Genomic DNA, 288,358 nt, shown 5'->3' on the forward strand with positions numbered 1-288,358 from the left:
GCGTTAATGCATCACCTCTGAGTAATTTGTTTCACTTTCTGTCGTAGCTTCTGAGGGATTTGGTACGCTTTCTATCTTGGGCTGTTTAATATTGCAAAAATATTGCAGAAAGTATCTCTATGAGTAGGTATAAATGGGGCCATTAGCTTGCTCCTCTAGGAAGTGTGTTACAAAGCAATAGTAATGGGCATCTACTGGCGTGTTAAACCAAAAATTGACGGAGGGGTAGGGTAAGATAGTAAGTCCTTACACATTTTTTTGCCTGACAGAGAGAAGTGAAACTATTAATGATCCCAGTAAGCAAAAGACTGTGTCATGAGCTTTATCCTCTATAAAACAATTGTCATAGGAAACATTTTTCTCATGTGTGGGTTTCTCTGGGCCTTGATGTATTGTAAGTGGCAGCAATCTCTACCTCTGTTTGTTTGTGTTTGCTCTTGCATAGCCTGTTGTGCTGCGCCAACACCAGCATTTGTGTGGGCATTCAGTGAACAGGATCAGAGAACTGATTGAGTTAAAAAATAACTCACCCAAGAAAACCCATCAGCTAGACCAGTTTCCCATTTTGATTTACTCTCTCCACAAAAACAGTGGAGCCGACACAGCTTAGAGCATAGTCACTATTCAAGAGGGCATGATTGCTGAAACATTTATATTTTGACTACATCCTTATGTCTTGTAAGACTTAGTTCCTTCACTAGATTAATATATCTCACTTTCTATATGGTGACCACTGTCTAACTGGAGTAGATCTCTGCCTAGCTTTATTAATGTGAACATTAGTGAAAAAGGTATCAACAATCTAATTACTCCTACCAAGCTGCCAGGGCAGCATAACCTTAGACCAGTTAAACCATTTAAGTCTTGGGTTTACCAGTGTTGCACTGCACCTCCTACAGCTCCAGCACTTCAGCCATCCCAGTTTGGCCCAGTGAGCATCCAGACTGCAGGATGTATGTACTGCCTTTTGGCTGCTCAGTGTGTAATTTGCTTTGCAGGGTGCCAGTTGTGCAGGACTGGTTTACCTATCAAGGGGAGAGGTTTTTTCAGGATGGTCTCAATTAGATTGCTAAGTAATTCAGCATGGGTTTTGTCTGCAGGTTCCCAAAATACTTGGGCATGTACTTAATATATCCTTTTGCTAAGGGAGCATTTCTGATCTGATTTTCTTCATCTAGGGCAATTCTCTTCCAGCAAAGGCAAAATTCACCTCAAAACTTCCCTCGCAGATCTCTTTGATAGTAATGTCCTTCTCATTTGAGGGAGGGTAGATCCCTTTCCATCTCTCTGTATTAGCTTTTAGGAAGTCATGGGTAATCACATTGTCTTCTAACGAAGTTTAGCTGTTGGCATTCTTTCAAGCTGTAACTTTGCAGTCTAGCAAAATGTATCTGTGTTGCTTTGACTTTTAGTGTATGCCACTATCCCCTTTTCTCCCTCCAAATCTGATGGACAGTTACTCGTCTAGATCTGTTAAAACGCTTTCCTGTGGCTTCTCACCTTTCATGACATAAGGCTTGGATAATACATTCAGACAGTTAATTTTCAGTGAAAAAAAAAAAAAGAAAAAATTTAAATAAACTATAAAATAATGTCACTTCAGTAAACAGGTTCCATAGTGTGCTCTGATGATTATTTGTTGATGCCTACATTGCACCTCCACAGTCCTTAATCTCTCTCTGCTTTTGTCTAGACTAGGATATCACCAGGGTATTCACCTTCCTTGATAGCATCCCTCCTGCTTACTTGTAGAAACACTTTTGGTTAAATTAGGTAGCCAAAGTAATCAGAAACAACGTCTGTGAAAAATAATAATTATTAGTGTGAGCTATTTTGGATTTTTTCAGAAAGAATGTTTGTCAGAATGGTTTGGGCTTATTTGCTGCAGTGCAGCTTGCTGGAATCCAGCCAGTTCGATATTTATTGCTTTGCAACTGTCTTGAATGGCAGTGAATTCCTGGTTAAGGATATTTAATATTTTTTTTTTTCAAATGAGGACTGGCATTCCAGCTGGGATTTTCAGATGACAGTGCTCATACTTTTTTTACTTCCTTAGGTTTTAGGTGATTTTTAATTACTCCTTGATTTATTCAGGTGCATGCTTAAATTGTTCCTTATATGCATGGTTTAGTTTGCGTTTAGCATAGAACAGCACTGAATTTCTCCAGGGGGCTATGTGGACCGTTCATCTCTTCTGGAGGGTTGTTAAGTCCAAGTTTTGTTTGGATTTTAGCGCTTGTCTTGCAGTAGCACGAGTCATAGGCCTTCTCCCCCTAGTGGATAGGTTTTGCACAGACACAAGGCAAGGCGACTTTCCACATCTAAAGGATTAAGGTTTACAGCGTCCTGTAAAGCAAGACACCACACAGACATGAATGAGTGAGACAAGACATAGCAGTGAAACCGCTGGTCAAAGGAGCAGGCAATGGTCTCGGCATTTCAGGTACTTCATATTTGCCAGGTACACAACAGAGTATGAAAGTACTTCTATTTTATAATTTCTTTAGCCCAGATTTATTTTACGTTGAGAACTGGATCCATTCTGAGGTGTACTGGTGATGATACTAGGAAAGGTTAGTAAAACAATGGTTCTGAGAAAGTGGTGGCAGATATACCTGAACTGTCACAAATTTTCAAACAGATGGAAACCCCACCACCACCACCACACCCAACAAAACAGATTCTAGGCCCTCATCTTCTAAAACATTCTCAGTATAAAAGCATCTATAACCACAGTCGCAATGGCATACAAGTCTCTGTACCTGCTGATAGGTTCAGCATCCAAACGTGGCATGTAACTTGCTTTCATTTTAAGCGATCTATACCTCAAAAGGATTGAAGTGCCTCCTACTGTTGCTCAGCTTTGATTTCCTATGCACTTACACAAGAGAAAAAGACCTCAGAAGGATGACATTAAAATTTATCTGCCATTTAGGGAGCTGCCTGAAGCTCACCAGCGTGAATTGCTAAGTTTAGGGGAACACTTTCAGTCTCATTTCTGAGAGCCGATGCAGAGCTGCAGACAGGATGACCCTCCAAGGACAGATGGTATCCATAGGATTCCCCCAAGGGTATGCGCCTACCTTCATTTCTTGAGACAATTTTGAAGAGCTTGTCCTATTTTAACATAGGAATTAAGGAAATGGCAGGGAAGGGGATGGAGCAGTAAAAAGAGAATTTGTCAGTCTTTTACATATAACCTACAGGTGAAAGCACCCAGCCCGGCCTTGAGAGGCTTAGGTTCAAGCCTGTATCTCTTCCAAAAGAGCCTTAAATTTATTTAAATGTTACTTTAATAGCATTCTGCAGTTTCCACTTGCACTTATGTCATGTACAGGCAGTCTGCTTACATTTATTTTAATGGCAATAAAATTAGCGTAAGGCAGATGAAGAAGAGAACTGGGCAACTTTGTATCTTGAGGTAGCTGCAAATGAATTTTGGGCTGTCCTCTCAGCCTTGACTTCCTCAAGGTCCCTGCCTGCAGTGAGTGGCTGGTTTCTGCAGGATGCCTGTGGCTACTGCCCTGGCTCCTGCTGGCTGATTACTGCTGCACCTGTGACAAATTAAATTAGCCACAGCTGGGCTGGCTGGAGGCCATGGCAACAAGTTGTCAGGCAGTTATAGCTGGTTCAGATTTGGCCTGGATTGCAAGCTCGAGAGAAGACAATTGTTATTTGTTTTCCTTCCAGGTAAGGATTTCTACATTAATTTAAAAAAATCAAAATTGTTACTAGATCTTGGTTAAGCCTTTTTCACTGAAAGATGACAGTCTTTCCTTTTGATTGTAATTGTGCTGTGTAGCTCATAATTTCCAAATGATTAGTTTTCCAAAGTCATCAATTCTGCAAGGTATGGTACTATAACATGCTTTCTATTTTTGCTGATCTCAGTGGGACTGTTCAGCTGAACAAAATAAAATACATGTGTGCTGGCAGCGCGGCAGCCTTACTATGTTTATTTAAGTGCTGGTTTGCAATCATGTTCTCTCTTATTGTTTATATTAATGTCAATATTTTCTATATATTTATCCAAAAGTGTAAGAATCGCTTTTTAGTATAGAGATAGTTGATCTTCCCGTGATTATGGCCATGTATCAAAATCTTCGTATGGCTAAGAGCTAAGACAGGTATCAGCAAGCTAGGGGAAAAAAGGAATTTTAGCAGTAGATCACACCTGGGTTGGAGGTAAGTGCAGCAGGGCATTCAGCTAGGACCCAGTGTAATTTGGGGACTGGCTCCTGCTAATTCACTCCCTCCCACAGTCCAAGGCTTAGATGAACTAGCAGACTGCAGGCCTCTACAAGCCTGTTGACAAGGGTATGGAGTAGGTCCATTTCAGGAGCTGTGCTTCAACTGCTTGAAAAGTTCAAGCATTAGAAGCTAGTCACCCCTCTTTAAATGTGACCTAGTGATTTTTTTTGGGTGTTAATGGTGTTCTTGGGAGCTACCCTAATATGTAACATTTTTGCTTTGTAATTCTTCTTTGCATTGTCTCTTTGCTTTAAAGCAAGTTTAGTTTTGAAGTGCAATTGAAGTCAGTATATATTAAAAAGACTTCTTAGTTATGGGAGATTGATAGAGATTATTAAAAAAGATTAGAACTTGTAATGACATAGATAAGTATGATACATTCTTTTAGCATGTTTTTTCTAAAGAGTCATAGAATTGTTAAGTTTGGAAGGGACCTCTGGAGATCATCTAGCCCAAGTGACCTGCTCAAAGCCGGGTAAATTTAGAGTAGGTTGCTCAGGACCATGTCCAATTGGGTTTTAAATATCTCCAAGGATGGAGACTCCATAACATCTTTGGCCAACTTGTGCCAGTGTTTGACCACTGTCAAAATAAAAGTTTTTGCTTATGTTTAAATTGAATTTCCTGTGTTTCAACTTGTCTCCCTTGCCAATTGTCCCGTCGCTGGACAGCACTGAGAAGGCTCTGGCTCCATCATCTTTACATCCCCCATCAGGTATTTATACAACTTGGTAAGATCCCTCTGAGGCTTCTCTTCTCCATAATTTCTCAGTCTTTCCTTGTATGTCTGATATCCCAGTCCCCTAATCATCTTGGATGGTGGACCCTCTCCAGCATGCCCATGTTTTTCTTGTACTGGGGAGTCCAGAGGTTGGCACAAAACTCCAGATGAGTCTTATCTGTGCTGAGTGGAGGGGAAGAATCATCTCCGTCAACCTGTTGGCAATACTTTTTGTGATGCAGCCCAGGATGCTGTTAGCCACCTTTGCCACAAGGGCACATCCACGGCTGATGGAGAACTTGTCCACCAGGACCCCCAGGTCCTCTTCTGCAAAGCTGTTTTCCAGCTCGTTAGCCTCCAGCCTATTTTGGCATGCAGTGCCAGGTGCAGAACCTTGTTGGATTTCCTAAGATTCCTGTCTGCCTGGTGCCCCAGGCTGTCCAGGTCCTTCTGACTGGAAGCACAACTGTCTGGTGTATCAGCCGTTCCTCACAGTTTTGTATGACCTGCAAACTTGCTGAGGGTCTGCTCAGTCCTGCCATCCCGGTTAGATGGTACAGGTCTCAGTACACATCTTAGAGACGCACCACTAGTGACTAGAGCCTCCAGGTGGGCTTCATGCAGCTGATCACAACCATTTGAGCCCAGCAGTTCAGGCAGTTTTCAGTCCACTTTACTGTTTGCTTCTATAGTCTGTATTTTATCAGTTTGTGTATGAGGATGTTAGAAGAGACAGTGTCAAAAGCCTTCCTGTAGCCAAGATCAATAACATGCACTGCTCTTTCTTCATCCAGTGACCTGATAACTCCTGATGGAGTTATTCACAGTAGGAATAATGTGTGCCAGTGGCGAAGATGTGCAGAAGGACATCGTGATATTGAGTGACTGGTTGATAAAAAGGCAAATTAATTCAGTCCAGATAAATGTTAAATGATGTATAGATGAGGAAGAAAATAGTTATTTTGAATAGAGATACTAAAGTGTTTATTTCTACTCAGGGTCAAAATTTGGGTTATAATAGATAGTTCTGTGGTCACCTCAGTTTTGTGCTGAATAGCAATTAAAACAGACAGCTGACTCTAAGCATCTTTGTTCCACATCTGTGTGAAATGAACTGAAATGCCTCTACATCATATGCATCTTATGAGGTTAAGGAAGTATGCCTGCTACCTAGATGCTTTGATGCTAGGGGTATATTACTCTGATGTGTAACTAAACTGACCGATTTCTTTAATTTGTTTTAAAACTACTGTGTTTTTTTTAAATTGGGTTGATAAGCAGCTCATATAAAGGAATATATTAATCATTACAATAATAGCAGTACTTTCATAGAGGAATTCCCTTCCCCCAACCTTTAAAAGAATTCTGAAACTTGAGAGTCAATTCAAGCAAAAACTTACCATATTTAGTCAAAATTGTCAAATCTCAATACTTAAAATCTAGTCTCACTTCACTGTCTCTACAATAATATTCTCTCTTTTCTTCCTGTAGGTTTTTTATCCCTTTATTTTATTTCCTTTTCTCAAATTACCCTTTCAGTCTTTATCCTCTTGTGATCCTCCTGACCTCAGACTTGCCCTTGTGTTACTAGTTGTTTTAAATCAATTAGTCAATAATAATCTAAGATAACATGGTGAAGAAAGATGCTTTCTTAGCGGGGGGTGTTTATGAAAATGGCTTTTCCCAATTATGTTTTAGAATATTTTGGTTTTGGTGCAAATCTCTGACTGCTGAGGCGGTGGAGAAAGCCTTTAAATCATGTCATTGCCAAATGGATAAATGCAGGTAAATGCCTTGGTCTCCACTACAATGATCTGACCCTCCATTGCTACTTTCTGTTGCATGGAAGCATCACTAATGAAATCAGGGATCTCATGACTATGAATGAAGTGAGAACTTGGGCTCGAGCTTGATTACAGAATGAACTGGGGCAATTCTGGGGCACTGTACTTCCCATTGAGAGAACCTGAGCGTTGCCAGTCAATGCCCTTGAGTTGTAAATGAAAAGAAAAGACTGCTTCTGCTTAAAAGGGAAGCCCAAGCTGCATGAATTGGATTTGGCATAGCTGAGAGTAGAAGTTAGCATTTTTCCGTCTAACATCACCTGTTTTGTTCCAGTAAATAATACTGTTTCTCAAAGAACTAAGTAGAGTTTGCTGAAAACCACGCTACCTCCTTCCTGCACATATGCACTCAATCTGTGCATCCCAGCAGTGCTATAAACGCTGCAGGCCAAAAGCATTGCATCATTCTTAGAGGGGTAAACTATGCCTGACAAAGAAGTTAGTGTCGTTGCAATAAGTCAGTAGAACTTTACTGTCTCTGTTATGGTGGAAATGTCCGGTTGAAGAAAGGGTAATAGCGTTCTTCCTCCAACGTACAGTGGATACCCTTTCCTTGTCCAGCTCTAAAATGTGCTTTCAGTCATGTGTGGAGAATGTTTTCCAGCTATTTGCCTTAACATTGAACTATTATTTATTTGGAAGATGCAGAGCCATAATACGCCTCTTGGAAGCTTTCAACTGATTTATCTTTGGAAACCCTAAATATATCTGTTGTGGATTTTGGGTTTGTTTTGGCAATACACAAAGAAAATTGAGTGTTAGTTTATTGAAAGAGGACATGGTATATGCAGTTCTATTCCTGACAGCAGCTTTTTTATGTATAGCTCCAATTCATATGAGGGCCTAGAGACCCTCAGCATAAGTGCTGAAAGCTATTAGTAAAACATCTTAGTGCTCCAAATTACCCTGTTTATTATATCACTCAAAGCAAAATTTTAAAGTTCCTGCAATTAAAATGAAACTTCATTATTGACTGAATGTCTTGGAATGATGCATTAGAACAACATGTCAAATTTGGAAATAGGGATTTCTTTTGCAAAGTAAAATTCTGTCCTAAAGAGTCATACGATAGAATTAGATCAAGCTTGCTTCTAGTTCCTAGCAAATACGTGTCCAGATCATACCTGTCACTAGCACCAGTTGTCATGCTGGTAGACAGCAGCATGCAGTAGAGAAGCAAAACAATGAACAGACCTGAAGAGTTAACTGATTTCTCCCATACATTGGGAGAAAAAGAATGAGAAGGAAAGGTAGGGACAGAAGAAATTTCAGCTGACTTAATGTATCTGATTCAGTATAGAGAAGGCTAGATGCTGAAACACAGAAAAGAGGATGAAAAGGAGAAGGATATAGCGGTATTATTTCATTTATATACTTATTTCCTGTTAACCGGTAATTTTCTGTTAATTTCCTGCTAATTTGTGGTAATTTTATCATCCTGTTCTGCTTCATGAAGTAATGTGTCATTAATCTGAGTTTGGAAAAAAGTTAAAACATTTCAAAGTATGGTTGGCTTGTAAAATATTTATTATGACTATTGCTTTGAATAGCATGTTCACAGTATGCTATCGGTGTTTTACATCTCTATAACTAAATAGTCAAGCTGCTGTAAAATTGAGCAGGAAATAACATAAAATTCCATAGGCTTCAAACAAAATTCTTGTCTAATTTCTTCTCTGGGATTTAAAAATAATGTGTACACTAAAATTTTAGAAGACATTAGAATGTAATATATGCTAATCCATTTCCCCTTCTCTGGAGACAACTCAGCCAGTTCAGCATAGGCTTCAGCTTGTGGTAGACTTGCCTGCTTGAAAAAACAACCACCTCCCATACAGAAGAGACCTTTGCAGGCACACACACGTAACTACACGTGAATCCCAGTGCTAACGGTTGGTTCCGCTCATCCTGCATTTGGGAGAAGAAATGGAAGCTAGGAATAATAGCTAATTCTTTTTATTAGCAAACTGAAAGTGTTTTTTAAAAGAATAGAAATGGCATTGGATGGTTTTAGGAGACAAGAATGTAGCCTTTGATTTTTCAGCCGTGCTAATATTCTGATTATAAATGTTGCAAGTAGTTGGCTGAAGTACTTGTTCCATTAATGGCTGAGTCTGGAGCAAATGCTTGCTATGAGTGTGTTCAAAGATAAATTTTCCAGTTTTCCACCTTGTTACAGGTCACCTTACAGCTCCTCCTGGCGGTAAAGCATTGCAAAATGAGGACAAGGAAGATGTTAAGATGGTATCTTCGTACTGAAGCAGCAGAGATAATCAAATACAGTACACAAAAAAACCCCTACCCAACTAATCAAATGATTCATACTCTGTCAGATCCTTAAAGTAACTGAGTGAGGATAAATAAGTGTTGTATATATTTGCTTTCCTGTTGAATAGCTTTCAGATTGCAAGCTGTGAAGGGTAGAAAATGCAGAGCTGAATGCAGCCCCAATAAGTAAATGAAGTAAGATTAGAAACATTAGCAATTGGTAACATCTGAAGCATAAATTCTAGTGATGTTTTCTGAAAATACGTCTCTATATCCAAGGTTTAGTAGCCTTCAGTAACCTGGAACATAGCAGCATTGATGTGTATTTTTAATGACATTACCCTCCCTGCTGCTGGCAAACACAAGCTGTAATGCTTAAGCAATGCTTCTTTAGTAATTAAAGATTCTTAACACAACCTAGGAAATATAGGCACATGTCCATTGTTTTATAAATAAGCACAGTATCTTTCTTCTTGGAGAAAGGCCACTAGATGTACTGTAAGTTAATTATAAGGAATTAAATGTAAACTTGAGACAGCTTACTAATTCTTCTCCCACCAATTTACCTCTAAATGATCTCTAGCACCCTTCACTGATCTTTTGAACAGTGCAAGTTTGTAGCTAATAGAGCTCTACGTTCTCGGTCATTTGCTGCAAGCCAGCCAGTTAGTTGTCTGGAACAGATACCATGGGCCAATAATGCAGAAATCTCCCAAATTCGGCTTCACTTTTGCATAGAGTACAAGCTGGTATAAGTAGCTTTTGCACAGCAGGAGCTGTCTGGAGTGAAATAGCAACTTTCTGGAGCAGAAGAATTGCTCATTTATTTCACCAGTATCAGTTGCTGCACATTTAGGGACATATAGATGCCATGTGAATTCCTGCAAATTCTGAGACAGAGCTGGGAAAACTCCAGACTTGCTCAAGCCCAGAAGAGGTCTGCTGATAAATTCACCCATCTGCAAAAACTACAGCGTTTTCATTTTTGCCTTGCACTGCTGATGCAAGTTGTAAATGGGAATCCTGCAAGAGCTGGTCACTTTGCAGGTATCAGTTCCAAGGGAGCGTACTCTCTAGTTGTTGGTTTGGTTTTTCCCTTGCTCCCTCCTTTTCTGGTACGTTGTGCAGGATTTCAGTGTTGTATTCCCCCATTGCAATACAGGTACATTTGCGTCTTCAGAAATGACTGATTTATTTATACCTACTGAGAGCAACATGACAGGAATATATCTCTCCTCCACGGATAATTGGAGTAGTTAGGCTTTCTCACACTGACTTTGGCTAGCTTAAAGGAGATGAACAGCTTTAAGTGTTATAGAAGTATTATAGATACCTTTGTCATGCTTATGCTTGTAATATCTTTTTAACTGTCCTTTTGTTCAAGCATTTGATAAAATGCAGTTTATTGATGAAGCTATGCAAAAAAGTATTCATCTGTCATATTGTGATTTGCGGCTGTGTTCTTAAAATACTTTCCTAAATCTCTGTTGTACCTGTCAGCACATTTTATTGCTATGCCCCAGCATGTATGGATTACCACATCAGTTCTAGGTATTTGCACCGATTTGCTTTGCCAGTGACCATGCACTTTCCACAAACTCTGCAAATTGCTATTAGCAGTGTTTGTTCTTTGGCTCAGACTTATGCCAGCAATAATACCAGCCTGGCCTGGGGCTGGCTTTAGCATGACTTGCATTCTTTGCTGCTCCTTTTCCTGAAGTTGTTTCATTCTGTTTTTTTTAGAGGTAGAAGGGCAGTTCTTGGAGAAAAAATAGGACATTAGAGCAATGCTTAACATGGTTCAAATGAACTTGTCTTTTTTTCACTATAACATTATTTCCTGAGAGCTCTGCCCTCTTTTCTTTCAGATGAGATCCAAAACCATGTAAGATTCTAGTAGAGAGATTACTATGACGTTCTCTGTTTTCAAGGCCGATCTGGAAGCTGTCTTCTCTTTGCTCTGAAGAAATACATGGCAGGACTAGTTGGTCACTGACTGATGCCCAGCTAGTCCCTGAGCAGCCATCCACAAGCCCTGGCCAACTCTCCCCAGTTTATGTACTGAGCATGACTTTCTATAGTATGGAATATAACTTTGGCCAGTTCGGGTCAGCTGTCCTGGCTGTGGCCGCTCTAACCTCCTTACTGGCAGGGCCTAAACAACTGAAAAGTCCTTGACTTAGTATAAACATTACTTGGCGACAACTAAAAACATCAGTGTGCTATCAACATTGTTCTCACACCAAATCCAAAATACAGCACTGCACCAGCTACTAAGAAGAAAATTAACTCTGTCCCAGCTGAAATCAGGACATGTTACTACAATCTCATGGGCAAGCAAAGAATACTTCAGCAAATATATGATTTGTGAAAATGAGTAAGTCTGAAAGATGGTATTGAATTTTTCTTGGTAGATGTCATCGTAAGTACTGCTGATCGGTTGAAGTTCCCAGTTCAAGTAGACAGTATCAGTGAAATAATTAATCCTTTGTGATTCTTTTGTGCTTTGAAGCATTTGTTTCTTGTCTGACAAAAGAAACATTCTGCCTCTGTATTGTTGTTTTGCATGAAATTTGTTTGTCACTTCTTAGAAATTTATTCCTAGCTGGAATTACAGCTGCCTTGCTCTTTGGACACAATAATATTTGAAAACTTCTTCACTGAGAGCAGGGGTGCAGCACTTTATTGAATCTGTTTTATTTAAGTTTAGTTCAGGCAGTGTGGATTTATAATACAGTTGAAGTTCTGGGAAGCTCTTAGGAGAGTATCCCATGAATTAATGCTTTGGAGTAACACTAGGTGGACACCTGGATCTTCTGAAGCTGTGTGAATTTTGTGTTACATGTTCTCATTTAGAATGGTTTACGCTAGATCCTCCTTCATTGCTACTTCCATACCTTCGGCACTTATCCTTCAAACATGCATTCAGTGTTATTGTGAACAGCATCAATTACTTGCTGATATTACTGAAATAATTGCAGTACCAGTAGGTGCAGGAGCAACACTGAGTTTGGTGCCCTCAGTCTTGATTTCAGTAACCTGCTTGGAAAAGCTGCTTATATGGAAAAGCCACCCCGTATACCCTAATACTCTGATAACCCCTATAAATAGACTTGGCACCACTGGTGATGCATTGGATTTTTATCACTCAAAGGGACTTGATGTTGACTGGGAAAAGGCAGCACTGTCTTCTGTCTTGCGTGGTGTCCTGGTATGGCCAGTACTGATGGAGTGAAAATACAGAAAAAATAGAAAACTATTGCTTCATTAGACTCTTTCCCCTTGTGAGCGCTCAGCTGAAATGGCTGGAGTGTTGCAAAGTAGTAGAGATGAGAGGGACCCTATTCTCAGTGTAAAACAAACAAAGAAATTTCAGTCTTGTAAGGTGATGCACAAAAATGCTTTGCTGTTTGGAAGATTACTTAAAAATGAGCTGAAATCATAGCTGTTTCTTTTTCACATGCAGTAAAAGAAATCATGTCTTAAAGTAAAGTGGTTATTATGAGCACCTCAGAAGAGCTAGAAGATTTAGGAACAAAATATTAAATGATAAAAGAAACAAATTCTGAGAGGTGCACCTTGAATGTTTTGCACATGCAGGCTGCAAGAGCCTTACAGATGCACTGCTGTAGAAATAGTGCTTGTTTATTAGTTATTCAGTCTTTGTTAGAATTGTATGGTGTAAGGTAAATTGGTGAATTTGCTTCAGGGTGTTATTACAGACATTTAATATGGTTTACAGGCCTAAATATTTGAATTTTTTAAAGATTCATATGGCATAAACCCGGATTTCAGAGCATGAGAGTGTCTCTCAAGAAAAATGCACACAAAGTACAAAGTATTATGCAAATCAGGCTTCAAGAAAGGTCAAATTTTTTTTGTTTTGTTTTACAGTTGCTTAGAAGTGTAGGGAAACTTATTCATGTAGGTGAAAGGAGAGACTAATTTATTCAAATCTTGAATAATAGGTTATTAAAATAGATAGTCACTGCTGGAACAAAAGGGCGTTCCACCCAAAGTACCATCACAATGAAACCGTTCTGACATATAGACGCAAATGAGAATATAGAGTCATTCATCAGTGTTCCTGAAATCCTGTGCTATTTTGATTATGCTTGAATAGACTACATAGCTGTAGACTGTGTTCTTAAATACTGCAACTGTTGGGATGAGAGTGACTGTCAGTACTGAATTGTCTGAAAAACACGGGTCAGATGTCAGGTAGTTGGATCACCTTTCTGCTGACCCGAGTAGTGTCGTCTCCAGAGGCAGATATTTTTTTGCCTCTCCCCAGCAGGTAGTGGCATTTTAGGTAGCACTTACTAAGATTTGGAAGGAACTCAACTTACCAACTAATTGTAGAAGAAACAGTGTATGTACCTGTGAAAAGAGGAAATGAAGCCTTTAGAGACAAATTGTTTTTACTTTCTTCACCATTCATGACATATGCACCTATGCTTGTGGGGAGTGTGTAATTTTTTTTAAAGGTGAAGTTTATTCTACATGACTGTGTGTCACTGAAGGCATGATGAAACACTGGTATTCTGGTGCTCCAAAGCTTTCAAAAATAAAAAGTAACCTTTCTCTGGGCCTAAGTGTATACTGTAAAAACTTCAGTGCAAATATGCCGGTTCTTCAGTGGCAGTTAATAAGAAGTCTCTTCCTCTCTCATGAAGAACAGTATTATGTTCTTTTCAACTTGTCTTTTTGTTATTTTTGAACAAAACCATTTACTGTAACAAAGATCATCTTGCTCTCTCTGGCAATAGCAGCTCATAACTTTGTCATCTTTCTGTGCCTCTGTCTCTCTTCAGAAATCTGATTATATCTGTAGATGATGTATTGGGCAATATTTATGTTACACATTTGAAGAGGAGTATTTGGAACAATCTTCTACTTACTGTAGCCGAAACCACTATCTTAGGGAAGATGTGTGTGGAGCAGTTTCTGTAGTGTGGCTGAGCTGGGTACAAAGGGTCTAAAATGTCACCTATATAAATATAAAAATAGAAAAAAATGGATGAACATATGTTGCTTAATATTATGGTAAAGCTTAGGAACCTCATTCCTCATTGTGCTGGGTGCTGTCCAAAAAAATCCACCACAAAACAATGAACAAAAGGCTTTTCTGCCACAAAGGGCTTACAGTTTAAGAGGCAACTGGGTAGAGAAAGACAGTGAGGCATAAAGAAATAAACAGCTGCCTCTGAATTCATAGGAGGCTGGTACAGTTGTCATTGCTGGACATTTGAAAGAAAGCGGATAAGAACACAGCTTTGGAATCCCCCAGTGCCATATTTTATAAAGAATAAATGTATTTACGTGACACGTCAGGATTGATAACTATATCTTTTAAAAGTTGATATAAATTCCCCTGAATAATGAAATCCATACGTACACACAGGACAACCTTTGCCATTTATTAAATTTTTTAGGAAGGAAAACAAAATAAACACATTTTCTGCTGCACAGTGAACTTTCCTCTGCAAGCATTCAGAGTCCTGGGTCTTCAGCTTTACAGGAGTGATTTCCACTACGTGTGTTGTAGGACCGAGTACCTCAGGCCTTTGCATGCTATGATCTGAGATGATGTAGTTTGTTGGTGGGATCTATTGCAGCCTTGTCTCTCGTTCCTGATGGGGGGTGAGGTAAGAAAAGAACAGGGGAGAGACCCTGGGCTTCAGAAGAGCAGACTTTGGCTTATTCAGGGAGCTGGTAGGTGGCATCCTGTAGAAGGCAGCACTGAAGGGCAAAGGAGCTCCAGAGAGCTGACTGACTCAGAAAATGTTGTTCTTAAGGAGTAAAGAGTTGTCCATGCCAGGACTCAGGAAAGTGAGTATACGTATCAGAAGACTGGCTTGACCAAATCAGGAACAGATGACTGAGCTGCAATGCAAAAAGAACATATGTAAGAGGCAGGAACAGGAGCATATTACAAAGAAAGAATATAGAAGTTGCCCAGGATGGCACAGGTGGTAGTAGGAAAGCAAAGTTCACCTAGAGCTGAGACTGACAATAAGCAGCAAGGGCATGCTTACCACTACATTAGCAGCAAATAACAAATGAGGAAAATGTAGGCCCATGGCTAATGTGCTGGGTAAATTAGTGGCAGCAGATACAAAAAGAATGAGGTACTCAACACTTTATTCACCTCTGTCTTTACCAGCATCTCCCAGGCCTTTGTGCCTGGAGACAGGCTCAAACACAAGAGGAACTACTGGTAGTGCAGGAGGGTCCAGTCAGGGTTCACTTGAGAAATCTTAACCTGTACAAATTCATGGGACCAGATGGGTCAGCCTTGCTTAGGTCCCCAGGAAATTATGGTGCAAGTCCTCTTGGAATTCAGTTCTTAGCACATGAAAGAGAAGGTCACTGGGAACTGACGGTGTGGATTTGCCAAGAGTAATATGCTTGACCAACCTGATTCATGTTATAATGCAATGACTAGATTTATGGATGAGGAAGGAGCAGCAGATGTTGTCTTCTTTGACTTTAGCAGGATGACAAGATCTCACACAGCATCATTCTACCCAGGCTGGGGTGTTACAGTCTAGGTGGTAGAAAAACTGCCAACTCTAATAGTTTCAGTTTATACTTCAGTTGACTTTTGGGTGTTTCCAGTAGTACAGCTTCTACAAATGGCCTTTATACTGTCCCACATTCTAGTTATCCCTACCACTACCATTAACTTCAGTAAATATTTTTTCCTATAAATCTTCCTTTTCAGATATAATAATAGGAAATAACTTACTCTGTCCTGGCAAACAAGTCTTCCCCCCTCACTCCCTGTCACCCTTAAGATAAATAGTTGTGGTCTGGTTTTGGGTTTTTTTTTGTTCCTGTTACCTTTTTTTCTGAGTTAAATGTCATTATTACATACTCTGGTTCTTCTCAGTGTTGATTCATGCAACACTTTAATCACATTGGTAGCATGTTCTTCTTGTGAATTGCCTTCTAGTTTCAATATCACTTTTGTTGTTGAGCTACCTATTGCAGCGTTGATTTATTGAACCTGGATAAATAAATAATCTAAATTTCCAGGCCCTTAGAGTTATAAAGAATAACTGTGTTGCTTGAAGAACAATTGGACTCTTACCTTCTCAGGTTATTCCTTTTCCACTGATGCAATACTGCTGACTTAGACGCCTTGATCTTGATGTATGCAAGTTTGTACCATCTGTATAGGCAGAAACATCTATTTAAAAAAATCTGCGGTTTCTGAAAGTTCTCTCTGCAAAGAAGTATCAGCCAAATGTCTTAGAGTACATAACATTCATATCACAAATAGATGATTCCATGGCCAAGTCAACTTGGAGGGGAGCTTCATGAGCATGGGTCTTAAATAGGCTGGCCACTGGTGTTCTCATTGATTTTTAACACAATATTGCAAATACCTAGGAGTGCTTAAACTTAGATTGGTATTCACTTGCGTGATTCATTGCATATTCAAGGTTTGGTGCAATGGTGAATTTTTTGCCTTTTATCTACATAAGAAATGCATCTGAAAATTCATTCCAATTTGCAGTTTTCCTTGATCTTAGTTCACATGGTATAAAGGAACAAAATATTAATTAATATCTTATTAAGTCTGGTTATAAATTAAGGTTGACAGATGTAGATTTTAGTTTACTGTAGACACAATCATTTATGCATTATAGAACAGGATTGGTTTCTGAAGAGGAGAGTTCTCTTGTGATGGTCCTTCACTGTAAAGAAAACAGTATTCATATAATTCACAAATGCCTCTTTAGGTGGCTTCAGCTTTAAAGGATTTTCAATTTCATTTTCAGTCTGATATGTAGCAGCATCTACATTCACAAATGTCAGCATGAATTTGTCTCCTAAATTAATTTAATTATCTAAATATCAAAAGTAATTTCACACCTGCAACTCTTATTTAATTCACAAAAGGCAACATAATTATCCTGGCTGCAGTCTTCCAAACAAACTGTAGCTCTTGGGTCCAGCTAAAAGTATTACGTATCCCAGAGTTTTTCTTAGTCTTCTTTTTCTTGACTTAGCAGGTTTGGTGGCTATACAATAATGTTATTTTAACACCTCAAAAATGTGTTTTAAAAATACCCATATCACAGCATCTAAAGGAAAGAATGCTTTACCATCTCAAAGTACATGAACAGCAGCCCATTTGAAAAAATGGTTGGCAGACAGAACAAAAATTGGAATAGTTTTTTTGCTGCATCCTGAAAGACCAAATGCAGAGATGTATCACATCACTGTCATAATGTATCATTTTAATTGTGGTGCTCAACAATGATGTGATACTGTTATGACTGCACTACAAAAGACTTTTCTGGTACCTTCCTATTTTTAACTTTCAGTGACATTTGAAGAAAAAAAAATTTTTTTTTTAAACAACCTTTTTAATAAAGTGAAAGTGAAAAGAATGTCTTGACTATTTTGGTTTTGTTTTGAGATTTTTTGGGGAGAGAGGAAGGGAAGCATAAGAATTGGATTTAATTAGATAAAAGGATTACTTAAATAAGAATGAAACAGACATCTTGTTTTTTCTGCCATTATCATCAACAAGCAAGTATTGAGTTTTAAATAAGGGAAAGGCATATGCTTCTTCCCAGTCTTGTCCCAAGAACAAATGAATGTAAATTGGCCGTCAACAGAATAATCTTGAGGTTAGCAGGAATGCCTTAGCAGGGCACATGAACACATTAACATACCATGTTCCATCTAGAGCTGTGTTTCTCTGCTAAAGGAGATGGGAGGTTATTGTCCTCTTCCTGTCTTGAAAAATGGTGCTCCCCCCTCTTAATTTCCTTCCTCCTTTCCGTGCCCTGGAGCCTCTGTGCTGCTTTAGCTCGTGCAGTAAGAACTTGCCCTTCCTGTCTCAATCTCTCTCAACCATTGTGCAAAGGATTAAGTCACAACAGAAACTGGTTGCTTCTGAGCTCATTGTGGGTGGCTGAGCATTTCGCTTAAATAAAATATGCAGGACTTTTAGTACTTGAAAAATCTTATTCCATATAGTGAAAACCTTGTAAGCAGGTCAAAAACTTATTTTTCCTGAAAACTGTTATTGGAGTTATGAGAGTTAAGAAGAATGCAAAAGCCTTTATAAAGTCTGAGATGCAGTAAAATGAGGCTAGATACATGAATTAATTAATGAAGATCTGTAGTGTGAGGAGATGCTAAAAAAGCTGTGGGACCTGTGTTGCAAATAGATCGATGTAGGCACAGTCCTATTGTTCTCCTAAATTCTCATAAAGTTTCCTGGAAAAAACCCCTACTGTTATCAACTGACTGCCACTGTGGTTGACAAATCAAATGCCGTTTCAAAATCCATCTGTATCAGTCTCAGAACAGTGCCCATATCTTGCCTATATCACAGATCACGACACGGCAATCTCCAAACCAGTCCCCTGAGTCACCCTGTCTGTAGGCTGTAGCTCAGTCTAGAGTACAGAGTACAGATATTAGCTGAGAGCTGGGAACGGTGTAGCTGCACCAGCAGAGGTTTTGCACCAGGTTTTTCTACTGTGTTCGGCTCATGTTCTTATGGACCAAAGTTTAAAAACGTCTTTTCTGAATTTATTTACTCACCTTCCAGCTTTTCTGCCAAACTGTTGAGGTTGTTCCCACAACAGTAATAATTGCTGCTTCCTGAAACAGTGAGGAAGTCTCCTAAACACACAGATGCGAGCTGATGCTGTTCTTAAATGTGGCATTCAGACACTTTTACAACCTGATGATGGAGCTGTCTGACAGGCACAAAGGAAGTGACGGGGTAGGGGATCCAGATCAGCCTTCTGAGAGGTGATGGGGCGTATGACTGGGCTCAGCTGGTTAGTGTTGTATTTAATCAGGATTCTTCCAGATGCTCACCTTTGGCTGTCAGTAACACAGCATTGCAGAGGCTGTAGGTGCTCTTGAGTTGTAACAGAGGTCACAGACATTTCCCTGTTTCCCTTTTGTTACTAGTCATGGCTCTCTGCTGTCCCTGCCCAGATTCCCAGCAGCCTGGCCTTTGGTAGATTTGTCTTCTTTGCAGGCCTACTTGTTCGGGGAGCCCCTTGATTTACTCCACAGCCTGTACATGAGAAGCTGGGGGGCAGAAATGAGGAGTTGGTCTGATGTGTAGTAACCCAGTCAGTGCAAGTTTGGCAGTAAATGCCCACAGAGAGATTCAGGAAGTGCAAAAGGTGTAAGTATTCAGCTCCCTGCCTAGTTTTCTAAGCTTTGAAATTATTCCTGAGGGGCTTTCCATGAATTCAAGGCTGGAATATTTCCAGGGAAGTAACCTCCATGCATTCACACCAGCTTCCTTCTGCTGTAGCTTTGGGATGGTAGATTGGTCTGTCCTCCCGCATGCCAAATATCATCTGATCTTTCCTGCATGACATCAAGGCTGGCAAAGAAACACATGAAATGTGATGCTTGTTATGACACTTACAGCTGAACTGTCCTTGGCAGCTTTGCTAAGTGCTGTGTAATTTCTATGTACCTCTGAGGAAAAAAAAAAGTAAGAGAGAGAAAGAATAAGAAAGATGTTTGGGGTTTTTTTTGCCAGGATTTCTAGGAAGAAAACTGTAATACAAATCAAGGGGGAAAAGCTTTTGTTTTAAATAAAAGCTGTAAAGATATTGATGCCACACTCAAAAGGCATGATTGTGGTCTCATGTACTCGTTTTACACTGCCCCCAGTTGAATTACATGTCGCTGCTGCTGGTAGAAGTGTAATCAGGGTGAAAATCTTGAGAGCCAGCAGACTTTATTATAAATGATCCCATCGTTTCAATCAGATTACTTTGTCATTTAGCTTTTCAAGAGTATTAATATTTTGGATAAATTTAAGGCCCAATTCTTTGACTTCCCCAGTTCTTTGACTTGCCTTTAACTCCTGAAAGATTACATAAATGTGACTGAATAGAACTTGGCTTGTGCTCAGCTCAGGTATTGAGCAAAATTGTATTTTGTATGAATAGTTTTATGAACAACTCATCAACCGATTTGTGCCCTTCCATCCTTTTTGAGCAAGTGAGAAACAGAATATTGCAAACGTTAAGGTATTTGTGCCTTCCATTAAATCAATTTCAGATATATTTAAAGTATGGTAAACTTGATTACTCTCTCTAATGCGTGTTATTTTGTCTCCCTAACCATTACTTGGCAGGGAATGCCTTTTAAAAAAATGTCATGAACTTGAGTTACTAGAAGCCAAGTGTACTAATGTTTTATAAACTGCAGGACTAATTTGAGAGGACGTTGTTCTGAAAACAAACTTCACAGGCTGGAACAAATCTCCTACCTATAATTACAAAACCTAATGTTCAATAATAAGGAGGTGACTTCAGTCATTTCTCTTGAGCATTTTTAAAGATAAACCTGTAGCCTCATATAGGGTCCAAAATTCAACACTCCTCAGTTTTACTGGAAATTTTACTCTGCTAGCTGAAGTTTAGTTGTTCTTTTAGATGGAACCCCACTTAAATTAGTAAGTTTGATCATAAAATATTGTTTGCATGGATTAAAATGTATAGTAACATTTTAAGGGGAACTCATGGAAACTTGTGTTTAGTACATGTGATGTTTGACTGTATTTCTACTTAATATTTACTTTAAAAGAGCAAAACAGTTTTACACTTCTTTCCGTTAGCAAAAAAGTTCAGTGCATTGTTTCCAGTCTTGATCTAGTCATGCTCCTGACAGACAACATACACTTGCTTACATGGGTTTCATTTCGTCCTGATTACACTTTTGTTGAAATCAATGGATGTTAGTGGGATCAGCAACTGCTTTTGATAGTCCTTTGAATAGGTCTTAAAATTCATTGCACAAGCCTGGTAATCTGTAGTTTACAATACATGTATTACTCAGTGCACCACAAGATTGGTATCATTGCTTTTTCTGGGCAGTTTACTGTTGCTTTGGTTTTGCTGTTAGTGGTAAGTTGCAGGAATCTTTTATTTGCATTTACTAATATCAGTCAATGTCTTCCTAAATTAATTAATTCAAATTATAAACAAGGTAAGAAAATTAGGAGGAATGTTACTTTATAGGTTAAGGAGACTCAATTCCAGTAGAATCCAGCAGCAAACAGATGCTTTTAGTCAGGCAGTGTTTTGTGTCCAAGGTTTTTCACATTGGTAAGAGCATTAGTGCATACCTGAGATACTAAGTCAGCAAGCAGACCTAACATTGGATATGAATGCAATGCTTTTCATCCACAGTGCCCTCCACAGTAGTCTTCCATCAGCTTCAAATCATCAACAGGTATTTGTTGTAAGTGTTATTGTAGGTGACTGTATTTGGCTTGAAGGAGGTCTTTAGGATGAGTTGCATACACTTCAAGGCTTTCGGAATGCATATAGGATAGAGAAGTTGCTCATGCAATGCATGCAATGTGTTTTTTCATGAGGGCTTGAGGCAGAAACAAAGCGAACAAGCAAAACTTGCAGTGCTCCAGCACCATCGGACAGACATACACAAATTAATAGACTACAAGCCTTTTTATGGCCAGGTCTCTTACAGTGGCCAGAAGCTGAAGAGATATGTGCCAAGAGGTATGCCCAACAGCATCTGTTAAGCAGGAATCTCTTGTACAACTTCTAGTCATTCATGTAAGAGACTAGCAGGAGGCATGAAGTATCTTTTGGGGTTGTTTGGTGGTTTGGTTTTTTTTTTTTTATATATAAATGCTTTCTACTTCCCTAGGAATAATAAAGAATATTTAGTCAAAGTTTCTTCTAATTTTTAAAAAAGAACTTTGATAAAATATTTCCTTCCCAATATTTATATTAACATTTGGTAGGATCTCTCAGAACACTATTCACATAGTTAAAGAAACTGAAAAAAGGCAATACATACTTCATATTTGTATACATAGTATATGTTCTTAGACAAATATGCTTAGTCACTTGAGCTGGGAATAGAGAAGTTAAAAAAAAACAAACATGATGCCTTGACTTGCACACACAGTGCCAACTCTTATTTAGAAATGTTTCAGGACACCTGTAGTTACCTAAAAGACCAGAGGAGAGAATATTTAGACAAGCAAGAAAGACACAGGGAAGTGACAATTTTCATCTAGCTTTTTCAGGAGTTACTTCTGGAACAGAGACACATCAAAACAGTGCATGAAATCGATGTGAATTAGGCACCTATATTGCATATTAAAAATTTGAGAGGTCTGAGACATTTTTGATGAGTCCACCTACCAATCAAAAATCCCATCCTGGATTTATAAGGTATCCAAGGATACCATTTTCTGGAAGTCAAAAAGGATTCCTAATTTGTGGATGTACTTTAACTTACTCTGCCTAGTCGTTCCCTGAAATCCCAGTCACAACTAACTCTTGGTACTGGTTCTCAAAAATACTAAAAAATAGATTTGTTCCCTGCTCTGAAGTGTCTAGGCAAATGAACAGCAAATAAAGTGAGGTCAGTATCAAGTAAGTTCATTTTTTTTTACATTTTGGATGTATGTTGTTATGCTTGTTTATGCAAGTACTATATATGCTTTCTAGTGGCTGCAGTCAATAGCATTATACTAGAATTTTGTCTCTGTCTAGTCTGGAGAGTCTATGGCCAAGACCACGTCCTGTTGCTAGTAGTGTGTTGGTAACAGGCGATGACTGGTTGTGTCATCTTTGTTAATGCAGATGTTAAGCAATACCAGTACCAAGAGCAACACTTTAGAAACATTGCTAGTAACTGACTGCCCTTTGGATATTGAACTCTTTGAAGCTGGCAATCTAGCTAGTTTTCCACGCACACGAGCCAGATAGGCTGAAAAGATGCTTTGGGAGACTGTGACAAAAGCATTACTAAAGTCAAGGTAAACGACATCCACTTCCATCCTCTTGTTTACTGAGCCAGTCATCTCATCACCCCTCTCTCCTTCATGTGTTGAGAAGTGATGTTCAGGAAGATTTGCTACATTTTCTTCTCAGGCATCGAGATAAGACTGACCAGTCTGTAGCTTTCCAGATCTTTTTTCACCAAAAAAGTGTTTGATGTTTGCCAAAACAGTGTTCTGCCATGCCTGCTTGACACACCGCACATCAGAAAGGGCTGTTGTCTGTATTTTGAGTTTGCCCTAGGAGGTCAGCCATCCTTCTGTTCTCTGTCTTGTTAGAAGACATATGAGATACTATTTTAATTCTAGTCCTATCAAAATCAATGAGACTGTTCACTGCTTAAAACTGGACAGGGTATCATATATATGTTCAGGTGAGGTGCTGAAGTGTTGGAAGAAGGGTTCACCAGAGTCAAGAAGACGCTCTATATGAGTTATGCATCTTGCTCAACTTTATTAGTTTCTAACACTACTTATATAGAACCGATACACATGCATATTCGTAAAGCAGAAATATAGTTAGTAGTCTCTAAACGCGCGCGGTTCTCACACCCCTAATTATCATGACTAAAATAAGCATTCTATCCATGTAGCTAATTGTGTTGCTGTGCTTCAGCTTTGTAGTTTGTTACTCCCTATTTTCTCATAACCAGTCCCTATCTTTCTTGGCCCTGCACCTGCTTTCCCAGCAGCTGTATCTTGTTACAGCCACGGCCTGTTGGCACAACATAATTACTTGGTCTCAGGATTCAAGAATAGCTCAAGGCTACCTTTCTTGTTAACTTCAGCACAGCAGCTTCAGTACAATTCTGATTACAGGCCTATTCTAATACCAGGCCTGGATTGTGCAGATCTTCAGAGATTCTAAGGCCATGCTTCTGCAGCCATTCTTCTACACTGAAGGACTCTCTAACTGGCAGCAAAACAGGCATTAGCTAAAAGGTATCATATTCAAACATCTAATTTTGTATCTCATTTTCAGGAGTCAGAAAAAATATCGGAAAACCAAACCAAAAGGCTTGCCAGGTTTTGAGGAAAATTGATCTTTGGAGCCAGGCTTTGTCCCTTAGGTCTGTCACTAGTCAAGAGACTGATCAGCAATACTTCATTTCTGAAAGATATAGCAGTGGGAAAATTAGTTTTAAACTGTTTCAGACAATCCATTAGGCTTTCCATAACTGGATTATTTGTATCAGTGGGAGCCAGGCCTTCTTGAAATCACACAGCTAATAGTTCACCCTGAGAAATTTCAGTGGGAATAGTGCAGTTTTTTCCCCATCTAATTCCAGATGTAATGCATTCTTCTTCTAATTGTTGATGATATGTCCTGAAGTTGCTAAATGCTCCAAAGGCAAATATTTATAGCTACATGAAGCTCCTAAATGCTCATAAAAAGATCAGCAATACTCCTTAGCAAATAAAGGCAGACTTATTTAATTTTATAAAATCTCATTCTTTCAAGACTTCAGAGAGTGAAAAGAAAACGCAAGTGAGGGAGTCTCTAACTGATATGGGAAATATGTATACTATCAAGGATGAACACTTTGTAGATTTTACATGCAGTTTATTTAAAGTACATACAGTCATTGGTCTTCTCCCTGGGTGCTGTCTAATGCATGTGGAATTAAAATGCCATCAGGAATTTTTGTTTGCGGCTGGTTTGCTTTTTCATTCTGCTTCCTATATTGATCACAGATTTCACACTTGGGTACCTTTTATCTTCAAAGCAAACATTCCCTGAACCTTATGTAAGACATCACTGTTTTGGAGCTCTGCCATTTGCAAAATTGTTTCCATCTTTCCTGGATTTGGTCAAACTTGTTTGGCAATGAGCATTTGGTTTATATATTTATCCCATTCATTTCAGCTTAGTAGGTCTTTCTCCTCTTTTTCTCACTTTTTCTTTGGTGTATTGCAGAAATTTCTGTTGCAGAGCCCTCTGTTGTGATAGTGCTCTGTGCACTCAGTGTCTCTGTTCTAGACAAGGTCTTTCACAATCTTAATGCCTCTTGATCCTGTTGTGTGAGAAGTGATGTTTTGGGACTTAGCTGCAAAATGAGATCGCTTATAAATGTATATTTTTCAATACGTGGGCTGAAGATGCAAAATTTTATACATTCTATATGAGGTCAAACCTGCCAGAAATGTTGGGTTTCCTCCAAATGTGAAACTATTCGAAGTTCGTCTGATTTTCTGGAATGCTGTCATGGGGAACAACAGATTGCTTCAGCCATACTGAAAACATTGTGCCATATTGTGAGTATCTCCAAATTTAAAGTAGGAAAACAATTTTATACCTAGTCATGGTATATGTCTTTATTATCGTTGTTATCGTTTAGAAAGCACAGTTCTTAATAAGTCTTGCAAAAGCTGCTTCTGAGAACTTTTACCTAGTTCTCTCAATAATGTTACTTTGACCAGTTAGACTACAAAAACTTTGCTACCAAATCTGTACTCTCAACTTTTATAGCTTTATTTTATTTTATTTCACTTTAGATATCTGTAACAGATCAGGAATAGTCTTGCCAGGTAACTGTTTCCTTGTAAAGAAAAACACTTTTCCTAGAAGCAAATTTTAACAAAACAAAATTATACTTTAAAAATCTGGCTGGGTTTGTCTTGCAGTATTTTTCATGCTCCTGATGGAATATGTTGTGGGTCTGTAATGTCTAGTTACAAGTTTAGCTTTTTGCCTGACTGCCTCCTTCTTTCAAAGGAATTTGGAAGAGGGGGAACCATTTTCCTACATTACATTACGGAAGATTCAGGTGACTTATGTCACCAAAACCTCCTGAATTTTTGGTAAAAAATAATCAGAAATTTTCCAGTGGTGCAATTGTTTCCCCCCAGAAAATGATGATTCTGTGACTCCAAGCATTTCATTTGGTAGAGGCTGAGTTTATCAACCTTATTTCTGATGTACCCAAGACAGTGTTTATCATATAGATGTTCAGAGCTCACGGACTCTGTCCAAAGCCCCTGCCACAGCCCCTGGAGCTCTGCACAGTCTTTCCTGTGGTGGGCAGGGCTGGGAGTGCTCCTGTTAGGATGCTGCCATGCTAAAGACCTGACCAGGCTTGGAGGCCTCCAGCTGTGGTAATGAGCCACAGAGCAGCATGAAGTCTGTTCCAGTCTTCTTGAGAACTAGATTCTTGTTATTATGCCAAGCTCTGAATAAATGATACATTCTCATTTGAGGGAAATGTATCATGTACCTTCTCATTCTTTTCTCTGTTCCTCACTCCCTTTTCTTGAGAAAAAAAGGACTTAAATACAAACTTTGTAGTTTACCAAATGAGAAGCTCAGATTTCATTTCCCCCTCCCCTACAAATGCTTATAAACAGTTTTCCAAAGTGTGAAGTTGACTTTCACACTCATTTCTTTGCTAGTCTTTCCAGATCTACTAAGCAGCTGCAAAAATATATTCCAGTTTAGAAAGTGTGCTTTAGTGTCTTTGAAAAAGGTATTTCCTCTATACTTCTGGTTTGCAAGTGAAGGCATTTGCAAGAAGCTTTCAACATCTATAAAGCATAGGCAGGGCAGTTTCGGGGGCCTGATGTTTGCTGATAGTCTTAAGTACAGTGCCGAGGGCCAGCCCTGTAACTGAGCACGGCAGTGAAGCAGGCAGAGTCATCTGGAAGCCTACGTGAACGACAGACTACATCAAAGTCCCCAAGACCATTCAGTGGCACAAACTTCATATCCTGCCTAAATGCGTTTGCAGGAAACTGCGTGGTGATGACCCAAGCAGGAGGCCCCTCCAGCAGCAGATGGAGCTGCATGTTATGCTCCATGTGTGTGGCCCAAAGTGGGCGTATGTTGACATCACCAAGTCATTGCAGGCAATTGCTGAAGTGATTCGGAGCTTGGGTTTTGACCCACAAACATGTATGTAAATACAGATGAGACTTTCGCAAAGCAGGAAGATGTTTGTGGGGCCCTGCTGAAGAAATGGTCTCTAGAAGAATGCTTAAAGGAAACGATGTTAGAAATATGGTCAAAAGAAGAAACAGAAAGGAGTAGTGAAATTAGTGAGATGTAACAAACAGAACTGAGAGAAATAAAAAATGTTTAACACACACACCCTATATAAATACATATATAAAAATATATATCTCCCTCAATACAGTTGCCAGTACAATAGCCTGGTAAACAGGGAGTTGCATGCTTCTGTGGCAGTAGGGGAAACTTGTCCTATTTCTCCTTCTGCGCTTGTTTATATTCCTCTTCTTCAGAGGATCTGTAAATTTTCCTTCCCATAAAATAGTGCCACTTTGAGTGAGACAGTTATGCCTGTCATCCAAACCCACTAGCAGATCAACTAGTTGTCTCTTATTCCTTTATTACTCAACAGAGTAGCTGCTGTTAACCACATGCAAGCCATCCCAACCATTTGCTTCTCAGAAAGCTTCCAGAGGTACATCCCAGTCCTCTTTTCTTTTCTAATTCATCTGGAAACTTCATTATCAGTAGCTAAAATACCCTTCAATGCAGAAGTTGTTTTGTTTTGATTTAATTTCAGTTCTCATTCTCACTCCAAACTTATTTTTTGCCCTTGTCTTCTTTCCCCTCACACTAACATGCATTTTTACAGCAAAGAAGAGCCCATTATAACACAACTTCATTACAGATCATGCTCTATGACAATATCATTTTCTTCATGGATGTGCATAAAGAAACAGAACACATGAAGGAGAAAGTTTTAATGTTAATACGGCAGATCCCATCCTTAGAGGGGTGAATCAGTGCAGCTCTACAGGAGTTAGCGGAGATTTACTGCCCGTGTACTTCCGAATGAAGCCTGTTCCCTCTAGCAGTGGGTGTTACAGACAGATCTTTTTTATTGCCTTCACCGTGTTATCAAGTTGTCTCCTCGATAAATTAATAATGTGGTTTTTAAAGAGCTAATTGATATTACTATACAAGAGCCACAATTTAATTAAGGATACTGTAATTGCTTCAAGAAAGATTCTAGTTCATATATTTAAAACATGAACTTAGAAGCTATAGTACTTATAGGATAAAAATTTCAAGGCTATCTATTCCATTTGAACTGTGGGGTTTTTTGAGTACACTACTTTTTATATTGAATCCATAAATTTATGTTTCTTTCTTCTTGTTCCTCTTCCCTTTTCCTTGAAGTATTTTTGGTTTTATACTGAGGCCTCCTCAACTAGACAATGAGATGAAGGCTAATATTGTTGCCCTTCCATTCCTCGTTGTCTTTAAAATACAGAATGGTTTTGACATAAAAACAAATCAGGAGCTCTACATTTGATTTTAAAGGCCTGATTGGAAAAATGTGTTCACTAACATAACATAAAGTTTTGTATAGGTAGAGAACTCATGCTTAACACACATTTAAGTGCCCAAAGTGAGCTGTCAGGATCCATCTTTCACCCGTGTTTTGTGAGTCCTCCGGATTAAGACCTCTGTTTCTGCTTCCTAATTGCAACTTCCCCTGCTAACATGCAAGGTATTCCCTGATCTAACTTCAGAGCGGATCGCTCTTAAAATAGTTTATACTATTGTGCAGAGGGAGTAATTTACTACAGTCACTGTAGTACGTAGGTGTCAAGGGAGAGTGGAAACATCTTTTGTTTAATTTTGCATCGACATCCATGGTGGCCACACTAAGGAAACATAGCCCACTGTAGACTCCCCGGCCATATCGAGCTGCAGTTCTGTTGGGCATAACAATGCTCTATAATGGAGCTTCCCAGCAGGCTCCACCATCTGATTAAAATGTTACTGCTGCTCTCTGTGTTATAACATAAATTGGGGAATTCCCTCTTGGTCAGAGTGCCAGGAAGGAGCCTTTGCAAATTGTGCTTGACAACTGGCCCGTAGGAATTATTCAGCCCAAATAATCGGAAATGCCAACTTCTGTGCATTTTGGAGTGCTTCCGAACTGAACTATTTTAGTTGGAGAAAATACAGAATCGGTAGCTGTGCTCTGTATGTGCTGCAATATAGTTTATTTGCAATAAAGAGGTGCAGAGACTTTTTTTTTTTTTTTTTTTTTTGCAAATTGAGAGGGACAGGAGGAGCTTTGGTTTTCGCTCGTAACGAACAATGCTAACTAGACACACAGTCAGAATTTCAATGTGCTGGAACAATGCAACTTATACCCAGATCTTTTAGGGGCTTCAGCAATTGTGATGAGACCTGGGGACTGAAACTGACTGCCTTAATATCACCACATGTAAAATGAACTTGTGTGAAATTGGGCTTTCAATAACATAGTAGAATTAAAGTAATTAAATATTCATTTCCTTATTGTTGGAATGCTTCATGGATGAGTGCATTTGGGAGTTTGGGGAAAAGGACTTCTTTTTCAAAGAAAAATGTAAGAAAAATAAGAAGGATAAAAAAGGGTTGGATGTCAGCTGCTCTGTGACTAATTTCTAGTGTAACATTGCCCAACCAGTGTTATCCAACATCACTTATGTCACCCTTACTGGTAGTTTGAGAAGAGAGGCAAAAAAAAAAGAAAAAAAGAGTTGGCATGGGTAATGAACTGTATTCTTGTCTCTGTAAAAAGGGAAGAGGAGACAATTTCTCAAAGAAGGGAAAGGAGGCGTAAGATGTTGAATGACAGAGACTTTAAAGGACCTGTTGATACATAGATCTATAAGGTGTTAGAGGAAAAAAAAGAGTATGAAGAGCAAAATAAGCAATAATAAAGGTATGGGTTAAACCATATGTTCTAGAAAATGTCATTTTCTGAAACCAAACTGGTTTTAGGACTCACAGTAGAATAGTCTTATCTTTTGATGTTTGTTATCTGTAAACCCTTTACAGATTATCACAGAAAACAGACTATTTTTCCCCGATCGTGAATAGCAGATTGTTATAGGTACAGTCTGTAACAAAAGTCCATGATTTTTCTGTTGTGCTACATATCATAAGGGATACAATGATTAACATATAGTAAAAGAAAAACAACTTATACTGCCAAGGTCAAAAGCAGGTCACAGTTGGTGTGGGCAAAAGGCCATCTTCCTGGTCCTTCCTCGGGAACGAGAAGAAGAGATCTTCAGAGGGAAGAGTGGTAACCCTGCAAAATGTAGACATAGTACTGCCTGTCTGTGTGTGCTCTGGAGCACAGAAGTATTGCAGAGGTGTGATTGCCACTAACTAGGAGGTATCATAACAATACCCATTAGTATACCCCTAGCTTGGGAGGGCACCCGGGAATCATGGCATCGTTTGGACACCCAAAATAAGTATTCATGGTCCTGAGCAGCATGGGCTGAGGTGACAAAACTTTGCTGCTGTTGATATGTAAAGTAGAATGAAATTAACATTGGTGGGCCCCTGGAGCAGGAGTGCCAACTGACTGTCCCAAAGATGTATTTTGAGATTGTACTTGACCTCTGGGGTTTTCAGTTCAGCAGTTCTCTTGGGCACTACACATTTTTTTATTATTTTTTAACATGGCAATCAATAGTTTGTGAAGATACCTTCTCAGCGATCAAGCACACTACGCCTGAATATTTTGCACCTGCTGACTAAGTGACGTTGCCCAGAATATGGCCCTGTTACTTTCCTCTGTGGATGCAGAAATGATTTAAGCTAACTCTCCTCCTGAAGCAATAACCCTTGAAGTTACTGTGACTATCTCCACTCAGTGTCTTGGCATGACCCGATTTTGGTTTTTTTACTTTCCATTTGCAACATTTTGGAAAACAATTTTCTTTTTTGTTACTGTTTTAATGCAGGTAGAGTTGACTAGCAACAGCTACAGGTGTGTTGTTATTTGACGTTCTGTCTCTGGAGAGACAGACACTGCCTCTGGGTGCTGGGTGGTGTCATTATTTTTCACCTAACAGCTGCTTACATCGTTTGGCAGGTTGTGAGCTCAGAAGGGTTAACAGAAAGTCAGCGGTGATGCTGTAATCCTCCAGGACCGCCAGCACGCTGCACTGTTGTTGTGTCAGATCAGGGGGGTTGAAGGAAGCTGTGCTAGCTCCAGCAGCTGCCTCAGTCACGTCTGTCATTTTGGGTGTCTGCTCCTCACAACATGGCTGATGTAACAGGTAAAACGAGTGATTCCCATTCTGGGTACGAAACTATATTCTTTCACTGCATCCAGAAAATGCATGGCCTCGAGAAAGAGCCATCATCTCCTCAGAAAACTAACAGCACGTCAGGAACGTGTGCCCTTCTTGGGGGGGGGGGGGGGGGGGGGGAGCAGAAACTCACATTTGACAACAACCTGACTGTAATGGTGAAAACAATGCAGGTAAACCCAACTGCCCTCTGCCCTACTTCTCTTCTGCTGTAAGCAATTAGTTCTCCAGCAAAATAACCAGAGGGAGCACTTTTTCCACAACATCGCTATTTTCTAAAATCTGCATTGGCTTTGTCCTTACATTGACATTGCAACCATCTGGTACGAATGGTTTGATATGAAGTGGGGCAAATCCACCCTCTAGCTTCTAAAGAAGTACTCTTAGTGACCCATGCTAGTTTTCCCTTTTATTTTTACAAAGACTGTATGCTTTGAATTGGGGAGAGCAAAAGCGATTTAGCATTGACTTCAGCTCCATTTGCAGTCATGTAGTGTAAGTTCAGGTATTTTTACGGTTCCCATCTCACTTGTTATTAAAACATCTGACATATTTAGCCACATAAAACCTTTGCAAAATTAAAAAGCAAAACAAAACAAAAAATCACTCCACAATTGTTGTTATCTTTTAGGTTGAGAATCAAGGCACAGAAATGGGTGAATCCAAAGTCACAAAACCATCTGTGTCTAGGTGATTGCCCTAAGCTCTGGATTACTCTTCTATGCCTGTCTCTCCCAAGGTACTGACACCCATGATAGGAAAAACTGTGTTTTCTTGGTAACATGGGTGGGGTTTTCCCTTTGTGAATCTCTGTTGCACAGAATATGCTAGGCTTTGGGATAGTCACTGTGCGAGGCATGCAGCAGGCCAAGGGCAAAGCTGAGGCAGCAACCTATATATTCTGGGATTCATCATTCGCATGTAATGAGCCAGAGCATTTGTTAGCACCCCGAAGCAAGGGGTCTGCTGCATGCATGTCCCACTGGCATTCCTTTCTCTGGGAGGCTCAGTAAAGGAGGTGGGAAACTTCTGCCACATCTTCCAGTCTTACTACGAGAAAGAAACAGAAAATTACAAGAATGGCTCTACTAGGTGAGACTGGAAGGCTAGCTTTCAGCTTATTAGAGGGGCTGGTAACGGATGTTTAGGGAAACTTAATAAACAAGGTAAACATGCTCTTCCTGTGGTATACCTTTCCATCTTCTAACAGTAGGTGATAAGGAATTTTTAGATTTGTGGCTTACATCCAGACCATCACGTTAACAGGGCTCATTAGACCTTTCTATGAATTGGTCTAGTCCTTTTTAATCAGTTTTTCCTTTTGACCTCCACAACATCCTGTGTCAGAGTCCCACTGCTTCATTTGTAATCCTGAGGCTTGGTAATTTCCACTGGGAGCCTCTTGCTTCCTTCTTTTTCTGCAAAACAACGCATAGCTGTTCTGCTTGCCACTCTAGATATTTTAGTTATCAGATAATCTCCCTGGGTTGTTTTTTCTCTGGACTGAAGGGTCTCAGTCTTTGTCTGAGTGAAACCTGTCAATATTTTCATGATGCTTTCTGGCCTCCACCGTTCCTTTTCTAGTTCTGCTATAATATTTATGAGTTAGAGTGATCAGAAGTAACATTGACTATTCAGGCTATGAGTGTATCATGGATTCATATAGTGGCATAAAACTGCTTTCTGTATTTTTTTATTCCCTTCCTGGTTATTGTCAACTTCCTGTTTATCCTTCTGACTAGGGATCATATGACATTTTCTGAGAAATATTCACAGAGGAAGGAGGAAGAAGGCTTTCCATGATCCTTAACACCTAATGACAAACCAAACTCATTTTAGCATGGGAAGAAGACATCAGTACGTTTTTCATGGCTTTAGCCCTTTCACTACTGGCTGAAGCAAGCTAACCCTCCCCTCATGCCAAGATTTGGAGAGGCATCATGGAGTGAGGGGTATTGTAGATTCAGAAAGTCACACATGGGAAAAGCAGATGGTATTAATGGCATTGCAGCCCAAGAATTTCACTTGGAGGTCAGAAATAGGAAGAAAATGTAGACTGGGTGTGGAGTAGGGAGACAGGAGCAGAAGAGCTGTGGGTTCTTTGTCTCACTTGGAAGGAAAAGCAACTGGCTTAGGTCACAGCTTTTTACGTGGCAGAGATTGGGCAGAGATCAAATAGATTAAAGGGCTGTGGTATTGCAAAAGCAAGGGCAGGTATATTGATGCTTTATCTGACAACCAATTGTGAACAAGAATTAGGAAATTTACCAGTGGCAAACAAAAAGCTTGCGTACTTCACAGCTGACTGGAAGCTTTACTTATTGACCATACTATTAAAATCTGATGTAGATACTGGATAGCATTCTGGTGATTTGAATTTATCAATACTGATGGGATTTGTGAGTTAACCTGGTGTCCTTGACCAACTGTAATTTAAAAGTGGGGCTTTCTTCTAGCTGTTTCCCAGGCTAACAGCAACATGAGACTTATTCATTGTGATTCATGGCTGCACAGATGACTGACCTTGCTATCAGAAGGTGATCATGAATCAGGACTTCCTTGGCTGGTGTGTAGGTCACATCATTACCTCTCTTCCAGCCTCCTTAGAAGTTCCCCAGTAGAAGGGGACCACACTTGGAAGTACGTGACAAACTGTGCTGCAGTGTGCCCAGAACACCCTGCTGTGAGCCAGAGGTGGCAGATACAGGGCAGGCCATGCTTTATCTTTGCCTCAGAATAAAGCAGCACATCAGTCAGCCCAGGGTGATGGAAGCAGAAAGGCAATCTAAAGCCATCTTCATTTTCCTGTTCTGCCCTACTGATTTCTGTTTTGGGGGTGGAGGGGGCTGTGCCAGAGGAAGAACAAAGGTTTCCTCCTGAAGGTTTGTCAGGGCCCTTTTGTTTTCTTTAGCAAGGACCATAGAGATGAGCATTTCCTGCACTCAGCAGCTTTCCTTGTCTGCCTTACGAATGAGTCATGTAATGCTGCTGCCTGAGCTTTCTTGCAAGGTGTGGCAGCATTGCTGTCAGGACATCCAGACTCTCTCCGCAGGTCTCCTGTAATTTATGCATCAAATTTGAAGTAAATCTAAAATTCTTTTCTCCATTAATAACTGTCTTGGGTGAAAAAAGGACATTAAATGAGAAGTCATTATTGATCATCTGTATGTGCTTGGAGCTGTTCAACTGGGATGCGTGCTCAGACAAGGAACGTTTGAAATGCAATGGGCAAGCACTCCCAGCCAGACAGCATTTTTTGCCCAAGTTCTAAATTCCACTCTTAGTTATAAAGCTGCCACACCATTTCCATCTCATGAATTCGGATGAGAGCAGAATCCAGCCCTTAAAAGTTTCTACAAAGGTGATTAGTGCAGGAGATATAGCAGCAACCACTGCTAAGGAAATACTGATGTGCAGTTTGTGAAATGCCACAGCTCCTGATAGCTTGAAATGCTACCAACAAAAGGGTTTCATTGGCAGTGCCTGGAGCACAAGGGACCTAAAAAGAGAGTGGCCGATAGGAGAGGGTTTGTTAGATTTGTAAAGAAATGTATCTTTGTAAAGAAATGAACAGTTTTTCACCATTGTAAACGTACAGAAAGGACTGTTGGCCCAGCAGCAGGACACTCTCACACCCTTCTTTACTGCAACCAGGTCACCTAGCTCCTTGGCCCCTCGAGCCCGACCTGTGGTTGTAGCTGCAGCAAAGCTAAAGAACTGAGATGAATTAACACTGATCTCCACTTCAGGAAGAGCATTAAGCTCCCCAGACACTCTGGGCCAGATCCATCAATGGTGGGACATCATATGAGTTACAGCAGGCTTAATTTTGGCCTAGATATCTGCACTGGCTTTCACAGCAACAAAATGTTCCCCTTACTTCCGAAGTAAGGGTGGTGAAATGAATCAGGTCAAAGGGGACTAAACACTGGATAAAAACCTTGATCCCAGTTAGGAGTTTTGCCTGCTTGGGGACAGGGTTTGGCTGGCTATGGTAATCATGGGGTGGTTACGATGTACTCCAGACATTGCATAACTGCGTTTAATTTACTGCAAATGTTATTCAAAGCTGAGCATTTAATTCTCTGAACATTAAAGCTTAGAGCTGGGTTAACCTCCCCTTCGTAAGTCACTGTATATTATTTTCACGGAAATAAGGGATATAACTATTTTTTTGCTGTTCACAAGTTTGGTAGCTCTTTTTCTCTCTTAACTGCTTTCAGATTTTTCTTTTCAAGGTGCATGTTATGTGCATGTACATCCTTAATCACCACAAAATTTTCCAAGTACACCATCAACTCCTCTGAAATCTCTGGGTGTCAGGTTAAATTTCTGTATATGTTCTTACATGGAGTACCAGCTTTTCATTCCATGTCAAAAGTCATCGTATAATCATCCCATTACAGCAGGAATAGTTTTTTTTTAAAATTCTGACTCTCTTAAAACTTCTTATACTACCTGTCTTTCGCAACATTCCAAATTTAAGTTCTTGACAATTCTGTCTTGTAGTAAAATTGGTCATCACAAATTTTACTTCAGATTAATTTATTACTTGATTATCATAGTTACAAACAGTTTTTGAAATTATTTTTTTTAAAAGTTCTCTTTACAAGGTGTTTGGAGATTTTCATAGAACCATACAATGGTTTGGGTTGGGACCTTAAAGATCACCTAGTTCCAACCCGCCTGCCATGGGCAGGGACACCTTCCACTGGACCAGGTTGCTCAAAGCCCCATCCAGCCTGGCCTTGAGCACTTCCAGGGATGGGGCAGCCGCAGCTTCTCTGGGCAACCTGTTCCACTGCCTCACCACCTTTCTTAACTCTCTTAATATTCTTCCTAATATCTAATCTAAATCTACCCTCTTTCAGTTTATTTTCTCCATATATATATTTTTTTTTTTACCAGCTTTTCAACTTTTTATTTTCTTGCATGCTCTGCAGGGTCTTATTCTTTGCTTTTGCAGTTTGCTCAAGTGAATTCTGCCCACTGAACCAAGAAGTGTAAAGATGCATGGCTGCAGCACAGATAATTTATTTTTCCCACTAGGTTTGTTTACTTTACCGTTGCCTCTTTGCTCTTGACTCACAGAGGTACAGATTCTACCTCAAAGAACAGTACCAAGAGGTAAACTGTATTTAGTTTAAAAGTAGACAGATGGCTTTTAGTGCTGTCCCTGTTGGCATGTGAAGGTCAAATGGGATTGCTTCTTACTTTTGCTGACCTATTCCATCTCTTAAACTTTGTAAAAAATTGTTATTCAAAGAAGGAATTAAATTCAACTGAGCTTTGTTATCTGTATCAGATATGGAAGTTTAACAATTATTAACAGTGAAAACTTTATGTCATTGAAGTCATTAAATGGATTCTGAATACACAGAAGTGGCAAATCTGTTGAGAAATACATAGAGTTTACTAAGAAAGATAATCCACCATCATTTTGAAGGAAAAGAATCAACAAGTCAAGTTCAGAAACAGTAATGTAACTTACTTCCGTTATATTGAAATAGTCTAGTTTGGATTTGTCATGATTTTATAATAGCAGGTAACATGACTATAATTGTCTCAGTTCGAGCATCCTGTTAAGATTTTCAGGATTTGTTAAGATACTTTTTTTATTTCACAGGTATTTATGTTTCTTAAACAATTCATAATGAAAGAAGAAGGGCCCATTTTCACAAATGCACATAGTTTCGGGAATATTATTGTGTTTACATTTGTCTCCCTCTGGGAGAAAAATTATACGACTGTAAACTACACTAAAGCATCTTCACTAGAACTTAGTGAATTACTGTAACTAAGATCCCTTTCAGAGAAGACAGAAGGAGTAACACCAACATGGTTCACAAATTTGCCAAACTGTTTATTGAAAGTGAGGCAATGTTTTATTTCAACATCCTTAAAACACAATGTTATAATTCTCTTGGAATTTCAGGAAATTATTTGAAACATCCTTCTTTAAAAAAAACTGCTTAATGCTGAAACAAAACCTTATTTGTCTGAAAGGAATCTTTGGTTTTGACTGAATGAAATACTGTTTTAAAAGTCCTTTTGGGTTAATTTATCATTAAATTTCTTAGATTGTTTGTTTGTTTTTCCTTTCCAAAAGTACCAGTAACATGAGGAAATAAACTCTTGCTGAAATTCTACTCTTAGGATGCCAATGTAATCTAAAATGGACTCCTTAAAAATGAAAGTGACTGTCTTGTATAGATGGGTGATCATTTTTTTTTTTTTCTCTCCTAGTTATCAGCAGTATTCAGTGCTTGGCATTTACCCATCGTTCCTCTTCTAATGCATAGCCTAAACATACAAATGGACCTGATTTAAATCCTTTACACAACCACAGCTGTAGCATGTTAAGACTGTGCTAATGGCAAGGAGGAAGGAATGGGCCTACAGCCCTGTTACCTCTCCCAGTAAACCCAAACCTGCAAGTTTTGTGTGAAGGTCTAAAATCTGTTAATGAAGGTACTGACTCATCTGTTCTTGGATGAAGCCTTCAAATGAGTTTTAGTGCTCTGTAAGTGCCAAGAGAAGAACTTTGCTTATTCCAAAGCAATGCCAAAGGTCTGTTTCTTCCAGAGCCCAAACAAACTGAAAAGTATTTCTGTGAAACAGCAGCCAGAGAGTTCTGGGTAATGATGGGTGAATAAATATGCTCAACATCCTGCTTTCCTTCAGAATTCCTATGTACAGTACACTGTAGTGAATATTTACATTTCAATACGCAGATTGCTTCCTCTGCTCTTTCAAAGCTGTGTTGTTTGAGCTCTGGAGCTGCCTGAAAAGGGTTTGGGCTTTACTGGGAATGCAAGTGTGATTTCAAAGAGAGAGGTTTGTTTTATTCCCCTTGTCCCAAAACTGTCAGGAATGTAACAGTATAACTCCTTTGCTAAGTGAATACTCAGAGATGCCTCTATCTTGACAAATCTTCTGAAAGCCATGGCACAGTAACACTACTTGAAGCTATTTAATTTATTAAAAAGAAATGTGTCTTCATGTGGCAGATATGAGTTGATGCTTTAATAATATATGCTACTGGATGCAAAACAGTGAAATATCTCTACTTCCACCTTTTTCATTCTATTGGAAAAATATAACCTTGTATTAGGGTGATATCTCTGTTTAGCATGGTTAGTCAATTAACTGAATAGAAAGAGAAGAGCCAGCAAAGACTAGGTAATATCTTGGATTGGTTTTGTTTGCAGAGGTTTACAAACTCACATGAAGAATGGCATGGTTACTTAAAAATGTATGCAAATGGTGATGAACAAATCTATTGTAAAACCCTCTCAAACAACGTGACCAACTTGTGTGAGTTGAAGTAGTCAGTAACACAAGGTGTGTGGATGTGCATTTGTCACTGATTTGACTGATTAGATCTTGGTAACGCTTCTGCATTATAGAAGCACTAATATTACATGCTGGGCTAGAGGGTGCGTGTATATACAGGAGTGCATTTCTCTGGGAAAAAAGCACATGTCCTGAAGAATTTATGATCTGGGAAGGCAAATTTAATATTGGGGGAGGGGGAGCGGGAAAGGCATGAAGATGTTGTTAGACCAAGACAATAGGCAGAAAAACACATAAACCCATCAACCCTATGCCATCAGGAATTCACCAAGTTAAAATGATGCAATATTTTAAACATGTTTTAATTACGTTAAAAAAAAAAAAAAAGGCAAAAGCTTCAGCTCCTCATCCACAGCAACTCATGAGACATTGCTCCCTGAAACAGTACAAACATGTCAGAACTGGTGCAGAACTCCAAGGGGGAGCACAGTTTGCATGAAGGAATAACCTGGGAGAAGCACCATTAAGTTAGTTTTATGCACGTGGATGAAATGTACATAAAATAAATGCAGCTGTGATGTCTGTATTTATACTTCTTTTAATAAAGAAGTGGTTTAGTCTGATAAGTATGGAACCCTTTGAAGTTATTATTTAGTGTAGGCAATATTAAAGAGGATGGACCTCTCCTACATCCAGTAGTCATCGTGTCCTATGTGGAAGGCAGGTAACTATGAAAACTAACCTGAGACTAAAGTCTTCTGAAGACACTCTGCTTTAATTTGGAAATAAAAAGGGAAACCAACCTAACCATTATATAAAATATAAAATTCCCAGATAAATTTTAGCTATTTATCTGGCATGCTAGATGTAGAGGCTGAAGCCAAAGCATTTTCAAGTACATGGAAAGATTCTCTTTGACTTCACTGGTGACTGGGCTAGGATTTTAAGAGAATTTAAGGACTAGGAGAAAGATAAGCTTTTCATTATATTAATCAGATTTCCATTATCAGTTATTAAAATCACTTAAATCTCTGTGCATCAGCTACACTTTTTTTGAAAAGGCTATAAGAACCTAGTATTTCCCTTTGCCTTCTCTACACCTGTTTCATCTATTAACATTTCAGGGAATGTTATTATTTTACATAGATCCAATGTAAAACTCAGGAGGACGTTTATGTTGCCCATGACATTGCAACATAGCTGACATGCTGCTATTCTACTCCGTACAGAGGTATAACACTCAATAACAAATAAGGGGGACAGCATGTATGGGGTCCCATGCAAAGGAGTGAGAAGTAGGTACATGCTATATTCCTCACATTAGAAGTGATTAATTTTTAACGTTGGAGCGAACAATTAATTTCACTGAAATACTTTGTGTGTTAAAATAAAAATTCTTCAGAAATGTTTGAATGATAAGCAATCCTCTTGTCTCTGAATATGTATTTTCAATTTTTAATTGCATGGTTTACAGTTACTTACTTGTATAATTCTGACAGTAGTCCAGTGTTGTGCAGAACCGAAAGAAATCCCAGATCTTCATATTAAATCATTATTTCTAGTATCTTTAAGAACTTTGTTTATCCATTTTTAACACTTGCAGAGAAAATCCATTTGATAAATTAGAAATACCACATTTAATTTGAAATTGTAAGGAAACAAATTTCTGGAAAAGAAAGGTAAAATTATCTTTATGGTGTTTAGACTTTTAGGAGTAAAAATAGATGATTGTCAAATGTTCATCAGTGTTCACTGGTTTCCATGGAACCTTTTTCTGCAAGAAGCGGAATTTTTGATGTTTTGAACATAGTAGCACCACATCACTTATCAACAAAAGGCATTGCATTTCTGCTGTGCAGTAAAATTGAAGAAAGTGTAGTATGTTGCATGAAGAATGGATTTTTTTTAAAACTGTTGCTAAATCTGGCTCTGATACTCAGAATTGAAGAAGTGTTGTGTTCTTCTAAATTTAATGATCAATTAAGTGGAGCTTCCTTTACTGCTGATATTCTTTTTAAGAGGGAGTGAAAATTTGTTTAGCTTTGTTTCACGTATGAACTTCTTGGTAACAACATGAAAGAGCTCAGTGCCTATAAAACCAAGTTGGCCCCTTCATTATGAGAATTGTTTATAGATGTTGTAGCAGAAATTCCAAACTTCTCCTTGCAGCTGAAGCCTTCCCTATTGCAATCTCTTCTCTTCCTTTTGAGTTTCAGAAAAGCAATCCTGTTTCTCAAACTGCATATTTACATTTTAATTGAAAAGTAAATAAAACATATAACTGATGAAATTGGAGGATTTTTTTCTGAAAAAATATGAAAGTCAGTCCTTTAACTTCAGGAAAGGTACTCCTGCTTTGTATTAGTGTACAAAAGGGCATGGTTTAGCTTTGGTTAGAAATGCCCTGTATGTGCTGGTTGGTTCTGTTCTGCTGAAGAAAGACATTTTATTTTGTTTCTTTTTATCCTAAATAAAAACTTAAAAGACAACAAATATAAAGGAACAGAATCTTTCTTTATAACAACAGGAACTGCTTTCCAGAGCTGGTAACTATGTTTATTTCTAGTTGAAACCATTCAGCTCTTCTGAAAATCGGTCATTATCTTTAGCATCTCAACACACAGGACTGATTTACAGACCTATGATACTAAGTATCTGGAGTTTCTATTGATTTAATGTCTGAAAATCTGGCCTTTTTTACTTAGCTGCTAATTGAAGCTAAGCCGCTAACTTAAAGATCTCTATTTTGAAAATTTGCCTTGGGCTTTTGAATACAAATGCTTTTTGTAAAACTGAAGTAAAAAAGGAGAAGCTGGGATACCCTGGGTCATTTCAGTATATGTCTCAAATATTTCTTTTTGCTTGCTTTCAGTCACAGTCCTGCCATGTTTTAAACAGGTGCCTGTGTTGACTTACCAAAATAAGACGAAAAATATCAGGGGTACTTTTCAAGGCCCAAAACATTTCATGAAAGTTTGAAAGTATCAACATATTTGAAAATACATTGAAAGATAACAGAAAGTATCAACATATTTGAAAATACATTGAAAGATAACAAGTTTATATAATACTGCTCTGGAGGCTTTTTAATACAGCATTAATGTCCCAAGATGTTGTTCTTCACCATAATTTACATGCAAACCTTTCAAAGTATCTATACTTGCTTCCTAAATATTGGAGACATGAGGCAAACATTTTCAGGAACAAAAACATTGAACAAAGTACGTTGTCCTGAATATCTGCCTCTAGAAATAATCAAAGTATTTACATTAAAAGGCTAGTCTCCAAGTGTTTCAGAAGGTTTATTTGCCAGGTACTGAATAAGAATTTTAAGACTTCTTTAATTTGAACTATATGTTTTAGGTATTAAATGGAAAGACCTACATTTATACAATGTTCAGGCTGAAATAACTTAGTTGGTACATGCAAAAACTAGTGTTTCCCATAATATCAGCATATACAAATTTCATTATACAGTACCCACGTGTCTTATGGAATAGATTAACAGCAGCAGTGAGCAAGACATTTAACCCAAAACATCGAGAGAGAAAATAGCTGGTGACATGACCTAATCCTACAGCCAGATATTTGTGCATGCCTGCATAAGCAGTTACTCCTGCTTGCTTAAATGGACCTATATAATGATATATGCAAAGGCCTTTATCAGGATACAGATATCTGTATAAATACAGATTTATACAGATACAGATACTCAGATATCAGGATATCTGGAGTTTGCCTGTCTTCTCTAGGTAATTACCTATGTCTTATTTCCTTCTTTATGTGTATTAATCTTTAAATCAGTCCTATGTAGTAGGGAGATGCTGTTATCCCTGTAGTCAGGGATAATCTTACAGTTGAAAAAATAAGAAACAGGGAGTCTTTCGGAGAGGAAGAAGGAGAATACATCTTGCATCTGAAAATTGGCTGGTCATCTAGGCTTGTACCACGCTTCAATAGGTTAGGCATTCATCCTGTGACAGGCAGGAATAAACTTTGTGGAGGTGCTGGTCTCTGTTCACTGACTTTAAAGAAGCACCTAAGAGACTTTTGTATATTAGATACTGGAATTTTCAAAGTGTTTAAATCAGTTGAGAAGAATCCTTCTGAAATGGCTGATCTAAGGTTACAGACAAAATTCTGTGCTGCTGGATCTTGTCTCCTAGGACCTCATGTTCTCCCCCTTGGATGCTATGATCTGTCTTAAGGATGGCCTCCTTAAGTGATGTTCCTGTCACTGACGTTTAGCATTTCCTGAGACTGTCTGTGGTTGTAACTATGCAAATTTCATTGAGGTTTTAATAATAGACTAGCCACATGTGTGTGTGGGAGAAGTGCACATAGGTTTGTTTTTCTCCTTAATGTTAGATATTTGGATGTTTGGATAATGACTTATCCAAAAGTTCTTCAGCTTGAAGAATTCACTCGTCTGGTGCTTTCTTTTTTCTGGAGAATCTGAAAGCTTAATAGCTATTCAGCTAATAAGTGTTATATTTCTGGTTCAAATATGGGCTAAGGAAAAGGCTTTTTTCAAAAGCACTAGTTATTAGTTGTGCCCTACTCCTACGGAAGAAGAGTGCCCAGTAACTTCAATGACAGAAACATTCATTCATTGTCAATAAGGATTTTCATCTGTTCCGTGCTTCTGAGCTGAGCATGTAATTTTTGTACCAATGTGACCATTAGTTTAAAATGGCATGGATTTGGGAAAGACATTTTGTACAGTTGCTTTTTCTGATATAAATACGCTGATTAGACATTTACTGATGTAAACGAAAATATTCTGTGTCTAGACAAGTCTTTTGCAAACCACATATCCAGGTTTAGCAAACAGTAAGTCCACCGTAGATTTTTACGCTAGCATGTCTCCGATTCAAAACCAAGTATCACTGTTAAAACAAGCAAGGATAACTCTCTCTGTTAAATACAGTGCACCTGATCTAAAGCTGATCGAATTATTGTGGGTATTTCCATTAATTCCCCTGGGCTTTGGATTAGGTGGTAGGTTCTGTGAGTTTCAAGAAATGCTCTGTTCAGAAATGGATGAGTAAAATAACTCACAATTACTAATGTGTTTACCGTAGCTTTCTTTTTCCACGCATTTGAACACTCCCTCATAGCTCTTCTTTACAAAAATAGACCACCATCAGGCAGAAATTAAGAATAAGAAGTTTCATTTCAAGAAGTGAGTGTTTTCAGAAAGCCGTGAGCACGTTAAGGTAGTGTCATAACATGGAAACTATCTTGCAATCTGAACCACTGTGGTCACTGATGTTACCTGCTATAATTAATTTAGCAAAGTGAGTTGAAATGCTTATTGGACACTTCACATAACCTGACTTAAACATCAAATTAAGCAGGCAAAACAACTTTGCATTTTGTTCTCATGGTGATCCCAATATTACAGAACTGATGCACTGCAGCATGTTTTAAATTCCCTTTTGCATCTGCAAAGTCATATCCTTTATTAAAGACTAATCAGTTGCCAATTTGATTTGAAGAACATAAAAGACCAAATGAGCATCTGGAAAGAAAATACATAAATGTGACTTCGAAACAGATTAACCAAATAAAGCCAAAATGATAGAGGCGTTCTTTGTCTATGAAAAATATTCACGCTCTGAGATCATGCATGTCATAACTGATTGTGAAAAAAAAAATCCTAAAAAACCCATCAAGGTAGCATTTCTAGATATAACATGCTTTCACGTCTTAATTCCAATGTGTGTATTTTGATGTATGTCTATGAAGCTGGTAATAGTGATAGGGAAGCCTTACCAACTGGGCCATTTTTGGGACCATTCACCATTCAGATTCAGCGGAAATTCATAAGACTGTAATGTGGTCATTGCTAGTTTAAGTAGATTTCTTTAAGACATAGTCCCAAGGGGTTAGCTGAAGCACTAGTATTTTTCCATAAGGTAGAGAAAAGATTACTTAAAGTGGTATGAACTAAACACAAGGAAATCATGATGGCAAAGCAAAAGGCAGCAGCAGAGGAAGCAGCCGCTAATATTTGGCTAACCGAGTTGCTCAGCGTAGTGAAGTCTGAACGGCAGAGATCACCTGTAATAGCACCCATGTGTGATGTACATTAGTATTGTTGAGCAGTTTGGCTAACGGGTGATTTCAAAGAAAGCTAGCAAAGATCTCGCTTAGCAACCAAGGGTGCAGTTTCACATTACACCTAATACACTGTGACTGCAGGCTGCTAAGAATGTGAGCAGTCCCCATCCATTACCCACAGCTGTAACTTTCCACACTCTTCTTTCCTCCCAGTCTAAGCGATTTTGTGGCCGTAGGGTGAAATTGTTCAGCTTTCTGATCTGAGGGAAAACAAATCTTTATCTTTCTTCCTCTTTTTTTCTGATTTTTTTTTTCTTCCTTTCCTGTGGAGGATGGATATTTGTCTGAGCAGCAAACCCAGCCAACTCCACTTGCAGCTGTGTGACTACAGGAGCCGGTGTTAAGTGTAGGGGTGGGAACCCACAGCTGGGCCAGGAGGGCTGTTTGAAGTGGTCCCAGATAACATACTGGTTAGGGAGGAATCAAGTTCAGACCTAGCTTGCAGCTAGCTACACCACAATCAGTAGCTAGCATTAGATGACATTAGATAAAGCTGTATTATACTCAAGTTTAAGGTCAATTTTATACTCTTTCCAGTTCATTTCCACATCACGCTACTACATGCTGCTTCAATTCCAGAGAACATTCTCACATGAGAGGGCTTGTTATCATATTCTTTATCCCAATAAGGGGACTGAAACACAGGCTTAAGTGTTTCCTTGAATCGGGGCTTAGAATCAAATCCTGCTGTAGCAGGGTTACTTACTGTTCCAGAAATACGGTTTGCCTGGCTTCTCTGATTCATCTGTGATTAGTGAGTCAGAATGGCTTTGAGAAGTGGATATTTTTCAAATGATCCAATTTTCCTAGTTTTTAAAATTCAAAATAATGGAGGTTCATTGAAAGGATCCAGATCCTTGCAAATTTGGCTAGCTCAGCAGATCTGCTCGATTTACGATCTCGTACAATGCTTCTGTTCCAATATGAAGTTTGAAATACGGCCTGAGCATGACAGGTTTCTTCTTAAGACTATCTAAAATTCCCTAAGGTCATAACATACTTCTAAGGAAGGATAAAGGATCTGTCCAAATTCAGAAACCTTTAAGGAAAACACCATAACCAAAACACAGAAAGAAGGCAAAGAGGTGAATTAGATGTCTGATAGAATAAAGGAAATATTCCTGGTTTTGTAACTGCAAGAATGCGGGAGAATAGGAATGTACATAGGAAGCCTGCAGGAGAAGCAGGAATTAAATTCAGGTATTCTGAATGCCAGCCCAGAGGTTTATCTTTCCTTCTTATTAGAGGGGGAAAAAAATGATCAGGAAATAATATCCAGTTTTGTTTATTTTTCTGAGATTTTATAATGTTTCCCATTCCATACAAGCCAAAAGCTTTTGAATTTTTTTAATGAAAAAAGCCAGTAAAAGGCTAAAGACTTTGTTCTGGCATACTGGATTTTTAATGACTTGTATGAAGTGTAGAAGTTTCACCAAGGAAGCCTGACCTCTGATTTCCTCTTTCTGCTGCTTTTCCGTAACCTTCAGGGCCTTTTGAGGTCTGTCCCTACTCAGCATCTCTCGGGCACTGTTTGGCAGCATGGCTGAGGTGCCATGGTTGTATGGCACAGACGGTTTGGCAGTGTACTCTTCACAGGTGTTGTCCTGATGTAAGTGAGCTGTAGCAGCAAATCACAACTTTTATATCTCACATCCTACGTTGGTAGTCCAACAACTGGGCCATATGCTACCCTAGGGTGAAGAAATCAGTGTTTCTCCTTTCAGCCTGAGATGTCATCCTTGTCAAAACTAGGAGCTTAGTCTCAGTTGTCAGAGTGGGGACAGTGAAAGTGGTCTCAGAGGAATGTTTCAGATACACTGTTTTAATGTGAAAAATTTAAGTCAGAAGATGCCCATCGAGCTATGTTAATAAGCATTTCTGTGCATTTAATAAAAAGACACTGTTACCGATACTGGGTGTAGGGCATAAGAGACGGATTTCTGCCTAATTCTCCAGAATAAATTTGAGCTGTGCAGAGTCCACATCCAGCCTGGGATATGCAGAAAGAAAAAAACTACACCCTGTCCCTGTTGTGTGTCCTTCAGAAGGGGAGTGGCCACTTAAGTGCTCCTTCACTTCAGAGGAATTATAGCTGTTTAGGGGCGTGAAATAGCTGTGAACAAGACAGGAATGTGATACAAATTGTTCTATGCAGAACTCAAACTTAGCTTGTCACTGCCTCTGCCTGTGCTTCTGCAACTGCCATTCGCATAGTTCCACGACAAACGCCTGTATTATGCATTTTTACATTCCCTGGATAGCTAAACCATGCCACTGACTTCAGCTGAAGTAATTTTGACCTCATGAATGCATTAGAAATGGGTTGTTAGGGGACCACCAGGGGTTGCAGGAGCAGATGGCTGCTCAAACTGCAGCTTTAAGAAGATGATGTGATTTGCAAATATCATTGCTCCCTGTCTTCTTCTCTTTAGGGGACAACTATGAAAAACTATACTATCTCTCCTTCTACTCCCTCACCCCCTGGCCAAAAAAAAATAATCCTGGGTGATCTTAGCACAGAACAGCACACAGTGCCTGTACTACCAGAGATGATTGCTGCAGGGGGAAAGAAAACATAGAGACCAGAAAAGGAAAATTACAAAACCAAGCCCAGTTCCCAGAGAGACTTCGAGGAGTTAAAATGAGCCAGATATCAAAAAAGCAGATCTCTAAAAATCCTCCATAGAGGTGAGGATTTGTGTGGTTAAATCTGATGGAAGGATTTAGTGGGCAGGGTCATTGGCCTAAAAAAGTAAGAGGGGTGGAAAATCTTGCAGCGAGGAACAAAGCTGCAAAATAAATCAAGATTTGATCAAGAATAAAACCAGAAGGAGTCTGTAGAGAAAAATCATAGAAGTAATGTAAGAGCGAGGAGAGGAAGTTCACAGGAGGTGTAAAGGAAAGAGTTCTTTTTAAATACTTCAGGCAAGATCTTCACGTCTTTGTGCAACTGGAAACAAATCTAGCAATCACCTTAGACTGAGCCCAGAAAGCTCTCTGTAGTCCTGCCAACAAATTCATAATATGAAGATTGCATTCTTCTAAACAGAAGAATAAGACTCTGAAGAAGGCTGTAGCCTTTTTTGCAGGAAGGACATAAACCAGAAATGTTTCAGGGTCCATCGCTGGCTGCTTTAAGGGAGAAGGAAGAAGTGAGAAATATTATGGCCTGCTTTAGAACAGCAAACACAAAATACGAAGTTTTCCTTTCAAATACATTATTATATATCAAGGGCACATCATAAAAAAAAAAAAATAAAAAATGAAGAGATGGAAGAGTCTAGAAATACAATCTGAATCTGATGTAGACATGAAGAGGCAGCACCATGATACTGCAGAGCAAACTTACAGCCGAAATAAAGATGAAATTAAAGTACAGGGATAAGAAGACCATAACTTAAAAAATTGTGTGAGTATTCAAGAGATCTTGATTAAGACTGAACAATACGATTGAGAAAATTAGAAGTGGAGGGTGGAACATCACAGGAAATAATTGAGGTGTAACTGAACTCCTGGAAATGGATGTGGGAAAAGGGGTTTTCTGAGGCTGAAAGGAAAGCAATGGGAAGGAGAAGGTGCAATCATAGCAGAGGAGGTGAGCCGTGACAGCAGTCTAACAAATACATCCCAGGGCCACAACTTCACCCAGGTTCCCAGTCAAGCACTTTCCACTGTTCCACTGAGGAAGAGCTAACCACCCCTTTCTAGAAGAGGACTAGGGATATTGAGTTTTTGTACTTTTTCTGCAGTAAGGAGTATTTGAGTTTCTTGGAAGGTGACAAGGCAAAGGGATTAAACAGTCAGGGAATGCTGATGAGGAAGTAAATTCTGGCTAATTGTGACTTCTTTCAGCAATTGTAGGGCTTTAATATATACTAGGAAATGCTTTGGGATAAGAAAAAGAAGAAATAATACATTGACAAGACCTAGAAGAAAGCCAGATCTTCAGTGACTCTTTTAAAGAATGAAATATTAAAATGAAGTCCTTATTGTTGTGCATTCAGTGATTGGTGAATATTTGTAACACTTGAGAAGAAGAGATATGTTTTGAAAATAATAAAGCATAGTGGTAGAATGATAGAACCAATGAAAATTTCTTTTATAAATTTTTAGATCCCTGGTTAAAAGAGGACTTTACAAAGACTACAGTGGTGTACTTGCCATTGTGCCATTACAAGAAAAAAGTATTTTAAAGCATGGAAACTGAGCCATCACTCTTTCCTGAGTGGGAGAGAGGCGTAGCAATTTTACTGGCTCAATATACTGTTTGTCTTAAAAATCAAGTCGCTAGGTGAAGGAGGCAGATGCTTCTGATCAAAATATATCTACAGGGAAAATTATCAAAAATTCCTATCTTAAATGCTTCCCTTTTTCATTTTCTTTCTATAGCTTTTTAGATTTCTTGTAGTATTCAGGGAAGAGGAAGTTATCTTCCTGGAGACAGTTTTAATGAAGTCCTAGGTTCAGCTGATGAGGGATCAGGACAGATGAGTACTGTCCAGAGCGAGATATTTAGAAAGGTTACAAATTTGTTAAAAGCACTGGATCTGAGTAATCTTTAGAGGGTGACGAATCATGATTTTAGAAACTCCGTTTACTATTTCATACTACGTGACACATATCCTATAATGTCTTGGACGATAATACATATCCTTCAGTGTCTTGCTATATCAACTTACCACTAAATCTATAGTGGTGATCAGATGGTCTGAATGATAGATGTGATCTGGGAAGCAGTTTGGTTTCAACCTTTTAATATTTACAGAGACTGAAGAGAGTTCCTTTATGTGACCAATTGAAAGTATAAGAAGTAGGGAGCGATTCTCAGAAATATTTAGGAGACAATGGTAGAAGCCATATATAAAATGAAATATGTGCTGTCAAGACCAAAAGAAGAGTCAAAAGGCATTGTTCTCCATAAAGCTTCCTCTCTTTAGAAGTCCAGGATCCAAGATGAACAACATTTAATAAAGACCTGTTTTGGAGAGCTAAATTTTAAAGAAAGGAGTAAATATGCCTATAAAAATCTAAGACAAGTTAGGAAGCAGGCCATGGGGGTTTAAAGGCTGAGTTTTACAAAGGCTTTAAAAAGAGTTTTTTGCTCCTATATTAATAGGCATTTAATGTGATCAAGCCAGGAGGAGATAATGCTTCCCCCAGATAGGAAGCAGGGAGAAATGTAGCATGTAAAGGGAAGTGTATGGCAACTACTTGTTATATAAATCTGTATCTTTAATAAATAATAAAATGAAAATTTGTGCTAAGACTTTGGCAGATTGACAAATGAGTATACCTCAAGTGAGTACACAGTACCAAGTATTTGTAATCTTATTTGTTAAGACTGTTTTAGATAGATGAATTGTGTACAGCAAAAGGAATGTCTCAACTGTATCACATTGCATAAAAACAACTTATCCCTGCACACCCCAAAAATCGTTTGATCAAATAGAAGAGAATATATGGAAGATACATTAAAAAAATTGGCTTGGGAAATAAGTTTAAGTTTTCTGCTTTATGCAAGAACTCTGTAACTTCAGAAAAGTGAATGGGTCTTACCACAGATTGATTTAGTTTAACAAGAGGAATCATGTAAGACAACGCATACCAAGGTATGCATCGTTGCTATTGTACTCTCTGTACAGGATCAGATGTTGCCCTCAAAGGCAGTAGATATAATTGTGGTGAGGCACAAACATGGGTTATAGACATCCAGGAAGATGAATTTGGAGTGTTCAGTTTTATTAAGTTGGAAGTGTTCAAACTGATGACAAGAACAAACAATCATTAAATATATACTACCACTTCAGTACTGTAGTATCTGTGATTCTAATTTTGTGCCCTGTTGTTAACAGCCTTGCACAGCCCTGGATTTGTTATGACCATCCACCACCCGTTGTTCTCCTGAGCACTGAGATATTGCTTCGCATGACCTATCTGCTCCAGCAGTGAAGTAGACCGACTGGGCCAGGCTGCTCTTCCCCTCTGCTCTCCTGAATTGTGACTCTGCCGATTCTCATAGGAAATCATCATCACAGAGCAGAGCTTTCATGTGTGTAGCCACTGGATACCCAGAAGGGGGAAAGGCAGAGGGAAAAGGCTGTTCCAGGGAAAGGACTGTTCTGTGCCCCAGCTGGAGGAAAAGAGAGGGGAAAGTTGCTGCATGTTCCTGTAGCTTGAGAAGATGCTTGTTCAACCCCCAATGAGCTTGGAGGGCATGAGGGTTACTGAGAGGAGAGGAGAAGACCCCTTCCCACCACCTCTGGGACTCCACTGACCTCTTATTTGAAAAGCTTGACAGTACTATGATATTGTTTATGGGGAGAAGTATTACGAAGGATTCAAAAAAGCTTGCAGCCCAAAACTGAATGTTGCCATGAGGGAAGTCCACTACTGGATGGGGCAAAAGACGTTGGGTTGAATTACTAGGGGAGAAGCAAAGAAGAAGAGGAATGGATACCGAGAAGTAACAGATCGCACTCCTGACATCTGAGGCAAGTAAAAGTTCATTGTGCAGTTTGCCCAACCTAGCCATTTTCTTTGATTATTTTTTTTTTAAATATGTTTTTTCCTACGCAAGATGCTTACATCATAAGTATTACTGCTTACTATTCCCCTTTTAAGCCTCTAATACCTTCAACTCTATGTAATTCCTGTGCACTCACTTCTGTTTGGCCACCATTGTGGTTTGCTTGTATTTTAGTCTCCCAACAATTTTTTTAAAAATCACCCTTAAAGAGACTTTCCTCCTGCAGTCTATCAGACCCTGCTTAGGAGGGCGTAAATCACTAGCAATGGCAAGTGATAGCAAGATGCAGTTAGCCGTAATTATCCTGGAGAGTGGTAACGCCTTGGGCCTGTTCCAAACTTGCAGACAGGCAGCTGAAGTCCCAGCTAGTCATACCCTTCACAAAAAGATTGTATATTGCTGAGCAAAAACTCTGTATGAGCACTGCAGTGTGGGACAGGTTCTTGGAATAGTTTCCTGCGGAAAATTTGATTGCTAGTGCACACTGTCTTCTGTCCAAAGTATCCATGGCAATATAAAATATGTTATAAGTTTAGTATGGAGAGAGAAGTTGAGGCTGGAGTGAAGACAGTTTAAACAGGAAACCCGCATTTCAAAATGCTGTAGATGTAAACCAACTCCTTTTCCACTGGTTTCTGTCGCAGAACCTGCTGTTGTTTAGCTTGCCTTCTTATTATTTGCTTTTATAATAGCCTCTATATTTACAAAGGATCAGTCTACATACAAGCCTCATTTAATGTCCATTTGCTACCATTTGCACCACATTACAAACTCATTTACAAAATGAATGTGAAAACAAATGTGAGCCCTATGGAAAGCCTCGCTGAGCCTGTGTGTGATTGCAGCCGTATGTAACAGCTCATAAATGGTGTCGGCTAGAGACTGTGCTTAAGTGCTACAGCACAGGAGCCTGTCATTTCCTTAACCAGTTTGCAGCATCTGTGTTTCTCTTGCCCTTTGCTTGGTTCTGTTAAGCCAGAGAATTCTTTCTAGAGCAGTCATTCTAAAAGCCAAATAGCTCCTCCGGAGCAGCTCACAATGCTGTCATCTTGAAAATATGCCATTGTGCTGTAAAGCGCTCTTAAGAGCTGCAGCATGCCGGCTTGCGTACTACACTGAGATGCAGAGGAAAATCAAACCCAGAGCTTCCAAAACAGTCGCACTGGCAGGTGAGCTGTAGTAGCAATGGGAGAAGTTTAGCAAATAAGAAATTCTTATGTTCTCAACCACCACGCTGGAACCTGCCACATTACAGTCTGTCCACATCTCCAGATACGCTCATTAGTTATGTCAGCCCCTCAGGCTCCATTTCACCACAGTCAGGTATGCGCCTCTTGAAGACTGAAGGCAATACTAGCCCTTTTGCATGTATGAGTGAATATGAAGTGCAGCAAAGAGCCTGATTTCAGAGATTCAGCCGCACTGCCAAGGGTTAAGGCCTTCAAGGTTCTTTGCAGATACAGGAGCTTTGCAAATGAAGCATCAACCACCTTGCAAACAAGCAGCCTCAGAACACAAGCTCAAGAACAGCCTTCTGTGTAAACAGCATTGGTAGCTTTCGGGGTAATAGTTCCTTTCTTGTTTAAATCTTGGACTTTGTTCATGAATGTGAGTTCTGGGAGGCACCCATGGGTCTGAGCAACACTGACTCACCTCAAGCATCAAAAATGATGACAAAAGTGAAGGATTCAGAAAAAGCTGGTCCAGCACTTAAGAGTAGGAGACCTACCTACTGTCAGGTCTGTCTTGCTCACTAGAAACAATCATCTGGAAGAGAAGAAACAAAACCGAGAGAACAATCAGTGCAACTAAATTAATTTAAACGGTCATTCTCCAGTATGCAGCTGAAACACAGAGCTTGTGTGAATCTCCATGTTTTCTTTCTCTACTGCTTATACAATAGATGCAAAACCTATTCAAAGTGCTTAAAGTGTACAGAACTCCTACTAACTCCATTGGGTTAAGGCTTGAGGTGCTGGGTGAAAAACAGATTTACACAGTCAAATTAGGGATAATAAGCATTACAGTGTCTTTACTCTTAACAAACTCCCTGTGAGTTTCAGTAGCCATCATACCCAGGATTGCCAAAAGGGATTTGACCCCTAGTTTAATGGCAAATGCTTGCAGTTATCAGGAATCCTCCCATCAAGCAACCTGCTAAGATTTCATCTGATGCTTTTCTCATATTCATAGACAAAATGCAAAGTCAGTTTTGTGGTTTTATGGTTGAATATGAGTTCTCTGTTTTGAAGCTTTTTGTATTGGCCTTTTTATTTTCCAGTCAGAAATTTCAGTAGGCCCAGTCCTGACAGAGAATGCAGGCAAGACTCCCACTGTCTTCAATGCTAAAATACGATTTAATGCTTATAAAATCTGAAGAAAAGCAAATGTATTTCCAGTTATAAAAAGAATCATGCAGGGAAACTCCCTTTATTTTCCATTTCTGCTCATAGATGAGCACGTAAAATAATCTGTAGTTGACTGCTACACACAGAAAGGCAAAAAGGAGTTCTGCCAGAGAATAATATTATACTTAAATTTCTACTAAGTATTTGCATAAGGTCTTTCACATAATAGTTTCTAATATGGCTAGGAAAAGTCATAAATCTTTCATTTTTGGTCTGCTGGCTGAATTGTTTTCCCTTTTGTTCTTGTTCTGAAATTATTTTAAAAGGTAATTTCTTCTCATCTACCACACAGTGATGGTGAACCTAGTGAAGTTTGAATTTTGCTGTTTGTTTTTTTTTGAAATTTATCTATAGTTTTTGACATTTCATAGAAGTTGTATCTTCACCTCTTTCAGCAATTGGGATGAAAAATATGGTAACTGGTCTGCCTTATGGGAATTACTGTGCTGTTGAATTCAGTCGAAAGAAAATAGCAATGATTTCTTACATTTCTCCCCAGTTCTATCTGAAATGAAGATGTATTGAGGTAGGTGAAAATATTTGTGGGTGAGGGGAGCATGCAAGGGCTGGCTGAACTTGTTTGAACTTCAGTCTGGTGGTATTCTGAGGTTAATGTTAAGGGTTAGGCCAGTTCTTGTGTTATTCAAATAAGTTTGCCTGTCCTTAATAGAGCTCTTGAAGCGGACAATTTAGTGTGATACGATGACTGTCTAAAATTACTTCAGGATAACAGAGATTTAATTCTTTGTGAAAGCAGACAAAAGGATACGTGTTTGATGTTTGGAAGTGTGATTTTTTCTACAACAATTTCATTTGAAAGTAGGACACTACTTTTTCAAAAGATGAATTAGTTTATAATCGGAAAGATAATATCCCACGAGCCAAACTGATGTCAAGTGTTGCGTTACAGATCCAAGAGTCACAACTCTGAGACAGAACAGATAATCCTGGGATATGAGAAAATAGAGCTGGAACAGATGTATGGCACCCTATGGGAGTGCTCACAGCTATTTGTGAGCCAAAGAAGTACATGTATTTAAACCCTTTCTTGCTTTTTTCTGCATTTTGTTTGCTACTCTTGCTGAATCAACTCCATTTCAAAACAGCCCTAACCTCCTGCTTGATTAAACAAAGACTGAAGGTCTGATACCAGTTTTTCAAAGGCAGAGTTGTAGCCACAGAGAACAGATGTGGGAAATTGGTTTTAGAAATGATAGTTTAGAAGATGCAAGCATCTCCAAAGTTGAAAAGCAAACTGGAAAAGAATTACTGAGGGAAATTAGAACTGTGGTTGCATTATGAGTTCTTATCATTGAGATCAGTGGGACCTTTTAACGATCTTATTTTAGACCACAATGTTCAGAGGTTTAAATGGCACCTGCTTTGCACAGTACAGTTGCAGATTGAAGTGTTCTTTTGTAGTAAAGTGAAAGGTTTGCAGTTTTTATGATAAGTTCTAGTGTTCTTTATTAATTTAATCATATTAAACTTAGCAAATACAGGACCTGATCCAGCAAATATTTGATCTTACAAGCAGCTTGACATAAGTAACTGTGTCCAGTTCTCCCATACATTTAGCAGGGGTGGTACTCAAACTCCTCTGAATAAATTATTTTCAAAGATGAGCCTGGAAAATGTCTTCAAACTAAATACATTTTGGGTGGGAAAATGCAAAACTGAGAAGTTGTATTTTCAACTCGCAGAAAACCAAGAAAATACAGCATAGTTACTCTTCAGAAGGCATATTCATAGCTGTATTAACAGCATTTGAGACAACTACCACATGTTTAATATCTTGAGAAATCTGAGCACAGTCTTCCTGCTTTTTCTGCCAGAGGGAGTGACATAACAGGAACCATCTACATAGCTTTCCATTTTAAACCTAATTTCCATTCTCTTTGTTTATGGTTAAGGTCACACACTCTGGCAGTCACAAAAATAGTAAAATTACATTAATCTGTAAATCAAAATACTTCTATCTCAGAATGAATTGTTTGTAGCTCTCTTTAAATTGCTAACCTCCCTAATATTTGCAGGGGACACTCATTTTCTCTTCCCAGTCCCCTCTACCTCTCCCTCACATCACATAATTTAAGCTGTGAACCTCAGCAAGCAAGGACAAGGAGAGAGCACCATCCAGATGTCCCATCATCAGTAGCAGTCATCTTAATGAAATAATGTGCTGTTGGATTGAATGTGTACAGCCTATCTAAGAATGGCTGGCTGCTCCCCAGAACACTTGTGCTTAAAAAAAATGAAAAGCCTTTAACCAGCCTTGGGGTGGGGGTGGGGGGCTGGGAAGAGAGAGGAAAGGAGAGAATATTAGGATAGAGCTAGCAAAAGAAAGAAGTTGTTTGCAGAACTGAATAGATACAGAGACAAATAAGCCACCAAATGTGGATGAAAGGGACCTCAGGGTGTGAGAGAAAGAAAAAGCGTGACGGGGAGTGGGGCTGTGGAATCACTGGCACCAAAAGAAAAGAAAAGATAGTGATAATAGGAAAAAAACCCTATGTACCATTTTCCAGCAAAGTACACTAGGAGTGAAAGTCAAAGCTATACATAAATTTTCTAAAATCATGGAAAAGAAATATTAAACTCCTGCTTTGCATGGTGATAGTGGAAAGTGCTAGAGTTTTTGGATTTACATTTTCACACCTTACTGGATCAAGCTAGCAAACTTTATACTATGAACATCACCATAGCACATGATTGAAAAGCAGGAGGAAAGAGGAAAGGTTAAAAGGCAGCTATTAGCATTGGGGAATTAAAAGGATTGTATTATGAGGAAAGTTGGAAACGTGTTTGTGCACATGAGCGTCTGCATGTGTATGCACCTGCAGGGCTGTTCTAAAACATCCATCCAGGCTTCTGAACTGAGGATTAGAATGTGTACTTGTCACTGCTGTCACAGTGACTATTAAATTAAGCAGTTATTTTTTGCCAGACTTTGCCCTCTCATGGCACTGTTTACCTATGTAATCATGATAATTAATATTGTCGAAATCCTAGACTGAGCTCCTTAGGGGAAGACTACCTCTGTAAAGCTTAAGATGAGCCTCATGCAGTGGTTTCTCAAGCCCCTAGGCATCTTTGGGCTACTGGAGAGATAAAAATAATAATCTGAAAGGAAATCTGCAGTAATATTTAACTCCCCTAAAGCTCCCCCTGAATCTTACCAATATGAAGACCTGTCATCTGCCTTTATTTCTGATTTCTTACACTCTTAAAGTGCTTGCAGAACAAAATCAAACCACAGTATGACTTGAAATGTCATCTCTGTGTAGATAATACATTTTCAAATGCATCATAAAAAGGAATTAAAGGCAGAGCATCAATATCTACATGTATTTTGGGGATACAAAAGGAAAGAAATTCCACAGGGTTGCAGAGCAGATGATTGTATAACCAGGAATGACTGACTCATGCTGAAAAAAAAAAAAAAATAGCCTGCCTGTTAGGAAGGCTTTTTGTCAGTGATGATTTTGGAGCTTTAAAATAGTCCATGGTGAGAATAAACTCTGGCCTTGGGTGTCCGATTTCCCAAAACAAAGAAAGGGTGAGCTCTTCACTTGGCCTTTGTCCTCTTTGTTCTTTGAAAAGGTCCTTCCTTCCTGGTGAGGGAGAAGTCCTGGAAGGGCCAAAGGTGGGCAATGGCCAGGTAGGGATGGGTGGGGAAAAAAGAGATACCGCCCCTCAGCTGCAGTACTGCAGGGATTCCTGGCAGGTCTGTAGTTTGTGTTGCTGAAAAAATTTCCTCTGCAAAAAAAGCTTTCCACTGAAAAAATGTGTCTTCATCAAACTCACAATAATTTCTGATATGACACATTCTCAATCTGCCTGTCGGTGCCAAAGTGTTCTCATTGTTGATACTATTGCCTGACTTGTCCCAAAGTACTTAAGATGATTTAAAGTTATTTAGACATTATAGTTGCTGGCTTCTCAATAGTTCTTTTGCATAAACCTACCTTCACTGAGAGGGAAAGACTCCCATTGTGATTCAAGGACCTGTACGTCTGACCTCCATACCATGCAAATTTGTGGAATTTATGCTAGAGGATACATAGATAAATACTAGGGCTTTTGTAGCAGGGTGTCACATCTCATAAATCTGTTTAAACACTCTGAAGGAGTGTTTTAAAACACCTCTGAAGGTCATGTTTTAAGATTCTCTGGTTATCAGCAAAGTATATTGCATTTTCAAAAGTCATTCAACAGAGACTCACAAAAGACTCCTATGGAAGCTGCTGCTGGATAAAAGGGAAGGCTTTTTTGTATATTAGGAGCTGACTACCAGGAAATCAAAGCAGATGTTTGGAATGGGCTGACATTTCCAGTGGAGTTTCTTGGGCATCTCTATTGGGACAACTCAGGTTCTGCAATGAGCTGGGAAAAGAGGTAAACAGTGAGAAAAGACACTGGTAGAAGAACCTTGCAATATCACATTACAAGTTTAGAGTAGCTGAGGGAAAATATCAGCAGCAAGATCATTTCTTTGCTCTGTTTTTTTTTTTTATTCTTTCTGAAATATCTGCTGCTGTCTACTGTCACAGCTATTGAACTAAGTGGCCTTTTGACCCAACAGGCGTGTTCATCTGAGTCAGACAATTTGGAAGTGTGTGGCCTTTGTTCTTTGTATTGTGTGGTCAGTATTTTTGATTCACTATGATCTTGAAGTACAAACCCTTTCACTTGAAAGTTCCTCATGAAGATTTTGCAGTACTGCCTTACTGTCCTTAACCTTGTTCCTATTGCCAGTTTCTCATACTCTTTGTTTCTGGGTCAGTATTTTCCTTCTTCTAGCTGTTTTTATCCATTCCAAAATGCAAAATAAATATTTAAACGGAAAAGGAAAAAAAAAAAGCATCTTCTATGACAGGGGAAAGGAAATTTTTACTTGCTGAGAGTTGAATAGATCCTTTCAAACACATTTAACAAGCTTCCCGCTAACAGAGACTTCAGTGTTACACAAGAATAATGCAAATGTGTGTGTGTGTACATACAGATGTTAAAAATGGTGGTGGGCTGTGTAAAATGATATCATGGTTCACATCTGCTCTACCAGTTACATGTAAGCCACTTTTGCTCCAGGATATGAGACAATGAACATTAGATAGGAGTTCCTTCACTGACCCAAGGCTGTTGTTTTCTTCTGCCTCCTTGGGACACGGACATTTCACAAAGCTCTCAGGTCTCTCAGAAGTTAGCTAAATCTAGACTGATCCAGGCTGTTCACTAATGCAAGCAGTGGTGAATTATTAATAGGGATGCTTGTCCACTACTCATGTTGATTCATCAGTGGTGACAAAGTTGAGGAGCAGAAGCTGTTGCCACCTCACTTTGTACCAGCCTTTCTTCAGAGAGTCCTGTTGAGGTAGATACAGCAGAAAGCGGTGGAGAGGATAGGCAGCAAAAGGAACTCTGAGGGTAACAGTCTTCTCCGTTGCAGCAAAGCAGCTCTGATTTCAATTTACCCTAACCTTCACCTGTAAACCATTACAAATATGAGCGTGCAGGAGATGTTACACACCCTTTGCAGCTCTCCTTGCAATTGAAGCAGCAGCCTCCAGCAAAGAGCAAGCAGGCAGCCAGAAGCTGTAAGTACTTCAGCCATCCTCAATTAATCTGCTATTGCATGTGAACTGACATCCCAAGCTCACTGAAGTCATTCCACGTATAATGCATTCCTAAGCTTGCCAAAGAGCAGCAGTCTCTTCACTGCTACCACATTTTCTGTTTCTTGCTGTCTTTAGGAAAGGGAAAGAATGAAATAAAACTATCTCTGCCTACAGGCTAGAAGCCTGCTGACTTTCAATCATTTTAATAGTCAATTACAGTCAAGAATACTTGTTTTACCCCTCCTCCATATCCTCACATATAGATCTGCCCTGTCACAAATCATTCATTGTGGACTTAAAGAAATCGCACACATGACTCCCAGCTTAGCCATTAATGTTGCATAATAAGCCACCTATAGCATTTTCTTAAATGAATTTTCAGATAACTAACAAAAAGTGAGCACTGTTAGTATGTTCTCAGGTCTGTTTCGGGGCTTGTGAGATAGATTACGTGTAGAAAGGCTTGTGACTTGAATACAAGCCAGCTGTCACATGAATAACGATATAAGACTTCAGCCTTTGTAAACAAACCATATCAGTGGATTCTGCTTTGATTTTGTTGTAATTGGCTTTAAACAAATCTTCTGTAACTGTTTAGCATCTGGTGGCAGAACTGGAAGATATTGATGTTAATAACCAAGCAAACCACTCACTATCAGATTCTGATAAACTATACTGTATCTCACTCCAGTGGAGTCACTCAAGGAACAAGGAGCTATTCAAACATAATAAGAGTTTAAGCATCTAGTCCAAGGTATTCAAAATTTATATTTACAGTTGCCAATCCCTAGAAAATCTCAGATATGAAAGATTTGCATAGTAAAAGCCAAGTTTATGCACAAATGTTCTGGCAGATGTGAAGAGAAAAATGTCCCTCTATGAAACCCAATTATTTTTTTCAGACCAAATTACACATCTTACATTAAAACAACTCTTGAAACCCCCTCTGAAAGAAACTAGTTAATGAAGTTGATCAGCACTTACTGATTGTTGTTCTGGTAAGTGGTGCTGGGATTTGTTTGCACTTTATGTTGGATAGTGTCTTTTTTAATAATGTGAAGAACTAATCAAATCCCCTTACTTCGAAATATTCGAAACCTCTATTCCTCAGAGTTCTGCTTCCTTTGGAATAGTTATCTGCTTCAACGATTACCAATGAGTACCAATTACCAGCAGAAAAAAATAACAGAACAAGCTACATTCTGATGAGTGAAAGGGTCATTCCTACTCTCTGTTCGTCTTGATAATTTCCAGTGCTATGCAAATAGCAACGGACATTATCATGAGTCATGTGGAAGAAGTTATCAGCTGAACACTGACTCCAGAGAAATTCTTCCTAAATACAAGTGACATATTTGGAGGTAATGAACAGCAGAAATATGAAGACATTTAGCTTCTGATTTGATAGTGAACACTCCCTCTACAGTATTGCAAATGCACATGTGCATTGATACAAATACCTGATGTGGTCGGACAAGTCTAGCAATATAAATATAAGCCTTTATTCATTGTCTTATTTCCGCATGGCACTGCTGGCCTCAGTCCAGAAGAGGTTAAAGATGTGTGTAATTTTCAGCACATCTGTAGCTCCATTGTAGTCCTTTGAGGGTAAATTACAACTTGTAGTTATTTTTCCACATGTACTGCAAATTGTATTGCAGCAACATGAGAACAAATGTTTCATACAAAAGCTTTGTGTGTTTCTTGTTTTAGCTCACCATACTATTAAATATCAGTACAGAGGCCTCTTTCTTCCACTTTCCACCCCTGCAATTGATGCCTGTGTGTTTTTAAATGAGCATTGAGGGGGACACGGTATGAAGTAGTTAGAACACTGCGAATTGAAATGCCAGCTTTATTTTACAGCAACATCCCTCTATAGAAAAGACTCCTGTGGCTCCTTGAAGAGGTAGGTAGATACACTCAATACCTGTGGACCTGAAACTCTACTAAAATTGTGGAGTGAGACAATGTGACCATCCAACAGAATACCCTGCCAGTTTGTCAGAGGTCAGGGGGCATGATTTGAATGCTACTGAGAAATGAGACTGAGATGTTGACCAACTGGACAGTAATTTTTATCTTTAAACCATAACAATTTCTGAATACTAATATTTATGCTTGGTCTCTTTGACAGCATCTCTTTGCCCTGACTTCTTGTTTAACACAGTGATAGAGCAGTCATGTCAATAATATTACTAGTGATACTAGTATCCACAAATCTGGTCATGCAAAACCTCAGCATTTTCAGAGACAGAATCTGGTGCACTTAGACAGACCTCATCTAGTTAGGAAATTCATGTTGTGTGTTTGAATCATAGCCTGCACCTGCAGTTCAGATTCTTCTTACACTGTAACAGAATCTGGTTGCAGCATTCTAGCTTCAAGCAATCCGGAGGTATTTTAGGAAGATCACAGTATAAAACATGGCTGTCAAATGGTAGGATTTTCAGCAGTTTGCTGCCAACTGGATCTGTGGTTTTTTACTGTCAAAATGCCCCAGTGTAACAGGGCTGACCATACAAGGTGTCAGAATATTAGGCAAGCTTAACGAAAGTCAGGCAAGGTTTTGATATTCATAACCCTTTTGGCTCCAGTGTCTTCAGAATAGAAATGTGGTAGGACATTGTTAGTCAGCATGGATAACGCAAAATATTGGATTTAATTCCATAGATGTGCATGTTGGCTAATGTAGCATGAGATGAGGAGATCCAAATTGGAAGACCACACTCCTTCCTGAGTAGCAAAGGGATATCAGATGTTTGAAGGCAGGTAGGTCCAACAAGTTTGTCAATAGGTTGTGGCAGGTGCCATTTGACAGGCAGCGTTACTAGATGGACAGGGTAAGTCAGAGTTCTATCAAAAGAAAATATGAGATAGAGCAGATACGGACTGTATTCCATTGAGAAACTAAACTTGAATTACAGGAGAAATTACAATAGCAAAGCATTCAACTGCAAATGCCAGTTATGGTAATACTACTGCTGAATCAGGTTTCAAGTTATTTTCAAGGTCAGAAAAGTCCTAAGAATAATGCCCAAACAGATGTCATCAAGTCAGACTATTTACAAGCTCAAGTTTCAGGCAGATCATTGACGTACATACTCAAAAGAGTTGGCAATATTTCAGAGCCTAGAGGAAGTCCTTTGAGTTAAGGTTTTCTAAGTGCCATTCATGAAGACTTCTGAGCAGTGGTTGAAAAACTAAGCCCCAGATTTAAATAAACTATTTTAGGCAGTTTCACTAGAGAATCAGTGGGCTGTGCCATGTGTGTAGGGAAGTCAGATACAGGACAGTATTGCATTTTACCTTTTTCGTTAGTTTCCAGTGTGGGCTGTCAGTGGAAGAACTTGACCATGCATACTGCAATCATAGTGAAAATCATCTAGCTCTGCAATGAGAAAGATGCACATCACTGACAAGATCCATTCAAGGATGGGATATCCTCATGCTTTGTAGCTAACAACAAGCAATGTTACAGCACGGTAATTACCTGTGTGGCATAGATGCTACCTGGTTTTTACAGGCTGGTCATCCTGTATTTAGCAATCCAGGTCTGAGTTGCAGGACCGAGATATTTCAGGAATTGCCTTGCAGAGGTAGCAGTTTTTGCGTCCTTGCATGTTTTCTCTAATCTACTCATCAAGATACATTCTTGAGTATTAATGTGTGCAATATCAATGTATGGACTAATTAGATGGGATCTTGAGCTGTGACTTAGAGGATGCAGAAGTAATCCCAGCTTTATGGGATTTAATGGCCTCTTGGTAACCACCCACTCAGAGGTTAATGCCCTCTCTAAGGCTTGTAGAGGATTTCTGGTCTGGTTACCAGTGTCCCACAAGGAGAATCTCCACATGTTAGTTTTGTTAAAATAAATGTCAAGAATATGGATAGGGAGAGACTTGAAAGTAAACAAAATACCAAGGCCAGCATTCATTTTAATTATGTTTACTTTTCCCCATATGGAAAGAGGTAGCAGTCACCATCTATTTAAGCCACTAACTGCATAATTAATAGGGTTAGGTTAACCTTGACTGTGAATTTCCTTTGGAAACTGGATGCCAATGCGTTTGAAGTTCCTTTGTTCCCATCTGAATGGCCCTGTAGAGGGAGTGCTTCCAACTTACTTAATGAGATGATCAGTCCGTTCAGTTTATTCTGATTTATTTTATAAACAGAAAATACAGTGCAAACTAGACTGATCTGGGATCGTACAAAGTAAGAGGATACAATTTGCATGTAAAAGGATTTTTATCTTCTAAGCTGCTGTCTTGAGTCCACTTATTCCTTTAAGAATACAGTCCTGCCAGACTGAGGTGAAAAGAGACACTCCTGAATAGTTCCTTGAAAGAGTCTGAAAAATGGTAGGAGGGAAAATAAATCTTTGTCAGGGTATTATACTTGGAACTATTTCACACATAGCCATATATGACCATATATACCTCAGGGATTTTCACCCCACGGTCAGGTAATTCAGAGTGATCCAAGAAGGCAACTACAAATCGCAAAGCTTTTGTTGATCAGTTTGAATTCACTCTTCAGGTATCTGTACTTCCATGGGAAAACATTGATGAGTTCAAAACTGGACAAACTTGCCAACTACTGGTCTGTGTAATGTTCAGTGTGTGGCTAGGTCAGTCAATCAAAACCTTCTTCCGGTTAGAGAAAAATGGCTGCATAGGGACTCTATCATGTGGATGGGATGCTAATATTAATCAATTGATGGTTGTCTGAACTTTTTAGAAAGTAAATCTAACCTGATTAGCCTGAGCACTATGATTCATGACCTCATCAAACCTCTTATCAAATATAGTTTTATTTGATTTGAAATAGTTTTATATGAGGAAGACGGGCAAATACCTGTTGTGGTTCTGCACAGCTTTTTCCACTTTAAGGACAGATTTAAAGACTTTTCTTCCAGTTGGTTGTAATCTTTCTGTGTGTTTTCAAAATAACTGCTTACCAGCTCAAAGCTGAGAGTCTTCTTGAAGATTTGGTGAACTTCTCCAGGTACAGCCACAGAGCTAAGGGCTTTGGCTCTGCTCTTTTTCCTCAAGGCCTTGTTTATCTCTGCTGGTTGAGAAGGGTAGATGAGCCACACCTACAGCTCTGCTGTGGGAGTCTGCAGTTGTTACAAAGCCACCCATTTCCTCTGCTATGTGGTGAATCATTTTTGTGAAGCGCTAGTCAGAATTTCAGAAACTGGTTAGTGATTGCTTTTTGGTTATTAATTACTCACCTTTGATCTAATGTAAATGACACTGTTTTCAGACCTACTGGATTCTTACCTTTACTTTGTATGGAATAAATCTGTCTTGCTCAAAGCCCCACATGACTGAGCCCCACATTCAAGGGAGACAACGTCAGGTTGGACTGAGAGAAGCCTATTTATTTCATGATAGTGCTAAACTGCTAGTGTAAGATTTTATTGGGAATGTCTGTCTAAGAAGTCTGGTATCAAGCATTTTCCTAGATCTCTGACCTGATCCCGGTGGTCCTCCTCCTTATTGATGATAGAACAGTACCTGATCCTTGTAAACCATTTTTTACATGTTCCATACATAGGCATTTCTTATACAGAAAATAAGCCCATATTGACAAAAGGTTTATTTTTCAAAACAAAAGAGTGCTAATCTGTGTCTTCCTACATGCTGAGTTTTTCTGAAAAAGCAAAAATTGCAGGATCTTTGATGCCTAATAAGAGATTATAATTGGCTTAATTTCATTATTAGGTACTGAGTCCTTTCCATGTTCAGGAATGGTGCCGAAGAAAATATCTGCGAATAGGTAGAAATGGGAGATGGGGAGAAAACACGGTGTTTTTAAGAGAACACTAATATTCTCAGAGAAAACATTTAATGGCTTGTAAATATTAGTTTGAACAAGACTTTAGCTTACCAAATCCCCTTGTGAGAGGTGGGTGAACTGAAAAGCTTCTCCAATAGATCAAAACTAGCACTGCATTATTCAGACATGAATTTCCTTATGAGTTTCCATTTTACACCAATAGGCTGCATTTTGCAGATTTACAGCAAAGCCCAGTGCTAGAAAAATGGTTGAGACACAGTGAAATTGCATAAGGCTGGCTACAGGAAGGGTTGAAAGTAGTGTGTAGCTGAATTTAAAATGTCATCAGCTAGAGAATTCTGCCTCTATTTTCTGCTAAATATTGCCAGTGCACAGGGATGAAAATCAGGCAGGACTGGTGGAACAGTCAGGCTTTCTAACACCGCTTTGCTGCCGGGAGCTGTAAGAGGAAGAAAGGAGAACTCAGGCAAAGCAAGTGTATCCGTGCTGTGGATACTCTGACCCACCAGCAGCTGCTGCTGAAACTGGTCCTTGTTTTCTCTGTCTGGAACAAAGAGCAAAGATCAAAGTTTAATCGGAGTCAGCTCCTTTTCCCTACTCATTTGCTCTTCCACCTGCTCCCTCTGCTGGTAAAGTCAAGGAGACCTAAAGAAAGGAAAACGGGAGTGAAAAAGGAAGACAAAATGGTGGTCTTACCCTTCACAGTTTGCCGACGAACTGAAAACCGAATTTTACTGCACTAGACCTGTCTTTTATAATACTTCATGTCATCTTGTCTTCATTATCCTTGGGGGGAGGGGTCATCTGTTGTGGTAATACTGGAACCTTTTTATGAAATAAAGCATCCTGTTCTCCTTTTTGAGTTTAAAAGTTTCAGGAAAGAAAATAGTGTAAACCAGTTCCTCAGAGATGGCTTTTCGTCTGTTGAATTAGTCCTCTTTTCCATCACGTTCTTAAAGCACATCATGGAAAATCACTACCACTTGTCTTTTCTATGTTGTAATTGAGTCTTCCAGGTTTTTAAAGGATGACATTCTCTTACTGCTTTTTCAAATCTTAAAACCAAATCAAGGTATTTGGTGCAAAGGAGCAGTGGCTGTCCTCTTTTCTAAAGGTGAATTTTCACAGTACAGCTGTCACAAAACAGATCGGTCCCACTTGCACCTTCCTCTCTAACACACTCTCCATTGCATGTGCCATCCCCTCCTTTGTGCTGGCTCTGGCGTTGCTCCAGCTGCAGCATGAACCAATTCATCTTCCTAAACAAGCAAAAACGTTGTTTTGGATTTTGCTAGCTTCATTTCATCCCATCTTAACGGGGTGAAATTAACTGAACACAAGGTCAGAAGACAGCCAGAGAGAGCTTCAGAGATGGGGCAGTGGCATGCAATGAACCATTAGACCTGCTCAAGGAATATGGTACAACTTTCACACCAAGTTCTGGTGGAAAGAGACAGTAAACATTTCTGATAGATAAAACTAATTCAAGCCTCTCTTTGTGTATGGAATTGGTCCTTTAGTAGGCTTGGGATGAAATGTAAGGCTCTTGAACATTTTGACTGAAGCTAGTTGCCAGTAACATCAGCTGATGAGAAGCCGGACTCAAAAAGGCATGAAGAACTCTTGCCCTCCCTGACTAGCTCCTTCTACTAGAGTATGTGAGGCTGTATGTAACGTTAAAAATTCACTATCATTGTTACCACCCTAATCACCAGCTAACGTTACGGTATTTTTTTTTACGCATCCTTCAGAAAGATCACAATTCTCAAGCTGTTTCTCCCTGATCTTCCCCCAGTCTCATTTTGTCTCAATAGTACTCTTCCTGGCGCTGTTTCTGAAGTCTGTGATGCTTCTTTTCACAAGGAGGTTCTATTTTCAGCTTCTCTTGTTCTCAATGACCAACCATGCATGCTCACTTTATCTAACACTTTTTTACCTCAGCAACATCCTCAGATATTTTCTCAAAGTAATTTTTGTCATGAAGTAACATGAGAGGGTCGGATGCTCCTTGTTCAGCTATCTCGATTACAATGGACTGAATAACAGCCTCTTTTTGGTGGTGAATTTGGCAAGTAAGGAAGTCCCTTAACACTCTTAACAGAAAAGGAAAGGGCTGCAGAGAGGTATCTAATTGATAAAAGATGAAGAATATATGATTCAGCTGTATGGATTTGTATGGATTTTAGGAGGCAGAGAAAGGAGCTCTGGAGCTCTGCGATTACTGTCTGCTTTCTATCAGATCGCTGTGTGATTGCTGAGCATCACGTTAATCTTTGACACAATAACTAGGTGAGCATGGAGAATACCGGAAAGTTTAATGTACAACATAGAACAGAGCATGAAGAGTCTGCCTTTAAAACTCACTTTCTGCAGACATCTTATCACCTAAATGTTCTTAGACAGCAAACATAAAAGGACACAAGAACAATCAAAGTTAATTCTCTTTTACATTTAAGCAAAATGACTCATGGAAAATATTTTCTACGTGGAATAGAAAACTGTCTGGAAAAATGATTTTGTGCTTTGAGGAGCCCTTTGCAGGGTGTGCCTTATTATGGGTAAAACTGTCATCCTACATGTTGCCACCTGTGTTAGACACAGCCATGATTTAGTGATAATTGACATCAATCATTTTAAACAAGCATATAAATTTACATTTCTTTTCTATCTCTTTTGTTTAGAAATAAATGGCTATATCCGTATATGGAACCAGAACTTCTGCTGAATTATAGGGACTAGTAGTGCAAAGTGATACTCTATCACCTAATCGCATATTTTCAACACTTTTTTTCCTTTTTTTCATTTTCCCAATTGGCTACATATCTTCATTGCATCAGCAACAGCAGATGATGGTTGTATTGAGTTTCTTTACCCTAAATCTTCTGCCTTTAGATTTCCTGCATGAACTTCTTATAGTGTGTATGCTACCTGTCCCCATTAGTTCAATAAAGGTGGGATTTTTTTGTTTGTTTTTACCTGAGCAGTTTCCCCACCTTCTCTCAGTATGTGTGTATCATTTCCATCTTCTTGTTGATCCAGCTAAGCTATTTACTGTACACACCATACAGCAACTCCTCATTAGTGTATGTTTTCTAATGCTGAATTCATGGTGATCATGAAGATGAAAGGATGAACCTAACAAAGTTATGACCATCTGAGAAGTGATTAAACAGGAAACTCCCCTGAATTGTGATTGAAAGGAAATGAGTGGGTGTCAGCCTAGTGAGTTGTTCCATATGAATCAAGCCATAATGGGTCTGTTTTTCACGTGTCTTAAAGGAGGACTCAGATTCATCCTTTAAATCTCTTGTCTGTTGACAATTTATAGCAAAGTAAGCTCACACCTCTGCACTCCCAGCCCTCAAGTAAAAGTTGACATAAGTGTGGAGCCAACTGATAAAAAAAAGGCAAAGGATTTTTCATGGTCCTTAATATTTCTGCTGAGAACTACAGTCTCCACTTATCAACTGCCCTTTCCTTCCTCTAATTGTCTGATGTAATAGCCTCTTGTCCTAAATTTCTTCTGTAGCTCATCTGTTTCAAACCTACAGTCTATAGCTGACCTATTTCTCACTTTTCAATCTCAGGTGGCGAATATTTTCCTTCACTAAATTCTTTCTTTGTCTTTTTTCTTTTTTCTTTTTGTTTAGGTCCTAAATATTACTGCCAAGTTTTCCTGCAATCTGTGCTTTAGCCTTTTTTTTAGTCATTTTTTCTTCTTATAATACAGGATCAAATTGATTAATTTGATTGCTTTGTGAGTCACCTTAACACCCAGTATTTAGGGATTCCTCTGACAAACTGTCCCCACCATTTAAAACAAAGTGTCCCTTTTTAATGATCATAGCAATCTAAAGAAGCCCCTGGAGGACATTTCTGGAGGATAGATTCGTTCAGCTGGAAAACCATACTCTTTCAAATTGAAATGATTCTTGAATGAATGTCATCACTGTGGATGAATGCATTATATACACATAAAAACTTAGGTGTGAAGAGAGAATCCATGAACAACCCAAAGACTGCTGGAAATGAATACATTATTAATAAGTGGTTAGCTGCTCAGGTCAGTCTATCTTGACCGGCATATCATATATAATGACTTACCAACTCTTCCCTTCGTTTTATACATCATCACTGGTTTTAATCGCAATGGTCCGTTTCTTTGCCTTTCAACAACCTTCTTTAAACATAGCAATTATTATTATGAGTTACACAGGGCAAATATAGTAATCCCAGTGAAACATGAAATACATTGTGCATTGACTCTGTTATCAATATCAAAATGATCTACACATGTAGATTTACACAAAGAAAATACTTGTCACTAAAATTCAAATTGCAAAGCTGGACACAATTTCTTTTCTTATTTCATTCATCAGAAACAAATACAGGAACCTAATTGGTTTCTGTAGTCCAATCAAATGAGAAGAACACATATTTGGATTTATTTAGCATTTACGTGTTTGAACGCTATAGATTTAAAATGAGGTTCTGCTTGCTATTGCTTTTAAGCATCGTTTAACTAGATTTAGTTTTTCAAAAAGAACATTTCTTCCATTGTCTATAAAAAGCATACACATTGTGAAATCACTCTCCCTCTGAAGGACAGATGGAGAGAACTTAAACAGTGGGATAAATGCCAGAGGTTCCAACATCTGCAGTTAGTGGAAGAGCTGGACAGTACATTTCAAGCAGTGCATTTTAAATGGGGTTGTGATTGGAATGAGATACATGTTGGCAGGAGTCAATTCCCAGGAATAAAGAATCCTACAGTTTTAAGAAAAAAAAGTTTGCCATGTCTCTCTTTGGCTTCACACTTGGAGAAATATCCAAAACATGCCAGTCAAATTCTGTTGTCATATGGTAGGAAAATGTGTGCTCTTATGAAAATGGCCTACATCCAGGTAGGCCCCAGTAGGCAGTGATTTATAGTCTGAATTTTACCTGAATGTGAGCTGGATATTTTAGTAAAAGCAGTCAAGTCATGTCTTTGAAGGCAGGATTTCCCAGGCTGCATAGAGAACTGGTTCTGCTGGTTCCTGCGGCTGGTGCTCTCAGCTCATATGCCTCCACCACACCCATGCCAGGCTCCCTGCACCTCTGAAACACAAACAGAGCAGGTGAGATTTTATCTGCTGAAATATTTTTAAAAACACTGAATTTTGGTCTTTCAAGTCACTGGTCTGTTACTGGGGAAGTAAAGATGATTTGGACAACTATTGCTATCTGCAGAAATGTTCCCGTTGTCAAAATGACCTAATCTTTTTTTTGCACAGTGATTGTTTTCTCTGAAAATACGGATACTTTTTAAAGCATAATATTCATCTTCAATTTAAAAACTCAGCCTTGAATCACAGAGCAGAAGCAGCGCATTGAAGGATTTGGTCACAGCCTGCCAAATTTTGTTACACAAAGTACAAGTTCCCTCAAAATACATTTTCATACAGGCTGCTCTCCCGATAAGTCCTGTTGATTCATTGTATGGACTGTCATTGCTCATCAGCTGCAAAAGTAACCCAAGTAAGATTCAATATGATAGGTTATAAACCGATTTAAAAATATTTACTATAAAAGGCAAATCATCATCAAGCAGTTACTGATAAAATCTGCACATTTCACAAACTGTGGGGGAGTGCTGAATTATAATAAAGACAGAACATGAAGACAGTGAAATGAATTATTCGGTAAGTCAGCTGCAAGCAAACAAAATGTATTTCAGCACAGATATCTTAAAGGGTATAGGCCTTTCCAGAAGGTGGGACAATCGTATGGAAAGTAATGACTGGAAAAATTGTGTTGTGAGTAATAATAAACTGAACAAGTCTCCATAGTATGAAGTGGTTGCTAATGGAGTTAGCGCTGATGTAACCATTGGTAGACTGTCTACCAAAATATGCTTGTGAAAAAGATGTTAGATCACTGCTTTGGAAGAGATGCAGACGATTAAAGAAAGAGAAGCATGACTTATAGTGAAAGACGCAAAAAGCTCACTGATGCAGAGGTTCAGGGGTGATTTGATTGTTGTCTTGTGAAGAACATACACTAGAAGGCATTTTTTACACCTTACAAGCAAAATGTAAGATGATCTGACGTTGAACGTCACAGCTAGAAATAAAATTAAAATGTCTTGGGATAAGAAAAACCAGTACCGGAACATCTAAGCAAGAATTGTAAGAGATGTATCACTGGAAATTTTCAAAACAAGGATGCTCTTGGATTTGAAGTAGGAATTAATAGTAAGACTTGTAGCCTTTTGTGTTACAGAGAATCATTAGTGCAATATTGTGTCTTACACTACTCCCTTCTGTATTTAAAATCTACGAAGCTATGTTGTTTGTAGATGGATCTACTCACAATGTCATAAACATTTTGAATAGCCTGATAAATACATCACCAAGTATTCATTGAAATAAAAAAGTAAAGGATCTCTAAAAACTTTTCTGTATTAATCATTAATTCTCCTAAGCTTGAGAATACTGAAAACTGTTTTGAAACCATATTTTAAAAATTATGACAATACATCTTAAATTACTTATCAATCGGTGTGAATATTATTGAAATGAAGATAGCATATGCAAGGAAAGATTCTTAAATATTTGTCTTCTAGTGAAATACTACTCCATAAAAGCACTTAGATAATACACCAGTGACATTAACCTATGTTTACCCAAAACTTAAATGATTAAGCAATAGCTTAGACAGCAAGGTTATGGTCACAGTATGAGAACCCAAACAACATAAATTCAGCCAGTTAAGCTTGTCATAAAGACTACAGAGGTGATGGAAAAGACTATATAGTAAAAGAAATCTATGGCTAGGTCTGATTAATATTTTTGACACAGTGTTCTGTTGAAAAATGAGGCTTTGCTGAAATGAGGTTCTTTGTAAAATCTTTTATATTTGTTATGAACCTGGCATGTAGGCAGGCTGCTTGCGCAAAGCTGAAGATTTGGCAACCTTGGCAACCTTGATCAGAGTGTATTATACCCATAAAAGAAGCAAAACATTTGATAAAAGGTGGCTCTTCTCAACTGAATACAAATTCAGGCCTTACCAATGGAATGAATGTACTCCTGTCAATATACTCTCTATTTCCCTTCATTTTTACATTCTAAAAAATGGGAAAAGAGAAATCAACCAGACAACTCTGAGTCTTTTACCTGGAATGTAACACTGTGTAACATGTTGGAAAATATTTGAAGGAGAGAATAATTAAAGTGCTGAAGTCAAATGCAAAATGGGATAATCCTGGGTTTATTGACTGTAGATAGTGTCAGACTAAAATCTTTTTGGATAAGATAATTGACCTTTTACACAGGGACAATGTGATAGCCTGAATTTTCACACGTTAGAACAGCACTTCTTGTACTGTGAAGGCAAATTATTACTGAAGTGGAAACAATGAGGATTACCGCAAGAACTGATTAGGTCAATAAGGTGCTGACTAGCGTGGGACTGCAATGTATGAAAGGAGAATCTCTCAAGATGAAGGTGATCTGTTGACACCTTCTCACAGAACAGTCTTGAGACATCCTACCCTGTTTAATAATTTTCAGCTTAAGGACAAGTGGCAGAAATGGTAGTGGGTTCAGTAGCACAGCCATGCACGAATGGGGTATTAAGTCAGCCAGAACTTTGCAGTGGATCTGCCTAGGCATCCTTTTTATAGTGAGTTCTCCAAAGTAGAGAAAAAAACCTTTTAGTCTCAAAAGACCAGGTTTTACTTGCATATACACTGAAACAGTTTGTGTTTTAAACAAAGGTAGCTCAGTGGCTAAGTGAGATGCAACAAAAATAAAAATGAATTTATAAGCAATTCCCTTCACATCCACAGTAACTTTGTTGGCTGGATCCTTCCTTCAAGTTGTGACTTCAGTCCTCTGAGTGGCTTTCTGGGTTGCAGAAATTCTGTGTAGTCCTCTCTTGGACCATAAGAAGAAGGTATAGAGCTCTAGCCTTGGCTCTGCTCCCTGCTCCTTAGAGAGCACTCTCTCAGTCCCTCTGCTGCTCTGCAGGATTTTTTTACCTCTTCCTCTGCCAGCCCTACCCTACTGTCACAGAAGTGTCTCTCCTCCAGGCTGTGGCTCCAGGGTAAGAGCAGTCTCCCCTTCTCCACAAGGCCAGTGTGACTCACTCCTTTCTTAAAGCAATATGACATACCAGCACAAAGTGCTAAAAAATACCATCCGTCACAGGGAACCAAGTGGAAGAAAAAGATCTCAGTGTGTTGGTTATTGGAGGGTGACTGTTGATGATCATTTGGAAGCAGCTGTGAAATGCGGTATTAGGATGCATTGGCTGAAGTATTTGTAGTAGAGATAGGGATGCAGGGGTTGCATTGTACAAAGCACCAGTAAGATCCATTTTGCAGTATTGCATGCAAGTTTACACCTGTGTTCAAGAAGATGAGATTAAAATGGAATAGCTGCAAAGGAAGAAAGACTAAAAGAGAATTAAAAGATACTGTGAGTAGATACTAAGAATGGAGAAAGACTGGAGAATAACATTGTCACAAAATCAAAGAACTTCAGATCAAAAATGAGGAAAAAAGTCCTAATGGATTTCTAGGGAATGACTTGAAGTGATCTTGCAAACAACAGTAGTGAGGGTGAGAAGCCAATGATGTCTCAAAAATTGAACTTTATAAACTTGAGTGAAAGACTATATGATGGAATGAGAAAAATTCTGGGGACAGTGAATTAAGATCCCTTGAGTACCCAAGATATTGGTATCTCCAAAAATCACTGATTTGAGAGAGGCTGACTCACTATTTGTCTGCACTATCCTTACACACAAAAAATCTCACCTTTTGGGCTTTCCCTGGTTGCCTGTAGAGGTCAAAGTTGTGTGTTCTGCTTGTGCTCAGAGATAAATGTGCCAGATTTAGAGTGAAAGCAGAACATTTCACTTAGGGCAGATTTGCAGGGACCATTAGCTTTGGGTTTCTAGGCATTCTTTTTTGTGAGGGCCATCCTCTGCTTTCCAAGATACTCGAGGAGTTTTGTTTAGGAACTACTCTGCTATTGCAAGGTCATAGCACAGTAATGATAGTGTTGACCTTTTTGTCTGCAGTACACTGTAGCTGTGAATTACCCCAAGTTTTACATTTATCGCAAAGTTTTGGGAAGTGTTTGTGCTATTGTAGTTACAGAGTTCTACTTCTGTGGAACTTTCTGAAATAGGCATGTACTGTACGGTTACTACAGTTATAGGTGAATGTATGACCCTTAAATTCTTGTTCCTTGGTGATACTCTGATTTGGGAACAAGAACGTTTACATAGAATGTAAAACTAGAGGAACTGATATACTGGCAAGAAGTGATAGACTGGTAAGTCTTACTGTGTGGGTAAGACATCAGTGGAACTTGAATCAGCGCAATTTCCAAACTATAGGGTATATATGGATTCAAATGAACTCAGTAGTCTTTTGTCTGCATGTTTAAAATGAAACAGAAATTACATATCTGTGATTCTGTCTGGAGTGACAATTGGTTTCAGCTTGTCTCTCAGCTAAAACAGAGGAATAGAAATAAATCAGAGAATGCAAGTCAGAAAGAAGGAAGCGCTGCAGCCAGAAGCAGTAACATTTGGTGCCATATTGGAAGACTAAAAAAATACATATTTTTAACTACAGTAATTTAAAAAGAATTGAGGCCATCTGCTATTCTCAGGACATTAATTATTAAAACTTATGAGAAACTGAAAGCATAATGGCTGATACATTCGAAATTGTTATAAATCTTATTCATGCTCCTTCCTCTATTCTGTCTGATGCAAACAGCTGATCAGCATACACCAAAAAAGATTTAATCAGAATTACAGTGAGTTTTAGGATAAAATTGCAGTTCTTGAAAAATGGCTGAAAGACTTGAAAAATTACTTCAGTATAATTTTGAAATATTAGGCCCACTTATACAAAAAGTTGCATCTTGATATATGTTTTTAAATTTAGTTAATTTCTTACAAAATCCCATGAGAATATTCTTGATTAGGTTTTAATCTATCTTAAATTCATTAGAATTAAGTCAGCTCCTTGCAGGGTTTGAGGTTTTCAGCCATGTGTACAAAGGAATTTGCACCACAGTCACTAAATTAAACCATTGATTGTGGTTCAGTTGGTGCAACATTTATGTAGGGAAAAGCTCTCATTTATTGATTAGCCTGACCTGCCAATTGTAGATCCAAGTCCTAGCCTTAGTAAAATTCAGGGATGCTGAAATACTGGTCCAGGCCTATGTATTTCTGTAAGAAAGCATGAAGTCATTCCTGCTGCTAAGCTCTGTATATTTTTACAAACTCCTTCAGTGCAAAATGTGATTCAGTTCGGATCAGATCTATGGGTAACAGTAATTTTAAACAAATGCTATAAAATTGTGCAATGAGTCTGAAAGAACATATATATGGTGCATGTATAGCCATGCCATTAAATTTAATGGAATGTTGTACATTGCAAGGAGACCAGGCTAAAAAATCTGGCCATAGGATTTCACAAATTGTAGTGATAATAAGTTTATATTAACTGGGGTTCATCTAGACAAAAAACAATTTACAGGTAAAACTATACAATCACAAAATTATTGTCTTTGTATTATGATACACATTTGCTTCTGCAATGAGAGAAAACTACTCAGGATTTATGAACTACTGATGTTCATCCATGGATAATGCTAGAAATAGACTGTTGCCATATTAAAGGGATTTATGTATACTATTACTCAGTATACTTTGAGACTCTACCACTCATGACAACGAAAAGTCAAAATGCAATCAGTCACATAAAATGTATCACATTGTTGTTTGTAACAGATGAAGAGATAAAACATGGGCAAAAAGACATAAATTGCAGGTAAAGAATGACAAGTATAGTTTTAAATCAAACAGTTCACCAAAATGACTGTTAAACTCCTGGAGAAAACAGGAAGGGATTATCAGATATTACAGTATTATGAAGCATAAGCTTAGACATTAGACAGAATAGAATATTCTGCTGTTCTAGGACATATTCTCACAACTGCATATGACTGAGCAGTAACTGGTGACAGACAGATGGTACATTCCAGAAAGCCCTTCTTAAACTAACAGCCAAGTTTATAAATGGGACTGCACTAGAAGCCAAAAGTTAAAAAAAAAAAAAAAAAGAAAAGAAAAAAAGAAGGTAAAAAAAAGTTACTTATGAACCACCATAATTTCTAAGTTAGACATTCAGTGTATACTGCAGATGTGAACATGTATATAGGAGTAAGACTTCCTCCTGGGTTACCTGTGGTCACCTAAAGTTTTACTTCCTCTTTGTAATACGTTCAGTATTGTGGCCAGATATTTGTTATGCCTGAGCAACTAACTTCATGGTATTCACTGTACAGGCTTTCTGTTTGCCATTAGAATGATGCTATCCTTTTGGACCAGACTTGCAAAGGCATTTTTCCTCCCAGAAATGCTTAAAGTCAATGGGCTTTAAGTGCTTAAGCTTTTCTGCAGCATATGCTAGATGCTTATTTGTATTAATAAACAGATAAATACTTTTCTAAATCTGTCCCTAAGAGTAGCCTGGTATGTAGGTGTACTCCTTTGATTAACCAGATTAGGGCCTGATTTCCTTTAAACAAAATCTCAGCTTAAAATATGTTGCGCACTCTGCTAGCAGGAGGCAGCCTTCTCCATCATTTGTTCCTTGCAAAAAATTCTGAAGCAATTTTCTGCTGTATGGCATCCCATCTTTGGCAGTCCTTCACTGAACTGACTGGAGCTTTCCATTGCAAATATGAACATACGGTGGTGTGTGGATGCAGCCTACCATGGATTGTGTAGAACCATTGTTGTCCTACTCTGAAAAGTATGTTCTGCTCAAATAATCCAATACATGTAATGATTTTTTTGTACAGGGTTTTATCCTCATTTGATGTTGTTTCTGAAAAAAAGAAAAAACAAGCCCAAATGCAACAACAAAACAACTTCTTGAGAAAAACTCAAGGTTAATTTTGATTGCAAGCTTTTATTCAACTTGATGAGGGAATTGCTGTCTGTCATCATCTCCAACCATAGACTCACATCGCCATCCTGTAGTTTGAGTATCTTGAGCTGTAGCTGTAGTTCCTGATGTTTTCTCATTGCTTGTGATTACATTACATGTCAACCTCATATGCAAAGGTAAACTGATGCAATCACCTCACTCCAAAGAGTACAACCAGTGCAAATGTGGAACTGGATTAAAAAAGGATCAGACAAATTCATAGGGCAAGGAACATGTGAAGCGCTGTGCTCTGAATGCAGCCTTTGGCTCTGAAGGCTCCTAAATGGCTGACAGTCAGAAGGCAGAGGATTGTCATAAGGAGAAGATCACTCTTTACATCCTTATAAACTTTTTATTTCTCTTCCACAAGTAGCTGATGGCGGCTGCTACCAGACACTTCTCCTTCCAACGGCAGAGCCGTGTTAAACTAGCAATTGATTTGGGCACCATCTTTGTATAATGTCACCCAGGTCTCCTTTGACACTAAAGCTTTGGGGGGCTATCAGTCTTTGGAAACATTTACTTTCAATAGCTTGGTTGTTGCTACATTTTGCTATTCCTCAGCATTACTTTATAAATGTTACAAAGTTTCATTGCTTTCTGGTAGGTTCTTGTTTACTTTTGGGAACACAGTTAGTGGAGACCAGCAAGGAGATTTAAGGGTGGGTATTGACACCAGCGCTGTTAATATCTGTTAGCAACATGGACAGCGGGATCAAGCGCACCCTCAGCAAATTTGCCAATGACATCAACCTGTGTGGTGTGGCTCTGGAGAAAAGGCATACCATCCAGAGGGACTGTGACAGTCTTGAGAGGTGGGCCCATGAAACTCCGTGAAACTTCAACAAAGCCAAGTGCAAGGTCCTGCAATGGGTTGAGGCAATTCCAAGCACAAATACAGGCTGGGCAGAGAATGGATTGAGAGCAGCCCTGAGGAGAAAGACTTGGAGGTGTTGGTTGACAAGAAGCTCAATGTGACCCAGCAATGTGCACCTGCAGCCCAGAAAGTCAATCATATCCTGGGCTACATAAAAAAAAAAAAAAAAAAAAAAGTGATTCTACTGCTCTACTTTGCTCTCACGAGACCCCCACCTACAGTACTGCATTCGGCTAGGGGGCTCCCAACATAAAAAGGACACAGACCTGTTGGAGCCGATCCAGAGGAGGGCCATGAAATGATCAGAGGGCTGGAGCACCTCTCCTCTGAAGACAGGCTGAGTTAGGGTTGTTCAACCTGGAAAAGAATAGGCTCCAGGAAGCCTTCCAGTACCTAAAGGGGGCCTACAAGAAAGCTGGAGAGGGATTTTTTGCAAGGGCATGTAGTGATAGGACAAGGGGAAATGACTTTAAAATGAAAGAGGGTAGATTTAGATTAGATATTAGTGAGAAATTCTTTACTATGAGGGTGGTGAGGCGCTGGAACAGCTTGCCCAGAGAAGCTGTGGATGCCCCATCCCTGGAAGTGCTCAAGGCCAGGCTGGATGGGGCTTTGGGCAACCTGGTCTAGTGGCAGATGTCCCTGCTCACAGCAGGTATGGTTGAACTAGATGATCTCTAAGGTCCCTTCCAACCCAAACCATTCTGTGATTCATCTGGGTAAAAGTCATTTTTTATCTTATTCTAAGTATTTCTGCAAAATCTCCCTTTCCCTTTTGTCCTTATCACCTCGCGCACAGCTGGTAATGTTGCTACCGGTTGAGAGGACAGCTTATCCATGTTACTACAGCCTTGTTAGAGCTGCCTCTGCAATTCTGCTACAATCAAACAGGTCACTAATCTCACCTCACAGTTCCAAATGAAGCAGCTGAGTGCATGCCATTTGCAGTACAAAAATATTGGTGCCTTAAACTTGTTCTACAGATAATCTCTTTTTCATAGCAAGATAGCAAGTCTGTACATTCCTACTTGGTGTGTGAACTGCTGCTTTTTTTTTTTTTTTTTTTTTTTTTTTTTGTCAGCTACAACACTGGGATATGAAATTAATCTCATTTTCAACATCCATAACATCCTTACCCCCGGGCATGTTTCAGTCTTCTTTGTGTACCGCTTTCCATAAGAAGTCCACCGGATTGTTGTCTCTCTTCCTGGCTAGTTTGTTTCTGCTCCCTCGGTTCCTTTGGCTTGAGCTGGCAGCTATTGTTGATTCTCCCCTGCAGCAATTTTTCGGATTAACTGGACTTGTGTCCCATATAGTTTTCCTTTAATAATGGATTCCTGTAATGCTTTGGAAGGAAAATGTGAATAAGCCTCTTAACACTGAAATTCAATGCTTTTTTGGGGGTAAAAAGTATGTATCCTTCTACAACAGTCAGCAAACACCTTTTTCTAGCACCTCCATCATACCAGTCAGCTGTCTAACCAGCCAGGCTTCATACTTTTCCCATTACTTTTTCCCAAGGAGAGAAAAGAAACATGTACATTGCTTTTTGCTACTATTCGCCATGTCTGCAGGCTCTGTTTTTGAACCTGCTGGAAGCCCTTCCCTCCTGCAGCCAGAGCATTTCTGCCCCAAATGCCAGGCAAGTAGCTACCTGGTGAACACGAGACAGAGCAGTAAGGGAAGCAGCCAGTAAAATGCACAGGTTGGGCAATCGCAATCGCACGCTGCTCTACTGCAATGACCTCAGCCAGCAGTGCTGTGCGAGAGGGGGCACCTGTAGCAAACACTGTGCATCAGAAGGGCAGAAACAGGAGGAAACCAAACATTCCCCCTGCTCCCTAGAGAGGCCCAGGTGCCCTTCCCAGCAGGGCCGAGGCAGACCGCTGTAACTACCTATACGGTCCCCTTTCCTCTCTTTCTCACACAAGAGTGTCTGCTAAGCTCCCTTTCCTTCCTGCTTCATGATGGTTTTATTTCTGGTGTGTAAGTGTGTCCCGGCCAGGGTGGGCCTACAGTTGCAATGATCCTAGTCCAAGAAAACCATTTCCTTCACCAGAATTTTTAAAAGGTGTGGGGTAGAATTAAAGCATAACTTAACATTAGTAGTACTGCAGTGTAAAAGCTTGAACAAAAACTATAATTGGGCCTAAAGCCACGTAAGTATCACTGTAAATTCTTACTTCATGTCTTTGGAATCCACTTGCAGTGCCTCTTAACTGCTGCTCCAAACAGGACAGATTAAAGATAATTAGGATAAGGCGGGATAATTAGATATAATACACTCACCAACAAAAATTCTGTAAGAATTTACAGCTGTATAATCCCAGCTGATTTCAGTGAGGTGGAACAGGATTTTATATCAGCACAGAACTGATATATACATCTTCAGTGCATATATCACAAATATGCTTAAAAATTCCATTTTTTTCCAGTGTTTTATAAAAGCATTAGTAAATGATGTGCATAACCCTGATTCAAAAGCCTAGCAGAGCATATAGACTGTAAAAAAGAGGCTATTTTAACCAAGGGCCAAGTCCAAGTTCCCAAATTCCAGCTGAGTATTTTACGCTTAGCTGTGGCAAAGTCCAGTATCACCTCCCACAGAGCTGGTGACAAAATCCCCCTGAGAATATAGGTAATTAATATATATGTCAAGGCGTCGTTAAAGGTTAACTTTGCAAATACCTGGAAAATAAATATTGGTACTGCTACTAAATCATAAGTCACTCAGTTCTAAAATGTTCCCATTACTTAATTTTTGGAATTTGGAAATATAAATGTGAGATTGAGTCAGTTGGTCTTACTGATCCATTAAGAAGAATTACGCATCTTTTCTGAATTTATTAATTAGTTATTGTATCCCAGTAGGAATATTCATTTTTCCTGTTATAGAAACTAGACTAGTTAGGTAAGCCAGTCAAAATCAGAATTAGTTTTTGGTTAATAGTTAATTCATAAACTCTCATTGTGAGGCAAATACATCTTAGCACTCAAAACAAAAAAAGGGAAAGCTTGAATCTAGATTCAGCTGGGAGCCTTCTCACAGTTGTTAAGAGGATTTCCTTGCCTTGAAACAGCAGTTATCTTTAGGTACAAGGGTCACTGATCTTGTTGTAAGGATAGCAGAGATCTTAATTACAAATTAGAGGAAAAACCAAAATTAGAGAAAACAAAGATCTTCTCCCTTTTCCTGCCCCAGATCAAGTTTTTTCATTGTTGGCCAATACAAAAATAAACTAAACTCCTTGTTCTGACTTTTGTCAAATATTTTGGATTTTCAGCTGGTGTGATCCATTGCTTTTCCTGTGATTAACTACAGAAATATGCCTTTTGGATCCTAAAATATAAAATGTGGAGGAATTCTCCCTGTCATTGTGTTCATCTCCAAGTCATGGAAGGCAGGAAAAGTTCTGGACAATTATTTATGGTGAAACATAATCTCTGGGGATCAGTCTTTCAACAGTTATAGATAGTTCTGAAATTAAATTAAGATGATCTTGTGAAAATTATCAGGCAAATTTTTTTTCCAAAATTCACTTTGCACAAATGTATCATCCTGGTAATGGAAGTCTCCATTGTGGGCATATTATTTGAGACTACCGTGAGCAATGCTTCTGAATAAAACAAAACATCTCCCAGTGCTCTCAGATGCTGTTATTACATAGTTTTTCAGACAGCAGGGCCACAAAAAATATTATTCTTTTCCAGTCCCTTAGCTGTCATGATAAATTGATTAAGTTGTACTAATTTCACCTACATGTGGTACTTAGAGAGAACAGCCAGAAATCAGAGCCTGCTTTCAATCTGTGGTTCGTACAGACATCACAGGAGGGATGCCTGAAAAAAGGACGGAAGCTATTTTTTCCTTGTGTAGCTATATTATATAATACCTCCATCCTGGATTTGAAGACAAACTGTTGTTTATCACTGTAGAAAAGTACATCGAAGGAGACTTCAAGTGGCAGTTGTAAAATATGGGATGGAAGGTCTGTTCCCAACATGAACTGAAACAGAAGTGTAAAATTAATAAATAATGAAGTGACCCGGTTCAAGTTACAGATGCAGTTCAAAAGAAAGCAAGAAAATGAATGACACATGACTTTCTTTTCAGAAATGGCAGTTACTGGGATTCCTCTTTAAGGATGGTACAGGGCAAGTCTTGTGCCTTCTACCCCAGCACTGCTTCTTGCTTTCCAGCCTATTCTCAGTGAGGAAGAATCTCGTTACCCTGATGGGGTGGTCTTGCATCACTCTTCTAGTTTGCTCGCCACTGTGGTCATCCCAAGTGTAGCTTAAGAACAAAACAAAGTTGTAGCTTGATCTTGCTCTTCCTAAGTGGAAATGCTCACGATGGGAGATACAGCAGTTAAGCACAGAAGCACAGCTGGTGTTACTCTCAAGCACCATGGTTCTTATCTGGCCTGCTTCGTCCCTATCATAGAGATGCCACTGCCCTAAGGCTGCGTGATATTATTACTTGGCAAGCCCTGCTGTAATGGCGCCGTTCATATGCTTGTTTATAAGATGTGTTTCCCCTGAAAGTAGTGAGTAGACTAAACCTGTATTTTGGATTGTCAGTTGTCACTGTACAACAGTGTATGTCAGTACCTGGAGCTGCTGTTCCCTTTTTCAGCAAGAACAGCTCCAGCACATGTGCTGTTTCTGTACATGGTGAATGGCATCTGGCATGTGAGAATGACTCATTATCTCTTAGTTCTGTGACTTATGGCCAAGTTCTGCTCTGAAATCCATGCGGTTCTGCTTGATTTTGACTACTGTCAGTGAGAACACTGTTTGGACCTGAATGTTTTTAGGGTCACTGTCTGCTTGTTACTAGGTCTGGCTCCCTGCTGTTTTGTTCATGCTGATCAGTTGAATTGAGTGGAGCTGCCATGCTGTAATACTGGGGATTTGATTATCAGGGCTCACAAACTAAAGAACACCTCCTGATCTGTTTGTCATCTTACACTGTTTATAAACCATTGGTTTCTTACTGGTTTCTTTACACTTTCACTGATGTGAGAGGAGAATCAAATTCTTAGACTGAATGCAAACTTCTGCTGGTTCATACATAACTCTTTACTCTCTGATATTTAAGTGACAACTCTTCAAATACTCCTTGCTGTAAGGTTGATTCTGCTTTCGGACTCCTCAATACCTTATTCCCCAAAGAGCCCCACTTGGTTCATGGTGTCTTGCACAAACAGCTCAGTCTTTCCACTGCCCTCCAGGGAGTAGTGAGAGATGCAGACTGAATCAATATAAACAAGAGTCTTTCCACATTTTGAGCATGACAGAATTGCTCTAGCCACTTTCTTTTTTGGGAAAAGTCTGAGCTAGAGCACATCACAAATCTCAAGTCCAGGTACGTGCATTGGCTGCATCCCAGCCTCACTTCAGTGTGTAACCTTTCAATGTAAACACCACCTCTACCAGCCATTGATCTCCCAATGGCAGTGGGAAGGGAATGTGACTGTAACAGGCCAGAATGGAGCCTTGCTATCCAGCAAAGTCTCCGGAGTGGAAAACGGGGGGATCAGGGCTCCAGCACATGCTCTGACACACTTGCACTGCTTAGTCTAGGTACCGGCAAATGTCTGCTTATTTCCCTAGTGCAAAAAGTCAGTGCTTCTGCTGAAAAACTCATTTGTGAAGATGAGCTTGCACTTCATTGGGTGGAACTGTATGATATCCCCCTTGTCTCTTCTAAAAGAGGAAGGAAAAACTAGAGTAAGTAGAATTACCTTGTCAGGGAGACCTCGTGGTGGGTCCTCAAAAGGCAACAATCCTTTATGTCTTCATTCTCCCTCAGACGCTCACTTGAGAGTGAGCCCATGTAAATCCGTGGGACTTTTTGTGTAGTAAATCTGGCAGTACTGAGCCTGCTGTGACCAGGCTGGCATTGCAGGAAGTGACATAGATCAACAGTTTCTTGAGCATAAAAATTAGAGTCACAGTGAGTCAGTAGCACTATCCCAGTTACTATCCCATCAAGGTATAGCTTGCATATAAATTTATGAGCTGCAAGGATATACTTTGGTCTGTGTCAATGACTTACTAGATCTGGTCAAAGCCCTGCATTTCTTTTCTCTCAGGAAATTCTGACATTTGGTGTGATTCAGAGTGGAAAGAGAGCAGTCTTTGCAAAATGGAATTTAGAACAAAATCAAAATATTTGACTTAAAGAAAGATGGAAACATTTGCATCCAGTTATGTCACATTGCTTTATATTACAATAGCATATCAATATGTAACAGAATTTAGAGAATTCAGAGGTTCTCAAAACAGAACATAGGGAGAGGTGACAATAAGAAATTACACTTTTCCAACTTCAGATGTACAAGTAGGCAAGCAAAGCATGCCAATAGCATTGCTACAGCAGTTGGCAGTGCTACAATTTCCTCAGTGAGCCACCAGAAACTGTTACTTAGGCAAATTGGTACTGCATGTTTACAACTGGTACACTGAACTGTGCATAGATATGATATGCTGGTACAGACCCCAACAAAGCAGCAGAAGATGCAGAGAAGGAGGATGGATGAAACCATATTCCAGACAAGCTTCCAGAATCTGGTAATTGATGATATGAATGTGAGGGCTGAATTAAAAAATAAAAAGTCAGTGAATGGCTAGGTCATGAAAGTCAGGCATAATGTCTCTTTGGCACTCTCACACACATATATCTGTATAAAGATATATGATGTTCTACAAATGGTCAGATCAAAACTCACATTAAACACAATGTTTTCAGTCAAAGATATGGACAGTCATGGTGGGATGCTACTGTCTATAGAAGTACAGAATGTGTTTGTGAGTATGAACTGTTCTGTTCTGTTCTGGGAAAGAGTAAGATATAGCCCAGGAAGATGATTGGGTTTTGCTGTCTCTGTGATCCTTTGTAAGTGCAAAGATAGCTTGGCAAAGGAGACATGCAAGGTGAAGTTGAGGGTGCATTTCAGGCCATTACTTTGGGATGATGAAGAAATCTCACTATAGCTTGTATGGGAAATACTTAAGAAAGTGATACCAAATACTTCAGAGGAAGTTATTGGAAGTCATAAACAAACAAAGACAAGCTGGACAAGCAACAAAATAGAATGTTACAAGAAAAGCATAAACAGGCCAAGTCTGCTGGCAAAGCAAGAGCATGATCAAAGCAGTGAAAAGATCACAAAGACAGCACAAACAAAGATTTGGGAGAAGCTCAGCAACTAGAGGATACCTCAGACTAGCTAGAAAAACAATTTACATGGTAGTTAAGTAGCATGGGAAAAGAAACTGAGCCAATACTAGTTGCGCTAGGATAGCTAACAGTAACTTGACAAGTCATAAAGAGGTGCTGCAGGTAAAGAAGGATGTTTTGAAAACATGTATTCCCTGTAGCTGATGACACATGCATTCTGGGCATGTAGTGCGGAGAGGACAGCTTGCAAGGCAAGATGGTACAGCTCTCAGAACAACAAAGGATCTCAGCACTGAATCTTCACCCATGGAAGAAACAGACAACACGGAGGCAAATAAAAGTGCAGACGCTGCTGGAATACATGACATTACCACTAAGGTGGCAGATGCATCTGGGCGGTACTGTTTTTCGAAAGCATTCATGAAGAAAGAATGTCTTGCCAATCCTAGCAATTATATAGGTAACGTTTATAATCAATACTAGGAAAAGTAACTTTAAAAGTACTTGTGAAGAGATTTAGGCCACTTTTAAAAGAAAGAAAAGATGAAAAATGGTGCAGCTGGTATGGCCAAAACTGAATTGATTGAATATTTGTGTTTTAATAGGGGACTGGAAAAACAGTAAGAATAGGGTTTAAAGCCTTATTAAAAAAAAAAAATAATCAAATTTTTGTTTTATAATTAATGTCAATTTTGTCATGCTATTAGATTCAGCTCAATAGGGAGCACTGTGAAAAGTGACTAAATCAGACTAATCAGGTCTCTAGACAAGGTGAAAGCAATGCTGAAAGGTATGTATAATGGTCCTTGCAGTCACACAAGAACTGATGGGCATCTGAGCAATGGATTCATTCCAAAGGCTGATAGAACAGAAAGGGCCATAGAGCTGCTGTTCCTCTTCATCACTTTCTTTAACTAGCCATGATGAAGTCCGTTGTGTTTCATTGGATGAGCAGTGTTCTTCAAACACTCTGTTGGAAAAGGCTTCATTCCATCTTAAAAGGCCTGCATACCTGCATACCTCAATGCCTCCTCTGTCCTGTATCTGCAAGCACATCTATGATGTGACCAAAATGGAAATGTCCCTGTGGGTCTGGTGTGCAGGGTTCTCTAGTTACATGGCTGGTCATACAAGTAGTCTCCCTCATTTTCCCCAACATTCAGCTGTGCTTTTGTCATAGGCCATGCAAATTATGTAGTGCAAAAAAGTTTATACTGTTACTCTGTGGCAAGTACAGCTCAGTCGCTTCAGTGTCTCAAAAAAAAATTTGAAAGAAGAGGTTAGAGAGTAACAAACTCAAGACATCTAGCTTCTATCCTTCTCCCAAATTGTGTCTGAAAGGCCTATGTTAAGTGGGTAGCAGGCAGCGAACTGCTAGATTAAAGTTGTTCTGACAGCCTGGATCCGATCCACAAAACTTTCTGTTGTTTGAGGCTCTCTGATAGTTAAGCTTCCTAGCTTGTCTATATGATGTCATATAATTGGCAGACACACTTGAATTGATGAGAGGTTCTTGGCTATCTTAGAAAATTCGTGTAGTTGCCTTGGATTCACAATAAATGCCTGGAAGATGAAATGTTTGTATCTAGAAAAGGGGAGAATACATTAAGTGTTGAAGTGGAGAAGGGCTAATCTTATAAAAGAGTATCTTCTATACACACCTAAAGACCTTGGCAAGTGTTGATTATCAAGGATGAGGTTAACAGATCACATGCTTCAGCCACAAGAGCTGCACAGAGACGGACAGAATTCTACATGGGATAAAAGCAGGATATTTGGAGGGAACTGCACTACCTAGAGCTGAAGTCAGAATTTGGGAGACCATGGACATCTGTCATCTCATAAAGCAGCCATTTGGCAACTGATCATGAATGTCCTGGTTTCATCTGGGACAGAGTTAGTTTTCTTCTTAGCAGCTGGTGCAGGGCTGCGTTTTGGATTTGGTGTTAGAACATTGTTGGTAGCACACCGATGTTTTTGGTGGTTGCTAGGTAATGTTTATACAAAGTCAAGGACTCTTCAGTTTCTTGGGCTCTGCCAGTGAGAGGGCTGGAGGGGCGCAGGAAACTGGGAGGGGACACAGCCAGGAAAGCTGACCCAAACTAGCCAGAGGGATATTCCATACTGTATGACGTCATGCTGAGTACATGCGACAAGGGAAAGAAGAAGGAAGGGGGGGACATTTGGCATTGCAGTGTTTGTCTTCCCAAGTAACCATCACACGTGTTGGAGCCCTGCTTTCCTGGAGATGGCTGAACCCTGCCTGCCGATGGGCAGTGGTGAATTAATTCCTTGTTTTGCTTTGCTTGCATGCACAGCTTTTTCTTTACCTATTAAACTGTCTTTATCTCAACCCACGAGTTTTCTCACATTTACCTTCCAATCCTCTCCCCTATCCCACTGTGGGGGGAGTGAGCAAGCGGCTGCATGGTGCTTGGTTGTTGGCCAGGGTTAAACCACAACAACCTTATTCCCCAAAGACTCATTGTCCAGGGACCACCCAATGGCTGTTCTTTTAGAATAAGACTGCTCTATTCCACATCCCCACACAGGATCCACTGCACAGGTTTTCTGAGGTCCAGGAAACCAATTCCAGCTCTGGGTAGTCAGGAAGTCTGCAGAAGCGCTGTGCACCTGCTTCCCAAGCAATCAGAGGTAGACTGAGAAATACAGGAATCCTGGAGACATCAAATCACTGAGATCTAGATTTAGGCAAAATTTACTGAATCAGTACCTTTTCCTGGTACTCACAGTAAGTTTTATATGCATAATTGTTCGGATTGGATAGATAGTCTTAACTCATGAGTATTTTTTAAATACCGTGCATTCCAGATGCTTGTTCATAGTGTCCCTGTCATTTGGGTAGTCCTGTTGTAGAATCTTTTAACAGGTTGTTCAATAAAACTTTAAGTACACCAGCTGGGTCCATAATCTCGTATGCAGTTGTCTGGGTGATCTGATCAGGAAGCTAATTCGTAACCTGAGGATAGATAGAGGGAGGTCTTCACTCCTTTGCAGGACTGTATTCCCAGTGGTTGTGGATTAATGTCCAATACTGAAGTTGTATGACAGTTCTGCTGTTTGCTGAAGTGAGAAGTCCAACAGGAGTTCAATAATATAGGCCTCATTTACTCTATGTTCAAAGGGAAACACTGATATTCGTTGCACTAAAACCAAATGGGTCTCTGTGGGAGATCCAGTATTTTGCTTTGAAATGACATGCAGTTCACTTGAAACACCACTTGGCAAATGTGGGAGCTTTACCATCTTTCCATGATGTAAAGGACCATTGAAATAAGAGTCCTATGAAGACAGCTGTAAAGCTGCACTGAAAGTCAGGCACTTCAAATGCTAAATATTACACCAATGACACTGGTGAGAACTGAGGACATTTGCAAAATTGTACTTTTTGCACTACAGAAAATATTTTTGATGTCTTATTAAAATAACAACCATGATTAAAACAAACCATTTGTGGAAATCAGATATACAAAGATCTTCAAAGCACCAGCAGCTCTTCCAGAGTACTGAAGCAGAAGAAAATACTCTGGAAAAAACCCAACAAATGTAAATGATTTTGTTAAACGGTCTTGTGACTTACATCGATCTAATGTAAAAAAATAAAAATATTAAAGAGTTTTAAAAATATTGAGTGGCCAAGGTGAGGCATTGCCTTTTAAGAACTTGTAGCTTGGTTTGGGCTGTTGTATATTTATATTTGCTCTCACTAAGCTAGTTTGTTTAAAAATAGATGAATGAGATGGGAAAGACCTCAAAGACAATGATAATATCACACATCACATCTTTAAATCACCATGAACAGATCATCAGAGCAACATTTCTTCGTTGAGTGTAAGGGTTGTCTCAAAGCTCAGACATTCTCTGAGTGGCTGAGTGGGAGAGGATTTTTACCAGCAGAACTGCTGAAGCATTCTTAACATAAGGCCTGTTTTCTCCAGTTTTAGGAGTTAAAAAGCTAGACATCTAGTCTGACCTACCCATTTAAGCTCCCTTCATAGACAGATATCTGCAAAGTTCAGCCTGACCCACCCTAGTGTGTGGGTTTGAGGGTCTCCTACTACCAACCATAGGTGGGGCATGAAAAATCGGCATTGACTGAACTGACAGTGTCATCTTTGGTCACTCAGAACTGATCTGGAATTTCTTTATGCACTTTCTGATAAGTCTATCCTAAGCATCACTGAAAATAAAAATCAGAAATTTTGAAGATTTCAATTTTCCTTTTTGAAATCAGTTTTCCCTGCAAAAATTTACATCTTCAGCAGAAATTTCAAAGATGATGAAGTCAATTTCTATTATAAATACTTTCAAGAGAAAGATTTTTGTTGCTTCATTCTGAGGTGCTCCCTTCTCCATTTTTCTTGATGTTAACTTTGCCATTTTAATATATGAAAGCCTCAGTTGTCGCTAACTAATTTTAAAGTCTCTGTTTATCATATCAAGTCACATGAAAACTGCTATGTGAGAAGTCACAGAATGAAGTCAGTTACAAATATTAGATACCAGAGTACTCTCAGTTCATGAGTTCGTAGAGTAAAAACCACTGGATTGTTGCAACTTGCGTATATCTGCAGCTGTTATGCAAGTTCTGAAAAACTGAATATGCTGACTAGATAATATTTACAGAATTATCCACTTTTGTCTATTTTTGTAATTTTTCTGCTTCACTTACAGACTCAATTCTGCAGGAGTTCCTGCCTTACTTTCTATACAGGATTGCTGCCTGACATAGCACAGTGATAGACACCATGAGTAAAGCCTACAAAAGCTACCTATATATTCATATGATGTTCACCACTTTCATAAAGGATGATACTCTGTATATGTTAAAGACAGAAAAAACTGGAGTATATAAATCTAGATGTAATTTCAGATTTTAAATACCTTATAGATATGGAATCTTTACTGTTAGAAGCTTGCTTTTAGTCAATACCTGTTAATAAAGAATGCAATATTGGAAGTTTCTTTCACAGTTTTGGTACTTGTTTTGAGAAAGTTGCCAAGCGTTTCCACATCAGGCTAAGAAGTTCACTTGTTCAGCTCCCTTTGTTCAGCAAGAGATTGAAGGCAAGAGTTTAATTCCCTGACCAAAGAAGTATCTTCTCTGAAAGAAAAGTATACCTTTTTAGGGCTAAACACACAGCAGGATAAGTTCATTTACGTTCCAAAAGAGAGCATGGAGACTGATAATAGGACAGAGAAAATACAGGACTCCATGAATCAAATATATTTGTTCCTTACTTTTTACTGCAGGTCACAGCTGAATAGCTTGTACTAGCTGTTCAATTGTTTTCTTTTCAGTAAGACTTTGTGGACAATGTGTGAACGCAAGCGGGAATGGGTTGTTAGATGTTTCTTTAAGCCTTGGGTTCTCAAAAGATTTCCTTCATTTAAGTTCAGGATGTTAGACAATGCATCACTACTGTTGGTAATCTCATCAATATTTCTCTTCAAGAAAAAGAAGGTACAGTTTGATACCATGTTGACAGTTTTCTCCTGCTATTTCTTTTAGAATCTTTCAGTGCAGTTACATGGGTCACTTATTAACCTAAGGCAAACACTGGAGATAATGCTGGGAGTGAAAAAATAAATCAGTGTCATAAGCATAACCTTATGTCATAAGCAGTCATAAGCAGTGAAAAGGTTGTGTTTGGCACTGTAGTCATACTGCTGAGGGAAACTCTACAGTAATTTCTGGAGATAAGGAATGAAAATTCAGGCCTGTAGGCTGCATATGTATGCGAGTTTGGAAGGAAATCATCCATAATTACTAAGTATTAATGCAACAACAGTGGGCCTCTAGCATAATTTGACTATGTGCTTGTCTCATGCATCCTCTGAACCCTACCTTAGTGATAGCAGCAGGGAATTAGAGTAGCTGTTTAAAATTCTCCTAAATAAAATGTAAATGCTTATTCATCATTTTTTGCTTCCAGTTTTACACTGCTGTAGGTCTACTGAAATCACAGGGGTGTAGCATGTTTGATTGTTCCAATGACACTAATTTCCAGTGTTTGCTGAGCCACTGGAATATACATGCTGTTCAAGATACCAGCGGAAGGAAGTCAGAGAGAGAGTTTAATAGTAAAGACCACAGATTCCTTAAGACTGGATGAGGATTTTCAACATGCCCTTACATTTCCTCAGTATTTTTATAACCCTCACATTGATAATACAATCGACCATAGACAACTAATAGAAAGGGCCACTGCATAAACAAAAATTTATTTCTGGCTGAATTGCCTTCCTGCTTTATCCAATGAAAATTTAATGCTTTTATCATGTAATGACAATGTTTCAATTTCAAAATACAAGTTATGGACGAAAAACAAAAGAAATGAAGAAATTCAGAACTCTTCCTTTGAAATAAATGACCTTTTACATTATGAGTATCTTACATTTAATCTGGACATAAATGAGTTATAACTGCTGTCCTTAACAGCAGTTTATTATTCTACTCTTGGCTGATGAGTAAAGGTCATGCTACGCTTACTCTCAGTCATTACTATAAATGTCATACCAACATGTTGCAAGCTATGGTGCTGAAGTTGGGGCTGTGACAACTGCCTTTACTTCTTCAACCCTTAACTATGTATTTTTGTCTTTAATGTTCGTGATCAATTGCATCATGGGACATTTCTCCCTGCTATCCAAATGTGTTTTGCTGGCACTCACCAACAATGACAAGAAATTCAGCCTTTCTTTCTGCTTGATGGCTGTCAGTGAATAGACTGTGATTTCACTGCTTGTTCCCATTATTCTAGAGTATTTGATGAATATTAGTGCAGATGTCTGACTCTGAGGCTGAAGTGCAAACAGTCCTCCAGGGATTTTTTTTTCATATCTGAGTATAAACCAATTAAAAAAATCCCACACCATTGTTTCCATCCTCCAATTTCATAAATATGGAAGTATTTCAGCAATAATGCTTGTGCCTGAGTTTAAAATTCCACTCCCAAGATTACATTGGATTTAACATTTTGAAACTGGTTTCTTGTGCAACTTTATGCCAGTGAAAGATCATGAGACCAGCTTAAATACCGTGGCTTTAAATTTAAAAATGCTTTGCTTTTTGTGACAATGATCTGTCGTTGTTTGATATTCCTTGAAGTATTACAAGTAAAAATTAATATTAGTCTTAAGTCTTTGACTATACTATACCTAATCAACATGTAGGCTGTGACAGCTGCACCCAAAGTTGATTTTTGGCTTGAATTATGTGCCATCTTCTATCTTTTATCATAGTAAGTGTGTTCTGTGATACACCTAAACTTTGCTTGTATTTGCTTTCTGCAACATCATTTGGCAGGCTGGCTCTTCAACTAAGATCAAATCACCTGATACTGTGAAGTCCAATGCTGCATGCGTGTCCTGGTGTCAGCTGGGATAGTTATTTTTTCTTCTCAGTAGCTAGTACAATAACGTGTTTTGGATTTAGTATGATAATAATGTTGATAACCCACTGATGGTTTTGGTGGTTGCTAGGTAATGTTTATACTAAGTCAAGGACTTTTCATTTTCTCAGGCCCGGTCAGCAAGGAGGCTGGAGGGGCACAAGAAATGGGGAGGGAACACAGTCAGGACAGCTGACTTGAACTAGTCAAAGGGATATTCCATACCATAGAACGTCATGCTCAGTATATAAACTGGGGGGAATTAGCTGGGGCCTGCTGGTTGCTGTTTGGGGACTGTCTGGATACTGGTCAGTGGGTGCTGAGCAATTGTATTGTGCATTGCTTGGTTTTTCCCTTCTCTTCGGATTTTATTCCTCTCCTCTTCTCTCCCATTTTCATTATTATGATGATGAATAATTTTTTTTTTCAATTATCAAATTGTTCTTATCTCCGCCCTCGAGTTTTACCTTTTTCCCAATTCTCTCCCCGTTCCACTGGATGTGGGGGAAAATGAGTGAGCAGCTGCACACTTAGTTACCGGCTGGGGTTAAAACATGACAGTGTGCTGTAGGGAGTATTCTGTAGGACAATTGCAAATGTTGTTCTGCCATGTCGTAGGCTGACTTTTGGCATTCAATACAAGAAGGTTTTCTGGAAAATATTCAGGAAAATATTCACTAATCTCAGTGGCTAACTCCTAGAAGTAGTGGTTTTTAGTACAAGGCCAGATTCCACCAACTTTATGACCAGTAGGCAGTGGGAATACTCAGCATAAGTAAAGCTGGCAGAAATTAACCCTTGGAAATGCTCAGTGGATGCTGTATTAATGGATTTATACTGTACAGGATAATGACAAGACTGGTGTGAAGACAGAAAAGCTCCTCATATGACATATGCAGAAAGAAGGTCTTCTTTCCATTGCTTAGCGCTGTGTTTAATGTACTTGCACTGTTTCCCACATGTCTCTCTTTATCTATGTTGTATTTGCAGGGCTATAAAGTTCTTATTCATTATGGTGGGTTGACATGAGCCAGCTGCCAGATGCCCACACAGTTGCTCACTCTGTCCTTTCCTTTAATGAGACAGGGGGAGAAAATAAGGTGGAAAAGCTTGTGAATCAAGATGAAGGCAGGGAGATCCCTTACCATCAGACAAAACAGACTTGGGGGAATTGATTTAAAATACTGCCAATTACAAATAGAGTAGGATGGTGAGAAACAAAGACAAAAACTAAACCAGTTTACACTCACCCCTCTTCTTCCCAGGCCAGACTTCACCCCCTCAGTCCTGACTCCCTCTGCCTGCCACCTCCCAGGCTGTGAGGGGAATGAGGAATGGGGGGCTGTGGTCAGTCCTTAACAGCTCCTCTCTGCTGCTCCTTCCTCCTCACACTTGTCCTCTGCTCCACTGTGGGCTTTTCATACGCTGCAGTCCTTCAGGACAGACCTGCTCCTGACTGAGCTCCTTTTCACAGGCTGCAGGTCATGCCTGGAGCCTGCTCCAATATGGGCTCTTCATGGATGGCAGCTTCCTTCAGGACATATCCACCTGCTCTCGTGTGGGGTCCTCCATGGGCTGTGGTATGGATATCTGCTCTGGCCTGGAAACACCACAGTGGTGTCCCTCGCGCCTGCAAGTGAATCTCCGCTCTGGTGCCCAGAGCACCTCCTCCCGCTCCCCCCTCGGGGCTGGCCGGGCTGTTTCTCACCCCGTTGCCCTCAGCCCTGGCTGCCGGGCACCGTTTTGTGCTTTCTCAGCCTGGCTTTCCCCGAGGTGCCCACCCGTGGCTGCGGGGCTCAGCTGTGCCCTGCACTGGGGCCGGTGAAGCCGGCTGGAACCGGCTGGAACCGGCTGTGCCCAGTATGGGGCAGCCCCAGCACCACCTCACGGGCTGCCGCCACAGGCCTCACCACCAGCTTCCCACAGACACCTCGTGAGTTTATATACTCCATTGCCTGCTAAAGTGTTTTTTTTTTTTTCTTTTAGATCTCAGTTATCACATTGTCCTTGATACCTTCCTCTAGCTCTGGATCCCTTCTTTCCGAATTACGCATTCCCTCTCCCTTTTGAAGTGGAGAGGAAATTGTCACCCAGCAATCAACAGGTGGCTGCTGGCCTGAGGTGAATTCGTATCCAGCCTGTGTAAGAGTCCCATCGTAGATGAGACTCAAGCACTGAACACCTTGTGCCACCTCATCCAGTGTCTAGTGGGAATGCCTGTAATAGTTATTAATAGCAGAAGAAAACTTATTTTTTCTTTGTACAAAGAAACTAACCATTAAGCATATTCCTGTCTGAAGGGACTCAGGTTGCCTGGCACAAAGCGTTTTAAAGTGTGTAAAAATGTCTGTCCTAAATGAAAAGGGGATCCTGGTATACTGTGAAGATGGCATGTTTTCTCTTCTTAGTTGTGGCTTTCTTAGTTGTGATTTTCACACATATTTTATGTTATTTAGCAGCTGGCAAAATATTGTATTTCATGTCTGTTTTCTTTATTCATACATGCTGCTTTGTCTTGTTATAGACAAACATGACAGCAAATTAAACATTAAAATGGACATACTTGGCCAAGTTAGCTCACCATTAAGATGAATAGGGCAGTTCTGATTCCCTTTGGTACCATGGAAATGTCTCTGCTGTGAACTGGCTAGGAGGTTGGAAGCCTGATTTATGCAACTTGCTGTAGAGGGAAAACTGTATAAGGTAAGACTATCTTAATAGAAAAAAAAAAAAGGGAACTTATAAAATGGTAGAGTGTGGCATAGTCTACTTTATGGTACACAGGTGTCATAAATTTGTGGAAGCAGAACATTTTCCACAGTTGCAAATTTCTGTTGCAAGCAATAACATACATTAGGCTGTATTTATTGTATAATATTATTCTCTAAGTACAGTGCCAGTAAGTTATATTTTATCTGCAGTATCTCTCTGTCCCAGTATTCATGTTTGCAACTCTTGCCCACATAGAGTACAAAAGGATGGGAGAATACTTCAGCAGATGACTAAATGATTAATGTAATGCAGAGTGCACCCACTAATAACATACTATTTATTTTGCTCTCCTGTTGTTAGACATCTTTCACTAAAACGGTGCTTTAAAATGCAGGTGACCTCTAATTCTACTGTGAAAAATTAATGATCCACTTGATCTCTGTACTCTGTGGAATTGACTAATCAGGAAAACGCGTGCGTGAGTGCTAATCATGCAGTATGTCCACTCTAACTGTTTCACTTCACTGCTGTTCTCAGCTTGCCCTTCTGCTACACAGAACTGCAGAATTTTGCTCCCTGGACACTTATATCTGAAGCTATAGCAAATTCTGAAGGGCCCTTCAGAGCCTTGTGGAATTGTGAGAGGAAAGACTGTATCCTGCTGAGTTGCTAGGAAATTTTTCGTCAACCATTGCTAACTTCTTTTCTTATAACGGAGGCCAGGGAAAATGCTCGGCTTTTACTCTGTGCTTGGTGAGGAACAAAAGGTATCTGCTGGAGTTTCTGTACTGTCAGCTGGAACATCAAACCAATGTAGGGCATTCTGGAAGCATTCACTTAGACCCATGTGAGCTCAGCTGAGAAACAGCCCGATCTGTATGGTTCTGTAGGATGGTGACATCTGTGGCTTTTTGGCCTGGTTAAAAGCACTGACTGGTCAGACAGGCATGTTTTCAAGTCATGAGTTACACAAGGAATGTTTTCTCTGGAAAAAGGAAGGAGACACTTTTGTTATCAGACTAGACCTCCAATGAAAGCACTAATTACTGGTGGATTCCCAGTAGACTTTGGCCAAACCCACCAATGGTGCTCAGCTGGGCACTACTTCAGCATTAGGCAGTTACTGACCTGCTGATACACAAGTGTGCATGGAAATTATAGTGTGCTGAAGAAACATTTGAAATATTTTCACAGGTTTCTCAAGAGCTGTTGATGGAATTTGTGTGCCGGTTCTCTTATCCCTTGTTTTTTTCCATGTAAACACAGAAATGCTCCATAGGAAAGGCATATCAACTAAGAATTAAGGCAATTTCATGTTCTGAGGTGGCAGCCATGGCAGATGCTGCACATATACACAGCAAGAGATAATTCTTTCTCTGAAGAGCTCTCAGTATAAATAACAACAGTGATGATGATGTAAGTCTTAGTGAATCATCATAGGAAGTTGACTTATACATAGGGAGGCCAGACAAAGTGCATGTTTTCAGTGTTTGCTTCCTTTGGGAAAAGTGGTCTTGGCTTCATGTCTGCCAAAACACTGTCATTCATAATGTCTTCAACAGCACTGCAGCTCCAAGTGGCCCTGCATACTTATCTTTTTTTTTTCTTTTCCTGAAGGCATTCTTAAGTGACATTGAAAGACAGTTTCAACCACATATGAAATAAATACCTGGTAGAATTAATTTTGGGATGACTGTAAACTAGAAGGATTATCTGGCTGCAATTCAAATTGAACGATGAATTTGCAGCCCCAATATAATGCATTCTTTTAACCCTACACTTGAAAGCAATGATGAAATCTGCAGGTGCAGCAATAAGGAAGCAGCAACAATCTGCTGCACAGCCATACAGACACCATACTGATAACACAGCATGCAGGCAGTTTCTTCCTTGGTTGATAGCTACAACATGCACCAGCAGTGAGAATATTGTATATGTTTTCAGAGCTTCTTTCTTAGGGACCGAAGGAAATGTTCAGCCTATAGGAGTTATGTTGCATTGCTATTGACATTCTCATGCAAGAATTGGTGTAAACAAAAGTGTATGACCTTCAAGTCAATTTGCTTTCTCCTTCAAGTTGTGAGCAATAAGCAAGGTGTTGTCTCTCTTAAAGTGGAGTTGCTGTCTGTGAAATAAGTATTGGTGTGATACTGGTGAGAAAAGAGATGAGAAATGTGTGGTTTGTAGCCACTTCATTTTCAGAACTCAAGTTCATGTATAAATAATACAAACTGAATTTATCTGTGGTTGCACGTGCATTTTCCCAGCAGCAGTGCTTGTATAAACAGCTCCTGTATCTCTGTCACTGGCCTCTTTTCCATCCCCTTGCTAATCCCTCATTTATGCTGAAACAACTGCATGTGGGGTCTGTGCTAGGAACCAGATGAGGAAACTCACGCAAATGGAAAACCCATTGCACTTTTTCTGAGTTTTTTTGGGGGGGGCGGTTTAGCCGATATTGTCACATGTGGCACTTCACTCTTAGCAGCAAGGAGTCTGAGTATTCTCTACTTCTCCTGAAGTAGGAGGTAGGTCTGTGAAGTCCTCACTGTTGCTATTGTGCAGATAGAGAGTGCGAGTGTGAACATGTTAAAAGATGATATTAAAAATCCTGTGCTCATGGACTCTCAAAATGATAATAGACTATTACGGAGGGTTCATAGTAATCACTTAAGTTAATCTCTTTCATTTAAAAGTATTTTTTCTATACTACTAGTAGGTTATTCTCTATTAATTTTTACCTAATTTATAAGGTAAATGTTGTTATTGAAGGTAGGACTGTGGTTTGTCGATGAAGTAGTGATTATTACCAGTGCCGTGGTGGTATAAAATGTTCTCATATGTTTTGCTTCTCCACCACACTTTGATGACAAATTTATTTTTATATACCTTAAACCTGCTGGAAATAGGAAAACTTCTCACAGAAGTTCTTGGGAAATTTGTTCCCCTTTCAATAGGCAATAAGATGCTTACCCAGCTGTTTCCAAATTACAGTGCAGTTTAGGGAATTAATTGTTGCATTGGCAGCACACAGATTCTCTTTAGAACTTCCTGCCATGAACCTGCTGTGTTGTGCAAGTGCAGTCAGCAACACATTTCTGCTGGTTCTTCAAGCCCTTAGTCATAGCCCAAAGTGTCTTGATTTGACCTCGCTCAGCTGAATCTGGCTTTATTTGTCTTCCCAGTGGATCACCACTTTTCATGTTCCAGATAGTGAAGGAAAAGGAAGTTAATTAATGCTCCTCCAATTGAGTGCTATGAAAATAGAGCACGCCATACTGCTTGCATAGGCTGTGAATAATACTTTCCTTGATGGTCAATGGGGGAAGGGATTTTGAGCATTGATAATGAGCTGGCAGCACTGCCCCTCCTACTAAGAACACAACATGGTTCATCTAGAGACAAACAAAGATGACAGCTCTGTACAGTGGGGAGTGTTTGTACATGTTATTGTGTGCAATGGTACATACACTGATAGGCAGGATGGCAGTGAAGCTTTGTATGAGATATTCCTCTGAGTAGATAAAGCCAGTGAGCTGTGAAGACACATAACCTTTTGGTAGCTGTGTCAATGAATAACTAACACTAGTACTTCCAGAGCTGATGTTCTGTACCATTTGGAGAGATGATTTGTGAGTATATTTTTGAAAGCAGGGTAACGCATCTTGCAGCCTAAGGTATGCTCTCATTCTGATGGATATAAGCCATACAGCATTCTTGTCAGTTATATACCAGGTTCAGAATTTTGTGGGAAGAAGATCCAGCATGCCTGTGTAGGGAACAAAGGTCAGACAGATGGGAAGTGAATGCTGCAGAACCATGATGAGTCATTTTAAGTCCCATATTTAATTGATTCACGTAAGAATATCATAAACACTCCTATAACTTCCATCACAATGATTATGCATACTGCAAGAGTTGCTTAATGATGCTTACCTAAGTCCCTGCCAGCCCTACCATTCTGCAACAAAAGAAATAATGGAGCGTTGTAATAACTGAGCCTAAAGATGTCTGTTCTGTAAACACAGAAAATTTCTATGAACAGAGATGATTTCTTTCCACTGGAAGGGCAGTGCAGGCCTGCATGTGTGCCTGCTTGCACGTATGTGTGCAAGGCTTTAAGGGAGTGGTGGTGTATGTGTTTACCAGAGAACAAAAAGTGTTTGTGCTTGTAATGTGCAAGTAATTAAAGTTGCTGAAGCATTATTGGTGTTATACACTGAAGAGAGGCTTATTTGGCAAAAGAAAAAACGTGAAGGTTCTGGTGGAAACAAGGATACTTTGATACATACATCACATCTCACAACAATAATAAAAACAGGACCAGAAGAAGAGATCTAGGTCAGGAAGCTGCACAAAACTCTTTCAACTGGTGTATGTCAGAACAAAATAATGAGAACAGAGGCCAGTTCTGACTACACTTATCTCTTAATAACTCCATCATACCTAAAAGGATGTCACAGATGTGACCATGCAAAAAATTTGGACATAATGGAACAGAAAAAAAAATTTGCTGTGTGAACTTGGAAGCAATGAAACTGATGGTTATAAAGATTTTTCAAAAAGGCTTAGAAGAATTCTGTGTTATCTTCCAAACTGCTGGGTTATCAGAGAAGGCACTGTTTGTTGTGGAGGAGTTCACTGTTGTAGCTGGTGCCAACTGTTTTTAGTTGGCAGAACACTGAAAGCACAGCTGGGCCAGGAGGAGGATATTCACCCACAGCCCAGCTAGCTGACCAGCTGTGTGTTTAGTGAGTGCGGTGCAAAGCCATCCCATCAGGCTGTTGGCTTCCTTGAACCCAGGCTACAGCGGCAGAAGGCAGTGGCAAGATAAGGAGGGATGCTCACAACCACAGCAATAATCAGCCTTCATCAAGAGGTGGTCAGTGTGCCTCCTGCCATCACTGCTGGGGCTTGTTTAGAAAAGGCAGCAGCTACGTAACTGTAGGGAAGTGCAGAATATATTCTCGCTGGAGCCAGTCCCAGATTCTGTAATTCCCAGCCCCACTGTTATTCTCAGGGGAGCGCAAAGAGGGTTTCTGGCTAATCTGTATTTAAGAGTTTAAAAGGGAAAGACTCCTGATCCCCCTCCTCATTTACGCAGCAGAGCAACAGAAGCCATCATTTCTTGACTTTTAGTGAGTTAACCATGCTAATTTTCAGTCTGTTCCTGCTGCAGTCAGGAATCAGCAGATAACCTGCACCTAATTTAATGCCTCCTGGGTTCCCTGAGGTTTCCCTTTCAGCAGCCATGCAGGCAAATGGAAGGGGGAGGCGTGGCCAACTTACCATTAGAGACGCTGTCAGCTGCCAACTGGCAGAGTCGGAAAGTGATCCATTTTTGCTGATTATTCAGAAAGCTCTGATGGGCTCCATGAGTCTGGCACTGTCATGCATGGTAGGAGTCACTATACACAAAAACATCGACCAGACTGACTGCTCCGTAGGGATTTACAGTGTGAGTAATAGTGGGTTAATTTCTCTGGAAATTTCTGAAAGGGATGACTGTGTATCAATAAATTGTTCCAGATGACTAAAACGAAGTGTTGGAAAAACCTCGAGGGACTCATACAGTATTGTCAAGGAGACTCTTTCCCTCTGTTCTTAAAGGTGGCTTGCAATATTTAAAAAAAAAAAAAAAAAAAAGCTTTTGGCATTTAGTGCTAGTTTTATGAAGGAGGAAGAAGATCTGAAAGTTACTTGATATGGTTTAGCCTACCTTTATCAGGCATGAGTTTCTTTAATTTAGGAACATCTACTACTTTCTCTGTTTCTCCTTGCTTTACAGTGAGGTATATGGGCATGAAGTACATGCTTTCTTAGCATTTAATTGAAACTGAGATTGGTGGACTGGATCACGAGTCTTTTTTATGCCTTTGAGCTCTTTATGTCGCTATTGCTCAGGTGTTTGAGGAGGTGTTAACCAAAGCTAAGGATTAGATTACACAGCTTTTGCAGTGATTTAATTAAATTGATACAACCCCAGTTCAGTTTTGTTAGATCAGCACAAAAAACCATGCATAGACAAGCCCAAAGAGTTTTAGAGAACTCAGTGAAAACTTTCTTACTTTCACAATTTGCTCCAGGTTTATTTCATTGGTTCTTCTAGTGAGATGAGGCTACTGGTTAACAACTAGTCACAGAGGCTTCTAGGAACTAGAGTGTAAACAAGACCTGAGTAAAGAAAACAAGCTGGAATCCACTCATCAGCTTTATCACTGCCCTTTTCACTTTTCAGACAAACAGAGTACGGACCCTGTGGGAGAAAGCTGTAGGAGTGGTCTGGGTGCTTTGTAAGCATAAGACATTGGGTCTGCTCTGGGACCTGGAAATCAATCTGCTCTACAGTGATCCTTCCCACCAACTCTGAAGAACAGCTACCCTCATGCAGAAGAAGATGCCTGGCAGCAGGCAGCAAGGCTAGTCCAGGAAATAGTACTGAGACTGTGTTTCAAATTGACACATCCCACCAACGTGGGATTTGTTTCTCCTCATTGTCATTCCATCCCAGGACTGAAAATAACAAAATAAAAGCTTTAGTTCTTGTGACTGACTTTTATCCTTGGACAAGAAAAGGGTGACACTTCAGCGTGGGAAGCGAAAGAGGTGTGTCTTAAAATTTTGAGTTCTATCAGGGAAAGAGATGACTATGCACATTTGTTCTAGGGATACCCTACGTCTGCATTGCCCCATTCTTTTTTGTCAATTATTCTACTTTATTGTCCATGTGGAAAAAGATAAATACGGTCATTTGGCCAAGATTTCCAGGCCTCTGGCCTGGATAGTAAAGCATGGATAAATAGCCATAATCAGGCCATCCCTTTTATTGCACAGATGGTATGTGCTTGCACAATAACTCAGTTGCAGCTCAGATACCTCTCCAGTATGTCAGACTCACTGTGGTGTGTCACATAGTGCACGCTCACACACTTCTGACTGTGAAATATTAGACAGAAATACAGCGACTTTAATTACTTCAGACTTGTGAGGATTTTGCATAAGCAAAGCACATGTTTTTGCAGTGAGGCAGAGGCCAGAATGTCTCCCCATAAACATAAGCGATTTTGTGCACACTGCAGTGCATCCAAAAGCCATCATAGGCAGTATGGCAGTCCACACTCCTTCTGCTTCACTCGTTGCATTAGTGGTGATTGGTGATAATAAAGGGATTAAAAATAGGAACAATGCAAAGGCTGTTATATAAGGGAAATAACTGCTCTGCACAGAATGTATAATATGCCTGCTGTACAATTTTAGTATTCATTTACACTCCTTCCTGAAGTTTGCAGCTTGAAAATATTATTTGGTGCTTCCCAAACAAAATCTTTTGCTGAAAACTCTCTTTTATAAGACTGTAGGACAATTCAAGTTGGAAGGAACCTCAGGACGTCTCTAGTCCTGCCTCCTTCTCTGGCAGGTTACCTATGAGATCGGACCAAGGTTACTTTGGAATTTATCCAGTCAGGTCTTGAAAAGCTCAAAGGACAGGGACTGCACTGCCTCTCTGCTAACCTGTGTTTCTGTTTGATAGAGGGAAACATTTTTTCTTTATATCCAACCTGAAGCTCTCTTGCTTCAGTTTATACCCATTGTCTGTCATCCTTTCACCATGAGCTGCCAATGAAGAGCCTGGTGCCACCTCTTCATACATACCGGCAGGCTGCTAGTCAGATCCCTCTAAAGCTGTCTCTTCTCCAGGCTGAATTAGCATCATTTCCTCAGCCTCTCCCTCCAGAACAAGTGCTCCAGACCCTTGAGCATCTTGGTAGCCCTCTGCTGAACATGCTCCAACGTATCAGTGGATTTCTTCTACTGCAGAATCCAAAACTATACAGAGTATTTTAAATGTGGTCTAACAAGCACTGAGTAAAGGGAGATTATAATTTTCCTGGTTGTGCTTCTGCTGAAACAGCCTAGGATGCTGTTGGCTTTCCTTGCTGGTAGGCAGGTTGCTGGTTTATGCTGATAGCCCACTGTGATTCCCACATCTTTCTCAATAGAGCTGCTCCCCAGTTAGTCAGTCCCTGGCCTATATCATTGCTGGGGTTGTTCCTTCCCAGGTGCAGGACTTTCCATTTCCCCTTGCTGGATTTCATAAGGTTGTGACTGACCCATTCCTCCAGTCTATCTAGGTCACTGTGGATGGCAACCCTGCCCTGAAGTGCATCAGCTGGTTCCTCCTGTTTGATGTCACCTGCAAGCTTGATGAGACTTTACTCCATCACTCCTCCAGGTTACAATAAAGGTGTTAAAAGATACTAAGAAAGGTGTTCGATTATGGAGATGTCATACATGTTTCCATACATAAGAAAGCCTCTTGAAGGAGTTGGCTGCCAGTTATACTCACCCACTTGCCTATAGCCCAAGGAGATGTTGTTTGGTGATATGCATCAGTTGTGTGGCAGGCACAGTCCAAGTCCTAGTAGGCAGTTGTGCCATATGCACAAAAAGTGCACAGCTGCAACTTTGTGCTCAGCCTCAGATCATCTAAATGACTGAAGCAGTTCCTCCCCCTGCAAACCAGTCCATATCCTCAGAGATATGGAATCTAGTCAATGAACATAACCATAAATTGATATGTATATGCATAGTGTAGGGCTGAGGGTATGTAGTTCTCTGTCTAAGAGAATGGGGCATGGCCTCAGGAAAGACTCTTCTTGTGTCCATGCAGTCATGAATAAATCAATTATTTTCTTTTGTGATTCAATTTCTTACCTCTAAAGTAAGAACAATAACATTGCTATACTTCTTAGATATTTTTTTGAGGGTAACTGATGTTTCATAAATATTGGCAATCGGGTTTGTACTGCAGTAGCTTCTTCAGTATGTGAGATCAGAAGCCTGTGCATCATATCCCATACATACATACATATACTGTGGGTCATGCATGGTCCTCAGAGGGACGTTTCACATAGGGAGAGGGAAAAGAGGAAAGGGGAACATGAGTGCTAGAAGCCTTATCAATATTTATGTAAAAGATTGTCAAACTAGGGAAGAACTGCTACACAAATGAATCATCAGCAATACACATATTCTGTGGGAAGTTCCTCTTTAAAAGCATAACAAGAACTTTATAACAAAATTGTTGTGTGTCTAGATTTTATAATGCAGAGGCCCATAATCTCCTATATAAACCTTAAACTAGGACACATGATAAAAACTGTGATTTACAATTAGTGCAAAAACATTTTAATTAGGAAATTGATGGTTGGATTGTTGTTTCTTTAAAAATCATGTTCTGCTTTTGCCATATAGATCAACTGCTCATAATCACAACTACACCTGCCTTTAACTTTTATTTCTCGTTAAGTGTATAAACAAAGCAAAATAAACTCCTAGTGTTGAGCCTGACCCCATGCCCTTTGGAAACAAAGGAAGAACAAGACTCCTGGTAACTTCAGAGGGCATTGCATCCAGCCCATTGTTTTTAAAAGTCAAAAGCTAACACAGATTGTTCATTTCCTGGCATTGGCATCGGCAGTAAATGGGATTGCCTCACAAAACGTTTGCTCAGTCCTCTGGGGACAAAGGATAAGAGCATGTTACATTGCTCAACAATGATCTCCTCAACCAGCTACACAGCAGCACTGTTTCATTTCAATAGCTCATTACCTCCTTGGCCAGTAAAATGAGACCAAGGAGTTGAAACTATGGGCAGAAGAGTGAAAGCCAGCAAGAAGGGTGGGTCTGAAATACCATTCTCAAACATACCCTGCTTCCAAATGAAACAAGTAGATGATTGAGGCTGACATTATTGCAAGGCAGCAAAGTGGTAGATTGTTCACCTGAGGAAACACAGGGGCTGCTTGATGGCCACAGCTTTCTTGGCATTACTTTAGAGCAGGAAGCATCTCTCTGTGTTATAGACTTTACAGTGCAGACATCTGTACCATTACTAGTTGTCAATAACCCCTCCATAATGAATGGACAGACACAGGCCTTCCTACTCTGTCTTCTAAATGAAGGTGATTCGTTTAATCTATTTTAGATGTCGGAAATGGGATGAGAGGAGCTCTGCCCTCAGAAGGCCTGTTCCCTTGACTATAAAGGGAGCCTAGACAGTTAACTCAGACACAGACACCTACAATGCAGAATCTATATTTGGACAGATGAATCCCACTGCTGGTGTTTACTATAAATAAGGAAGTGCACAGTATATTTAAAGCAGAAAATCCATTGGGTACTGCTGAGATTATTGTTAATGCTGCTTAAACTAGTTAATTAAATAACTAGTCAATCACCCCCTAGTGTAGAGAAGACCAGCCATACAGTTACTCAAGTTAATAATAAAATTCATGCAGGCAACAGTAGGCACTGATCTGTGTCTATGTATAACCATGCATTGAAGCAAGAGGAAGACCCAACCTTAGTTCTAGATGCAGTCCTTTTCAATTTTTTATGTTATGGTGATCCAAGTATTTAATTCTGCTGGTTCTAGCAGAAGGAAGCAGCTGCAAAGCTCAGCTGAGTAGCTACTGCTCTTTGGGTGAGTGTTCCTAAGTCTGCCTAATTGCAAGGCACAAGACGTTAATGTAAGCCTGTTTCAAGGATGTTCACTGCCCCCAAAATATAAGACTCTTCAGGACTGAATTGTCATTTAAGGTCCATCACTAATAAATTTGGGGTAATGGCTTTGCAAAATTAGATAGCTGGCATTGACAAGTTGCCATATCATAAGAATGACAGCACTGAATGTCACCAGTGTAAATCAGATTAAATGAATGATTCCAGTACCTAAACTGCAAAAATGCAGCACTTGATACTGCTCAATCAACTATAGCTATAATGGCCATAGTAGAAATGTGTTCATTTACTCCTTCATAAATCACTTTGAACTGTATTGTGAAAACAGCATGATAGGCAAGGGAGGAATTTGTGTGGATATTTTTATAATTAAAAGGAAGAAAACCTTTCATAAGACTGGCTGCCAGGTGGCTAACTGCCATCTCTGAGAGAATGTGTTGTGAAACATTGGGCACGTTTACCATGGAGAAGGACTCACCAGCCTAAAGGGTTGGATAGATTGTTTTGAACTTTATAGTGGTTGGTGGAAATCCTGAAGCCTGTTCTTGGAATCTGAAACAGATTTAGCCATGACAGCTAGATCAGGATCTTGGTTTCCTCCCTACCTTATTAGGGGATTTAACTGCTCTAGTGGAACCTCACATCATCCCTGGCTGAAATGAAACAGAATTTGTTACTTGTTGACTTCTCCCTACCTTTGTAATAACTGGGGACTGTGCCTATTGCAACTGTGAAATCATCTCTGGGAAATAGCTAAGAGTTCATAAAGTGCTGCTAATAGCTGCAAGGGTTAAAGATGGCAGGAGGGTTAAGAAATTGAGACAACCGTCACTCATCCAGAGAGGTCTTCCTGATCCAGCCAAGGGTAGTATGAAGATGGTATGTGACAAATAAAGAAAAGGGTGAAGTGAGAAATTAGTGGACCCAAATAGGTGAATGAAATAAAGGGATATCCTGTTGGATCTCACATCACCTTTTGAACCTTTGAAAGGCAAAATAGTGGGAACTATTATGGTAGAATAGGTATCTGAAGGACTTCCTGAGGAAAGATCACTGGTTGATTTCCTCCACTGGGCAGCTTCCACCAGACCCGGGCCCCTAAACATGAGAGGGTACCTGGCTGTTCCCAGCAAACTGGCAACCTGACAAAAGTGAGGTCCTGCCTTGCCTTTCCGTGTTCTCTGAGTCTCTCCCTTTCCCCTCGTTACCTCTTTCTTGGTGTCTCTTTCTGGCACTCAGCTTTTAACCCTACTTTGAGCTGGCCTGTGCTGCTCTACTGACTGCAGGATGATGAGTGAAAGGAAGGAGCCCTGACTTGGCCAGGCAGGGGATACCCCATGCAGGCAAGGGAATCAGGCTCCAAGCCAGCAGTTACTAGGGGTGACTGGCTACTTCAAACTGTTTTTCCATGACTACTCAGTTGTCTTGTAACCCAACAAGCTCAGCAATAGCTACACCTCCCCTGCTTTCCACTCTCTTATCCTTTTTCTTTCCCATGTCTATATTTATTAACAAAAGGAGCAAATCAATCTTTACTCCTACAGTCATGAACCGAGAGATGAATAAGAGAATTAAATATTTCTTCTTGTGCTAAGAAAGACTTTTGGATAGCATAATGGATTCTAACCTGTGTCTAGCAAAGGGACTCTGACAGATTTTGATTGTTAGTTGTTTAATGACTGGATTTCAGTTTCCAAATGCCTTGTTTTGTTCTTGTACATGCTAAACAATATACTTCCCAGCTTTGGCATGAATTTCTAGTGTAGCTGCCATGTGACTGAGCAGGCTAACCTCTCCGTACTTAAAACCTCAAACCATGTTAAATGGTTTAACACTACATTGGCAAGATCAGATTAACACCTATGACTGAAGTCTCACTTATTCCATTGAAACTAACACAACATGACTTTTTACATCTGACTGCTGTTGCTACTGATGCCATGCTTTATTAAAGATATATTTGTTCAAATGTTTTGAATCCGCTTCACACCACTGCATAATTTCCATCTAGATTATCAAGTAGAAAGAAAAACTTAGCTTCTTTTATTTTTAGCTTATTTGACCACATGAGTATCAAAGCAAAATGTCATGAAGGCAGAACCAAGTATCGATGTTCTGGCAAGTCACAAGGAAAAATGAAGGCACTGGAGGTTTTTACTGGTTACTGCATTTAACATTAATACAATGTTGGAAAAATGTAAGTTAAAGCATGATATATTATAGAGATAGTGGAGTGTGCGTAACCTGCAATATTTTACCCAGGATAAATGATCGTGTCCTGTTCTCAATGAAAAGGAGCTTGGGAGCCCATGGAATGGCAGAAGATGAATCTCTGTTTCCTTTTACATGTCCTTTCAAGGTGAAGGAGGTCAAATAAAGCAGTCTCTAAGCTTATAAATCACTCTGCTAGACTAGTTTAAAATATCATTCTACAGAAACATAGATGACAGGTTTTTAAAATGAAGATAAAAGAAGTTGCTGTCAAGTATTTGATTTGTTGAAGGCTTTCAACAAGGACTTTGGAGAGGAAGGAAAAGGAGAAATTCTGAAGAAAATTGGAAAATCTCTGGTGGGTAGAATTGTTAAGGCTGGAAAACTGAAGAAACCCTGAAATCCAGCAGCACAGGATCTCTGATGAAATGTGGGAATGGATGAAGTCTGTTTAGACCCAGTTACAAATACAATGCAAAACATTGCTGAAGAATTTATTTTTTTTTCGTAAATTTTGAATTTCTTATAGTCTTCATATATCTTAACAATTCCTGAGGCAAATGCTGCAAGGACTCTGAAAAAACATCCTTCGAGTTTCCCGTGGCTCCAAGATTATTTATATAAACATTATTTGACATGAAGTTAATATGACATGAAAGACAGTAAACTGGGCTTTTTTAGTAACAACCTTATTAGAGTCAAGCAACTAATAAGTATGGAACAGATGAGACTGTTCTCTAAACATTTTACACATGAGCATTTTAGGCTCTTCCCCACTATAAGAAAGAGCATACATTTTTTTAACCATGCTACCATGATGTTTCAAGTAGGAACAGAAAAGGGAATGGTACTTTTATTCATGTTTCTCTTCAACCAGTTTGCAGGCTAATTCTGACCATCAGAGTTTCAAACATTATTGTTCTTTCCTGCAGTATGAGCAAACCAGTATCTAACACTGTGTTAGCTGCCACATTTCCTATCGTAATGCAGTTTCCCAAACCAAAGAGGGCAAGAGAGCTTTCACTGGCAAGTCTCCGCTGGTCCCACTGAAGTGAAGGCCAGGCTGGTATGAGCTAGCTTTTTGTTGGTGATCTTTACCAATGCGTCCTATAATATTTTTCTTCTAAAGCCTGATGACAAAACAAGGGAGTTCTATGACAGTGATGGCAGCCCACCTAGCCCTTCTTAACTGCATGAGGGAAGATGCTAGGAAAGGTTTAGTTTCCACAGTGTGGTCCACAGAGAGGTCCTCTCTGCAAGAATGACCAGTTGAGGGATAGAGTCATTGGACAGGTGCTCTGAAGTGAAATGGAGGTAGTTCTGAAGAAATAACCGGGGCTGTGGACTTTCTGTCTTTGTTGCTAATAGAGGATCATGTGTTTTTTGATGTGCTCATGAAGTAAGTTTGGCACACACATTTTCTTCTGATATATTGCTTTTGATCTTTATACCTGTTGCAATTCACTGAATAAGTAAAACACTCCAATATATTACTGTATGGAGACATATATATAATTATTCACAGGTATAAAGGTTGAAAAACCTTGGTCTGCCCTCCTTGTTTGGTGTATAATCTACCTAAACTGCAGTCATGGTATATGTGAATCTGTTGGCATGGGAGATTACAGCTACATAGGGAAGCTGCTTTTGAATGTGGAAAAGTCCCTTCCTTGAGCTTTACTCCCTGCTGTCATTCCGTCCCTGAGTTTCCTTCTCTCCACACCTCTGGTGAGAGAAATTTCCTCACACTTGCACAGCTGCTTTGACCAATCCATTCTTGAATATTTCCACATTGTTAAATTATCCATGTCTAAGGACAAACTGAACTGCTGCTTGGCTCTGAGTAGTGATCATCTTCATTCACACTGAAAGTTTTTACTGCTAGCCATCTTGAGTGTCTCATTCTGCCATCCGTGTGTGTAGATACTAGAATAATAAAAACAACACCCAGAGCCATGTCTTTTAATTCCAGCGAGATACACTGTTTTGGGAAGAGAGAGTGAATAACAGTAAGTATTTTGCTAATTAGGAGAGATGATTGCTCATGATGAACCTGAAGTTCTCAGGCTGGTTCTTTTTTGTCACTCAGTTTGGTTACATTATCTAGAGTAGGTTTCACACAAAGCCTCCAGTACCTGGTCAGAATGGTTACTGTATTTGTGCTAGTGGAGGTATTCCTTCTGGTATTGCTCCAGGGATGATCTGAGATGATACTGAACGTCTTCAGAAGTGCCTATTCACACAGTCATCTACAGCACTATTTCTTTACAGGAAACTGCCAACTGTCTGCCAATGACATCAGAAGGAAAGGAAGAGCATTTTGATTGAATAAAGGAGAAATATATCCACTGAGTTAAAATTAGATATTTATTTTTTTGAAGGGAGCAAATACTGTTTCAGAGCAATAACAAGAACAACAAAACCAACAATAACAAAACCCAGGATAGAGGAGAGAGCCAAGTTTGCACTTCATATTTTTAAGCACTGCTGATTTGGAAGCCAACCATGAATGCCAATAGTTGCTTATGCACTGTACATGCTGTACTCCAAAAGCATATCTGCTTCGGCAGGCCAACCAGAAGGGAAGGCATGGAATTTTCCTTTGAAACAGAAAAGGTCTCATTGCTCACGAGCATTTTGCTTTCAAGTTAACTCCTTTGTTTCTTCTTTTCTGTGTATGGATGACCCTGTATCTGACCAGTCCAGTAACACCTCTGTCATTGTGTTCAAGGGTCTTGAATTAGTTTCTGATGTATACTCACTGATGTAGTATAGTGTTTCTTATTTAATTTTCCTGTTCTCACTTAATACTGCCAAGACTTCTCACCTTTGCTGAGGACTTCTGTTTTTTTTCTTGTCTGACATTGCTGCTGTTGTTGCTGTTCCATGGTGATAAACAGACTGAAGGCAGACATGAGCTGGTCCATGGCCTGATCTGAAGCCCAGGGGCTCTGTCCTTGGGGAGCATGTAGGTGAATGTGAAGGGGTTACGGTGGGAAGCTGTGCACAGATTCTGTAACTGGAAAAAAAGTATAATCCGTATTTAACACACCAAATCCTGAGAAAATAACAACATCTTCACTGTTACATTTGCTGACGCAGGAGATTAGGGCTCTTTGTTGAAAGCAGCCAGAGAACAGCAAGACCTTTCATATCAAGGGAACAGGATCCTTCTATCACCCAGGTTTGGTTATCGTGGCTCTTTGGAGCTAATACCTAGATGTGAGGAGAGAAACTGAGACAGAAAACACAAACATGGCCTCTACCCTCACAAAACAGAGGAACACCACCACAACAAAACCACTGCATTTAGGGAACAGAAACTATAAAGGCGCTTCTGGAAATAATCCAAGCCAGATCTCAGTAGGAAGACGTGGATGCTCAGAAACAGAAAAAAGAACCATTAACAGATGTCTGCCTACAAAATGGGATAACCATAAGTACTGGCTATTGCATATTGCATAATTTGGTAATGTGGATATGATTATAGGCAGTTTTATTATTTTCTTTCACTATTTTATTTATTTATTATTCATGTTTGTTGCAGGAAACTTTCTAAATACTTTTTTACCACAGAGGGAAGTCTGTACAACTTCTCTCATTGTCTCCCTTGTGCTTTTGCTTACGTCCACATACGTTCACTTTGTGACTAAATAGTTTTTTTATGTGCAAGTATTCAGCCACAGCTACTTTGGCATCCTAGAAAGTAATAGTACTTTGTAGAGGAGTGCTACTGCTACCTATCATGGCACATGTACCATCGTTTATATTTCTAAGCCCCAGCCCCTAAAAGGAGGAAAACCAAATGCTTTCATTGCATGAAAATACAGCAAGGTATTATGCCTGCAAAGGTAACACTCATTCTCCTTGTGTATCTGAGGGCCAGGACACCCACACATTTGGCATGTTGCCACATACAGTTAGGTAAGGTAATGTCGCATGCACAGCAGGCTGTTCTTAGACTCCATCTGTTCTAAGTCATGCCGATTCAAGTTGTGTGTCCCTCAAAAGTCCACTTTTCCAGCACCATCGAGCCTGTAGCAAATACAGAGACAGGGCTGCCCCAGTGTACGGATTCTTTAACACTGGAGCTGCAAGTGCAGAGGAGTGAGGTGGGCTTTTTTTGCATTAGACCTCAGTTCACTTACAGCAGAGATCCAGACTTTGGGCCACAATTTAATCTCGCACCTGAAAAGCATGTGTGTGGAGGGTGGTTGTTCAATTTAGTATGTGAGGTGTTTGGTTGTCGTATTTGAACAATGCTTCAGACCATTCATGATTTAGGCAGTCTAGCAGAATGGCCTGTATTTCTCTGAGCTCATCTAGTTGATGTATGTGCTCTTAAAGTATTTCTTATGTTCCAAGTCTTTGTAACAAATGCATACGAGTTACAATAGCTTTTCCACTGGGACTAAGTTACACGTAAGTGGGGTAAGGCTTAATATACAGAACAATAGAAAAAAAAAGACATGGTGTTCTCAACAAAAATACCATTTTCTGTATGTTGTAATAGCTTTTTTAACTGCTGGAACAGTGGATGTTGCTTAGAGATAAAAATTGATGCGTTGTTGCTATTCTTCCAATGAAAACAATAGATCAAAGTACACTGAAAGCAACCTCACTTCTCTCGACGTTCATAGAAGTTGACTGCAAGCTGTTATGTTCAGTGGTCAACTTCTTTTATAGCATTGCCATAAAATGTCATGTGTGTGCTGTGTGATCATAGCATGCTGCTGTGAAGAGCCACTGTAGCATAAATAGACAAGGGAGGTGAATTAAAATTACTTTAGGGACCCAAGGCAGATTCTGGCTATTGGTATAAATATAGAGTCACTTAACAATCCTAGATTTACAGCGCTGTAACTGAGATAAAAATGATGCCCCTTTAGCTGCATTTTCTAACTTGTGAAATTCTGGTCTGAATCTTGACAGTGGTTAGCATAGTTGCTTCCATTTATATCTCCAATATTTCTTTCAGATTTCTATTGTCTTCCCTTTTTCTTCACTTTCTGTGCAGCTGTCATCATAGCATTTCAACTCCAGTTAGAAGAGCAAGGCAGATGTCTCCCAGCAGAGGCTCTGCCAACATCACTCCAATGACAGCTGTGGGAGCAGTGCTGTGATAACAGCATGACCACCAACGTCAACAGAGAATGACCACACCACATCTGCAAAGCCTTTCAGCTTCCACTGAAAGGAAGGGAAAGTTCCTTAGGGCCTGCAGTCTCACATCACTTTTATACTTGAGTCTCTCAGTTGGCAACATGTAATGCGACTTAGCTCTCCAGTAAATTGCATTTAGGTCTATTTTGTTGGGTTTGTGTTTTTTTAAAAAAATTTGAATTATCACAATCCAATTTAAACCTCAGGTGAGAAGGACTTTTAAACACGCCGCTTCCCGAGTTGAGCCCTAGGCCTTGGTATATCTGAAAATCTAATTGAAAGTGCCAAAACCTTGCTATGAACCACAACTTTCAGCTCTCCAGAATGGAAATTAGCATGGCAGTATAAAGAACTACCTCAACATTTACTAAAGGAAGAGAAAATTTAAAGCTAGCAAAACCCAATAGCTTACAAAAAGTTCCCTGAAAACAATACTAACATTATTAGTGTGTGTTGGTGTTCTGTTTAAAACTTGTTTATGTACAGTTTTAAAATGTACAAAGGAAAATATAGGTGAAAAGAAACACAATTCGAAAAGAATATGCTTGCTATGGAAGCAACCATGTAAATTCAGTGATATTTCCACATGGTCCTTTTATACACTAGTGTTTGTGTAGGGTTTTTGTCTGTGTTAAAATATTTGGTCAAGTGAAGTTTTTAACTTGGCAACAAAGCCCCCTTATACATCTGCGAACCGTACCTTTGCTTGCACAGCCCATGCAGATGCCTCTATAGTGTTCTTGCACTATTTGATAGGAAAGTGAGAGTACTACCAAGGGCTTCCTCCTCTCCAGGTCTACAGGCAAAGCCTACAGATTACTGCAGAGAGTCTTCATTTATTCATTACACTAAAAGTCAAATGGTCACTGACTTTTCAGCAAGCAGGACTTCCAGCAGGCATGTAATTACAGTTGCTTATAAAGTAGCAGGCATGATGTCCGTGGTTCTCCCCATGGCTGGTAGTGTGGCCCAGGAACATCACAATTCCCTTAAACTGTTGAACTGAGCAGAAAGGATATCCCAATCCCTTCTACAGCTGATAGTTGTGATAACCTTTATCAGCCACCAAACAGACTCAGCTCTAAGTTACACTGTGAAAATAGGAAGCAAACCCATTGTTTCCTTAGAGATATTCCTTACACAGTTATGCTACAAAGGTCCTAAGTTCTGAATGATTAAAAACACCCGTTGGTCTAAGATTGTTCCCACTTTTTTCATATAGAATTAATATAGAATATGACACAAATGCACCTTAACCCAAGCACAGGTTACAAATAACTGGTTGTGTCTTGACTATGCGGTAACGCTTGTAATTGACTACACTGGAATTTAGCTAATAGTATTAGGTTAACCATGCACACCATTTTTACAACAAATGTTGCCATACCTTGAACTATCTGAAGCATTCAGCCCCTTTCCCTGCCCCAGGAGGTGGTTCCTCCAGCTGTAGTTTCCACATTTTTCTGGGCTATCAGGTCTATCTGATTCATTAAAGAAGTTGCTGCCTGAGGATTGTCACAGGTGCATCTTGCATTATTTTCATATTGGAGGTTGTGGGAAGTTGGAACTTGTGGAACTTATAATATCTGATAACAGACTTTAGTCTCATTTCAGGAAATTCTCCCTGTGCAAAGAAACTCATTAACATACACTTAAACTCTGCAGCAGGCAGTGAAAATTATGTACATTCTTAAAGTTAAACATGTACTTTCCTAAGAATCTAAAAGTGTAACGTGATATGGCTGCAGGTGCAAGCTTAGGCAGGAAGGTGTTTGCTGGGGCTGGTGAAGATAGGTTGTGTCTCTCTGTTGCTGCTCTGTGGCATATACAGGATGAGGGTTCCTTCCCCCCCCAAAGTGACATTTTAAGGAAGAATATTTGGCACATTTATTTTTTATATCTTTAAAGGAGAAAGTCTGATCTCTATTGCCCTAAAAGAAATTGTCATTTGTTTGTAATACAAGCAACCAGGCAAATGAAATGTGCTTAATTGAAAGAGGAAATAATTTTAGTCAGCTTCACATTCTTTATGCTTCAAATGCTTATTCAGCTCAAGTATTTGTATGAAAAGATGCTCTGGTGAAAAATTGAACCCTATGATTAATGGCCAAAATCTTCTTATCCACACCCATTCATCTAAACCATCCACGATACCTTTCAAAACCAGAAAAGATTTATTTAAGATCTCTAAGTACACAAAAAGCAGGAATAAAGTGTTTTTAAAATACAGATATTTGTAAAGCTTTTATTTCATAACAAAGTGAAAAACAGCTCAAATAGGTTTCTTATTTTTACACTTAACCATCAGCAAATCAAATTCTGTTACGAAAGACCTGCTTGAATATCCACACTTTGCCACCAGTGATTTTTTTTGTGTTATCTGAACTTTTTTCTTACATCCATTTCAGTCTCCCAACATTCCAGTTAGAGGAATACTCCCGACATTCCAGTTGGAGGAATACTTTGGACCTCAGAGTGTAGACACTGGCAGTCCAAAGGCAGAGGACTGCTGGTAGGCTTTCAGGAGCAGCTCTTTTTGATTACGGTACTTAATAGGTCTGTTATACATCCTGTAAACAGCTAATGCCAAATATCCAAGAAACTAATTTGGCCTTGTCTAAATACAGGATTTTGACTGTCTGTGAGTGCTTTTATTTACAAAAAAGGTTGCCCTATTTCTAAATAATGTACTTTTAAAATCTGTTATTTCACAACTGAGCACTGTTCTAAAATTTCAGCACTCATGAAGACCTGAACTGCCATAAATGTAAGCATAACATATGAGCCATTTTGTTATTTTGGTTCCACTTAACCATGTAGGCAGATCCTTATATTCATGTAAAACTGGTTATTTCAGCTGATTTTGTATCTGTGGATTTCCCTGCTGCCCTATTTTCTCACTGAGATGACGGGTTCTTTGTACAAGGACTGAGCTGATTGGTAAAAAACCAAGGACAGCTGAATGATAGCCCTATGCACTGTCCAAATCTATTTCTAATCAAAACAGAGTTAGGGTACAGACTCACTAGATGTGTGCTAGCTCATCCCTAAAATAAATTATCCATTTTTCAAAGCCCAATGAAAATAGCACTGATGAAACTAGAAGTACACTGATTTTCTACGGTGCTTCCAACCTTGTACAATCACCCTGTTCAAGCTGAAAATGCCTTTTTTTTATAAAATACAGTACCACACCAACTCAAAATTCATAGGCTGAGAGACCATTACAGAAGGTGGTATACACATGTTATTAAAACTTAGGAAGGAACATCAAAACAATAATAACAATGAGTTAAATCACATGACTGTTACTAGGTCAATATTCCAAGTGCTAAGCAGAACAACGTATCATATTCCTCAAGCTATTTTCCTACCTGGTCACTGAATTAAAACCAGCTACTCAGTCTTTGGCTCCCAGAAATAATCTGACAAAAAATGGATAGCTTTAAAAGATAAATTGTATTCAAGTCAAACAAAGCAAATTCTCATGTGTACCTGCTAGACATTTATGGTCAAACATTGTGTATATAGTGGATGTCCTGAATATTTAAGTGTTGGAATCCCAAATATAAGCAGTCAAAGTCCTCAGTTAGATGCTTCTTTGCTTGGAGGCATATAAAATCTCTTAAGTCCCCAAGTTCTCATGGGTGATATTTACTAGAGTGGCTAAATGAATGAAACTGCGAAGGCTGATGCCTGAGCCTTGTATTTCTCAAGGAAGACATTCCGCCCCTTAGCTTGCATCCAAAATTCAGTCCAGAAAACAGTCTGAGTACAAACATGTTGGAATGGGCCATACAGGAGGCATGGCCACAGGTTTCTCATCATTCTTCCTGCCCTTTTACTCATCAGCTAAAGAGTTCAGCTGAGACATGGAAGGCACTATTTCTGTTGTTCATGCCTCTGTCTTTTAAACAGGTATTTTCTGCCTTCCAAGAGCGTTTTAACTTTAGTCATAGTCTGCTTTACAGAGTGAAGGCATTCAGCATCCATTCTTTCTACACTTCTCCAGTATGCAAAAAGTAGCAAAGTATTTGTTAGAACAGAGAGAGTGCAGGGAAGGTGGCAAAGGAATATAAAAACTAGTGTGACAATATAGCTCAATGGTTAGCTCTCTCACCTAAGTAAAGAAAGGACTGAATTCCAGTCTCTGCCCTCATGATTACTTAATATGGAATATTTAAAATTTCATCGACACAGGCACTGAAGCCTCTTCTCTTGTAGCTGAGTGCCTCGAATGCTAGGCAATAAAGTATTGCTCTCTCTTTTGCCTAATGAATATTTAATTATTCTCAGTGAAGTAAAGCAGCTTCAACAAGAGGAATTATGGCTCTTTTTCCATCCTCAAACTAACCACTGAGCTATTGGATAGAGCTGAGCTTCTCGCTATACCCCTGTTTGAAAAGTGTGAGCCCAACTGTGCATTCAAGATAGTAAACACCAAGAGAAAAGAAGTTTCTTGCTACAGCCTGAGATTAAGCACTTAAATCCTTCAGAGAGCTTAGTCTCCATACTCTTGCTATTTTTTGTTGACTTTGTTGGTTTCCTGCTCAGAGTGCTCTCAGTCTTTGAGCTCTGCCTTGTAGGCATCTGACTAAGGGCCGGCATATCACACCTGAAAGTGAGATACTAGAACATTCAGTGTGGGGCTGCCTCTGTCCCCAGGGATCTAGCTCATAGTATCCACACTCCTTAAAAAAGCCACAGAGGATATAAGGGCTATATGCATTCAGAGTAGGCAGTGGTAAATGGGAAAATAAACCTAAGAGTAAACAGAACCATAGGGCCAATTATTTAAGTTGATTTTTTTGCTTCTGTCCTGTTTCTGTGCCTGAAAATCCAAAGGATCTTCTCAGTAAAACAGTAATTTTGCTGAGGGAGGTGTTTGCTAGTAGGGCAGCTCATGCAGACACACTCCTATTGCCTTTCAGTCTGTCCAGTGCTTATTAGTCTCCTGTAAACCCCAGACGATGGTCCTTTGAGACCTGCATCCAGCTTACAGACATCCTGAATTGCTCTGAGCTAGTGTGGGTCTGTGAGACAAAAAGCATTCGAATCAGAGACTCTGCTGCTGGTCCTTTGCAACAACAACGTGTAGTGGCTGGCTCAGAGGGCTGGAGCCAACGTGAGTGGACTCATAGAGAGAGACAGATCTTGTGATTACCTGTTCCTTTGGGAGAGACTTATTGCTGGGATTTTGAAATCAGATACTGTCTCCTTCAAGGGAAGAACCGTGCTGTGGGAAAAGGCATCAGACTTGAGGTTTTCTCAGGAAAAATAAAAAAGTCTGTACCTGAGCATAAACACTAATCTTCAAATTCTCAGGGACCCAAAGGCAGCTAAAAGGCAGCTTGTCAAAAGAAGGCACTTTACTTGGAGGATACCCACCATTTTTCAGTATTCTCAGATGTCAACTTGACACAGCTCTTTCATAACTGGCTGAACTCCAGGTGTGATATTTTGGCAAGGAATATACCTTCTGGGAATGAATTGGTGTGGAAAAACTGCAGAATATCAAAACACTGACCTTGGCTGGCAACGTGGGCTGAGGCCCATGAACCATGAACTGCAGGCAGGGCAGGCTCCTGGTTACCTATCTGTTCTATAGTAGCCATACTTAAATATGTCTTATCAAGTTTCAGATCCTAGTCTGTTGCCATACAATCCAATTGCCATAATTATTTCCCTGTTAAAATCTGTTTGAAAAGCTGTTGACTTGTTTTATTTCTGTTCAGCTTGCTCAGTACTTCTGATACAAAGGTTACCAGACACAGACACTGAAGATGATTCCTGCAGATTTGATCCCATAGAAAGGTTCATTTCTGTATCGGTTTAAAGCTTTATTTATGACTCATTGTTCTGAGAAAGGATGTTTCCCAGGTTTGGTTGGACTGGTAGAACTTTAGTATAATTGGAATATATTCTATTGTACTCTTACTCTGTCTTTGCTTTTACTCGTCACTTTAGTTTAGGGATGGTCTTTGATAGGGCAGTTATAAAATTGTCAAAATGGAGAGTCTGAGGGTTTTTAATTTTGTTTTGCTGATGCTGCACATAGTGCAGGTGAATTGCAGTTAAAGAACTGGACTTGACTCTGGTTCAAGATTCAGTCTCTGCCCCCTTCACATTTCTCTAATCCACAAGTAAGTTTCTTTCATGCTGTGACTTCTTCCTCTGTTAAAATGGAAATAATGGTAGAAAGAAGGAAAGGAAGACTCTTCCTTTCTAGGAAGACTATCTGAAGTTATTCTTCAGAATAAGGTTTGCCTTTTAGCGTGTGCTTGTACAGTTCTTTGCACAATGTGACCCTGATCACTACTGTAGTACGTAAGAAATAATGATATGGTGTAGATTTAATATTTTCCACCATCAGCATGATTCATTGTAAGACTTAAAATCTTACTGTTTATTCTATACTACTTGGATAAAGAGCACAATAATTAGAGAATAGCAAAATTTTCATGCCACTTAATTTATAAGGCTACAAATATTAAGCAACAAGTGAGGAATAGATCTGCATTACTACAGTTATTAATATGAAACACTACTAACACTAATAATTACAATTATTTTAATATATATTAATTAATATATAATAATGCTAATTATTATAATGTATCAATACTTTACATTTACATAGCATCTCTCATCCCAAAGTGATCAAAGCTCCTAAATGAAACACAAAACACACAAGAATGTGGTCATCTGTGAAAAATAGAGACTTGAAGAGAATTTTCTGCCAAGAGTATATTCTGAAAAATGACAAGAAGGGCTAAGCAGAAAGAAAGTTTGAAATAAACAGAAATGCTATCCATTTCTGAAGCTATTTTACACTCATGAAGCGGTATTACCAAAAGAGCTTTGGTAAGTTGCTCTAGTTGAATGACCATTAGAAAAAGCTCCGTAACTTTCAAGGGAGTGATTACTGATACTATAAATATAGAATCACATCTCCCACTGGATATAATAAGTAGATAGTGATATTGTACTCTGTACCTCAAAGCATGAGTTGAAACAGCTAAGCATACGCAGTAAAGACTGTCTAGATGAGACAAGCATGACAGAAAAAGCCCAGCATGATGGATATGCCCAAACATGAGACTTGCCATGAATGTTAAGGCATCTAATGTATGTACTTTGCAAAAAGATGGCAGAAAAATTGCTGCAAAATCAGAAGAGATTTAACAAAGATAATGCAGATCTGTTTGAATTAAGCATGAACATTTAACTGCTATTGGTGTAGCAATTATTTCTTAAATTTCCAAAAATGTAGGTTCACAAGACCAGATCAGTGCTTTACTTTTAAGCTAGCTATGCCACTGTGAGAAATTGGTGTGTACAATTTTTTAAGGCTACAAATATTTGTACTTACCAGAACTTTTTGTATGTTCAAAATCTGATCTTATTAGCTGACCTAATATATTTCCTACGTACTTGGGCCTGTGACATTTAGGATACAGTACTTATCCTCTCTGGCATTGACTATATGCAGAGTTGTCTTAACAAGAGCACAGCCTACAAATCATAAAGAGTAATTCTTCAACACTTCCCATAGCTGGCCAGGCCTCAGCTGGACTACAGTCTCCAGCTCTGGGCATTGCTCTCCAAGAAAGGAGTGCACTACTCAAGACAGTCAAGACGACAGAAGGGAAAATAATTGCAAACCAAAAAACTACATTCAATGAGCCAAGACCGAATGAACTGTTGTTGCGTACCCTAAAGGAGAGAAGACTTTTGGAGGGAAGGGTGTACATTGTTCTCCCAGTCCATGGAGGCAAGACTTCTTGTATGACAGGAAGTAATGGAATTAAATTGCAGGAAGAAAGAATCAGGTTAGCTGTTGGGAAAAAACTTGCTGCAGGTGGGGGTACTGGCACTCTGGAGTAGGTTTGCCTCAGGATCTGGTAGAGTCATTCTCACTGAAGGCTTTAATAGCGATTAAACAACCAATCTACTGAAACCGCAAAAATGCGGTAGTCATTGATTATGGCTGGAACTTGATGACCATATAGCATGCTTCCTAGTCTTTTATTCTGATGGCTCTCTGTTGGTTTTTTTTTTTTATGGTTTCAATTGCCTATTCAAAGTTTTTGAAAGGGTTTTTTTCAAAGTCTCTGAAATAATTCATGTTTGGACAGAGGCCAACTGTAGAAAGTATCTAGGACAAAGTAAACACCTTTTTTGTAAAAGATATAAAATAGATCAAGTGGCCATAGACTCTAAAGTATGACATTTATTACTAGAAATACCTTAATTAGATAAAGCCGTACCACAGAAATATACAGAACATTAATATCATTGGATTTCCTACTTAGAAATGTATGATGTCACCTCCATGCATGATGAGCATCTCTGGTGTGCAGCAAAGCTGCTGGAGCAGCTTTTTGAAGTTGTAGCATGACAGGCTTTTGGCAACTGCTTGGAACAAAGCTGCTCTGATGGTTGTTTGATTAAGCAAATCTGCTGTGGTAAATGTCTGAAGCCAAGCTGTTTCTGCAGCTGTTTGAGCCAAAGCTAGTCCTGCAGTTTTTGAAGAAAGAAGGCATTTGAAAAGAATGAAGGACAGAGATGGGAACAGAAAGGAGGGAAGAGAGAAAGAAGAGGTTTTGAAAGGTTTTAACTACTTATAGCATTAAAAACAAAAGTATATTTGTTTCCCAACAGCTTTGTAAAACAAAACTATAATGCCATCTTGGGGTTTTGGTGGTACTGGCGATCATAATATGCAGGATTCCTAAGGCTCTGTATGTTTGTATAAATCTTATTAAACGACAAGCTTTAAGAATGTTAATAAAGCTGCAAAGCCAAGTAATCAAAAGGTAGGAAACGCCGGAAGTCAGGTTGTATGCAAACTTTACTCATCTCCCCTGTGCAAATGCCTTTAGTTACATATCCACATAGATTTTTTTCTTCAAGAATCAAGCCTCAATCAGCACTCAGGCATGACAGGTAGTTTCTAAGTGATATCTGATATTTTGTTTTCTTGTCCTTGTTCAGTATGAGTCCTCTGCCTTGTTTATTTCACAGTATTAAAATCTTATCTGACAACAGAATGATTAATCTCCTCTTGATCTTTTCAGTGGTTCTCGTCACTGTACTCTGTGTGCCTCGCAAATATGAATATGTTTAATTTTATGATACACCTCTAGCAGTTAAAGTGATATTGCTACTCCTGCTTTTTGCAGAGATAAGGTTAAAACTGTCCTGTAGTCTGGGGTGCTCAGTTCAAGGTGCGTGTTCTTGAGCCTTAATATAGTAATTTATTTATTCAAGTTGTAATTCCTGTTGACTTCTCAAGTGTGCAGCGCTTCTGTAAGCCAGTCATAGGAACTCAGGTGAAGCACCTAGAAAAAGAGGCACCACATACGAAAAGTTTTTAGTGTAGATGACTTGCTAAGAATTACATGGGTATTTTGAGAGAGAAGAAGGTGTATACTGCCATTGTAAAATAAATTAAACAGAGAAGTAATCATGCAATTAAGAAATGTGTCCACCTAAACACAAAGGAGCCAATATGCAGTCTCCATGACTGTATAGTTTTAGTTTTTCCACTTCCTTATTTCTGAACACTTGCTTTGGAGTCTTAAAAATGTTCCATCATACTTTTCTATGTGTAGATAAGTTTCTCTTTTTTGATCCAAACTAGAAAAAAATTTCCCACGTGTTCCAGCCATCATGCCTAAATGTGCAGTTTTTATCAATGACTTAGGAAAATGTAGATGCTCCACATAGTCTCCTGACTTTTAAGCTAACAGAATAACTAGGAATAATATTTCCTGTCCTCTCTGTGGACCACAAAAAAATTATAGAACATTTTGATGGACAGTTTCTAACCTATTTTCTGACAATGAGTGATTGTTGAAGTCAGGGTTCTTGGGCTCTACTACAAGGTCCAAATTGAATGGATGTCCACAGGATACAGATGCTTCAATTTATTCCTGCAAAGCATGAACACTTTTGGCTCTACCATTCACTGCCTCAGTCTTATTTTCTCCTTAACCTCATTCCAGCTCCATTTCCATTTCTCAGCACTTTTCCGTTCCTTCCATCACTTCCTTTCCTTTGTAGCTTTTAATCTGTTCTGTCTCTCCTGGCCTCTTTTCCTTTGCCACCATAGATTTCTCTGTAGACTGATGTCCAGCACTGATCCCTCACTGAGACTGAGTGGATCCTTCAGTCTTACAGCTGCCAACATTTCAGCAGCTCTTCTTCACTTTTTTTTTTTTTTTCTTTCCTGCTAGCTCTGAAGGTCTTCACCTTCTTTTCCACATGCAGTTTACTGTCTCTATCACCATAACTGTCCCGGTTCCCTCTTCTTTCACTCTGTCTCTGCATTCTGGTATCCTGGTTCCTGTCTGCTTCTCATCTCCAGGCAGATCAGCTTTTTGCAAACTCTGCTTTTAAATAGTGCAGCTTCCTCCTTCTCGCTTCCTGTTTGGAGTAGGTGGGAGAAATAAAGCTTCTGCGCTCCGTCTTGGACTGTAGCCCAGTATGACGTAGAGCTGTAGTTGCAAGGAAAATCCTGCTCAGCCTCAGTCTGGAACATGTTCTATAATTACGGAATCTTTCAGAAATGCAACTGCTGACACCTGAGCCTTCTGCACTGAGCATGTGTGAACTGCTTCTTGTTCTCGAAGGACTAGAACTTAGCCAAATTTAACAAATTCTATTAAGAGATGGAGAGCGGTACATCCTTGAAATAAAAGCAAGCCTCCACCAAATTTTAAGCCCATTCTAGCTTATGCTAGTCATGCTAGCCCTAAAATATTTCAGCAGAACTCTGTTGGTTTCTTTACAAAGAAAATAACATGTTTTCCCTTAGCCTTGATCTCAGAAATGGCAGAGTTATTTGTTTCAAAAAAACCCAAATTCTGCCTGAGGCAGATGCTCAGTGTGGAAAATTTCAGTGCAAATAATTAAACTTTGGCGAAGTTACAAATACTGAAAACAGAGTCTCATAATGGGAAATGTTGGACAACCTTGCTAGGCAAGTGTGCATCCCAGCCTGTCTATAATATAACGTCCATTAAAATTTGAAGCAAAAATTCCTTTTGTGGTCATCAGAGAAAAACTCATGGCTTTGCTGTCATTGCAGTGTCAAGTTTCATAGCAAAGCTGTTGTAGGAGGATGCAATGAAGCTAGTTTGAAATCTTTGTTTTCATTAAAAAGAACATTATTTTATTTATGCTAAAATAGCTGCAATTATTGCCATATGGATAACTCCAGACGTTCAGAGATCCTGAATCAGGTCTCACAAAATCAAGAAAGCGATTCAGTTTGTGAGATTGAAGAGGGTTGGGGGAAAGTGGTGATTTCCAGTTTCTGAGCTTTGGAGGTGGTTTTGCAGTATAATCAAGTCCTTTTCTGTAACTGTAATGGCAATTCACTTCACCTACATGTTATCTATACTGTATTATGAGTTAAACCAGAGGCAGAGACTTCCAGACAAATACCGAATACACTGCCGGTTGTCAAAACTTTGGACTCAGAGCCCCATACCATTGCTAGTTCCTTTTCCATTGCATTGATTATGGTCTAAGAGTGGATGCTGTGTGCTCAGCTGATGCACAGCCTCTGCTTGTCGAGATGCAGCAAGTCTCTTATGTATTTGAGCACTTTTTTCCATTGACTTGTCAATTGAGTTTGAATTCTGTATTTTTTGTATTTTTTAATCCGAAAATTTTTAAAATTTTTGAAAAATTTTAAGGCAGCTTCGGAGACTATTGAATGCACCTGAAAATGAAGGAAGCATGTTGAATGCTCAGCATAGGGCAAACCTGAAGCGGCACCTGAGCTCTTCTCCTTTGGCAGTAACAGCGTATCAGTGGCTGGTACTGAGAAAGGATTCTAAACCCAGACAGACTGTAAAAGCTCCAAGTGTTACTGATAAATTTCACATAGGTCAAGGAGTTTACGATTGTAAATTTTAAAAAGTTGGGAGTTTTTAACTGGATTAAGCTAGCTTTTTTTTTGCAAGTGTTTATTGTGTGGAAAGGTTGGCTTAGCTCACCGGGGAAAGGTTAAGAGATCCACACAGATGCACCTGAATCACCAAGTGCTAAATATTGTATAGTAATGGCATAAAACCTTTGGAGCATCTAAATACCAAAAGAGAGGAGAGATTGTTTACTGCTGTAAAGGAAACTATAACAAGAATGAGCAGATTTAAATTAGAGACTATTACATGCAAATGTTAGGGTAACATTTCACTGATGGTAAGATTCACTAAGATGCCTAGGAAACCAGTAGACATTCAGCTTCTTCAAACTTCTAGAACTAGATTGAACAAAGCAATACACAAGGCAGTTGCATGGAGGTTACTGAAATTAATTGCTCTGGTCCTTAATTACCAAAATTTTGTTATTGTACTCCAGAAAACGTACTCCTCCTCTTCCTTTGCAGTGCTTAGTCAAGACAGATATGAACTGCCTGTCCTGATACATTGAGATTGATATGAGGTTAACTAGGTAGGGAAAGCCTCTAAGGGAACGGGGTGACAGAAGTAGCACAATCAAATAATTCTGAGTCTCACTACATTTACTCCTGAATATTTCGATCATAGTGCCATGTATTTCATCATTTACAGCTGGACGGAAGGTGACAGCCCCTCAGATGGGATGCATCTCACTTAACTTTGGCCGTCTGAAGGAGACAGCTGCATCTGAGCTAATGACCCTAAGTTCCCTTTACTGTCAAGGGAAAGAAGTAAGCATCTTGTGGAGCACAATGCATTTCATCTAATGTAAATGTCCAAAGTAAGGCAAAAGAATGACACTTGAGGAAAATATTTCTTGGTGTGGCGTGTAATGGCTGTCTGGGACAAATAGCTAACCTGGGACAACATAGATGAAATGGCTTCCTCATTTTTGTGCAGGGTGGACATCACTACAGGTTTCTTTGTCACATATATGCCAAACCTCTGAAAAGGTCTATGATGAATGGAACTACACCAGACAGGCATTTTAGACTTTCTGCAAAATATAGTTACTCAGCTCCTGAATGGGATGGGACAGGCAGGCTTCTGACACTGCCTTTCTAAATTCCATCCTAATTTGAAGTATGTCTTTTGTGACAACGCCTATTTTTAAACCTCTCAGGTGTTTAGGCCTTGTTATAGCTGTGTCCTGCTGCTGACTTAATTAAAGCCCCTCAGTCTGAGACTGCTCTTCTCAGTGGTCTGCCACAGCCTGCTTTCAGATAAGGGTGTACTGGCCCTGCATTCTTTTTGCCTTGCAATCCACTGCTTTCATTCATGTACAAAGAGGAAGATGCAAGCTGTCCTTACACCAAATTGTACCATCCTCTCCAGTTAGTCTGAGGGTGAGTTTTCATGCTACAGTTAAAGGGACTGTAAGTGCAGGAATGCATGGTCTTGCTTTGCCTTTCTCTCCCACTGCTGTTACCAGATCTAAGTCACGCAGCGTCAGCGTGACCTGATGCAGCTGACTGACCCAGTGAGGAACTGTTTCTTTTTTTTCCCCAGTTGTTTTCCACTGGATCAGCCATTTGAACTGTCTCACCTTGCAGGTACACTTTTGTATGATACAGGAAGCAGAGAGAGTACTTGGCCACAGGCTGGCGGGGGTACAGGACTTCTTTCACCCCTTCAGCTGCATTGCTGCATCATCTTAGCTGCAATATAAAATGGAAGTAATTTCACTATGGACATCAAGGCAGTTATTACTCTGTGTGAACAGATGGGTTTCAGTGTATATGATTGTTTATTGGTATCTAGTTAATCAGTTTTTGTTCTGCCATTTTACAAATGAGTTTATATTGTTAAGGAAAGCCTTGAAAACCTCATGCTATTTAAGGCTGCAAGCTTCAGTTTTAAAACATTTCAAGATGCTGAAGCAATGGGTTCTCATTTATAGCTCTGCTACCAGTTTATTTGGTGCTATAGTAGTGCCAATGCATGCTGTCTTTTTTCTTTTCTCTTTTTTCTTTTCTTTTTTTTTGTTTGTTGTGTCAAATGAGAGTGAAAAAACACAAGATGGTGGTTCTCACATGAGTTGCAGTGCTGCCCTTGCCATGCTGGGCGAGTTCCAAGCAGTAACCAAATTCAGAGTGACTACTGGGACATTCCTTGCTGTTCCAGCTACATGTTGCTCGTTAACTTCCTGTTCTAAAATAGCGAGGAATGTTGCTATCAGCATCTAAACATTTATTGCTTCCTTCCCCAGCAGCAAGCGCAATTCACTGGCAGGCCTCAAAGTATGGAACCTGCCCCTGAAACTGATAGCACCTCAGTGGGTGAAGGGCTTTTAATGATCGCACCCGTAACGCAGACCCTTTTGGTCACAGGAAACATGCTAATGCAATTTACTATTATCTTTCACAGCAGGAGTTCCCTTCAGGGAAAGGCTGGTGTTTATTGTAATACTTGGATTTCATGAAGTGCCTTGAAAAAAGTGAATTATTAGGGATTGGAAAGATGTTCAAATCTCTGTACAGCAAGCAATTTGACTTGCAATGGCTTGCAATTACCTGAAAGTGCATCTCTTATCAGGATTCCTACTCCGAGTAGGATTTTCTGATTTTTTAAAAAATTTTCCATTTTCCTTCTGGCAGCAATCTCAAAAAATCAGAGCACTTCAGACATCTCAGCTTTAAGTACTCAAAATCACCACTTGCTTTTAAAAACTTTGGCCTTATGGTAATACCACACATATAAGTGGAAATGAAATGGGTCCACACAGTTTTGCTGTATTCTGCTGCCACATCGTTGTCCCAATGCCAGAACAGCCAGCCACAAATTGATTCCACCAGCACTGAAGGAAGTATTATGTATGAAAAAGGAAATTATGTCTAAAATTTGTAAAAGAGCCTTAAATCAGGATTTCCTGTACTTTTAGTTTTTGTGTTATTTAGGAATGAGAGTCAGCAACCTTAACACCATCTTAATGCAATTTTGTGTGTGTGTGCGTGTGTGCTGGAATTTCCCTTGGTTTTTTGGAATGCAAGTGAAGTGAATGCATGGACCCAGCTGAAAGACAATTGAAAAAAGATTTTTATGTAAGTAAATACTGTCAATTGTTAATGTTTATATTTTTTCATTAAAGAAAAATTAATAATATCAAATATGCCAAATGCCTCCTTCCCTATCAGCCAAGAAGGAGTTCAAGCTTTTTCTGGCATCATCTATGAAGGCAAAAGAGACGGGAATTTCCTCTAAGAAACCTCTTTGGTCTAGTCCACCACCAGTTTCTATAGAGACAGTATTCTCAAAAATCATCCTCATTTATAGCTATAAATAACTCCCACAGTTCAGTGCAAAAGTAGTGCTTAGCCATAGAACTTGCTGGGCATAAGTTGGATGTTACTTTGGAGAAATGGAAATCCAAGGTAGATCAAATGTTTGCGTGCAGTTGTCAGTGAGAATTTATATAGCCATTGGAGACAGAAAAGATGTGCAAAGGCAGCCTGTTAGTGACACCATTTCATTCCGGGAAGACTGTATCTATTGCTCACATCACAAGCAAGAATATTACTGCACTGTGAATGGGGAGTTACATGCTGCACAAAGCTGCATTAATAAGAGGACTGGTACTACCTTAACCCCTCTTCCCCTGCTGGTGATACAGCCCCTGCATAGACTGAGTCACGTGGTTCTTGGTTGGTGTTTGTATGGTTTCTGAGTCCTGCAAAGCTGTTGATGTATTTTTCTTTATAATGGCTATGTCAGAAAATAATTATTATCTCTGTCTTACTGATGGAGAAACGAGTCCCAGAGCAATAAAGAGCTTGGTTTTTAATGTACTTTGACACTTTGTTTAGAAGCTTAAAACTGTTTAGATACTTAAAGATGTAGGAAGGGCTGCAGGAGCGCTTTCCAGTGCATCGGCTGTATCAAAGTGCAATCTCTAAGCAGAGCATCCTCCTCTTCCTACCCTGCACCTTGCCTTCCATGGGAAGGAAATCTGTGTGTGTAAGACATAGAGCCCTGGAGTGCAACTGCTCTGCAGTCTAGACATGGCCATAGGCACCTAGACAGGATTTCTGAAAGCACCAGGTGCTTAATTTCTATTGTTCTCTATGGCAAACAGGCCCTTAAGTGCCTCTGGAAATCTTACTGACTACTTAGTGCATTCTTTTACAATTTTGCCTCTCAGTGACTGCTCAAGATCACAGAAGTAGCCTGTGGCTACCATGCTAACCACTGGGATATTCTTTCTTCTGTGCCAATAAAGATTTGTTAGAATGAGCTAAATTGTTGCAAGGTCCCAGCAGGACTAGACACTTTTCCTGATGAGGCAGAAATGAGGTGTGAACCCTCTGTCAGATGTCAGGAGGGGCTAGAGCTTCAGGCAAGACTTGGGTAGTAAGGAATGCTTCCACAACTGGGAACTTGGTATGTTTATAAACCTGGCTTTGTTACACCATCCTGTCCTGTAATTCCTGATTGCTGCTAAACACAATTTGTGTTCATTTTGGCACAAAAAAATGCTTTAAATTGCTGTGCACATCCACGGTAAAATACTTTCATCAATAAATGCATTACTGTAAATTAAAAGTTATGGAGGAAATGCAAATACTTAATTGAGACAGTATTAAATTCAATACATGCTTTTTATAGTTGACATCATCATATATGTATGTGAGTAAGTCTGCAGTTTGTAAGTCTGAAATGTATTAAACTGAAACTAGTTGTGAACAACAAATAAAGACAAGACTTTTTTTAGATACCAATACTTTTTCTAAATGTAAAAAAGAAATTAGTGGATCTATGGTTTTTTATAGGCATACACAATGGGAAATTTTGATAAGCTTCCTGTAGGAAAATTTCACCTCAGCAAAAAGAGGAGCCTTACAATTTAAAATGAACATAATCGTCTGTTTTGCAGAGTACCACAACATGTTGACAGTTCTTGACTTGCTGGAGATCAGAAGTCTTTACTAGATATCTGTTCCAGCCTTTCTAATACACAGCACATCCATGAAAATTCAGACACTGAGCTGATATCTGAAATAGGTCATACTATCCTATTAGCTTTGTTTGCCAGGATGCAGACAAAAGCATCTATGTGGCAAACCACGGTGTAGCACAGAGACACCCAAAATAGATACAAATTATCTAGTTTGAATATGGCAATAATTTTGGTCATAGCAACCCAGGTCAATTCACATTGCTTCTTAGCAGGGAAATTCAGCCTTCAGGCGCTTCGTGCTGCTGCAGTTGGTTTGCTTCTGGCCTTCAATGCATCTTCTTTAACATTAGCTTGATAACTGCTTAATTACAAAGTGCAGTTTAGAGAATTTGTAGTGCTGGAATCCAAAGGCAGCTGATGCAGCTCCAGTTTTTGTATCATGCTTGGTAGCCTGAAAAGGTTCCTTTGTTCTGTATAAATTATGTTTTTATTGGGCAGTTACATTCATACGTTCCTTTGCAGTATAGTGTGGCTGTCTTGGATGCCACTTCACTTGGGCAGTCACAGTCTTCAGCAACAAAAATAGCTGTGACAGGAATGGTCATTTTCATTACTAAATTGAAAACGAAATATTTTTGGTACAGTGTACTGAGTCTGGCTTAGCTGCCTACCAGGATTAACCCACAATACACAGTTATATGGAAATATTCACTGCATGAAAAGCAAAATATCTGAATTAGTGTCTTTATGGTAGTATAACAACTGATTATATGAATGGTCGAAGCTTTGTTTCCTACAGATTTGTGCATCATGGTTGGATTTTCCAGTGTCTAAGAAAGTGTGACCTTTAATTACCCAAGGGTGAAGTAATCCTGGATTCTGGATACAGATGTAGTAACAGCTGAAGTCATCTTCTATACTTTCACTTAGCAAGTGCTTTTTCTATTTGCCGGTTTTCATGAAAAGAAGGTCTTAATTTCTGTGAGATCACCCTTGTGATGACTTTGATTGAAGTCAATTAACAGACTCAAGATGTACATGGAGAGGAAGAGGTGGACGGACACACACGTGTGGGATCTGTGAACCTCTTTCCTTAAGACACCAGGCTAAAAATAGTAATGAAACCTCAGTACTACCTAAAGTCCAGTTTGTTCAAGAGAGCAAATGATTGCAATCACTATGTTATACAACCCAAAGCCAAGCATTAACTAAATATCCAGCATAATCTATGAGTGTCTAATATGTCAATGCCTGAAGTGTTCCACGTGGAAATATTTTTACCAATACTGGAAATATTTAGTTCTCCTGTAGAAGAATTTTTATAATTTTCAGCTGTTGTCATCAGTTTAAATATTAGCTAGAACTCTGTGGCTTTTAAATTATGCCTTTACAATTGTCATTACCGTACATTTAACTGTGGGAGGTCTTTCATCCTCATTTATTCTTCTCTTCCCATTTCTAAGAAATGCCTTTCCATTAATAGTATTCCCAGTTTTTCGTTCATAATAGGATCTTTTTCCAGAATCGAAATGGATGCATCTCCAAGGTCGTAACTCTCTCAGAACAGGCCCAGATCTAATTGCCTGCCAGAATCATGACCTTGAGTAACAAATGGCAGCTGCACTGCCTTCCTACTCTGAGCGGGGGGATGGCAGCACTCCCGTTGCTATCCCAGCTCATGGGAGCAGCAAGGCAGGATGAGGGGTTGTGCCAGCTCACTTGCCTTAGTCAGGGCTGAAGGTTGGCATGTGTGAAAACACTGACCACCAGTGGGGCTGATGAATGCATCTTTGAGTACCAAGATTTCTAGAAGGTGACTGACGTGGATAGATAGGAGAGGAGACGCTGACTGCCTCTTTGGTGTAGCTAAATGCATCAGATCACCCTCTCTATCAAAGCCCGTAGTAAGTGGCAGCGGTATGATTTTTCACCTCCTGTATTTCCAATATTCTTTCTCTTATATAGACAAAGCCTTTCTTTTCTGCGCCTTATCTGTGGTCTGCTCTTTTATTGGCTGTCTCACACTGAAACAGAAATTCCTAGGATAGCTAAGTCAAATTAACTAAAGATACAGTATCAAGGAACAGAAATTAAGTGTTACAAAACTCACATGTGGATAATCTCTGGCAGAGGTAGGGTCACCTTAAAGTAAAATTCATCATCAAATGGAGTCAATCTAGCAGCTCAGTGGTGCTGCCCCACTGCTGTTCACACATACTCGCCACTCCCTTGTGCGAGCCCTGGCACTTGTAAGACATGGACTGAACTGATTCCACTCACTAATCCAGTAAAAAACAACCGAGAAGCAAATTATTTTTTCCGAAGGCTAGTGAGCTGAACAAGCCCAGCGTAAGGGAGAGGACATGATGGGATGGCCAGAAGCAGGGTTGTGGGAAGGGAGGAGCAAGAAGCAGGACTGTCCCTTTCCACGGCAATGAAAGGTTAGATTTGCCCAGGCATGCTATTGGACTATTTGTTTTGAGGCACCACAGAAGAGAGACATTTAGTGGGAAGAGGGAGAGCAAAGGCTGATCAACCAACAGATAGCTCTGTGAACAGCAGATGCAAATGAGGTTTTCTTTGAATTTGCATTTCAAGATTGATCTTGGATGTCTTCTCTGTCTAGTCTACCAAGGTTTAAGCTCACACTGCACTTTTTCTTCAACAGAGGGATTTATAAGGGTCTCTGTAACAAGGATCTGCCTTTTCTACTAGGTCAAATCTGTTTATAAACTTTGTAGGAACTTCATATCTGTCAAATGTCCATGCCTTGCAAAACTTGATTTAAATTGGCCAACAGGATCTAAGTTATTATAGGACAAGAAGCATTTTGACAGACTGAGACAGAACGTGCAATAGCATAGAATACATTTTCTTAGAAAAAGAAGTGGAAAAAGTGTCACATCATTAATTTTCCATTTTAAAAAATTGCAATTTTTTAAAAAATCACTAGAACATCAACATTGGAAAAGAAAAAATCATGACTATTTTATAAATCAGTATTCAAAATGTGTTGACCAAACTAATAAAGCTACAGTCCAGCATATATTTTGATCTTTATGGATCCTAGAGCCTCACAGACAGTGTTAGCACATACTTTACCCATACATTAAATGCAAGATATATTTCATAATATGCATACTTTTCCAGGAAGGCAGCTTAGTAAAGACAACCTGAGGTTAAAGAGACAATTCCACCATGGACCTGTCACCATATGGGTTGTAATTCTAATTTACAGCACCAATAGCATACCCTGCATAAGCTTCACTTGATTCAATAACATTCTATTATTTCCAAAAGCTGCAGAGTGAACCTTTATCAATCTCCCAATACTAAATATATCAAGATGTGGCAATCACTCCTTTCCTTATGGATTAAATGACAATTTGAAATGTCATATTTGGATCTACTGAGCAATATGCCTGCTGCCAACCATTGACAGCAAACCACAGTAGTTAATTTGACTCTATGGAACACTTGAAAGCAGGCAAGCTTGAATCATGAGCATTAAGCATGTTTGAGGTTTCACTTACATATTTCAGCAAATTGATCATGTATACCTAACAATATTTTCAGTTATTTATATTTAAAAGCACCTTCACACATTGTGAAGCACAACAGAAAGGGATGACTAAGAAATTGTGTTGTTAATTACGTGCCTTTTGTTGAAATTCCTCTCATAAATATCCTTACACGGAGGAAATATTTTTCCCCTCATAAACTTCACTCCCATTAGAGAACATTTTATATCTTGACTACAAAATAGAAGGAGATTCTCAAAGCCTCACAATCCTTTTTCTGATTAAGGTAAACAATTTAATTATCTGTCTAAATTGTTAGTGTGCTTCAGTAGGCTGAGTGACAGTTCTCACTCCTAACAGACTATTTGACTTGTCCACCTGGCCTAGATCATGTGCTATGCTTCAAATCTGTTATAGACAAAAGCCCAGTCATTTACGTGCAAATTATCCCTGCCCATAAACTAGGAAATAAGATCTGAGTTTGTCCCTAAATTCTACATATATATGCCCACTGTCTGGGATTTGTTTTAGAGAACCTTTTTGTTTGGATGTTTTCCTGAGGACCTCAAAGTGCAATCACAAAGGTAGTATCAGCTCTGGCCTTTTAGTTTTGTCATAGTCGGACACTATCAGAAGGGAATTGCACGTACCACCTGGGGTTAGAAGGGATGTGGGTGAGAGCAACAAGGACCCCCACTTGGCAGAAACAGCCAAAGGATGGGAACTGCAGGCTGTTTTCTACCAGAGAATCTATTAGAAAAATTAAATTAAATACAGTCTATAGGCATAGGTCTTTATGGCAAAAGGGATGAACATACAGAAGCCAGTGCAGACATGACCATTGCTCATGCTGACAAAGGTTTCCCTGGCTCCTGTTGTGTCCTAATTGATTTAGCTTTCTCCAGAAGCCCTGCTGTTTACAGTGGCCAAGCCTTACATTTCTCCATGTTCACAACCAAAATGACAGCTTTGGTTGAAGCTGCACCAGGCCTCTCCTGGAGGCTGGTGCACACAAAGTGCTGACACAAAGTCAGCAAAAGGGAATGGATTTGCATGTCTCAGCCAAATCCCTACAAAACCTGGTGTAGGGTTGGTAACTTTGAGGACAGAGGCTGAACAGAGAGCTGGGGGCGGTAATTTCTTAAACCACAAAAGCAAAAGCTAGATTTGCCAGAGCTTGTCTGACCATGCCCTAACTCCCCCTTTTTGAAGTGCACAACTAGCCTAAGAAAAGCCAGTGCTGCCCATTAAAAAGTCTTTGAAGATACCTTTAAAAACTAAGCCAGGCTGATTATACAATTATGCATTTGTGTGAGAAAATAGCTGATTTCATCTCTAAAATTACAGGGGTATCCCAACTGTGGATGGTTTTATATATCAGAAACAAATGCTAATTTGGCAAAAAAAATGGTCTGAAAACTGCTAAGAGAGATGGTAATGGGAACTAGGTCCTTTGCATCGTAGGTCACCAACTGAAACTCACTCTAGGTCAGAAATGGGAGCCCTTAGGAACTTCAGTGGATCTGATGATGTTCTGTAACTCAATATGAAATAAGCTAGTAATTTCAATTCAGATCCTAGTAAGAACATATTACCAGCACCAGCTCCTTACTTTCAAACCCAAATAAACAAAGAAGTGCCAGGTGCTATTGTATCAGAGAAGGACAAAGCTATATTTCTCATCTGAACATTTTCTGTTGTTCCTTGTGAAGGCCTGTTCATGGGATGAGATGGAAAGATGTCATTGGTACTGCAAACTTCTTGTTCTGTGGGTGAATAATTCAGTTTGTGATGTTGCTAATCCAGTGCCTTTCAGAAACATTACATTAAGTTTCAATTAAGTATGTCTGAAGTCATTTGACTATTTATCTTCTTGTTTTCAATTCTGTTAAACCACTTTGTCAACAGGAAATGCACAGAAAGAAAAACTCAGTGTGTAAAGGCAAACAGGGAGCTCTATTTTGAATTACTGGAGAACTCTTTTGCAGTAGTGTAAACAAGGTTTTTATTACACCTATTATTGTTAGGTTTGGGGTTTTTTTAATAGAAGCTATTTGGAATTTTTTCAGCTTCCTCACACTATAAATAGGCATCCTTTAAAAAAATACCTTAAAAGTAGCAGTGTTCTCTGCGTAAATGTTAATCAGCTTATACAATGTATCATCCTCATGTCCCTTTAATAAGATTAAGCTCTTCTTGCTCAGTGTGAGATTTCCTGGCTCTATTATTCTTGCCATCACTCCCAGAGGAAGACCTCACTCTTCCTATGTCAGGTATTTTACAAACACATTAAAAAGATAATCCCTATCCTGAGAAAAAAATTCCTTTTACCCACTCTCTAACATTGAGGGGCAAGTTTCACACTACATCTTCAACCAATGCAGTGGCTACTGCTGCCATAATGGGGAAACCCCCTTCCTGGCCATTCATTCTTCTCCTTTTGGGACCATCACTGACATAAAATACTTGTAAACTAGGATGCCGAAGTCGAACAACATGAGTATCCTTACCTGCTTTGGCACAGCAAAGGTTATGGTTGGCTTCACATTGTGTTTCTTTGGGCCGCTGGAGCCATCCTGAGCAGCTCCTGTTGCTTTCTCAGTTGTGCCACTGTAACTGTTACCAGAGCTGCAAAGTGATCTAGATTTGAAATTTATTCCAGTTTTAAATAGCATTTGTTCTTCTCCAATGGTTTTGGCATTTGTTTTGGGGTTTTTTTCCCAAGGTAGCATCATGTAGCCCCACCAAAAGTGTTACCAGCACAAGTGAGTGTGCAGTGCAAGGTATCAGGGAGAAGCAGGGGATACTGAGGCTATTGCTGTGACTGAAGAAAAGTCAAGTCACCTGATACTATCCCCTAAAACTGTCTACTTGTGAATTAAAGCAGAATATCTAGTCCTCAGACTTCAGCCCACTATGTCTTTAGTTAAAACTGGGAATTAGATGTGACAATTTTTTGCAAGTAAAAAAAAAAGAATAAAACTGTGATGAAAAAAAGCAGTATTAACACTGTGTGTCCATGTGCGTAAGTCTACAGACAGGCATACATACAGACACGAAGAAATACTTCTTTCCTTGTAACAGGCAGTAGTCTATTTCTTAGCCTTTAGCTGTTCTCTATTGATTATTTTTAAGGTCAACAATGCAAGGAAGCTTCATAGCCATGCTCTACAGTTTCCTAGTGCCCTTGGGTGTCTTACACCAGCAATGGGAAAAAAAACAACCATGGAGAGACTTAAAATGTTGCTTCTTTGTCTTCCCTGCAGCTGGCAGAATAGTCTTGTTCCCAAAGACTGCAGCCATGGCTCCATGACTTGCTTCGTCTATAGTCAGGCACCTTTGGAAAGCTGAATTCCCTGCTGTTACTGAGAAGATTGGGATGTCCAGGAAGCAGTTACCATGGTGGCCTCTTCCCACAGCAACAGATCTCTCTATCTCACTCCCCCTCTTAGGCTTGCTGCTCCCACTGCCTCCCAATGCCGTAGGATCTCCTCCTTGTGCCCCAGCCTGCCTCCTTCCCTTCCCTACTCATCTGGCTGTAGCACAGCTGAACATTCTTCACCTCTAAACCACTTCTAAGTTATTCCACTGCTTCTTTATTTCCAGGAAAGGTAGTGATGGCAGTTACTTAAACCCTTTACCTAAAGAACAGCATTTTGGGACCAACTCTTGGAGGCTGAGGGCATGCAAGCATATCTCTGCATATGGAAAAAAATGCAACATTTACAAGAAATCTTACCCTCGTATCTTCCTTAATACACTGAAGTTGAACACATTAGGCACTTCCCTTCTTTTCCTCAGATATTGGGGAACCTGGTATCAGTACAGGGAAGACACTGGAGCTTGAATGAAAGCTATAAAACACTTTGCCATGTCATCCATCTTCATTGTCCCTTCTGGGAGCTGCAGAAACCAGGGAGACACCCAATCTGGGAATCAAAACCACCTAGCAACCGTAGCCTGAATGAGGGCTTGGAATGCTCTGCCACTTCATTTATCTTCTCTGTCCCTCCTGGTGACCAGAGAAACAGCATCTGGAAACCGGAGACACACAGCACTGGACCCTGAGTAAAAGTCTGAAAGAAAGCCATCCCATCCATCTCCTGGTTCCCACCTGCCACACTCTACCTGGCACAGGAATCAGTTAGGTAAACAAATGCTATCACAGCCCCTGCAACTCTGAAAAATCACATAAACTCTCCACACTGGTGAGAAACACAGTCTGCCTCTGTATCCACAAAGCAGCTTGTACTTCCCATTACAGCATGAACCAAGCCTCTTAGCTACAACCTTGTCTCACTGCAAGCACGTGTCTGTACAAATGCACCCCACTTGTGGTGTGTCAAAAATCTAGGTTGCGTGCAACTTTGACATTGTTAATTGAAGACGAGCCAACAGGCATTTCATTAGGCAGTTTTGGTGGGAGATGAGAAATGTATTACATCCAAGCTCCCTATTAAAACCACCTTGGTCCACTCAAGTGTATCATCAAGTATGAAGTCTAATCACCCAGCACTTCATTTACTCTCAAAATATGCAAACTGGGAGGATGGAGCTTCTAGAAATTCTCACAGAGGAAATATAAGGTAAAGATCTTTTTTTGAGGTAATAAAAGCAAAGTCTTTGGCTCATCTAGAGAGTATACTAAAATACAGGTTAAAGATGCAACTGTGCTTTTCCAAGCAATGAATATAAGTCAGCAGATACGATGCTAAGGGTTCCTCACTTCACCAAGACTAATATTTGGAGTATAAGATAAACTACTTTATGTATATAGAATACATTTCAATTACATCATTCAGAATAACTAGTGTCTTAACCTGCAGTTCCGCTCATTTCACGGACAGTGGCTCTGACTTTGTTTTATTTCTGAAACTATTTTCATTCAGTTTACTGATTAGTAAACTTCTATGTTGTTTCAGAAAAATTATTATTTTAATTAATATATTAATTCCATATATTCTATTTATTTATATATATTATATTTTATATTATTTTATAAATAATATTTGTATTAATTTCCATTTTCCTTTGCTATGTTTGTACATATCTCTAACCCAATGTTATACTATGAAAATAAATCCCTGTGTATTCTTCACTGTACTTATTATAGTCTTTTTTTCCTTGAGCTGATAATGTTCTCATGCGAAAATGAAAGAAGCGGGTGTAAAATCAGACTGACAGCATGACTGTTTCACAATATTTTAGACAGGACTAGCAAACCATCTTCCATTCCGATTGTCTGCAAGCACTAAAACCAAGAATTAATTTGGTGACAGTGAAAGCACAATTCATTTTATCATGTATTGAAAAGATCTACCAGTCTACATTGTGTAACTTACCGATAGGGATCAGAGGTTGTCCATCACACCATCTGCCTTTCATTCAGCAGACTTCCAGTTTCCTACAGACAGTAGAACAGCTGGGAACAAGCCAGCCTTGAGGCGCAGAGCTGGGTGCTGTCAGCATATTGCTGGCATTGTAGCTCAGGGCACTGCACATTCTTTCCCAGAAGTCTTGCTGAAGTGCTCTTGAATAGGAATGGTGAAAGGTCATGAGTAAACGGAGTAGCTGCAGGTCTGCCAGGAATGATCAAAGACATCTTAAAGTATAACTGTTTATCCTGGTGAGGTCTCACAGCCAGGTCTGCAAAACCTCCCTCTTAATCGATGGCGTCGAAAGCAGCAAAGATGTTGAGTATTATTAGTGTGACGATTCTGACTGAATTAATGACAACAGTAGGAAAGTTCTTGTGTGGCTTCCATAACATCAAGATGCTCATTAAAGCCTCTAATGGAATAATGAAAAGATTTGTCAGAAATTGCCTTTTCAAGCTCCTCTTATCAATACTGGCAAAACAAATCAGTTTCTCACAAAGGCATTTTTAATTTAATTCCCAAACCATTCTGGAAACGTAACTGTTCCTTAGAGTTTACAAGACTTGAAAGCTTTTGATAAGTCTTTCCATGATTTTTAATCAAAAATGCTTAGAAAACTGCAAAATGCTAAATAAGTCCATTTCAAATATTTCCAAACCAAGAACAGAATTTTTTGAAATTTCTGATAAAGGCAGGTTTTCAGCTTCTGATAAATTCAAATAATGATGTGAAATTTGGTCCCCCAGAAGAGCCTTGTTCTGTGACTGGGCATTTTGTTGGCATTTTATCCTCGGGTCAGTGTTTCCATTGTTGCTGCAGCTAAGACAACTGGAAATTGGAAACCCATTCGTCATGTTAAGTTGCTTACTAGAATGAAAATACAAGGAAGCTACTATAACCAGTCTTTCCATCTCCCCAGTGAAAGTGAGCTCATTGATTTCTCCATGGAAGTGAATGCCAAAGAACGGCATTATCCAGTCGGTAGGGTATGAGACTGGAAATCAACATACATTTTCTCCTCACAGACCTGCCTTCACTGACTGAGCAGCATATGGCAAGAAGCATAATGTGTCCATTCCTCAACGTGCCTACCTGCAAAAACTTAAGGATAACCATATATTCTAAAGTGTTTGAAATACCTAAACATATATGTGAAACTACTGCAAACTATTCCTTTGCCTAAGGAAGTATAGTTTATATGGCTGAAGTGTCTTTCATTTCACACTTATCTTTTCACTCAATCAGCAACTAGACAGAGACTAAGAGCATTTGTATTTATTAAGTTACAGAAATTTCCTGAAAATTGTTGAATAAGCAGAGAGCGAGCCAAATTGGCATACCCGTTCTCTCCTCACTGTCCCTTCAGGGAAATGCTATGGTGTGATCCCAACAGTTATCTGTTCGGCTTGTCCTTCTGACTCCACAGCTGCTGCGTACGTCAGATCTAACCTATCTACACATATGGAGCTACAAATCAGCCACTGCATATGCTGTTTCTTCTCATCCTGTAGAGAGATATAGAAGAAAGCTGTGGATACTGTGGAATGCAGGGGGAGAGCTCGGGAGAGTCATATAAGGGAGCTGAGATTTCTGTCCTTATTTCTTAAAGGACACATAAGATGCAACTGCATAAGTAGGCTTTGCTGCTCTCTGCTTATGCAATAGCTTATTAGTAATCGGTCATGATCTATCAATAGCTTTAAATTGAAAATCAATTTCTCTGTGTTCCCTCGCTCTTATATAGTAAGACTAGATGAAAACCTTCAGGTAGAAATCGTGTTCCCATCAAAGATGTGTTTTCATTTAATCTTTTCTATTTCATGTTTGTGGCAGGGCATTCACTCCACTTAACCACATTTCAACTAAACGGGCAGTAACCTCCAGCTGAAGGGTGGCAATTAAATAAATTATATAGTTCTATTACTTAATATAGTCAGGCTTATCCTGAGAAAAAACTAATGTTTTAGGGAGAACCGGCCAAGAAAGTGACTCCAATTTAAATTAACATAATGCAGCATTTGTGTGAATACTAGTTTAATTCCCTCGTTTCAGTTGATTTTAAACCACTTGGAACTGGCATGTATCTGACTGAAATAAAGTGTCCCTGTAGTAATTTGCAATCCATTAAATTGGTTTTAAACTGACTTGATCTAAGCAGTGAAGCTTCCTAATGTATACAGACACTAAGAATTTTCTCGCATGTGATCTAGAAGGACAAAGTACCTAAATTTGTCCCCCTTGAAAATGAAAAGCTAATGAACTGCAAAAGAGGTATTTTCTAACCTTTAAACAAGAGGTGGTGTGTGGAAGAGATACAAAGCTAAAGAAACAAGTTGTTATAGCTCAGTTTGTTTTGTTAATTCCAGGAGAGATGCATTGTTCTAGTAGCAATACCTCTAATGTTCTTTATTGTCCTTTTTTCCAGCCCTGTTTTTATTTTTAAAAGTATATGACTATTCCTATTTCTACAGCCTTCTATATTTCACAATAATAGTTTAAAGATTTTACAGGTAATCTTTGGCCATTGGAGATCATATTAAAATGCTCTGAAAATACAGTAAAGGATAGGAAATAATCTAACGACTTCAAGACAGAAGCCCATTTCTTGATATTTCAGCAGAAATCCAAGCAAAGAAACCCCACAAAAAACCACAAGAGACACTTCAACTACATCTTAATCTGATGGCAATGAAATCATCTGTCAATTACATTATCTGACAGAGATCTTCCAAGTTGTGTCACAATGCAACAGTAATTGAATTTAGCAATTCTGGTAATACTACTGCATTATTTTTTTATAGATCTATTTTTGTGAGCTGGTATACATTCAGTACCAGGCCAGTCATAAATGAAGCTGTTAGAGGTTTATGTGGTTACACGTCAATCAGACAACTTTTCTCTTGCCATTTACATTGCATGTTTTATTGGTTTTTCTCATCACCTCACAACATGAATGAAGCAGTTGATTTCACAATAGCCTTGTTACGTTGCATTAAGAATGAAGATCTAGAAAAATTACATTGAATCTCATTGTTATGTTGCATTAGAAAAGAAGGCCTAGAGCAATTAAACACTTCGGTCACCCACAGGCTGTGGCAGAACACGGTGAAAGGCTGAAACAGGTGAATGAAGGTTGGAGAATTTAATCCAAATCATTCTCGTTGTAGGCTAGTCCCTTGATGCAGAATCTCTTCCTCTTTTCTTGTCTGCAGTCAGACTCAGATCTGAAGAATGAATCAACCAAACCACCTTGTGTCTTTGCCTGAACCTGTGTCTTGATTTGCAAAATGAGATGATACTGCTTACAGTAGCTCAGTTGTCACTCCCCTGAGGTAAGTAAAACCAAAATATTTAATATCACTGAGGAAATGGCTGTTCAGAACAGTAGGTCTCAATCTTTTTAGATCAGGACTGTCTTTCCATGTGGTCCAGTCTTGAAGGTCTGTGGCAGCCTAATAAACTACTCTACCCACTCCCTGTTCTTAAAAAGTGCTTGCACCTCAGCCTCCAGTAAAACAGACTCCCCAGTGCAAACCATTTCTTCAAATCCTGCACCTCAGCATCCAACAAAATACCATTTCATTCCCCTACACTTAGCCAGTTTTCTCTACTCATAGTTGAGCCCACTGAAAATTCATGTATTTCCTAATGTGTCCCATCAGTATTCCTGCCTGGTACCCCAACTCAATAGAGAAGCTCTGTGGAAGTCATATTTGTGCCTCACAACTATTTACAGCCAAACCCTTTAGCTGCCTCTAGGCAGTCAGTCACTGATCCCACAGGAAGCACATCTCTGTTACTGGATGCTGGTTCTGTCACTGTGGTGCATACCCCAAACTCAATGCAACTCACCATCATATCAGGGGATGGGGAAGGATGGAGAGAAAGAGCCAGCCAGCCACCACCAACACAGGAGCTAAAGCCACAGCCTTTGGCTCCATCACATTGACTTGGAATAAATGTTACGCACTTCACATGGGTATTTGGGAAAAGAGAGGGGAGGAGAGGAGGCAAAGGTCAATGAACTTTTCTTGGCATGTGCCTTCAGAGCACCTTTCAAACCCATAGTGTTGGCCTAGCATCATCATCCTTCACCAGGAAGCACAGCCTGAGATGCAGACACCTACAGATAGCCTGGAACCATTCTGTTTCTGCAGATGCAGTGCACCTCTTGCTTAGTATCAGTAATAACAATAGCTAAAGCTGGCTAAAGAAATCATTAAAAATGGGGAAAATAGATGCTTTGAAACACTAATTTATTTTTAAACTTAATTTTTGTTTACCATTTTTTGGTAAGATTTAGTAATTAGATCTAATTATTTCATGTGCTTTTTTCTCTAACTTCCTTTAAATTGCAGTGTGAATAGCATTGCTTCTGGGGATTTGCTTTTTTCCAACTTCTTTTAGTTATTCCAATCAACAGGATTCCTAGAAATCGCTACCTTTAATACCATGATTTGATCACCTTTAAAAACATAACAGCAGTCCAGAAATAACATCCATGTCCTCACCAGCAGAGATGCGAGAATACAGTTTTTATTTCTAAAGCCTTATCTGTTTACTCCTTATCCTCTTAATAGCTAAGAGTTAAACACCAGGAGATTAACCTGCAGTAAAAGTTCTCTGTTTATGATAATGTTTAGTATCTTATAATTTGCCTCGATGTCTCTGGCTCTTGGCTGTTCTTATTTTAAGTAGCTTCCTTTACCTCTCTCCTACGGAATAGTTTATATTTCTTTCCCCTAGCCTTGTTTCTAAGATTTTCTAACCATATGCAATTACACCATCTATCAATCCTTATTTTATTCCTCCCTTTCTCCCTCCAGTAACTTTAGAACTTGTTGTCCAAAGTCAATCATTTTTGACAGTCTGCATGTGCACAGCTTAGAGCTCGCCACAGTGTGTTCAGATCCTTGCCAAGCTGGTGGGTTAGTACTCATCGAAGTGCTATGTGTAGGGAACTGTGTAGGACACATGCAAAGTATTGCTGGGGGTTTATGGGAGGTAGCAGTTTGGCAGTGGGAGTGTAAAGTAACATGAGGGAGAATTTTCTTTTAGGTTATCAGATTATTTAGAGATATATTTTGTAGGTAAGATATTCATATGTATATATACACACACACAAATATCTCATAATTGGAAAAAGTGTTTATATATAATATATATATCACAAGCAAAACGTATTTTCCATATAATGATGGTAATTTCCTAATACAAGCAGATGACAAAGCAAACTGGTGAACCTTTGCAATAGACAATAAAGCAAAGTAGATTTTTTGCTATCAGAACAAAACAGATTTTTAGCAGTAGCAGCTGCTGGAACAAAAAGCAGCCTCATTGGATCTTTTGATCATATGGACTATCACGCAGTATAAGGAATTTGTTTTAGCATTCTTGATTCATCAGAAACAAGGCAGCACATGAGTATATAGAGGAACACCAATTTAAATTTGTGCCAGAATTCTGAAATGCAGTGGCTCTGCCCTGTCCCATTCTGCTTCTGCTTGCACAGGTGTAGTAACATCCAAGAGAGGGATGGGAGTAGACAAAGGAAAACCATGACTTCCCAAGCTCTACTGCAAGATTTGACAGAGCCTACCTGCAAGAGCTTTGCTATACCGTCTGACCTGGAGATATTTGCCCTTCAATTTCTAAATCAATGGCTTGGAGTTGCGACTATGTCTATGGGGCACAATACAGTGCCATACAAAGATATCCAGGTGCCCTCATATGGTGCGAAATGTGGCTTAATGGTAACAGTGCACAGGGAACTCAGTGTAGCAACGTAAATACAACCCAACAAGCAGAGAGGGTATTCTAAAGGCATCTAGAATATCCTTTCTGCTGTATTACAGATTTGCTATTATTTCTAGAATATGAAGTGATAAAGCAAAACAGCTGGGAAATTCTAGGGCTGATTTTAAATTATTTAGCTGAGATTCTGGTAAGAGTGTAGCTGTGGCAATCCAAGATATTGGTGGCTAAAATGCCAGGAGCTGGGCATACTAAAAAATTTCAACTCTGTCCTGTGAAGATAATATCATGGAATGCACTTATCAGAGTACTGTGGTCCTCATCCAATCAAGGCTGAATAGCTGCATGGCTGCAACTGTGTTCTATGATGCAAGTGCAAGCTGGATGGGCTGATCCCATGCAGTAGTAGTTTCAGTCTGGGTGATCTCCTTGGTGAAGAATGATGAGCAGGTGGCTGGACAGATTTCTTCAGATCCACAGCTGATGTTAGAGACAAGGAGTAGGTTTATGCTTCAATCAAGAGGAGTGGCATAGAGATTCCTACTCTTGTTTTACAAATGTGGTATTTACTATGGGAGGAAGATGGAGCAGAGATTCATTTCCAACATTGGCATGGACCCATCCAAGACCAAACCTGCTAACGCATTGCTTATAGCATGTCGAGGCCTGAGTCTGAGTTCACTCAGGATAGCTGAAAACTTAGATAAGCAAATACTGGTAGATAGGATAATTTAGGAGACCCTTATGAATTTCCTTATTCCAAAAAGACAGATTTAAGCAAGTGAACTAACTGAAGATCTTTCCAGTTTCAGGACTGATCTCTTAAGCAACACAACAAAGTATACAGTGATTTTATTAAAACTAAATAAGATTTTACTATGGTTTAATTGCATTGGTAATGCTACATTATGAGAGTTTTGAAAATCTGCCTTTATCAGTGACAGGTGAAAAAAGAACACACATGCCATGAACCCTTATACCTCTGTGCTGAGACACTGCTGCTGCGTAGTCTCTTTTTCTTACATTTCCTCTTTCCAGTGTCTGTTTTTTCCAGCTCTTCCTCAGATCTCCAGGTACCTGTGGTTACCGTTTTTAGCTAGGTATGGGTAGGTTCATTTTATGGCTATGTAACAACATGTACTAAAAATGTGCTTCTGTTTCCCACAAATCATTTGAGGTGTATCAGTATCAGAGGTACTATAACATTGGGCAATGTGATTTTTACAAAAACAGATCAAGGATCTTATTTTCTTCAGGACTTATTATGTGTTGAAATATATATTATTGCCAAGGTTTTGTGTTTTAATTACAGATAAAACAATTCCAAACACACTGCTTTTCTCTTTGCTTTTGTGTTCTCTGTTTGGCTTTTCAGGAGGCCTTTGCCTTTTATTGTACTACATATATTTAATTCTCCTTCATTTCTCACTTATAGGTGGACTTTAACATGCTACCATTAATGGTAAACTACGTGTACTTTAGGGCTTTGCCAGAAATCAGGAGACCAGTCAAAAGAGATTTATTTACTTTTTTGCAACATGCCTGTGTTTCATAACTGACTGACAGGGTTTGGGAAACTTGAGAATCTCTTTTGAGGCAAATAATGTAATTGAGAAGTCTCTCTGCTTATTCCCAGTACGAGATTAATGAATGGCAAAGATCTCTCATTTTTATTCTTTCAACTTGATCTTGGAATTCTAAATTTATAACATAAACAGCTTTTACTCGAGTAGTTTTTGGTTTTACAGAAAGCATGGCCAGAAACAAAGCTGAAATAGGTGCATGGTGAGTATTCCAAGCAGTAAAAAAACCCCACACACATGCAGCTTTCCAGTTCTGGTTCTCCAGCCCAGATGAGCACAGAGGAATGTGGGTGGAACTTGCCCTTCTGCCAAGGGTATTACCTAAGCCCTATTTTGATGAGGATTTAAGTGGTGCATAGGCCTTGTGCTGCATGGGGGTGAAATGGAAAATCACAGAAGCCTCTGTAGGCCTTCCTTCAAAGCAAGGCAACAGAGCAACATGTTTTGATTTCCAGGTCTGGGAGGCAGAAAATCATCTGCGCCTCTGTCCTAGAAGGAAAACAGCTGAGTGGCCATGGGATTACTTCATGTCCCTGTGGTTGTCATGTTGATGGGACTGGTGAAACTGCATCTTGCTCATTCCTATCCAGTTGGCTCGGAGAGGGTCTCCAAGAAAAGGAAATCCCAATTTTGCTTTTTCTCAGCAGTTGTAGCCTAAAAAGGTGTGTCTGCATTTTAATGTAATTCTTAATGAATGCCAGAAACTGTTTTAATGCTACTTTGCAAAAGATTAAAAGAGAATGTCTGAAGGGGATAATATGAGCATGGGAGGATTATATTTTAATAAAATTAATCCCACCTATAAAGGAGGCCTGTAACTGTGTCCATCTGGACAAATCCAATTTAACTCTCTGAGAAGAAGCATTAAATTTGTTCTATGCATTTGGTTAAGAGAGCAAGAAAACAGTAAAATCATTCTCACACTAGGTGAAAAGACTTGGAGGATTGAGGATTTGGGTAGACACAAATTACAAAATGTCTCTCATTGGCTGACAAAAGGATCTTAAATCCTGAAGTTTTAAAAGAAAAGCTGTCACTGATCAACCTAGATAGGCAAAGACAGCAGGATGGTTGCTGGGACTGCTGATCTGAGAGTTTCCCAGAGACCAGAGACAAGCTTGCAGGAGCAGGGAGGGAGGAGTAGGGTGGGCACTCTTGCTATGCATCTCCTCCAGAAATGGAGCCAAAAATGTGGTGAAACCCCACTGCTTAAATGCCTTATCAAAAGTCTGAAGCTTCTTGTTTCCATCACAAGAGAAAATGCTCTCATCCTAATAGACATATGCATACAGGTCTTAGGGACTTCTCCCAGGCTTCATAATAGATACTGGGGAGGAAAATAGCTCTCTCTCATGCACTCTCTCCCTTTTTCAAAAAATACAAGGAAATACTGCTTCATGCCAACAAAAGAGGTTAGTCAGCTGAAAATGAAGCTCTCCAGGCTGCGCCCTTGCATGTTGCTGCTTGTGCAGCCCAAGCACCTGTGGTCCCAGCCGCCAGAGCCTTCCAGAGGGAAGCGGCCCTTGGCCACCCCTCCAGGGCTGCACACCACGGACCCCCTCCCACCTACCCTGCAGGCTCCCTCCCTGCCTTCTCCACCATGGCAGGCTGGGATAACATGTGGTTAGGAAGGCAGTTAGTCCCCCTTACAACTGGGAGGAGAAGATCTAAAGTCTTGCCCAGGGTTTTCACCCTTGTACACTTCAGCTGCTGGTGTGGTTCTTCAAGGCTGATAGGTTAAGTACAGCTGTCCAAAAGGGTCAATATGCAAAGAATAGGGCCCCTGGATCTGTCCTGTAGGGTCCAGCTGTCTGCCAGAGGCATTAGGATCTGGTTCCTGAAGGATCTGGAGGTGAAAAGCCCACAAGTCAGTAGCCCAACTCAACTCAGCGGGAGGAGATCTAACTGATGCCTCTTACTTTGGTAGAGCCAGAGGATACCCAGAGAGCAAACGGTGTCCATGGAACATGAAGCAGTACTTGATGTAGGTGTTACATGTTTCTTAGTCTTACATTAAAGCCCTAGATGGTCATTCTCTTGTCAATAAGTAAATGGTAACCAAGAAGTACGTCACCTGTAGAAAACATACATGTGTAACATTTGCTAAAGCCTTTAACAGATTTGTGCTATTAAAGTAAAACCCTGTTCCAAGGCTGTGCTGGTACATCATCTCTCCCTGGTACATGAGACTTTAACTCTCTGCAGTGAAGGAAATTAATTTCATGAGCAGACAATTTCTGCCACAATTGCGTAACCATAGGTTGATAGCTGCCTGGCTCCCCTTATGCTGACCTTCGGAATTGAGATCAACTTTAATGTCATAAAAAACCCCAACTGTTGTGCAGAAAACAATCTCAGCTCAAATACTTTCATTTAGAGTCACATCTTCCACCTGGATATCAAAGCTGAGAATGATTAAGAGCTGATATGAGTAAATCAATCTGAGGTAAGCAGAGACTTTCTGCAATCTGTTCTTTCTATCATTGACTATACACAGTTTCTCTTTAGAGACGATTATTTGCCTAGGTATAGTAAATGCAAAAAAAGCAAACTTACTATAGTACCAGCTACAAAGGTGTTCCTCTTACAACCAGCAATACCTAATTAAGTGTCCTGTGTATCTATTATTGGATAACCTAACAATTAGCAGAATTGTTTAAGGTAAATACATGTCCTTCAGGGATTAGCTCCAGTGATAGATTAGTTTGCATCAAGATGGTTTAAGAGCTGAAAGATTAGGTCCAGAGTCATGGGCCTCCATCAATGATTTTTGCATCTGATGTTCTTTTACATGTGGTATGTTTGTTCTTCTAAGAGCATTAGGTGGCTTTATGTCTCTTCATTCTTGTTGGTTTGGCTGTGGAGCATGGCTAACACACAATTCATTTGCCTCAGCTTTTCCTCTGGTTTGTCTGTCCAGGTCTTTAGCTGAATGTTAGCATCTGAGTAGGAGAACAGCTTCCAAACCATGTGGATTTTGTGATAAGATTGATGACATACTTTGAGACCAATTAGTGGAAAAAACTGATAATATATGCATTCATGAAAGACTGTTACTTGATCCTAACCTTACATATTAAAGGAGGGCTCTTATTCTAGCAAGCAAAATTGAGTTGGTGTTTAATAATGCAAGGATGGTTACTGAGGGAAATACTTAGCTCATATGAATGATTCTTATTAGGAGAGACTGGAAAAGCAGAATTCAAATGGGATAAGTGCAGCTTAGTGCTTCTGCTTAAAGCATTACCGTTGCAAATGGAAATCTCCCAGATTTATATTTGTGTTTTCTTTTATTTGCCTGTGGCCACACCACTTAGGTCTGAGATCTCATCAGCTATTAGAAAGTAAGCAGAGTCCAGCTAGAATAGAACTACTCTAAGAGCAACAAGGAACAATGTTTCTGCTTTTTTTTGGTGGCAGCTTTTCTCTTACATCAGCACTGACCCTGTGGATTACTCTGATAGCAATGGCACTGAGCTGTGGGTGATGCCAAATAAGAAAGAATTCCTGATTATGTATTACTTTTATGACTGGAAATCCCAAGGCTGATTTTTCACAGCAGATATTGGTCGACAGGCAGATGAGACTCTGCTAATATAGTTGCTTTTGTAAAAAGGAGGAGATTATGTCCTTGTACCCCTCAGGGGGCACAGAGCAGAAGATGCAGCCCTGCAAGAGAAGATGCGCATTTTTGCATTCATGGCTATGGGGTAAAAACTAAGCAAGGGCCTCAGGAGATAGACCTCTGCGTGAAGGCTAAGAAAACAAGTGGATAAATGTTTCAGGCAGAAGTCAAAGTAAGCAGCACGATAGCCAGTCATACCTGGGATTCCTTTTTCTTTGCCAGCATTGAAAACACTTTTTCATTTCATGGTCATTAGGTACTAGGACTGTGCCTGAATTCCTGTAGTAAATTCAAAGATATAGATATGTCTGCGTATGTGTTCTAGTCAACAGTATGTTGTCCTTTAAACGTGTGATCCACAGATGATTTTCAGTGTTTTTAAACACTCAGGCTATTTAAACACCAGTTATTCTATACCATTTTGATTTAAATAAGTCTCAAAGTCAAACCATGCCACCATGCCTCTCTAAAGGTTTTACCCCATGCTTAGAAAATTTAGCAAGTTTTAACATTCATTTAGGTAAGCCCTAAATGCTACCTGTGCCCATTGCAGCACTGTTAGACATGAAGGACACTTCAGATCAAAGTGGGTGATGTATTGAATTACAAGCCGAAAAATCCAAGCCCATTGTCTACCCCTAACTATTTTCTCTTGCCAGTGTACAGGGAACAGACATTTTACCATGGTTGTGTGACAGTGAGTTTTCTGTATGGTATTTTGAATGCAGGCTGTGACACACAGTTCTGAGGAAAAAAATTAACTTTCAATTGGTGAAGAGAGCCAGAATCTCTTAGAACAAATATTCATAATGCTTAAATAGAAAGATGTAGTAAGTAGGTCAAGTTCCACAAAACTGTTTGTTTATCATCTTTTCTGTCCTTTCCACATCTAAAAGCAGATAAAGTGACTGCTTCATAATGTGTTATCATTTGAAAAATATTTGTTTGTAGTTTAATGGTACCGAAGTAAAATGTGCAGTATTAAATGCAGCTTTTAAAAATAAGGATGATGGGTTAGTTTAAATGTATCTGAGGTTTAGAAATATTTGTAATTATACCTGTCTACAGTTTCAAATTTTCTAATGACCATCAACTTTATTATCATGTTTGTGACACTTTAAAACAGCTGCAATTTTCAAATGGCCAATGCCTCCTGCTTTGTGAAAACATGGGCTCCTTAAACAAATAGAAGATAGAAACTTCAAAAAAGGGAAAGAAAAATCAGTTTATAGTTCCCATATTTCTCCCTTCCATTCAGATTCTCAGGATTAATATTCTAAAAACCTTTTAACCAGTAAGGAACTACCCCATGAGGTTTATCATTCACAAAGCTAGACCATACGCTTCCCTGGAAAAGGAATATTTCCAGCTAGCTTGTGGAGGAATAGACAACTTAGACTGAAAAGAAAGGACACTCTAATGTCAACTGTAAAGACAGGCATTCCTTTAAGACTGTTACATACAAGTTTTATCAAAAAAGTTTTTTAGGTCATTTTTAGTGGTACAGAGATGTGCTGTCACAAAATTTCATCTCACTTTTGCTGGTGTAATATAGAAATAATAGCACTGAAATCATTAGGGTTACTCTGCCTTTATATATAGAACATTTTTGCCAGTCACAAAAATGTTTCTTTCTTTTTGCTCTGTGTACAGGCTGACAGATAGCAATGGTAACGAGGCCCTTGCCTTTCCAGGTGATAGGATTAGAAAGAAAAAAATTTATAAACACTGAAATACTGAAGAACAGTTAAGGATTCCGTTTCTTTTCATATTTCTGACAATGAAAAGCCCAGAATGAAGTGATCTGAGAGTGGTACTAGACTTGAATTTGACAAAATCTTAGAGGAAAAATACTTATTTCCCATTTCTGTAAAACCTCAATACCTTACTTCAGTGTTTCTCAGAGTTTTGTGACATGAATAAGTTACCACATGGTAAGCAAGGATGGTAACTTCCTTTATGACAGTGAAAATGGCCGATTTGTGTATCATTATCACATTTATATATTGTTTATCATTAAGCAATGTGACATTTCTTTCACTGTAGCATAGACCACCTCACACTCTCAAAATAATGCAAGTGTGCACCCTGGCAATCAACATGCAGTACTAGAAAACTTTAAAGTTCATATAATTGTTTCTTCTATAGCAACTTTCTCATGGGACTGTACTTTGCACTGCAACCTCTTCACTAATTTACTGTCCATTCTTCAGCAAAGTGTCCTCTTATATAAGTACACGAAGGAGTAAATGTTTCTGATTCCTTTCCTCTTCGTTTCTCCTTCGCTCAAAGATAATTTGTAATATTTATCAGTTCTTTCCTATACGTACATAATCTTCCACATCATTATTTGCAAATGTTAATACTGTATTTTTTTCTTCAGAGCATCAGTGTAGATGTTACATGACCTAAGATATGCAATAATCCTTGGCTTTGTTTTTGTAAACACAGATTTCAGCTGTCTTGGTTGCTAGGGCTTGTGTTATCCAAGTTCTAATCAGTTCAAACTTGTCCATGTTACTGTTCTTGACCACCTTATGGTTGTTGGACTAATGGTATACACATAGAATTTTTGAGATGCACATGCCTCATATACCTATCCTTTAGGCTGGAGATACTATTTAGTACTGTAAGCGTAGCACTAAGCCCAGTTTGCTACATCCTACTGTTCCGCAGAGCATTTTAGATCAAGCACAGAACTGCAGCAACCACAGCTACCCAGCATCCAACCTGTAGCTGGTTAACTCCGGCTGTAAGCAAGACTTGTGCAGACTTATCCCAACAGGATTAAGAGGAGGCTTTCCCTTTAGTTCAGGTATCAATTCACTGAGCGTATTTTCATTACATTTTACCTTTGGATCAATTCTCTAACCCAAATCTAACCCAATTTGTATTCATGTTATTGAATATAAATCCAAGCTTGACTGTCCCTTAGCTCAGGCCCCCAAACCTGCCAGCACATAAAGGGCCATTTGAAGAGATAAGTTAGGGTTCAGGCTTATATGTGATAAGTATGTCTCTTTTGGGAATGAATGGATGTAAAAGGTCATTGGAACCAAAGAAACTCTTCTTTCCTCCCTACTAGATTCCTGCACCAGTTGAGTGGCAGATTGTCTGCTGATTCCAGGGGCCTGCCTCCCTGAGCAAGGTGGGGAGAAACAGCCCTTGAGACTCAAATACAGCTCTCCCCTTCCGTGTGCATCTTCTCAGTACCATCCTAGCAGTATTTGCACCTAATGCTGCTCAGTTGCCAGGAAGAGTAGGAACTGAATAAAGGAGAACTTTCATTTAGCTCTAGAGTTCTGCATCTCTCTCCATTGTGGAAGAAAATCCCCGATGCTAGCTGGCTAGCAGCACCTAATAGTTGTTTCAGTCCTGCTGGCCTCCTAGAAAGAAAAAAGAGAACTTCTCAAGCAAGCTCCTGTATCACCTTAGTGGGATGATGGAAACTACTGTTCCCACTCACCTTACCCTTCCTTGTCTTCTTGCCTGTGACCAATGCCAGATGAGACATGGCAGTGAGCGTTCAGTGCACTGGTTGTACCTGAGCTTAAGCCCTGGCTTAAAATACAGTGCAAAAATCATTGGCCAGGAGTCACAGCGAATACTAAAATCACCTTCACATCCATCATCTGATGTTCTCTGGATATCTAATTAAAAATCAATTTCCTAAACTCTGAGGAATACCAACCTGTTTGATTCTCAGAGGTGAAAATAATAAAATTTAGATAAATAGTAGATAAATGATCAGGTTGCAATTGCTTATACAATATTCCTCATCACAGAAAAAGTATGCAATTTGTATTTGTCAAGAGCTTGGAAACTGTGAAAAAGAGCTGAAGCTGAAATACCTCCTCTCAGACATTGTTCTCATTATACAAACAGTCTGCAGCAGAGGAATATACGCTGGAGGAGGCTCAGTCTGCTATTGAGCTGCAAAATTATTAAGTCAAAGTATTCCTCATCTGCTTACTGAATGGCTTACCCACTGGCTCTATGACTTTTCTTTAGGTTATTTGTTTGTGTTGACATATATATCTTCCAAACCCAAGTGACATCTGAATTTGCATGACACTACCTTGAATTACCTCTATTAATTAAAATTTTTTTACTTTAATATTTTTCTGTCTTTTAATACCCTGCCTTTCTTCCCCCTTCCCAAAATTTATCCTATTAATGTAAAACTCAGGTGGTTTTACCTGTCTTAAAATGCTTCTAAATACAGAGCTTGAGTTTTAAGACACTCCCAAACCCATGATCAATGAGAGATGAGAGAATATATTTTCAAGTACAGGAGGTATTTTCTCTGTGCAGAGTACAGCAGAGTACACAGAGCTGCCAATTTAAAGAGGTGGGAGGTGAGGAAGGTGTATGTACAAGGAGGACTGCTGACACTATGTCTACATAAGCCAGTGGAGTGGAAGAGTTAGAGCTGAGTAGCCATTACCCACATTGCACACATCTCAGGGTTTTATAGCTCATGATGTAAGCAGAGCAACATAGCTTTGATGTTTCTGTACCCATTTTTGCAGTATTCTTCATTCCTTGTTGTTTATGAGGTACAAGTGCTAGAAAGGCCTGCCTAGGCATGCTGTGCAAAAGATGCTCAGGGCAGGTTCTTCATTATCAGATGGGGTGTTCCCACTATCATTTCTGCAGAGTCCCATGCTTAGAATAAGTTTATCAGTGTGCAGAAGTGAGCAGAAGTTTTGGGAGGACCAAAAACTGATGAACTGGATAAGTTTGCAGTCCAGTTCCTATGCCCAAAATAATACGAGTAATATCTAATGAGATAGATCTGAGGACATCTTCTATTTAATAATGCAGACATTTGGATCATCTTCAAAACCCCTTACTTTGACAACCAGAGTCCATATATTTTAAACTATAAAGAAATTTTAAAATACATCCAAATTGTTCTGTTATTTTTTACTAGCCCTAGTAAACATTTAAGAGTCTGTAGTTTATGATATATTGTTAGCCCTTTTGTCACATAATTTCTTAATCAACACCTGTTTGGAGAGGTTCTGACACTTGCTGTTGGTTTGCCTCAGCAACCTCTCTGGTTTGCAGAACAATAAGAAAATAGCATCATAATCAAAATAATACAAAAAGTGACATGCCTTTGCAGCATCTGATGTGTATTATGCTTTTGTGAACAACACCAAATCTCCTACAATATCATCTTGAATGGAAGAAAGGAAGCAAAAGCATGAATCAATCAAGGCTTGATTCAGAAAGTCATGTGTTAACCAGATTTTTTCAGCCTAAAAGCAGTCATGAAATTGAGCATGGAGCTGCAAAAAAACCAAACAAACCCAAAGGATTTTACAAACATCATACATTTCCAGAAACTATTTGACAGCATCACTGTGAATCATTCTGGAACATATCTAAATCTTGTGTATGCCAAAAAAATAAATATCAATATAGGTTCAGCCTAAGGTAGAAGCAAGGTGAGCACATGTTAAAAGGTTTAACATGGACTCTGTCAAATAGGAAAGCATTGTTTCACATTTTCTGTTGGTATTGTCAATCTTTCATTATGAAAAAAATATATGGTTTGCTGTAGCACATACGTCGCTTAGTTCAACAACAGTACATTAGGAGACCCGGATTCTGCTGACAACATCATTTTTCTAGGGGACAGCTCAATTACCATGCAAGCAAAGATTGAAGGACCACTCAGCATCAAAAAGACTGAGTTAAAAAACAATTATGAAAAACACCTAGCAAGAATTTCAGCAGTTCCAAATCAAGTATTATCTTAAAAGGCAAAGAAACAAAAGAAGTAATTCAGTTTGCATATCTGCTCTGGGCAGCAACTCAAGAATATGAGCATGGTTATATTGGTCTGCGTAGCTCAGTATCCTGTTTCGAGTGGTTGCCAGTGGGGGTGCGGGTACTAGGCTTAAAGGTTTAAGTTTCTTTGCAGCCTATTTTCTGACTTTCTTGTGGAGACTTCGGCTCATGTACTACTCTTAACATCAGAACTTAACAGATGTAATCCCTCCTACTGGTGGCAGTTCTTCAGGTACACACCAAGGTCAGTGATCAAAACCAGATGTCTGGGGAAGAGTACAAAAATGGAACAAGCACATGATGATACTTTTCCAAATACTCAGCAGCCAGTGATTTGAGGAAGTGTCTGGGACACAATGTGAGTGGGGATCCTCTTGTGAAAGCAGCTTGTCTGGGGGCCCATCTCAAGTGCCTGTACACAAATGGACGCAGCGTGGGAGCAAACAAGGATAGTTAGCAGTCCATGCAGTTGTAGACCTGTGATGTCATTGGGGTTACAGACACATGGTGGGATAGCTCATCGAATGGGAGTGCTGAGGTAAGTAGATACAGGCTTTTCAGGAAAGACAGGCTGAGAAGGCAAGGAGGGAGTGGAGCTTTGCTTGGAATAGGTGAAGAGCCAGCTGAGACCTTATGGCTGAGAACCAGAGGACAGACCAATGCAGCTGATATTGTGGTAAACGTGCTACAGACTGCCTCGTCAAGAAGAGGAAAAAGATAAACCTTTCTTTAGACATGCAGAAGCCTCATGACTGCACATCTAGGTACTCAACCACCCTAGTATCTGCTGAAAGGACAATAGGGCTGCAGCAAGCAACCAAGGAGGTTTCTGGAATAGGTCACTGACAATTTCTTGACACAGGTTACAATGGAGCTGCTTAGAGCAGGTGGTCTCCTGGATCTCAGGCTCACTAGTAAGTCATTGATGTAAATATGAGCTGTCTTAGCTGCCATGACCATTAGATCATGGAGTTAAAAATCCTGAGAGGAGATAGACAAAAAGTAGGAACACAACCCTGGACTTCAGAAGAGCAAGTTTTGGGTTACGCAGGGATCTACTTTGTAGAATCCCATAGGAGACTACCCTAGAGGGCAAATGGGCCCAAGACAACTGGTTGGTGCAAGAAAGATCCATTGCAATGAGCAGAAAGTTAACCAAGTATGGCAGAAGGTAGCTTGGGTGATTGAGGAATTCCTGACTGAGCTCAAATGCAAAAAGAAAGTACAAAGAAGGAAGGCTACCCAGGAAAATTATAGAGACAGTTCTTGAGTACAGAGGAATGAATTAGAAAAACCAAAGTTCAGCTGGAGCTGTAGCGAGGGATATGAAAGGCAAGAGGAAGGACTTCCACAACTATATTGGCAGCAAAAGCAAGACTGAAGAAAACATGGGCCTGTTGCTTAATGGGGGAGGAGACCTAGTGATACAGGATATGGAAGAGGCTGAGACATTAAAAGTTTCTTGCTTTTTTTTTTGTTGTTTTGGTCTGCCCTCTGACTGCCCAGTTCCCACTGCCTGCTGAGTAAGTGGGAATGTAGAGGGAGCTACTATTAGGGAGCTCTTGAGCCAATCGAGCACATACAAATCCATGGGATCAGATCAGGTGCATCTAAGGGTATTGAGAAAAGGCAAACATCATATGCATCTTTAGGAAGGGCAAGAAGTACTGGAAAGTACAGGCTGGTCAACCTCACCTCAGTCCCTGGAAAGGTCAAGGAGCAATTACCTTGAGAGTTATTTCCAGCCACAAGGAGGTGGTGGTGCCTGGAACAGCCAGAATGTATTGACCAAAGGCAAATCATGTCTAACCAACTGATTTGCTACAATGAGATGGGTAGCTGTGTGGATGATGGGACAGGAGTAAATGTTGTACACCTTGACTTTAGCTGATCTTTGATGTGGTCTCCAGTAGTATCCTTATAGGCAAATGAATACGATATGGACTGGAAAAGTGCATGATAAGGTGCATAGAAATGTAGCTGGACCATGGGGCTTGAAGCTCAGTGACCAGCAGTAAGAAGTCTCAACAGATAGCCAGTTACTAGTGATGAACCCCCAGGGGTCAATACTGGTGGTAAAACCATTCAACGAGCTTATTAACAAGCTAGATGATGGCCTAGAGTGCACTCTCAGCAAGTTTGCAGATAGTGGCAGATAGTAGCAAACCAGGGATAGTGAATAAGATGCCTGCCTCCTGTGAATTTTTATAGGTAGAGAAGATAGAAAAATGGGCTGAGAGGAACTTCATGAAGTTCAGTAAAGGCAAAGTTCTGCACCAAGAATAGAATAACACCATGCAGCAGTCCACACTGGGCCCCAACTGGTTAACAGCTGAAGACCAGCTGACCTAGAAGACAGCTCAGGCAGGGACTCTTTTCTTGGAGATGCACAGTGGAAGGACAAGAGGCAACAGAGCATGAAACCTGGGAAATTCTGGCTCAATACGGGGAAAAGAATTTTTACTCTGAAGGTGGTCAGATACTGGAGCAGGTATCCAGAGCAGTTGTGGAATCTCTACCTTGGAGGCATGCAAGACCGATCTGGACACAGTGCTGGACAACATTGTCTACCTGGGCCTGCTTGGAGCAGGGGGTTGGATTAGAAGGTGGTCCCTTCCAACCTATGTGATTCTGTATCTAATTTGCAGCTTAGGGACGTCCTGAGCCCCAAAGAGTTTTAATGTAAACAGTAATTCTCACTGTTTCACATGCTTTGCAAAGAACAGCTTCTTCCTTAGTTTGAGTCTGCAGCCTTCTTTTGTTGCTTTCTAATGCTTGTATCAGAAGAGACAGTGAAAAATTAATAATTGCCTAGCTTCTCCATGCCACTCAGGATTTTATCAGACTGACATTTCCTTCTCAAACATCTTTTCCAGGATGAAGAGCACTAACCTAGCTATTTGCTGCTTGTACAGAAGCTGTTCCCAGCTGTTCTGTTCTGTTTTAGCCTTTCTCTAAACATTTTCCAGTTTTACTTTCCCACCTTTAGGGGATGGGGTATTGGCAGAAAAAGTCAGTAGGTCCTCATACAGTATCCTAGAAACAAGTTCAGCGTGGAGGTGTATGATTTTCTGTATTCTATTCTCTAGTGTTTCCCTAACGATTTGTAATATTTGATAATTTTACTCTTATTAAGCATTGAGCTAATATACCCATGCAAGCCAAGAAAAGATTCAAAAGGACCTTTTAAAAATGTTCAACTATATTTACAAACTTAAACAAGATTTGGTTATCAAGAACCTAGAGCTTAAGGAACTATCTGTCATGTTCCAGTTGAAAAATTATTCCACCGCAATATATGTACGTAAAAGCTAGAAAGCCAAAAGGGGTAAAACCAAATGTCTAAGCCCCTTCAAAATCAAATGCCTGAATAAAGTACTAGGTATGACATGCCCACATTCATCAGAAAGCTTAGCATATCCATCTTTCCAAAGTTATCCAGAAAGGAAAATAGAAATATCTGGGGCACGGTTTAAGAATGAGGCTAAAGCATGTGCCATAGCATACTTGTCCCTGAGCAGCTGGAGGAACACACTAAAGAGTCTAATTGAAAAAATCCTGCAAATACTACTCAGTGAGGGAAAATTTATGAGACTAAACAATGCAGAGTACATCTGAAGAGCAATGTGGAATACTTGGTGGCCATTTTGTGAACATTTAGTGATTTCTAATTTCGCAGGAGAGATTCAAAATGTGGCTGATGATGCAGCATGTATCACTGTGATAGGAAGGTAACAAAGAGCGGTCAGTGAAACTACCTTTGTTTACGTTTTCTCATGATCAGATCTTATACCAGTCTCATGGTTTTATAATCTGACTCCATTCTTGCAAATGGCCGTTTGCAAATGGCAGTCTGCTGTACCTGTGTACATTAAGTTCCAGCTACATCAGGGATATGTAACAAATGGAACAGAGAGGATGTGGTTCAAGGTTTGTAGCAATAACGTCACCTGGTTACTCTGTTCGAGCATTTAGAGAACTTGATAATACAATTAACAGCTGTGGTTTTCAAAAAAAAACATATTGACTCCACTCCTGAGGTTTTCATAGAAGAGGCAAATCTTAAAATAGGGATTTGAATGAGCAGAATCAGCCACTGTGGTTTCTGCAGCTATAACAAATTGTTCATGGCTGTCAATTAATGCATTAGATGTCCTTCTTTGATTTGCTATTGGCCAACAATCAGCACTTACAGTTGAAGAAGTGTTGCAAACATGATTGGCTGCTTATTTTTATAGAAAAGAGCAAGGAAGCTAACAAAAAAAAATATCTGCCCCCTTCATAACTGCATTCGTAACTAAGACACAGACTGCCTGTGCTTCTCCAAAAAAAACACCCAAAAAATGGATCTGATTACTTATTTTAATATAAAGACAAACTATTTGCGTTGGTTTTGCCTTCACAGTGGCTAGGAGCACCCAGTTTCCAAGCAGGATGGCAGGCACGTTCCATAGCATGTTCCTCCTGCGGTGCTATTCTGTTCTTTTAGTAGGAGGTACCAGCAGAATAAGCAAGAAGGCAGAAAAAAACGCCCATATTAGAAAACCAGCCTCTTCGCATTCCAGCAAAGCCAGAGGGTGTCACAGACAGGTATTTGCAGTGCACACCCACACTCCAAAGGAGATCAAGTGTTTGACCGATCAGTCTTCAGAAGGTACTTCAAAATCCTGTGCTCCATAGGCAAGTCAGTGGAAACAAGACTGTCAGAAGAGTCTGTTCTAATGACTTTGAGAAGTCACTACATTTATTAATCCAAAATGACCATGACTTGTAGAACATAAATCTTGATTAAAAAATTTAACTGTTTCAGTGATTACAAACTTTGCTGACAATGATAATGTGATGACATCATATATTAAGATTTCTGCAGGGAATTTAACTTAGTCTTGCATAGCAGTCTCATTGAAGTAATTTGTACTTGAAACAAAAAATCAAAGCAGCTTACATTATGTAGACTAAAACCAGGGTAAGGGTACGTAGTTGTAATTGGTGAGCTGTCACCCTGCTGTGGAGGTTACGTGTGTATTCATGAAGGAGCTACACTGAGCCCCATAATGGTCAATATCTTTTATAAAGATCTGAAGAAAATACGAAATCTATCTTGTCGATGTCACAGAAGACATGAGCTGCCACAGCATGCCAACTCCTTGGCCAGGCTCATTATCTGCTTCCTCTGTTGATGCTGCATGGTATCTTCAGGGGAAAGTTCTGTGAACAGTCTGACTCCCTATAAGACAAATGTATTTTCTTTCAATTTTGCTGTCTTCAAATGGAACAACTCTACTTCCCCAGTGCAATAAACTTCCACTTCTGTATTCTAGATGTCTTCTTTTTACCTGCAGCTTGTTTCTTAAGCCTTTCTTCAGTTCTGTTTTTACTTGTTTCTCTGTGGTAGAAGTCACTGGTTTAATCCAAGAGAAAACTGACAGACTATGAAGTACTCTTTCCCTCATTTTGACTAGTCTGTTCCTCCTCTACTTCAACTACACCATCTTCTTACTAAGTTTTCTCATCTGCTGACCTTCTCTGACCCTACTAGTGACTCCTTGCAGATCAGGATGCATTCTTATCCATTTGTATTACCCCCCTGCTTTTCTCATCACTTCTCCATCTTCCTGATCTTTCCTTTCACTATGAAGATTAAGTTTTACTTTTTCCCATTTAAAAAAAAAATCCAGTCTTTCCCCCTCTTTCCACTCTCTAAGTTCACACTGCAATTGTTGTCAGGAGTCTCATGCCCCAGTTCCATCCTCCTCCAGTTCAGTTCAGCTGAGCTTTCAGAGATTTTCTGCCCCCCTTTTCATTCAGTTGAAGCTGCAGTCAGTATCACTATATTGACCTACATCTGCTTAGGGCTCAAAATCAATATCCTCTCCTCATCATCCTCACTTGCCTCTTACCCTTACTACAATAGCTACACTCTTCTTTTGAATTCTATTACTTCCTTAGCTCCAGTGACTTCAGCAGCTTGGTCCTTTCTGGGTTCTCTTTCCAATCACTCTGTACTTTCAAGGATCCTCTGCCTTCATAGAAGTTTGCATAGATTTCTGACTTTGGCTCCTTTCTCTGTTTGTCTTCCTGTGTCTCAGTACTCTCATCCACAAGCACAAGTTTAACTACCGTCTCCATGCGGGGATAAAACATGCCTCTACTTCATCCCTCACATCCTGGGCTTGTCTTTCAACTTCAGCATCTTCTGATAGCTATCAGCTCAAATGCAGTATGACTAAAGCGTGTCACACGCTCCTCTCTTCCCTAGTCAGTCCCTACAACTTTCCCTCATTTAGAACTGCTGTGAATACTGCAATCACCAGGCTTGTCAGACAGGCAGGTGATGTGGACAGCTTTTAGGTCCAAAAATCAGATTAAGTTTCCGTCTTGCTTAGTATTTCTGGAGTCTGTAGATAGCTACAAAGTTATAGCTCTTTTCCAAGTTCTCATAATCTTTACCTTTGAACACTACAACCTTTTCCTGCTGCTCTTCACAGCAACAACATTCACACTACTGCTGCGAAGACCATTTTTCTAGGCTTCCTTTCTTTTTGACTCTCTCCACTGGCTCCTTCTTTGCTATCACATGAAGAATAAATTCATTTTTTTAAAGAATGCCTTTCAGATATATTCCCACTTTTCAAGACATTTCATTCATTCTCAGTATGCCAGTTCCTGTCTGCAACCGATCAATTATTCCAACCCTTACTTTCATATCTGCTAAATAAAATTACGTGCATGAGTTTCCTTGAGTTTTCTTTTACTGCTTCATAGGTTTGAAAGGATAACTCTGCAAATGACCACCACAGCTGCCTTAGTGGATTTGCTAGATATAGGTATCCTTGGTGCTACCACAGTGGAAATATTAATGATGAATATGTACAACATGAATTTTTAATCTGCAAGATCAAGATCACATATCTAAATGTCACTGAATCACAGATCACATAGGCTGGAACAGACCACCAGTGGTCTGTAGTCCAGCCCCATGCTCAAACCAGACCCTGGTGGAGCAGGTTTCTCAGGGCTCTGTCCAGATGGGTCTTGTGTACCTCCAAGGTGGAGATTTCACAACAGCTCTGGGCACCTCTTTCAGTGTCTGACCATCTTCATAGCATACATCACCTCTTAACCTTCCACTGTGCACCTCCAAGAAAGTGTAACTTCATCTTTTGTACAACCTCCAGTCAGATATCTGTAAACAACAATAACAATAAAGCGTTCAACCTCTTCTTCTTGGAAATAAAACCGTAGGCTTTATGTAAAGTTTGAAGTGGATACTAAAAAATTCAGGTAGGAAAGGAGATGTCCTTTTTTATTTTTCACCAACTGGAAATTAACAAGATAGAAGGGTATGTTTGATTCTTTGTCACTTGTGGCCTAAGTTAAAGTTATATATCTTTCTATACAATAAGTCTCAAAAAGATTTGACGTCTTGGAGAAGAAATTACAAGATTAGATTCTTTGATTTGTGTTATGCATAATCAAACATTAGGTCATTGAAATGCTTAACTCTTTGCTTATAACATGTGCCAGATAACATTTGGAAGAAAGAAGGAGGTGACCTTGAAGTCAATGGACTTTTTTAATTGTACAATGCTGCAGATGATTCCCCACTATTCCTGTTCCAGGCATCTGGTTTTACAACAATGGAACTATTCAGTCATCATTGTACATAAAATTTAACTTCAGGTAACTCATATGAAGTGTTTGTCAGCTCTGACATATAGTGGTACTATCACACAGTTTTTAAAGGTACCTTAGACTGGCAAGGGTACTAGTTAAGAAGGCAAATCAAAAGAAAACAAAGGCATATTCTTCATTAACTTCTTGTGGTGGGTTAACCTTGGCTGGATGCCAGGTGCCCACCAAAGCTGCTCTATCACCCCCCTCCTCAAGTGGAGAGAGGAGAGAAAATATAACGAAAGGCTCACGGGTCAAGATAAGGACAGGGAGATCACTCAGCATTTACCATCACAGGCATAACAGACTCAACTTGGGGAAATTAATTTATTGCCAATTATAAGTCAGAGTAGGATAATGTGAAATATAGACAAGTCTTAAAATACCTTCCCCCCACCCCTCCCTTCTTCCTGGACTCAGCTCTTGAATTCTCTATCCCCTTCTTCCAGGCAGTGCAGGGGGACAGAGAATGGGGGTTGCAGACAGTTCATCACATGCTGCTCCTTCCTCCTCACAATCTTTTGCTGCTCCAGCATGGCTCCCACTCACAGGAGACAGTTCTCCATCAACTTCTCTAACATGGGTCCTTTCCATGGGCTGCAGTCCTTCATGAACTACTCCAGTGTGGATCCCTTCCATGCAGTGCAGTCCTTCAGGAACAGACTGCTCCAGCATGAGTCCCCCACAGAGACACAAGCCCTGCCAGAAAACCTGCTCCATCATCAGCTCCTCTTCACAGGGTCACAGGTCCTGCCAGGAGCCTGCTCCAGTGCAGGCTGCCCACAGGTCACAGCCTCCTTCAGGCACATCCACTCCACCAGTGTGGGGTCCTCCACGGCCTGGCAGGGAATCTCTGTTCTGGCATCTGGACCACCGCCTCCCCTCCTTCTGCTCCGACCTTGTTGTCTGCAGAGCTTTTTTACGTATGTTCACTCTTCTGTCCTGGTTGTTGTTGTGCAGCAATTTTCCCCTTTCTCAAATACGCTATCTCAGAGGTGCTACCACCATGGCTGATGGGCCCAGCCTTGGCCAGAGGCAGGTCCATCTCGGAGCTGGCTGGCATTGGCTCCATCGGACATGGGGGAAGCTTCTGGCAGCTTCTCACAGAAGCTGCCCCTGTAGCCCCCTGCTACCAAAACCTTGCCATGCAAACCCAATACAGTTCTATTCTGGTCAATGTTGATTACATCAAAGTAAAATCAATAAAAGAGGAATTAGTCCTTATGTTCTCATGCATACTGTCCAGATTTTAACATCATGTAGGAAAAAGTCCTGTTGCTTGTAAAACATGGACTAAGTATACTTCAAGTTACTCCTTGGGTATTTTAAGTACTTTTAATTTCACTGGTACTTCAAGGAAGTTCTCTTAATGGATTTGCTTTCAATGTGAATAGTATGATTATATTTAAAAATATTTACAACCAATTTCCTTATTGCCTTTCTTGATATGCAATCTCATACACACACTTCACAAATAGCTCAGTGTCACCAAAATGGACCAAATTCATCCTCTTTAATTTCTTTGGCGTGTTAAGTTTAAGATAAAATGATGCAGAGTAAAATAATCTTAGATCTGTCTTTACCGACCAATGCTTCCATGTCTGTCTGCGTAAACACAACAAAATCTGTTTGCTCACATTCTCTTTTCCATGACTCACTATTATCATCTAGTCTGTGACTTCTTTGTCATACACACACATCAACAGTCCTGAGGTGTATGGAGAGGTATATAGTCAGTATGAGAGATGTATAAAATACAAACTGAATAAAGCAAACAATTTTGTAGATGTTTTGCCATTCAGAAATCTTGCCTTTCCACATGCCAGTGTCTCATCAAAATCCTCTGGCACTGGTTCTGTGCTCCAGAAAGTCCTCCCCCTTCAGTGTTGAATGAGTGATTTAGCTTGTTAGGGGCTAACAAGACTTAATGTTTCTCCCATTGCCTTAACATGGATCAGCTTCTCTCAAAATCCCACCTTTAATAACGAAACCCTAATATTTCAGCATGGCTTAAAATCAATCTCACCTAAATTCTACCATGTAAGCTTTTATATCTGAGCTAGTCATATCGGGCTCACTTTAGTCAAAAAAGAAAGATAATTTATAGGGAATGATTCATCTGACCTATTTTAGATATCTACCTTATGCTAAAGTAAATGATATCTAGGAGTGTCATTTTCTTTCTTGTTGATTATAAAAGAAGTCTAGACAAAAAGCTCGGATAGACACTGTTGACATCTGCTTCTGGTCAGACAAATCCTACCTCTGGTTCCATTTGTACCTTTGCAGAGACATCAGTGTTGAAACTCAAATGTCTCACTAATATATTAATTCAAGCACAATTTATTGGATGTTGTACCCTTTATATATTCCTATTCTACAATGTTTTATATATATAAATATATGTAATGATAATGCATCCCTTGGTAGGGTGCATAAACCTAAGTTTAGGCATCTTTGTGTCACCATTTTTTCAGATGAGTGGATCAGCTGTGCTTGATAGTTTTAAGATGCACAGAATGGTTAAGAAAAATGGATACTTCGATAACATTCATAAAAGATTTGAAGTGCTCTGTTCTCTATATTGTGCACAATTACAGTTAATATTCTTCAAACACAGCTCATGAAGGCAAAACAGGAATCATCTCCACCATATGATATCCTTACAAAAGCTCTGTTTAAAGAATTAAAAATTGACTGGAGAGGACTGAGAATATTAAGGACTAAAACAAACAGGATAAGGATTTTGGTTATTTGTCCTACAAAACATACCTGTGAAAGCAGCAAGGTTTCTGGTTATGAATACTTTTATGCTATTTTTATTTTTTAAAGTTACAAACATGAACACAGCTGGAATAATATGCTTGCGTGACATCCACAAGAGGATTAGAAGAGAAAGCATTAAGAAGACTTTCTTAAACTGCTGCCTTTATGATCTCTGTAAGGGTGGGATTCAGTTCACTAACATTAATCACACAAAAGCTAGACTCTACCTGTCTAAGTGAGTTGTCAAGGCTCCCTCTATGGTCAACAGAGGGAGACTGGCACTTCAGTGATTAATTGAAAAGTAGAATAAATGTCTGAAGGGCATCAGCTGAGTCTTTTCTAAACTGCCTGACTACATCCATTCGTTGTAAGGAATATCTATATGACTAGCTCAGAGTAAATTAATAACTTTAGACGCCTTTAGATGAGAAGAAATTAAGTTGGATCAAATTTTGTCTTACTCATGTAGCAACTGTTACTTGTAATGGCTACCAGCCCTTGGCCAAGGATACATATGATGAAAACAATTTGGTAGTATTTAAAAAACTCAAATCACAACTACCATCTGAATGTTAGGAAAATCATAGACTTATCAATTCACCATGCTTACTGTAGAAAATGTAAACAAAATTTAACTGAGCAACCTGTAAAGTATCTTGAGTTAATTTGTATGAGACAGAAAATGGAGAGTATAATCATTGTGCATGAATCTTAAATCATATTTTCAGAAGAAAAAAACTTTGGGAGTTTTTGAAACGTTCCCTGCTATCTTTAGCTAGAGATCATTTATCTATAATATAAGGGAATGATAAGAGAAACACTTGTGATCCATTTAGTGCATTTTTAATACATAACTTTCCCTTGGCTTGTTAGTTAGATCTTTTTCAGAGGAGTCTGACTCTATGAGCCTGCCAGTTTAGTTGCAACATGATATTAAATGTCTGATAAGGAAGGTTCCTCAAAACACACCTACCTTTGATCCAGTGCACTGTTAGAGCAGTGATCTAATAGTCAGAACAGGAGGATGGAAGAACGATTTGCAGCTCTGACGCTGGCTCCAATGACTTTGCATAAGTCACAATTCTGCAAAGTCAGAGAAAATGACTAAGCTGAGGGGGAGGGAAGGAGGCTCCTATCTATCCACTTTTAAAAGCAGTCTCCACTCCCTCTGGGAAGTGAAAAGTCTGACAACAGAATTCAATGCCCACAATGAACCTAGCTCTCGGGAAAATGGCATTCCCCCTAATTACACAATGAAACAGTACAAACACATTTTATTTATCAGCACTACTGAAATGGCACACCCATGACCCGTTAGCTTTTTTTACAGCTGTATTTTAGTTCATGCCTATAATTGTTTGTGATGTCAGTGTTTTAGCTTTTATAACTGTCATTAGGAATCAACATGTTCCAGTGGATGGATCAGAATTCTCCAAAGGACGCACACAAAATTTTATTTTGTGTAGGATAATTACATACTTGATTACTAAAAAATAATTTGTTTCAACAATGAGCTTTACTGCTGACTACAGGGCTGATTCTCTAGGGAGTATTCTTACACCTGCACAAAATCCCATTGAAGTTAATGGGGCTTCATGTGTTATCAAGAATCGACCCACCAGATGAGCTTGCAAAATTAGAGCTTTAAAGCAGTCATTTTTAAGGCTCTGTGACCTCAAGCAGGCTGCTGAACAAGTAGATCATAAGAAACAAACTCTGTTTAATCAATGGAGTCTACTTACTGCCAAGTTCTGACCCTGCTTCTCTCCTTTTTTCCCTGCAGTGAATAGAATACTGAACACTACCAATAATATCCTCCTAATTAATTTCTAGACTCAGTCCCTACTGGACAGGTTAGGAACCGCCTAAGCTGGTAGGTATCCAAGAGCCATGCGGACTAATGAAGTAGGTAGGATCTCCCCCAGACTCAGCACTTTGCTTTTGCATGGTTCTTTACTCTCCCTTCTCACTTCTGATTTTTTCTCTGAAGAAGGGAAAGGAGAAATGATATTTTTTGCTTAGCTGAACCAGGTGCCAAAGGAGCTACATAATTGGGTCACTTATATTGACAAGTCAGAAGAATTCTACCCCCATTTTAGGTTTCATGCATCATTGTTAAATGAAATCAAGAAATTGCTGATGCAGCCAAATGAAGATTACTGTAATTTCCTCATTCACTTACAGAAAAAGTATTTTATTTGACCAGAAACTCCACCAAACCTTTAAAGTAACTCACAGGCAGGGATAAACACATAGATGTACAAATGAGTCATTAGGTTAACTTGCCTCGGAAAAATGACTGTGCTAATGAAGCAGTTATTCTTCTAAGACTAGAGTATTACGAAACTGTGGACAGCAAATAAGTGGGACAAAGGAAGTAGTTAGGGTAGGTCAGAGAGGAGCCTATTTATTGGTAGCAAAGGAAGAAGGAGACTGTGGAGGAAGAAGAGAGGCAGATTCTGTTTGTGATTCAAAAGGTGAGAGAGTTAAAGACTAGAAAACAGAAGGAAATAGGAAGTCAGAGAATATATCCTAAAGGCTACAGCTGTAGTTCTGTAGTAGATTCTTCAGTATGTCAGAGAAAATTTGAACACATGGCACAAGCTCATCATCAGCCCTTTCTTCTTTTTTTTTCCCCCATGATGTCATCATATCCATGACATAAAGGACCTATGCTTCCTCAGTGCTTCTAGGGTTATGACTGCACTTAGAATCATGGCCTCTTGATCGCATCAGAAAGCTATAAATAGACTTGCAGTGATTTGACCCTGGCTGGATGCCAGGTGCCCACCAAAGCTGCTCTAGCACTTCCCCTCCTGAATTGCAGAGGGGAGAGAAAATGTAACCAAAGACTCGTGGGTCGGGATAAGGGCAAGGAGATCACTCAGCAATTACTGTCACGGGCAAAACAGACTCGATTTGGGGAAATCAGTTTCATTTATTACCATTCAAATCTGAAAAAAACACCACCACAACCCCTTCTTTCTTCCCGAGCTCAACTTAATTCCCGATTTCTCTATCTCCTTTCCCTGAGTGACGCAGGGAAATGGGAAATGGGGGTTACAGTCAGTTCATCACACATTGTTTCTGCTGCTTCTTCCTTTTTATACTCTTCCCCCCCTCCAGTGTGGGATCCCTGCCAGGGAGACCGTTCTCCATGAACTTCTCCAACATGAGTCCTTCCCACAGGCTGCAATTCTGCACAAACTGCTCCAGCATGGGTCCCTCGTGCAGCCCCTCAGGAACAGCTTGCTCCAGTGTTGGTCCCCCATGGGGGCACAAGCTCTGCCAGAAAACCTGCTCCACCATCAGCTCCTGCCCACGGGGTAACAGGTCCTGTCAGAAAACCTGCTCCAGCATGGACTTCCCACAGCATCACAGCCTCCTTCAGGCATCCACCTGCTCCAGCATGGGCTCCTCTGCTGGCTGCAGGAGGACAGCCTGCCTCACCATGGTCTTCACCATGGTTGCAGGGGAATCTCTGCTCTGGCACATGGAGCACCTCTTCCCCCTCCTCCTACACTGACCTTGGTGTCTGCAGAGATGTTGCCCTCACATAGTCTCACACCTCTCTTCTGCTGGAGCAGATAATGTGGTTTTTTCCCCCCACTTCTCATTATGCCTTCCCAGAGGTGCTACCACCATTGCTGATGGGCTCAGCCTTGGCCAGCAGCGGGTCCATCTCAGAGCCAGCTAGCATTGGCTCCATTGGACTTGGGGGAAGCTTCTGGCATCTTCTCACAGAAGCCACCCCTGTAGCCCCCAGCTACCAAAACCTTGCCATGCAAACCCACTACAAGGCTACATAGATCAGTCAGTATACTCCAACTTCTTACGTTATCTGTTTCCAAAGGGCTCCCTGTGATATGTAATGAATGATATCAACATTCTAATGTAAATATTTTTAACATAAGTATAAGGAAGTTTTCCATTAAATTGCTTGCTACCTGTAGTCCTGGAATCTATGGATGACTTATGTAACAATCTAAGAGACACAGGCACCTATATCAAAGGGTATAGAAGCAACTCAGTGCATATGGAAACTATCTATGATACATACCTGATACTCTTGTATGTTGGCGACTATCCCAGTCTTATGCCTTAACTTCTGCTTTGTCCTCCCAGATGTGCCATCATTGGGAAATTTGCAAAGGCCTGCTTACTAAAATGGATTATCTATTATTTCAAAATAATCCTGTTTTACTGTAAACACAGATCATTCCATGTCAGGCTTCTTTCAAGTACCTTCAAGTTTTGAGTGATGGAGATGGAGAAGTAAACGTGGGTTACAAGTCGTGGCATTTAAGAAATGCCAGGAAAACATGATATGGTTCAGGAACAAACAGCTAACTGCCGTGTCAAAAATGTGGTTGGTATAGAGAATGTAGCTATCTTTGTGCTTGGCTATAGTTGTATATTATTCAGGAGAGAATGTAAATGTAATTGTCCCAAACAGATCATGTGGCTGGTCTGGAGACTGCGTGTGTTATGATACTACTCTGGGAAAATTGCTAGCCAAGGGCAAAAGGCTAATCATTAGCACTAGTGTTTGTGCTCTTCTGATCAGAGCCATAAACAGCCAGACCCAGCCATTTATCCCAGTCTGATATAGCTCGCCCTTACAGAGCCACCTGCACGCTCTAGCCAGTGTGTGCACTCTTAACGCATATTCCCTTTTCAAATGCACATTTCTTCATAGCGTGCTGGGCAACCCAAACCTCTGAAGACTCTTTTTCCCTCATTGGTTCGTGGTCCATATTATCCACAATTCTTCTGGATCCAAGGGACAAAGGCTCGCAGCGTCTCTTACCTGTATATTTAGAGATAGAGGCATTTCACTACTTCCGCAGTGGAAGTCTATTGTGGGGAGGTGTGATACACCACAAAAGCTTCTGATATTCAAAGATTTCTCTAGACATGAGACAGCAGCACGGGGATAGGCTAAGAAACTGAAGGAAGGTCATTCAAATACCTGCTAAAGCCTGTTAAGACCAAGCATACATCTGAAGATAGATAATTTTCTTCATGTCTGAAAAATACTTAGTATTAGAAGAATACCGGGATGAAATGGTGCTGCAGACCTGAGCGTGCATCTCAGTTTTGTATCACAAAGAGCGCAGACCATCACATTATTCCCCAGCAAGAGTCGAGTCTGGGGGAGCATGTCAGTGGGGACCTTCCTATCAGACAACAGCATAGCAACTTTCGCCCTACCCCTGTTCTCATGTTACATCAATTTATACGAGTTACATATGTAACATAACCATACAGATTACATAAGTACCTAATGGAATTGTCTCGTGTATGTACATATATAAATAAATATAAAAATAAATAAATATATTTCCAGCATATATAACAAAGCTGGATTGCACTGATGACATATATATATATATGTTGCATTCTGTGTTGCAGTACTACAGTTTTAAACTACTAAGGGTCCAGCTAAAGTTTATGGTAAAAAACTGAGACTGAACAAGACTCTCTAAAAACACCGTTCCTCTATAAAAACACCAAACTGCCATAGTTATTCTAATATTTCTTGTACATTTTGGCCCAAATTTTAATGCTGATCATTCTTTGAATAATTATATGTTTCAAATCTGGCCACAGCACTCCAAATTCCATAGAGAAAGCAATATGTTAAAAGATCCTGAGAAGAGATAAGAGGGGAGTCAAGTCCAGGTAATGAGCCAAAAAAATAATTTGTACAACAGGAGTGGAGTCCAGTTACAGGCCAAAGTGTCTGCAGACAGCTAGTACCAGAAAAAATAGGTGGGTTATGGTAACATGCTGAAGCCATCAAACCCAAACAGCACTCGGATAGCATGAATCCGAGTCTTGCCATTTTAAAGAATTTTTGTGTGTGTTGTTTGCATTCTGCAGGAGCTCTTTCAGGAGCATTTGCCCTGAAAACAATGATTCAAGTTTAAGAGCCAATATTTCAAAATGCTTTATCATCAATGTGCATACCCAGATTATTCTGAAAATTGATGTGGCTAGAGAAGGGAAGAATTAAAAGTGCAAGTTTAAGATAATGTGCTTCAGTTGCCTTTATGCTCAAAGGAACTTACTTTCATAATCAAGATGCTTGATTTACATACATAAGTGCATTGTCTTGAAAACTGCAATACTAGGGACTAAAGCAGAATTACTGCTAAAAACTTCAGATCATTTGAGTAAGGCACTTCCAGTATGCAACGCCCACAGATTCAAACACCTTTCAACTTTAAATGTGTTCTGAAGTCTAGATACATAACTGAATACTGGTGTGTCCAGACGATGAATCATTTTCTTCTCCGGGAAAATTTTGAGACATTTAGTCCATGCATTCCTCAGATGCAGGTCTCCTCAGGAAATAGCTGATTTTATTATTGAGAGTGCTTTAAATTCCATGTTGATAGCGAAGTTGTTTGGAAAACTGGTATACTTTGAATGAGGGTGGGTGAACCCAAACCAAGGTGGACAGGTTGTCTCAGCCCCCAAGAACTAACGTGAAAATCTCTATTCATTTCTGTTGACTCCTCTCAGTGCACCTCCTATCAGTATGTATGAGCTATTTCAGATTTACTCCAAAGGGGCTAAGGTCCCTTTTTTAAATACTATCCATTTAAAATCACGTAAAGAAGCTAGATCTCCCCCATACAGTTCTCTTACTGCAATGATCAAGAGACGTTTTGCCTCATGACCTGTCAGTTACTATGATCTTTCCTGTTGTCGTCCCTCTTAGGCTTTAACACACAACCTTCCTCCTGCTGGCAAAACCAGCTTAAAATGTTTTTATCCTCCCCTGCCCTGGGCCATTCTTCCCTGCTTTTGCATAGGAGTTCACTGCCCAGTTTGGTTGTGCTAATGTGACTCCCTGTGAGGCTGTGTTATAACCTGGAGCAGCAATGTCATCTGAGGTTGAAAAAGAATCTGTGGATTTTTTTACCCTAATCCAAGTTTCTGGCAACAAGCAGAGCTGAAATATGATCGGATATCTGAGCAGCAGAACCTGAATTTATGTTCTGAAGTGACATTGTGCTGGCACATACATCTTCTGAACCTTGAGAGTTACACATTTCACCTTTGCTCAGTTCTGTCTTTGCTCAGCATATCTGTAGGCTTCTTTTCTTCTTCACTCCTCAGCTCCATAGTTACTACAGTTTTGTTTAAAAGTTGCAGTAAAATAGGTATATATTTTAAAGTGCATGAAAGCTGACTGACATCATGTAAATAACAGCAGCATAGCTGATGTACAAGTAAAACTGTTGTGACATCCAGTTTTCATTGGGCCAACTGTCTTTTCATTGGGCCAATTTTCCCAGTTGCTCAGATGGAAGAGTTATCACTTACAAAAAGTTTACTCAGTCAGTTCACTCAGCTGTCTGATTCACATGCTGATGTCTCAGAGGGCCTCAGTTACCAACCTAAACCATCCACTATCAGGAAGCTTTCATGTGACATCCCACACATGAGTCCCAGTTGTGCACCCTCAGTAACAACACTACTGAAAGAAGAGAAACTTGATTGCCACAAAACTTGGTTACTAAAGTTCAGCCTTAACAATGGGTCTTTACATTATTCCTGAATATGAGCTGCACCTATACTTAAAACCCTTGAAAATCAATAATACTAATAAAGCCCTTAATCAGAGGGACCAATATATAAAAATACAGGATTGAAGTTAATGCTAGAGAAACACTGACAGCAAAGGAGTGATTGTTTTCCTGCTATCGGTATTTATGCATGTCAACATATATAATACATACCACAACAAGGAGAAGTAGCTTCGTTTAATATTTAGATTTTCCTAAAACTTTAGGCAGGAATGTGCTGAGATGCTTTGGAGGGGAAGTCACACAAAGGAGCTGTGAAACAGAAGAGTGTTACCGTATTTAGCTAGCAACTCTTCCTAGGCTTTTCCAAAGAATGCCATTTGGCCTAATAATTACTGGGTGAATTTTTCAAGGAGAAGTAATAACCTTGCCAAATGTAATTCTTTACCCAAATGAGTGGAATGTAACAGCTAGTTAGTTTTATTCTAAGGGGGTGGGGTGGGGTGGGGGGAGAATACAAAGGTTTTATGTTTTGTTTCAGAAAAAACTTCCCCCAGAAGCTCAAACTGAAACAGACCTTCTGGAAAAGGGCAAGTCCAACTTTGAGTCCAGATGTTTTTTAAGTTTTTCAAAATAACAGGCAAGTGAAAGCAAACTCATTATGGAACATGTCAGCTGCTGAGGCTTTCCATAACAAAAACGACTGTTTAAAATGTTGCTTCTGTGGCTTGAAGTGGAGGTTAAGCTCTGTAGAAATAAATTCTTTCATGAGCAAGGGGAGTACTAAAGAAGCCTGCTTTTCTATCGATTTCAGTTCTTTATTCCTAAACGTCCACACCATAGTAACATTCTTTCCCTCAGCAGCAGTGTGATGGGATAAGCTACCTTGCCGCTGATTTCCACTACATTTTAGGGAACTCTGAGATCTCTACTCTTCTGTTAAATTTGTTTGAAATTATTTAACAGGTTTATAGGCCATTAGAGAGACTCTCATAAAAGACACCACATACGCTATAATTTATCAGGCTACCAAATATAAGCACTCTTTCACTTCCAAAATGAGGAATTTCCTTATAAGAGAGTGCCTTATAATACATTGCCATGCAACTGATGTAATTCTTATAATGGGCAATTTTCTCCCATGTAGACAAACACTTAGGATGCAGTCAGGTACCAAGACTCAAATCAAAAAGATCTTAAGAAACCAGGATGCTTAAGAAACCATCAGGTAAAATGCAGTAACTGACAGGCTGTGTGTTCTCAGCTATGCAAATGTAAATAAAATAAGTTAGCATGTAACTCTTTTAAAATAGAAATAAAACTGTGTGACAAACAGTTATACAGTATTTCCAAAGTAAAATAACTATTAATTAGTGGCTAATGAAATGTCTTCCTCTCACCATTATAGTGACAAATGTTAGATGACTATGGAGCAGCTTTTTTCTAAACCTCACTGCAATAAATACATTATGTTTTCTTTTCTTAATTTTGCTCTAATAAATAGATTACCAGTCATTAAGTGATGCCTTCTTTTCAATGCACTTATTTTAAATTGTTGTGATCCTGCTTAAAATACTAAAATTATTTTATTGAGATGCTCATATGTATTTCTAATGTGGGTGAGGGGCTTAAAATTTGGCAGCAAAATAGCTTCTGTGTCAGGGATGAGCCTTTTGTAATCTCCCTGATGAACTGCCACAATGATAAGCTTTTTATGAGACTCACTCTTTGCACATGCTCGGCAGTGTCTCACCACAAGTTGACAGCTACAGTCTCTTAAGAGCCTTTCCGCACTGAGGTGCTGAGCTGGACAATCCCTGCCAGGGCTGCCCCAGGTTGCTGTGAAGCACTGCAGGAGCAGGCATCGGAGCTGAAAACAGGAAGACTCTTCTCTGTGGTCGTGGTGGTACACTGCCAAGTTGGTACTAGAGAAAGAACCTGAATGAAATACAGAAAACAAGGAAAAGCAATCTGTCTGAAATGCCAAAATGTAGCAGAAGCTTGGTCTGGGGGAGTCTGGGTGGACTGTGGGGACCAGGCAACTGATCATTGTTATTGGCAAGTTGAGAAAAGGAAATCAGATTCAGGAAAGGGAGTTTAGGGACTAAGGTAGCTAGAGGATGGGAAGGCTGAAACAGAATGGGAAGTTGAAGGGGATCCTGAGACTAATTAAATGAAGAAACTGGAGCAAGAAGCCTGGGTTGGAGGAATGAAAGACTAGGAGATGGGAACTGGCAAGGAGGACAATGCAGCAGGCAAAAAGCTGGTGGAAATTGATAGTAGGACTGGGAAAGAGACTGTGATCGTGTGTGTGTTTGAAAAGAATTAAACAGGCCAGGCAGCAGGGAGCAAGGGCACCCCAGGAATGGCTAAGTGTGCTGACCCAGAGCAGGAAACTGGTTGTGAGCCACAGCCAAAAACTTAGAAAGGGGGGGGGGGGGGGGGGGAGGGGCTGGAGCTGCAAGAAGAATCCTGCAGCTGAAGACAAATATTAGTTTGGCAAGAAGTCAGTGACAGACAGACTATACTAAGATTAATAAAGAAAAAAAAAACCAAAGAGGACCAGCAGGAGAGATTTGAGTGAATGGGGACAGTGAACATCCAGCAGTGGTGATCAAAGTCCTTTGCCTATTAGATCACACCCTGGCAGCACTCAGACCTGAACCCAAGTTTCTTGATTGTTACCATTCTCCTGCTGCCAGCAAGTATGTGTGAAACTCACTAGCATTTGGGTATGTCATCTTCTACCTGGACTTGTGCAAAGCTTTTGATGCCATCCCATGTAACATCATTGTCTGTAAACTGGAGATAGATTTGATGGGTGGACAACTCGGTGGATAAGGAATTGGCTGAATGGTCGCACTCAAGGAGTTGAGGTCAATGGCTCAATGTCCAAGTGGAGACCGGTGACAAGTGGCCTTCCTTAGGGGTCCATCCTGGGACCAGTGCTGTTCAACATCTTTGTCAGCAACATGGACAGCAGGATCAAGTGCACCCTCAGCAAGTTTGCTGATAATACCAAGCTGTGTGGTGTGATTGACACGCTGGAGGGAAGGGATGCCATCCAGAGGGACCTTGACAGGCTTGAGAGGTGGCCTGAGCAAACCTCATGAAGTTCAACAATGCCAAGTGCAAGTTCCTGTACCTGGGTTGGAGCAACCCCCAGTATCAATACAGGCTGAGCATAGAAAGGATTGAGAGCAGCCCTGAAGAAAAGGACTTGGAGGTGCTGGTAAACAAAAAGTTCAACATGGCCCGACAATGTGTGCTTGCAGCCCAGAAAGCCAACGAAATCCTGGGCTGCATCAAAAGAAGCATGGCCAGCAGGTCAAAGGAGGTGATTCTCCCCTGCTGCTCCACTCTTGTGAGACCCCACCTACAGTACTGCATTCAGCTCTGGAGCCCCCAACATAAAAAAGGGCATGGACCTGTTTAAGCAAGTCCAGAGGAGGGCCACGAAGATCAGAGGGCTGGAGCACCTCTCATGTGAAGACAGGCTGAGAGAATTGGGGCTGTTCAACCTGGAGAAGAGAGAGCTCTGAGGAGACCCTATAGTAGCCTTCCAGTACCTAAAGGGGCCTACAAGAAAGTTGGAGAGGGACTTTTGGCAAAAGCCTGTAGCAACTGGACAAGAGGTAATGGTTTTAAACTGAAAGAGGGTAGATTTAGATTAGATATGAGTAAGAAAACATGTATTGTGAAGGTGGTGAGGCACTGGAAGAGGTTGTCCAGGGAAGCTGTGGATGTGGATCCCTGGAAGTGTTCAGGGCCAGGCTGGATGGGGCTTTGGGCAACCTGGTCTAGTGGAAGGTGTCCCTGCCCACGACAGGGGGGCTGGAACTGCATGATCTTTAAGGTCCCTTCCAACCCAAACCATTGTATGATTCTATGATCTCAGTACGTGGTCTTAAGTGGATTTAAGACCACACTGCCACAGACGGGGGTAAACATACATTCTTTGCTGCCTTTGGCTGCCCTTTTCTTGCTTCAGCTCTAAGGAGCGTGGACCCACAGTGAGAGCCGATGCGGCTCTAATCAGACTAGGTACCATTTTGCAGAGACAGCTTTCAGTGTGACCAGCAAGCTCGTCTGATTTACTGTGTTGCTAAATGATTACTCATGTCAACAGAGTTAAAATGGCGGAAGCTGCAGCAGAGACAGATGGGAATGCAGGGGACACTTCTACTCCCAATTTTTTTTCAACTGTCTGGTTCTACACCCACTTATACCAACCCTGAAATGATGCTCTCTTTCCCCCCTGTTGGTGGACCATATGGAGGTGGATAGATTTAATACTAACTGTTGCTCACCAACTGAAATGGTAGGAACCTCCTTTCTGTAACTAAATATTTTAACCCTGCTAATGAATAACAAGACTGCAATCTGTATGATGCCGCACAAGGAGATCTTGGAGTTTTGTTTGCTTCTTTAATTCTCTAGAGAAATGAAAAATGAAAAAATCTGTGTTAACAGATTATGAAACTTATGAAATAACCATTCTGAGACAAGGAATTAAAATTGCCCTGTGGAAAAGTATAACCAAAGGCAGTATCATAATGCCTATAAAAATAGAGTTCCATTAAGACGACTTAGAGGTTTTGACTTTGCAACTTTCATAATGCTCTTTTAATGTTTTCTGTGCATGTGTAGTAGTATACAAGCTGTTTTGAATCTCTGCTGAAGTATTTTAGAAAGGCTGTGGAAACAGGAGAAAGAGGCATGTGTGTTTTATGTGTGTAAGCAGGCCTACTAAAGGCACCATAGCTGAAAGAGAGTGAAATGAAAGGCACTTACATCATACAGTTTTCCTGCAATAAAACCCTAAACACGCAAAGGATTCTTGAATATCCCCTTGAGGTTGCTTATTGGCACCTGCAAAGCAAAAAGAACTCTTTGTATTGTATTAATTATTATGTCTCTGTACCACTATGAGTAATGCAATAGTACTTTCTTTTTCACTCTGAGAAGGGGAAAAGTTAGTATTAGCCAGCTTATTTAAATAACTATAACATAATTACTTGAAATTCCATATACAGAGTTCATTCTGTGCTTAGAATTTGTTTGAATTGTATAAATGTTAACAAATTTTTAATAGTTCCCTTTACACAAGGGAAAATGCATAAGGCTTGCAAAAGATGACCCAAGTCAGAGAACCGCTCTGCCTTGATAGGAAGTGGACTTTAGTTTGGTAATTAAATTGAAAACCAACAACTCAGGAAACATTTCCTTTGCGCAGGCATATCTACTTGGAGATTGTGTACTTGTATGAATTGAGTTTGACTGCAGTAGGCTGGCAGCTGTATTTGCAGAGCTGACTTCTGAGAATTATCAGGCTGGTAGCACTGGAGAACAGAGCCGATTTCACCAAGGGGAACGGTTAGGTGATGGCTGTCCTGTCATGTTGGTCACAGCCTGGCTCGTAGCAGGATACTGAAGCAGGTCGTTGCACAAAGAAGTTGATCTCGACGTAAGTGATTTTCTTCAGACTGGACCAGACAACAAAAGTCTCACCCTTTGTTACTCTTGGTATTGCCAAAGCCAAGCAGACTGATGAGCAGGATGACTTCTATTTGCACTGGTGAGGTTGGTCATATGTATGATGGAATGGTTTTGAGCTGGTTTTAAGATTTATTTTTCCCACTTCTATCCAAATAAAAGATAGCTTTATTCATGTTCTCAAAGGATTTTGCAGATGGAAAAGTAATTTTTAATGATAACTAAAAAGGTTTAGTGTCAATTTCCAGAGCCAAAAATTAAGTGGATGAACTGGAAGGGGGAAGCTGTAGGCCTCAGTGATATTTTGTTTTTAAGACAGAGCAATGGGATTGATGCACTTCAGCCTTTGTTACTAGCACTGGCATCTAGCAGCACAGGCCTATTTAGGACTTAGTCAGGATTGTGTGTTAGCATCCTTTTCCATCAGAGCCTGGTCCTAGTGTTTTAATTGGGGAAGATGCTCATTTTGTTGTTGTTTTGAAACTGTTCTATGTGATATATTTGATTTATGTGATACAGACTTACGTTTATCTTGTGGCAGACTACACACGGGAGAATCGCTGCAACTGAATGTGTACTGATCAAAAGAACACCTTCTAAATCATCATTACAGAAGATTACAACAAAAACACAGCCAAAACAATTTTGCAGAAGTAGTTAAGCAAGAAGCGGACTTACCTGTGAATAAGGAGATAAATACCTATATCAGTCTGCACAGGTTGCCAGCATTACTGGAGGCTCCCCGAAATGACAGTGGAAATATCTGTGAATACGAGTAATTTTTAGAAGATGTTTCCACCACTATAGTTGCTCCAAGTGAGTAAATGCCCACTTAATTAGAAGCAAAAAACATTACTTTTACACATTTGAAAGGTCTGTTGATCTGTAACTCAAGAGCACGTTCTGTGGGTACTACTGTATCACAGAATGAGTTAGCAAAGGCTCCAGGGGAAGTATCAGAAAAAAACTGTACAGGCTTTTTACCCAAGTGTCATTATTTTCTATGAATGCATTGCATCATCTGGTAAAGTAGTTTGAGTATGTCACTAACCATGTCATGCCCACCCACACGTGGAGATTATGTCTGAAGAGAAATAAAAGATGAACAGAAAATCTCTAAGGAGGAAATTTGACATTATTCACACTCTGAAAACCAGAAATGCCAAGGCTATTTGGCATAAGTGTTTAGTAACTTGGTAGTACAGACAGCGATGGGAATCTCTACTACATATTCCTCAAGTCACTCTACACATAGCAAGAGTATAAAAAAAGCCAGTGTGAAAGGAGTCTTAGAAACAAATGATCTATATCAGGCTGGACTTGAAAGAGCTTTTCTAAGAATTAACTCTTTGGTTAGGTTTGTAAAAAGAACAACAAGTATGTCCTCTAACCCCACTTGCAGTTATAAATTAAACTGAACTAAAATAAGCTTTCTGAGCAAAATCATGTGAAGTGGTAGCAGTGCAGGGTACCACAACATTGTTAGTGAATCCTGAAGCATAACTGAGTTGCTCTAGAATTTAATGGACTATGGATCAGAACAGCTACCACCTACTATTTAAGATGCCACAGTCTAAAGTAAAGAGGAAGAAAGTATCTGGAACTTTTATCCCTCAAATCATGGTTGGAAAAAATTAACTTTTGTTCTGTGTATAATAACAAAAATTGTGATGATAAAATAATATTAATTGTTGTTGTTATTATTATTTCGCTTTGGATTGAAAAGATAAAGTGAATTTTGTGCAATATAAAGGAGACTAACAGCCAGTTGCAAAAGCCAGGAAACAGAACTGGAGCCTTAAGGAGCCAATGAGATCCTCAAAACCTGTAAGTGCCTGAAAACTCTTCACAATGAAATCTGACTGGGAATGTTCATCTCTGAATGGAAGTCAAAGCCCACTAATCTTAGTCTTTTTTATATCTCTAATTACTACTGTCACTGCTGGAAGAGCTGTAGGGATCCATTCACTTGATGCCGTTGCATGCAGGAGAAAAGAGATGAGAACAAATTTAAACAAAGCCAACATGAATCTAGATTACAGGATTTGTTTCACAAATGGCACAGTTGCTGATCTTTCAGATGTTCCACGTTAGTTGAAAACTCAGAAATAAATTGTTGCTTGATTACCAATTGACAATAATCCAAAAATTTAAATGACTTACCAACTGTCACCTTAGTGGACACTTAACAGCCAGAACTTGAAAGTCCCCTGAGGAATAGAATTGATTCCCCTCTTTTTGGGCATGGGTTTGTTTTCTGAAATAATATCCATGTATGGACTTTTTTATTTTTGTTTTTACTTCCCTAAAAAACATTTATAATTCCCTAACAAGATTTAAATAGAAATTGCATTTTTTCAGGAAGCCTAAATCAGCAGGGCATTAGTTTACATGTTGAAGACTATTTACAGTGGAGGGAAAAATCTGTGTATGTGCCTAGGTATCTTGATTTAAGGTTTATGATCTGAAAAAAAATCTTTTCTTTATATCCTAAAATGTGAAACAAATTCTTACCTTGGGCAGCTCTTCAAAACCCAAGGTTCCTAATAGCTATGAAAACACTGTTTTAAGTATTTTTTAGTGTGTCAGGAATAGCATAGAGTATATGGTTATTAATCTTCACCTTCATAAATTCCCTCCAACCTACTTACCTTGTTCACTGCTACATTTTCATCATCAGGAATGTAATTGTGTTTCATGTTACTGAGCAAGTACCCATGATGAAAGCTAGCAAAGACTTCTATGGTACAGAATAAGAAGGTGGAAAGCAGGCTTTGAAAATATACCTATTTATCTTCAATAACTATTGCATTGTTTCATCTCTTTTGAGGACATACTTACAGCTGTTCTTCTCTTCAAGTTTCTGTAAGTAAACTAGAATAATATTTCCTTATGTGACATATCCATGATAACACTGAACATGTATTTTAACTGACCTTAGAATATCAGATAAAATGTGAATGTATTGTAACCAGTTCTCTTTCATTCATGCGCCTCTTTATTTTATTTTTGACAGATATTGTTTTCTTCTTACACAATGTAATAGGAATGTAACTGTGACAAATGTGGGTGTGACACTGAATAATTTTTCATGCTGTATTTGGATCTGTCCTTAATATGAAGTTTCTTTACTACACATAAAGCCTTGGACATGTGACTTTCAGGTCTTGAAGTGCATCTTCACTTCCACCCGGGGGACAGACACATACAACTGGGTTAACCTTCTGTGGATGAGGGTATTCCCACAATGGAGTAGTACTTCCATTAATATCCCCACTGGTTTTTAAACTCACTCCTGTAAGTCATGTTATTTGAGCTGAGATGCTCTTTCAGAGTTGATTGTGTCAGTTGTTAGAGGTTGCCTTCCTTGGCTTGGCGGGGTGGGGGTAGTGGTGGGGGTAGTAGCAGAATTTTGAGAAGCCATTTGATGACTATCAGCATGACTATGTTATTCCTGCATATCCCTATGAAGTGGACTGGTTCCAGCTGGACCTTAACCAAAAATTGAACTAAATATGTGCTTAGGCTCTTCGGTGTTCGAAAATCCCCTTTTCTCTCATGCTTTATTCCAACTGCTAAACAAAGATGCCTTCTTTTAAGGGAGCTGTTTGTCAATATCAAAAGAAAAACAGGTGCCTGAAACCCGTCAGATCTGCAGGACGATAGGCATTAGTACATACAAGACAGCACTTGCCTCCTGACTGGAAATAAAAGAAAAGCAAGATTGCACACAAACACAAGCCCAGGACCAGACAAGTCAGAGAGGAGCCAGAGGTGGAACACTCCTGTAACATTGAAAATGACATGTTAGGATTCTGGTAAAAGCCGATACTGATCCTGCTGTCTTGAACTCACAGCTCTCTGCAAAAAAACCCCAAACTTTTGAGTTTATTACCCCTTGAATACATACATATTCTCTGCCCAAGAATGATTGCGTCTCTTCAGCAAAATTAAGTTTGTTGACTCTTGGAAGTTGCTTTATAAAGCTTTGACCCTTTGGAGTCGATGAGAGTTTTATCACCTGACTAATGGAGTACATTCATCAGGCACAAAAATCTGTTTTGTCTTATATGCAAATTACTGCTGATTTTCTTTGGTATGTTTCAAGTACACTCAAGAACAACTAATGTAAAGAATAGGATTTGAAGTAGGCCCTGAGCCCTTGGCTCCTCCTGTTTCATGCAGAAGCTGGGAAGTTTCTTCTGTGACACCATCTCCAGTTCCCTTGACGTGTTCCACTTGACAGATTCTCTGAATAGAGCCAGGAAGATGAACAGTCACTGTTCTGTGCTCTGGACTTAGGTACTTTTAACAGAAATGTAACTGATTTGTGATAGATTTTTGATGTTTGACAGGGTTTTTTCCCTGCTATTCTGCAGAGATTTGAGTAAAAAATCTATTCCCATGGGAAGTGCCAGTGTTCCAGCCTTTGTGGGTGTAGAAAATCCTTTATTGCACTTTAAAATCACTTCCATATACAGAAACAATTTTAAGTCTTTTTGCAGATATTACTTTTAAGTCTTCATCTTGTCTGAACCTTGAACTATTGCAGTCAAGTTAATTGGAGCAAATACAGGCAACAATTACAATATTATTTTTTCAAATTTACAAAAATATTCTTCAAATAGTTCCTCTCTGGTATAGGTATTATATCGAGAAAATGTAACACTATGATGTGATATATAAAGTTGTAATCTTCTGCACTCATTTGGGATGACCTGTATGACTAATGCATAACTATGCTATTGGTGAGTAATAGAATTATCCCATATTTATTTTCAAAAATCTTTATACTATGTAGTGTTTATGCATGCCTGTACTGATCTGAGATTGTATCTTTGGGGAGTGCATTACAGGCTATGTTATACTGTTTTTATTATATCCAATACAGATAGTAATGCCTACACTTAACACCGCTCGATGCTTTCTAGTGTAAGTCACTTCTACATTGCTATCTTTGCAGAGCTTAAACCATGTGGATTACAACTTTTCAATATATGCCTCTTGGTAAATTCTTTAAAAGAATATTTCGCCTGAAAGGATTCAGTTTGTGGCTGGTTGGGTTTTTGTGCCTTTTTTTATCCCCCAGAACGATGTTCAGAAAAGTATGTTCTTCTTTGAATAGCTTTTGTAGTTTCTCATTATTGGGATGTGCCAACAGTACAACTTGGCAACTGCTTGACTCCTTGAGGAAGTACTCACTCGCTGGAGTGTCCTCATATCCTCTTTTACTTACTGTTGCATAGTGTTCTAAGGGTAAGATTACAAAAGGTAGATGTAGGGAACATTTAACAGCAGGAATTCCTTCCAAACTACCAGCAGTGATCATTTTTGGAATTTCAGTGAGCCAGGCTGATGTAAGTCCACTGACATGGTTAGCATTTAGTTAGTTTTTCAGTTTGATCAGACATGACTTCAGACCATTTTGTTTTATTAACACTTTTTGTTGGTTTTGAGACTAATGAATATTATGCTGCAAAATAAAGTTATTAATGCCAAAATAAAAGGTAAAAATTGTGTCTGTGTTAACGCTTGACCTTCTAGAGGAAAAGTTATCCCTGTTGTATTGCTCTAGAAAGACTAATAGAAACATATCCATGCCATGATAAAACACAATCTCCTTGTGTGAGGACAATGAAAACAGTTCAAGACGACATGAAGGCTTGATGGCAAAACCTAGTAAAGTGTTTACTAGTGAAGTACCCTCGTCTATCGACAGCAAAACTTGAGTAATGATACCAAATGATCGCCACTTAGCTGCTGCTAAAATTTAACAGAGCAAATCCAGCAGAATTAGCCTATCCTGATACAGGCAAACTTCTGGAACGAGGCCTTTTGTTCCAGTGCCACCAGTCTAAACAACAAGGCTATTGACTGCGTGTGCCAGCCTTTGTTAGCAGGAGCTACCTGAAAAGATGAAAATTGCATGAGTCTGCAATTTCAGATCCATTAATTCTCAGCTGCAAAAGCTCCATCTGCAAACTGACCAAAGAGGAATGGTCATGTTGACTTAAGCTTTTTATGTTAAAGGATCGTACTGTCATGGTCTGTCCCTAGGAAATAACTTTCTTTCCAATGCCAGTGCTGCATAAGTCTGAAGAAGCCATACCATAATTTTGATCTTTCATGGTGCTAAATTATTGCCTATGGACCACCAGTGAAATCAGTAAGCCCTATGGACAACTTCACAGAAAGATAAAGATACAAAATGAAAGGTGTTCAGACCACTTCCTCTTCCACTTCGTCATACTTTTACCAAGCTGTATACTGACATGAACCTTCCCCAGAAAGGAACTGTTCACGAATCATCTCCAAGAAAAGACTTTAATTTTCTCACTAAAGATTCTTTAACTTTGGCACCCCCGGCTTTACAGAAGATAGCATTATTTTTGTTCAGGCTATATTGAATCCACAGATGAATCTGCAGTATAAGGATGAATCAAGCAGACATTTCACTTTCCCTTCCCTATGCTGAAAGGCAACTTGCACAGTTTTGTGAAAAGTTTTTCAAGCACCAAGCCTAGCTGATTAGCATAATATTCTTATATATGGGTAAAATTTTTGGTAGGAGATACTGGTAAAACTAGGCTACGCTACAGTGCTGTGGATAAACCTGCTTTATGATGATTACAGAAAGTTTAAATTTAATCCACTATATAGAAAACCTTCCTCTGGACAGCCAAGGGAAATCAAGTGCTGGATCCCACATATCTACATCTATATTCCCAGTACTGAGGGAAAGCTGCAGGGCCTGTCCAATTCCAAGAGTCAGGCACAGAACCAGGTGATCAGACCTAAGCAGATGATCCCATGGATGTTTATTTTTTTATCACCTTCTTCAGAAGGTATGTTGCAGTCCTATGAACTGGAGGAAAGAAGGGATCACAACCTGGGACATTCTGCCAGCAACCCTGGTTGAGATATGACAACAGTATTTGATATTCTGACATCACCATATGTTGAAGTAAAATTACTCTTCCAGTCACAGAAAAATACAGAGCTGAATCTTGAAATTGAAAGAAAAATGTAGATTTTTGACCCATTTCTGATCTGAAAAACCTCAACTGTTACATCAAAGTTCCTATGTTTTATTAATAATAATGCATTTCTATTGCTCTGGAAGATAGCTTTCCTCCGCATTTTTCAGTTTTCCCTTTCTCACATATTTAAGAAGACAAGATAGTTAAGCTTGTTATTCTTCTCATCTGAATGGAAAGAAAGATGGTTTTTAGTCTTTCTACAATTATCAGAAGGAATACCCTGCTATTTCTCAATAGCGATAAATGTCCTTATCACAGAAAACGGCTAACAGTTTACCACTGTTGACAGCACTGGTTACAGGATTTTGAAAAGGCTTGATATGTCATGTTGAGAAACGAAATGGAGATTTTTAAACTCTGGAAAAGTCAACCTGTAAATACTGTACTCATAACCGGAGCAGGGGGGTGGGGGGGTGGGGAGGGAAAGAATAACAAAAAAAGAGTTCTCTATGAACAAATATCCTGAATGAGCTATACTGGAATATCTTCATTAAAAGCTGTAGGGCTCTCTATGTTCTCTATAAAAGCACAGAATTTCATCAGTGTCTATTCTCCACATACTTTCTCACTCTTAAACTGTATTTAGTCATGAGAAGGTAAATTACAGATTCCAGAGAAAAGCAAAGAATGACTCTCTTTCAGACATGGTACCTACATTTACATCAGTTCTCAACCTGCTACTTTCTTAGCTTATGATACCTCCTTTCAAAAACTGAAGAGGACATCCCCTAATTTAATTTTCAGGTAATGCACTCTCCATAATAATCATTACATTGACTATGAGAATGAGCAAACTGTTATGGCTGATCAGCCATTTAAAGTGTTCTGTAAGGATAAAATTATCCTTCAGCTTCACTCCATGCTCCAATCCAAACCCAACTATTAAATTAGGATTTTGTTTTCTTAGTTGTTTTATAAGCCTGTTCTCATCCTTACCAAGGCAAGGGAAGCTGCATTCAGTGGTAAGACAGCAATACTTTGAATAGAGCCAAGAAGTACCTAAAACATTTTATCTCTGATGTGGATGGAAACATCCAGACTCTGCTGGTGACCAACAGGGTAAGATGAAAGGGCAAGCAATGTGATTGCACTAGACCATTTTTATTTGAGATTTCCAGTTTGGGGCTTTTAAACAATCTTTTTTAAAGTTAGGTAATGCTTGCACACCTTCACTGTCTACGCGTGTGCCCCAATCAGCTATTCGCATTACCTCTTCCATGGAGCTTTTGCCTCATTCAAGGTGCAGAGCATCTTCTAGGAATAAACCAGGGATGTGCATCAGACAGATTTACCAGAGCATGAAGAATTATTAGCCTCATCTCTGTTACCACTGACTGCATGGCTCCCAAAGTCAGGGCCATCTATGCCTGTTTTTGTATACTGATGGTAGCTGTTGTATTTAAAATTTCAGTTTCACGTGTTGCAGAACTAGAAAGGTGGGTGGTGAAAGATGCAGGAGAATGCAGGAAGGGAAAAGCAGGTCCTACAGATAAAACATGCATTTTGTTCCATGCGATTATAATTTAGTCCTCCTTCTGTCACAAAGCTTCCATTTGATACTAGGCAAGTCATTTAAAACGTAGTAGTTGTGGATGGCTTCTATATGTACCTTTGGAAACTCAGTTCAAGTTGTTGGGTACCTAGCCAGAGTTACAGAAGCATCTAGTATTTACATCTGTAACAAATACCATTAAGACTGCTACTTTTAAAAGAAAAGGTACTATATTCTTAAATCTAGGCCTCTCTAATTGAAGAGCAGAAATCAGTGGACATCTCTGTCAACATTTACTGTTACTTCATGTCTCAGTTCTACATGGGTAGAGCATGGATAATAATACAAACTAATTTCACAGGCAGGTTCCGAAGAAAAAATACTGGTCGTTAAAAAGAATTGTTATATTGAGTCTATCGTTGAAGTCCACAAGGAAAGAGTGGAATATTTGCTAGCATTCTTTGAAAACAAGAATTTGGGGAAAGACACTGTGTTCTTATCAATAAAGAGCTAGATACGATGATGTCAGTCCACAAAAATTACCAAGAACATACTATTATATGCGTAAGAACCATTCTTTTCTTCAGTTATGTATATCTGATTATGTTACTGTCTTAACCTAATCTAGAAGTCAATGTTTTTCAGATCAGTGAAAGTAATGCCTTAGTAGTTTAGAGAGTTAGGAGGGTCTCTTTTCTAGACTTTCATGTAAAGATTCTTGTTTAACTGTTGTTCCTTTGGGTGATCCCATTTTCCTCAGTGTGTCACAGAACTAAACTTTTCTTTCTACCGGAAATGACCTTTGTTTAAACTGCCCCCACTACAAAATGGGAAACGTCGTTCTCAGCTCTGCGTCAGTAGTACAGATGCAGATTACAAGAAATTATTTTTTCTAGCAGTTTTGTTTCTTCATTTTCACTTAAGCAACTCAGACCACCTAGAAGACGAGAGACTGAGATGGAGATGAGGAAGAGGTAAGGAGAGGAAGAGGGACAGAAATGACACAGAATACCAGAGTGCAAGGATGAGTCACATCCTAGGTGTTAAGATGAGGACAAATGAGCATAGAATCAAAATAGGAAAGAAAAAAATATTAGGTGCAAAGGGATATTATGTATTTCATATCTAATTTGTCAACATAGTTTGGCCAGTATGGAGTTTTAAATTATCCATTTGTGTTAGATCAGGAAAGCCTGGATCATAGAAACATGAGCAGGATTAATCCCACCTTTCTTTAGGCAGTTGCAGAATAGGTGTCTTACTTCCAATCAGAAAAAATCCAGTCAACAAAGTAAATCAGATTTAGACTTCAGTTCATCTGACCAGACACAGGCATCTACTTTAGGATGAGATGAAGCATGCCATGAATTCCACTGACTATGCTGACCAGCTTTTCATTGACTGTGAAAAAATAGCATAGGACGATTAGATCAGATGTGAACGCCTACAGCGTAGACCATCACATTTAGCTGTATCAGCCTTGCCCTTTGAAATCCTTTAGCTAATCACTGACTGTATCTCAACTACTAAATGCTTCACTTCCAAGCCCCACTCCCAAATACTAAGAGTCCGACAATCACCTTAATGTAACTGATCATGGGTTACTTTATTATAAAGAATTACGATCTTTGGATAAATATCTGCATATCAAATATGGCTGTGATCCCTTGATTAGAGCAAATCCTGGAGATGTAGACCTATCCCCACCTAATACAGATCTATATATTTTCAGGACTGTAAACTTTCAGCCAGCTGCGGCCTACCACCATAACTACTTCAAATTCAGCTATTCCACCATCTGTGAAGATCTTTATAGATATTACAATGGCACACAGTGAGGTCAAAATGGAGTTGACCTTGCAAATGAACTTGATTCCATGATCTGTACCTTGCCCATAAATTAGAACATTTTTCATTCTGCTAAACAGAAGAACGACTGCCCTCCTGACTTTACCAGGACTGCTACAACAGGCAGTTGTCCAGTCCAAACTGGAAGCGCCGTACGTGTATGGTAAAACTTCCCACCTGGCTGACATTGCCTGATTCTCTCCAAAGCTGGATTAACCAAGGCTGTTTCAAGCACCTCTTAAAAATTAGCTGCCAAGGTCAGAATTCAAACTGGGCTGGCTTTCCACTCTTCCTAGACTGCTCCATTACTGTATTCCCTACAACTTCTGCACTAGAAACATTTATAGGCAATGATAATAAAGACATTTAGGAAGTTGGCAGGAAGATTGGTTGGAACAACCAATGTATTGTTAAAAATTGACGTGTCCTGCCTCAATGAGGAAAATATGAAATACCTTAAGAAATAAGAAGGAAATGGTGATCTAGATAATTGACCATACAACCTTTGGACAACTTGATTTTTTTTGAGAAAGCAAAATTAGAACAAACTCTCATGGAACTTAGTGTAGTAAAATCCAACTGCAAAACCTGGGCATCAGTCACAAAACCCGGTACCTCTCAGACACTTGAACCATAGCACTATTGGGTGGCATTTGTGAATAGTATGGTTGATTCTTCTGAAAAGTGTTATAAGGCAACAAGGACAAAAGGTTAGAATAAAAGGCAAAGAAGAATCAATGGCAAAGCAAACAATGAATATGTGTTAGAGAAGAACTTCTTTTACTGAAGATGAAATGTGGAGTGTGGTTGAAACATTAAAAATTAGTAATAACTCTGAGATTTTGTTGTTGCCTTGAAGTACTGAAAATAGAGCAGTACAAATGAACTGAGTTTCTTCTTAGTCATCCAGAAGATCAGAACGCCTAAGACCTGGTTTACTGCTTAGCACAAATCAAGGTGTTCTAGCCTTATGCCTTGCAAGCAAAGTAACATCTTCATCAATGCCTTCCACTGCCATGTCTTTGCTAAAACATGAATACCAATTACTTTAAAAGATTGTCCTTCAAAGGGTGGCTACAGCAACGATGTCATGCCATGTACAGCTCAAAAAGGATTCAGACCACATCTTCGGAACTGTGGTTCACCTTCTGGCTCACCTCCAGAAGGGAGTTGCAGAGTTCCTAGTCCTTAACATCTCCATTTCTTACATAGGCCTATCCTTCTGTCAATGATCCTGTTACTGTCACTGAACGACCCGCATTTTTACAACTTAGATTAAGCCTAGCTTTTGAAGATCTCAGGAAGTGGTTTTAATACCTTGTCATAAACTACTTAGGAAATCAGGAGAGTATGAAAAGTATGAGTTGTTAGATGTTTTACCTGCACAAATGATGTCCACCTAGCAGTCCAGTACTAGAATTTCAGTTATTCAGAAGGATGTTGACCTGGGAGACATGATGTATTTGTCACAAAGAATGGCAAGGTTAACCAAGTCTGAGAAAGGGATCTCCAGCTCATTCTGTGTAAATCATCCAAAGTCCACAAATGGATCAACCCTCTCTGAACGGGTACCTACTGGTCTATGGTCCAAAAATTATTTATCAAACTAGAAGGCTGAGGAGTTTCTTGGCTTTCCAGAAACATTTTTGAAGGACTTTGGGGGGAAAAAGAAAAAAGGTTAAAAAAAGATGGATCTTGATCAAAAATTAGTTTAGTCAGTAGGTTGGTTGATTACACGAATGTGAGGAACTAACTCTGCTTTAGCTCGTGCTGTTCTGCGCCACAGTATGGCTTCCTGGTGTGGTATGGAATAGGAAATGCTCATTGGAACAAATGCCTCAGTATGACCGAACGCACAGTAAGGCATTCCTGTGCTGGTTTCATCCCACCTTTCAGCCCTTTTTGAGATCAGAAAGTCTGTCTCGCAGAATCTGCTCTTGAAGGAGTAACTCATCACATCTACCTTGCACAACGATGCCTTCAATTCATCAAGTTAATGGCTGACTACATGGCACCTTATTTGCACAATTTCCTGTGAAACGCCGCCAGATGACATACGAGGTGGTAAGAACAAGTTGCGTGGTGTAACTAGGAGCGGACTCCTAAGAAAGTCAACAACTCAGCTACTTTCTGTTGACCCGTCATGCCAGCAAGGCCTTGGTGGGGCCTTCCCGGTTTTGCAAGGGCGGTCAGCTGGGAGACACAAGCCACAGCCGCGCCACTGGCAGCGACCACCGAGGGCTGCCCAGTTCCCGTGCGGGTTTGCCCGCGTCCTTCGCTGGTTCGTGGCCGAGGCACGGAACCAAGGGAGTTCGGAGGGACACGTGTGCCGCGGCATTTCGACGTTGCTCACCGGGGGTGGCGGCGCGGGGCAATGGGATCAGCCGGGGGGGCAGGGGGCCGGGGGGGGGCGCGGCGGGGCCCGGGGCGGGACGGGCGCGGGGGCTGGGGGAAGCGACGAGGGCCGCGCACGTGCGTGGGCCCCGCGTGCCGGGTGTGCGCGTGCCCGCCCCGCGGCCGCCTCCCCCCAGCTCCGCCGCCGTCCCGCGGCCCCCGACCGCCCGCGCGCGGCCCCGCCGCCCCTCGCGCGCCGCCGGGCTCAGCTGAGCAGACAATGGGAGATCAAAGCGGGGGGGGGGGGGGGGGGGGAGGAGGAGGAGGTGGAGGAGGAGGAGGAGGAGGATGGTGCCGGGGGCGGCTGGAGCCGAGGCAGAGTGGTTGCGTGTAGCGCTCGCTCTGCGCTCGATTAGTGTTCCTGGGGAGGGAGCGAGCGAGCGAGCCGGGGACGGAGGGGTGGGGGTGCGGGGCGCCGCCGCCGCCGTGCGCGAGTGCGTGTGTGCGAGTGAGTGCGTGTGTGCCCGTGCGTGTGCCCGCGCGTGTGCGTGTGCCCGCGCGCGCGCGCCCCGGCGAGTGTGTGCGCTGCTGAGTGTGTGCGTGCGCGCGTGCCGGCCCGCCGGGCTGCGCGAGCGGCAGCGCCAGGGCCGGGGAGCGAGCGCGAGCGAGTTGCGCAGCTGCCGAGCGCGCAGCCCCGCCGCCGCCGCCACCAGCAGGAGCAGGAGCAGGAGCAGCGGCAGCGGCAGCAGCAGCAGCGGCGGCGGCAGCAGCAGCAGCAGCACCTCACTGGCATTTAGCGAGCGGAGCGGCTAGTTGCGCTGGAGAGAGACGCGCAGGGAGGAGGAGGAGGAGGAAGAAGAAGAGGAGGAGGAGGAGGAGGAGAAGAAGGGGAAGAGGAGGAGGAGGGAGAGGGAGGAGGAGAAGGAGAAGAAGAAGACGAAGAAGAAGAAGAAGAAGAAGAAGAAGAAGAAGAAGACGAAGAAGACGAGGAGGGAGAAGAGAAGGAGGAGGCCACACGGACACCAACTGAAACAAAGTATTTCCAAACCAGCACCCAACTCCACCTTGTGAGGCTCCCCAGCATGGCTTCCGAGGAACTCTACGAGGTAAGAGCCCCCGAGCGCCGGCCCTGCCCCGGGCCCCTCCGGCCACCCCACCCCACCCCACCCGCCTTTTTGTTGCTCTCGGGAGAGCCGGCGGGCTTGTCACCCACACTTGCTGCGGCTGCCCCTTCCCGCTGGGCCCAGCGCCTGCGTGTGTGCGCTCCCCCCGCCGCCCAGCCTGGCCCCCCGCCCCCCCTTCCCTCCCCAGTTTTGCTGGAGGAGGACGGAAATGTGACTGAAAGGAGGAGACGGCAAAGTGTTACCCGTGGCCTGCGCTTCCCCCCCCCCCCCGCGCCCCCCCCCCCCCCCCCCCGTTCACACAACACTTTGACTCCAGAAGGAGAAGGGGGTGGGGGGCGGGGGGTGCTGGATGGGGTGAGCAGCGCTGACAGCCGCCACTTGCTCCGGCAGCGAGCACGCCGGAGTGCGAGCCCGGCGGTGTGCAAAAATGTGCAAAAATGTGTGCGACGCCGAGTTATTGCATGTGTCCGGGGGGGGGGGGGGGGGCGCGGAGGGGCTTTCCTCCTGGATTTGTGTCTGTACCAAAGTCCTGCGCTCCCATCCCTGCGCCTTGGCAAGCTGCGGGGGTGCAAAATACTAAAATTGAAGCTCCTCGGCTCTTCGTGCTCTCCCGATACGGGTAAGGCTGCGAGGGAAGCCAGGAAGATTCAAAGTTAAGGCTGTGACACGCCATCCGTCACTGTCGCTCGGGAGGTGGTCGGGGGGTGCTGACGGGAGAGGGAGGTTCGGGGGGCAGAAGGGGATGAGGTGACAGCCTAACTTTGAATTTCCTGTCTTACGTGTGGCAATTTCACATCCTTGCCCTGAATTGAAAAGCATTATGGTTCTCTTGGATTTAACTTCCTTGTTTTTATTTTTACAAGAAGTCATCCCTGGGAGTGAAAAGCCGTTGTTGTTTTGGAGCCATTCTTGTCTTTTTGGGTGAAGAAGTGGCCACCCAAAACCAAAAAAGGCTTTTATCTCATAGTTGATACACATCCAGGCAGTGTTTTGGTAAAAAAAAAAAGAAAAAAAAAGTATTTATATCCAGAGGCTGGAAGGCTTAAGGTCAAAGGGAGACTTGACAGCCTTCAGGACACTTGACAGAAGATGTCTTACTGTACCGTTGGTGCACGTATTTCTCCCGTTAATGGAGTTACATCTGTGCTGCCATGGGTGATCAGCCCCATAGAAGCCAGTGAAAAGTGCCCTGGGTGGGCTTATATTTTAAGCAAGTTGACTGCCGAGTGGAGGTGCTGAACTGATAGACCGAAGGCCTGTATTCCCCGAGACAGACAAATCATGGTTAATTGCTTTGGCAAGTTTCCCCATCCTCATCATGTGGCTTAAGCCAATCTTGAAGGGATCATCCCTGAAAGTAGGAGAGAAATTTAGTTTCTCTCCTCTGCCTGTGAAAGGATTGCCAAAAACTTGCTTTGACTTTGGAAAAAGTTCTGCAGGGCTTGTGTAGTTGGTCCCGTGGACTGTCCTGTGGCCAATACTTGCTCTTTGTGTGTCGCTGTATTTGATCAAAGATGGATATTGGTTTCGACAGGCATAAAAAATGACCAGAAAAATTCTGTTTGCTGGATGTTGGGCTGAGGTTAAGAGTGACCACTGCTCATTCCTCTTCTCTTAACTTGTCTTAAGTTGTGTGTGAAATGCTGACTTGTGCAGAAGGCTCAGTAGTCAGTTGAGCGTGGCTGTCCTCACTGGGCAGGCGGTGTGTGATGTCTGTCGGGTAAAAGCCTTTTCCACAAAATGCCTGAAGTGATAAACTACTTTTTTTTTATTGTAAAAATCAGACATATTCTTTAGTTGTGTAAGTGAAAGGTTTATTTGAGATGCTAAAATCGTTAATGCTTTTGGACTCTGATGTGGTCAAGCTGTCTATTTTGCCATTTTTTTCTAAATTGCTCTTCATTTTTTGACAAGTTTTGTCTTGTAATATTTATAGCCATGCCTGAAAAATCATAAAATAATAAATAATTTAAATATACTGAACACTGATTTGGGAAGTATATAACTGCAAGTTGGCCTGAAATGTTGCGTGTTAGGTAATTTAAACTTCTATGAACTGTCCATGTTATTGATTGGGACTTTATTTCTGTTTCATGGGTATTCTTTTTGTAATTCATGCCATACACTATCCGTTGAATCTGGTGACTGAAATCCAGTGCCATTTTCTTACACCTTCATTTTTCCTTCTGAATCTTGGTCTTGTGTCCTGATTGAAAAAAGTGTTATCATCTATTTGTGATTGTTAGACTAAGTATGAATGCTGACTACTGCTGATATGTGTCATGGTTCTCCCAAAGTACAAATGAGAAATCCTCTTATAAGCAATAAAAATGAAGGTAAGTTCTGTTGTTCTGTTTTTCTTTCCTTTTTTTTAGGAAAAAAATATGGATTCACTTGTTGTTTGTGGGGTGATTTTTATTTTTAGTCTGGATATCCTCTCTTGAGAGGGGGAGCTGAACTGTAGGCCAATTATTTGGAATTCAAAGATCAGGAACTTGAAATACACTAACGTGCTGGAAGGATGACTTTGTTGGGTTGGCTGGATATCCTGTATGTCCTTTGTTTCCAGGCATTTTAGAGGTTGTGGTAATGATTACCTGCTTTTTCTTGAGGGGGGGAGAAGATCTGGAGAAAATATAAATTTTTGATTGAGAAATGTTGGAGACACTTTTTTTCTAGATGGAAAGTGAAACAAGTAGTAATGTTGCCAACCTTTCTGGGTGAGGCAAATAATGTAGGTTTTGTGTTTGTAAGTTTGATTTTTCAAGCAACAACATGTTAATTGAAGTGGACAGACATGGAGAAACTCATGAACAGGACAGGAAAACATAAGAAGAGGTGCTGTCAGAGTTTTTTCCCAAAAATGTGTTTCAGTAGCTGTTGACACCTTACAGCAGCTTTCTTCATGGGTGCCTGCTGCTGTCTGCATTACTGTGGCTTCTGGAATGTCCTTTGTACGGCTGCTTCGGCAAATAGTGGGGCTGCTGTCTTTTACACTGTGACAAGTTTGCTTTGCTTTACTGACGGATTTCCACCCATTGAAAGGTTGTTGCTTATTCCGGTCATCTTCACTGGAGCAATTAGAAGTAGGATACCTGCCTCATTTAAAAGGTTGATTTGGAAGCAGACTGCTCTCTCTGCACTCAAATCACTTGACCTCCTCTGGCAGACCTTTGCAGTGTGTCTGGGATTGAAATCATCCTGAATTGTGGTTGGCATGACAAGTTTGCTTGATGACATGTGGACGTGATGTCATAAAAGTACTGCCCAGGACAGCTGTGTGCTAGCCAGCAGGTCAGAAGTACCAAATGGTACTTGGTAGACAAATGCTGAAGCAGTGCTGAGTTTGGAAGAGTCTCTTTCTTAGAAAATGCAATAACTCCTTGTCTACTAAATGCAGTGGAGATGCATTGAAGTTCTCTGTCTGTTGGAGATTGTATTTGATCAAATGACCAAGTGTTTCCATCTTTTCTCTGAGAATTAGTGGTTCAGCTGGTGGTATACATGGCCCACTGGATCCACTTGTGTAACTGTAGTTAGGCTTGGGCTGTGATTGATACTCATATGAAAATATTTTTTCTGGGTTTTACCAAGAAGTAAGCAGAACAGTTTGTGTGAAATTTGCAAGTGCACCTGTGCATCACTGTCTTTTCTTCACTCTGTATTTCACCTTGACATTGCTTGTAAAACTAGTGGTTTAAGGTGACGTAATTGATTTCCATTAAAATATTACAGGACAACATATTTAAAGTCCTATAGTCCAAAATTCTACATTTTGGTATGTTTTATGGAATGGAAAACGTCTTTTTTAAAAAAAAATAATCAGGCGTCTTGCAAAATAGATATGTATTGTTTTCATCCCAATGTCTAGTATTCTCAAGGTGATACTTCACTTCCAGCGATGATTCAGTATTTTTGTTTTTGTTTTTAGAACTAAAGCCTTTAACATTAAATTTACAGATACAGAGAAGTTACAGACTGAAATTAATTTCATGAGCAACTGGCTGAAGTTCTGTGGCCTTGCGTTAAGCTATATGTCAAGGTTGATCACCTTCTAAGTAAGACACAAAGGCATGTATTCCATGAAAATTTAAACTGTTTATACAGTAGTGGCCACAAGTCAAAGAAAGTGATCCTGTGGGCTGTTCTTCAGCTACCGTGCTAGTTTTTTAAATCATGGGTATAGAAAACTGGAGGAGAAACGCTGTCATTTAGTTGAAAATTTGATACTGCATGGGAATTACCCACTTAAAATCAAAGTGTGTCTCACAGCCCTAGTGACCCTGCAGTGATCAGATCTTCGTCGTGTTTTGTGTGTGTTTACTGGAAGGTTTAAATATTTGTTTTGCTTAAATGAAACCTATTATCTACAGTACACAGCTTGGAGTTTGTTGTAATTTCTTACGACTATAAGAAAGGGGCAATAGCCATTTCTTTCTCCTTCAAAATGGATTATTTTAATTCAGTGTGTCTTGAAGGAAGTCCAAGATATCTGGGGCTGTATCTTCCATGGCTTGTTTCTGATGTGTTGATTCCTGAGATCTTGGCTAAACATCACTGACACTTGTTCATAAAGTCATCGAGCTGTCATGCCTGAATCTTTCCGATTTTATTTTGACAAGTGGTGCAGATGTTATTCCTTGTTTCAGAAGAGGTAAAAGACAGAAACTTGCTTGACTAACCCTAGCCAACTAAACAGGACTAGGAATTTACATCAGACCTGTTTGGTTTGCTTCCACCCCTTAGGATCTGTACATCTGACTTAAAATAGAGTTGAGGACCAGCTGTTCATTCCACTTTAGTGCCTTTCACTTCTTTAAACCAGAGCACAAATGCAAGAGTACTGCAGGAAAGGAGCCACCACATTTAGTGCAGGAAACTCAACTTTTTTTGTCAAACATGTCCCTTGTCATGGTGCTTTTCACCAGCGTGAGTTATTTCCCATCTCCTGGCCCAGAGCTCTAGACAGAGTTGAGGAGGTCTGGTGCCCCATCTTCTGCTGCCTCTTGATGCTGGAGCCCCGGGGGTTCCTGCGGCATTCCCTGCCCTCTGCGGTGCCGCTGGCCTGGCAAGGCTCGGGTGGCTGCTCCCAGCGCTCAAACACCCGCAGCCAAGGGAATGACATTCTGCCTGGGTCCTCTGTAGGATGGCAGATGGTTCACAGATAGGTGATGCTTTAGCAGGTTTTATGTACAAAACTCTTTCGTACATACAAGTATATGTCATAGGTATATTGAAAAAATAGATTTTTTTTGTTTTTTTCTGTGTAACTTGCTTTGAAATGCCCATGTCCATCGTGGAAACAAAAAGGATGGGAGGGAGAGGAAGGAGGAGAGGAGGAGAGATGCCCCATCCACAAAGCATGCGAGGCTCTGGTAATCCTTACCTTCACAGTCTCTTTCACAGCGCACTGCCATTTAGTTTCTTGAGTTTTTCAGTCAAAGATGGGCTAATACCGTGCCAGTCATGTTTAGAATTGCGAAATAATTTCTTCCAACTTACAGGACTGTACTATCGCAGAAGATTGCTTCCACTCTGCTCACGTTCAGTACCTCTTGAATGAGGAGAAATTACTGGACACAAAGGACTTACTGAGACATGCCACAGCCCCTTGTTCCTCAGGAGGTCGGCGTGGCTGGCACAGTGTTAGTGATACCGTGTCCCTCTGACTCCTCAGAAGGTGCAGCATCATTTCTTCCTGACTGCTGCAGAGTGTCTGACCTCGGCCAAAGAGGTAGAAAAACCAAGTTACTAACAGTTATGGTTTCCATCTCTCTCTGATAAATACTCCACGCTTGCAAAGACTCTATTTGATACAAAACCTCGAGAACCAGAATGACTTCTTCAATATGTGACGGGTGGATGTGTCAATCTGTTGGCTGTAACTGGTATGCAGGCCTACAATGCCACTCCTACTCCTGCGTAACAAATTCGGAATCTGGTGTTCCTGGGCAGTGTGTTGGGTTTGGGTGTCTGTTGGAAGCATGAGCTCCACAGACTATATGTGCCGGGTGGAAAGGCATGCACAGGTCTCTCTCCCTGCTAACGTCTTCTGTGCCTTTGATTTTTTGGATGGCGGGGTGGCATTTATTTGTCAATAAATACAGGGTCGTTGGGTTCTTATCTTTGAGTAAAGTATTAATAATTTTAATATTAAATATACTGTCTGCTTTCTCTGACAGTGTGTTGTTAGTCCAGAAAATATCTTTAAAATTAAAGTTCTGTATTCTTCATTATCAAATGTATTCTCCAAAGCCATAGTATCTCTCTAAGAAGAGCTTTTATTTTTCTAATTTTTGATGGGCTTTTAATATTTACCACACAAGAATTTTGTGTTCTTTGAAATAATTCCTTTGAACTTCTCTCCATATTACTTAGAGGGAAAGAAAATTGGCATGTTACCGGTTCAATACATTATAAAGGCAAGAATATTTACTGTTTTCATAAACATCCTCAGAAGATTTACATGTGTCCCTTAATGGTGACCTGCTGTAGATCTTTTTCAAGGAATCTATGAATATTTATGAATACACAGAATGGATATGGATGAAAACTACTTTTTAACCGTAGATTTGCATTTTTAAATAATTTTGAGGTGACTTTGCTAGCATAAAATGCAAAATAAGGCAACTACTAAGTATCTTTTAACTGTGTATTTGTTTTACTGAATAAGGAAACAAAGTAACTACTGTAACTACTAGTTTTGTTGTGACTCTTCCGTGAGGCTTCGCCTTTTATAATTGCATCGCATAAAATAAATTAGTGCAGCTTCGATCAAATCTTCCTTCTTGGCCGTGGTATGTCTGATGGTTTTTTTGTTTCTCTTTTTTTGTGTGGGAGAAGATAAGGTATGTGTTCTAAGTGGCCTAACCACATTTGTTTTTGTGCCTCTCCAACTCTTCTGTCCCCACAGCTTCTGAAAGTTCCACAGCTTTTAAGGAAATTAGGTCTTAATGTTCAGGCTTTGCTGATTGTCACAGTAGCATCTGAAAAATCAAAACCCAGGGTGGGGGTGGGGGTTTGAGTATCCTGGATGAACAGGCTAGGAAGGAGATGTACTTTTTTTTTAAAGTGTCTGTGATTTTCATATTGCAAAGACATTTAAATACCTCTCTAAACATCTTCACTTACTGTAAAACACCGGTTTATGGAAATTTGTTTGGTTTAGAGAATAATAATTTGGCTTTAGTTTGAAGATGCCACAGTTTAAAGCAAGTTATGGGAAGTATGTTTTAATATATTTATCACTGAAAAATGTTAGATGGGCGTTTTGCAAATATAATGTAGGAGAACCTAGAGGTATGTTCTTCAGAGTATTGAAATGACTGTATCTTAACTGCAGTGTACTTCCCTGACACTGTGATGTGTTGCATGTTGTATTCAGTGGATATTCAGAAGTCTGTAGTTTTTGGAGGTCCTCCCATAAAGCACAGTTCTTCAATTAAACTTTGCTTCTATATTGATAACATTTTTGTTACCAGTTACTGGTAGACATATGATACAGATTCAGGAAATCTAGAACAATTCAATGTAACTTTGGGAAAGTTAGCTGGATTATAGTTTGGCTAGTTGCTAAATCGGGCTGGTTTGTTGTGTTTTGATTTCAGCACCTGATTTTCCCCGGTTAAATGTATAAAATATAGCTCGTGCTAGCACAGCATGACTCTTCCATCATATTTTAGTGGCTGGGTCACTTAGAAGGTTAAAACTAACAGACCTGGGATTGTGTCTCTAAGAAATAATGAGAATGGAAGACTATACCTATTGACACAAAAGATCCATCCAGTTCAGCATTCTGATTCCTATTGTGGGTCCATAGTGTCTTACTGCAGAGGCAAAAAATGGGAAACGTGGCACAGCGATAATCACTGGGAGCTTTCGTGGCTGGTTTTGGTGGGACCAGATTTCGGCCTTGGTTATAAATCGTCAGCAGCGTGACCTGAGCTCCCCAGATCTTCAGAGGCCACCTTCATTCCCTGGGCACGTCTGCTGGCAGATGGTGGCTGCAGGCTTGGGTGAAGGCAGGCACGTCGGTGGGAAGAGCGATGCTGCGCATGTTTCTGTTGATCCTGGCAGGGCGTGGTGTGAGCGGGGAGTGTGCTGCGATTGCCAGGTCACTCACTCGTGTTAGCACAATTGTTCGTCTGGCTAAGCTTGCGTCGTTTCTCTCCAGACAATGTTTCTAAACAGTCACTGGGGTCTTGTTCAAATGGTAGAGTTTAAGGTGTTTGTACAAGTCTTTTCTGAGTCCTAACCACTGAATGCATTGCTGTTACTGAACTCTGTATTAACTTGGATTTTAATTTTCAAGAAGAGGTCGTTAGGGTATGTGATCAGACAAAACAGAAACACCAACTCAGTGAAATCTAAAGTCATGAGCAGTGTATGCTCTAGATGCCTGCAAAGTCTTCAGTGGAGACTTCACGTCCTTAAGGTCTGCATCCCAAAATAAGGTCTAACTAACTGCTTTGTGTGAGTAGACTCCTAGCCTAGAAAATTTATAGAGGAATATGGCCACAGAATAAAACAAATTGTAACAGTGCTTGTAATAATAATTCTAGGAATTAACCTGATGATTTGAAACTAATACTATTTTTGTGAGAGTAAGTGTAAACCATAGTAGATTGTACTGGAGTATAATCTTTCCAAAACTGGGAAGATTGACAGAACACTTTTAGTCAAACAAGGAAAGTAGGCTTTTTGCCATACAGTAACTCTATGCTGTAACTCTTAGATGGCCCCTTATGTTTTCAAGGCTGGCACATTTTTTATTGCTTGTTTGGGTCACAGATAAAGACCAAACTTGATCTTTGATTATCAGTGCTTTCTAAGAAAAAAGAAACAGAAGTAAAAGCAATGTTGTTTACACCAGACTGAGAATTTTGAGCTTTTGTTCTTAGGGCACTTTTCTGTGCGATTAGATCATAAATATAGTTATTCTACACAGATGTACCCAAAGCAACCCAACAGTCAGTTGAGCGAGCATTTCCAGTAAACGATTTCTAATGCTTCCTGAAAGTGATGCTGTAGAGCTTCTTCCCCTGGAAGACGGAGGCATTTGCAGGAACAGCTCGCCACCATACTTTGCAGCTGAAGGAATAACTAGATGTCCAAACGTTCCCAAGGGCAACAGAAGTTTTAAATTAGCGCAGTTATACAGGAGTCAATAAATTTTCACTTACGATATAGTGAGGTCAGAAGTTTCAAAGTTAAAATTTAAGCTGTCTGTGCACACCAGGTTGTTTATAGTGTATGTACGTGGCTAGAGAAGGTTAAAGCCCAGCTTACAAATTGTTTTTGCAATTGTTCTTTCCTTTGTCTGGTTTATATGTTTAGTGTTATGTACTTTGTGTTTCGATGTGATTGTACAGAAGGGGTCGTGTTGAGTGGGAGAGTAAAGACCACAATCTCGATTTCATTTCAATTTTGAAAAAAACATTTGTAAGAGAATGTAATACAGAAGTCTAGGATGAGTTTATTATCAGACTTTCAAGAGGCATGACTTCCACAGGATTAATGTTGGGAAAAGCTGTGTTTTTACCCAGGTCATCAAGGATTGAAGATCAATTACAACAAATAACTTTTTCCCAGAGGCTGATGGCAAATAAGGTAGCATCCTGTTTCAAAAGGTCCATCGGTGTTCCAGATTCTATTTCACTCATATTGGAGGCACCTCTCTCGGATCAGGGCAGCTCCTTAATTGATTTGTTTTTCCTCTCTCCCACATTGTACTCATCAGATCTCCTGAGATTGGTGCTTATTTATTTAAACTGCCCAAGAATAAAATATTAGGTTCTGAATGAGAAGGCAGAGATTACTGTATTTAAGGATGCTTCTTTGAAATGTAATATTGTAGGAGTGTTAAAACATGGAAGCTAGTTCATCAAGCAGTTGTTGACTTGACAGCTTATGTCCATGTCTACGGAAACCCAATGGATATGAAAGATTACCACTTCACAAATCTTTAAAACCACACAAAGATGGGATCTTGCTGATTTTTTTCATCAACAGTATGCATGTATCATAATTGTATGCAAACCGTGCCATGCTTCTGTACTTCCTTATCAGTAAGATCTAATAGCAAGGTTGTCTTTTATTGTTTGGTTTTTTTTTTTAAGAAAATGCTTATTGAGATAAATCATTACAACACCTTATCTTTAAAACCAATTCCTTACAAGGATCAGTTTCAATTTGAAATTCAGTTTTGCCCTGAAACTGGTACAATGCAGAAGAAGCCTATTGAGTAAGATGGTATTTTGGTCGTTGTCTCTGCTGCCATTAGTGGCAAAACATGGATTTAGTGAGGAGAGAGAATGTGCTCTAGGACATGGTATGGTTTCTGTCCCCATGAACTTTAAGTCTTTGTCCACCCACAGGGATAGATGAAACTTTACTGTTACTTATTTATACCTGTTCCTATGTTATTTTCCTCCATTTATCCAGATAAAATTGTTGTGCTCTAGTTCTTCATGACTTTGGATACTCATGAAAAGCAGTGAGTGATGGACAGATGTCAGGTTACACTTACACAGCGTGAGATTATTTTTTTTTCAGTGCAAGTGAAGGTCTCAGTTAATCATTCTTTACTGGTATAGGTCTGTAAAATGGCAAGTTCTTGTCTTTATTGCTGTGTGTTATTTGAATATATTGTTAAGTGAATTATTCAATGTTAAAGTCCTTACTCAAGTAATTACAGCCTAGTTTATTCTCAAGATTTTAATCCTCTGCACTTGAATATATATATCTGTAATAAAAGCTATTAAATGTAAAAAACCTGATTTCTTGCATGCACACAAAATAATTTACTGTATTATGACGTTCTTCTTGTCAAGTAAAAGATAACATCCTTCGGCTTTTTTGCTTGTTCATGATGGATGTTTTCATAAATAATGGCAATTAATAAGAGTTATTATTCTAACCTATATTATATATGGTTCTATTCTTTTATTCTGTTCTGTTAGTAAAATAATGCTTTATTTGGCTCTTTATTATTTTTCTTCTGTACACTTTATATTTACGAAGCTTGAACTAAGATGTGACTAGAAGTGATCAGTTTGAGGGGAAGGGATTTTAGATCTTACATGCTAAATGAAGTCTGAAAGTACACTGAGACATAGTAAATTATGAGAAGGGGCAGAAGAAAGTAGTGGTTGGGCTGTGGAACCACGTGATATTTTTATGTTCTGCTTTTCAGTAAATGGATGCTTCCTTTTCATTCGTTTGTCCCTTTTGCCAAGTGTTGAAGCTCTACCTTCCCAGGGTCTTCCCAATACCCATCTCTCTTGTTTTCAGTCAAGCCACCAGAAAGATCTTTTTTCATCTGACTTGTTCAGAAATGGACACTTTCAGTGTGGAATTAGTTGTCTGTTGATTGTAAAGTAAGGATGATTTATAATTTTTGTGAGCAAGAAACTGGAACTTTGTTATATAGCACATCCTGCTAGAACTGTCTTATCTTTTGTAGAAAGATGGGTAGGCAGGGTTTGTTCGGGAAAAATGGAGGGCCTCATCATTAGGACACCTGAATGCTGTCTTGAAAAATGTAATTCTCCCTTCCCTCTGTCATAGTTAGTCTAGTACTGAGCATTCTAGTCAGGCTGAGTATTTCAGAAATGATTGCTAATAATTTTCTCATCTCCCTGGTAAAATTTGAATCCCTGAGCCAAAGCACAAGCAGAATAAAGCCTTTTTTCATTTTTCTTTTCTTTTTCTTTTTCTTGTTCTTGTTCTTTTTTTTTTCTTTTTCTTTTTTCTTTTTCTCTTTTTCTTTTTTCTTTTTTCTTTTTTTCATTGTTATGGTTTTTTTAATTTTTGGTTGGTTGGTTGGCTCCCCCCAAGTAAATGTTGTCAAAACATCTTAGAATATGGTAGAGAAGGCTGATTGGGTCTTACAGAGAGAAGCTAAGCTACAAGTACAAGCCACAGACAAACCTGTCTCCCTTTGGGTTTGGTTTCATTTGCTTTTTGGTGGGAGTAACTGCAGAGAGGTATTTAACTAGCATGCAGGGTATCTTCGATATCCTCTGTAATCAGTGATGAGTGTCATCCAGGAGGCCATTCAGACCATCTAAGTGAAATTCCTCTAGGAGATCATCAGACTTTATCCCCTTTCTCTACAGAGAGGTATGGAAAGGCTAGTCAGGTTAGTTTAGTCAAGTTAGATATATTTAAATGTGACCTCCTAAGTACTGAGGGTTTTTTTCCTTTTCCTACTGTCTTCTGAACACAATGCAGGATAACACCCAACTCCTCATTCATTACAGGCCTTCCCTTGGGACTGTAAACTGTGTTAGTAGGTGAATGTTGTTAAGGGATCGTGCTGTTGAGGTATAAAACGTTTAGGCACAGCACTGAGTTACTGTGGTATAAGTTGAGGTTTGTTATCTGAGTGACCGTAACTGATCAAGTGATGTTTTTAAGCTGTAGTTGTTGTATTTTACTTTGTTTTACCTTCAATCTCAGAAAGTGTTTGGGTGGCAGTGCTTTATAATTGACTTCAGCACCGTCGTTCTTCCAACCACCAAGCTGTTCCTTCCTTTGAGCCCCACCACCAGCTTGGCCGCCTGTGAAGATTGGAAAAGCAATCTGGCATAATTAAAAACGGCCAAACAAAACCACACAGCTGCAAAATTGTTTATTTGTTTGAATCGGTTCCTCAGTGTGGTGCAGCGCGTGGCTGTACCCATATTTGCCAGGATGACGAAGCAGGTGTGGAAGGTGAAGCAGGTGTGGAAGGTCGTCGGAGATGTTGGGATGCCAAGGGATGCCCACAGGGGAGCGGCCTCAGTGAGCGAGCCCTGAACCGGGGGGAGAAATCTGTGTGTCCTGGTAGTGTTTGTGTCAGTTTTCCTCTTTCCTTTGAGTGGCGTGGTGTTTTGAAACATTATAGATTAAGAAAAGAGATTATCTGTTCCTTGTCTGCTTTCAACTGGAAGTCCGAGGGCTCTGTTTCTCTACAGCTTAAGGGAACATTACGTGCCGCGAGCCTTGCTCGCTGCCACTGCTGCCTCCACCAAGCCACTCATTGTCCCCCTTCCTTCGCACCCGCGCCGGTTTGTGTGGCCGCGCCAGGTGAGCGCTGCTTAAGGAAGCCTGCCTAGCTGAAGGCTGCCCGCGGCTTTTGTGGAGAGAATTTTCTGGCAGTTTTCTGACTTGACTCAGGTTGAAATTCCAGAGGTGCCACTGCAAGTAAAGGAGCCGGAGTATACGGCACAGTTGAAGTGAGACAGGAGAAAAAAAACTGGGGAGATGGCTGCAGGAATGACTTGGCTCTATTTAAAAAAAACCAAACCAAAACAAAAAACAACAAGAAAGCATCCGTCAAACTGCCTGTTTAATTTTCAGCTGGACCAACTGGTGGGACTGACTTGCAGTGTGGCTGCACAGCTTCTTGCCCTTGGCTGACGCTGGCTGGCAGAGCTGTGTCCCTCTGCACCTGGGGGTGATGCAGCACTGCGCAGGGATGGCGTGTGCAGCGGCACTCGAGTGATGGGGTCATCACTTCCAGAGCAGAAGGGGCTGTGCTGTGTGGTTTTAGTGCCTGGTTATGCTGCCATTTTAATGTGAAAATGGAAGACGACTGCTTACAAGTATTTGGGATTCAAGTTACTTCTCAGTACTGTGTAACTGCTACTTACTAACAATTCTCTGAATTTTGAGCGTAGCAGTTACAAAGCTTGCTGGAACTTTTCATTACTTCTAATGTGCTACAGGAGTAATAAAACCTCTGCAGTTCTTTTCCTTGTCCACCTTGATTATAGTATAATTATGCTCTGAAGCTGTTGCACAACCCCGGTCTGGAGATGGGGGTGACATACATATAGGCGTAGTTAAAAGCATCATTTATTTCTAAGGATTCTGGTTATTCACTGGATGGGCAATGGGCAGGGAGTGGGATGGGGTAGGATGTCTCCTCATAGCTGAGCTCCCTTTTAGCTGCATTGCATTTAAAATGCTGATATTCATAAAGATTATTTTTAGCCCTTCCAATGGAATTAGAGTTAAAAGTGTAAGTGCTGTCAGTATCTTTTGGGTAGAAAAACTTACGCTTTAATTACTTTTGGTTTCAGTTTCATGGGCGGGAACAAATTATTTTCACTTTGAATGTGTTTTTGTGAAGGTGGGAAAACTGATAAGGAAAGTAAACTGCGTTGCTCTTTGACTCCTTCCAATATATAAATAAAAACTGCTTAGGAAAGAATAATATCTACTTATAGTAAAGACTACAAGGCAAGTGCTGTATAGTGGAAGGATTTGGGAACGTAGGAATAGTAATGGAGTTAAAATTTATAAAGCAGCCAAGTAGTTTAAGTGCCCCAGATCCAGTGTTCTTCGTTCCCTATGTGTGTTGGCCCCTAATTTTACTTATATTAAGCAAAAATATTCTGACAATTATTTAGGTGTAGCTAATAATTAAGATATGTATTATTTCTAAATGTTAAATATGATGATAAAAAACCTAGATTATGTATTCAGCATTTTGAACACAATTTCCTTTTATTGGAAAGATTTAATATACTTATTACAAATGTAGTCTATATTTGTATGCAGTTTGAAAACATAAAATAGGTTAAAATATTGGTTATTTCAGGGATGTAGCACACAAAAATTAAGATTGCATGATTGTATGTTCAGGTGACTCATTGTTTTAACAGGTGCATATAGCAGTAAGTTTAAAAGCTATACTTTGCTTTTAAACCAGTACAATTTAATGGCATTGCCAGCCATTATGCTTCATTTAGTTTAAAAAAAAATCCAAATTATTAAGTAAATAATTTCAAAGTACAAAACAAAACTACAGTCAGTTTAAAAAACATTGTTGGTCATCATCTGGAAAGTCAGTCAATGCATTCAATGTTATTTACTTGCCACCGAAGTGTTTAAAACCAAAAACAAACAATGAACACTTTAGACTACTTATGTGAAAATTACCAAGTCAAACAGATTTCCACTGTGCCAGTTTTTATTGAGTGCCACCTCGTATTAAGACCAGAAACAAATTATAAAATCAAGCCGCTATTGCCCCTTCCATTTTTCCTCTGTGGTTCAATTCTGACATTTTTTTTTAACAGCTAGCATGGCGTAGGCACTGGGGTCTTTTTACACCCAGAAAGCAAGGATTAAAACGTTGCATTCTATTTTTGATTATTTGTAAGGTAAAAGCAACTAAACAGAGTGTATGCTTAAGGATATAAAGTTGCCTCAGAATGTTCTGTATGGTCCTTTTATAGAGATAAAGGCACATTTTCCTGGGGTTTATGTGACAGAGGAATCTTTTTTTAGATGTCTAGATGCAAAGGAACTATGCATTGTTATTTCAGAGTGATTATATTAGGTGATCATTAATAAAATTTTCCTGGCATTTCAAATACGTGCAGGTCATTTATCATACTTTTCTGAGAATAAGAAATTCTGTTCTGTTCAGTTTTACTCTTTGACCAAAATGAAATTAAATACAAGATCACTTCCACAAAAACAATCAGCACTGATAATTATTGTTCCTTATTTGAACCTACTCTAATCAGTACAGGCCTTGCCAATAATAGATAATCACTTTTTCTAAATGTATGATTTCCTAAAAATAGTCTAATACAGATTTTACTGGAAACACAAAGAAAACAATTTTGTCTCAAAGTTATATTACTTAAAAATAAAGGTTACCCAGGGGACTTGTAATTCTTGCAATGAAAAGTCATTAGGGATAGGTATGACACTGCCATAGCATAGTGAGGCAGAGGTGAAGGTTCAAATGAATGAAGATTCAGAGAAAACGCCATAAGCAGTAGTGGCTGTGAGCTGTCACAACAAAAAGACCATTCGTAGTAGACTATATAGACACTAATAAAGTTTGTGTCAGTGGGGTTAAGAACAATACGAAAATTATCTTATTTATTGAGAGCAAAAAAACGCTAGTAACCGCATGCGTCTACTAGATAGGGACAATAATAGTTGGGAAGTAATACTGCAAAAAGTATTATTCTATGACTCTTTAAAAAATATGCTGTGAGTCAAAGTACTGTTGCTCTCTGGCCAAAATCTGCATGTTGTGTTCACGGTTTACAGTGACTTAAAAAAATATTTCTTTATTCTGGTAGGAGCAAATGAATTTTTTTTCTTTAGTCTACAAGAATCAGGATTTAAAACAAACAAAAAAACCCCAGCTAACTGAAGATATCTAAGGTATTGGGGTTTGCATTTTGTTTTGGTTTAATTTTAATTGTCATAGAAGTGTACATGAGATAGAACGTGCCAGGATAGAACATAAATACTGGACAGGACAAGTTGGTAGTGATCACAGAAAGAACTTTGGAAAGGCTGGAATGAGACTTTCTTAGCAGAAAATTGAGGAAAGCAGAGTCACTGCTTGATCAGCTGTTCGTGATGACTAGAACTTGTCTCTTTATTTCTTTATGCTGAGGTTGAAAGTTTTTGATTGATAAAGATAATCGTGTAGGTATAGTAATCTTTCATAAGGCACCTGATGCAGGACTGCACGGTATTCTGATTTTTTTAAACCTAGCTCTTTGCTAAGTCAATATGGCCCATATTAAATACATTTCACACTGGCTAATTGACAGATCATAAAGCAGTAATAGATGAAGGACGATCATGTTGGGATTTTATAGATGTTTTTCACAGCCCATTGCTTTGAGGATTTAGATAATGATCTGGAGGAAAATAGAACATAATCTGTGGTAAAATGCATACATGCAAAAAATTGATGGATTAGTAAGTGCTAAGGATGGTCTGTACTTAGTGAACGGGGATCATTTCAACGTATGTTAATACAGCTAAATGTAGCTGTCTGGACAGTAAGATCATACATGTGGGATGGAGAGTAGCACTTTGGAAAGAAGTCATTCAGTGATACAACACAGCAGCTAAAATGCAGTGCAGTCCCTTGGTATGGATATAGGGAATCTCAGGCGGAATTAGGTGTGTTTTTGTTTTGCTCTATAGCTGTAATGAGATGTTAGAAAATCACATTCTGTTTGAGCTGAAGATGCAAAAAATACCCAAAACCCAGATAAACTTTAAAAGATTCAGAAAAACATGTCAAGGGCAATTAAAAACCTTAAAAACAAGTGAGTGAACGAACGCTGATGTGTATGCAGAGCCTGGAGAAGCTCAGTCTATTTAGTTTAGCAAAGGGAAGTTCAGGAAGTGACCGGTGTCCTGTAAGTACTTATATGGGGCAAAGATTTCCGAAGGAGCCGTCCTTTAGGTGTAGTAGGCAATGGTATGTCAAAATACAGGAGATGAAAGCTGAACTTGGGTGTATTTCTTCTAGAAATATAAAAAAATCAAAACTGAACGTAGTTATCTATCAAAACAATTTATTTAATGATGTTCTGGACATGTCAGCAATAAAAAGCTGTGAATTTTCCCAAAAAGACGCCTTTAGTTCAAGTACAATATGATGACCTGATGCGGGAATTTTGGAATAAAATTATCTGTTATACAGGAAGGCAAACTAAATCTCACTCACACAGGTCATCTGCAAATTCTGGCAAAAGTGTTTTCAGCACCAAAAGCACCCTGTTCTCAGTTGTAATGTGCGTCTGTATTTTTGAAGGGAAGGCTGAAAAGAGAAGGGAATGGGAGGGCTGGGGATGTGGGGAGAAGATAAGATAAAATAAAGATGGGTTTACATTTTATTTCACATTACAGAGGAATTTAGTATGAGATTTATTAAATCAAAAGATGTGATTATCCAAGCAATACACGCATCTTCTGTATAGCATTTTGAAAGATCTTTACGTGGTAATTGTGTGAATTAGCAACCAGCTGGGAACAATACCCTGCTATTTGTTAAAGGAGAGACAATAAAGTTCTTCTAGACAGGAAAGAATCTACATTGTTAACAGATGACCTGAAAGTTCAGCTCATTGAAAAGGCAAATATTTTGACCAGGAGAATAATTCTTCCTGTGGAGCAGTATGAGTTGCTGTGCTTAAGCTGTACAGCTATTTTTAACCATGTCACAGCTATTGAGCTTAGTCTTCAACTTACTTCACAAACAGTGTGAAAAAGACTAAGTAGGTCTTTCTCTTTGATGAATGTAGAGGTGAACGTGTCAGAATCCCTTTATGCTGCAGGTTTTGTTTATTTTGTGCAATTTCTGTATTGGTTTTAACAGTTCAGATGTAGATTTTTGCCTCTTGTCGCTATCTGCCACATTCAAATGGTTTTGGTAAAGTCGAGAAGCGCTAAAGGTGGGCAAAAAAGCAGGAGTTGTATGTGGAGTGAAGGTTGTGATGATCAAGGGGGAAAGAAAGTTAAGGCTTTATATAAAATCCTACTTTCCATGAATGGCACAGATACAGTTTTCCAGAAGTTTGTTCTTGAACACCTCTGTGGTTTTAAAAAAATTATTCTGGTTTAATGGCAGTTTTACAGCAGAATGTGAGTTCAGTGTTGTCTGGATTCCTTTCAGACGTTTGACTGGAGCATCTAAAATCTTTATCAGAAAATCTTTGATTAGATTTCCTGAATTCCAGGTTTTTCTGGTTTGAATGGTGATTTTGTTTGCTTTGATAGAGGTCCCCAAATTACTGTAGTGCTTTCTAAGATTAAAGTTGTGCCTAAATTAGGTCTTGCAGGTTAAGATTCTCAAAAGATGTGTTAGTAATATAATTAAGATCTTATTGAAAAATATTTGAAGGAATAATATGCTGTTTTCAAGACCTTTGCTTATCTTAGAATTTAAGTATCTCACTTTTCAAAGACGTATGATGGGAAATGGTATGTCAAGGAAAATCCATTTTAACTTTAAAAATAAGCATCATTTAGTAGACAGGCTTATGTATCTAGGTAGTTCTTTGTGGCAATCTCGGAATTTTGTTTTGTGGTATGCCTCAAGATTGCATGTTGTGTATCTAAATTCTAAATTATTTCTTTGGGACATGCTATAGAGTTTATGCTTACCCTGTGTACGTACGTAAGTGTGTACTGCATCCTTTGGGAAGAAAACAAGCATCTTACCTCTTTAATTACCATGCCCTTCTTTGTAATGTGGCTTTAGCTGCTCACACATTTTAGGAAAACATGACCCAAATAGGAAAAATAACTATGAATTGCACAGAATGCAGTTTTTGTTTCTTTTCCACTTTTGCAATCACTGAGTGTAGTCGCTGTATGTATCTAAATGGTGAAATTTGGTCAGGCCTAACATTTTCCTTCTCCTTTCTACCACTTCCCTGCACCCATGCTAATGGATTCGATGGAAAATGGAAGGCAAGCATGGTGTACTAAATTTCGTGATAACTAGCTTGATGATTTGGTGGCAGGCTGAGAACAGCACAGAATACCTTTGAATATTCTGCGTGGAAATGAACTAGGAAGTGTAGCCACGCACACAAACCTTCCTTATAGTAGGGCACGTTTTTGTAGTTGACCATAACTTTTTAAATAACTAATTTTACACTTTGTAGAAAAACTGTTTGATAGAAAGAAAAAAAAAAAAAAGTGATGCAGTATAATCGAAACTATAGCCAATCTGCTCCATGATACAGTTAACTGGCAACGTATATGTGTTACCACAAAAAAAAAAAAACAAAAACATTTCAAGTTCAGCTCCCACCAAATTGAGATAATTGCTTTTGCTTGCCTGATGAAGGAATGTGCATGTAAAGAAACAATATTTAGGTTAGTCCCTTTGTCATATATAGTTGATAAATCTGATAAAACTTTTGTACCCCTGCAAAGAAGATGATTGTGAGCTCCCCAGGGCAAGGGGTATGCCTGAGCATCTTTTTTTTTTTTTTTTCTTTATAGAATTTATACCACATTGTAAAAAGATGGCTATTTACATCACAAATTCGAAAACAATAGATTGAGGAAATGACAAATTTATGGTTGCCTGTGAGTTTTTAATTCTCTTTATTTGTATCTAATTTGTGCATAGACTGGATCATGGGTCCTGTGGTCCGGGAAGAAAACTGTTTGCAGTTGTAATTAAAAGAGGACTAGAAGGTGCACAGCTAATCTACCCTTTCGGATTAATTCAGTGGGAAGGGGTCCTTCCCCTTGGGTGCTCCCAGGAGAGAAGCATAAGCCACAAGCAAAACCTCTGGCACTGACATGTTTAGGTTCTTCTGTTTGTCCTTACTCTTAAGGACTAGAGATTCCCACATATTTCCAAGGCAATGTACGCTGATACCCTGCTTTCCCCCGCCTTCTCAGCTGGGTGTTCCCTCTACCAACACCGGCACTCCGGATTTCAGTCAGTTTAGGGAGTTTATTCATCTGAAAATTCTCCTCCCTCACAACCCCCAACTTTTTCTTCCCCCCCTCCCTCCCCCGTTTTGTTTAATAGGGTTAATTTGAGGCCAGGTTTTCTCCAAGAGCAGGTTCTGTTTAAATTTTGGCAACCCCATGAGTATTGCTTTAAGCCGCTCTGGAAAAGCGTTGGACAGTTCAGTTGTATTTCAAAAGCTGCTGGCAACTTTGGAGGTGGTATAACTTCTGAAAGAGACTGCCACGGTAAGGAGACTTTAAATTTGGCATTATTTCGCTACCAACTCCCTATAAAGAAGTATCTTTACAGTAGCATGCAAAACTATATTAAACGTATATCAACTTTGTAGCTGAAACACCAACATTTTTGTATTTTTAGTTGGGAGCACCTAGAATGAATTTGTTCATTAAAAACTTGAGTTGTATCTACTTAAAAATGCCAATCTGAAACTTTCATAAAAACCAAATGTTCTAGAAATTTATTGACTATGACTGCCTGTTTTATCATGAGAGCAGTCAAATTACAATTTTCTTCTAGAACTTGCTCTGTATTCTTTGTTGTTCAATAATTTTCTTAACTTGGAATGCATATGAGGAGCTGAGGATTTGTTTTGATGTTTTTTGCCCTCTGGATAGTAAAAAAAAATATGAGGTAGGGGGAGTGCTTCTAATGAGCATTTCTGTGTTCCCATCAATAACTGTTTTGGTTATCAAAAGTATAAACCTTGTATCCAGCTGTATAGGTAAGGAGTCAGTAGTTTTTTTCCATACTAAAACAGCTATCATTCATATTAACAGTTTTATTTTCCTTTACCTACATGGATTCCAGTTAGTATGCTGGACTCCATGTGCAGGGGATCAGTCTTGTGGGCTCTTGTCTGCTTCCTAGAAGCCATTGCCCCTTGCCTTTCCCCACTTGAACTTAAGACTACCTGTTTTTAAGAGAATAATATATTTCCCGTCCATATAGCTTCTTTTGCTCTCTCCCTATCAGGCTTAGAAAACAATAGCAACTTGCTTACAATATATATATATTTATAGTCCTCCTTCAACAGTAGCTCTGTCGATTGAGGAGCGGGTGCACCCCAACGCGTTCTTCACTGCCCTCTACCTGGGGTTACTGCCCACTCTGCTCTGCTGGCTGAGCTGCTCATGGGAGCTGTCCCTAATCCAATTCGGTCAAATTGAGCCATGTTAGGAAAGATTTGTTATTTAAATTACTTAAGCTGATCTAGCTTATTTTGACTGACATGTTTAGGGAGTTCTTACATACGCAGCTCAGCCAGAAGATTTGAGAAGTGGGAACCGTCAGCGGGATGTGATGATAAGCTGGGGCCACGGGTGGCAAACTGGTTGAGGTGTGCTCATGTACAGATTGAAATTTGGGAACCTGCTTTTCTTCGTGGAGCACTCTTAAGGTTTTTGGGCCATTAAAAAAGAGAAGACTGCCAACACCGGTCCCTCTCTGAGTGCTCCCGTTAGCCACAGTTTCACCTGGAACCACCTAGGATGTATTGACCAAGAGGCTTTGATTATCCATATTTGAATGACTCCTGCCAACATTATTTCATAGTTGAACTAAAGTGCAGGTCTCCCTCTGGTGCCTACTTTATAACAACACAAGATTTTGTAATTGGGCTGAGCGATTGGAAACCAACTGTATGGAAAGAGAAAGGTCTCTTTGTCCTGGTAAAAAGTTCTGAGAATGCTGACAGTAACATCAGACAGTAGACTGCTCTTTTCCTTGTGGAACATAGTGCTAATTTACACGTAAACTCAGAAATGTGTATTCACTGTCAGCTGCAGCAGTGCTTGCCCTCTGCACCTCCTCTAACAGTCAGATCTTCTCTTTGGGAGGTGTATTTGTTAGTAGATACATGGAAATAAAACCAGAGGATTTTTCTCAGTTTCTAATCTTTTCCTAATCTTCCTTACCAATTCCTTTTAGTTTCCATTTTGGAAACTACTTGACCACACAAAAAATGGCCTTATATGACTAGGAGTTTTCTGCCTTGGTGGACTTCAAATTGTGATGATCAAGACCTAATTTAAAGCTGTTAATGATGGAAAGGCTTAGATGTCAGAACATTTATAGGAGCACACCACCACACATGTCCCCAACAAAATGCCAAAAACTGGTGTCACCACTGAGGGAGGAATTTTTCTTTTAAATCACCTTCCACCTCAGGGCCTCTGCCCCCTGCAAAGAAGCACATTTTACATAACCAGCCCTACCGTTCTCAGCTATCTTATGTGTAATTTTTTCCATTCAGATTCTCAAGAACACCACAGCACAGATGTTTCTCAGGAATATCTTGATTATGCCATACATCGAAAGAACTTCATGCGTTTTGGACTTGGTACATTTTGGTAGTACCTTGCTGACTCTGAGAATAGCTTAGCAACTCCTGATATCTGCAGGCAGTTTTCAAACAACCACAAGTGATCTGTGTGTCTCAGTCCTGCACGTTGGTATTGCCAGAAATAAGCCTGCTTTAAAAATGCCCGGAACAATTGTTTGGAGATACAGTTCTAGGGGTATACTAGTTAATGTTTCAGACACATGATTTTCTCATCCTTTGTTGTGAACTGACGTATATCTAAAAACTTCCCTGGTATGAGAAACAAAGCATCATAAAGGACTGATGTGGACTGCCCCAGAATGAGCAAGATCAGGGTGATGCTTAGAAATGGTAAGCCAGAGGCAGCCCTCCCTCAGTTTACCTCTCTGATAGCCTTACGGAACAGCAGCTGTACTCTGCATTTGAAGCGTGCCTGGGCGTATCTCTGCGGACAGTGTCCAGCACAACAATCTCCTTGGCTTGATGTTTAGGTTACTTTCTCCTAAAGTAGAGGAACGAGGAACTGTGTGGAACAGGAGTTCATTGTAGGGAGCCCCATTTTCTTGTGACATCCTTTGCTGTCTATGTGGGGGACGAGCTGCTAGGCCTGAAAAGAAACCAGGTGGTCTTTTGATTTGCCTTGTGCTTTACTGCTCTTTGGAAGACTGCAGAGGATAATGATGATCAGGTTCTTTTGGGGTTTATATAGGGATGGGGGTGATGTCAGCCTTTAGCCTCCCTATATTTCTCTACTCCCTTGATATAAAACTAGTGTTTCCCCATCTGAGTGTTAGCCTGTAGGTTTCATATATATCAAGTCAGTACAGCAGCAGGAATAGAGTGGGGGGAGGAGACAACATTTGTTTTTTTGGGATTTTTTTTCCCAGTGCACTTTCTTCCATTGTGCTGGCTCATCTGTTTTTATGGCTGAATGTGAACCAGGTTCAGAAATTCAGCTAAAACATAAATATTACCCTGGTCTGCTTTTCAGCAGAAATAGTTTTCCGAATGGGTACAATGTGCATCTGCACCACAACTGTGCCAGCACAGAGGTGGGAGAGAAGGAACAGAAGGAAACTTCAAGAAAAGTTGTCCTTTTTTTTTTTTTTTTTTAAAAAAAAAAAAAGATTCTTAAGGGGAGGAAGCGAGGATGAGCAGGTAGCAGGTCACCCAGTGAATAAGACTTTCCTGAAAGCTGCCATTAAAGGGCTTCTGTTCATTCAATGGAAGATGAATTTCCAGCTTCAACATCTGGCTGTAACTGGTCTTTGTGTTGTCCCTTACTCTCATATTTTTCTAATTTTTCCATAGAAAACAAAACAGTGTTGAGGAAGCTCTTTCACACTCTGCTGTTTGGCTTTCCAAAGGAATAAATTGACTTGTAAATGCTTTGTAATTGTGGTGCTGTCCGAGGCAGGTCAGTGACCTCCTCTAGGAGCAAATCACAGTACTAGATTGCTTTTTCACTGCTAGCACTTAGTACCTGCTTCATTTCTGCTCTTGCGTTTAAACATCCTCTCAAAGAAAGTCCATCTGGGTCCCAGTGGTAACATATGTACATGGTGAGGTGGCAAAAGCTTGCTTGCAAGGCGCTGTCATTTTTTCAGTGGTATGAAAAATTGTTTTGTCCTGGAGGTTCAGTCAGACACTTCATAAGGCTTCTGAATCTTACTCCTCCATTTCTTTTCCAAGGATAATTCCTTTCTTCATGTAATTGTTTTGTCTTTAACAATGTGTTTTCTTCTAGTCTTCCCAAGTGTCTTGGAATCTGAGAAACCCTCTCAAGAATACTGTGTTCTCAAAATGCAGTCGATGCTGCGGAGGACTAGTGCTCAAAAAGGCTTCATAATAATAAAATAAAGAAGGCAGTAAAGATTACTGGGAAGTACTCAAATCTCCGCCAGTGCCAGACTGTGGAGAAATTTGATGAAATATAGTTGTCCATCTACCTGGTTACACCTGCTCTACATCCTTAAGCTAGGAATCACAGTACGGATTGTACTGCAAAGCAAATAATGCAAAACGTTCCCTTAAGTCAAGAACTCAAGTTCAGACCTTAGACCGGCTGCTGTGGGAGGAGGTGTTCAGAAGAATATATGCCACCACCATAACGATACATCAAAATATCCAGCTGCTTTTCTTGAGAAAAATGATGCCTTTCTGGAAGGCAGTACTTAAAGATGATGATAATTTCAGTGCTGTCCGGTTCCACTGTAGGAATAATTCTTGTTTAGCCTGAGTGAAAAAGTGATAGCATAGTGCTGTTTCTCAAAATAGCCTTTTCCTCATTTAATTTTTTCAGAATTGCTTAAATCATTTTTATACATACATTGAGCAGTTTTGCGTAGACCTCAGTGAAATCTGAGTGTTCCTTGTAGTCTGAGCATGGATCCACTAGACCGCAGTCTTCACTGGAGCTTAAGCACATCTTTGGTCCTTTGTGAATCTTGACTGAGTTTAGCCAGGAGCTAGCATCTAGATTCTCAAACCACGGTACTGCTGAGCTGTGCTTGCAGTGCTGTAGCCCACTTCCTCATCCGCAGGGTTTTTCTTCCTTTTCCATTTGGCCATTTTATTCCCACCTTCTCCTCCAAGTCACTTTAAAATTTGTTATTGCACACAGTGCTAAAAGCCACCTGCTTGTCTTTTTGATCAAACTACTGCTGTACAGCACTTTCTACATGGAACCTTTGTAGCCTTCGTTGTATCCTAATCCTCACCTTCTTTTTACTTGGCTTCTTTAAGAGACAGTGTTCCTTCTTCCCTTCTGCTTGAATCCTTATTCTCAATCATTATTTCCTTAAGCTCTTACTAAAAAAACCCCACCATCTATTCTTCTTCCACCTTGAGAGCTGAACACAGCAAGGGATGCAGGGCTGCCTTTTAAACAATGTTATTTTCAGAGTGTACTCTTTATTGTTCCTCCAGTCCTTTCTACCCTTTTCCTTCTCATGCTGTATTTTAAATCTTTTTGGATCACCTATGTAACTTAAGTGCTTCCCAGCAGGATTTCAAGTTGTTTGGCAGGTGCCAAGCTGAATGGGTTTTTTAGGTTTGTAAGATCTGTTTCTGCTGATTTTCATGTGTTAGCATTGTTGGTAGTCAGCAAAATATCTCACAAACTGTGTTGGTGTGATTGAACCACACCACTAAATGTAAAACTCAATAGTTAAAACTAAATAAATTTATCTTTGACCCTTTGCTCTCACACTAATCTTTAAATACGAAAGCACATACTGTTGTCTTAGATCCATAGTACCTGGATGCACCATTAAGGAGAGGCTTTTTGGAAACAGTTCACAATAAAGTAAATGCCAGTGCCTTGCTAAGTAGTAGGATACCCACTTCTGTTTCCTAAAAGCACGCAATGCCAATCCTGCAACTTCTGCGTATGTGGGAAATGCATACTCAGGCAAACCATCCTTTAGACTCTATTTGTTTTTCCAGACAATTTTAAGATATATTCAATAAATTTTTTTTCATGGCTGAAACATGCATGTATGTAGATTTTTAGGCCAGAAGCAGTTACAGAGGTGCGCATGTATCAGATACACTTCACCATAATATGTGTAAGGAGCGTATGTTGATTCTCAGATCTGAAAATGGTTATCTGAATGAATCCTCACATACTGTACTTGTGGCTTGTCATGTTCCTTAACATACTTCCCTAATTAAGTTGTTCGTTTCCTAGATTTAAATAGCTGTCCCCAGCTGTTGTGCATTAGCAGTTCCCCACTGCTAGTCTGAAAAATTGGCTGAATCTGTTTTTTAAATTTAGAATTTGGTCTGAGTTTAATTTAGCTAATGTTTACTACTATAACTTCTTCTCTTTCTCTGGAGAGAGAGGCTTAGGCAGTGAAGTAATAACATTTAACAGATATAGTAACTCGGGTAGCGTAAGAAAACTGCATCTGAGGAATTTAGAGAAATCTCTTCTTGGCAGAAAATGAAATTAAAAATACTATGCTAGATTAGCAAATAAGATACAGATCAATATAAAAATCTGAATATGTGATGATATGGCTAGGTATATTTTTAAATAAGTATTTTTATTGAAAAACATACATAAATATGATACCTATATTAAAGGCTGAACTTTCTATAACCTGCCAAGGTACAGAAAACTACAGAGAAGTATAAAATGCTACAAAATATTTTGCTGCCAGAGAACTACATAATGTAATCAGTCATACGCTGAGCTTAAGTAAACCTGAGTTTTAGGTACCTAATCCATTAGGCAGTGGTAGCAAACTTTTTATAGATTCACAGAGATACTTTCTTCATTTCAGTTTATTCAACCGTCTCAATTAATTAACTTATTAAAAGTTAAGAAAACATTTTGGATTTCAAAAATCAATGTCTAATATATATTCTTGTCTAAATAAAACAATAGGTATGAGTTAAGATGTTTTACTTCCAAAATCTTGAAGCATAAACACAAAACCAAGTTTAGTTCCTTGTTACTGATAACTTTCTCAGAAGAATTTATATTATCATGTTAAGTAAAAAAAAATAACAAAACCCAACCAAGTATTGTAAGTGCGTAACCTATTTTTAATTAAATAATAATAAAATAAGCAATCAGAAAGGTAAGCTTCATACACTGTAGTTAAATTTTAGTTTACATACAAGTACAAATTCTTGTAAGTAGATAAACCCCTGGATATTCAGAGTTTTGTTAATTCTTTTAGGATTAAGAACTGCACATTTCTTGGCTGAATAAAAAAATCAGATACATCTTTTCACACCTTTATCATCACACTAATAAATGTGAGTGATATATCATCCTGTTCAGCAAAACCTGCTGAATTTGATTAAAAGATCCTATTTACCATTTTGACTGAGCAATACCAACCAGTGAAAATGGGCCTTTCCTTAACATGTAGGATGCAGCTACTGTTAAAATCTAAGATTCAAGGGAGCAGAAAACCTTGATTTGAACCAGGATTAAAAACTGTGATGGTCTTAGTATTGTTTGTTTGTTCGGGTTTTTTTTCCCTCCAGTGAATCCATTCTGCTGCTCCCATGCCTCCGAGTTTATTCGTTCTTGTTAAAATACCTCTCTGGTGCAACAGGGAAGAGTATACCCAGAATGAGCTGAACAAACTGAATCATAAAGGATTTGTTCCCAAAATGTAATGGAAGAAACAAATTTGGACCCTGAATCTTTGGAAGGTGTCGATAGGGTTGAAGAGGAGTGAAAAGACCATTGAAGTGAACAGGGGAAAGCAACTCTGACTAAATTGATCTTATTCATTTCCACATTGTGTGTCTGTCCAGGGGAGTTAAAAAGAGCAGGAAAGGAAGTCAGAACAAATTTGAGGTAAAGTAAATTTGATTAGTGGCTAGATGAGGAGAAGGATAGAGTGGGAAAAGTAAATTTAAAAAGCAGGTTGAGCAAGAGCTAGCTGAACTTTGTTCTAGCCCATTTGTAGTACCTGAAACATTCTTGTATTTTCTCCTTTAAATTTGGCTTTCTGTTTGGTGTAGTTCGGTTTATTTCTTATTCTCTGGGTGCAGTTGTTAGTTTTCTTTCTGATAACCAGCACTAAAAAAACCCCACCAGACTCATTCAGCTGATTTGAGAAAGCCAACGTAGAGTTAACTACCCAGCAAAATGCAGGATGACTCATGAGTCAGGAGACTCCTGGTCTGAAAAGGTCCTCAGTTACTGGGGGCTGGACCCACCTATCCAGACAATAGGAGGTGGGGATGGACAGCTTCAAGGTGCATTTCCATGACAGTTTATAAGCTGAGCTGAGTGGCGACTGTGGTTTCCTTTTCCACCCATCCCAAACCACCGTCTCCTGCCTCCCGTGGATGCTGCTGCAGAGGCGATCTGTTGGTGAGGCAGTTCGGAGAGCTGGGGAGTTTTACACCAGGTGAGGGTACAGGGGGTAAAAGGTTCCTGAATCCTTTCCCTCTGAGATCAGCGCTATATGAATGGCAGCGCTATTCCCAAGGGAAGGGACTGGGACACCCTGGGGGTGGGGAGAGCGGGGCTGTGGCGGAGATACTTTATCCTGAAACTTCCCTTACAGGAAGGCTGGAGAAATGACTGGGTGATGGGATGAAATGACCTTCCTAAGGCTTTGGTTTTATTTGCTGAATGGGTAGGAACGTTGTAGTACTTAATAATTTAGTTAATCTTTAATGGGCTCAGTTATTAGGAGGCAGTTGATTGTGGGGAGGAAGAGAGGAGAGGAGGGAAGATACAAACAGGCTGTAAGACAGTGTATTGGGGCAGGGGGACAAGATGTTCTGTGACCCGCTACAAGAAGGCTTTGGACACCGTGGTATCTGCACAAGGACGGTTATGTTTGATTATCACTGAGTGGTGCCATTTCTTCCTACAGTCGTTGGGTTTGTCAAATCACATCAAGTGGAGGAGTTTAATCCTTGCAATCCCAGGGAGGAGCTAGCTATCTTCAGTGGGAGCTCCATCTGATGCCTGCGAAGGTCATCAAAGCAAACAAGGTCTCTGAACTGGACCCATTTGAAGGAGAGCTTTTGGTTTCGTCCTCTAGTTACCATCAAAGCTCTTGGTTTCAAAGTAATTAGAGACCTTTCTGATGCCTGTTAGCTGATAAAAAAAAAAACAAAAAAACAAAAAAAAAAGAATAGAAGGAAAAATAACACAATTATTCCCTGGAATTACTGGCTTTCCATTGATTAAAGTAATTAATCTGATTCTTCAGGACTGCAATATCCCTCTAATTGATAGAAGGGATGGGGAAGAGTGACAGTGAAATGATGACTGCCTGTTTCAGTGATAGTTTTATCATTTACCTGCAACATAAACCTTACCTGTAAGCATCTGTGAGCCTTCATTTTGTTCCATCAGACCACAGCTAAAGCTGATGTTATGTTGGCGTGAGTTAGCACGGGTGCCAAAAAACCAAAAAAGTTGTTCTCCTGTGCCTGGCTGCTCTTTCCTGCCCCTGTGCATGGCAAAGCTTTGAAGCAATAATGCTGCAACACGATACTGGAAACCAATTTGGGGTTTGGTTTTTTTTTTTTTTTTCTTTATTGGGACATTTTAAAGCAGGATCTGTTTCCCGGAGTCGTTCACTGTGTAGCTAAAAGACTCCTGTGCTGATGTTGGGGGGAGGGTCCAAAGAGGAGGAACGGCTTGAACTGGCTCCAGTGCCCATACTAAAAGAAAAATACCTCCTATCGTTGTGTTAAACTATGCTGCCTTAGTTATGCTGGTATTTTTAACGTATTCTTATGGAAATGTGTGTGTGTGTGTGTGGTTTGGTTTGTTTTCATTTGGAAGGCAAGGCTTTTGCATTACCACAGGTCTCTGGCATTGGGATCCTAGCTATGCGATTGCCTGAATATCGCCTGTTATATGGAGGGTATGGTTGAATTGGTTGAATTCCAATGAGCCTGTTAAGTCTAGAGACTATAGCAGGCTGTGTATGTATGGAATATCTCCCTTCTGGCGTCTGGTGTAATCTGGATTTTACCTGTGTGTTAAGCATTATATGTTTTCAAGTGTCTTCTGCTTTGACCTCCTGCAAGCAAATTAACCTTCAAACATCAGGGCCCTCAGTGAAAGCCTTTCTGCAAAGAGCAGGCTGCAGAATCTAAGCTTAGAATTTCCAACACAGGGAAATTGTGACAAAGAGTCAATGTTTGGGTTTGGGGGGAACAACAGAGGGCAGTGGGGCTTTTTCTTGGTGGAATTTCTTGGTGAAATTAACTATTTGACAGTAGAAATTCTCATCTTGTCTTTTTTGGGGAATGTTGAAGTTGAGCGGAATTTTGATGCTTTAACCTTCGTTACGCCACTGGCGTTATCATCTTCAGGGTGTTGTCATTTAGGAGCCTCAATATATTATTTACCCAAATGAACGAGGCTCTTTGGCCAAGTTTTTTCTCCCAGAATGTACCGAGAGTTTTGTCTGCCTTGTGCTTCCTGCACAGGCAGGTGGAGGGCATGCCTGCATGACAGAGGAATTGCATCGAAGGGCTTGTGATCTTGTGATCGTCTGAAATGAGTGGGGGCTTTAGGAGATTGGAGTAACCTTTGGAGTAATTGGAACTTTTGTGGGAAAAGGAAGTTAAATTGGCTTTAACTTATATTAAAGCAGAGTGCATTGAGTTGCTTTAAATATCATGTTGAGATGTTCAAACTTGGATCAGACAATGAACAACAAAGTGTCTTATGATTTTGTTGAACGGGAGAAAATAAAACTTTCCGGAGAATTTACATCCCCCAGGGAAACATTGATTTAATGAAAACTGCCTTACTGATAAAAAAAGATTTAATTTGAAAAATGCTGACAACATTTAAATTTAACAAGTAGTTATCTCTGTGTTATCTGTACTTTCCAAACTATCTATGTAACCCTGACTCGCAAATTGCCACGGGTCTGAATGAAACGGAACATAAAAACTACTACTGCAGTTGAAGTACTTGATCTGCTGGTGGCCTTGGCTTTTCCATAAAGCTTCTTTACCTTATTGTCAATGAAGTATTAATACTCATCTTTCTGCTTAAAAATACTGAGTGGCTCTTGACGTAAAAGATATTCTACTGGACTAGCCTGAGGATCCACCTAGGTAGTGTCCTGTTTTGAAATGACAGTAATGAATGGATAAAGAATTGCAGGACAGCAGAGAGTGACTCTTCCTTTGGCATACCCTTCTCGTTACTGGGAAGCTGTAATTTAAGAGTTTCCTGAGCTACAGTTTGCACTCGGTATTTAGTAATCTATAATTGATATGTAGGTCATGAGTTCATCTAATCCCTCCACTGTATGATGTGGCAATATGTTCTGCAACTTGGTTTTATTTTTAAACATTTTTTTTTTCACTAGATATCCCCTGCGTTTTGTTGTTGTTGTTACGGGTAGTATAGGAAATATTTCCTATTCATTTTCTTACTCATCATTTCATATACCTCAGCCTCATTCTTCTTCCCAGACTGGAGAGTCAGTCTGTTCAGTTTTTCCTTCTTTGGAAAGAGTTAACAAACTTCTGGTAGTTCTTGTTACTTGAAATCTTCTGATCTCAAAGAAAGAGGGAGAGACAGCTGCACACGTGATGTGGATAGTGTTTGGGTTTATACCGTGCAGTACTTGAGGAATCCAAGCAAACTTCAAAAAGTTCAATGATTGTGTTTTGGGGTTTTCCAGGTTAGAAAAAGGTCTGGTCCCCAGAGTTCAACAGCATTTTCATGTTTGTGGTGGGCTGCTTAAGCAAGGAGAATCCCGTGGCGCAAGGTAGTACAAAGAAAGATGGAGCTTTAGATTTATTTGAGGAGGGTGTGTATGTGAGCTAAAATAGCTGGAAAAAGGATTAAGGCAAAAGCAAACTCGGAAAGCCCTCAGTCCTCATAAAGATCTGTCTAGGGTCTTTGAGATCTAAAGCCTGTGTCAGCAGGGGATACAGCTTTACACAGAGTAGTGTAGCTCAACTTACCAATCCTTGCAAATATCAGGAGTTCAAAACTGAAGCCCCTCAGAGAACCATCTGTTCTGGGAAGCTGCATTGTGAAGTTGTTCGTCCTGTCTGTCCACCTCCACCCATACGAGCATTTCCATCCCATAGACACTTGTTTAAAATAAGTCAGCAGAACTGTAATGTCAGCTGTTACTTTAGGAAAGTCTTGAAGGATTTCTCTTTAATTCTGGATATTACCACTTTCATTCTTCAGAACTGGCTCCAAACTGTTTGATGAAGAGAATCACAGCAATTTAATTTTATGTTTGTGTCACTGCTGTGTAACACAAAGTAAATCCTCTCCCCCAATAATCAGCAGTAAAATACTTTCAATTAATTTTATTAAAATTACAAATAATACTGCAATACTTTCTTCCACGGTCAGTGGTTTCCATCTTATTTCTCCTACTTTTAGCTGTCAAACTGAATTTATCTAAATTTGGTTGCAACTTTTTAAAGGTTTTTTATTTTTTTGGCTTAATTTTTTTTTAAGTAAGAACTTATTCCACTTCGTTAGAGCAACTTATCTAGTTCGTGGCAGCATTTTAAATTCTCAGTTTCCCTCTCTTTTTACATAAATACACACATCACCCTTCTTCAAAATGAAGTCTATTCACAGTTGCTGCATCCAACTATTAGTAAGTCAATTGGATAATGTGAATGGATCCTTCATGGTATCTAAAAATGATGGTCACATTTTAAACAGCAGTAATAAGTATTCTGCTGTAAACATACGCTGCCTTGGAAGAACTCTCTGAGGGAAACGGAAGCCCTGGTGAACCTGATTTTATTTTTTTGGGCGGGGGGGGGGGGGGGGGCAGGTGCAGAAAGAAGATGTAGACTGCAAACTGGATGCCCTGCTTTAGACAGGGAAAGCTTTGAAGGTGTAAGAGAGAACCAGCAGCAGTGCTTTAGGATGTAAGGAGGCAGATTCAAACAGTTATGTTATGGCTAATGGCACTGCTTCTAAAACACACATTGCACTCAGCAAAAGGGCTGTTGCTGTCTTTGTGTTAAGCTGGGAAAAAAAAGGCAAAGTAAATTTGTGCTCTAGCAGTAGTTGGTCTGCGAAAGTCTACCTTTCCTATCCCGTCATAGACTGACAGGTAGGAAAAAAAGCATCCCATTATAAATTAATGTACTGTTAGCAGCGTGTCTCTAAGGTACATACACACAGATGCATACAAAATCCTTTAGAAGAAAAACTGTTCTCCCCCAGATTTCTTTTTTGAAAGTAGCACTGGCTGTTTGTGTATAGTGGGAACTGAAATGAAATTTCACGTTCATCTGTAACTTTATCCTATAGGATTGAAGAGGCGGAGTCTGTTTTGCTTCCCTTTCTCCTCACTCCAGTGAGATGTCATAGAGTTCTGGAAGCGACAAGAATAATTTAATTAAGAAATTGGCATCTGAATATTTGGATTTTTTAAAAAAATAAAGAGGCTTGACTTAAATGCTTTTCTAGTTTGGAAGCAGTCATGCATTGTGTTTTGTTTTTGAAACAGAGCTCTCTGAATGGAGATTCCAAACTAGCTCTTGAATAATTATTTTTGAATGTGAGTTGACAAATTAAAATGACATTGTGTCTACAGCACAAAAATGAAAAAAATCACATAATCCTTCTTGCATTTATGGGGAGTGCTAATATAGGCTCCTTGCAAAATTTTATTTTGTCTTCTGCATTGGGGTGGTTTCATTTTTACTATCCTCTGTTTCAGGTGTTAGAAAGCAAGACTTCTTTAAACATGCAGTCAGGCTAAGGAATACACAGAAGAGACAAAGTCCTAATCTTTTGTTTTGACACTGCACTGTACTTGATTACTGTGAAAAAATCATGTCATAAAACAAATGATTAAGACTTCAGGTAGAAAGGCTTCTGAAGGAGACGGACTTTTCAAAACTGTGGTAGCATCCTGGTATAGTTGAAGACATTTCAAAAACAAGGAGCAAAAGACAAACATATGCAAGCAAGAAACTGGAAGGTTTTAATTAATACACTTTCCAGTATCCTATAAAATGTAATTAATTAGTCTTTAAGAATTCTTGATTATGCAGTTCATTATCTTTAATATTTATATACAATTTGTGATTATTGTCATGAGCGTAAACTTCAGTATTTAGTCTTTAATCTCCAAAAATAATGCATTGCTTCAGGTAACTTCCTCACGTCTGATTTTTTTTCAGGTTGAGGGTCCCTGTCTGGGTTAAATTTCCTTTGTGTTCATGACAAACCCATATAAACCCTGCTGCGACAGAGCTGCAGCAATTTTCACCATAATTCCACATTCTTGTTATTCCAGAAAAACTCACCACTGCTGTATCTCCACTTTTTATTTTTCCTTCTCTTTCCCACTTGCATCATGTAAGCGTATGATTGCATAATAAACCAGCTGAAAACCAAAACATTTTTGAATGTATTTGTTTTTAGGCAGATCCATTTACCAGCTTAATTCACAACATTGCTACTTTCTGGAAAAGGAAGGTATTAGCTATGTTCTTTACAGTAACAGAGCCAAGTTCCAGATTCAACAGAATATGAAGCAAAGGTCCTTGTTTGTTGTCATGGATTACAGTTAGGAGAACAAGGAAGGGTTTTTTATAAGACCTCATCTGTTGAGAGGGAAAGAAACCTAAACAAATCTTAACATTCCCCAGAAATACACTACATGCATTACTAACATGCCTTTTAAAACAAAAAAAGCCAAAACATTTTAAGAGGAAAGCACTTTTTAAAAGAACAAAAAGTTGAAGGAATTATTAAAAGATGTTTAACACTTCACTGTGTGATTTCAGATTAAAAAAATCTTTCTCACATTGATGGCATGACTAATCTCACTCAGTATAATGAAAATCATAGCCTTAAAATTAATGTCTAAATTAATCGGTGATGGATTGGTAATAGTAAAAATAGCAAGGAAGAAGCTGAACCTTTGTGTTAGTCAAGCAGCAACGTGCAGAAGATGCAGGCTCATGAGCTACCTAACAAAGTACAGCAGTTTGGACACAGTTTCCGGAAAATCCCTTTACAAAATCATTAGTGCTCTGGATTGCATCTGAATTTCTGCATTTGTTTTATTAGAGAATCAATTATCTTTTCTGTAGCACCACTGTAACAGTAACAGTATCAATTAATTCAGGTTAATTTTTGAGTGACTGTAGAGATAAGACTAAATCCTGTGCTGAGTAGCACCGGTTGTACTTTACGGTGCTAAGGTATGAAAAATGCTATCAAAAACTATCTCAAAAAACCTTTAACGTGCAAACATCTGTTTTTTAAAGGTATGGTTTAAAACATATTCAGGTTAACCACTAGCTATTTTGAATTTTACAGGTGATACTGGACATTGCCAACAGATGACTAGATTAATTACCAGCACCTGAAAAAAAGGCAGACTTTTTAAAGAAGACCCTGAGTTCAGAAGATTTTTTAAAAAAACTTGTCCAAGAAACAGATGGATTCTTGGAAAGGAATTTGCAGCATAAATTCTTCGGCTGCAGTGTAGGTGTGCAGTAACAATGCCAGGTGTAAAGACGAATGTATAGGGAGAAAGGAATTCCAATTGGAACTTCCAGTCCAGCTTGAAAGCGAAAGATGCTTCTGTATTTCGGTGCTACTGTAACTGCACTGTGGCAAAAGAAGCGTAATGCCATGTTCCTGGCATTTGGCAACCTGTTTCGAAATAAATTATTTCTGTGTTATGTAGGCAGGGATTACCAAGACTAGACATTTGGAAAACCGAGGTGCTAGACCTTGGCTGAGCATTCCCTGAATTTGAGGATTTGTTTGTGCAGAGAAACGGACCGGCGTTACTTGTGCAGGAGAAGTGTTCCCTGCTGCTGACACTGGGCTGTGACTACCATTTCTCAGGGCAGGCAATCTGTAATAATGCTGATGTTGCAACGTGAAGATAATTTTATGTGAATTTTTACGTTTGTTTTGTGGCGCTAGCGTGGATATCGGGTTTTTTTCAATGGAGAAAGGACAGTAATGTCAAGATATTGTATATGAAAAACAGCTCTTAAGTTTAGAAGTGTTCACACTTACAGTGCATATTTAAACTGACCTTAAATGTGAAAAGACGTAGTGAAAGGGAAAATAGATGCTAGTGTATTGCATGGCTAAGTCTTGATCCTCCATGCACACCTAAGTGAATTGGTCTATTTCATAAACAGAGAGGCGAGACAGTCATTTATTCTGTACAGCCTATATGGTATAGAAATAATTATTTGAGATTTGTCAGTGAAATTGTACGTGTTAACTAAGGCAAAAAGAAAGGTTTGGGCGTAACTTAAAATACTTCCTGTATAGCAAAAACCCTATTTGTGAACAGTGAATGTACCATGAGCAGCTGCATAGATTAAAGTGATTTTCAATTTTTTTAAAAAAAATAAAACCGGTGTTATTTTACAAATTACTTCAGTGTTGAACGTAGAGAAATGAGTAAGCGTTTAATACGCTGTTACAGTTTAAAATGATGAGGAAAATAATCCTCAAGGCATTATTTGGAGAGCAAGCTATGATATGGGATTAGGAAAAGCACTGCAAATAGCAGTATCAGATTCAGCCAGGGACAGACACAGGGAAAAGAATAAAAAGCAACTGAAACTGAAGGAGATGGCATGAGAGATGATTTATTTTTTTTACTTTCCCAAGAGCTGCTCTTTTAGACAGATGAAGTGTTACCTTAAAAGTAGAGTACAGCAGGTGGGTGAGGAGGCACCAAAAGCCAATACAGTATCCATATCTGGTGGAAGATACAGAAAAATATGTTCTTCCTCTGCAAAACAGTACGTGTTAGCTTACTTACAATGTTTTTGTAGCAACAGTAGAAAGCTGACAGATTATTTTATCTGACATTTCCTCAGAGGGAAAGACTTGAATGCCAGTAGAGGAGGAAATTAGCGCTTGTGGAAGGTAATTCTCGGTTCCTTTATTCTTGAGGGTGGACTTCAACAAGTTGTAGTGCCATGTGATTTCTGCCTAAATGAAGATTTCAGCCACGGTTCTTTTTAGGAAGAAGCTCTGGCTTTCCACAGACTTTAAAAGAGCATTGGCGAAATCTACAGAAAAAAATAGTTTAGGTTTCTTTACTATCTGCATTGTGACTTTAAAGGGCTCAGTTTTTGAAGTGTTTTATCAAGAGCACATTGGCTACTTCTTGTTACAGCCAATTTTGAGACAATGTTTTCTGGACAAAAATAATGGGCAAGAAGAGGTCTTTTGAGTAACAACTTTTTTTATTTTGTTACCTGATTCTGGAAACTGCGTGTACTTTCCCTTCATATCTTACTTCATTGCAGAGGACAGCAAATAGAATATTCTTCTGAAGAAGATTTTTATATCTATATCACTTCAGAAATTCTTGTTCAATGTATAATAAAGTAAGTTGCTGCTGCCCTGCTTTTTTAGAAAATTCTGAATTACTGAAAAATGAGTTTAAGTACCTCAACACAAGCTGCTGTTAATAAAGTTGCCATTTTCAAAGCCTAAAACACTTCGTTTCTAATGCTGTTTGTTGTCATTGCCAAAGCATGAGGGATTTTGAGATGGAACAACATGTTTTATCAACTAACATCAGGGTAATTGGATTAATACCTAGTGTCTGTTACTTTGTGCACGTATGAACTGATGGTGGATCTGATCAGTAAATAACGGAGTTTAGGATACTGCGTATTTTCAAAAGACAAAAGAAGAAATTCTTAGCATTGATTCAGGACTTGTAGTAACAATGTATGAAGTTGAGTGACTAGTGATTTCATGTTAAACAGTGTGTATCATGCCTAAAGCATTAGATACATTTCAGGAAAATCGTAATTATTGGAAATATATTTTCATGCAAATTATGCCAGCAGGGTGGTGTATATGTATGTTAAGAACTGTGATACAATGTAGGCTAGATTTATTTCCGATTGGCATGTTTGAAGGATGAAAGGAGGCAGCTTAGGAACCCCTTAAAGTTACAAATACTGGTGAAATAAAGTAATTTGAGCACATACTTACTGCAAAACTTGCACTACTAGTGCACCATGTGTGGGTCTAGTAAGAAGTTAATTGCGTGCAAAAGATAATGGACTTACTTGTACGTACCATGAATTTTTTTGTTGTTGTTAGGAAAGTATGTACTGGGAGAACATTATAACACTTCCCTGTTTTTGCAAATAGACTTTAAAAACTTGCAGGCTGGAAGAATCTTTGCAAAGCAGAGCTACCAGCAGTCCCACAGCTTTATTTGTACCCCACAGCCTGGTTCCAAAAGGAAATGGGAGAGTGGAGTCATGGAAGCTGCACTGTTACTAAATAAGAAACAAGAATTTAGGTTCAGACTAAGAGCTAGGGAGACAGAGGGACTTGAGACCTGAAACAGAGAAATGCCTATTTTGAACTGCAAAAATAGTTCATCTGCTAATAAATCCCATAGAGAAACAGAATGTCAGAACTAAGAAGCAGCTGTGCAGCATTGAGGTTGATTAATTAGGGGAAATTTCTATATCACCAGCTTTTCTAGATGGGATTAGATCGAGTATTGAGAGAAGTCACATTGCAGGCAGAGTGACTTGGGACCCGTGCTCATACAGCACGTTCTTCTAGGATGTGTTGGAGCCGAGGTAAGGAACAAAGGAAGAGTCAGTAAATAATGTTGTTCTTAACTGTGGTCTGGAATTGTTGAGTATATTTTGCTGTATTTGAAAACAAAAATGCAGTCATGGTCTTGTATCCAGAAGCTTGAATTATGTCTTGCTGAAATCAGCTTTTGGTGCAGGGGTGCGAGGAGCCTTGTAGGAGGCTGTAACTGTGCATTGTGCCTTCTTGGATACAGTGATCCCAAAGAAAGCTGTCACTGCAATCTTCATTTAGGACAAGCACCTCAGGACCTTTAAGAGAAAAGAGGAGGATGAGACTGCTACTGAGTAGGCTTCTGAGAGCTTGTGTGAGGTCTATGTCCCTTCTTAATGAGGTTTGGCCAGGTGATCTACAGTAGGAGATTCATGTCACTGTCCCTCCTGCAAGCAGTAGGCTACTGAAAAACCTTATTTGGTGTTGGTAGAAAAAAGTGTTATTGTGGAATTAAGTGGAATTATGTAAGCTAAGTACAGCATACCAAGTTCACTCTTCAACTGTCCTGTGATTTTCTTTTTCCTGCTCCTCTTTCTTGTTACAGTTCCTGTTTCTGAAGTTTGCTTAGCCATGACAAAATGTTCTCTAACATATTTGGAGTGAAGTTTTGCTGTGACCTACTCCCTCCTTACAACACTCTTTTTAGGTAAAATATTTTGAATCTTTATCAGTCACTTGTCTTTATAGAGTCTGTCCTTGAGCACTGTTGAAGGTTCAGTTTCTCCTGCTTTGAAAGCAAAAGTCTCTAGTCTTGATGCTTAATGTTGACGTATTCTTCATCTGCTAGTCTGTATTATTATAGCTGAAGGATAAAGTGACAATATTTCTATTGGCCTTATCCTTTACATAAATAGTGGTCAAGCTGTTGAAGCTCTTAATGTGAGGTAGCTCTAATGTGTAACTACATTTTCCCAAATTATCACATCACATAAAATGATCATCTTTGGGTGAGAGTTTTGTCTTTCATGTTGCCAGGGCTGCCAATAATAAATATACAATTCCGTTGTCTTTATTTTTTATTTGGGATGGTGTTGACTGCGCCAAGTTTGGGACCTGCACTTTTCATGACTGCAGTGGATAGATACCAGCAACAGAATTAGAAAGTGCAGATGGAATATTTACTCCTGGGAAAAAACAAGATCCAGGATTTGCTTCCTGGGATAGTGCTTTTACAAATGAATTGAAGATGGGAGGAATTTCCTTTGGCATGGGCTAGTAACTAGTGAGGAGAAATTTTTTAATAACTTAATAACCCAGTAATATTTATGCAGTAGCTTTTACTGCCCAAAATGCATATCTTAAATCAAATGCTAGTAGTTTTTAATAGTTTCTTCTTATTAGGGCCATTTCCATTTAAGAAGATAAGCCTATTTGATACTACTTGTTCTTTTTTCAAAAGGAGGAAAACAGTGTATGTTGGGTAAGAATGCATTGTTGCAGGCATTGTTTACATTGGGTATTTGTACACATGTTAACAGCTTTTCATGTATTTTCATTCTGCTTTTGTGCAAAGTAGAAAATGTGCAAGTCTGTCTTATCTCTGTAAATAAAAGGTCAGAACAGTTACAAACAGTGAGTTAATGAGAGTAAGATTTTCTAACCACTTTCGCAATAGCTAGATAACTATAATTAGGGTAAAGTAGTTGATAAATGCTGCAGTAGGCTGTTACTTGCACCAGAGCTTGCTGTGATTATGTCTACGTAAATTGTCTCTGGAAAGATCTGTGATGCTGATGTTTTAGCATCAATCATCAGCAGTGACTTGTGAGGAAGTGAATCTCAGGTAAACTGTTTCTCCAGTGTGCTGATTCTCTAAAGCGATGTGACAGTGCCGCAGGCCCTCCCTCCCCACCCATTTCCCTGATGTCCTCTGTGGAAAAGGCTTCTTGCCAAGATCTTTCTTCTGATGGCGAACTGTATTTTTCAATAGATCATACTTGTTGAATGTCAGTACGAGGCATAAAACTTCCTGAAGTGCTTTCTCAGGGGGAGGCTGTGCAGCCACACATGGCACGCGCCACAGCTGCAATTCCCCGGAACCGCTGGCATTGATGAGAATGTGGTAATTAAAATATTTTGTCTATTGTCTTTGTTAAGACTATGGAAGGCTGTAAGTCATCAAGTTCATGATAAATTATGAGCTTGACTGAGACAATTGTATTTTTATAGGCAACTTGATTAGAAATTTACACAGAGGGTGAATTAAAACTTTAATTATGACCTGCAGGCCAGTATATTAATTGAATGTTGCAGATAGCCACAGCGTTAGCTCTTGCATGACTCGTGTCCAGGAATCCTAAAGGAATGGACAGTCACATTGAAGTAAAGCTTGGGAAAAAGAAATCTTAATATCCCTTTTAGCACAGTTACTGAATTTTTGGAAGGAGGATTGAGACACGCACGCAGTTCTCTTTATTGCGCTGCTAGCATGAAGGACCACTGGACGTGTATTAGCCCTTTATGTGACTCCTTTCAGACATTAATTTGCTCCAACTTCACTGCGCACGCTGCTTCCTCAAAGGGAGCTTGGGAGTGAGGGCGGGCTGTAAAGCAGTGATCTTGTGTGAACTCATCCTGCTGGTCCCCATTGCCAGGAGGCAGTCAGGTGGGTGAACTCTGTATTGGCAGGCCTTGGGCCAGGTCAGGTGTCACCCCTCATCCCAGAGCTGTCGCTAACCTAACACAAAAGCTGTGTCATCTGCTGTAGCTAATTTGACAGAAAGGCAATAATCTGCCCACATCTGATCTGTACTTGTTACAGCTCTGGCTTCCAGAACAATGTATATAATACAGCTGTTACCATAGCCAGAGTCTCCCGTGCCCTATAGTCACTGGCCAGTCATGCCATAAGGATGCAGAGGCTCAGTTTACAGCAGTTCATCGACTGTTAATCCAATCACTCTGTCCTGCTAATCAAATCAGTCAGTTCCAGGAGCATGTGGCTGCAGGCTTACACGTTCGCTCTCAGGCTAACGTGAATGGAGTAGCGTTGAGCTGCAGTGAAGATGAACTCTAGAATTTATACAGTATCCTAGTGTAATTTTTTAATTATGTTATTTGAACGTAGACCATAAAAATACATATTCGGAATGTATGTGTGTTAAGCCGTTTTATAAAATTTACCTGCTGGTGCTGACTGCAGTGAGCAATGCTCTGAACTGGCGTTAAGTCATACTACTGGAAATGACGTATTATCTAATAAAGCACGTACGTGGAAGATTTTAGTGCACGTTTTGCAGACCTTGAGGTGTATTTTGACATCTTCATCAAATTTCTTTTTGAATAACTGTCTTCCCAAAACTGCTTTCTCCTTGTACTTTAAGCAAAACTTGGCACTTAACTGTTTCTATATGTTGTGTGCTGCATTTTTACATGTAGAATGCATTTATTTTATTTACAGTAACAAGCGTTTGATTACCTTTTATCATTGACTTCTGCAAGATTTTAATAAATAGAGGATACAGTCATTCATAAACATTTATGATTTCTTATGGATGATCATTGAAGTCCCATTTCTACACGGAATAGTTTTCAATTTAACCCAGGTGACTACACATATAACACATACATGTGTCTTAAGATTTGCATTTATTCTAGCTTCAGTCTCTGAACTGGGGAGTGCCTACAGTAGTAATTTGGCTCAATTGAAGAAAATCAGTAGAGTGAAGCAGTTGGTGCTGTAACCGCCGCCTCTAAATATTCTGCTGTGCAGCACTTTTATTTTGGACTAGATTTAGTGGAGCCTCTCAGGATCAAATATTTATCCATGCCACAAAGTGCGCTGAAACTGTACAGAGCTGTTACTTGGTTGGACCTGTGTGCCCCTGTAGGGGCTAAAGCATGACAAATAATACCATTGCATTGGTACATCTCCATTTCCATTTTATATTTCTCCATAAAGAATCCATATCATGTATACAAAAACTGGTCTGTGAACAAAACCATTGCACAGTAAGTGGGGATAGCGCAGAGGGGAGAAGGATTTGCTTCTAAACTACACTACTGCTCTGAACCAAAACGCTAATGTAAACATAGCCTGCAGCTAACAGAACAAGGCCTTCGCCTATATTTTACAGACAACAGATAGAGTATGAAGTCAAATAGATTGCTTTCTGTTAACTTTAAATTAATTTAGCTTGACAGAGATGGAGATGGGAATGGAAAATGGATTTATGCTAAAGAAGGCAGCGTTCACTGAATATTTACATGCCTGCTTATATGTATATTTTGCTCATTCTGGTTTCCCTGCCCCCCCCCTCAGCTGTACCTTTAATCTCTTCAAATCTTCTGTAAAGTATGATCTTTATAGATACGACATTTACCTATATACACATACACAGAGTGTGCCTTATGTAAGTTTACAAATGTACCCAAATTACAGTGCCTCAGACTGAGAACATCCTTTTGAATTTCATGCTTGCTCTTATTGACCTGAACTAAAGATCTTTCATCGTGGACTAGGGTTCTGTGTCCTTTTTCTGACCGCAGCAGAACGACGAGGTTACAGTACCTGTCCTGCCCATAGGTGCTTGTTTTCCTCTGCTGAAAGTTGCAGTCCACTTAGATGTGTCAGAAAATACCGCGTATGCAGCTGCTCTCCCAACCAGTTATTTCAGGATGCCTACCTTAGCTCAGGTATTCTTAATATCTAAACCAGGTCACTTTGACAGAACTGCATTAGGGAATAATTACACAAGAAGTTGTGCTGACGGATGGGGAGGAGCTGTTGTCTCTAAGCACAGGACCGGGAGGAGCAGTTGCAGCGTTGCCGTTTTCACCTGGTGCAGCTGTAGCCAAACAGCACTTTGGCCTGCAAGCTTACCTGGTTCCTGTCCAGTTTTTGAAGAAGTGTAGATGCCATATATTTTGCTAATAAAAGCAATTAAAATCAAAGTATCTCCTTTCTCAGGGAGAGGAAGCAGACATGAACCAATTCTCACCGCATTCATGGAAGAATGGGAAATGTTGCTGGTTTACAGGTGGAAAATCTCAGGAATAATTTCGGTGCGTGGGTTTATGATTTGGGCACTTCACTGTTGGATTATACCTCTGAACAGGGCATTGTTTTTCTGTCAGTTATTCTGCTGGCTGAGTTTTTGAGCATCATTGATCAGTACCCCCATGTGGGGAAAGTGATAACTTGGCATGCTAAAATAAACTGGGAGATGTTATCTTTTGCCAGCCAGATAGTTTGCCTGGTAACTTTCTCTCACACTTGTTTTTTCTTCCCTTTTCCTATCATTTTCCATTTTGTTTTGATTCTTCTACAAAACTTGAAAACTAACCATCGGTGGCAAATCCTGGCAGTACACAGCATTTTAATTACTGAAAATAAATATTACCCCATGGCAGAAGGTATTTGATGCTGTAGAAATGGTAGTTGGCACGAACTAGTTTTCACCAACTTTTCTGGCGTGATTATGGCAAAAGATACGGCCTTGCTCTTCCCCTGGTGCTTAGGGGCGCTCTGCCAGCTTTGAACTCTGACTAACTTGGCGTAGGATCAGAAACGCACCTGCTGGGCTCCAGGGTTATGATGGTGGGGGAGACGCCATACCGCCTGTGTGGATGTTACCTGGCTCTTCCAGCAGGTGATCCGTGCCATCGAACCACACCGTAACTGATGTGTCTGTCGGGAAGCAGGGACATAGACTTGTTTCCCCACCCAGTTAGATTCTTTTTCTCATTTTAATCTTCGGATGTAAATCGTCAGTATTGTCTCGCATTGCATTTCATGTCAAGTCACCACTGTACCCCAAAGCAGAAATGGGCAAATCAGACAGGCTTTCTTTTTCAGTAGGAAAAGAAAGGTACAGGTTTGCAGTCTCTGGTTTTGCCATGGAAGAGTTTAAATAAGCCACCAGTTCAGGATGGATATTCCTATTCCTGTTCTATACTCAAACCCTGTGTGTATTGTGGAAGCATTCCAGTTTCCTCTTCCAAAATCCGGATGAGAAACACTTAATGTAGCTGTTATCATCAGCAAAAGTATTGAGGCAGAATACTCCTGAGCAGTTTTTCAGGTGGTCCTAGGGGAGTTAGACTATAATCGAACTGAGGCAATCCAAAAAGACCCTCACTAAAACTCTGAACCACATGAAAAATTGTGTATCACAGATTAATTGCTGTAATTTTTGTGTTGTAAATAAAACAGAAATAAGATGTCTTCAAGAAGAATTAAAGGCTTGGGGGAAAAAAAAATCTCCTTTTAATCAGAAAGCAGTGTCAGACTAGGTTTTGTTGCAGGCTTGGACAATACAGCTAAATATAACAGTCTTCTTTATGCATTTCTGTTTGCTCTATAAATCATCGGGTTGGGAATGGATTTTTGCGTCTCCTGTTCTAGAGTTCATCTGTTATCTCTGCAAGGTGTCTGGTTTTTTGGATGAGAGGGATGGCTTCCTACTTGAAAAGGGCATGTCCTTAATGGGTGGCCTTTCAGTATTGAAAGATGCTAGTAGAACTTTGTGCACAGTAATCGATGCTGTTTGTTACAAAGATTTCCTGCGAGAAAATAAAAATACCTACCTAAAAAAATTGCTAGTAGCAGAGATCTTTCTATCCTTCTCTGAGAATAGTTTTTTTAAATCTATTTTAGAAGGTTGAGAGAGGGAGAGAGGATAAGCAAGACTATAACAGTAACTGCCATTTTGACAGCAGACCAAGTTTGATTTGTGAGTTTGTTTTTATTTTTTAATTTACCATTTCTGGCTTAATACTTGAAGGTCTCTATGAAAAAGAATTTGAAGGCATATTTCTACATAATGACTTATTATTTGGGGTAGCATTTTTATTAAGATGTTATTTAATAAAGTTTCATGGAAAAAGAGTAGTTTCATTTTTCTAGCTGCATGGGTTTTTTAAGTCCAGTAACTTTACTAAAAAATGGAACAACCAGAATAAAGATAGGTTTAATGTATTTTAACTTCTTAAATAATATTTGGACAATTTGTATTTTATTACTCTCTATAAAATGTATTGAACTGTACAACTGAGTAACAAGGTAAAGGTGGAGCTGGTTGTGTTTGGTTTTTATTTGTCTGTTGTTGTTTTGGTTGGGTTTTTTTAAGACCTTTGCAAAGAGAGCTGTGCAACATCTTAATGACAGGACAGCATAGTACAATACCTGCAGGGTGTCGCATGAAGTTGTACAATATGTAGTTATATTGCTACTGAGATTATAATAATAGTAATCATTTAACCTCAGTGTTGAAAACCAGGCAGTACATTATGGTAATATGCCACATATAAAACTGAAGTGCACCCGTAAGAGAATCTGTCGTCAACAGTCATATGATTCGGTAATGAATCATACCATATATGTGTACCATATATATGTGTACCATACATACCTGAATTTTCCTTCCATCCTTCCAAACCGTTGTGTGACATTCCATTTGTTTAACACACTAGTCGTCAGAGTTTCTCCTCGGTACATGTCACGTTAGCTTACCTGCGTGGTCCTTGTTCATGAGGGGCTACCAGTTACATTAATAAGTGATAGTCTCATCTCTCCCTCCCCTTTTGTTGGTTTGTTGGGGTTTTTTTATTTGTTTGCTTGTTTTTTGGGTTTTTTTGTTGATTTTCTGTTTGCTTTGTAGTTGGGTTTTTTTAAATAACCAAAAGGAAGATAGACAAGGGGAAAAAAGCTGTATTGGTCCCATAAGTGAAATGAAGTGGGCAGGAGGATTTACCAGAAAGATCAGCCTGGGTAGGGAAAATGAAATAAAAAGGAGAAATCCTGAGACTAGCCTTACCCTTACATCTCTTTTCTGTAAAAGAATTCCCTTTCTGCCGGACTAGCATGACTGGCATGAGTTTTGGTATGAGGCATGAGCCTCTGTTCCTGCAGCTGCTGCTGTCTGCCCTGTCTGCTTTACCCCACTGCCTGAATTCCTCTAGCCTGTGGGTCCCATGTGCAGTTGGAGCATGTGCATGCTTAATACTTGTGACATAAATACCATCTCTATTTGCAGATAAGTGAGGCATGGTAATTTGTTCAAGTATGTGTATCAAATACTCTGGCCAAAACAAGTTCTCTGTTTTCACAAGAAGAACAGCCTCTAAAGAAAATCTTCCATATTTGACCCAATTTCTGAGCTGTACCATATTGTCCCTGGTAGCTAAAGGATAGCTCACTGTAAGTAAGAGATTCTCGTGTATGGCTTATGCTAAGCAAGCAAATTATTCAAACAATATCAAATTGATAAGTTTTGTAAGGTAAACTCACTGTGTTTACATAGCATATTTAAACATGGTCTCTATATTTGGAGAGGGAAGTCCTATCCATGTTGAAGTTAGAATCAAAACTTTGCTGGGGCCAGTGCTGATTGTCAACTGTAATGTGTCATATTCTGATTTTTGTGCATGCAAAACACTTACTGAAGAACAATTTCGGAACATCTTTTATGAGGTGGAAGTAAACAGATGAAGTTTAAAGAGAGGAATTTCCAGTCAGCAGTGAAAGACTGTCAGCTATAGAGCTACGATACAGAATTACAGAACTACAAACAAATGACTTGCATGCAGGTTGCTCACTTGAGATGTATATCTGCCCCTGTCTAATGTTTAATTTTCCTTTAACAGGTAGAGAGAATTGTTGACAAGAGGAAAAACAAGAAGGGAAAAACAGAGTATTTGGTGCGATGGAAAGGATACGACAGTGAAGATGACACTTGGGAGCCAGAACAGCACCTTGTTAATTGTGAGGAATATATACATGAATTTAACAGACGCCACAATGAAAAGCAGAAAGAAAGCACATTAACCAGGACAAACAGGACCTCTCCAAATAACGCCAGAAAACAAATTTCTAGATCTACCAATAGTTCTTTTTCAAAGACATCTACTAAATCTTTAGTTATGGGTAAAGATCATGAGTCAAAAAATAATCAACTCTTTTCTGCCACCCAGAAGTTCCGGAAAAACAATTCACCGTCTCTTTCTGGAAGGAAAAATATGGACCTCGCAAAATCAGGTATTAAAATCCTAGTGCCCAAAAGTCCAATTAAGAGCCGGACAACAGTTGATGGCTTCCAGAATGAAAGCCTGGATAAAATGGACCATATAGAGCAGGATCAAGAAGACTCTGTAGCACCAGAAGTAGCAGCAGAAAAACCAGTGGGAGCTTTATTAGGACCTGGTGCAGAGCGTGCTAGGATGGGGAGCCGGCCAAGGATACATCCATTAGTGCCACAATTGCCAGTGCCAGTAACAGCCACAATTGCATCAGCATTAACAATAAATGGAAAAGGTATGTGTACGAGTCGGTCATTTTTGTGTGGATTTTTCATTTGACTGATCTTTTTTGCTGTTCAGATGCAAAAAAATTACCCGCTCTGTTTCAACCATGTTAAATCAAGTCTGGAGAGCTTCACAGCTTTTTTTTACATAACTATATGACTACAAAGCCATTTTGATTTTTGCCAGCTTTTGCTTTCCTTGCAGAGATTCATTGGTATCTGTGTTTTCAGAATCACCATAAAATACACCTGTGTTTGCCTTGACATTGTGTGGTACATCTATTCAGTGTACCATTTGCAGAGATTGTATCATTGCTTTAAGTTTATTTAAATAGTCTCATTTTGTACGAATGTTAGAAAAATTAATTATGGAAATAGATGAACAGTGTGAACAGGGATTCTTCATAACATTTTACATACCAATTTTGTTACAAATATTGCCTGGAAAAAAACTTGTGAGGATTTTGTTGCTTAAAAAAATGAAGTTGGTAAGTTTTGTTTCAGCGAAAATTTGAACCAGTTGTGGAGATACATATGCCTTCTGCCTGGATTGAATCTGTCTTCATTATATTTTATCAATATTTTGTTGTTTATACCTCATTTGATATTGAGAGCTTATTTAGGTTTGATGCCTGGTTTGCTAATATCTTGGTAGATGACAGTTCATTCAACTTTACTGTAAAATTTGTGATACCAAAAAACCCAAACTGCTTTTGTGGGAGGAAGCTGTTTGTTCCCCCCACCCAGCTGAGACCCTTGTTGAAGACTTCGTGGTCCTCATTCTTGTGCTCCAAACCCTTGTTCTTCCCCGACAGATCCAGGTTGTTGTGTAGTCGCAGATGTTCTTGTAAGCATGCTTTCGAGGCTAAATTCTCAAGTGTAATACTGCATCCTCAAATAAAATGCAGCGGGTAAAGTCTGCAGGTATGCTATTCATGATGTTTCGCTGGGAAAATTGCTTGGAAATCAAGGGCTGGGCCTGCCAAAATGACTGACACAAACTAAATAGGCAAAAAATGTGTTGCAGACTTTGGGAGAATTTGCGTTGGGTGCTCCACTGTTGCTTGCGTTCAGATTTTCTGGAAAAACAGCTGCAGCAGGAGAGGTTGAAAAGCAGTGGGCAAGGCAGGGGTGTGCTCCTGGAGCTGTGGTGTCAGGTCATGGGCCAACCCGTTTTGCTGCAGATGAGCTAGGTAACCATGGTAATGCACACGCGGATGCCAGGAATATCTCTTCCTTTGCATGGGCTGAAGAAGGAATGTAAATCTTAGAGGATGTAAACAAAGCTGGAGGGGAAAATGCAAGAAGTGCCAGTATGTGAGTTTTCTGAGTAGGTGAGGTAGAGGAGTGTGTTTGCACATGTGATGGTTTTGTGATAATTAATATGCATTTTGGAGTGTGGTGTTGGTTCCTAGTGGAGTGATTGATAAGCGCTGCTGCCTTCAGTGTCCTGTTTTTTTGCCTCACAGCGTTCAGAAACAAAAAAGGAAAACAAAGGACCTTCTTGGGTAGATCAGTCACCAGAAATGATTAAATCATTCCCACCAACCTTTCGCTCTGGTAATATGGTGGTACAGCGAGGGCCCAGTTACAGGGCATTACGTGGAAGTGGGAAGACCTGCACAGGAATGGTAGTGACACATAAAACATGAGCTGAGGTGCATTTATCCATTTCACTGAGATGTTACAATTTCCTCAGCTGCCACCACTTCCTTCAGCTCTTCTTAGGCATTTATCTGGGCAACTAACAATGAAAGCTGTCGGCTGACCCTAGGGATGATGGCAATGTGGGATTTTCCTCATACTTTTCTTTTCACAAGATCTTAAGGTGTAGAACAAAAAGAGGAGAGCCAAGAAGATAGTCACAATATGTGGTTGCCCAAAACCACACAATATGTTTCCACCTTCTGTCTGCTGATGGAGAGATGTTAGTACAAGAACATAAACTGAGGCATTCCCTCTCTGTTCTGATACACCAGTGCCAATCCCCAAGCTGAGCTGTGCAGTCTGCTCGGAAACGGATGCTAAATACCCAAATTATTATGGCTTTGCAGGTGGTTATGCTCATCTGCTACACTTTTGGGGGTAACATCCAAATTACACAGTAATTCTCTGATTGTAAAAGTTGGAAGCAAAGTTGCAAAAGAAAAATACTTTTCTTTGCATTTATGTCTGACATCAGTCGGTTTTCCTAGCTTTTTAGGATTTTTTGGACAGATAGGTTTCTCCAGAAGCCCAGGCTCCAACTCGGCCATTCTGCACGGCCAGAGTGGACCTTTATTTAGACAGAAGCGCAGAGAGGCAGCCCTGTCACCCAGAGCTAGCCTGGCCTTGGAGCTTCCCGAGCTCACACGTTCTCTGTCTCTTCATTAAAGCTGTACTCTTCTCCTTGCTGTTTTTAGCTTCACGCTGCTATTCATTAAAAATGTAGTAAATTGATGCTTCCCTCCCTCCCCTGCAAGGGGCTGTCACGGTTCAGGATCCCATTTTGCTTCTTACTCAGGACATTCCTTCTGTCTTAAATGGACACCTCATCACATTCTCAACACCACATGAGGAACCAGGGAGATATTCATTGCACAGAAACGCCATCAATTTCGTACCCTCATCTTCATACGCACCAGATCTGACATATTAATAATACAGATGATAGATCTGGCATTTGGAGCATTCTTTCCAAACTTCCCACCTCCTCCGCATACACCTTCTGTTAATTGTAAGAGTTCCTACTTCCACATGGAGGATGCTGTCAGGAAGACAGAAGTGTGTTTTGAAAAATAACTTTTTACTTCATCTAGTTTAGGGATTTTTTTTTTTTGTCAAAAAATTTTTGTTGGAAAAACCCAGTTAGTCAAAACAAAATCCTAATTGGATAGCATAATTCTGAAAAATTCTAATTCAGTTCAGTGTAATTCTATTACACTTCAAAAAATTTTAGACAACTTTTTCAATTAAAGCTGATTTGATTTTGACTTTTTTAAAGTAATATTGGAAAAATAATTTAAAATGTTAACATGAAAACAGTGTTCTTACTGTTGAGATTATTGCTGTGACTGCTTTTGAATTGTGTGACTCCTGTTGGTTTTAGTCCTAGTTCAGGATGGCGAAACTCTTCAGCATTTAGTCTGTTCTTTGTTTTCCCCAGACTTGATTTTATATTTTTTTTAATTTCATTTGTAATAAAAGTACACACCATGCAAAAAAACTCGTATGCATAGGAAAATCCCATGATTGCAATTACTTGGAAATCTTAGCATTATTGTAGCACCTAGTCCTGCTTTTCATGAGACAAACTGCCATGATGCCGTTCTTGTTCCAAAGTTCCTACGGTCTCAGAAAAGGCAACCTGCAAATATTTATTCAAATATGCAGGGGTACCAGGGGAATAAAATAACAGTGATGTTTGCTCTGGGAGTTGGTGGTTTCAGCACACTAAAATCTAGCTGCTATCCAAAGTATATTTTTTAACAAAGGAAACCATTGTATTGAATGTTCATACTTTAAAGGCTTGGCCTTGAAAACAGACACAATGGAGTAATATACTGCATACGAGTCTAAGAAGGATGATATATGGAAAAAGTGGGAATGGGTCACTGAATGAACGTTGCTGTAGTTCTGTTTTTCTGAAATATGTGGTCATCATCAGCTGTTACTAAAAGTTAATAGAAGCGATCCTGTAATGGATGAATTAACAGGAAAACACCACTGAAGAACTGAAATGTTATGGAAAAGATGTTAATGGCGCCTACAGGCAATGGATATTACTCAAAACTAGGCAAGACAAAAAGTGGTCTCATGTCTAACAATGGGGTTCTGATACCTTTAAAGTTTTTGAAAGCTTCCTTCATCAAAATTGAATGAAAAAATAGCTTTGAAATTTTAATGCAAATGTTTTAGGCACAGTACGCTCATAATATCCAGGGAAGTTCTGTAATAGGGTACAAAAGAAGTGAAACTGTAAAGGAAATTTAATCTGCCAGTCACACAAGGCTAGAGAGTTGTCTTGCAATTTTCGAAAGGACTAAAAGACTGAATTGATTGTTCATCTGCAAAACTTGACCATAAACCAGGTGGATACCATTGCTTGGCAAATTTTAGTATTGTTTTTTTCTGGGTCACCTTATGGTTGCTACTGTTTTTATTCAGCTAACAGTGTCCAACATGTGGATGTAATTGAGAACAAATGCCACAAGAAAGGAGATTTGGGGCAGAAAGGCATGCAAAGCTCAAAGTATAAAATGAGCAAGAAAAGCACATCTAGCTGCATATGTTGTTATAATTAGAATAAGGCAGGGTGGTGGCTGGCATACAGGAAGAGAAGAAATACAAGAAATACAGTGAATTACATCACTTGTGAGACAGACAAGCACCACCAGTGTGCACAGTGGCATTAGCATCTCCTCCTTGCACGTATTAGTTCAGCTGAATAACTTGCAGGAGCAGTGGGCTGTCTGACAATACAGAGATTATTGCGGTATATCACCCTACAAAGAACAAGGGTGTCTGCTGATTTTTCAGTTGGATAATGGTGCTGGTTTTATCTCAAAACAATGGTATTAGCACCAAAAGAAAAGCCAGGCGTCAGGAAAAAAAAAAATGACTGAAATTGAGTTTTGTTTGTTACCTGTTCTGTGCCTTACCCAAAGCAGCTTATGAGATTAAAAACCACAGATTCGGAAAACCGAAAGCTGCTCTAACGCCCAAGGAAAATAGCGTCTGTTGTTTAAGTGCGTCTGATAGCTTTAGTCTCAATAGGAATCAAGCAAGTGTAGAAGTGCTTATGGAGGCAACTGGAAGTGGGGAGAACATACATTCTCAATACAATACCAAGCTGAGCTGGAAGGTGTTCAGCCACCGCCTGTTCCTTAGGGTGAAGGGAGCTCACCCAGTTCCCTCCCAAGCTCTCCCAGTTACTTTCTTCCCTCTCCCCCTATGTGCCTGGGTGTTGGGCTTTCCATGAAGAGCAGACTACTGTCACCAGCACAACTCATTAGGCCACCCTAAATAGAATCCCATGGGAAGAGCATAGCAGTTGACAAAGGTGCCGTTGGGTGTGAACCACATTAATTGTCCAGGGACCACAAGCTATGCACATAAGCCTCTCAAAAAGCAAAATGAAGAGGAGAGTTGCAGAAATTCATTGCTCTGTGAATTAGAGTGGACAGTACAACTAAAGGAAAGTTGGGGTGCTGTGTTAAAGTTTTTCAGATTTCCTTTCAGCATCCTGGAAAGATAGAAGCAGCTTTGAGCCCTCCTTTTGTTTGTTTTTGTTTTGGTTAGGTAGTAAAATGTAATCGCAAAAGAGCCCTAAGACAGGAACTTCCTTTTTCAGTGTTTGTATACTGCACTTGAAGGGTGGCTTGATCTCTGCTGAGTGATCTGGAAAGCAACCAAGTGTTTTATGAGTACAAACAAAAGCCTATGAAATGAGTTAAAATCCTTGTAAACCCTGCCTAACTTCTGAAATCACTGGTTAAACTTCTTCGTCAAATGCAGCAGTGTGTAATTTTCTATCTTTGATTGTGTATGCATTTAGCAAATCACTTAAGAGTAAAAAGTAAACCAGTTTTCATTTAATCAACCTTAAAGACACCTTTGTGGGTTTTTTTTTTTTTCAGAAGTTGCATTTCATTTAGATCTTATTCCTTAAGAGTTCACATTATATACTTCCCTTATGCACTGTACTGCAACATTTTAACCTACTGTCAAATTTTCCATCTGTATTACTAAGTCATTTTCAAGATCTTCAGCTTCTTTACTCTTAACTAAAATAATATTCTGAAATTATTGCCAGTGTCTTGTTTATCTGTATTTTTCTGGCTCAATATAAATGCAAAGGTGTTAAGTGATATGGTAGACCGAATAGTCGGTATTATGTGGAAAAATGATCTGTTATTCCATACTGGTCTGGGTTTTGTCACCCCTCTGCCTTGTTGCTAGTGCAGTTTCTGGTCCAGATTGTTGTTACTTTACATGGTGCTGCAGGATTGAGAACTTGTGAAAAATCTCTCTTCTGCAGGGGCATATTGGTTTATGTCAAGAGATTACCATCATCATAATTGAGGATTTAAGTGCAGCGTTTGCTTGAGTTTTAAGGCTGTTTTCTTGAGAACATAAGTGCTCATAACATAAGAACATAAGCGAGTGCTTTCTTCCTTTTTCTGCCTTCTGCCATCCTCCACTACTTAGGACAGAGATGCTTTGGTGGGATGCTGCATTGGTGTAGCTTTTGATAGAGCTAAGCTGGTGTAAAATGTAGCTACTTTGAGAAGAGTGGTCCCATTCCTTTCCCCTGCCTCCCCAACCCCCGGTTATAATATGGCCTAGTCAACTGCTCCTTTAAGTACAGGCTTATTTTTATCAGCCTTCTGGAAGTGACAATGAGGGAAAGGATGTGTCCCTGGGGAGGGAGACAGAGGCATGCTTTTTCCTTGTTTTAATTCTGTCCCTGAATAACTAATAGAGAAACTCTGGATAAAATGTATGTTAAAAAAAAAAAAAAAAAGGGCTGGGGGGGTAGGGGTGGGGAGTTCTTAAGAAATACTCAGTTTGGACATGAAATCCTCAATCTAAGTTGATAAAAACCCCTGTCATTTTTCACTGAAATTTGTATTACACCTCCTGGCCCAGTGGTAAACATAGAGCTCTTAGCTGTGCCGTTCTTCTGACACTGCACTGGCTTACATGGACTAAGGATCTGGAGTCTAAATCTCTCTTGACTACTCTGAGGACGTTTGTCATACCTGCTATGTAAAAACTTAGGAAAGGTGAAGCACAAGGAAGCAAAGGCTCTGTTGACAAGGCTGGCTTTCAACCTACTTTGCATGCAAATCTGCACAGAGAAAATGTGTTGAAGGTCAGACTGAATGATAGAACAAAAATCTCGAGCTAGGTTTTTTTTCTTCTACCGCTCTTAAAATGTAGAACTTCAGAACAGTTTCTGATAATACAGCAGAAGTGTGAAGTGCAATCAGAAATACTCATGTTGTGCCTTTTGCAGTTGTGCCTGGCAGAGTAACCAGCAACACTTCTTGTCTCTTGCTGTTTCAGTTTTTTAAAAAGTTACATCTCCCGTCTCTGTTAAGGCTGTGAAGTGGATAGAATGCATGTTTGCTAAGGAGATTGTCATTATGAATCTGTGTTGTCTTGCAAAGAAGATCAGTCTTAATAGACTGATACAAAAATCCGTAAATAACGGACCAAAACAATCGTAATATGGTTCAGGGAAGATTTGCCTAGATCACAGTATCTACTTAAAATAAAAAGTCCACAAATAGACTGTTACAGGTGGGATAAAATATCATAGAATTAGTAAACAAACTCTTTCAGTTATTTTCCATGAATGCTTGTGAAAGAGAGAAAAATGTTAGATTCAAGGAGGTGCAAAACTGAGATTAAAAAAAATAAATAAATTTAAAGCTAGCTGCTTGGATAACAAAAAAAAAAAAGCTTTGCGATTTACAGGTGATTACAAAAATATCATTTTTATGAGAACTAATGAATAGCTGGATCCTGTGTTGCCCTGGGATAGCTGTACTTACTACCCAGCCAGACAAGTTGCAGCATTCAAACTGGCATAATTATGATCCAAACCTGCTGCTTTGAGTTATTGATAATAACATAGCAAAGTACTATTATTTAAAAGAAAATTAATACAGAGGCCATACTTTTGTGATACGGTACGCATATTTTCAAATCAAACAAAGATATCTAAATTATCTGCTATACATGCCATTTATATTGCATATATAAGTATTTAAGAACACACATTAAAATGCATTAGGCCACAAATTATCAAACAGTTAATTCTACTCTAGTAACTGTTTTCTTAATTTTGCAATCTTAGAATACATAGAACAGCTTTTGGTTTTTCTTTAGCAAGTATTTTTAATTTAAAATGCTTTAGAGTTTATTATATTTTAGATGCCTTTAAAGAAACGAAAGAAAATCATAAACGTTAGTGCTTTGAACTAGCATAATCTATTTGAACACAACTGAAAACTGGGAAGGTCTTCAGATTTAGTGTGGAAGAAACAGAGGAAAGAGAGCATCTTACTATTGTGTTAAGAGTTCTTTGAACATCTCTGTGAAAGATTCATAAAGAAGTACAGATTGTCATTTATTTTCTTTGAAAATATTCCTTGAAAGAGGCAACTGAAGAAAGTAGTTGTGCTTCGAAAGGCTACTGAGAAACTGGCTGGGAAGGTGGAAAACAGGGAAGGCTTTTAATGGTTTGTTGTAGTTGTGTCAGAAGGTTAACAGTGGGGTGTCATAAGATTCTGTAATAGCATCTGTGCTTATTTATATTTATTAGTGATCTTTTTAAATTGCAGTGAGCAGAAAAGATTCAAAATTTGCGAAGAAACACTTACTTATTCCTGAAGACGTAAGAAATTAGAAGCTTTAGAGGAGCATATCTAAAGTGGGAGGCTAAGTAAAGTGATGAACAGCAGGAAGATAACTTGACTGATTGTTTTCCTTGCTGGCTCCTAAACAGAGTTTTGAACCTGGGATGCAGATAGGAGTTACCTACACACTGCTAAGGGCAAGTCCAAGAAGGCTTGGCCTATTATTGGATTAGGAAGCTCTCAAGGTTTCTCTGTTGTATCACACACTTTCGTCATTACTCTTCAGTCAGGTTTGGTGTATTGGCTGGCATTGTGTCTTCCATGCCTTCGCACTGCCGTCCCTCAGATTTCAGCCTGGATTGCTGTATCATTCTTAAGTTGGGCTAGAATGAGAGGGAGTAGAGAAACCAGCTGGCAGCCTGTCAGGCTACTAACATGTGAGATGTGTGGAAGTGGACTTCCAATGTATACACAGTTGGAGAATCTAGGCGAAACCATTGGTGAAAACTGGTACAACAGGAATGAAGTATATAATAAATAATAATAGTAGTAGTAACAGTGATAATAAATAATGTATCTGAAGGGAATACTGAAAAAAAACTTAGAGAAGAGACCAATTATAGACACAATGAAATAATGACTGATATAGCTGGAAATTTCTATTCTGGAATTGAATGATTAAGACAAGGGGACATCTAAAGAAATCAAAGGGTGTCACATTCAAACCAGAAAGATAATAGCTTTTGATGTGGCTTCCATTTAGTCCTGAGAACTGTTTGCTAATACAGATTTGAGTCCAAGACATAAAGAGATAATGACCATTTTGAAAAATGGTAGGCATTCGTAATGGGAATTAACTGTATTTATAGGAATGGTATAATTTTACAAAAAATGTAAGTTCACTTGCTTTAGAAGTAAGGAAACGTTTTGTAACATACCTGAAATTTGTAATTCAGGGGGTTTTATAGCTCTTTCTGCATTGTTAGACACTACTATTTATGGATTAATTCACTCAACTATTCTTTATGAAATTACTTTTATACTGTGCAGTCGTTCAGAGATTCTAACCATTGCCCTGTTAGAATATTAAGACAAGCATTGGAAAAGCAGTAATAAGGTGGAGATCTGGTCTGGTTCCTGCTGAGGTCCTTACTGTGAAGTACCTTTCTCTATTCTAGTTCCATATATGACGTCCTTTAAAAAATGCTTAGGGAACTGTATAAAACAATCATTTGGGGGAAAAAAAACACCACACAATTTGGATGCTTTAAGTAAAGAAATACTGATTTTCAGTCATTCTTTTAGTCAGCGCAAAAAAGCCCTCCAGTGTAAACAGATCTGTTACGTTGTATTTTCCCCTCATCCCTTTGCTTGCTGGACAGATTCAAATTCCGTGGGCACTTTTGAGAGATACAGGAATGAGTTGGAACCAACTGTAAATATACAGCTAACTTATTTTACCAGGCATAAAACTTCATTGACATAGGTAATTTTAAAATAATTTTCCACATATGGAAAGAATATCCTGCTAGGGCTTCTCTTAAAGTTGGTGATGGTGTGAAGATGTGTTTGTGGCAGTGCTTGACAAAACCCTTTCACCGAGGAATTCAAAGATAGGGTTTTTTCTTATGTTAGTACAAGCAGGAAAATGTGCTAATAATGGGCATTTCGAACAATTCACTGTGTATTTTGTGCTTTTCTGTTTTCATTTCTGAATACAAAGGATGACAGATTATTCTGCATTCTTTAGAGAATCATCTATTTTTACTTAAGTATTGTGTAGGCAATTAGCTTGAAAACCTGTTTTAAATATTTAAAAGTTTGTACAAAACACAGGTTACATTTTTGATTGCTATTATTGAAAGCTAGTGAGACATTTTGTTTTCTTGTTGCTTTGCTTTGCACATTGATGGTGCTTTTTGTTCCATTAGCTTTATTGCATCATGTATAGTCAGTTAAGTTGGGGCTGTTTTTAGAAATTGCCCTTCTGAGCACAATGGAGCAGCAAAACCAATTTTTAAGTATGGTAGAAGGAGAAAAAAATTTAAACATACTGCTTATCTCATGTTATTGTAGGAAGCAGAGAGTTTTCCATTTTAAAAAAGGTAAAAATCAATCAATAAATAAATCTTACCATTAATAATAAACTGTGTATTTTGTAATAACTATACTGTCAGAGAATACATTTTCTTAAACGATCATGTGGTATTAAGATAGTGATGACAGTAAATGGAGTGGCTGCCCAAACTGTGGGTTAGGATCCAGGACCTATTCTGGAATAAGTACTCTGAAATGAGGGGTTTCCAAGCTTGATTTAGTTCTACTTGATGTTTCTGCTCTTGAGAATCAGAGGAAATGTTTATTTCAAAGGTTTTCTTTCTCTTTCTGGAATGCTAGATTCAACAGACCCTTTAGATGTTGTAAAGTAAAAGGAAAAAGTAACAAGTATATTATATTTAATAAGCTTTGAAAGCAAGGGGTAAAATTATTCAAGCATGAGTGCCTTCAAGACACATTAGAAATCAATGGTATACTTTTTTTTCTTTCCTCCCAATTGACAGTTTAGATACCTATTGTATTTATTGACCTCATGGGGAAGTGCTCATGCTCTGCATTTTTGGAAATCAGATTCTTTTGATTGGCATTTCCAAACACAGGTGTAGCTAGCTAACATTAAAGGTCAATCTAGAAGTCTTCTGGTAAAGTAATACAAGCCAGAACAATCGGTATCCCTCGCTGATCTTTATTTTTTGGCTTGCTGGGAAACTTTGAGAAGAAAATGGACTTGTTACAGTGGTATGCTAAGATACTTTGCTCTTAAGTCCTTTCTCTTCTGGTATTAAGTTTTACTCTGGCACAGTGGTCATCTTCAAGAAATCGTTTTTCCTCTTGTTCTCTTGTTTAAGGGTTCCCTGTTTATGTTTTGTTGGCATTTCAAACTGGAAATTTGAAATGTCATCTTATTATTGAAAAAGATATATTGGTAGATTAGTGATTCATGCATGAAATGTTAAGGAGCACTCCATGCTCTATTAGATGCTATGCATATAAATAATAGATAATTTTTTAAACAAAATAATGGAAGACATAATTGCAGTTGTGTGAGCTTTCTTTTTGAAGACAGTGAATTCTTATAATAGAGTTGCATTTATTCTCAGGGGTTTTTTAATTATTTTGTTTTCTGTTTTCAGATTCTTGGTATGAAGTCTGATACCAAATTAATTTCTTCTATCATACTTGTTTTAGATTGTGGCAGGTGAAATTTAGGCCCCAGTGAAAGTAATACAGCTCTCTAGATTCTTTTCAGTTAAAGTGTAATATGAAGAACTTGTTACTGAACTATTGTGTATTATAAATTACAAACCTAGTTGGGTAGTGTAATACGAATAGGCCATATACTTAAATGTGTTCAGGTTTAAAAGGGTGGGAGTAATGCTAAACAAAATTTACTTCAGGATAAACAGGTGTAAAGGTCAGTAGGTGGGTCTGTAGTTGACCTGGCATTAACATCTTTATGCTTTTTCTGTAATTTTGTCTAATATTTTAATATTTAGCCAGTGTAAGAATCAGCTATGCTATGACAGTCTAAGAACTTAGTTAAACTCAATGGTCACATTTTCAAATGTTTCAGCCTTTTATGTGTTAGTTTTTTAAATATATATTTTTAAGATACTTAAATATTAGCCTATTTTCTTGCTATAAGTACTTCATATACTCTTTGGATAGGCTTTACATTCTTTGAAGAATCCAAAAAGAGAAATCCATTATACCGGGGCAATTTTTGACGGGTTTTAATTACAGTTTGACTATGTATTTCTATATCTATCTCTCTCTTCCCCCTCCCCCCCAGTTGTATGGGCTCATTGGCTTCTCTGTCCCCTGGCTGAGCCCTGCTGTCATCCTAGCACCCTCGCCTAAGGGACGTTACCCCGCTGTCCCCCTGCCCGGCGAGGAGGGATGTGCGCAGGAGTGAGTTTGGCAGCACTGCATCAGGGTTAGGGAAGGCCCTTGGGGAGGCTGTTGGAGCCTTCAGATGATAACTGAGATACTCCAGTATCCCTGGCAATCCTCAGCAGTTAAGGAGGTTTTCTGTTGGTTGCAGAGGGATGTTTATGAGATGTGTACTTTTCTAGTTGTGTACTTTTACAGACCTTGTTTATAGGTCAGTAAGTTCCTTGGTATGTGTCCAGTTTTCACAGATACTCTTGTAATTCTGCTCCAGTTGTTTTGTGGCTTCACTTAGAAGGAGTAAAAACTTTTTGTAGGGGTGAGGTTGGGTAGGTAAATTGGTTTAGTGTGCTTTTTTCTTTACATTTAGATTTTGCAGAAATTGCTGTGAAATCGTAGAACTGCTCTGCCCAATGTTTGTTTGCGCCTCAGATTGGTCTTGTTTACATCAGTTAGATACTGTGAAATGGACGTTTTGATCCGACAAATTACTTACAGTACTACTTCGTAGTATCTCGTTAGTGGTAGCCTTGGCTACAGTGATCACAGTATTGTGGCGTCTGGGATCCTGCTGAGCATGCTGAAGGTTGGTACTAAGGCAAAGGTTTTAGATTTTAGAAGAGCAAACTTCAGCTTGCTCAGAGCTCAGTTGGGAGGGTTTCCATGGGAAGCTTCCATGGGGGATAAAGGAGCTAGCGAGTGCTGGCAGTTTTTCTAGTAATCTCTCCTGGAAGCACAAAACCAGTTCATGCCCTTTAAAGGGAAGGGAAGTAGATGGACCAAGAGACCCCCTTGGCTTAGCTGCGAGCTTCTGAGTCTGCTCAAAACCAGAAGACAGGTGTACCAGCGCTGGAAAAGCAGACAAATACCGGTTGGGAACTACAAGGGCATTTGCCAGGGCTTGCAGAGATGCAGTTAGAAAAGCAAAAGCTCAGGTCAAATTGAAGGTGGACAGAGATGTCAAAAGCTACAAGACAGGGTTCTTCAGGTACGTAAACCACAAGCAGAAAGAGAAGGAAGATACTGGCCCACTGTTGAACGCGAGAGGTGAACTAGTCAGCAGCGACGCTGAGAAGGCAGAGGTTCTCAATGCTTTCTTCCCCTCTGCCTTCCCCGGCACTGCTGGGCCCCAGGCCCTGGGAACAAACATCCAGGTGGATGCAAACACAGACCCACCATCAGCGAAGGGAGAGTTGGTGTGGGAACTGTTACAGGAGCTCAGCCCTGCCACTGTCCACCCACGGGTGTTCAGAGAGCTGGCTGACGTCCTTGCGAGGCCACTCTCCATAATGTCTGAGAATTTGTGGAGATTGTGGGACTTTCCAGAAGACTGGAAGAAAGCTAATGTCACCCCCCATCTACAAGGAGGGCTTAAAGGAGGATCCAGGATGTTGTAGGCCCCTCAGTCTTACTTCTGTCCTTGGGAAAGTTACGGAATGAATCCTCCTGGGGGCTATCACAAGTCAAATGAAGCACGTGATTGGGAATAGCCAGCATGGATTCACCAAGGGCAAATGGTGCTTGACAAACCTGATCGCCTTCTACAACAAAGTAACCTGCTCGGCTGATGCTGGGGCGTGAGCAGTGGACTATGTCTACCTGGGTTTCTCCAAGGGTTTTGATACAGGTTCCCACAGCCTCCTCCTAGAGACACCGATGTGTGAGGGTCTAGACAAGTGGTCGGTGCGGTGGGGGGGAAGTGTCTGGCTGCCTGCACCCAGGGGCTGGTGATAATAGCTCAAACTGGCACCCTGTCACCAGTGGGGTCCCGCAGGGGTGGGTGCTGGACCCAACGCTGCTTAGTATCTTCAGAAGTGATCTGGATGATGGGATCAAGTGTACCTTGATGAAGTCTGCTGATGATACCAAACTGCGTGGGGGAGTGGACACTTTGGAAAGGAGAGCCACCCTGCAGGAAGACCTGGATAGGCTGGAAGAGTGGGCTAACAGGAAAATGAGGAAGTTCAACAAGGACAAGTGCAAGGTCTGGCGCCTGGGAGAACATAATCCAGCAGTGCAGCACAGGCTGGGGAGCAGCTCTGTGGAAAGGGACCGGGGGGTCCTGGTGGACACAAGCTCGATGCAAGTGAACAGCGTGCTGCCGCGGCAAGGAAAGCCAGCAGGATGCTGGGCTGCATCATCAAGGGCATTGCCAGCAGAGATAAAAAGCCATTATCCCACTCTGCTCAGTGCTTGTCAGGCCGCACCTGGAATGCCGGGTTCAGTTTTGGTCCCTGCTGTGCAAAAAAAGATGTGGACAGGCTGGAGAGGGGCCACAGAGATGATCAGAGGAGCAGGAAGCCATGTGGGGAAGGGCTGAGAGAGCTGGGTTTGCTCAGCCTTGACAAAAGGCAGCTTGGGGGAGACCTTATCACCGTGTTCCAGTATTCAAAGGGTGGCTGCAAAGAGGATGGAGACTCCGTGTTTACAAGGAGTCACGAAGAAAAGAGGAGGGGTAATGGCTACAGGTTGCTCCTGGGGAGATTCAGACTGGACAAAAGAGGAAGACTTTTCACAATGAGAACAATCAGCCACTGGAATAGTCTTCCCAGGGAGGAGGTGGATTCCACAACATGGGGCACTTCTAAGATTTGGCTAGACAGGGTGCTGGGCCATCTTGTCTATACCATGCCTTCACCAGGAAAGGTTGGACCAGATGATCCTTGAGGTCCCTTCCAACCTGGCGTTCTGTGATTCTATGACACTGTCTCAGTGATTTCTAAAGTTTCTAATGCTTAGGCATTTAGTTGATTCATTTAAAATTAATTTGTATACTTAAATGTGGTGTAACAAGCTGAAGAATTATGAAGAAAAATATGCAATTGAAATTTTGTTCGCGTTGTATCTACATTCATGGAAAAAAATATCTAGAGTTGAGGTAAAGCCCATCAATGAGAATGGGAGTGTACTCTAGTCTCTAGTACGCTAGTCTTCTCTGAACGGGGGGGAGTAAGGCCCTCCTCCACTGCTGAATTTTCATAACCCTGGTGAATTGTAAGCTCCCTAGTTTGCACAGGGATCCTAACTGACTTTTATCCTCATCAGGGATCAACTAAAAGACTAAAGCCAAAAAGTGACTAACTTGATAACATTATTTCTCATTTTTAGTAAGTGAGGGGAAATGTGGGGGGTTTTGTGTTGTTTTTTGGTTTGGGTTTTTTTTCAGTTACAGTATTGGACAGGACAGCATCATTCCAGTTACCTGTAAGTATTTTCTCAGTGATTACATTTTCCGGTGTGCCTCCAAGTTACATCAATTGCTGTAACCATTCACTTACGCCAACCATGATCCCCCCCCCCCCCCCCCCCCCCCCAATAGTAACAGGTTTGCCTCTGAAAAAGTACAAAATCTCTGGCCCAGTACACAAGTTAGTTTTACTACTTACTTCAAGGCAGGAGGCCCAGACCCCAAACCTTTTTTTTTTTTTATCTTAGTATCTCATGAGATGCACATTCAGAGTTTGTGGGTTTTTGTAGGAAAAAGCTAAGAGGTGAAGAGAGATCTGAATAACTCTTTCTTACCAGCTAGTTTGCTAGGTTTTCACTAGTGTTGTGTCTAGTTTGCTATATAGAATATCTGTAGGGTTAGTTGTGGGAGAGCCAGACTAAGGAGGGAGGTGGAAGCTTGGCAGCTCCTTCATACAGAGCTATTAGAGCTTAGGGTTCTCAGTTATCATCTCAGCTATACATCCCCAAAAAGGGAAAAAGAACATCAAATCAGACTGGCTGTGTTTGAAGAGTGTCTGGGAATCCACCTCAATATGAAAAACTAAAGAAGAAAAACTGCACAAATACGAACAATTAGAGTTTCAACTTTCCTTGGCAACCTCCAATGGTATTTATGTATCTGCTAAGTCTTTTCAGCATTCTGGATGTAGCAGAGAGGGGAGAAGTAGTGATGCAGGCTAATCTTCTCAAGGATACTTGAGCTAGGCAAAATGATCTAAATAATAATGGCCCAGACTCTTCTAAAAATAAGAATTACACATTTAAACAATGCCTAACTTTTTTTCTTTTGCTTTTACCCATATTCAGGCACAACACAGTAAAGTGAGACTAAGTCATTGGTACGAAATGGAGTATTCACACTAAAACTGTTGTGGATTTACCTACTCAATTTACCTTTATAAGAAGAGAAAGGGGATATCAAAATTTCTTGCTAATACAACTATGATTTTGTAAATTTTATCATTCTTGATCATGAGAACTTTGGGTACATGTGTCCTTGACATGCAGTAAATTTGACAAAAGATATAATTTCTTTTTTTTCCCCCTAACATCTCTAACTGCACATAGTAGTGGATTCCAACAGGCAGGTCACAGGTGGAGTTAATCCCAGAGGATCCATCTTTGGGGTCTGCTGCCCTTTCCCAAAGGAGATGGGAGAAGCGTTTGAGCAGCAAGTGCAGTCAGAGTCCTGAAGTCCTTCCCTACCCCTTCCTCGCAGGGATCCAGGCTTGCAGCTCCTGCTTGTGGGGGGGAAGCTGCTAGCAGCAGCTACAGCTGCCCCATGCCTCCTGCAGCAACTGGGTGCCCTGCCTGGCAGCAGCAGCTCTGCCAGGCCCGTCCCCTCCCGAGGGATGGGTTAGCAGTCTCAGGATGGTGTGTGCAGGAGCAGCTGTTGGTGGTGGAAGAAATGGAAAGCAGAGGTATTTGTATGGGAGAGGGAGAGGAGGGGGAAGGACCTCCTTCCACAGAGAGTGGAAGGTGATGATCTTGGGTAGGGGTGCAGGGGAGGCATTGAAAAGAAGCCGGACACACTGGCAGGAGAGGAAAGGGACCTTAAAAGTTGGATGTGAATGCAGTGACTGCTGGATTTGGACCATCCTGGTATAGTGCATAAGATAGAAATTCCTTGAGTTATTATTAGTATTCTTTCAGCGTGCTCTTATTTAAAAACAAAACCAGTAAATTGTTAAATTATTGGAAAATATTAGGACTATGCATGTTTTTAATGCAAAAAATTTTAAAATCACTTTAGTTTGTAGGAGTCCCTTATATTTTAATTATGTGTTGTATGAGGCTGTAATGAGAGGATGAGTCACTTTTGGTGTACTGCATTGTACTATTGTGTGGTAAATGAACCTCTGTGTATCAAAACACTTTGATATGTATGACTTCCTTATCAAAAGGAAACCATGCAGGTGGCACACAGTGGTCTCAGACTTGAGGTGTGGAGTAGGGAGGGTCAAGAGAGGGTGTAGTATTTGGCTTCCTTCCAAGTTATGTTTTGTCTGTGTGTAGCGGTAACATTTTCTTTTACATGATATCCTTCCACAAGTCTTTGTAGTCGTTGCTTAGGCCTGCAATGAGTGGAGACTAAAGGTCATGATTCAGGAGGAATTACATAAAAAGATATTATGGAAGTTATCAGCAATGTCACACAGAACCCTACAATACAATGATTGCATAGCAGTATTACAAATGTATTTTATGACAGGGTTTCTTGCCTTATATTTTACTTTGTATAAATACAAAAAGTTGGGTTAGGCACTTCTGACTAACCTTGGGTCATGGGGTTTGTTTGTCAAACGTGCTCATCAGCATGGAGGCTGCAATTTGTCTTTTTTTTCCCCCCACAGCTGGAATGCTTTTCTTATGTAATATTTAAGTCAAAAGACACTGGGGTCATCTAGACTGCGCTCCAGTGTATTACAAGTCATTACATTTCATCACTTACTGCTATATCCTGAGTTAGCTTGAGTTAGCTTAGAGTATTACCAGACTCTAGAGACTAAATTTTTGCTTGTCGTTTAATGCTGAATAGCAGGGAGTTGATTAGAAAAAATATGCTCAGATGAAAATACTTGTTTTGTGTGTCATGTTCTGCATAACATCTTGAGAGGATGCCATCTGCTTCTGAATAAATAAACTGGATTCCTATTAAAAGAGCTTGCTTGCAGAAAAGCAGCTTATGTTTCAGCCATGTACACATAGCCTAGCCCTGGTAATGTGCCCTCCAAACACTTCCTTCTGGCAACCTCTGCTCTTCCCACCAAGACCCATGCAGATTGTTATGCCTCCCTGAATGCCTGAGTGTGCTGACAATGACAAACTGTGTGGGCTGGTTATTAAAACTTCTGTCGCAGTCATCCTGGTAAAGGGCTTGCTTTCACTATTAACAATTTCTCCCTTTAGTGTCCTTCTCAACTGAGGAAAAGCATAGAGGTGGGCTCAAGACGATTCCTTGCTAAACCTCTGCAGCATAAACTCTGGACTTTCTCTTTCATGTGAAAGCTGGGTTGGCATACGGGGGGATTATGAATACAAGGGAATTATAGAAAGTATTTTTTGTTGTTGTTTCTCTTTTTAACAAAAAAGGGTTTGGGGTTGATTTGGTTTGTTCTGGTCTTTTTGTGGGGTTTTTGTTTTTGTTGCAATTGCCTATAGAGTAGCATATGACCAGGCAGATTTTTTAATTTTACATGTCTCAAACTGAGCTGTAGTCTGGAAAGATAGCTGTAGGAGATCCAAGACAGAGTGATCCAGTGCAGATAGATTTTAAGATAGGGTCTCACACACTGCTTTTTACTTGCATTGTCTAGGCTATGAGGTTCTGCAAAAGTAAGGAAAATATTTTAAACTTAAAATTTTTAGAAGTTGGTTTCAGGAATATGCCTCAGGTTCCCTGTACTGAACCATCGCAAAGGTGGGAAAAGTCCTGGCGAAAAGAATGGATTTTTCTCTCTAAAATTGTTCCGGTTCTTTTTCCTGTGCCTTGCATAAGTGTCTTCTCCAGTTTCATTCTGTTTATTGAATGCAGCTTCTTCAGAATCTTCAATCTATACTACTTCCTTGAGGGGAAGGAGAAATACAGCCACGGATTTCTATTTGGCAACCTAGCCCAAGCCAGCTATACTTCTCCTCCAATTAAGTACTGTGGTTAAACATTAAATAGAATGCTTCCTATACCTGCTTGCACAATGTCTTTTTCCCTTCTATCTGTCCCTCCTATCACTCCATGGTTTTGGCAGCTTGTTCCTGTCCATATCCTCTAATTTATGCCAGCCCACTTAAAGGGGCTGAGCAGGGGCTGAAACAGCAGCCCTTGGGCAGAGGAGGATCTTGAAACCGGCACTGCTGCTTACTGAAGCATGCCCTAGATGTATTTTCAAAATACTTCTTTTTATATATTTTTTCCTGCTAAAGCCATCTGCTAAAGTGATGGGGAAAGTATTTCAGAGCTGGTTTCTCCACTGAGCAAAAGCCCTTATTACAACAAGTAGAGATACAGAGGTAACTCTGAGGTCCCCTAATTAACGATCTCTTAGATGCTTACAACCCTTATGCAATATACCAGCCTGCTACCCCCCTCACAGAGACAAGCAATGTCACTAAACAGCTTCTTCAAATACAGCCAGTATCTAATCTATGAACATAAAAACCTCTGAACTGATTTTTACGACAATGGAAAGATTGCTTTGTATCTCAACTAAGCTAATACAGAGCCTTGTTAATAACTATTTCCCTTAGTCATCTCCACTCTCCACATTTCCAGCCGCGTCCCTGAGGATGGTAAGAATGGAAGTAACTGACTTGAAACTTTGCTTCAGCCAAAAGTTTGTAATTCAGACCCAGCAAAATATGGCCAGGGCCATTAGTCAGTATGACTTTTTGGAACTGCCTGATGAAGGAAGATGCCTTTTGACTTCATTAGACTAATGTCCGATGGTCACAGGAAGACAGAAGCTAAACAAATTTTACAAGGCAGTATTTAACAGACAAATATGTCCCTATTCTTTACTGAGCTCTGTAATAGGAATCATTACCAAGATCTAGCAGGTAGTCCAATGAACAGAATATATTGTGTTGTATTTGGTTATTCAAAAAAATTACGTGATTCAGTCTTGTGCTTAACGTCCTATTTTTTTGGTTTGCTTCTCATCAGACATTTGGATATCCTTATAAAGGTTGCTCAGGGCTTCTTTAAAATAGCTGCAAGGGTGGAGATTCCACACCTCTTAGGGATGCTTGTTCCAGTGCCCAACTACCTCTTGATGAACTTTATTTTTAACCTGATGTCAGAATATCAGAATTTCCCTAGTTATAACTTGTTTCCATTGCCCCTCATCCTTTACTGTGCATCTCCAAGAATAATCTGGTTATACTTCGGCAATGCCACACATTAGGTAGCTAAATACGACACAAGTAAGATCATCAGCTCTCATTAGGTGCTTGTTTCTAATGTGTCATGCCGTCCTATGTAGACTGCGGGAACCAAAATTTGAATAGTCTTTGCTTGTTCACTTTCACCGTTGGGAGTCTGATTCTGGGGGGCAAAGAGGGACTTTCTTAGTTCTGAGAATCTCCCACTGACCTCATCAAATAGTCAAATTAACCTTGTAAACTGTATTCGGACCCTGTAATTGTTCAGTATTAGTCATGTTTGAATCATTTCATTATGTGGACATGTAACCTCACAGTCTCTGTTACAACTCTGGAGATTTTGAGAAATCAATAGCCCTGCTAAAGTAGATGCTGTTACCAGATGGGAATTCTGTGATGTGTGTTCTGGAGCTGGTTTAAATCTCTTAGAGAGTTAATGCCCTCATTGGCTCTGTCTTTAGCAGTACAGGTTTCTACCAACAGCTTCAAACTAGCAAGATGGTATGTGTTTATAGTAAGACTGTTAATCAAACACTTTTTCTCCATTTAGAAATACCTAACATCTTAAGTTTAAGAGCCATGTAGAACAATGTGTCACTGAAGCGGTAAATATTAGCTTTTCTTCAAAATATGGTAGCATTGAAACCAGGACTATGCATGTGGAAAGCAGATATTTTTTTTTTAAACCTCAGGGATGTTGTTAGGGCTGCAGCTTGGACTGAAGGAGATGCTGATCGGCTTAGTCCATCCTTGTACTGAGGCAGAATTGTGCGAGTGCTTTTCTTCCCTGACAGGGGTTTTATAAGCTGTTCTTAAGGAACATCCGTAATGGAGATTAAACCACCTCTAACTCACCTTTCATACTGCTTTGACTAGAAAAGTCCTCTTCCTTTTCTTTCCCCAGTATATTCTAACCAATACAGGTTTGACCAATGCCAGTCACTTCCAAAGAACAATTCATATTTGACTTGCACATGCTGTAGAGCAGCTGTCAGGTCTCCATAGTTGTTCTTCAGGACTGAAAGACCCTGTGCCTTTCATCTTTCCTCGTATGTCTTGTTTTTAAATCTCTTGCCATTTTTGATCAACCGTGGATAGCCCAAAGTACGATTGTTTCAGCAGATAATTCACAAGTACTTCGTAGAATGTATCATCTCATTGCACATGAGATGTTTCCTTACCAATGTGCCTCAGAATTGGGTTTTGCCCTTTTTTACATTACATCGTTAACTGCTGTACACTTTGTGATTGATTGTAACCCAATAAACTTTTCTCTCTTCTGCTTCATAGTCTGTTATTCCACATTTTCAGTGCGTGTTTTCTTTTTCTTCCGTACAAGTAAAAATTCACTTTTCAAGCCATCTTCCAAATTCAGCAATATAATTTAGAAATGTGATCCTCCCCTTCTGAAAGCTTGCAGTCCTTTCAGTTTGATTCATTTTGTAAGTATAGTTTCTCTTCTGTTACCCAAGTCTTGAATAAAAAATACTGCCTAGAATTGGGCCCAAGGCAGACCTTTCTACTTGAAAAGCATTTTTAGTCTGACAGTGTATGAGTAATAATGTTTCTGCATATATTTTTTTCAACCATTCATTTAGCTAGCTTCTCTCACCTCCCAGTGGTTATCACCCTTAGACAATAATTTCTTATCTTGTTATGCCACCGGTGCCAAAAGCCAGCTACTCAATCTACCTGGCTCCCCCATCAATAGATCATTTACTTGATTTCAAGCAGCCTGTGTGAGGGGTGGCCATGGTGGCGGCTGGTTTTGGGTGGGTTTGTGGTGGGGTTTTTTGGTTGTTGGTTTGCTGTTGTTTTTTGCGGGGGGAGCAGGGGGGGTGTTTTCAAAATCAGGTGGCCAACAGCAGGAGCCAAAATTTTACTGAAAAAATAACAGTGGTGGTCCAAGTATATTTACAGATGGGAGTGTAATACTTAAGTTGGGTTTTTTGCATCAGATCCCCCATCTATTCCTACAGCCACTGCCCCAGTAACCCTCCTGCTCTGTCATGGCATACCTTTTTCTGCTTGTCTCGTTCAGGAGCTATGATTACCTTCTGAGATTTCCTAGCCTTGTTCTGCTGTTTCTCAAACTTAGGGGTGATGTTAGCATCTGTGACACTTCCTAGATTCTGCAGAATTCCTAATTTTATCCTTGTGAAGCTAAAAAGGAAGGTGCTAAAGGCAAGTCACACGGTTCACAGCACAGCTTAATACCCTATTTGAATATACACCAGTATATATCACACTACGGGAAGAAAATTTATTTCCTTCTTTTTGTTTCCCTTCCCCCCCTGCCTCCCTCACCCCCACTCAGTGAGATTGCTAGATTGTGGTTGTGGTTTTTGACCAGCACCAGAAAGGCCCAGCATTTCACTGCCTACGTGCAGGACTGGGCTGAGCTCAGTCCTACCTTCCCCTTCATAGTGGGAAGGAGTAGTGCCTGTGGGCTGTTAAGCTGTGCCCCCCTCTCCCGAAGAAGATCTTCGCATGCCCTCTGGGTGGACTGTGTGTGATAACAACCTCTGAACTGCCACAGGAAAGGTTTGTCCATCTTGCTATCAAGTGTGACCTTGGGCTGCTTTAATTTATGAGTTTGGGCATTTTGATCAGGTTTTGTAAATCAAAGTGTGTGCTGTTCCTGAATCAGTTACAAATGCAGAATGTTTTGCCTATCAGATTTTTAAGATCACTCTAGATATTAGCAGCCCAAGATCTGTAGATAATGTCTTTACACAGTGCATTGTTTGCTCAGTCTGGTCAGGAGATGTCGTTTGCATATATTTGCAAAACACAGCAAATTCAATTCTTTCTTCCTTTAAATTTTTTTTTACTCCACACATACTTTTATTTTCATTTTTTTGGACCGTTGAACTTTATTTGGTTTAATTTCCTTTTGGTAGCATTAACTACATGTTTTGACCAAGGGACTCTGTAATTTTAGTTACTTTAAGTATTGATTTTGGAGGAGTGATTTGCAGTGCCTCTCTTTTCCATGGGAAACCATCCCAGTGTTTATAGTGCACTGACTCTTTCATTGCACAGTGACTTGCAGTTTCAGTAGTTGACACTTCTGAACCAGTTGCACTTTTTTTTTTTTTTTTTTCATTTTTAGCTCCAGAAATTTCCAGAAAATTATGCATTACTTGTTTGAATTATTTGGGGTTTATGCTTGTTCCTCCTCATCACAGTTACAAGGCTTTATTTTCCCAAGTATTTCCCAGTCTTTTGGGTGTGACTTTGTAGGTAAAACCAGGGAATTTATTATGTTTTGTATTTGTTTCAGATGGTAGTCCTCATCCTTTTTCTAAATACAGTGCCATAGCTATTTTAATCTCTTTTTCTCTGTGAAGGTAAATGATTTATAAATCACTTTGACTCTAAGTACGTGAATGAGTAGCCCTGTTACAGGGATTCAGCTCATTTAAATTAAGGTTTTTGCTTCAGAGCTTAGGGGAAAATTCTCTCAAAATATCTCACAAATTCAAATAATACTACAGTATGTACTGAAAGAATGCGTTTCAGCATTTATTTTATCACTTCTAGCTTGAAATAATACAAGAAAATCAGCATCTAGCTCCATATTGTTGGCTAACTGTAAAGAATTATGAACTTTTTTTGTGTTAAAAAAAAATACCTAGTTAAGATTAAAAAAAAAAAGGCATAATAAGTGAAATCACTAGTTATAAATTGTCAGTGCTTCAGTTAAGTGAATTTCTGCTAAGAATTTTTCCTATTCAGGCTCTGGCCTCCTGTCTCAGTCTTAAAGAAACAGCATGCATATCCTCAAAACCCATTTGTCTTTTTGCCTTACAAGCTTCTCACTTTAAGACTGTTACAATGATTTTTGTAGATCTATTTAACGTCATAAGCAATGAAGCATTACCTGAAGACTTTCCTGAAAACCTTTGACTATTACTGGTTTTAAACATATTGTAGAAAGTTGACAAATATAGCCCATGTTGGGTTTTTCTTGTTTGCAAGGTAAATGTGACTTTAACCTTTTTAAGAACTACCTTGACGGAGTCACCACTCAGAATGATTAGAATATTTTACGGTTAAATTTAATGACATATTGTCTGTGTTTAAGAAAAATAATTAGTAGGTTTTGTCCTGTACTTTTTTATTTTCTTTTCATCAAGGTACCAATAAAGACCCAGATTTCAAATGTTTGTGCAACAATTTGACAAATAAAAAGCCACATCTCCAGTTTTAAATATATGCTTCAGATTATGGGTTATCACAGCATGATTACAAGGATCTTTATAGTTCTGTAAGAGGTAAAGTTTTGGAAGAAGAAAGAGGCAATATACCTTCAAGAGCAATATAATTTTCTAAGAGTTTCTGTAGTCTGGAAAATTTGGAGTGTAGAGTGATCCTTTTGACATGAGACAGTGACAGGAGAGGTATCCTGGCTCACTGTGCAAATAAGAAACTTGTCTTAGTTTATAGACTGGCTCGAAATACTTAATTTGGGATCTTTTGTGGTTGCATGCAATTGTAGCTTTGCTTTTGCTTTTGTCAGTGGCAAATCGTAACTACTGCTATGTGAAAGCTGTAGTAGGATAACTTTCTTCTAGTGTTCCTCTGAGGGAAGTGGCATAATATAATTCGTAAATGTGGATTTTCTAAGACTTCTTCATATATTTATTCGGTGTAATTTGTGGTGATGTGCACATATACCACTAGAAGTGTATGTCACATGATGCTGAGAATGAATTTGTGTCTAACAATAAGTATGCTAATATTATCTGCCCCATAAAACTCGCAGCACTGATGCCCAATTCTGTAATCACTCCTGCACTTCAGGGACTCCTGCCTTGTAAATTCACAGATCAGCAATGCTACAGATGTAATACATATTCAAACTAGTTAGGAATTTTGGTGGTCTATAGGTAATAAATTATAATTGGGGGAGGAGGGTGTTATATCTGAGTTAAGATGAAATCCTCTTTAAGCCATATTCTTTGGTTTTTTTATTGTCAGTGTTAACAGGCTTTTTTGGCCCACAAAATCTACTGGTCAGACTCTAGGATCAAGTGTTTGGGTTTTTTTTCTTAAGTTAGGAAGAATTCAAATTTTATCACCTGAGCCTGTTGCTCTGAATTAATAACATGATTAAATCTAAGAGGTAATAATCTCCGTATCTCTACCTTAAATTTAAAACTACAGAATTTTGATGAATTTGTTATTTCATAAATTTTTTTTGATTAAAGGTCAGGATAATAAGATCCTCTGAGACTGTGTTTATTAAGTGCTGGGAAAATCTCTGCTTCTCAACTATTCTGCTGTCTGGTCATGCCAGGGACCTAAGCTCAGTGTGAACTCATTTGGACAGCTCTTTAGGTTGGAAGTAAATGCTGCAGAAGTACCAGGCTGATGTAAATCCTTAAGTTTTGTGAAGACAGTTATGCTCAGTGAAGACTAATTTCATTCATCAGCATTAAAGGGATTTGCTGCCTCTTCCATTTCTTTTAGTCTTCTCATGGTTTTCTTATGTGATTCTTGTAAAATTCAGTCTGTGGGAATAAGGCTTGGTAGCAAATCATGGAATGATTTGTGGCCTACAACATGTAAAGTGTTTTAAAAAGGAAAAAAGAGATTTTGACCACTGTTTTTTGAGAGCATATCATCAATGCCTTTCCCATGACACATCTGAAACTACTTTTCTGGACATAGTTCCAGTACGTAATACAAATAAAAAGATGGTTCCAGCTAGGAGGTAGAGCTGTCTTGTTTGCATTACAGAATATAAAGTTAGCAATTTTATAAGCTTTTTCCAGTAACCTGTATTAATAGGCAATTAATTGTAGCATTCCTGAGATTTAGATTTTTCACTTAAAACAAGCAAATGCCAAGGAAATGGTACTCTTTCAGTATCACATAGGTCATCTTATGTTATGGGCACATGTGGATATATTCTTTCTTACAGAGGTTTTTTGCTTATTTCCAGTATAAAGCATTCACTAAAGTCACTGTCAGGTGTTTGATTTTCTCATGATTAAAGCTGCGTAATTCTGGTCATTAATTCACAGAATCACAGAACAGTTGGGGTTGGAAGGGACATTTGGACATCATCTAGTCCAACCCCCTGCTGAAGCAGGGTCTCCTAGGGCAGGCTGCACAGTCACATCCAGGCGGGTCTGGAATGTCCCCAGAGCAGGAGACCCCACAGGCTCTCTGGGCAGCCTGTCCCAGGGCTCCGGCACCCTCGAGGTGCAGAAGTTTTCCCTCCCGTTCAGACGGAGCTCCCTGTGTTGCCGCTTGTGCCCGTTGCCCCTTGCCCTGTGGCTGGGCACCACTGAAAGGACCCGGCCCCGGCCTCTGGGCACTCGCCCTTGAGGTATTTGCAGACCTTGATAAGGTCCCCTCTCAGGCTTCCCTTCTCCAGGCTGAACAGGCCCAGCTCTCCCAGCCTTTCCTCACCAGGGAGGTGCTCCAGCCCCCTCACCATCGCCATGGCCCTCCGCTGGCCCCTCCCCAGCAGTTCCCAGTCTCCCCTGAACTGGGGAGCCCAGCACTGGACCCAGCACTCCAGGTGCGGCCTCAGCAGGGCCGAGCAGCGGGGCAGGATCACCTCCCTCGACCTGCTGGCCACGCTCCTCCTCACGCACCCCAGGGTCCCGTGGGCCTTCTTGGCCACCAGGGCACACTGCTGGCCCACGGGCAACTGGCTGCCCACCAGCACTGCCAGGCCCTTCCCCGCAGAGCTGCCTCCCAGCCCTCAGCCCCAGCCCGTGCTGGTGCGCGGGGCTGTCCCTCCCCAGGGCAGGACCCTGCACGGGCCTTTGCTGAACCCCATGAGGTCCCTCTCACCAGCTCTCCGGCCTGCCCAGGCCTCGCTGAATGGCAGCGCAGCCTTCGGGTGGATCAGCCGCTCCTCCCAGCTCTGTATCGTCAGCGACTTGCTGAGGGCGCTTCTGCCCCTTCGTCCAGGTCACTGATGAGTCAGTTGGACAGGACCGGACCCAGCAGTGACCCCTGCGGAGCACCGCGAGCTGCAGGCCTCCAGCCAGGCTCTGCACCGCTGAGCACAGCCCCCTGAGCTCCGCCATTCCGCCAGTTCTCAGCCCACCTCGCTGTCCCTCAGCTAACCCACACTGCCTGCGCCCACCTGTGAGGGAGGTGCGGGAGACAGCGTCAAAAGCCTTGCTGAGGTCAAGGTAGGCAACATCCACCGCTCTCCCCTCACCTACCCAGCCAGTCATTCCATCACAGAAGGCTGTTAGGCTGGTCAGGCATGATTTCCCCTTGGCGAATCCAGGTTGACTGCTCCTGATAACCTTCTTTTCCTCCACATGCTTAGAGATGACCTCCAGGATGAGCTGTTCCGTCACCCCTGTAGTTTCCTGGGTCCTCCTTCTTGCCCTTTCTGAAGACTGGAGTGACATTGGCTTTCCTCCAGTCCTCAGGCACCTCTCCTGTCCTCCATGACTTTTCCAAGATGATGCAGAGTGGCTTAGCAGTAACATCTGCAGCTCCCTCAGCTCTCTGGGGTGCATCCCACCGGGGCCCGTGCATTTGTGAGTGTCAGGTTTGCTTAAGTGATCTCTAATGTGATCCGCCTTGACCAAGGGAAAGTCTTCCTTTCTCCAGGCTTTCTCTCTTGCCTCCAGGGTCTGGGAAACTGGATGGCCAGCCTTGGCAGAAAAGGCTGAAGCAAAGAAGGCATTCAGTAACTCTGACTTCTCTGTCCTTCATCACCAGGGCACCCACCTCATTCAGCAGCAGGACCACATTTTCTCTAGTCACCCTTTTCCTACTGATGTACTTGAAGAAGCCCTTTTTGCTGTTGTTGACATCCCTTATCAGATTTAATTCCAAATAATTACTTTACAATTGTTTTATGTATATTATTTATTTATTTATTATATAATGATTTGAAAGAATTGCTTTATAATTGTTCCAATAGTTTACCATACTCTGATCTTTCCATTAAAGTTAATATTTCTTCAAAAGTCTATTTTGTGTTTTTTTAAAAAAGTTAGATTTCACTTGTGAAGACATGGAGATGTGTTTTAGGGGCTTTTTGGAAGTCCTGGTGGGTGTTTTTTATTTGTCAGTTTATTCTTTTGCAGTAGAGGCAGATACTATGATACTGTCCTATGCTTATAGCTACTGAAACAAAAAAAAACCCTTATCTGATACCTCAATACTAAATTCAGATTTATCCTTTTTATTTCTCTGTACGTTATTTTTACACTTTCTATCTATCTGTTTTAGCTTTTCAATACAATCTCCATGGTAAGGTTTTACTTTTTGGTGCTGGTTGGTTGTCTGGTTTTTGCCCTTACTGTGTAACAGTTTTTCAGTTGCTATGAAGTGAAAAGGCATAGGGAACAGTAGCGGGATAGAAATGAATCTACAGATAATGTTTTAATCTTAAATTTCTAGCTTACTTGAAAGGATTTAAACAGTAAAACTCTGTAAGATGAGAAGGAACATTTCATAATAAGAGTGCCACAGGCTTCACCAAGTAAAAATTTCAATAAAACAACTCCTACTTTAAAAGCTTATTCCCCCAAATCTACCTAAGTTTCCTGAGCAGAAAATACTTGGGCTTCATCTGCTGATTACTGTCCCACAGCCCCCTTTCTTTGCCAGTTAATTTTACCGTGAAAGCCTACAGAAGGACGGTTTTTACATTGCTTTTTTGGTCTTCGTTCCATCTTTAAAATATTTGGATTCCTCTAGAATTTGAGTATTTGTGGTTGGTTTAGGAACTTTTTTTTTTCCCCGTCTTACAACTGTTGTTAGGCATTTTAAGTTGTGGAACAGATTAACAGCTAGAAGACAAATATTTTAAAGTTTAGAGGGTATTTATTTTCTTTGTCTGTGTATCTTTCTTTCAAAACATTGTACATTGTTATAAACCAAAGGAATTCCATAGACAAACAGTGACCAAATGTGTTTGCCTGAAATGCCCAGGATTCTGTTACATAAATTTTATTGCAGCTTTTACAGGCACAACAGAAGTAATATTCCATCTATTCTCCACTGCTGTAGTGGTTAGGACTACCATAATATTGATGCAGCCATAACATTGACATTCTTACCCTCTCATCTCTTAAGGTTATACAGTCTGGCTAGTGCATTCCAAGTTGCGCTGGCCCTTTTCACTCTTAAATTTCATGTTGATGTTCATGGACTACTCTTAAATGGGTTTTTCATTATTATTTATTTATGAAACTTCAGCACTTGGAACTTCCAGTAGGGATGTGAATACTTGCTTTGGATGACTGATTTTCACAATATATCAAGGTTGGGATAAATATATATATGTGGAGAAAGCATTCTGATTGTTCATGTCTGATTAGATTTCACTTTTGCTGTTTTATAGTAATACTTAAGAATATGTACTTTGTCATATTTTGTAAAAGAAAATAGGTCTTAATGTGGTCACATCGTTAAATTGACCAAGAAATGAGTCTTTGCCAAGAGATAAGAAAAGCAATTTTTGAAATATAGGTTATAGATGTAAATTAGATAAGACAATGTTAAATGATATTGATGAAGTTTAATACTAAAATCTACGTAGTAAAAGAATCAATTACACTGGCCAAAAAAATACAAAAATTGAATTAAACAATAATTGATACTCTTGAATCAGAAATGCAGCTTTGCTAAGAAGATGAGAAGGAGCAATTTTCAGTGCAAATTAACATGTTTTACTTTGATAGATAAAGGAACATCCTTTCCAGAAAGAAATTTTAAAACAAAATAAAAACAAACTCTTACATGGAATTTTTAGCGTGTGCGTATGTTCACACAGGCTAACTTTCAGTGGACAGCAGTGTTTAATGAATGGGTAGATTTCCGTTGAAAATGTAACAGGGAGTCATTGCTATATGTCATGTTTGTTGGGGCTGGATTTGTTTTTAGCCATCTTACTTGCAGTATTTAAACTTTGAGACAGCAATGAAATTTTATTGGCTTGCAGTTTTAGCTTTTTGGGAAGAAAAATCTATCATTGAAACTTAAACTTGTTACCAGAAGAATAAAGGAAAGGAAAAGGAAAGAAAAAAGTCAATAGCAGAAAGTTCTGTGGTGAATATTGGGCTTGCATCAGAGGAAATTATATGGAAGAAATGTATGGGTTGACAGGAATTCCCATATTCTGTCACACATTGCTCAGCAGTTTGCTTTCAGAATATCTTAACAGCCGAAGGAGGCATCGTCTGCGCCTCACACAAGCCTTTGTGCAGTGATTTGCAATTTAACAGAGCTTTCCTCTTTGTGTCAGAGATGCTATCATGTTAAAATCCATTCAGACTTGGCCACCTTTTAAGTTTTTCTAAAAATGTTTGTGTGCACACTCGGCAAAACCCCTCTTCGTTGTTTATCCATTACATTGCCTGAAGATCGCCCACACTGAGCATAGCGTGGCTTGCAAATGCCTGTGACAGCGCCTGCAAATGTTTCCCACTAACGATGCTAACAGCAGAGGAAGCAGTCTCCTTTTAAGTGAACTCATCTCCTCAGCATGGAAATACTGCACCCACTAGCTAGACTTCTTTAAAAAGATTTTTTAATTTTATTTTTTTAGGGGGAGTGAGTTGTGAAACCAGCTTCTTTTGTGTTGGAAGGACTGTGCGGGCTGCGGCGGGGACAGCTGAGGCTCGGTCTGGGCAGGCCAGGTGGGGAAGGGGCTGCTCACCAAATTACAACCAGCTGTGGCTGCCTCTGCTGGCACACAGCTAAAGACTCTTTCTGCTTCAACTCCCTTCCCCTCCGCTCCCTTCCTTCTTGACAAATTTCATCAGCCTTTTCTATCTTTCTGTAATGTAATTCAGTGCTTCACTGTAGAAGAGTGACTCTGTGCCCTTGCGGCATCCTTTCTGTGTCTGCCACCTCCTGCCTGCCAGCCTGGGACAGCAGCTGCAAACTGGTGCAGGGCCAAAAGCACTGCCAGGGTGGAAGACCCTCCTGCAACTCTTGTTCAGCTACTGAACGCTCTTCTGGCTCATGGTGATGTTTCCCTGACAAAGTATTGCTTGATTTAGGGGAAAAAAAGGAGGAACCTGAAAGCCCCTCAAGAGGGAACTGGCTCCCCTTCAGCTGAGACTGATGGAAAACCTGATTTCCTCCCTCCCCCGCCACCACCCCAATATGCTTTGGATGATTCGGTAACTTTCAGCATTCACAAATCTGGACAAAACAGACGGTTGCAAAACTGCTGTAGGTCCAAGAAAGGGAAAAAATACCCTCAGAAAGTAACTGTTATCCCCCCTCAATAAATGCAGTAAGCCAGGGCAACATCGTGCTCTTGAACTCTTTATGTCCGCTCTTGCTATTATTTTATCAGATCTTCCTGGCTCACCCACATCAGGGGAAAGGTGATTTTACTATGGTCCACGCTTAAATGCCAGTGATATCAGAGGAGTCAGACTGGCCTTACTTCTCTTGCTGCAACCTTTCCAAATTCTAGCTTAACACCAAGCATTGCAGAAGGTCATCTCAGAGAATGACTCCTGGAGTTGGCCATAAACTCCCTTGGGCAGTCCAAAAGGTATTGCACAAAGTTTATCCAATAATAGCATCCATATTTAATTTAGATAGTATTTTGGTTGTGCTGAAACCAAGGACATTAATGGTTTCCCCTGACGAATGACTGTTCGCGTTCCTTACCCTTGGAGAAAAGGGGATTGTCATTTTCAATCTGATCATTTAGAAGTTTCCTTACTACAGGCTATTTTTCTCATTACTATTTTGAAACTGTTAGAAGGCTATCATTTCTTGTACCCAGTCATAGAGTCTAGTCTCCTGATGGGGAAGTATTTTACAAATAATGTATAAAACAGGAGTAATTTTCACATCAATGAGGTCATTGCAGAAACAGAATGGAGACTCCAATCCATAGGAACATTCTTATGAAGACCTTACATTGCACGAGACCCTAAGCTTTACAAGCAGAAGTACAAGGACATTCTGGAGCTGTGGTTGTGGCTTCCCAAACAAATATTCAGGCATCTCCACAGCAGAGAATTTTCCCCCCCCAGGGTTCATTAAGGGACGCAGACAGATTGCTTCCCATCAGGACTGAAAGCAGCAGTTAGCTGAGAATCCGACTACTATTGTCCACAGTTTGCTAATCAGCACCTGGTACCTTTGGTCCAGCTACCTTTGTATTTGTATTCTAGCTTGTTGAAAAGCAATTGCCTTTAGGTAGAACAAAAAGGCGTAAATGCCACATTACGCAATCACATATGCATCACAGAATGCTAGGAAATAGGGCTAGAAGAAACCTTTGTCATCCAATCCATCCCCCTCCCCTCAGACTGCTCTGCAGATGCTCTTGTTGATTCAGTCAAATCGTGTTCACATGCAGGGGAATCCATCAGAGTCACTGGGAAACACCTGTAGCTCTGTGGTTAAAGCGTGTGCCAGTGAGTAAAAAGGCTAGTAGCTGTTGTGTCACTGTGCAGAAATAAAAGTGAGAAACTGCAAAATGGAGGTAGGTTCTCCCTGAGGGTCATCCGGTGGCGCAGAAGGTGGTTTAGGTAGTGGGCTGAAGTCAGGATACCATCTGCTTTTGTCAGTGCCCTTGGGATATCAGAAATACTGGTAATTCTAGCTAGTCAAGGCTGTAGGGGAAGAGTTTTAATATGGGGAGTTTTCAGTGAAAATAATTCATGTGTCTCTGGAGATGCTTGGTTTTCTGTTGCGCTGTTTTTGCCTGTGAGGACTGCAAAATGGGGGATTTTCATTTTGCTTTGAGTCTAGGTTGAATTTACTTGTTACTGACTAATTTGGTTGCATCAGAACATTAAAGGACACTTGGGCATATGATTAGGTAAAATTGCAACACAGGGCAGTGGATGTATGTTATTTTAACTGGACCATACTGCAGCTCTTTTGTTTATGGGTCCTGGTTTTTTGCCTGGTTGTGTAGCATGACTGTACAGGGCAATCAGCACTTGCTCACTAGTGATCCTGTATGGTACAAATGTTTTGTGTTTTGTAGAGGAATCCTGACTTGGAGAATGGTTGTTCTGCAGTGTTTTTGGAAAGGCAATTATTGTGAAAGTAGTTGTTTTCAATAGCCTTGTGATCATTGACACGCAGTTCTTTTAAGTTAGCAAAGCAGAGTTGGATAATTGATAGAGCCTTTCAAAGAGTGATCTTGAAACAGCCTAGGCATTAATTCAAACTATTGGTTTCCCTTTACCACATGCAGGAAACATATTTCCAATCTTAGCATTTAAGATTAAACAATTTCTGGCTTTTAGCTAAACACATGGGACTAAAGTTACGATTAATTTTAAATCAACCTGTAGGATATAGTGCTGGGTTTGTTCAATTATAAGTTTCCTCAAGAATCTAGTGAGTTAAATACTGGATTAATGTTTGGAAACTTTATGTTTCTTATTTATCTTTGCTCCAATTAACATGAATAATACATATTTATGTTCATACAGCAAAAGAATTAAAACTACTGCTAGTAATAAGTACTATACTTACATTACTCCTGAATGGGTATGGGCAACTTTTCTTTTTTTTTTAACAATAGATATTGCCACAGAAGTAGAGCTTAGAGCAGGGAAGAGCAGAATCCTAACTTACAAATTAGTCCAATTTATTAAATACACATTTGACTTTATTTTGAAGCAGCTTCTTTATTTTGGTCAGAACAGTTTGAAAGATCTTACACAGAAGGAGTAAATCTGAAAGCAGAAGAGCCACCAGTGTCTCCAGTTTACAGAGCCAAAATCCACTTGATTGCTTCCTATTTCATGGTCATCATCATATTTGGGTTTTGTATGTTAAGGGAACATACATAAGCTAGATGAAAAGGAAGAGGAAATTTTAAACTTTAAACCTTAGCCAGCCTAAAAGAGAAAGAAATGCATTGCTTGCTGGCTGGTATGCACAGAGCAATGCATGGTGAAAGACTTGCCTTTGGAAAGGAGCAGTTGTGAGAGAACCACGCAGAGCAGCATGGTGTGAGTCTCTCTCTGAAAACAAGCTCTTCTGTGGGCTGGTAAAGATAGAATTACTTGGGTTGGAAAGGACCTTTAAGATCATCCAGTCCGACTGTTAACCCAGCACTGCCAAGTCCACCACTAAATCATGTCCCTCAGCACCACCACATCTGCATGTCTTAAATGATGGGCAACGCATCATGGCATGGAGGAGGAATGTGTTTTGACATGAAGTCTACTATTTACTGTAGCTGTTGGTTTAGGAAAAAAAACGCCTTCCCAACAGCTTTAGAGGCTGTATCAGTTGTACTGTTTTCTGTGTCCTTCAAAAAGCTGACAAAACTCGGCAACTAAACAATCCCAAATTGGCTTTTTGAGTACGTATTGCACTAATGTAACTCTCAGAAATGTCAGGGCACTCTCTAACAACATTTTCCAGGGGCTTTAGTGGAGCACTTGTTGGACTGGTTTGTGGAGCCTCATCTTGAACGTTAGTCTCCTTTCCTATTCCACGCAGTTTACTCTAGAATTTATTACAGTCAAAACTCATGCTGCTGGGACCGTGCTGGACCTAGCAGGCAGGGAAGTCCCTGCTTGTGAGGAGGAGGTGATGCATAGTCACGCTTCTCTGACTGTCCCCGTTCATCCCACTGCAGACTGGCAGGCTCAGCGGCTGTGTGGCTTTACCTCCCACCGCCCGCTCCAGCTCGTGCCTCAGCAGGGCATCCTGCCCGCTTCTGATGCCATTTTCTTTTCTGTGACATTTCTCATTGCTTTGCTCTCCAGGTAAGCATTGATAAACTACAAATTGATGGCAGCAATGAAGTGTGCTATATTCCCTTGCAGATACCTGCAACCGTTTTTTTTTTCTCATGTTTTTTCTGTTTGGGAAAGTTTAGTTTACATCTCAGGGGTGTTTTCTACAGTATAAAGAAACTAGTGCACAGATCAGTTCTAAACTACAAGTCACCTTACGGTTGCAAAAGTAGTTCATAATCTCAGTGTTTATTGTAAGCACGTAATTGAAATATTAAAAGACAGATTCACAGCAGGTGGGTTTTTTTAAAATGCTTTAGATTGTAGAGCATGAAAGAGTACGTAGCACTACAGTGGGACCTGTTCTCTGAGGACTCCAATTCTGCCTGTTTCCTATGCAGATAAATCAGTATGTTGTAGCTTATTTCACAATACTGGGACTCAATCTCATAATTAAATGGTTTGCGTGAGGAAATACCTACTCTTTTTCTGTAATTGTTATCTGCTAGTCAGTATATTATTTAAACTGGAGAGAAATGTGTTGCTGTTGTCCTTAGACAAGCTTTTCATGTTGCTCTCCGTGTTCCTGTCCCCTTGTCACCACCCCCTCCCCAGACATTCTTGCCTCCCTGCTTGGTCAGCGGCAGCAACGCTCAGGGACTGATCAAGCTGAAAGCTAACCCAGTGCACCCAGCATAGATGTTTGGCTTGTTCCTGCTGTTAAATTAATTTTGTCAGGTTTTGTGGGGTTTTTTTGGCATGTCTTCATTTGTTTATGTCAGTTTATTACTCATTTCTTACTACTTAGTCATAAGTTGATATTTCTGTCCAAATAATGAGCCCAGAGTAGGAAAACACTAATACTTTTGCCCAGATACTCTGCTGTAGTTGAACTAAAGTTAATGTTTTTCGTAAACTTGATTTAGGATTCCAGTTGTCTTAAGTCTGGGAAAGTCAGAAGGGGTCGAAACACTGATGATGGTAAACAGTCTTAAACTGGAATTTGGTTTAACTTTGGAAACTCTTGTGGAATTGTTCAGCGGGTGTATCAGTGGAGGGAGGGAAGGTATTAAGGAACCCAGCTGCCTTGTTTCTGGGTTAGACAGAAATAACTGTGATAAGTGACTTGTTTCTGGTCTGACAGACTATATAGGGGAGAAACTGCAGTGAAGGGAAACAAATCTTAATTTGCATGTTATGTAAACTACATTGGTACTTAAATGCTGATAAGGAATTCAGTATGTGCTGCTTGCCCAGATCATGGCTCATGGAAGCTCCTTGGCTGATTTTCCTGAACTTGCTACGTGGAGTGCCAGTCTGCTGGCAAAGCAATCAAGCCCAAGGACAGATGTGCAGCGGACTTCTTCCCCCTTGTAGCAGGGGTGAACTTAGCTAATAGGTTTTCAGTGTTGGTCTGATCTCAGCCAGCATATCATCATGCTGCTGCTTGCTTGTAGTCTCTTACCTGGTTCGAAAGAAACGGGAAGGGCTGCGGTGGGAAGGAGAGGAAAATGTTAACTTTTTTCTTTTTTTAAACAAAACACAACATTGATTCTCTTATAAATTTCAGTAAGCATGTAATTTTGTTAAAGAATTAATGGAAAAGATTCTACTGCAGCATGTTTGTTAAGTACAATGGTTCAAAAGAACACCTTGAAGATCAATTCCTTTGAGGTATTAATTTAACTGAGCTGTGGGGGAAAACATCTGATGGTGTGGTATCTTCTGTGATGTAGCTATATTGGAAAAATCATATACCATAGTAATTAAAAATGGACAAGGTGTTTGGGTTTGTAAATAACCAATATGTTGGTGTATAGATAATAACAGAATAGAAAACTATAACCAGTATTTTTGTTTCAGTTAACCTTATGGCAACATACTAGTGATACAGCAACGTATTCTGGGATCAAATGGAGATGCGGAGTTTATTAGAACTCTGTATATCATAGAGTGACCCTAAAATCTTTGTTGTTAAGAGCTTCCGCTTTTTGACATCAATAGAAACTTCCACATTTTAGGATCTTTTAAAGTAAAATTAATTTTAGATAGAAAAAAAATACTTTTTGATGTATTTCCAACTTTGCATCGCTAAGAATAGTTCTATGTATACAGCTTCAATACTGAGCAAAATAGGATTGCTCCTGTGTTGAGATATTATTTTAAAATCCTGAAATTTACATTTGATGTAAGTATATATGATATGGAGGCTTCTGATGCATGTTCTGTAATGGTATGAAACTGCAAAATATTGGTAAAATATATCTTGTAAGAAGATTTAATGTCTCTGCAGTATCCATTATAGCTCTCCTGAGTATTGCTTTGGATATCCAGCAGGTTTTAATTGGAAGGACACTTCTGAAACACGACTTTGTAAGCAGTGTTGTTTACAAACAGAATTAAACTGCAGAGGTTTAAGGCTTCTTTTTTTTTCTTTTAAGTTTTTTTCCAACTCTGTCTGAAACTACATCAATACAAATTTTAGTACTCACAGTACCTTCCAAATTGGCTAGTCTTTAAGCAAGCAAATCTCAGAGGTATTTTACTTACTATGAAACATTTCCCATATAGACTTATCACATTTGTCTCTTTCTTTTTTTTTTTTTGTTTTTTAATACTGTCAGCAATCTCGCCATGTTCAAGCCTTTTAGTTGTCATTTGTTAATGTCTTTTCTGGTCTTTTATGGCATGCTGGTTTTCCCACTAATATTTTAACTGACTTTGTACTTTACACTACATTTCACTCTTATTTTTGGTCTAATTCTCCTTTTTTTATAACACTGGAAAAATAATTTATGTTTAGCATCTGTAACTATGATAACTTTAGAGTTTTACTTTGCGTTTCTAATACCCGTTCTTTATCTGTTTTAGCATCTCCCTGTATTCTTCCCAGTGTTCTTTACTTCCTATTTTCTTGTAAGTATAGCATATTCTATTTTCCCCTCAGTTCCTATTGACCTGTTTAACCATGTGGAGTTAACTGAAGCTACATCTCACCCCTGAAGAAAATAATTCAATTACTGTATAAGTTTAGCTCCATTTATACATCCTCTCCTTATGACTGGGGTATCTTGCTATTTGTATGAAGTATTTAATGCAAAATCTTTTTACATGACACATTTATCTAAAATTGCACAGTGTTCATCTTGGTAGAAATTAAATTTAAATTCCATTTGCCAATACTGTCCTGTTTCTATTTTCTTCATTCTGTTTATTTAGTGGTTGGAATCTGACTTGAACAGGTGGGTTCCTGGCAGGTTTCAGGAAACAACCAGTCATGTAATTAGTCTATTATTTTGTGTCATCTATGACATGCTTTAAATGGTTTCCAAATTAAAATTGAGCTCACAATTGTGACTAGTTATGTACTAGTCCCATTATTTTTGTGTACATGATCTTTGCTTTACTCAATAGTAATTCTTCTTTTATGTAGTGACTTCCTCTGATATTTTTGGTTTCTCTGTGTGTTCTTAATGGATTGTTTCCTAAGGCAACTTTCAGCATTTTGGGTGCCTGCTGTATCTAAAGATGTTTGGAGCCTGTCACCCATGAACCACCTCTTAGTAAATTTAAGTCCAGGCACGGCTGTACAGACTTGCAGCTGAACAGCTGAGGCTCCAGTGCTGGAGTTCAGAATTGTAGCAATTGGAGGTTTTCTTCTTCACTTCTTTTCCCCTGCTTTCTCGAATTATCAGGTTATGGACCCAACTCTTTCCGTGCACCTGCAGTGATAATATTTTTTTTAAAAAATCTACAAATTGACTCTTGAACTGTGATCACACCAGTATGACTCCTGTGAAAAGATGTGCTCCTACCTCCATATCTAAGTAGCCAAATAAACGTTACTTACCTATTGCCAGCTATACAAGCTATAAAATTCTCTCTGAGGCCACTGCACACTTTGATCGGTGTAAAACATTGGATATGATACACTTCGTACTTTGGTTTTATGTAGCAACAAGCATTATGGTACTTAACTAAGCCTCCCTTGGTTTTGGCACAGTTGAGAGCAGTTGCGAAGTCCTACTCTGAGATAGACCTTAACTGGTTTGTCATAGTGTTTATTCCATTGCTTCTGTAGCTATCTCTTCTGTCTAGCAATAGTATCAGTATTGCTACTTGTACTTTAATCTAGATACCAGTAATTTCTGTAAAGAAGAAGAAAAAAAAGGATCCAATACTTCATAAAAGAAGAAATACATTTTTTTACAAGGGAAAGTAGCTTTTGGGGATTGGGACCACCTGTAACTCCAGTTTTGTATACTAACTTGCTCTGTAGCCAGAGGCAAGCCACGTCCACAGCTCTGCACCATTTCCTATGTATGGCAGCATGTGTTAACTACTTAATTAGTGCTTTATGAAGTTATCAGTTTAGGTTTTTTGTCTGCGAGATATTTTTTCACTTTGATAGACTGTTCATAAATATGACAACAGTCAATGAAGTAGAAAGCCTGAGGTCTTGAGGAGAAGCTGACTGCTTCCCTCAGCGATATGAGGAGCATGCACCGAGGCACTGCCCGTGTGTGTGACCCGTCCTGCTGTGCAAGGGCAGCTCACTGCCCCCGGTTCCTCCCAGCTGCTGGCTGGGATGGGAGCATTGCCTTCTCTGCTCACTGCTTTCGGCTGTGCTTATTTTCTTGTGATTTGCCCTGGGTATGGGTTGAGGGTTTTTATTTGCTTGTTTACAGTTATATTCTTGATGTCAAAATTTGATGAAAATGTGTTCTTATGATGGGCATTTTCTGAAGACTCATGGCCATGTTTAAGATTTTTGCTATCTCTGCAAATCCTACAGTGTGGAGAACCATACCATTTGTACTGGGGTCGAGCTGGAGGGCAAGCTGATGTGAAGACAAATGCCTCCAGTGTTTTCTAGCAGTTGCCTGCAGTGATACAGGACAAAGCCTAATTGAGGGAGGATATCGTATAAGTCTCCCTCATGCAAAGCATCTGATCCAAATCTTTTTGTAGACTCCTGCTGGCTTTAGAACTGTCTCTGGTTTTTATTTTTAAATTTTATTTATTATTATAGGAGGAATAAAGAATACTGGATATTCTCCGTGAGTTCTGCAGTTCAGGCATGTCCTCACATACTCATTGATGCTAGCCAGTACTGCCAAAAAAATAAACAGGAGAAAACAGGTTCAGTTTTAGAGCACAGGTTGTATTTACTTACTCCTTTCCATCATACCTCACTTCGGCTCTTGCCAATAGATCATGTTTGGGATTTATTCCTCGTCATCAGTATGAAACGGCAAATTCAGCAAGGTGGTACACTGTTCTGAATTACATTTTTAGTTCAGAGCATCTAAATACCTAGCATGTGTTGCATGAGATAAAATACCTTTGGTCATCCTGCTTTTAATGTGGACTTATTTCCCAGAATATTGGGAAAACTGGCGGAGAGTTTGCCTCTAGAACAATTTCAGAATGCCTCTTTAGATGTGGTGTAAATAGCAGTTGTGCGCTTTGCCTAAGGGCAGGGTCTTTCAGAAAGTACCTCTGAATCAAAACTAAGAACCTGCTTTTGGCCTATGCATTTCTGAATGTGCCATTTGTCAGAGGAGTCTAGAGCTGTGTTTACACTTCCCTGAGACCTCTAACCTTCTTTTCATCCATGTTTTCTCCCCATGGTGTCAAGGTCCAGCTCTGATATTTTTTTTTTTCCTCCACAACTTTCAGACTTTCAGTCTGCAGAAGTGCTGGAGGAGCTAGTGGCCTTCTTGCTTAAGTGCAAGGCTCAGGACTAAACACCCTGCACTACAATATTTAGGTTTTTTTCTAAGAGGTACCCAAAGGCCTCAGGTGGAGACTCAAGAGGCATCTTTGTGCTTCCCCATCCCACCCCAGCCAGTTATTTCTGTCAGGGTTGGTGATTTCTGTTAAGGAGGTGCTGCTGCTCATGTTAGTAGCAGCCAGCAACGTTACGTATTGCAGGTCACCCAAGTGTAGGGTATAGCTGGCCATGTTAAGGCACACATCTGTGTGTACTTGTGACTGGAGGTGGCCTTTCTGCTGCCATCTCATATGGCTTTAGGTAATGTATTCGTTGGCCGTCTCTTCCTGAACCTGTTGGTGAATAAACCTCAAGATGTTGAGACATCTTCTATTAATAGCAGACATTTAGACAGTGGCTGGAAAGACACAGGTACCTCCTTGAGGTAGATGGTAAAAACAAAGATGCTTCTTCCCAGCAGGGATGCTCATGCCAGATACTCTGTATAACCAGAGCTTGGGGTCTTCAGTAAAGCCTAATACATACACGTCAGCGTCCTGAACCTCTGATAGTCCTCTAGACATCTTTGTCCATTGTTTTTCTGCATTGAAATCCCAAATGTTTTGGGGGGCAGTTGTGAGTGGAGCTCTTGCAAACTCTGGTATTGAAAGCCTCATCTATGTGATAAGAATGAAATGTGAATACTTACTAATATCTTGTGTTCAAAAAGAAGGTAAACGAGAGTATTCTGCCAACGTAGCAGTGCTATACCCATCAGTCTAAATCTCATTAATAATTTAGCTAGAATGTTTCAGAAAGTTTTGAGGTCCTTACAAGAACTATGTCATATGTACATGGCATATGTTGTCTATACGGGAAATTGCCTGGGATGTCTTTTGGCAGTGTCTGTTTTAGGCTAGCCTTACATTAGGGCACTCTTACTCCACAGGAAGAGAGCCATTTTTTCGATTACTTTGGGGATTGGATTAAATTGCAATGAAGTGCCCTTAATATAGAATGTGTTCACCTTAGGAGTTAGTGTGAAATAGCTGGGTATACTTCAGGTTTAAACCTTAGCCTATTTTGCGATAGCTTTCCTCTGTAGATGAGCCCCAAGAGATGTCCTTACTTAACTCTCAAATTTGAGAGCATTTCAAACGAACGCTGCAGTGTCATAACCTGCAGCTGCAAGAATATCAAGATAGGAGGGTTCTTCCTGATTAAATGTTCCCAGTATTAAAAAGGCTCAAAAAGAAGTCTGTAACCTGGGGAAGGTTTTTCTTATTTGTACGTATTTGTGAGAAAAGAAATACTGGGTTTTTTTGTTGCTTCCCCCATCAAATACTTTGGTGTGTGCTACTGTGAAATATGGCTCAGACCTCCTGACTGGAGTAATATCAGAGGTGTTTAGGAGTTTTTATATATATTTTTTCCTTATAGCTGCCTTGAATAACAACTAAAATTGTGATAATGGTCATGTGCACTGTTTTCTATTTGTCAGTAGTATTCCAACTATAGAGTCAATGAAAGAAAAATCACTCCAAAATGAGCTGAAAACTGCAGTGGAAGGGAAGAGAGCAATCCTGACTTATATTGATGCCATGATAGAGGAGGAAAGTAATTTGCTCACCTGAGGAGTGTTTGCTTATATATTTCCAGTGAAATAATAAGAATGCAGATGTATTTGGAAAGCCTTTTGCTATTGTTAGGAGGAGGGTGGGTTTTTTCCACTCTAAGACTGTGGAAAGTTTCCTTAACACCTTATGCATAAAAATGCATAGTTCCTCCTTGAAGGCAGTAAAACTTTACCAGACTTTTAAAAATATTTGTTACCAAACTACATATTATTAATGTTATCCTTGTTTTTATGGGCATGGTCTTAACAAGTGTTTGGTCTAGTATTTCGTTAGTCTCATCTTTTTACAGTGTGTAAAATGTCTTTTATTTCCATTGATATGACTTAAAATAATCAGACTAAAGTAAAGCTATTTAACTGAAGGGTGGAGGAATGACATTTTCTCTTGTATTGATTGCCCACTACAGTAGTAGAATTTTACTCTCTGATTAGTTGCATTTTTAGTTGGCATTATGAGTTTCTTGCATGGATGTTCATGCTCTGAGAAGGAAAGACATTCAAAAGCAAAAATAATTAAATAGCCTACACCCTACTAAAGTTCATTATGACCAGTAATATGCCCTCTTCCTAACAGTATCATTGTACACATTTATATGTATTTGATGCTGTAAGTAATAAAAAGAAACTGAGAAAGCTATTGGCTGTCTTTTAACCCCAGACAGCAACTAAGTACCATGCAGCCACTTGTTCACTCCCTGGCTGGGAGAGGAGAATTGGAAATGGGTAAAACTCATGGGCTGAAGTAAGAAGTTTAATAATTGCAATAAAGTAAAATATAATAATAGTAGTGGTAATAAGAATTGTAAGGAAAAGGAGAGGGAGGAATAAAACCGAAGAATAACCACGTGATTCACGGTACAGTTGCTCACCAGCCACTGACCGATGCCCAGCTAGTCCCCAAGCAGCCATCAACAGGCCCAAGCCCCCCTGGTTTATATACTGAGCATGATGTTCTATGGTATAGAATATTTCTTGGGCTAGTTCAGGCCAGCTGCCCTGGCTCTGCTTCCTCCAAGCCTCTTGTGCACCTTCTCGCTGGCAGAGCATTGGAAACTGGAAAGTCCTTGACTTGGGGTAAGCACTGCTCAGCAACAACTAAAACATCAGTGTGTTCTCCACATCATTCTCACAGTAAACCCAAACCACAGTACTGTACCAGCAGCTAGGAAGAAAATTAACTCTGTCCCAGCCAAAACCAGGACATCTACAAAAAGGAGAAAAAAGGACTACTATAGATCCTAGTACTCTGTATGTTATGTGGCAGCCAAGATAAAAATTGGTGTAGGATGGAAAAACTTTTGAGTGGAGAAATATTGCAATTCAAGGGTAAATATGTGTGTGTGTTTCTCTTCTCGTGTTAATTCTGTCCATAACAACAGTGTCCTGTAAGAAATGTCAATTTTATAGGAGCATTGTTTCAAAGTGACATTTAAAATTAACACCTATACAAAATATATGGTAGAGAGTGGGAATTAAGGGGTATGAGAAAGGGCTTTCTAGTAACTGAAGATAGACATAGACAATCAAGCCTGCCAGCCACTGCAGGACTGTGCACTGATGAGTTGTAGTTACCTGTTGGTGATGTTCCACCAAATACTATTGCAATAATTTGCTGGTTAATCTGTGCTCAAAACCTACATTCTTGTGTGTGGAAAGGTGACATACTTGCAAAAAGAACAGAAGGTGACTGAAGAACATCTAATGGTTCCCTCTGAAACTGTGTCCTTGAAACAGAATCAAGAAGTGCTTAACTTTATGAGAAAAGGAAAAGTTACAGTGCACGCACACACATTCCCTCCCAACAGCTGAGAAGGTTTCAGCACCAGCAGGGTATCTCTGATCAGCAGCCATATAATTTGAGGAGTATCACCCTCTCCCCACCCCTCCTCCCAGGCATCTTGGGGGATGCCTGTTCTAATGCTGGGGGGTGCCCAGTTTATTACTGGTTGCACTGTTCTGTCTGCTGAATCGCTGTAATACCATAATCTGGAAGGAGTTAACTGAAGTGTCTCTTTCATAAATGATGTATACCTTCTGCACCCTCTTCCAGAAACACTGGGCAAAACAGTATGCTAGGTGAAATGTACAATAAATTTGGACCTTTTTTGTCTTCTTATAAATATTTATAGTGACATTTCAAAGGAAGCTGGAACTTTTGTTTGCTTCCAAAATGTAAATGCCGTAAATACATCTACTCAGACAAAAAATGGGCACATATGTAGGTTTTTTTAGAACCCTCATTTTTAATTTCTATAATCTGTGCCAATACACTGAAATCCTAAGAAATGTTTTCTGTGTAATTGCTGATGCAGAAGTGGAAAAAATACTGGAAGCTGTTACATACTATGTTACATTGTGATATCACTGTCTGGGGTTGGCCTCTCGTGTGAAGTATTTGATGTAGTGCAGTGTTACAGTGTTTACAGTTAGGGCTTGCTAGTACATATGAACATGCATCAAAACACCACTGTTTGTAGGCAGAAAACAAAAGGAAAACAAGAAAAAAAAAAAAAAACAACCCAACAAACCAACCTGCACTGGACAACTGACATGAAGACTTGTGGATTATATATACAGGGGACTATAAAGCAGTGAAAGTAAAGAAAGGACTTTGGAAAAAAGCAGCTTCTACCACTAATTGATTTCTTTTTTGTTTTGGGTTTTTTTTTTTTTCCCAATCCATTTTGCAGGTCAGAGTTTTTTCCCTCTCTGGTACTTGAATCGTAATCAGTTACAATTGCAGTGTTATTTTTGCAGTTAACACTTTTTAAGAAATTATTGTTGCTGGTGTTTTTTCATTTGCTTATTCAAGTGGGAAGCATCTTATTAATCATTTCGTCTCTTAGTGTAGGAGAGGATGTGGTTGGTACATGGGGGTACAGGAAAGGTGTAAGGGTCCCTGCAGCTCCCTGTGGGTGACCACTGCAGACTTAATTGGAATGAGAGATCACTTTCGGTGCAGATGAACGCCAAGTGCTGAGGAGGGGACAAACACACTTCTGTGCAAAACTGTGCCTGGACAGTGACTGGTTCCCGACTCGTGTTACTACTCAGGAAAAGGGCATTGGGTTTGTTTTGGGTCATTTTCTGCAAATATCTGCTCACTGCTAGGTTTTTTTTTTTTAAAAAACAACAAACCAACAAATAAATTGTTAGAAATTATTACAGAAAAAGAGTAGAGGACAAAAGAGAAGACTCAGATATGCCACATTATAAGTCCCCATCTTAAATATTGTGTGCTATTTTTTGACCCTGTTCCAAGATTTAGTAGAAGAGGAAGAAGAAGCCCAGAGAAGAATGACAGGCTTGGGCTGGCCTCTGGAGGGAGAGAGAGTAAATAGATTGGGACTAATCAATCTGGAGAAGTGATGTGATGAAAAGGATGAAGAAAGTAAAGGTGCATGGTGCAGAACTTACTGCCAAAAGATATTTCAGAAGACAAAACCATAGTGGGTTCAGAAGTAAATTGGACCATTCCATGGGGCATAAGGATTTAATTATATGGGTTTGGGTGCAATCTATGGTTCTGGGCATGCAGATTTGAGGAACTGCTAAATTTCTGGTGGCTGGAGCTGGGAAAAATATTCAGCATCGTTCACGCCTCCCATTTTATGCTTGTTCCTTAGACATCTGTGCTAAGCCTTTCAGAAAGAGCATACGCTGTCAGACAAACCTTTGAATTAAAGTACCACCACTTGTGTACTCATGTACACAAAAGTACCTCATGTGTACTCAAAAAGAAGAGTGCAAAAGAGGCTTGGCTGTTTTTAGAGCACCTGTTTGGATGTGTCCCCAGTATTGTTGCAGAGAGGGGGAGTGTTTGTGTTTAAGGCTTGCTATGTAAGCTAAACTGAATTTCTCAAGAATGTGGGAGACCATAACAGTGAGGCACGAATAGCTCAGAGAAGAGCTTGGGATTTTAGCTTTTGGATTGCTGTGAAGTTGTGTGTTACTTGTTTTGGGTTTTAACTCTGTTTAGAAGTCTGGCATTTTGTATTTTGAAGAGGTGGCTTTTTTCTGTCATATGCCAGTGGAATGGGGTTGATGATACCTTTGCTGTTCTGCACCTTTTCCAACTTCTGTATTTTGTATCTGTTTTCCTTTTGATTAAGACTATTTCCTTTCTTATCTGTTGCATGGAGCTTATTTTATCCCTCTAAGAGCAGCTGCATGAAAATGGTGACTGTTAACCGCGTTTTGATCAGCAGCTGCGAAACCAAATAGTCCTCTTAATTTCATTTTCCATCTGTATGGTGAAGCTTTGCACAGTAATAGTATGTCTTCACCTTGGAGAAGACCACATTACACTAATTAACAGTTTGCAGTTGGAAGGGTTTTCTTAACTGTAAGAGCTGTTTGTTTACCTCTTAAACATAGTTCTGCAATAGTTGACAATATCCAGGGTAAATTGACTGTTCTTTCAAACTGAACCTTCCAAAAACAAAAAGGGCTTGGAAAGAGAGGGCTGTGGTGTTTTGTTAGTCTTTGATATGCTATCTCCATTCATGCACTAAAATGCAGAACTGCCTTTGGTTTCTTATGAAATCTATATTTTAAAATTGTAAAATATAATTGTAACTAACCTGAAAATAAGTAACCTCAAGACAAAATTTTCATGTGAGGAGATCTATGGCAATGCAGTTCATTCTCTCTGGCACTTTTATAATTTATTTTCATCCTCGCTTGCTGCAGCACGTGTCTGAGACTGCCCAGTGATGCAACCTTTGCCTATTTATATACAGCACGAAGGTACTGCTTTACATCGCTGAGTTGTCTCTTCATATTTGAGTACTGAATGCCAAAAGAGCAAGCCTCCTAGGCTTTAAGGTGTAGAAGGTCACAAACTTACAGCGATACGGACAAACACTTAACAAATGTATTTTAACTCTGCTGGTGCCATTTTCTAATCCACACCAGCTGAGCAGATCTCCCTGCACAGAGGCCGTTTCTAAAGCCAACAACAGGTTTATGATTCCAGTCTAAGGTGTGATAAAAGTGTGCTTCAGAGTTGGATGCAGAAGATTTCTTCCACTGAACTGCAGCTGTCCCTTGTTTGGGGTTTGAAACTGCAACTACTGACAAGTGCAGACAAGAGTTTGTGTAAAAACTCAGGTGGTCTCTTGCCAATTCAGTAAGCATGAAAAGCGGCTGGTGGTGCTTACATCTTCGTCTCTCTTGCCAGAAGTTTTATCTCTCAAGGTGTATAATAATAGCCTCTTACATCTCAAAAGTAATTTTCTGATATTTGAGGAAGTCTTTAGAAGTATGAGTCGTGGGAAAAGATCTACTTAAAGCTCTTACACAAGTTTACTGACTC

General features: G+C 39.7%; 1 protein-coding gene and 2 long non-coding RNA genes across 6 annotated transcripts in view; 2 read left to right on the forward strand and 1 right to left on the reverse strand.

Moving 5' to 3' along the window:
• Window positions 1-14,489: 14,489 nt before the first annotated feature.
• On the reverse strand, window positions 14,490-18,757 carry LOC129735661 (uncharacterized). Its single transcript, XR_008731454.1, has 3 exons — window positions 18,658-18,757; window positions 16,181-16,315; window positions 14,490-14,970 (listed from the first exon to the last, which is right to left on the reverse strand). It is a non-coding gene; the product is annotated as an uncharacterized LOC129735661 (long non-coding RNA).
• A 31,512-nt stretch (window positions 18,758-50,269) lies between these two features.
• On the forward strand, window positions 50,270-182,296 carry LOC129735731 (uncharacterized). The gene is made up of 3 exons (XR_008731571.1): window positions 50,270-50,905; window positions 141,856-141,971; window positions 179,422-182,296. It is a non-coding gene; the product is annotated as an uncharacterized LOC129735731 (long non-coding RNA).
• Window positions 182,297-192,040: 9,744 nt separating this feature from the next.
• CDYL (chromodomain Y like) overlaps window positions 192,041-288,358 on the forward strand; it is a 110,671-nt gene continuing 14,353 nt past the window's right edge. Inside the window, exons 1-3 of one of the 4 annotated variants that reach the window (XM_055704337.1) lie at window positions 192,041-192,700; window positions 239,954-240,620; window positions 278,561-278,605. In XM_055704337.1, the coding sequence (XP_055560312.1) occupies window positions 192,677-192,700; window positions 239,954-240,620; window positions 278,561-278,605 (736 nt within the window). In that variant the 5' untranslated portion in view covers window positions 192,041-192,676. Of the gene's footprint in view, window positions 192,701-239,953; window positions 240,621-278,560; window positions 278,606-288,358 lie in introns of those variants that run through there. The other 3 variants (XM_055704338.1, XM_055704340.1, XM_055704339.1) reach the window with 3 other exon arrangements.

Source organism: Falco cherrug, chromosome 3 (assembly GCF_023634085.1).
Source record: "Falco cherrug isolate bFalChe1 chromosome 3, bFalChe1.pri, whole genome shotgun sequence".
In the NCBI taxonomy this organism is placed as follows: Eukaryota; Metazoa; Chordata; class Aves; order Falconiformes; family Falconidae; genus Falco; species Falco cherrug.